General features: G+C 36.9%; 6 protein-coding genes, 2 long non-coding RNA genes and 1 other non-coding gene across 17 annotated transcripts; 4 read left to right on the forward strand and 5 right to left on the reverse strand.

Moving 5' to 3' along the window:
* The first annotated feature begins 2522 nt into the window (after positions 1-2522).
* Positions 2523-19334, forward strand: LOC100378458 (prolyl 4-hydroxylase subunit alpha-1). 2 transcript variants are annotated; one of them, XM_085498435.1, is made up of 13 exons: positions 2523-3008; positions 3907-4061; positions 4873-5210; positions 6642-6693; positions 8122-8294; positions 13344-13514; positions 14998-15080; positions 15425-15542; positions 16042-16095; positions 16672-16734; positions 17041-17109; positions 17318-17414; positions 18963-19334. In XM_085498435.1, exons 1-13 carry the CDS (start codon positions 2824-2826, stop codon positions 19028-19030), a joined length of 1626 nt encoding a protein of 541 aa, XP_085354561.1. In that variant the 5' UTR covers positions 2523-2823; the 3' UTR covers positions 19031-19334. The 2 variants fall into 2 exon arrangements, with proteins under 2 accessions (XP_085354561.1, XP_085354562.1); XM_085498436.1 differs by having other exon boundaries at positions 8122-8222.
* Positions 19335-37197: 17863 nt separating this feature from the next.
* On the reverse strand, positions 37198-39388 carry LOC100378305 (NADH dehydrogenase [ubiquinone] 1 alpha subcomplex subunit 2-like). The gene is made up of 3 exons (XM_002731989.4): positions 39088-39388; positions 38076-38182; positions 37198-37509 (listed from the first exon to the last, which is right to left on the reverse strand). Exons 1-3 carry the CDS (start codon positions 39177-39179, stop codon positions 37421-37423), a joined length of 288 nt encoding a protein of 95 aa, XP_002732035.1. The 5' UTR covers positions 39180-39388; the 3' UTR covers positions 37198-37420.
* LOC100369595 (serine/threonine-protein kinase Nek1-like) lies at positions 39366-141729 on the forward strand. 5 transcript variants are annotated; one of them, XM_085497614.1, is made up of 35 exons: positions 39366-39790; positions 40356-40391; positions 55740-55800; positions 55899-55940; positions 60008-60147; positions 67043-67110; positions 68483-68569; positions 73821-74000; positions 94074-94149; positions 94611-94686; positions 95119-95561; positions 95739-95929; positions 107435-107552; positions 108467-108565; positions 108940-109035; positions 109122-109187; positions 109528-109623; positions 110604-110686; positions 110802-110842; positions 115177-115238; positions 115428-115474; positions 116232-116283; positions 116656-116761; positions 124159-124344; positions 124436-124597; positions 124836-125042; positions 126184-126507; positions 126876-126945; positions 127081-127147; positions 129584-129798; positions 129884-129954; positions 130213-130494; positions 131222-131355; positions 132070-132202; positions 140166-141729. In XM_085497614.1, exons 1-35 carry the CDS (start codon positions 39674-39676, stop codon positions 140174-140176), a joined length of 4245 nt encoding a protein of 1414 aa, XP_085353740.1. In that variant the 5' UTR covers positions 39366-39673; the 3' UTR covers positions 140177-141729. The 5 variants fall into 5 exon arrangements, with proteins under 5 accessions (XP_085353740.1, XP_085353737.1, XP_085353738.1 ...); XM_085497611.1 differs by lacking the exon at positions 140166-141729 and adding an exon at positions 136528-137521; XM_085497612.1 differs by lacking the exon at positions 140166-141729 and adding an exon at positions 136528-137521 and having other exon boundaries at positions 126187-126507.
* A 49237-nt stretch (positions 141730-190966) lies between these two features.
* Positions 190967-192061, reverse strand: LOC102807419 (octopamine receptor beta-1R-like). The gene has a single exon (XM_006811924.1). It carries the CDS (start codon positions 192059-192061, stop codon positions 190967-190969), a length of 1095 nt encoding a protein of 364 aa, XP_006811987.1.
* Positions 192062-207367: 15306 nt separating this feature from the next.
* On the reverse strand, positions 207368-212533 carry LOC102800952 (adhesion G protein-coupled receptor D1-like). Its single transcript, XM_078006395.2, has 11 exons — positions 212449-212533; positions 212193-212343; positions 211817-211883; positions 211595-211658; positions 211236-211330; positions 210529-210655; positions 209251-209292; positions 208401-208604; positions 208109-208198; positions 207867-207910; positions 207368-207713 (listed from the first exon to the last, which is right to left on the reverse strand). Exons 1-11 carry the CDS (start codon positions 212497-212499, stop codon positions 207626-207628), a joined length of 1023 nt encoding a protein of 340 aa, XP_077862521.2. The 5' UTR covers positions 212500-212533; the 3' UTR covers positions 207368-207625.
* Positions 212534-216232: 3699 nt separating this feature from the next.
* Positions 216233-217510, reverse strand: LOC144344467 (uncharacterized). The gene is made up of 2 exons (XR_013419181.2): positions 217269-217510; positions 216233-216396 (listed from the first exon to the last, which is right to left on the reverse strand). It is a non-coding gene; the product is annotated as an uncharacterized LOC144344467 (long non-coding RNA).
* Positions 217511-222220: 4710 nt separating this feature from the next.
* Positions 222221-222303, forward strand: TRNAL-UAA (transfer RNA leucine (anticodon UAA)). Its single transcript has one exon. It is a non-coding gene; the product is annotated as a tRNA-Leu (tRNA).
* A 14768-nt stretch (positions 222304-237071) lies between these two features.
* LOC146746168 (uncharacterized) lies at positions 237072-237464 on the reverse strand. The gene is made up of 2 exons (XR_014929123.1): positions 237370-237464; positions 237072-237189 (listed from the first exon to the last, which is right to left on the reverse strand). It is a non-coding gene; the product is annotated as an uncharacterized LOC146746168 (long non-coding RNA).
* A 14459-nt stretch (positions 237465-251923) lies between these two features.
* LOC102800839 (sulfotransferase 1C2-like) lies at positions 251924-256212 on the forward strand. 4 transcript variants are annotated; one of them, XM_006825828.3, is made up of 8 exons: positions 251924-252074; positions 252622-252744; positions 252901-253066; positions 253559-253776; positions 253904-254030; positions 254752-254846; positions 255093-255273; positions 255877-256212. In XM_006825828.3, exons 3-8 carry the CDS (start codon positions 252913-252915, stop codon positions 255981-255983), a joined length of 882 nt encoding a protein of 293 aa, XP_006825891.1. In that variant the 5' UTR covers positions 251924-252074; positions 252622-252744; positions 252901-252912; the 3' UTR covers positions 255984-256212. The 4 variants fall into 4 exon arrangements, with proteins under 4 accessions (XP_006825891.1, XP_085354564.1, XP_085354566.1 ...); XM_085498438.1 differs by lacking the exon at positions 252622-252744; XM_085498440.1 differs by lacking the exons at positions 251924-252074; positions 252622-252744 and having other exon boundaries at positions 252926-253023.
* Positions 256213-264555: the final 8343 nt, after the last annotated feature.

Raw genomic sequence — 264555 nt, forward strand, 5'->3', positions numbered from 1 at the left:
AAAAATAATAACCCTGGAATGCACGCAACACACTGAATTTCGGAACAAATTTTGTATTATTTACAGCAGCAGAATACCACAGAAATATCAGACGAAACATGAAAACACTATATATTGTATTTCAGCCTGAACCCTCTATATTGCAATTCCAGGAATTAGCCCCATATATGCATCCATTTCCACCTTGGTATCACCCACCCCTGAAAACAAACTCTTAATACCACGCTGAAGCGTTTGGTAACAGGACTGATAAACGAGACATGTAGACTAAATGTGGGTATATGTTCATACAATGCTGCATGCGTGGCGCATATACCCCCCGTCATCTGATATGGCTCAACCCTTGATGCAAAAGTTCAGATTCAGACATTATTAATTGCCCTACGATAATTTACGTCTGATATTATTTATATTACTGAGATGGTTGTCTGAAAGAATTAATAAAATGGTTCACGTAAACAGTGAAGCAAGCTGTTGAATCAAACCCAGCTTCGAGAGTATTCTCGTGTAGTATATCTCTATAAAAAAAAAACAATTTAAGAGAACATAGCAAGTGAACAACGTACACAGTTTCTAGAAAATGAATGCTCATAAAGTATTATTGCTTTCTTTGGTTAAAAACTTAGTTTTATTGCGTGTGTTCTCTGAAGGGTCGGGACCAAAATTTGTGGCGACTTTAATGCCTTCAACTGAATAAGATGAATCTTATTGTTTGAACCCAAATTCCTAATAGGACCATTACTGTCTCATTCATGGCCATACAATGTCTCGGGGTTATTCTCACCGATACATGTCTTTAGGCAGGGGTTGATATGTGCTGCGGCAATATCATCAATATTCACAACTTTTAAAAGACACCCTGCGAATTCTATGTAACTTGACCAACTAACGAGTGAAACTGAATGTAAACAACACTAAATCTGCTATTATCTATTTGCTTCAGTGAACAGGCTAAGGTCATGGCTAGTCTGTGCCTGTGAATAAAATCAGACACCATTAAGCGACCGTTGTGTTATGATGCAGTTTCTATAGGTTGGATTATTATGCGCTGTGTTAGGACAAGGTTATATCCGTTATAACACTGCATCTATCAGTTTAGACGCCTCTGTCTCGATGTACTTTAGATAAATGTGTAACTTTGTGAGAGTTCGAGCATTTCAATCACTTTCTGGAATATTGATGGCATGGTCACTGTGATCAAGGGAGAGGTCAAAATGGGTTTACTCGGGGAGACACCGAGATATTTGGAATAACGTGTGGATTGACATTTACTGGATCCTGTTTATTGTAAACATTACCCGCACATTCGGCACACTTGACAAATGACATGGGTGGCGTGTGTTTATTATAACATTCTGTTGTAATAGTCGTTCATGACTCTTAATATAAACAGCGTCTGCTTTGATTTCTTTTTTATCCGACAATTTCTACTTTTGCTCGATCTATATAGCGTTTGTAGCACAAAGACTATCTATAATTACCAGTCGTATTTGACTTCACCGCGACTATCGAAGCATTCAGCAAAGGACGCCCATGTCGTACAAAGAGGGTATATTTATGGCAATCATTGACAGTTCCGCACTGATTCACTTTACATGTAAAGGGGTCACTAGCTTGGCGTGTGTTGCGTTCACATGCGAAACAAGTAAACTTCTGGAAGATTTTTGCGGGAAAGTCACAATCCTCGTAGAACATGATCGCCGTAAATATCCATCTGAACTACAATGTTTGTTAGCGAGGTCAAAGGTCATGGCGAGTAATTTGAAGAATGCTCAGGCGGTGTAATGGGAAAGTTTCTCGTCGCCAAAAAAAATCAGGACACACACGGTTACCTAAACAACGTCATTTGATCTCGGGATTGGGGTCAAACGGTCAAGTTGGAATGCGATGCAAACACTGTGGACGTATATTGAAACAGGGACGAATGTTGAGATCAAAAACGATCTATCTCTGTCAGCGCATTGTTTTTTTCTCTAGCAAGGCGACGATCATTGGTTTCAAAGCATAAGTAAAACTCATGAAGTTGTTTCAACTTTACAACACAATATGTGGAAAGTCCTAAACCAGTCTGTTAAACAAATACCCTGGTTTCAGAGTTCTTGAACTTGAACTTGCATTTCATGTAGCTTGATATACGATCGTGTCAATTTCACAGGTCCGAACGAGCGAATCGAGGGGAATGTACGCTTGTTATCAAAGCACGTGCAAGTTCATTGGTTGCTATTTATACCACGTATGAATTGTATGACGTCACGACGATATATGAACTTCCACGAGGTCGTGTATTACTTACAGGAGTTGTTGACAACTGACGGGAGATGACAAAAACATAAAATATGTTATACATGGTTCAATTTCACGCTTTATATTTTCAATATTTTAGCAATATCATATATTTGAAATTTGAAGAACTATGATCATGAAATAGGAACAAAACACATAGGTCGGATTGTAAACTGAATCCAACTGGATCAACCCCGGTTTGTTTCCGCATTGGGACGTCCCTAGATGTTTTACAGTGACAGGCTTAGCGGTGGTTATTATACATATAGAGCGTGTCAACGATTACTTGTTGGCGGAGTATCGTTGGTGTAGCAGTCGAGTGGGTATCCGGCCCCACTACTGAACGCTTTATGGTCTCATTTATAGCAGCTGGCCCATGGTTTGGTGTACACATCTGCCGCAAATAATGGGCGATAGTTATACCTGTTTACCACGTGATAAAATTCAGCACGTAGTCATTGTGTTTAAATTGAAGACCAAGTTAGTTAAGTACCTGCACAGCCAACCAGTGCAGTATTCTAGATAAATTGTACAGCCAATATGAACGCAATCGTCGACGCTATTGCTACAAGTCTCTTGGTTTTGTCATTGGTAAATACAGCGCAAACTGATGTATTTACGGCTATTAGCCATCTCGAGGACAGCGTGAGAGTGGAAGTGGAACTAGTTTCTGCTCTCAGAGATTACATTTCTGCTGAAGAGCGAAGATTGGATAAGCTAAGACGGTGAGTGAAACCCTGTTGAATACAGTATATATATTTGCAGTATCCGCCTATAGTTAATTTGAAAAACTCGAACTCACACAATATTATAAATTAAAGTTATGCCACACTGACATAAAGTCTATCAACGGTATTCCCTATGTAATGTATATGTAAGACCACACCATGTGTCAACTTTCAAATCATATGTTACATGCAAACTGGCATTCAGTTGTTAGGCAACGAGTGACATATACCTTGTTCAAATCGATCAACACTGATTCTAATTATTAACTAACATAAGTACACCCTTAAAACAACCGATTACGTGCTTGAATTACGCCTTTGTAAACTGCGTCAAATTCTGTTTTTAAAGTTCTGTAGTTACTGGGTGTTTGATAAAACTTGTTTCAAAATTGTGGACTAATAACACAGGACATCCTACTGTCGACGTTTTGTCGCGTATGAAACGAAGACAGCAGCTGTTTAGATTGAATATGTCGAAGGATGGTTTCCATATTGGTGATAGATAATCAGTGTACGTTCTCGCATCTTTATTTGATTTGCATGATTCCCAGCATATAGTGTATATGAGATAAATCATCAAGAATGCAAGAAACAGACCCCACAGCTCGTTAAATACGCCACTGTATACGATAAATTGTGTATAGTGTAGGTTGAACTTAGTCCGTGTACTCTAGCCTTGTCTTAGCTTTAACAGACAGTATGGAATGATGTATGGCCCAAACTGGGGTCTAATTATCAGTTCAGTCGCTAACCCAAATCACTGTTGTCTAGAAAGAGTGTTTTTACAACATACCTTCAATACATGAGCATTATTACGTATTGATAGCCTATAAATATGAACACAAGGATATGGATTTAAGGAGCCAGTGTATAATACATGTAAAACTATTCACAGGTTTGCCGATGAATCAGAGGAACTGACCAATAAAGCACTAGAAAACGTTGACGATTTCCTGGCCAACCCAGTCAATGCATTTATGCTGGTGAAACGATTATATATTGAATGGAACGAAGTAATAAACAGCACTAAATCACTGATTAATTACGGAGGTAGGTAGTACAATAAATAAGATGTCAGACACACTACGCTGAACATCAATGGCAACTTTGCATTCAGTTTATTTCAACAATTGCTTGCGTTTCTAATTACCCGTGGCTGTTGTATGTGTTTAATTTTTCACAATTGCACAATAGTCGGGTTTTTATTTATGGAATAATGTCACTCACAGCACGATTCAACTACATTTGTTCGCAGTACATTGCGCCTTCAATTGGCCACACTTGGCCACGGCCCATATAAAAGGCAGTATTGAACAATATATTGTTGAAGGCACTGTCCACCAGTAGCTGTAAACGTCACACTGGTAATGCTAAGAAATTAACGAGAATGCAAAGATACCGCAGTTAAAGGTTGGGTGATTATTTCAATTGCATAGTGCCAGAGGTCAAATTATATTGTTGTTTAACATTCATACAGTACTGATACACGGCGGAAGCGCTCAAGCGAGGAATGGAACCGAGGCTTGGTTCAATGCCGATTGCGTTCATTTTCAGCTTGGTGTTCAAGGTCTACAAGAACGTCGCGCTGACATTGCTCAATATTTCCGTTAACTAAAGTAATATTTAGAAACGTAGTTTCTTGCGAATTCTGAATTGTTTTCATCACAGTAACGACATTTGTTACAAAACATTGAATAATGTGGATCATATTTGATTGGCGGTGCACCGAGCTCAATAGAATACGATAGAAGTTCCCACATATAAGACTTTATTGAACTGATAAATAATAAATAAACACATTTGAAAAATAAACATCAGATACCAATGGACATAGTGATTTTGTTTTTATATGATTGTTTAGACTTGGCAATAAACGTATCGAAACATAGAGCGAACATTCCGACAGAATCCGATTTACAAGGGGCCGCTCAGGCTTTACTTCGATTGCAAGATGTCTACAAACTGCGCCCCAGTGATATAATTAGTGGGAACATACATGGATTCCAAACAAGGCCACTGACCTGGCAGGACTGTTTTGATCTTGGTAAAGCTGCGTACAGAAAGAGGGATCATTACCACGTAGATATTTGGATGAACGAAGCTCTCAAGAAGTGGAAAGTCAATGAGGAAAGAAGCGAACATCGAAGTGATTTAAGTATTGTACAAGTGTTGGATTATCTTGCGTTTTCACATTATCGGGTATGTCCTCGCCATATTGTGATATTGTTTATATACACCAGTATTTGTAATGCGCGTGTTTTACATGGGTTACATCATGTGTTACGTCATCATATCACTGACGCGTCACTCTATATACGCGTCATTCGATATAAAATTATATCCACATTCATCTGTCCATCAATTGAATGGTGGAGGTAAATGTTGATTTTTGTAGACATTATTGTATTTATAATCAGTATAGTACCAGAATAACTTCTTATTTTGATAATATAATAATGCATAAACAGAACAACGCCCGCGCCTCATTCTCGAAAAAATATGTCCCGCTTGAGAGCTGAATATATTACTAATTAGACCAGCTATCATTGGTTTTCTGTTTCACTGTTACAACTGAATTGTACAGAAACACAAAATTTCCAACATCATTTGCCGAAAAGTCAAACCATGTATTATAAGAGAGTTAATTCGATTCTTTAAGATAGCGGTGTTGTTTGATTGGTCTTCTATGAACACGTTGCAACTGAAATAACAGTTGAGCACTTAATCATCGAGATTCTAGCGCTCTTGAGATTACTGCTCATATGTCCACATTTTCTCTGTCTGTATACACGTCATGTGGTTTAATGCCGATATTATGTTATTTTTAACTCAATCCGACGATAATACACATGCTGCACCAGTTCAGATAAAATAAATGTGCCGATTATCTGAGTGTATTTCAACAACCTTATCGCGAACGTGTTTGGCGTGCGTTCGTTAAAGAATTATGGAGAGGGCAGATGGTCTACAAACAACATTTGTACGTGTTGCCTGTAAATAATATAAACTAGGAGATCCGATTTAGATAATTAGAATTAGTTCCGCTACTTGAATGTTCAAACGTTTTCTCTCATTTATAAACACCATAGGCGATCAGTTATAGTATTTTTAAAACAATGTACGTACTCTTAATTGAACTAGCGACAGGGAAAACAACTTGAAGAGTTGATGATCGGTTGTGATTCAGATATTCTCTAAAAGTTACTAAGCATGCTACTATAACAACCTATATATGCATTTGAAAGTTTAGATATAGTTGAATACCGTAGTGTATATGCGGTGCTAATGTGGGCGATGCCGTGGAGTATCTGCTGTTCAACTAATCCGACCGTGTTTAACACTATCGCTCACGCGATGGATCTGAGAATTGCACAAGACATTGGAAACGCTGTGGGCTGTGGCTGTTTTCGTTCTTAGCTACGGCCAAATAACTACAGACATACTATTGGTCGCGAAGACCTATGTTACATTAAATTTATATAAATTATAACCCACATTTATATATTAGATAGTAAAACCGAATACTGTATTTGAATACGACGGACAATATACACTCCTTAGTCTCATGGCCAATTATAACACAACACCGTATTGATCAATATAAAAACACAATCAACTCATATTTTGCAGGAAGGAAACGTCAAAAAAGCTTTAAATATATCAAGAGAGTTGTTGAAATACGGTGAGTGTCACTTTAATATGTATTTGATTTGAATACTAGTATTACAACAGTCAACCAAGAAAATTTGAATATAGAAGAAACGTTTATGTAACTATGGCAATATACTAGTATACGTTTTCTAAAAAAAGTGGTTATGGGGGATCACATATAGACTTTGTAAATAATTGATAAAAATACAGACACAAATAGAATTCACTGTTTGCTACGTCACTGACATGATGTGCACTCCTATATTAGGTCAATGATGTGTTCACAGCTGTTTCACCGGGTAACGGAGATGTGTCAAGCGTCGTTTTCTTTCACTGCTCCCGCTGTTTTCAAAACAAATGCAAACAATAATAATACCGGTACGCAATTCCTCACCTTACAGTCCAACTACGAATATTACAGCGCCCTGTGTGAACAAGCCGCGTTGAAGTACAAACAGTAAGACGTTTCACTGTGATCGTCGCGTAGCGTGTTCAATTTTCGCGTAAATAAGTAATATTAGGTTTCACGAATATACCGCAAAGTATACACTCACATACACAGGATCACATCGACCTCCGTTTCGTATCCGTCGATGTCTTTGTTCAGACTTTGTGATATTCTCTTTCCTGTCTGTAGTAATAATGTTATAGGCCGAAATGGCACCCAGAAACGTTTTGCGCTGTGCCGAACGCTCACATTCAGTCAAGTGCTCAAATGTGACGTCAGTAATGTTGTTTCCGGTGCTAAATGTCTCAATGAATTCTACCGCGCATTTGTAAACGTGGTACGGACACATCTAACGCGACGAATTTGCAGGAAATATCGAAGCTTTCAGGGAATATATAAGTACGTGTTTGGTGACAGACACTGGCTGATTTAATTAAAGACCAAATCATTGTGACGTTTTCCTCGGGTGCAATCATTTTTAATGTGTTTTACACTTGCAGCTAATTATTAATATATGTTGAGTATTCATGTGATAATATACATTGTCCTTTGTTCTACTACTTGATGTCGTCCTACCCGCGCTCTCGTAAATCTAATAGTAATTGATTAACTACACTATCAAATGTAACTACTGAGGAGTGTTTGGTATTTTACAACCTCATAAACTTCAGAACAATAATGCGCTAAAGATATTATACGGTTATAAAAATAAGCTGCGACCGAACGAGTCGTCTCGCCTTCAATTCATGGAGGATATTTATTTAGCGTGCGTTTACCGAGATCAACAGGCCATACCAGAGTATATACATTTGGTTTTAATAAGTGTTTAATAGAAAACTTGGGTGTCGGCTTTTTGTTTAAGAACCGCTGGATACTAACGAGCCCAAGATGAACGTTAATCAAAATATCAAGGACGTAGATTAGATTCACCACCTCAGACATTCTTGTAACGAATTACCCTTTAAATTATATATTCAGGCTAATTATACCTCATTGTTATCTGATTTCCAGAACCAGGACACGCAAGAATTACCCGCAATGTCAAAAACTTTCAAGAAGAAATCGAAGAAAAAGAAGAATCCAGTCGATTGATTTTGAAAGACAAACCTAGCGTGAGACCCAATTCTACTTATTTGGATGATAGGGATGCATATGAAGCACTGTGTAGAGGGGAGCGTAGAAAGGTGTGTGAAACAATAGCAATAAACTACTAGTTACTTTTACTACGTATTATAGCTAGGATACAATGTATAGTATTCAACATTGTAGTAGAGAATACTCAGGAATTATGTGGCGCATTAAATCTGGAACTATGTTTGGCGTATTTATAAAAACCTGTGACCCAATAACTTCCATTTACGCTTGTATCTGAAACCAAAACAATGCGCTTTCTGCTTCAGTTTTGAACAAGATCTTTTGTCTAAGCGTGATCCATGGTCAGTCAACCGACAAATTCGGCCGGATTTGTTAGCAGTTAACTTAATGTTGCTCAAACGGATCATCAATTTGGAATATCGTTCCTGATCAGTAGTAAAAAAACACTCTTTATTAAGTTTCAAACCGTATTCAAGATAGCTGTCCCATATACTGTAGTAAATATGGGTAAATCTGACGCAATTATTTTATTATCACGTGTATGTACGCTGACTGTGTTTAGAATATACGAAATGTAGACATGGTATACACATATCAGGTTTATTCAACGCGTGTAGTAACTTTTATTTGTTCCTCACCAAATCTGAAAATGAATGTAACTCGTGAGATATCCTCTATATCAAAGCAGTATGCCAATTCAAGCTTATGAATATACCTAGATTAATTTGAAACCAATATCAGACATTCGTCTACAATAATCAGGCTTCCGGAATTCATCATCAATTTTCTGTGTATTAAGTTTCAATTCCAATCAGTGTTTTTTTTCAGATATTAGTGAAACAAGATTTTATACACTTATACACACAGATTCATGAAACAAACATTCATATATCAGATACGGGAGTATTACCTCAAATGTGTTTAAGCGGAGGCAAAACAATAATAACTTATGAACACTGCCCTGGAATTAACAGAGTAAACTGTACACACAATGTGTGCTTTGCTGAAACTATGTTAATTGTATAGATAAGTGACCAGGTTAAGGGGCGGTGGTCGTCGCGCTGCGCATGTGCGACATTTGTGTTTATTCCTCAGCTCCTGAGAGCGAGGTTATTTGTAGTTATGTTGGCGATCGCCGCTGTGTCTGCGGAAATACTATGGGAGATTGCATGATGGGAGTGAAAAGTCTTTTGATCAATAAAATAATTTTAGAAAAGTGAAAACTAGAGTGACTGTGAAATAAAGGTTCACTTGGTTTTATATATTAAATGTCATGGAATCTGGATGAAATAATGAAAGGACATTGAACTGGTATGAAAGGAAGCAAACTGTAGCCAGAATGCAAGGTCAAATTCCGGGGGTCAAAATACGTCACAATGCATCCATCATTGCGGCTGCAAAGTGTCAACAACTATGGTAAAAGACTTGATTTGCTGTTTGCGTGATTGGCCGGGAAAAAAATCATGCAAATTCAGTGCTTCAGTAACAGTATTTGCTGATTTTTTGTGCAATGAAAATAAATACAAGAAATGCTGCCAAAAGACATTTCCTTCTAGTAACCTAAACAACCTTGGTACGTCTATCTTGAGAAATTGAGAAAACAGTCGTTCTTGTGAAGCAATGGACATACGTATCCAGGGTATCAAGGGTATTTTTGACTATTTAAAGTGGGAAACTGCTGCTTTATGAAAGTGCAGTGTTCAATGTCATTGGCCTTGGTAATGACCCCGCACATTAGTGATTGGCCTAGGTTAATTGAAGACGTTTTTAAAGGGGTGACTCACTAAAGTATTCACCGTGACTCCGGACTTTTCATTCGGGTTTAACACTTACATGTTACAGTTAGGAAGGTTTAATGTCTTGTTTGTATTTGCACAATGTGAAAGAGAAGTTTATTGTCAAAATATATACGGGTGCTTGTATACGTATTGAAACTATACAAAATTTGACCTATGCACAGCTGTTTCATGTGTTAAAAGAACATGTTAAATCTTGGTTTCATTCCCAACTGTCACCAAACTGTACGCTTTGACGACTCGTGTGCAATTTTAAGAGTAATACAGTGGCCCCTCGCTAAGTCGCGGGTGTTGGGATCCAAGCAAAAACCGCGACTTATCGAGGGCCGCGACTTACCGAGGGACGTCGTGAAAGAGGGAGGTCGTGCATTGAAAAACATATAAAAAGCACATATAAACCCTCGGTTTAGTTAATTGATGTATCATCACATGTGTCAGGCAGTATTCGAATAAAATCATGATTATGTTTGCTGTAAACATTGCGTTGATTATTTTGTTTGTGTCTGATATTATGTGGGCCGCTTGCTGTTGCTTGCGACTTCGACGGTAACAGCTTCCAACATAAACCAGTTTCATCGCAATTATAAACATGTTCGTCAAAATAACCACCTTCATAGATAATTTCTCTCAGTTTTTCGGGAAAAGTTCCGACAGCGTCAATGTTCCCAGATCGAGCTTCGCCTTGGATTGAGACTGCGTGTGTCGATAGCGTGTCTTCTTTGCCATCGCAAGAACCACCCTGAACTGGCCTCAAATTCAAAGTCGTCATATCTGAGTTGTATGCTTTGCATTGGGTGATGGGACCAGATAGTGGAGTTCCGGGAGACCGTTCTTAAAGAAACGTAAACAGCTTTATCGGTGTCATCATTGTCGGACACTTTCGCTTGTTTTTCTGTTCAGTCCCGCCTCTTGGTCAACTTTGAAAACAAATTTACTTTTCATTTTTTACCCACCCACGAATAGTGGGCTCAACCACGTGCAACCCTTAACTTGGTTTGACACGGTCGATCGCCGTGAGTTTATGGCGTACGAACAGGCTGTATAGCTTTCGCTTTGACATGCTGCTCAATTGAGAAATAGAGATCAGAATTCTATGAATTCAACTCATTGTAGCGAGTTTTTGTAGAGGTATACCAAAATGGGACCGGCCAAGAAGTACGTACGGTCACTACTCGACACCCCTGTTGACACCTTGAGTAAGGCCGCCGTCACCCATTGCATCTCAGCAATTGACGGACAGTGGGTGTTAAGTTGTCTCTTTAACGGTTAGTTAAAAACACTATGCCACGAAACATTAGTCTTTGTACTTCAAAATTGCTGTCAAAACACAATAGAAATTTTGGGAGCCATCCAAGTACCCGCGACTTAGCCGAATCGCGACTTACCGAGGCGCGACTTAGCGAGGGGCCACTGTATTTCACTTATACTCTAAGTGAATCTCAGCACTGTGCCTTTTATAAATGTTATTGGAATCTCGCTGGCGCTGTGGTCGCGTCTACTCTGGGCTAGTCTATATTGCTTTAGGTGATATAGAATGTTTTTTATGTGGCCTGGCACATATCTGGATTCCCTCGAATGATCCGAGGAGTGACAATGTAAAACTAGTACGAGTAATTTACAATTTATATGGGGTAGCCATCTTGAATACAGCTTGAAACTAAATAAAGAGACAAGTTGAGAAACAGTTTCCTACATATAAGGAGAAAATAAATGTTCATGCCACTAATAATACCGTTAATAATATTCGACCTCATTCGTCGTTTATGCGTGGACAATCCCTTGTATAAGAATACCTCATTACACGAAAAAATAGAACACTTTTCCTAGTATACATTGTATTTGAAAGCGAAATCCAACTGTAAGACCGTCGCTGATTAGCTCCTAAAGTACGACGACCGCCTTTACTGTTATATGAATATCCCAGACCCGGGGTCCGACTTGTCGAAGTACCTGGAACCCATGTCTGTGAAAGGGGTTTTCAAAATGACCCTAAACACATTTTAAAAGGTCAAAATTTCGTACCTTTTTCACTGTTAGAAAGCTAAAAGATCACGCACCTTGAACTCGCGCCTGATCTCGAGATATTTGAGCTTTCTAACCCTTCAGTGTAAACATGAAGGTAAAAATATTTTTACCTTCATGATGTAAGCAACGGGTTGGTCATATGCCGTGATTGCCCGTGGTCAAGGGTCGTTAACCAGGGGCCCGGACGTTTTCCTCGTTGTTGCGATCATTGAATTCCTTAAAGCAATGGAAAAAAAACGATAATCTCTTTTAAAAAATAACCACGTTGGCAGTACCGGAAAATACACCCTTTTTGTCTATTTTGACTGAAATGGTAACCCTAAACGCGTATCGCGCGTTAACGTGTTTTTCTTTGGAAAAAAAAACACCCTTTTAACGCGTTTTCTTTCACAGACATGCATTGCAAGCAGTTAGCCAATTCGCTTGCGAGTTCGCAAATTGGCTGTCCCAATATTTCTGAGACTTGTAATAATTTTCTAGAAACTGTACAGCAAATCACAGATTTTCATTATTTTTTGTTCATAGTTTTTTCAAAATTTCAGTTTGTATTGTTCATAATTATTTACAGTAATAAAACAGTAATAAAACCATTTCCAGTTATTATGATTGTGTACATGACAGCCTTCCCCCACCGTGACACACAATAAGGGTGATATGTACGGTTATGCGCGAGTATGTTTCATGGGTTAATAGGCCACTCATTTGCTTCAATTCCAACTACATCTCTGGAAATATCACTTGCTGTTTATCGTTCATATTTTGATATCCCACAATGTCTTGATTGCGTGTCTGGTAATTCAAACTAACTACTATTGCGCAAAATTTGCCCAACCTTGCTTCTACCAGTCATTTAACTCCACGTTGTCCTTAGCAGCCTGAGTGAAGGGTAATGCAGATACATTGTAAATTACACAGAGGTAACATTACAATACATTTCCCTGTACATTCCCTTGTATTACATAACAGTCTTTGTGCTGAGGCAGTTATGGTTCTACAACCATCACCAGTTCTCTTGTAAACATTGATTTCAATGAAAATCACAAGTATGATGTTTGACCTGAGCGCAACTTGCACTAATTACCGCCGGTGACTCCTTCGATATCTTCCAATCATCTAAAGCATACTTAATTTAAGCTTTCTAACGTCACAGTTTGTACTTGTTGATCTGCGCCATCATTGTTTATATCTCTCGCATGCGTGGCACGACGACTACCGGCCTTTAATTCCACTAGAAATATTTCTCATATCTTGACTACATAATATTCCCTAGACCGTTACTAATGAAGTAGAATCCTATACCATTTTTACTTTTCACAGCCTCTGGATTCTTCCAAAGTAAAATGCCAGTATGTCACCAATGGCAACTACAGACTCTTACTGCAACCAGCTAAGCAGGAAATTATGCACCATAACCCCAGAGTAGTGTTATATCATGACGTCATCAGCGATGAAGAAATAAATGAGGTTATCAAACTTGCAAAACCAAAGGTTGGTTCAGATATTACATGCGGCATGTTTCATGTTGAATTATAAAAGCCGTCCCAGTGCCGTATTCTATCCAGATCCCACGTGACAATTAACACTCAGCTGCCGTACAAGCGATAATGTTTACAAAATGCACCGATATCTACTATACGGACAGCCACAGTCAGCTGGCAAGATTGTGTGTACGTCTGAGCCACAGTCAGCTAGCTAGCGAGGCCGTATTTAATCAGCAAAAGATATGGATATAAAAATGCGTTTTAGCCGGTTCCCGTATTTCTAAAAACAAATAAAGACGAAACGGTGCATTGAGGGATTATCGGATTATTTTGAAGTATTACACGGTGAATATTTTTTTATGGCGCCGAGGATTCAAGATGGCTGCTGCTTCATGTGTTAGTATGAATCAGTAAATTGGTGACGTTTATTATCGCTTGTGTGGCAACTGACTATTCGTGCGACCACAATACTGCGCCGTGTTCCACATAAAGATGTGTCCATGCGACCACAGTCTCATAGGAGAGGTTGTAAAGCTGCATGAATATATTGAACCGTGATTTATGACTTGAAAACGATGCTGTACTGTAACATTCTCTAATGCGCATGTACGCTAATACATATGTTTTCATCCATATTGTATCTTTACATGTAAATCTTTCGATGTAATCACATATTTATAACAGTATTTTTGAACAGATTTCGGTATAGACGCTCACAAAATACATATCAGTTTGTATCGTACATGCCAACACTTGGAGGAGGTAGTTGGAAATATTGGAAGTATTTACATGAAATGTAATGTTAAAGGATTTTTGAGGTGACGGAACTCTATATGGTCTCGGTCGTAATGAGTCAAAGGCACGCAATTGTCTTAGTTCGGCTATTACATAAATATTGTTATCTAAATATTTACTTAATATATACTCGGCTGTATAACAAGCACTGCAGCATATAAAACGTATTCAAACAATGGGAAAAGAAAGTCATAAAGAATTATTATAGTGTTAATTTATGTTGAACCACTAGATCAAAATCATTCTATTTTTTAGTAGAGTAAGCCTATCCTGACGGACACGTAAAGTGCTACAGTCGTCGCATCGCATCCCGTTCGATATGGGACTCATAGCGACGTATACAACGCGTGTAAAATACATTGTTTGTTTACATGAAATTCGAACACGTGACGACTACCGTCCTTTAACGCTTATCATGTCAGTCCCAATACATTTATACCAGATTTTACCATATAAGGGTTAAAGTAGAATTACACAATGGATATTCGATTTTCATGAAAGGAAGATCAAGAAACAATAGACAACGAACACACAATGATTGAGCCTAACATGTAGGGGTGCGTGGCGCCCTCACTGGCGCAACTCACGCAACCCACGATTATGTTAATGACGATTGATCCAATCAGTGATTATTAGAGTTTTAATTCATATTCAATCAGTTTGTACTTCTAACTCAACCTTTGTTTAATATTTAGCTTCGCCGATCTCTTGTGGTAACTAAAGGGAGTTCACCGAGCGGCACTGGCTCATCTGATGCAGAGTACCGAGTTAGTAGTGGGTAGGTGACACTGTAATGGCACACGTATGTTTGTAATTTCATTCACCTTCTTTCAGTCATATACTTATAATTAAAAATTTACGTGTGTTCGGTAAATACTACATACACATCTTATTGACTAATTTTGTGATATATTTATGAGTTTTCTTGTCCAAATTAGTTGTTTCAGTTCCCACTCCCCAAATATACAAGAGATTTCACAATGTAGTAAACGAAAAGTCTTTATCGTTATGCTAAGGATATGTATTATAATAATTTATTATATATTGTGTCCTTTCGTAGTAGAGGCCATTTAAACCCGCCTCGTCTGTGACTGATAATTCTACTATATCATTACTATTCAGTGGATGGCTAGAAGATTGGGATGGCACAGTTATTGCTAAATTGACAAGACGAATATCCGATATATCGGGATTAAGTACACTAACTGCCCCTGAGTATAGGCATGCTGAGGCATTGCAGGTCAGTATCCAAATATTGAAGTGTTTTAACATTAAATAGCCCACACAGCGACAGTGTCACATTATACTTGCATGGGAGCGTGATTATTATTACTTAAATTAACGACATTTCACCAGACACGTCTATATAAGATCTATATTTTTACAAGGCTTGTGCATTGCCTATATACGGACTTTCTTTGCAACAGAAACATTGCCTTATAAAATCATTCTTAGCACCGGGTACATTGTTTATATAATGTATATCTTAATGTATATATTAATGTATAATGTATATCTTACTAAGAATGTTACACATCCCACAATGCATTTCGTGGTTACATTTATTAAAGTTACACGACACATTTGTCATATGTGAATAATCGCTATCAACTGTATTACCATGGTGAGATAGTGGAGGGAGAACGTTACACAGGGATTATATATACCAGTATATAACAGAATATAGATATTTTTCTTTGGGGTTAGACATATAAACCACTTATCGCGTTTTCTTACAGGTAGTGAACTACGGGTTAGGAGGGCATTACGAACCACATTTTGACCACGCAACGGTAAATATTATTGGATATTGGATACATATAATTAATAAATTACCGGCATAAATTTAACGGTCATTTGGTACCGAATTTACGCTCGTGTGCGGCACCTAATCGCCTTCACATTATATGGCACGTCGGCCGCCGGATACCCCCCTAAGAATATGCTTCATAACCGAGCTTTTTACGTGCAAAGAACGTGTGACAGTTTGTACATTTATATTGATAATTGCCTCGACCAGTTATACTAGTATATGTATGTTTGTTGACAACTGCTCAACTAACACTATGTGAACTGAGGGTTATCTAAATGAACGCTGTCAAATACAATAACTGCATTCATTGCTAATTTAAGCCAGTTGTGCCGTATCGTTATGCAACCTGCAATTAATCAGATTTAACGCGACATGGCGCCATTCAAAGAGATGCCAACGAGATCAGAGCAAGTCGACCACAAGTCGAGTTTTATAGAGAAAGCCACAGAACCGCTTTAGTAAGCTGGGGAATGTTTTACTGGGCACAAATAATGCATGTCTATGCGCAGCCCGCCGTTTAGACAGCTGTTCATGTCTATTTGTTATTTTTCCACAGATTGAAAACTCAGATGTCCACCTTCCTGGTTCTAGGAATCGCATAGCCACGTGGATGTTTTATGTTAGTGCACTTATTAATATGTATATCGAGTTCAAGAATGTATAAATTCGCTGTGATTGCTTTTGAATTAGAATAACATGTCTTTCAAATATGTGTGTCCTTGTAAATTAAATGGTATTTTATGTGTGCTATTTGAGTAACGTGTGAACTTGACTTGCAATTCTTGATCGAAAAGCCATCTGTATTTTGCAAAAACTAAGCCGAAAAACAGCTTTCTGATTTCTTCTTGTATTAATGTTCATATTGGACAGCGCCACCATCGTCGTTGATTACATTATTGTAACGCATACGTATTGTATGTTATAGATGAGTGAAGTCAAAGCTGGGGGATACACAGTGTTTCCCGAAGTAGATGCATTTGTGCCGCCAGTAAAGGTATGTATGACCAATCGCATACTAGTATATAGTTTTTAATAGAAGATTAACATATATTCGCACTGGCATACTTTTAAATCGGGCGTTTCATATAGGCAGTTTTTAATTGACGATTTCTTCACATATACATAGTTTTTTTGTTGATTACTTCACAGTATTGCATTTCTCGGTTTTAATATGACGATTAGATCTGTTCATTCGTGTTTAGAACGCTGCGGTGTTTTGGTATAATCTGAAGGCATCCGGCGAATCAGACGATCTAACGCGACATGCTGGATGTCCCGTACTTATAGGCAGTAAATGGGGTAAGACCGTCTGTAAATGTAATAAGACTAAGCGTTATTTCGAATGAAGTTATATATATACGCGATTTTTGACAACGACAATGATTTCATTTCCTTCTGTACCATATATATAATGCACTTTTATTACCTTGCCCGTACCATCAAAGATGGAAGGGAAAGGTATATTAAGGGAAAAATTTTGTCCTGTGTTGTCGTTGTTGTCGTCGTCGTCGTCGCGTCGTCGTCGTTAATAATTGTTATTGTGTGCATAATAACTTTACTAATTCTATTCCAAACTTTATCAAACTTGGTCACCTTATTCATCAGTATAAAGTCTTCCCTGAGTTTGAACAACAGATGTCCTGTATGAAAATATCATGCAAAAATTGAGAAAATCTGATAAAATATTTTGATTGTTTCTACTTGACTGATCACTGGTGATACACATCAAAGGATACTGATCTCAGTGGAAATATGCATTGTTGTATGTGTTCAATGAAGCAAATGATTTATCTTGTAATAATATCCTTGGTAATGTATCTCAGAATCCCATACTGGGTTTCAAAACCAACTCATGGAGAGATTGCACAGTCTGATACACATTTGCAAACTTACCAATGAAATCTTTACAGAAAACAAGATGTCAGAAAATCAATATAAGCACTCCTATGAACTGGGTGCCTAACTTTGATCAAGATCTGAAGCTAAAAGAAAATCTGTTTAGTTCAAAGTTATCAAATCAAAAACAATACATAAATAATACATTAAAAGCAAAACATTTCATCCACATTTTAAAAAGAAAATTATTCTAAAATATATGTATTCTGTATTTGACAAACAGTTCATTCGACAAATGAAAACTCACAGGAATATGTTTCAGCTATTAGAACAGAATGATAGAGTTTTTATAATACTAGTTTAAAAACGCACTTCAAAGATTGCAGTGTTTGAAGATGTAGAATCTCAGGAGGCAACAGTACTGTTGACTTCTCCCTCCACTGGACACCAACTATTTAAGTTGATTTGCATACAAAGCAGAGCTTGCAACATGATAGCTATTCATAAAGGGTGTTTTTTTTGTACTTTTCATATAATACAGTAGTCACACAATTTGTCATATTTGTCATATTTGTCATATTTGTCTCAGTGAATCATTAATTTTTGGCAGACACCTGTACAAAATACTTGGACTAAAGCCTGCTAAATGTTTCTGTTATCTTGCATGTTTTATGAATCTATTCACATCAAAATGCAGCACTTTTTTTTTTTGCAATGAGACATTTGTTTTTATTCTAAAATATCTGAATTACTTTGAATAAAGCTGGAAATTATGTTCCTTAAAATAATTAAACAAATAAGGCACCAATGTTTTTGTAAGATATTTACATCTTTTAAGGACATTCGGTAGACTGATTCCCCACTGTTGGTTCAACCCCAAAACTTGTTTGTATTCAAAATTAATTATGACAATGCATATTTATATTGAAACAAACTATGATAAAGGGAATTATATTAGATAACAAAGGGCAAGGTCACCAGAGTTCAACTATGTTTTTCTTTCTTTCACAGTTGCTAACAAATGGATTCATGAGAAAGGGAACGAGTTGCGGCGGCCGTGCGACCTGTATCCGGACTAACCGTGATCATACACATAGCATGTGTGCAATATATTTGTTATACCTCTGTTCTTGTCTTGTATCGTAAAATGCTGCTTGAAGAGTTACAATGTATTTCGCGATTTGACTCGCCGATGTTTCCTAAACTCAAAGAATTATCCTAAATATGCAGGTTGTGTTGGCAATGCTATCACAAAGAGAATCCTATGGTGACCTAAGGCCACCTTATCCACCCCAAAGAATGGCTGTTTAATTTATTATACGACATATCATTGTATGTAACTTATTTATATAAATTGTGCAATATATATGTGATTGAATTTAATTCTATTGTTGTTCTTTTTTATATACGGTTAAAGTACACGTCATCGCCCTTATCGATAACGTCAGAGATATTTTCTTTTTACAATATATTCCTACTAAATAATAGTACAGGTAATTAGTTGTTTAAATACCAACAGAAATAAGTGGCCATTATTTTATACAATTCTGTGCATCGTCGGATCAGCAACGGATGATTATAGTAGAGTAAAGAGAGTTGGTCAGGGGAAATTCGGCAAAGTATCGTTAGTGAACGTAGAAAGCACTGACAAGCAGGTCGCCATTAAAGAGATACAGAAGGTATGTCTCCTGTTGGTTATAGAGTAATAATTTATAACGCTATACTGTGCGTAAGGCGAGCAGCATGCAAGTCTGGTAAATGTATCGGTTTATTAGCTCCACTGTCGACTTTGTCGAGCGGAGCTTATCATATGAGTCACGTGATTGTCCGTCGTCGTCCGTCGTCCGTGTCAAAGTTTTACTTTTTCGACTTCTTCTTGAAAACTACAAGCCTGAATGCTTTGATATTACATGTATAGGTACTACATGTGGACCTCTCGCAGATTTGTTCATTTTGTAATGATATTATTAATTCTCTAATTTTGGTGAATATTTTTGTAATTTTTGGTAAAAGGGATATTTTCGACTTCTTGTTAAAAACCGCAAGTGCAATTGCTTTGATATTACATATATAGGTACTACATGTGGACCACTCTCAGATTTGTTCATTTTTTAATGATATCTTTAATTCTCTAATTTTGGTGAATATTTTTGTCATTTTTGGTAAAAAGTGATATTTTCGACTTCTTGTTAAAAACCGCAAGTCCAATTGCTTTGATATTACATATATATGTACTACATGTGGACCTTTCTCAGAATTGTTCATTTTTAATGATATCTTCAATTCTCTAATTTTGGTGAATATTTTTGTCATTTTTGGTAAAAAGTGATATTTACGACTTCTTGTTAAAAACTACAAGTCCAATTGCTTTGATATTACATATATAGGTACTGCATTTGGACCAATCCCAGATTTGTTCATTTCATGATGATATCTTCAATTCTCTAAATTTGATGAATATTTTTGTCATTTTTGGTAAAAAGTGATATTTTCGACTTCTTGTTAAAAACTACAAGTCCAATTGCTTTGATATTACATATATAGGTACTACATGTGGACCTCTTTCAGATTTGTTAATTTCGTGATGATATCTTCAATTATCTAATGTTGATGATAGTTTTTGTCATTTTTGGTGAAAAGTGATATTTTCGACTTCTTGTTAAAAACTACAAGTCCAATTGCTTTGATATTACATATATAGGTACTACATGTGGACCTCTTTCAGATTTGTTAATTTCGTGATGATATCTTTAATTCTCTAAATTTGATGAATATTTTTGTCATTTTTGGTAAAAAGTGATATTTTCGACTTCTTGTTAAAAACTACAAGTCCAATTGCTTTGATATTACATATATAGGTACTACATGTGGACCTCTCTCAGATTTGTTAATTTCGTGATGATATCTTCAATTCTCTAAATTTGATGAATATTTTTGTCATTTTTGGTAAAAAGTGATATTTTCGACTTCTTGTTAAAAACTACAAGTCCAATTGCTTTGATATTACATATATAGGTACTACATGTGGACATCTTTCAGATTTGTTAATTTCGTGATGATATCTTCAATTATCTAATGTTGATGATAGTTTTTGTCATTTTTGGTGAAAAGTGATATTTTTGAATTCTTGTTGAAAACAGCAAGTCCCATTGTTTTAATACTATACATATTGTTCATTTTCTAATGATATCTTCTGTTCTTTAATTGAAATGTGCATTGCTAACAGCGTTGCTATCTCAGCTGACTGGTTTTAATTAGCATATCGTTGTCCCGTCTTTATATATACTTTATGTATACTAGGCAGTGCTCGCCTTTAAACTAATACGATTTTGAAGCAATGTGCTCGTCACAATGAAATGACTTAATAATTTACCTCGTGTGGGATATCTTTGAAAATGTGATCTATTTATTAGATTGAATGACTACATGACATTTAGAACTTATTATTTAAATGGTTTGCAATCACTTCTATCATTTAGTGCCTAAGATTGAAATTTGCACATTTCTGCAACAGATGACGGAATTTGAAATCGAGACTAAACACACCCGTGAACGCCAGTATAACCGTTGAAAGCAGCAAAAATACACTATTTAAAAATATGTACCCCTTCTGTATAATCAATCTGATTAAAATGAGATCCTGGTATGCTTAATTTTGTTTATTATTTTTTTTAATATAATTTCTATAATATAATATAATATAATTTTAATTATTTTGTTGACGTTACAATTATTTTGCTGCAATAATTGTTTTGTTTGTGAAAGCCACCAGTGCAGCACATTTATTGTAAAAACAAATATTAAAATAAATAATTATAATTAAAATTAATAATGAAAATATATTATATTAAAATTAAATTAAACAATTAAGCCAAACAGGATCTTTTTTAATCAGATTGCGGTATAACGGACTGTTCTTTTTGTCAATGACCTTCGCCACCTATTTCCAACTTCAACAGAGTGTCGGGACCGAAACTCGGAACGTGCAGCGAATCAATTTGCTGCCTGAAGGTTTCATACTACTAATTAGAACTCCATAGACAACAATGTTAGCGTTTAGGTAAATTTCTCCACGAAAAAGTGTTACAAAGATAAAAAAAAAAATATTGTTTAATTTGTTGAAACCACATGTATGAAATATAATAATATTCCCATAAACGCAGTCAGCTTGGAAGTGTCTAATTGAGGGTTGCCCTGATCTACAGGTCACCAGTACTTGTCAATAAACAAGTAACCTGTAGAATACTGTGTGGGTAATTTTTTTTATATTGATTTTTGTTGAATTTGCAGCAAATAGTTACCAAACAATGAGAAATCTATAGGATTGAATATACCCCACAGCTGGCTTCACATGCATTGTTCATAGTTCATATGGTGCTTACACCAGGATTTAATTACAGCACCTAGGCGGTATGTGGTTACAGCTTAATGTTCCGAGTAATCGCAAGAAATTGACATGACAATAAAAATTCATTAAAGACTGGCACTCCCATGCAATTAACAGCGAGTGAAATTCCTGGGATTGAAACATATATTTTGAAGTCACTGATGTAGGCAACGAATAACTGCAAGTTGACATAAAGACGAGGTAGTTTATTTAATCAGTGGTCAACTAGAGGCTGAAATTATAATTAATTTGTTTATTTCAATTTCTCCTGACGTCAAATAGAATACACTGGTGAAACACGGTAGTAACTGTGGGTGAAAGGATGTTTTGGGGTGTAGTTTACATTGTATATGGAGTGGTAGGGTCGGGTGTAATGTGTTCATTCCCAACTATTATGAAGTCACGTAGAATTTCACTTAATTTATTTTTGCTGACATGTTTTCAAGCATTACATGTGAATCCAATTTTCACTGCGCTGTGTCTCAATAGAGTATGAGGGAAATGGCATGTTCACTGGAATTTATTTCAGGGGAAAAATGTTTTCAGTGATAATGAAGTATTATGACAGTAACCATCCCCGTGGCTTTTATTGCGTATGGAAGTTATTTTCACGAGTGATGCGGTGTATCCTGCTGCCGTACTTTCACGAGCGAAACCACGGGGAGGGTGTGGGGTTCTGTTATTATACATATGTCCCATATTTGATTATTTCATATTAAAAAAAGAACGTGCCACAGACCGGGATAGAAATTTAGATCGGGGAACCCAATTGCCCATTAATATGCTCCAAGACAGTGCTGCGACCTAGCAACGCTTGACAGTGTAGAACGCGAGTCGCTGTACGTGTGAAAATAAAATAATCAGACGTCTAATTTGAGTCATTGTCCGAATAAATAACTCGTGGATGTTTAAGCGCGGTGGTCGTAGCGCAGCGCGTGTTCGAATATCATGTAAATAAACAATGTATTTTACACGCGTTGTATGAGTCCCATATCGAACAGGTCGCGACACGACGGCTGTCGCCCTTTAGTTGGGACCACGACAGAACCAGAACTTAAACTTGGCGACTACGATACACGGTTGATGTTGAAGTTAAAAGTTCCTCCACAGATCTATGCATTGGCAAACATGCCGTGCAACTGCGGTACTCCACTGACGGAATGACTTTCGTTGAAATCGGTCGTCGCTGACTCGTGAGCTGCACACTACAACCTCGTTTGTGATGTTGCTTGCTGGTCGTGGATAGACTGAGTCTTGGTTACCGGTTAAATTTTGCTAATTTGGCGTTGGTAATCTTTATTTGGAACTGAGTAACGCCGCAACGTCGCCAGCAGAAACATCATGGTATATCGATGTTGATGGTTGCGGCTCCATATTAATCGGAGATTTTATTGCGGGTCCAGGCAGCGGGTGGATCTTCCGAGAGCCCTTCAAGATTTATAAAACTCAGTTTCCAGGTGGTCAACAAACATTAAGTTCTCCCAATCCTAATATTCTATGTGATGTACATCTAACATGCCAAAAATGCTGGTGAACGATTTGAACCTGACAAAAATACTTGAAATAGATACCAGGAAGGGGAGGGGGGTAAAAGAAAAGTTATATAACATTTTATTATTCAATAATTTATTAAAATACATAAGTTTGTCCAACTCCCTGTGATACAACACCTCAGACATAGCTCATTGTATTTGGCTTGAGTGTGGGCAAAAAGTTACTATTTGAATTTTTGATATCTTTTTTCATTAATGAGAAAGTTGACCCCGAAGTTAGAGTAACTGTTCAGCAGGAATGGCTTTTTAACTCTTCTGTGATTTTTTTTGGCTTGGCTGATTTTGTTCATACTTGACAGGCAGGTCGTACCATCACTCATTGGAAAAACAATCCTGACCCACCGCTACCATGGCAACAGCCAAAATCTGTTTTTTGAATACTTTCGCCAAATTTATTGCCTCCTACCAGTCTTGTAATAGCAGTGCCCAAATGATCATGCCTTTTATTTTGGCTACGTTGCGCACTGGTAAGAGATCACCGGCGCCGACATTGTTACCACTGTCAACGTAATCCCAACGCAGCTTTGAACTTTGAATAAAATGTAAATGCTGCCTCCAATCTAGAAAATACTATCGCAAAACGGTTGGAAATAATACATTTAACGGCTGAATACGTCCTAACAATAAAATAAAGTGACTTCTAATGACTGCCATGTTATTTTGCGAACCTCGTATAAAGTGCCCGGTTTTAGTTATAAACAGACGTTAGCTTCACGTTCATGTCCTTCCATGATAACAGCCGAAAACATATTGCTTGTTTTTTACCGGTTTTCATTGGCAACCGAAGTATTTTTATTTTGTAAACAAATTTTCGTCTGCTATTTTTATTCAGTTCAAATCGTTCAGCAACATTTTTAGCATATTAGGTGTACATCACATGGAATACTACGATTGAGAGGACTTGATGTATGTTGACTGATTTTTATCATAGTACGAAGTACCAGGAAGTTACTCAGTTCCAAATAAAGATTACCAACGTCAAATGAGCAACATTTGACTGGTAATCAAGATTCATGTAATCCATGGCTAACAAGCAACATCACAAGCGAAGTTGTAGCATGCAGTACTAGTAAGTCATCCCGTCAGTGGAGTACCGCAGTAACACGGCATGTTTGCCATCAGCATTGTATTCAAACGAATCACGTGGTGTGCCGTTCTCGTTCAAACCCGGGATTCGATCAGTAAAAAAAAACATTGCAAATCATGCAAGTTCAACATTTTCAAACCAATATACTAAAACACAAATGCTCAGAGATGCAAATGAAGGATAGATATTATTTTTCACTATACACATCTCTGTTGATACTATCCCTCACATATTCTACTCCCAATTACTCCTGCGTAAAATGGACTAGCCTCTTTTCATGTAGACATTCAGAGTAAAATCATGTGACAGGCTGTTAAAATTGGCTGTTGCATACTCTTTCGCCGGTCTGGAAAATGTGTTTAATTAGCTCACATTCAAGCAACAATGCAGATTTCCCAGTGGGAGTGAGACTATTCGACTCTGCCACTAAAAAATAGGGGTGTTTTCAGCAAAAAACGAATAACCCTGGAATACACACAATATACTGAATTTCGGAACAAATCGTGCATTACTTACAGCAGCAAAATACCACAGAAATATCAGACGAAACATGAAAACACTATATATTGTATTTCAGCCTGAACCCTCTATATTGCAATTCAAGGAATTAACCCCATATGTGCATCCATTTCCCACCTTGGTATCACCCACCCCTGAAAACAAACTCTTAATACCACGCTGAAACGTTTGGTAACAAAGCTACACACGTAAGTTCAAATAGATACAAGAGAACTGGTGGTGGTTGTAGAACCATAAGTGCCTCAGCTCAAAGATTGTTATGTAATACAAGGAATGTGTAGGGAAATGTATTGTAGTGTTACCTCTGTGTAATTTACAATATATCTGCATTAACCTTCACTGTGAAGGACAATATGGGAGTTGACTTAAATGACTGGTAAAAACAAGGCTAGTCAAATTCTGCGAAATAGTAGTTAGAATTTCCAGATACGCTATCGACACATTGTGAGATATCAAAATATGGATGATAAACAGCAAGTGATATTTCCAGAGATGTAGTTGGAATTGAAGCAAAGGAGTGACCTATTAATCCATGAAACATACTCACACATATGCGTACATATCATCCTGTCTTATTGTGTGTGGGCAAAGCTGTCATGCACACAATCGGAAAAATATGTTATTACTGTAAATAATTATGAACAATAAAAACTGAAAATAAAAACTATGAACAATTAATAAGGAAAATATGTGATTTGCTATGCAGTTTCCAGAAAATTATTACAAGTCCCAGAAGTGCATATGAGTCGTCAAAACGTAGTTTTGTGACAGAACCCAAATGAGAAGTCTGGAGTCACGGCGGATACTTCTAGAGAGTCACACCTCTAAAAACGTCATTACTGTGCCAATGCCATTGAACGTTGCTCTTCCATAAAGCACCAGTTTCCATCTTCAAATAATCAAAATAAACTTGATACCCTGGCGAAGCATGTCTATTGTTTCACAACGACTGTCCCAGGGGATTTTCGTCTTCTCAATTTCTCAAGATAAACATCCCAGGGTTGTTTTGTGTACTAGAAGGACATGTTTGTTGGCAGCATTTCTTGTATTAATTTCGATTGCACAAAAAAAGAAGCATACAAACCTAGTAGTTCCATGGTTGAAGTAAGTAGATATAGTGTCATTCATAGCACTATAATAATACAATAAGCAATGTTTACTTGTGCCAACATATTCAGTCGACTTGTGACAAGCATTTTTTAGTGAACTGATTTGGTCTATGCGGTAGCGAAGCAGTGAGGGTACAGTCCTGGCGTAATTGCCAATACATTTGTACCACATCTTGAAGATGTAGACCAATTCCAGATACTGTATACTGTTGTGTATTTTTATTTAAAGGATGAAAAATTTACCCAGACATCTAGGCGTGAGGTACGTAGTGATACAATTCTATAAATACAATAAAAATATTTAATACTGTTCAAGTTGCTAAAATGATAATATGCTGTAGTGTTATCTGCTGAAAAAAAAAACGATTTAAATTGTGGTTTATTGTGATTATTTGATTATGATACTCGTATATACCAAAGATGGGTAGTGTGGCAAACTTTTGTTGGTGGTACGTAGCAGTCAGAATTGATTTTTTGTTCAAGTTACAGGTGAAAATACTTTCTTCTATCGAGAGACATCCTAAAATAGTCACATATAGTGACAAAATAGAAGGTGTGTACCCATACTATTGCAATGTATTATATATAGTGTTATCATATACATAGACAAATTAGGCATCTAGTGTATGATATGATGCCGGACTACTTTCAGAGTTAGCAAGGTCACATTTAAAACCTTGTAAACAAGTTGGAAATGTTTTGAAAAATGCACCGAATGTGGAGTATACGACAAAAAAAGTTGTACATGTACAGGGTAAAACTATTGATATTTTTGATAAATAATAATAGATAGTTCATATGACGCCTGATATTCATTCATCAAATATGCTTACGTATTTATATTCCGGTCAGTTGGGCATCAACTGAGTCAAACTAATTAGCCACCGTGACTTCACAGAGAAGATACAATACCGATAGGTATATGGAGGAGCACGTGGGTAACAGTGAAAATCAGACCCATTCCAGGTTTCCACAAACTCTTGAGTAGAAAGAGGCAGTATGAGTAAAGTACAACACCATGGCATAGTCAGGACTCGAACTCACAACCATGTGATTGTGAGTCCAGAGTGATAAGCATTCAAATTGCGATTGAAAACAACTTAGTCAATATTAAACCTTAACAGATAAATACCCACCCGTATTCCGAATTCCATAACCTCTTTTTTGCAATTGACGCTAGCTCGTTTCTCAAAGCATAAATACGTTTCACAATTTAAAGTTATAAGCTAAACAATAATGTTTCGAATCACTGTAATTTCAAGCATTATAAACAAATATGAAGGATTCTATTCTATTCTATTTGTTGCATTCATGGTAATAACTGATCCAATGATTGATTGGGGCCCCGTAATCAAATGTTATCAAATGGTTTCTACAGCCAGCATCCACCTTGAAGCACAAGGAAACTTCGGGATACATGTTTTATAAATATTCATAAATGTCCATACAACTAACTTACTCTTTCGCGAAACGCAGTGTAAAAAGCTTACTTTGACCACTGGGACCAAAACGCAAAAAGTGAATTTTAAGTCCTTCACAAATTTATTTTCTTGGACCATAGGCTGCCGGAAGACGCATGTCCGAAGAGAGTAAACTTATGCCATTGCCCCAATATTAAAGTCAAACATTACGTGTTTTATAACACATCACATCCAGATTATGATATTCAACTTGAACCGTAATCTATATACTTTAGACACTTTATTAACAGTTCAATTCAATTCAATTCAATTCAATTCAATTCAATTCATAATAACAATAATATTAGTTGACCGTATTCCGCATTTCATCGTAGAAGCTGTGTAGAAACACATTTGGTTCGACTCACGCGTCCGACGTCTATGGTAGTGGCAACTTTTATTTAGTTAAAGCCAAGGATTTACACTACATTTGTTAGTTAATTTTTCTCGGATACAAAATCAGCCAATTTTCTGTCTGTTAAACAATGGGAACATGTATGATTCTCCTCCAATGTGCGTACAAAGGCCGCTATTTGTAAACAAAGACGTCAGCGCGACGAATAGTTTGTTGACTATTCCACGGTCACTAACCGTAACTATTCCAAAAGTGATTTTGGAAATACTAGTAGTTCACCGTTCGCAAATAATAGCGTTATAATATATAACCCCACGTGATCACGTTTTGGACAATCATGGCACAGAATCTTGATTCTTACAGAAGTGAATAGATTAATAATCACAGATAATAACGTACAAAACTGAAATGCCCGATATACTAGTATGTTATATATACGTGGTATGTATTGTGATTGGCCCGAGCTCGTCAAATGCGAGTCGTATCTCCATCAGACACTTCTGTCTACATCAAATGCATAGGGTTCGACCGATATAATGCATTATCCCACTTGTCAATCAATAACATAACACTTCTACCAATAACAGCGACATATGGTCCTTGGGATGTGTGTTGCACGCCGGGTTGCACGATATCTGCAGCTTAGACCTACCTAGTGCAAATGTATACCGGAAAATCGCAATTGATGATATTCCACCTTTAGGACCTATGTACTCTGATGACCTAAGGAATCTACACATTAAACTATTTGAACGTGAGCGAAGGTAAGTTTAAGATTTCAGTTTAAGATAATTGTGTTTTTTAGATGTTATTATTATGCCTTTTAGTTCAATTCCCAAAAACTGTACAATCAATGAGGACTAAAACTAGTGTTCAGGTAGCTAAAGCAAATCATTTTAATGACAAACGAAAAACGCACCCCTTCACATCTACAAACAACTGTTTGAACTCACACATCGCTCTCTATATTGTCCAATAGCACATAGATCAGAGAGTAATCACATATCCTTGCCCTAACATCTGTTATAATAATCTACAAATACCCTTTGTTAAAGCCATTGATCAAAACATATAAAAATAATTCTTCGTGTATATTACACTCGCAACATTTTTCCAAGTCAGTTAGGTGTTGTTTATTGGATTATAGAAGATAATGCTGCATCTGAAATACGACTAGTACTATTTTTATTTATTCAACAGAAAAAGACCAGATATTAATACAGTTTTGAGAGAGAAATGTTTGGCAATACGAGCGCAAGGTATTAGAGAACATAAGGTAACTTTTATCTTGGCAGATGTGATACCATTAATCGTATAACATTTATAGTTAAAGTTTCACCGGAGACATGTGATACACCTTGCTGATCAGTCACGCCCTCTAACAACGAAGCGCTTGTATGACGTAAATGGGTGACACAAGGCGGTTTAATACGTCTATATCGTTATGATGTGTAATCGTCCATCAGATCAGGTTTTTGGAAGCAACAGAACACATTTGTCGATTTAAACAATCATGTCTTCCATATACGTTCCGAGAGAGCGCGATTCATTGAAATGGCGTATTAAGTAATATGTGGTATAATTTGATTCAAAAACAAATAATGAAATATCATATCAAATGTCTTACAGATATATAAAAAACGAGTAAAATACTGACAACAGCTGCTGTGCTTGTGAATAAAAGACCAAAAGATGAAAGGTAGTATATACGTTTCAGTTGTATGGTTTTCATAAGGACCATCAAAGCTTTTGGGGAGCTGTGGTAAAACAAGTGCCATGATCGGGGTGGTAATCTTGTCATCGTTTGACATATATCATGTACTTATTGCTCCGCAGTGCAGCACGTCCAGTCTCACCACAAGTACAACTTGCACCAGGTCTGTCTGATAACTTAACTTACTTTGATATAGATATAAAGACTTCATGTCAATAAATGACTAATATATAATGACGCTAAACCTAATGATGAGAATGAGTCTTACTTTTGTATTGTACAAAGTATTGTTAAATAATTGTATTATTGCCTTGTATAATTATTTTATTAAATAATTACATCATTGTTAGAGAAAATCATTATTAGGTTGTATCACAGTATTTTAGACAAACGCATTATTAGGTCGAATAATTGTTATTAAGTTGTAATCGTATCCAAAACAGTTTATTTCGTCAATATATGTTTTTATATGCATATTAGTTAAAGATTTTAATTGTTGTACTAAAATATATATAATGAAGTAAAAATACAATATTGTTGAAACTTAACGAAAAAAATGCCGTACTGAAGCAAAATTCGTGAATTAAACTTGAATTTATTTTACATTAAGATCGAAAGCATGGGTATAAAAGAAGATATATGATGTGGTGAAGAAAGAGGTATAAACTCAATTATTTCTAATACTGTCATACTATGAGATACAGTATTAGAATCCAGTTTCAGTTTTTTACTTTGTGGACGCGAACAATAGCGATTTGATTCAATGTTTCATACTTTTTTCAATAACAAAATACAATATCATTCTGTTTTCTCAGGAAGATTCTGCAAATAGTGAGAACAACACTTCTTTATTTCTCTTCCTCCGGATGTGAAAATGGTAAAAGTAATGCCCACGTCGTGAACTCTATTCGAAATCAAGTAAAATCTCAAATCTAAACTCAAATAATTAATGTCACAATGCAAGGCAAGACAATAATTTGTACAGTGATTTTAATCGCAAAAAGCTGTTCACAGACTTACAACTTATATGTATTGTTGTTGTCAGATACAAATTTATTGTAATGAGTATTGTATTATACGGTTGACTCCCAAGATAGATCGTAGCTGATCGGCGACTTTACAGTCAGTAGTCAAATAGTAATGAATAGTTAATTAATCTGTTGCAATTACAGTAGCATTTTATAATGTAATTTTTTTTTAGGCGTCTGTTCTGATGATAGCCATGATGATGACAGTAATATGCCTCAAAAGGTGTAGAAGCAATCTGATTCCATCGTTAAGGAACTGGAAGAAAAAAACTGTATTAACAAAATGACGCAAATGGTATGGTAATACACACACTACGTGTTGGTAATATATTCATGTATCAATCAACTTAAATCACTGACTCCCCCTCATAGCAATATCGGTACTAGCACAACAAACAGTATTGATAACATATACTAAACGTCTTGCACAAATCTCTCCCGGGCAATCATTAACACTCATTCATTCTTAGTTATTGCACCAGAAATAGTTGATATTCAGATTGATGGAAACATTAATGATTGCAAAACATCTCAAAATGTGTGGAAGATGTCAAGTTCCATCAATGGGAATCTTGGAGTGTTACCTATAGAATCACAACAGACTTATGGTGGTGAGTGTAAATGTATATAGTTGACATCTGGCATTTGTGGGACATTTATTTACATGTATTTATAAGTCCGAAATATCAAATACATGTGTATATTCGTTATTGTATGAGAGTCGCAGATACTTATGATTAGGTATGGAAGAGGGACACCAGTGACATAGAGATATACTGTAATATACTGTAATTGGATATTCGAGTTGAGCATACACCCATCAAAACACGTTTACTATTTGATCGTTTACTAAACTGATCAATGGCGTTTCAGGTGCTGTATCACATGATATACAATTCAGTAAACACAAGATCTGCAATTGAAGTGGTATATGAACATGTGTTAAACCATTGGTAATTTCAAGAAGAGTAATTTTTCACTTCAAAAATGTTCAAGACTTTTTATTTTTAAGGGCGGTGGTCTTCGCGCCGCACAGATTACGTTCACAATTCAAACACGCGCTGCACGACGCTCGTTCAGCTTTACTGTGGGAAGATAATAGCCCCATTTTCGATGAGTTCATTGGCCATTTACCTAGATATGGACATCTAGGAAGCCTACTGATTATGCACTCCGAGTCATACTATCTATATAGAACGCATTCAATATAAAATACACAACCAGATGTAAATTAAACGTGTTGAAATAAGTTTATGGGAGGCATTATTTAATACTGTTATCTATATGAATTAATCTAACAATGATTGGTTTGATAAAACTGCATTAAGAATAATTTATTCACTATTTTACATTCATTACTCAAAGATAAAATGTCATTGCCCTGCAGAAATTGGTTAGATTAAATTACATTTGGTTTGTTTCTGTAAAGTGATATGAACATTTGAAAATGAAATAACTGACAAATGCGCGGCAAACTTTTTGTGCATGAATATATGTCTAAGATACAAGAATTTTTCAAAATCGCACTTGATTTGTCATATGACGTACATGTATTAACCTGTATATACTGTATACACATGTATTTGGCAATGCATGAATGACTAATCAAACATTGTTCTGCTCCAATATGTGTGTAAGTTTCATCTCACTTAGACTGTCATGTTAACAATTATGCAAATTAGCAAAGTGCCAGATATTATGTGTACCAAAATTTGTCTCCATTACAGTTCTTTATACAAGATATAGGAACAAACTCTTATTAACTAAGTTAGTGATTAGGATGTGCATCAAAACATTTTAGATCTTAAAAACACATTAATTTAAGCTAGCCGTTTTAAAAATCTCCTTTGTTGACTCACAGGAAAGAAACAAATAAAAAACTACTGTAAGTTTAACATGTCGTTTGGAGACAAGTTCAATGGGGGGACGAGGGGGATACCTAGTACAGGTTACAGAAAATATAAAAGGCATTTTACTATTTTTTACAGGAAATAAAATGAATTGATTACAGCTGACGAAAAGACCTCTTCAACGTGAAACTCAGAATGATAAAAACACTAATAGAAAACTTATGTGTATCTTTTTCTTATATGTGTTTCTTTTTCTAGACATAGTCAACTCTATACTTAGTCAGAAGTCAGTCATATAGTCAATGTCTTTTTCAACCAGTTTTGAATTTAGTAAATCGGTTGTTGTTAGAGGAACATAATAATAAAGTTCTTTATGTTCAAACAAGTAGCCTGTCGGCTGAGATAGCTCCGCTGTTAGCAATGCACATTTCAATTAAAGAACAGAAGATATCATTAGAAAATGAACAATATGAATAGTATCAAGCAATGGGACTTGCAGTTTTCAACAATAATCCAAAAATACCATTTTTTACCAAAAACTAGAAAAATATTCACCAAAATTAGAGAATTAAAGATATCATTACAAAATGAACAAATCTGAGAGAGGTCCACATGTAGTACCTATATATGTAATATCAAAGCAATTGCACTTGCGGTTTTCAACAAGAGGTTGAAAATATCACTTTTTACCAAAAATTTCAAGAATATTCACCAAAATTAGAGAATTGAAGATATCAATACAAAATGAACAAATCTGAGAGAGGTCCACATGTAGTACCTATATATGTAATATCAAAGCAATTGGACTTGCGGTTTTTAACAAGAAGTTGAAAATATTACTTTTTACCAAAAATGACAAAAATATTCACCAAAATTAGAGAATTCAAGATATCATCATGAAATGAACAAACCTGAGAGAGGTCTACCCAAGGTACATATACACCAAGTATCAAAGCATTCAGGCTTGTAGTTTTCAAGAAGAAGTCGAACAAGAAGCCTCTCGGCTGAGATAGCAACGCTGTTAGCAAGGCACATTTCAATTAAAGAACTGATATATCATTATAAAATGAACAATATGTATAAGTATGTATAGCAATCGGACTTGCTGTTTTCAACAAGAATTCAAAAATATCACTTTTTACCAAAAATATTCACCAAAATTAGGGAATTTAAGATATCATCACAAAATGAACAAATCTCAGAAAGGTCCGCATCTAGCATCAATATATGTAATATCAAAGCAATTGCACTTGCAGTTTTTAACAAGAAGTTGAAAATATCACTTTTTACCAAAAATGACAAAAATATTCACCAAAATTAGAGAATTGAAGATATCATCATGAAATGAACAAATCTGAGAGAGGTCTACCCAAGGTACATATACAACAAGTATCAAAGCATTTAGGCTTGTAGTTTTCAAGAAGAAGTCGAAAAAGTAAAACATTGACACGGACGACGGACAATCACTCATATGATAGATAAGCTCCGCTCGACAAAGTCGACAGCGGAGCTAAAAAATAAAACATTGACACGGACGCCGGACAATCACTCATATGATAAGCTCCGCTCGACAAACACGACAGCGGAGCTAATTAATGCATTATATTTTAATAATATTAGGGTTGAGTCCAGGGAACTTGTCATGGCATCGTATGGAGGAAGAAACAGACAATTAATCATGTTTAGTCGAAAACTTGAAAAATGCAGTAATGCTATACAATTAATTTCCATGAAAATTTACAGTAAAAGTTATAAAAAGCTGTGTCAATGGACTTTTTGAGCCAATTTGTCAAGAAAAAGAAAACAGGCATTGCAGAAAAGAATTTATGTTGAAGGCAAATGAGAAGAACAAAGATAATTGAGACAGCTGCAACTTCAAAGAAGAATTTCAAAAAATTCTTTACCACATTGACATAATTTTCTAATCGCTACAAATCAAAATTTGAAACAATCACATGGGTGTTTTTTTGTGACAGGTTTGTTTGCATGTTTTCAAGCTAGGGAATAGGGTCCAAAAATGAAAGTTTTAAGTCTTACATGATTATTGACACCAGTCAACAACTTATGAAATTATTTACAGAATAAATGTACATTGTTGTATGAAATATTTAAATGAGAATGAGAAAAATTATCTGAAAACTGCAATAATTGACATTTTTGGAACAATATCCAAAGGAATCAATGTTAGAATTATTTCACAAACAAACAAGTCATGCATGGCACAGTCCCTGTTAGTTATCAAATTTAAGATGTATAGTTTTGTTTATAGTAATATGGCTGGAATATAAACTGGAATACATGTCAGGAATATGATTATGATGATTATTTAACATTTAAATGATTGACATTTGTATATGATCGTTAAACGAGTATTGAGAGATATTGCTCTTGAACAGCATTAATTAAAACAAAATCAGCATTTTGAATACATGTATAAGGCCACACTGATTTTAATTTTATGAACTAATGCGAGAGGGCGAAAAAAAAATTTCTGCCAAAAAAAAAAAAAATCCTGCTAAAACCACAGGACTACAGAGCTGGTATTACGAATTGAACCACAGAACAGAGTGTATCAAAAAAACAACAAGAAGTCTATTTGTAGGAGGCACATGTTGATGTACACATCTCGTACTGTATTACTGTCACAGGTATAACCATTTCAGACAAGCTCTAGTGCATGTAGTCATGATGAAGAACCTTCAGTCAGAAACACTGCATTCAAGGTACAGCATGAACACCATATTCAGTACAAGTCAAGGCGGAATGTACATATCACTACTTTATGACAATAATTAACAAAACATTGCACTGTGCAAGCAAATTATCCGAATCAGAAAATGAAAAAAAAAATGAGAAAATTTTCTTCACCTCGAACGCGAACTTTGGTGGAGGAGCTTCCTCTGCTTTCATTGCAGTTTTGTCGACTTCAATGCGAACAAAGCAACCAAACTGACTTGTTGCCTGACCAACTTTTAGGCCACCATACACCTCCACTCCTCTCCTCTCCTATTTCTCTCATTGTTGCAGAAAAAACGCGCGACAGCCACTCTGGACAATATGTCCTTAAAGTTGTCTGGGCGAAATTCGCTTGCCGCTACCAACCCCTTGTATAGCTGTGTAAACGTCACATCTTCCTGGCCAACGTCAATTGCGTACCAGTCTACAACAGTCCCTCCGTTTTTCCTCTGAACTTTTATGCTCACGTATTTTTGTGGCATGGTCGCCATGTTGGAATCATTTACGACAAAATTGGACTGTTTTGAGGTAGTCCAAAACGAGTTTTACGACAAGCCGGCGCTTTGTGACAATATGAGTCAGCATATTCCGGACAGAAAACCAATCTGCGGAGACTCATCATCGGAGATTTTTTTTTTTTTTTCAGAACAGGCGAAAACTAATGCACGTGCGGATGTCATCCATAAAATTAAGTCAGTGTTGCCTAATGAATATATAAAATTTGAACATAGTCAGTCATAGCATGTCAGAAATATGGCTCTAGAAGCCCATTCATTAAAACAAAATGGCCACTAGTCAGCCATTCTGAAACCGTTATAAAAAATGAAATAACGCACATCAGGAACCCGTAATGTCTAATGTATGTACCAAGTTTGAACATAATCCATCTATAAATGCCAGAAATGCTTGATATTTGATGATTTTTTAGAACAAAAATGGCCACCATTCGGTCATTTTTAATAGGATTGTCAAACCAATATATCTGTATAATGAATATTTAAAATTTGAACATAATCAGTCACAGCAAGTCAGAGATATGGCACTAGAACCACATTCATTAAAACAAAATTGACGCCAGTCGGCCATTTTGAATTTTATTTGAAAAACAAAACGATGTGCATCAAGGTCCTATAATGTCCAACGTATATACCAAGTTTGAACAAAATCCATCTGTAAACAGCTGAGAAATGCTTGATTTTGATGATTTGTGCATATGTATAATGTATGTGTGAAGTTTGATTGTGATTGGTCCAGGCATTTCTAAGATACAAGAATTTGTGACAACTGTAAGAACCTATGTTATTGTATTCACCAAGGTTAATCTTAGCAGACCTGACTGATTACTTGTGTTATAACCTTGATTTTAATTTTAGCAAATTTTGCCTTTATCAGTGCAACATATTGTATTTACAATTCACAAAAATAAAATAATCTGAAGAGAGCACAAGTTGTTAACAACAAGTAGTTTTATTACTGCAACTGCATATCTATCTTTTCAACACACAAAGTTTCAAATTAATTTTTCTAGAAAATATGAGTAGCTTCAAGCCCAAGGAAATAATTACAATGCCATACCAGGAATGTCAACCCATGCACTAAATATAAAAACCCTTTATAGGATTTCAAATGAAAGCATTTCAGTGTTCAAACCAGTGGAATTAAATGCATCTTCTACGCATTCGTCAGAAGTGACTCCATTGCCTTGCCTACTTCATCACTACTCATATTGGCCAGTGAAACCTGCTTTTCTCTACCAAAATCTGCAAAAGCAAACAAATAATAGGCATTAGTAACAGTGCGCCCTCTATGGCAAAGATGAAAGCTATGGCTTGCGGGTCAAACTGAGGTCACCTATACAAGTTCTGTTTTTCGCATTGAAATCATCTCTGTAAAACCCTGTCTTAGCTGCTCCCCTTGGCGCTCACCACTACTAGTTTGCAAAAGAACCAATCAGAATGTCTCCAGCCCATAACCGAAAACCAATCAATCTACTCATATAAACTGACATTCTGTGCTCTTGTTTTGAAAACAGACACTGATTGGTTATTTACTTTCATGACATTTACTGATGAAAGTTTAAATTACACTTTCGAAATAAAGGCTTTGTTGATGTAATTTGTATGAGGGTGTTTAGAATGTAGTCAAAAAAATACTACTGCAAATTAATTTATTTTCACTAAGAATTTATTTTTACCAAAAAAGAAATGAATCAGTGAAAATAAAGCAGCCAAAATTCCAGATAAAATAAAATAAAATCAACTGTCATTTTCACCACCAGTCTTTGTCAGTGTAAACGTATATACACATTTGTTTATACATAACTTACCATATCTAGCAAACATTTTTGGTTGGACTCCACTACATTCTCTGATCATTACAGGAAATTTAGGGTTCTGTTTTTTTATAGAGACATAATTCTTTTCTATAAAATCTCTGCAAAAAAATGGGGAAATTTGATGATCAGTGTATATAGAACCCAACGATTTTTAGTTGGGATATGTAGTTATAAAGTTGATTAGATGATATGAAAATTTATTCCAATATTCAACAATGTGCAATTCAGTGTTGAGTGTAGAGTATATGTAGTGTGTTCAATATATCCGTACTTAACCACAATAATTCACATTTTAACATTGTTAAAGAACCAGTCATGCAGTACATGTTTGAATTTCATGTGAACAAACAATGTTTTGTACATGTGTTGTACAGTATAAGTTGCATGGGACACAACAAGTTATTTCATATTAATAGAATTTTTCCAAACTTCAAAGAATATGGTAACAACTGTAGCTTTATTGGAAGCTAATCTTGCATGTAAAACCAAAAAAATACATTTATGTTTACTGTGATTATACACACTAAAATTAATACAGCATAACTAATGGCAAGCCCTTTACTTACAATGGTTTTTAAATAGTTTTTAATTTCGCTAATCGAATTTAACAGAAAGTGTGATTGTTGTCACTTTAGTTAAATTATAATTCTGTTAATTCATGCACTGAGTCAAATTTGCTAAAATTGCACGTAGTTATGTGCCCTAAATAGTTAATGAACCCTATGACCTCGGTTTGAGACATTTTTGACTTCACTTCTGTTGATGCATCACCCCAATCAGATTTATTTTTGGCATTATTTTCTTGAATGGATTAATAACGATTCTATCGCCTCGTCCTCTAGTTATGTAACTAACGGTTGTTTACCTTTATAATACAAGTTATGATGCCGTATCATGTACGCCCGCCGCGGTGCGTACGTAATACGCGACAGAGCTGCTGCATTGTGCAAATAGTATTGAAAAAAATATTATAAAAACATTATGGAGAAGGAAAATAACCCACCTGGTACCTTGGCTCGATGGTGAACGTTGACACAGTGTTATTCTGACCTCTTTCACAAATGCAGGGAAGATTCTTCTTGCAGAAGCAGCCATTTTTAATCCGAACGTTACCGAAGGGGAAAATATCGAGATCGTGAATATTCGTGCCAATTTAGCCCGTTAAGTAAAACAGAACAAATATCTTCTCAATATTTTGCAAATAGTTTTATTTTTTTTAAATAGAGTTATACTAGAAGGCCATACTAGAATCAATTGCTTAATTATTTTCTGGCTTGTCTAATAATCATGTCCGGTATCTCCCATAATTCAAAGCGAGAGCGGCAGTATTCAAGATGGCGGCCTTCGAATGAATTTTTTCTTCGAAGTCTGTTTACATGTTGTTAACTACTAAAACGACTATATTTTCGTGCGCGTTGTATTAGTTTCGTTGATTTATTGTGTTAACTCGATCTATACTAAAATTAACGACGTGTATGTCCGTCAAATTATTCTCGCGTTGTCCAGAAACAAGACGACCAGGAAGTTTGACGCAGACAATAGACCGGCGGTACATCAAGGTTGTATGCAATACCAAGTGTATTTAAATCATGGACCAGTTCGAAAAAATAAAGAAGATCGGCGAGGGATCTTTTGGGAAGGCACTATTGGTGAAATCGAAAGCAACGGGAGAGTACAGAGTTGTGAAGGAAATCGGCATTTCAAAGGTGAAATTGAGTGGTTTATTTTGATCTTGTCCGATCGACTTTCATTTTTGAAGTTTGACTTGTTTTTGCTGTTCGATGCCAAATGTATGTCGATCAACCGTTTTATTATATTGCGTTGTTGATGAAGTGATAAATGTATATTCCTCGTACGAGAATGCGTTTATAACAACACGTTTATAGCACAATTACAAACAATCGTATATCAAAGTTCGTTGTTATGGTAATATTATGTCGGCATTTGTGTTTGTTCATTATTATTAATTAAAATAGTGTATGCAATTTTCTTTTCTCATCAAACGAGTGACTGATACATTTTAATTGTTACAACAATAATGCTGTTAACGCCCACATTGTTTATTAAATTAATTCAGAGGTTAACAATTAGAAGAAGATTAGTAAACAAAAGACAAATAAGTACTAGGCTTGATTAGTCTGCTAGTCTGTGAGCAATTTTCATTGGTTCTTTGAAGATTCAGATACAGATTGTTTTTCTACTTTTGTAGATCTCAGCTGATTTTATAATAATTTTATAATAAACATGTGCATTCTTTTATTTGTATTTTAGATGAACAGAAAAGAACGTGAGGAATCCAAAAAAGAGGTAATAAACACAATTATAGATGACAATAAGCTGAGTGTATTCTAATTAAGGAGGGTGAGAATTTTCTGCGGATTTCTAAGCCCCAGAGATCTATTTTTTTGAAATGTCTAAATCTAAAAAATTAGGGGGGGCGGGTAAGAATACAAATCTTGTTTATTCACCGGAAGTAAACACGCTGTCGGATCATTGTTGACGGTTGCAAGAGGCCTGTATCAGTGTATGGTCGAAGGGAGGCAACTCACAGCGTCTCCAATGCGTAATGTTCGCGACTCCTTTCATCAGTGCAATCGTAAAATCCGAAGTGGTTTTGAAGTGTTCGAAGTAATATGTAACCATTACCGTAATCCTTTGATCAATTCGACCATGAAAAAATTATTATTTTTGGGAGTGGCCGATTTATAAGAACAAAAACAGAAATTATTTTTTTGAGTGGTCGAATTATCAGAAGTATATATTTTGAATTGTCGAATTATAGGGGTATAAATTCTAGTACCGGTAACTGAACTGCAGCATTGAGAACGAAAAACAAACTACCACTTCAAGAACAGAACGCAACAGACACAGGGGCAGCGTTACATGTACCACCCACAGAGCTTGTCAAGTTTTGTAAACAATGTATTAGTTCGATCATGCCAGTTGTACGTAATTTGCAATAACAATAATAACACATACACTCACTCAATCTTTTTCTAGTACTATTTTTGTGGTACTGCTTAGCATATTTTGGAAGAGTGGGGATGGCCCTGAAAATGTTTTACTAACTTCAATTTATATAAAACGTCATGTCTAATCACTGCTGTAACTAGATAAACGGCAAGCAGTCAAAAAACATGGCAAGACATTGACGGACATTGGTGAATACTTCATAGTAATATTGGCTTGTAATACAAAAAGGAAAATCTCAATGCTAGCTAAATAATTGATTACATGATGTTTTAAGCCATCACAGGTCAATGTTGATCCAATGTTTCCTTGCAGACAACACAAGTTTGACTTTCTAAGACGCACTGTCTCAGTTCAAACGTGTCTACACTTTGTCTCCTCATTAGCATGTTTAAAATAAACGCGTCTCCACTTATATCCTCATTAGCATATTGGCAGTAAACAATAAATGCCTTTAGACAGACAAGCTGAATGATTGATTACGTTAGACCCCGTTCGGACCCAGTCCGAAAACGAGGACTTATGTTTTGACTCTCATGCGTCTGTGTTTCCCTCCGTGCATCCGTGTGTGCGTCCGGACCTGTATCTTAGAAATGCCTGGACGAATCATAATCAAACTTCACACATACATCATACATGATATTATACATATGCACATCAATTTGTTTCATGATCTGATTCAAGATGGCCGAATTGCGTCCATTTTTGTGCTAAAAAATCATCAAAATCAAGTATTTCTCGGCTGTTTACAAATAGATTTTGTTCAAACTTAGTATATACATTAGACATTATGTGACCTTGATTGCAAACTACTGTAGAATACTTTATTTTCGCTTAGAATTTATTTTCGCTATTTTCACTGAAGGGATGATTCCGTGAAAATAAAATCCAGCGAATATACTTTTTTCCCTATATTTCACATTAAACTCATGAAAAATCAGTGAAAATAAATTCCAAGCAAAACGCCCAAAAAGCCTTTTCAGCGAAAATTAATTCTAGCGAAAATAAAGTATTCCACAGTATTTTATTTTTCAGATAAGATTCAAAATGGCTGACTGGTGGCCATTTTGTTTTAATGAATGGGCTTCTAGACCCATATCTCTGACTTGATTTGACTGATTATGTTTAAATTTTTAATATTCATTATACATTATGTCATAGATATACAGATACATTGGTTTGACGATCCTATTCAAAATGGCCGAATAGTGGCCATTTTTGTGCTAAAAAATCATCAAATATCAAGCATTTCTGGCATTTATGGATGGTTTTCGTTCAAACTTAGTACATACATTAGACATTACGGGTTCCTGATGCACATCATGTTATTTTTCAGATAAGATTCAAAATGGCTGACTGGCGCCATTTTGTTTTAATGATTGGGCTTCTAGAGCCATATCTTTGACATGCTTTGACTGATTATGTTCAAATTGTATTCGTTATACATCATTTTATAGATATATATATATACATGTATTCTAAATGGCTGATTTTGTTTCAATTAATGATGTTCCAGAGCAATATCTCCCAATATAGACAAGTACTTGTTTGATGATCAGATACAAATGTCAATCATTTTAATGAACAATCATCATAATCATATTCCTGACATAGTTATATTCCAGCTATATTACTATAAACAAAACTTTATGTCTTAAATTTGATAACTAACAGGGACTGTGCCATGCATGGCTTGTTTTACAAGATGTTAGTGTGCAGCTATCAAACTACTACAGGCCCAGTGGTAGGAAAATTGTGGTTACTAGTTCATTTACATTAATTTTGTTTTTGTCAAAATTACCGGCAATCATAAATCACGCTGCATGCAACAGTGAAAGTGATTAGCATATGACACAAGTTTGACCCCACAAAGACGCACTTGGGTTTATCAAAGCTCACACAGTCAACGCCATTTCTGGAAGATTTAATTGTTTCTTTGTATGTAAAAGAGGGTGAAGTGACAGAATAATGCACAGAAAGGCAAACATAGTAAACTTGTTTTATTGTTATTTATTGCGAGAAACATTTGCTGGGATGATAGCAATTTGAATGCCCCATTTCCTGTGAGTGGCAGGACTAAAAGAGGAAAAACAAAAAAATATTTTTGCAGACAAAATTAGGTGGTCAAATTATAAGAGGGGTTGATTTGATAGAAGGATTACGGTAACATGATTGGCTGGGTTTGCTCTGATGGGCCAATCAGTAAAGAGCTTTGATTTTCTTTTCACCAACGGCACCATTTTATTGTTTCAATTGTTAGCTGCGTTAGATCATTGTTTACAAGTTTGATGCAGCGATAATGGTGAAATTGGTTACAAAAGACAATGAGTCAGCTGTGCGAGAGATCAATAAAGACATTAGGAACAAATTTTGTTGGGCATGGCTTGACAAAGAAGTGACTTTGAACGTGCGAATCAGGAAGAAAGATGAAGTGGTAACTGAAAAATTGAGTGACTTCACCGGCAAGTGCAAGGTCCCAGGAAAGGCGCAGTGTCTGTATTGTAACGATTTGATCAACTACGGTTCTCTGACCTTGGCTACTTTACTTTCAGATGAAAATTAAAACTCTCATTCTTATCCCTGAATAATAACAAGATATATGTAAAAATATTGTACAAAAAAATGTAACTGGTATTTAAATGTTGAATAAATCTTTTTGTTTTGTAAATATAATTGGCAAGTTCTATAATTATGCCAGGATCTTTGCTTGAGAGTATATATGTGAACTGTATATTTTTATTGTTGGATGAAAGTAGTGTCATAACTTTTTGGATGAAGTTTTCCCTGTGTGTGTTGTCCTTCGGGCAATTCAATAAAAAATGTTCTTCATCTTCAATTGAATTTGTGTCACAGTTATTGCATATTCTTTTGTTCATAGGTTTCCTAGGAAATGAATATCTGCCTTCCTCTATCGCCAAGTTATGGTTTCTAATTCTAAATTTTGTCAATATTTCCCTCTTATGAGTGTCAAGTTCATTCAAATATGGCTCAAAGATGTATTCTGTTTTAAATTTAGCATGTGTTCTCAGTTTGCATATGTTCTTTGGAAATCATTTCTTTCCAGGAACTGGTATATTTATTTTAAAGAGAACTTTTTAAAATTTGATTTTTTTGTTTGATAGTGAGTGTTTTTCTTTTATGAAGTTTAGTGAATTGTCTTTCAATAGTTGCGTTCATGCACAGCTCCTTAGCACGGGCTAAGAGGTCAAATTCCTTAGAACATGCGTGAACGCTTAGCACAGGCCAAGGAATGCTAAGTACGGGTTAAATCTGATATGAATTTAAGACGTGGCCTGGACCCATAGCACGGGCTAACGAAGTGTGCGCGAACGCTTAGCCCAGGACTAAGCACTCTCTCTGCATTGTCCCATGTTCGTAAAACGACTGTTCCACCAGTCTTTACTCTGCACTCGCTTCCACACTGATCGGGTTGCTGTAGTAGAGCGTACAGCAGCTCCAATCGTAGACAAAATAAATTTGGTTTGCTGTCTACGACATGCATTAATGAATAATTAATAATATTCTGTTACGCCGTTGTATACTGTTTCTGTGCATCCAAATAAGTTGGGTCCGTCTTCTCTCGCGTTCCTGTGCACGTCGCTTCAAAATTAGAACGAAACATGTCAGCAGATTCCATATATGTAAAGAAAACGAACTTTGAAAGGTTCGAATGCGTGATTTCATGCCACAGTCCTGGCGCGTTTCAACCCTTGGGATATTTTACTATATTAGGGTGTGTCTAAATCGTGCTTTAAAATTTGCATACAACATTAGCGCGTAACAAAGCTGTGATAAAAGGAAAGAGTGGTATAAATGTAGCCTGGACTCACCCGGCCGAGTCCACACACAAAATAAATACAGTTTCCGAACTAGTTGACCACACAATTTCCACTGGACTCGAGGAATTCGTAGTTGGTATACCTACGCAGTACAAGTAATAGTCTTAGGGGAGAACAACAAACACACTGACACAGGTATCTGTTTAAAGACAACATGAACTTCTATTCAATACTCAATAAATGTTACAATCCTCTCATTAAGTGTCATAACTTGATATATTCAAAAGATTAAACTCCCTAACTAATGCACGTGCACGAATAAATCAGTAATTCAACAGTAAAAGTTAACAATTATGTAGTTCATTACAATGTGTAACAATCTCTGATTAACAAAGTTCTAACAATAATGTACTAACAGTAATGCAATAATTATCATGCACAGTAATCCAGTAGTGTAACGATAATACATCAGAAATGCTAACAATAATATTTAACAGTAGTGTAACGATAATACATCATAAATGCTAACAATAATATTTAACAGTAGTGTGACAATACACCGTAACTGCTAACAATAATATTCGACAGTAGTGTGACAATACACCGTAACTGGTAACAGTAATATTTAACAGTAGTGTGACAATACACCGTAACTGGTAACAGTAATATTTAACAATAGTGTGACAATACACCGTAACTGGTAACTGTAATATTTAACAGTAGTGTGACAATACACCGTAACTGGTAACAGTAATATTTAACAGTAGTGTGACAATACACCGTAACTGGTAACAGTAATATTTAACAGTAGTGTGACAATACAACGTAACTGGTAACAGTTTTATTTAACAGTAGTGTGATAAATATACCGTAACTGGTAACAGTAATATTTAACAGTAGTGTGACAATACAACGTAACTGGTAACAGTAATATTTAACAGTAGTGTGACAATACACCGTAACTGGTAACAGTAATATTTATCAGTAGTGTGATAAATACACTGTAACTGGTAACAGTAATATTTAACAGTAGTGTGTCAATAATACTCTTACATCATTCACACTAAGCTCTACTCATAAGTCAACAATGCAGTGACAATAATACGCCCACAGTATTGCTCAGCAATAATCTTTAACGGTAGTCAGCGTGATAATAAGGTCACAGATGTATATCAAGCTTCTCCTTGTAAGTTGTAATATATAGTTCTACATCACTGCCGATGAGCATAATAGATGATGTGGGTTTCACAGAATCAACGAATAGTCACTACCCAAAGTTAAATCAGTACGTGAATAAAATTGATATGGGCGTTATCATACTGCCACTATCAATGGATGCAATGTCCGATGCACTTCAATGTTACTTCATAGAACAGAAGTTTTATTGATACATACGATTGACCACCGCTGCTGCTGGCTCCCTATTTGCCGCCGAGTTGTCAGTCCTTGGATAATTACATCACTGGTGTGTTGCCATCTTGGAATTTTTCGACGCGGCAACCCGCTAACTTCAGAGTCGGCGAATGTTTGTTCTGCTGAGGGTTGCTTTCCCCAGACAGGAACCAAATCTTTCACTAAGTGTTCATCTGAAACAATTCAGTTGTCTTGAACCACCACAGGCACTTTTTATATAGACATTTCAAATATAGTACAGGTAGACATCAGATTTTTCACTTCGAACGCATCTCAGTTTTCCATGAGAAACTTGTATACTGATCAAGGCGTAACAGTAAGTTGGCACAAATAGTTCACCCATGAATTGTACACATTAAATCAAAGCAAGCACTAAAACGTCTTTCTACAGCTAAACCAGATATTAGAGTTTAATTTTAAATAAACAATATCAAGGTACCAATTAACTTATAGTTAAATGATACAAAATCCTTTGGCGGATGCATACAACAGTGATCCACTTTCACCGGAAATGGCAGTTAATGAAAAGTACGCCACTAACGACTGATATTGGGCACCATTTGTTTTCATAGCGCTTCTGTAACTATTCAAATGCATCGAATACAATACACAAAAATAACACTACTTTTTATAGTCTACATAAACAGGGGGGTAAAAGACCAGGAGGGGGGTAAAAGAAAAGGTATATAACATTTTATTATTTAATAATTTATTTAAATACACAAGTTTCTCCAACTCCCTGTTGTTTGACGAAGATGGCAATGAACGTACAAATAAAGATCTGAGAAGTTCTTTCAAACAGCTATGAATTTTTTTAGCTCCGCTGTCGACTTTGTCGAGCGGAGCTTATCATATGAGTGATTGTCCGTCGTCGTCGTCGTCGTCCGTGTCAATGTTTTACTTTTTCGACTTCTTCTTGAAAACTACAAGCCTGAATGCTTTGATACTTGGTGTATATGTACCTTGGGTAGACCTCTCTTAGGTTTGTTCATTTCATGTTGATATCTTCAATTCTCTAATGTTGGTGAATATTTTTGTCATTTTTGGTAAAAAGTGATATTTTCGACTTCTTGTTAAAAACCGCAAGTGCAAATGCTTTGATATTACATATATAGGTACTACATGTGGACCTCTCTCAGATTTGTTCATTTTGTAATGATATCTTTAATTCTCTAATTTTGGTGAATATTTTTGTCATTTTTGGTAAAAAGTGATATTTTCGACTTCTTGTTAAAAACCGCATGTCCAATTGCTTTGATACTACATATATAGGTACTACATGTGGACCCCTCTCAGATTTGTTCATTTCGTGATGATATCTTCAATTCTCTATTTTTGGTGAATATTTTTGTCATTTTTGGTAAAAAGTGATATTTTCGACTTCTTGTTAAAAACCGCAAGTCCGATTGCTTTGATATTACATATATAGGTACTACATGTGGACCTCTCTCAGATTTGTTCATTTTGTGATGATATCTTCAATTCTCTAATTTTGGTGAATATTTTTGTCATTTTTGGTAAAAAGTGATATTTTCGACTTCTTGTTAAAAACCGCATGTCCAATTGCTTTGATACTACATATATAGGTACTACATGTGGACCTCTCTCAGATTTGTTCATTTCGTGATGATATCTTCAATTCTCTATTTTTGGTGAATATTTTTGTCATTTTTGGTAAAAAGTGATATTTTCGACTTCTTGTTAAAAACCGCAAGTCCGATTGCTTTGATATTACATATATAGGTACTACATGTGGACCTCTCTCAGATTTGTTCATTTTGTGATGATATCTTCAATTCTCTAATTTTGGTGAATATTTTTGTCATTTTTGGTAAAAAGTGATATTTTCGACTTCTTGTTAAAAACCGCAAGTCCGATTGCTTTGATATTACATATATAGGTACTACATGTGGACCTCTCTCAGATTTGTTCATTTTGTAATGAGATCTTCAATTATCTAATTTTGATGATTATTTTTGTCATTTTTGGTGAAAAGTAATATTTTCGAATTCTTGTTAAAAACCAATAGATCAATTGCTTTGATATTACATATATAGATACTACATGTAGACCTTTCGCAGATTTGTTCATTTTGTGATGATATCTTCAGTTCTCTAATTTTGGTGAATATTTTTGTCATTTTTGGTAAAAAGTGATATTTTCGACTTCTTGTTAAAAACTGTAAGTCCGATTGCTTTGATACTATTCATATTGTTCATTTTCTAATGATGTCTTCAGTTCTTTAATTGAAATGTGCATTGCTAACAGCGGAGCTATCTCAGCCGATAGGCTGCTTGTTAATTTTTACTATGTAAATTTGTAAATTATTATTGATCTTGTATGACGGTTGATTCATAATTTGTCGAGACTGGAAATCATTTTACGCAGTTCAACCCCCTGACATTTTAATTTATTTTGAGTTCACGCGTATTGGGCGTGTTTGTCGGCGGGAAAATTCTAATTCAAATGATTCCGGACTGTCGATTTTCAGTATTTCTGGTTTATTTGTCACATTATAAGCAATACATTATTTTTAGTCCCCGTTCGGACGCAGTCCGAAAACGGGGACTTATGTTTTGCCCTGTGTGCGTCCGTCCGTCCGTTCGTGCGTTCGTGCGTCCGTGATCACCTGTATCTCGAACATGCATGGACCGATTAAGTTCAAACTTCACTCATACATCACACATTATATGGGACATATGCACATGCATTTTTTTCATGATCCGATTAACGATAGCCGAATAGCGGCCATTTTAAGGCCGAAAATGCATCAAAATCGCACATTTTCACCATTCCGGACCCGGATCTCAGTTATGCATGGACGGATTTTGTTCAAATTTGGTACATACATTAAACATAATAGGACCTTGATGCACGTCATTTTTTTTTTGGATCGGGTTCGAAATGGCCGACTGGCGGCCATTTTGTTTTAAAGAATTCAGTTCTGGATCCGTATCCGTATCTGAGACATGCTTGGATTGATCGAGTTCAAACTTCACACACACAAGGTATATCATGTCACAAATATGTATGTGCATTTGTTTCATGATCTCATTAACGATAGCCAAATGGCGGCCGCTTTAAGGCCGAAAATGCATTGAAATCGCACATTTTCACCATTCCGGACCCGGATCTCAGTTATGCATGGACGGATTTCATTCAAATTTGGTACATACATTAAACATAATAGGACCTTGATGCACGTCATTTTTTTTTTCGGATCAAGTTCGAAATAGCCGACTGGCGGCCATTTTGTTTTAAAGAATTCAGTTCTGGATCCGTATCCGAGACATGTCTGGATTGATCAAGTTCAAACTTCACTCACACAAGGTACATCATGTCACAAATATGTATGTGCATTTGTTTTATGATCTCATTAACGATAGCCAAATGGGGGCCGGGCCGCTTTAAGGCCGAAAATGCATTGAAATCGCACATTTTCACCATTCCGGACCCGGATCTCAGTTATGCATGGACGGATTTCATTCAAATTTGGTACATACATTAAACATAATAGGACCTTGATGCACGTCTTTTTTTTTTTCGGATCAAGATCGAAATGGCCGACTGGCGGCCATTTTGTTAAAGAATTCAGTTCTGGATCCGTATCCAAGACATGTCTGGATTGATCAAGTTCAAACTTCACACACACATGGTACATCATGTCACAAATAGATATGTGCATTTGTTTCATGATCTGCTTAACAATAGCGGAATGATGGCCATTTTAAGGCCGAAAATGCATCAAAATCACGTATTTTCACAATTCCAGAACCGGATCTCAATCATGCATGGATGGATTTTGTTCAGATTTAGCACAATGTGTTGTACATATGCAGGTGCATTTCGGTCATGATCTGCTTTGAATGTATATGTCACTCAAATATGAACGGAACGGGGACGTGTCATTGACAATGACTTGTTGTTTTACTTCTAGTGTTGGATATTGTTCATTTATTTCCGTTACATGTTTTCATTTGCCGTTCTATTCCCTGCCGCAGTTCGATCTGCGTGTTGTCAATTTTCGCGAATTTTCTCTTTTTTTTGCCGGGGATCTCCTGGCAAACGCCCACCCCTTCTTTTTGGCAATTTTCCCATGTTCAGGACCCTGGGCATATACCCGGATAAATACTGTATATCTCAATCAACGTGCAATGGTGGTGAGCGTCGTCTGAAAAACTGTTTTGTTGCCAATGTTCCACTAAATTCGTTTATTCATTGTTCAATTATTTTTTTTACCGAAAATGGCTTTCTGTGTTTACACAGAGATCACGTGACTATACACGTCCATACACACATTATCTTGTCGATTTCATATCCAGTGTGAAATAGGCTTTCCATCAATATATAGCTTTGTGTGGTTCAGTAAATATTTTATATGAAAATATCAGTTTAGAAAATCAATACCAAAAACATATACAGCATCCTTAAAGGGGAACTAAATAGAACCTAATTTGGTGTTTGTATTTATTAAGTTATGTATATTGATTATAAGTTTTAAAAAAAAAAAAAAATGATTATCTTCAGAGTTATGATGATTTAAATATGAGAAACCATAAAACTGAGAAGGACTTCCGTTTGCGCCATCTTGCCATAAAAAAAACAAACACCCGCAACAGGAAAGGCAACAAAGCACAATGACGAAACAGTATCTGATTACCGGGTATACATGTATATAAACAACTTAGGGAGCCATAGTTGGCTGGATTGATGAATTGACTCGGGAGTTTCGACTTTTACGTTAATGTTATTTACAAGCGTATCAACAGGCAAATATTATGAATGTGCGAATGATTGAGACAGGCATTTTATTTTATTTTTTGTCTAACTGTCTAATTAATGCTATTTCCAGTACTGCTCTATGCATGCAAATTATTTCCAACTCTGGATGCTAGAGTTTGCAATCTTGAGTTTGTAGGGTGGTGGTGGAAAACTTACAGACTTCAGCGTAATTTGAGATAAAAGTATCATCCGAAGAAGGGGCATAGTCGACGTCTTATTGACTTTAATCACTCACACTGGACTGATCTGAATCTTCACAGTCTACCGTACTTTCCTGATCATAAGCCCGGAGGAATGAACACATAAGGGAAAAGTAAGGGATGGGCTTATACTCGCGGACCACCTCAGAAAAGATGATTTTGTTTTTGGGTTAAACTCTTTAACCATTCTGCCAACAACGAAAAATTATCGAAAAAACAAAATATTCATTCACTTGGGCTGGCTCAGGAAAAAAATACTTCTTTTTGAAAAAAATTCTTCATTGATTTCCATGACACTTTTACAATGAAGAATCAAACATGTTCATAAAAAACACACACATTTTATTAAAATTTGATTTACATATATACATCTGAATTTGCGGTGTAATAATTGGTAGGGTCAGTGGGAAAACAGTTGGAGGCATTTATCATAATCTTCGTCTTGGTATGTTATTGATCGAAGGCAAACTTTCGACGTAAAGCAATTTTCACCATGGAGTTTTTCAGCACTATTTGACTTGAAACACTTCTTTTGACCTATCAGGCTAAGTCTTTCATTAACCAATCAAAATAATGTGTCATAATGACAAAATTTTCTGATTATTGACGATGATTTTTTTAACGCAATGCGGATGTGAATTACCACGATGTTAAACTTCAATCGGTAGCACTGATTGCGACGAAAAAAACAGCGATTTTTTCCCTAAAAACTGTTGATTCGCAGTTTCTGAAAGGAAACTACGATTAACAGTAACCGTGGGTAAACTGAGTGTGGAGGAAGTATTTAAACACCTTTCATGGTCGCCTGACAGGTCACATCGTTCACACCCCTTTCATGATAGCCTCAAAGTAAACCATGCCCAATAACCAGGTACATGACTTAACGATCACATTTTTGGCTTTTCGAAAGCTACTACTCAAATATATATGGATTACTTCAGTATTGTAACATCGGTGTTCATCCTGAGTAAATGACAGAATAGAAAGGATGCGAACCACGTTGTGTACATTCGCCATGCACTCATGAGTTTTCTCATAAAATCACGAACCAAACTACCATACCAATCACGATTATTATGAAATGAAACACAATTTTTACAGGCATGTTTTAAAGAATATCGTCGATGCCCAGTTAAAAACACTCATATATTCATGAATGCCCTCAACTCGATAAATGCCTAAAATTAGATGGATGGGCTTCATACTTGGGAGGGGCTTACGATCGTACGGTACTTTAACGCAATTGGGCTCCCACTGTCAGTATACTGTGGTTCAAACGCATAATGTTCTAACCCAAGTTCTAAAAAGCACATTGTGCATATAAAAGTTGAGTTTATACTTTGAAAAGTACCCGGATGTTAAATATGCTTGTTTGTTATTTATTCCCCTACATGAATGGCCTCCATGGTGTTTAATTTTAAGTACTTCAAATGCCTATCCAAGCTACAGTAATAATTAAAACAAAATTAAACCACTGCAATATTATTTCAATATTATTTAGAATATACACAACTATAAATTAAGGCCGCTTTGAGGTTTGCTTCAAACAATTTTGTAAGTGAATTTATTAGATAGTTTGAGCTGTATTTTAATAGTTCTAAACAGAAACCATTTAAGCCTAGTGCTTTTTTGGATTTTAACATTTTCAGTGCTCAACTAACTTCTTTTTACACTAATAACCTTATCTAAGTGATCATTTACTATCATTTTCTCTTCATGTTTGGATAATTCTTTTATTACATTTTCTTGGAAACTATTATCATCTTTTTCATTGTTTAGTGTTGCATAATATTCCATCCATTTAGTTGCTGAAATTGGATTATCACTATTTTGATCTGTATTTTTCATATGGTTAATAATTTTCCAAAATTCTTTTGAATTTCCTTGTTGAAGAGTTCTGAGTTTATTAAGATAATTTTCTTGGATTTGGTTTTTCTTTTGTTTTATAAGTTTCTTAAATCTTTCCTTTTTAGAATAAAAAGTTTGTCATAGTTGCATATCAAATGGAAATTTATTGATCAACTTTCCACAAGCCATTAGTGGTGTTCTCACTAGGCAAATAACGCCTTTTATTTGAGAATGTTGTTAAAATGTGCGTATGAACAGAATAGGGGTGGACCAGATCCTAAACGCCGTTGTCACACCGGCTCTTGCACAATGGAATGTGTCGTGTGAACACAATATGATGGCCAAACACCCTCTATCCTGACTTATTTTGACATTACTTGCTTGACATTACACAAGATGGCATCAGAGGTCACAAGTCGAATGTCGAACTGGTCAGACGAAAAAACTAGATTACTGATATCTGTTTGGAGAGACAATTCAGCAGATTAGCTAATATTTGCATAACAAAAAACAGTGTCAACACCGGCGTTTTTTAGATGTGTGAGATCGTAGCTATTAGATCATGTTTACTCTGGTTGCATTGTTTATCAAACCATTGGGGATTTCTTTTTTGGTTTGAATATTTTTATTGGATTGATTTTATTAAAAATAACTGTTCAGCTGAATTTTCTAGTAGCTGATTACATTTCTGGGATGCTATATTTGCATTATTATGACTTAAAATTGTGTTATTAAACTCTTCAATTTTATTAGTCCCCGATCAGACGATAGTCTCTGTCCGTCTGTGCGTCAGTCTGTCCAGGGTTATATTTCAGAATCCCTTGGTCTTATCCCGTTTATTCTTTGCATGTGCCTAGTAATTTATGTGGGACATATGCACATGCAGTGGTTCAGCGATTTGATTCAAAATGGCCGACTGGCAGCCATCTTGTTTTTTGAAAATGTCGCATTTTGGACATGATTTGTCAGTTTTTATTCAAATTTAGTACATAGATCATACATGTTAGGATACATGTCCCCGACCATCCGTGAGTTCCTGAGTCTGTCTGTCCGTGTGTCCGTCCGTTCATTCTTTGCATGTGCCTAGTACCTTATGTGGGACATATGCACATGCAGTGGTTTAGCGATTCAATTCAAAATGGCCGACTGGCAGCCATCTTGTTTTTTGAAAATGTTGTATTTTGGACATGCTTTGTCAGTTGTCATTCAAACTTGGTACATAGATTATACATGTTAGGATACATGTCCATGACGAATTATTTTGCAATTGGATCAAAGATGGTCAACTGGCAGGCATCTTGTTTTTTTTATGCGGTATCTTCGATGTGCTCTGTCAGTTTTCATTCAAATTTGGCACATACATGTACTTTATACATGTTAGGATGCATGTCCATGACAATTTGTTTCAAAATCTGGTCAAGGATGGCCGATTGACAGCCATCTGATTTTTTGGCCTTCTACTATATTTCCACAATTTATGTACCATTTTCATTCGTATTTGGCACATACCCGGTACATCATACATATCAGTGTGTTTCATAATCAGATCAAAGATGGCCGAATAACGGCTGTTTTTATTTTTGGCCATATTACTATTACATGGAACACGTGTTTTGATGTAAATAAATAATCTGTTGTATATGCCACTTGGAACTCAAGTTTCAATGACACACTCACAACAACCCCTCCTCTTTAATATGACGAGCACAAAGAGAACTTTGAAAAATTTAACGGGGACTGTGTCATTTTGAATGACTTGTTCTGTATATCTTTTGATGCTAATCTACCATGGTCTATCTATCCTGGGATAATTTATCCCATTTCCACTTCCTACACATTGGCTGCCGCTCTAATTTAGTGTGTTCATGTTTATGTTGTGTAGTGTGCACATTAAGTAATGTTGAAATTTTGCAATGATCTGAATAACTGTGGACTTTGAAATATTCAAATTTGTTGGAAGATTAATTGTTGCTAAGCCATAGTCTACCACACTGTTACCATTCCAGTGATAACATGTGTAGTTTCCACAAATATCACCTGCTATGCAACTATTTAGAATTTTCAAGTTACAATATTTACAAAGATCACATAATAGTTTACCATAGTTGTTTTTGTTTTTATCCATGTTACAGCGGTTCAAATTAGTATCTATCATATAATTTTGAGGTGGTGGTACATGGCTTGAACTGTCACTTTGGATTAAATCATGGAGTAAACCAGTTCTTGCATTTATATCTCCCATTATAAAATACTAGTAGAACCATTTGAATCCATCTCACTAATTATTTTTTCTAACCGTTCAAAAAATGTGTCTGAGTTGGTGTTGGAATTTGCTGGTAGATTGTAAACGAAACATATGTATATATCTGTGGGCGTATTGAAAAAAAGTTTTTGTAATTTACACCAAATTATATCTTCATGCTCAGTATCAATTATTTGTATACCACTCCTTATTGAATTACGAATTAGAATTGTCAGCCCGCCATGCAGTACGAATACAGTATCAGAAATCTCACCATTTTTATCCCTATTTATAATTATATCCTTGCGTGGTTTCCCAGGCAAATGTCTACTATCAAATAATATGTAGTAAATCACTACTATTCCTGATTGTTCACTTAACTTCTAAATGTATTTTGATCTATATTGTGTGTTTGTTACAGGTGAAAGTGCTTGCAAGAATGAGACATCCTAATATAGTATCATATCTGGAGTCATTTGAAGGTATCTGTCTTGGTTTACTATGATTTAAAGTAAATACTGTGTAATAATACTCAGCCATTTTCCTCTTTCTTTAATGCTATATTTAAATGTTTTTACAGATCATGGAAATCTCTATATTGTCATGGAATTTTGTGATGGAGGTAAGCAGAAATGTAAAGTACTTTATTTTTTTCACTTGTAATTTATTTTCACTGAAGGAATGAATCAGTTAAAATAGAATGCAGTGAAATACTGTTTGTACATTCAACTTATCAACCAGCATGTGCTTAAAAACAGAAATGCTATGCACTGGTTTGCAATTTACTGTGACAACCCTGCTCATATGTACATTTTACTAGTCTGGACTTTTGTATGTATATTAAAGTACATCAGAAGGACCAGTCCTGCCAAGCAGATAATGCAAGTGCATATTCTTTTAGAATCACATCACATCCAACCTCCAAGGGAGTGAGGAAATTTTTTTTTAAATATTTTGCTTTAGTTACCGTAAAAACTCCAAAATTTAGACCGGTTTTAAATAATTAACGTTGGAAATGTGACGTGTTTGTAGAGTCAAAATTAAGGTGCATTTCCGGACGGTCGAATTTTTCAGAATAGAAATCAGCAAATGAAAAAAAATGGGATGATAGACAGTGTGCTTCGTTAGTTTTTAAAAAAATGCAATGTCCGTCAATTGACGTAAACTTCCCCATGTTTCACGGTAAAAGCAAAGGTCGTGGCCTAGTTGTAGGCTAAACAACTCAAAATCAAAACAATGTCATCAATCAGTGAATATTATGACAAGGAAAACAAAACATCAAGGCGGAGAAAAGGTCAGCACAAAACTAATAGGTCAAAAGACAAAGCTGTCTCGCACTACCTAGGAAAACTTGCAAATGTTCGAAGTACAGGTACCCATTGGACAAAAGATACATGGAAGTTTAGCAAACTATCTCCCCGACCCAGTGCAATGTATCCAGTTAGAATCAAAGCTCACGTATCCCTTATTTGAGGGACCAGAATCTGCCGTAAATTCGCCCTTGGATTAAAAAATAAAATAGGATTTAAGAAAATAAAATGGGACTTTTAAGGTGTATTTTGGCGTCATTTTTCGGACATTTCAATCATTCCTGACGGCTAAAATAGAGTAAGTTTTACCGTAGTCATTGACGTCTATTCAAGAGTATGATTTTTATCGTGACTAGCGTGAACGGGTAAGCTTCGTTTCGACAATGAGCTGTTATCACTGTAAACCATGTTAAATTATTCGTCAAATGCCCAGTTTATTTTTTAAAAACAACTAATTTTTTAAATTAAAAAAAAATCATGTCGTTTTCGCATCAAAATCCAAGCCAAAAGATCGTACTACAACATCAATCTCTTCCACATTGTGTTCAATAACATTAACATATTTAAATAAGCTATGGTAATTTGAACACGTTGACATCATCCAGCTTTTTGATTGGTTAATTAACGATTTGACCTATTTGACCTAAGAGAACATGGCGGATATCCTACAGCATCAAACGTTTATATAAGACCGGAATCATTCGCTTACGATGAAACTAAGTTGACTTTTATTTGTATTTCATAATAATTCAACGAATTTATTTTGTGTACATTATTATAATCACTACTGAGTAATAATCAACAATTCAGAAATGCAGCATGACCGGATTTTGCAACCATGATCATTTGCTTCTATGTAGAAGATGTGTGTTGTGTTCGTTTTTATTTGAAAATTCGTTTAGAATATACTTTCGTTACCAATAAAATAAAAATCTCTCAGTCAATCAGAAACCCAGATTCATGCATTCGGGGAAAGTCCGGTTTGAACGCTCACATCGTGTTTTTTTTCGTTTGGTGGAAAACCCAAACTGGTCGAAATTTTTGAATAAGAATGAGTCAGCAATTTTCAGTGAAGTCGAAATTTTGGAGGAAAATTAAACACCGAAACCTGACAAATAACTAGGCGTTCGAATTTTTAGAGGGGTCGAAATTTTGGAGTTTTTACGGTACACACAATTGTACAAATAGTTTGTGGGCACATATGGGACTTAGAGTAGGAAACCCAACATCATTGCCAAGCTGACTTAATAACTGTGTGTCTTAGAATGTATTTTATGGCTGCATATACGGGTATGTAAATTAAATCAAAATCAAGATAAAAAGTTACTATTCTCAGAAGCAGACATCCAGGCCTGGCCTTTTCATTGCCTGGCTACTATCACAGTGAAAACAAAGGCTGATTACTTCATAGTTGAGTTTGCGCTGTTTCCTCGACTTTAGCTGTTTTCACCAGTGCTTCACCCTGCGTTTTAAGACATAGCTCCGTCCCCTCAAATTAGAAGAATGTTTTGAGAGTAACCCATTAGATGTTATCCGGTATCACTTGATCATGAATAACAATAGTTTCTGCAGTACCTTCAACATCATTTTCAGATGTGTAGTTGTCATATTGAAATATAAACTCCTCTTGAAACACAACTAACAATTATTAACTCCCGTGTGCGAAGCACAAAAGGGAGTCTTTGCAGTTACCCTGTCTGTATGTATGTATGTATGTATGTATGTATGTCACTTTTTTTGTTCCACCGTTATCTCAAGAACCACTAATAAAATTTTGGTGAAACTTGGTACATAGATGCTCTGGGATAATGCGCAGAGTTGATTAGGTTTTGGTAAAAATCTATGAATATTAATTACCTAATTTGCATGATAATTAGCTGATTTTTAGCTGTTCCAAGACTGTTCCACTGATATCTAAAGAACCACTCATTGGATTTTGATGAAATTTGGCACATGGATGCTCTGAACTAGTGCGCAGATTTGATTAGTTTTGGGTAAAAATCTATGAATATTAATTACCTAATTTGCATGATAATTAACTGATTTTAAGCTGTTCTATGACTGTTCTCCTGATTTTTGAAGAACCACTCATTGGATTTCAATGAAACTTGGCACATGGATGCTCTGAACTAATGCGTAGATTTGATTAGTTTTGGGTAAAAATCTGTTAATATTATTAATTACTTAATTTACATAATGATTAATCAATTTTCGGCTTTTCCACTGATATCTCAAGTACTAATCATAACATTTCAATAAAACTTGTGACACTGCACATACCTGATAGTTTTTAGGGTAATATCAGTACATATTAATTACCTAATTTGCATAATTAATTAATTTTCAGCTTTTGATATTTCGAGTAGTAATGATCACGTTTTAATGAAACTTGGTACATAGTTACTTGAGGACTGTGCAGAGACCTAATTAGTTTTTGGGTAAATATTTGTGCATATTAATCACCTTATTAGCATAATTAGTTAATTTTCAGCTTTTCACCTGATATCTCAAGTACTAATCATCACATTTCAATGAGACTTGCGACATAGATATTCTAGGACTATGCAGAGACCTGATTAATTTTGGGATAAATAATTGTGCCTATTAATTACCTAATTTGCATAACTAGTTAATTTTTTGCTGTTCTATGATGTCTAAAAACCACTCATTGGATTTCAATGAAACTTTTAAAGAGTACCCATCACATTTCAATGAACCTAAGACTATGCACCATATTAGTTTTTGGTAAATATTTATGCTTCTTAATCACCTAATTAACATAATTATTTAATACTGATATCTCAAGTATTGATCATCACATTTGAATAAAACTTGGTACATAAATTCTCTAGGACAATAGACAGTCTGATTAATTTTGGGTTAAAATCTGTTCATATTAATTCTCTAATTAGTATAATAATTAATATTTTTTTCTAATCACATTTCAATGAAACTTGGTACATTGTGCAGACCTTATTAGTTTTACACTTAAATCTGTTCATATTAGTTACCTTATTTGCATAATTAGTTTTCAGCTATTCCATCAATATCTCAAGTATAAGTAATTTTGAATTAATTTGTAATGTGTCTCCAAAACTCTCAGCACACGGGAGTTCTTTCTAAGCTTTCTTTGATTAGTAATAAACTTGCTACCAATATTTTATCATATCAAAATTGTAGTTGTGCAATGTAATGCAGTCCAAAGGTATCACTTGTAGAACAAATTGCTGCTACTAATAAAATTCAAACTTCAAAATGTGGAATTTGCTACTATATGTACCAATATTTCATATTTAATAAGGTCAGTTACCGTATTTACTAAGCATGTTTTGTCTCATTTAACCTAACCCTTGTGTGCATTGTCTTTTTTTTATTTTAGGTGATTTGTATAAGGTTATAAATAAACAACGTGGTGTTCTTTTTGATGAAGACAAAGTGTTAGATTGGTTAGTGCAGCTCTGTTTAGCACTGAAACATGTACATGATAGAAAAATTTTACATAGAGATATCAAATCGCAGGTACGTATATTGTTTTCATGATATTCACAAAAGAAATCACTGCCATAAACAGTCAAATTCAAATATTGCACTATTGTCAATGTTGTTACTGTATATAAATAAAATATTCTCACACTGGAACTCCTGTCCGTCCATTCGTTCGTCCGCCTGTTTGTGACTTCTTCTCAAAAAACGCCGAACCGTTTGACTTTATTTTTGGTGTGTAGATGCCGTGATGAGTGTAGATGGTAATTTGTTCATGAGAAGTCGATCTGCCAAAAATTATGCAAATGAGCCCCCCAAAACTCTACTGCAGCGGCCTATAGTGAGAGCGCCATCTATGGTATGGTGTTTGAATAACTTTGTTTATGAATAAGTCTGTGCGTCCTTGTGTCAGTTTCCGTCTGTGTGGGCAGGTCGATTCTCCTGTTAAATCGACTGAATTCCTTTCAAGACTGAACTAAAGTGGTTATGGATATTGTGGAACTCTTGGGACAGACAAAATCGTGTTTGCATGGAATTTACATTTACTTTTCCGAAAGTTGTGGTCGTGTGGATCGATTGCAGAGGTTGCAGTCTGCTGTTGCCATTGTGTTGAACAAAACCGTGCTTGAACCAAGTATCCAGGTTCCTGTGAGTACAATCGTTGACATTTTGAGTTCTGTATGCCAGTATTAACTGTTTCCAGTAGATCGACTCGACCAATTATGTTGTCCCGTCAAGATTTCAACTAAAGTAAAGACTGTTCTTTGGTGTGGAAAAGTCCCGCCATTCGTATCACGTGACTTTCTGTTGTCGACATCCAGACTTGTTTACCGTCTCAGACATCTACCAAACTTTGATTCGTGTGACATTCAGCATCAAGTAGAAAGTGCATAAATTGACTGTGACATTTTACTGTTGTGCATTTCCCGGATCTACGTTGTGATCAAACTTATTATTTTCTATAACGTTAGTCTGCATTTAGTGTAATTTGCCTGCACTGGCATTGCGTAACCTTATCAAGCCAGTGTATAGTTTTCATTTTGCATGATACTAGTATTTCCTTACCGGTAATTATTTTGTGTCGTATTTATTTATTTAGTACTTTACCTGGATTGTGTATTTTACTGTACATACATACATATTGTGACTACCATTCTGGTGAGTGATATTACTGAATACTTACCTTAAATTGTGTCATTTTGGTATTCACTTAAACCAAACTATTTCTGAGGTATCCTATTGTTATAGTTGATACTTGTAGTGTTACATGCATAATTTGGAACTTCAGCCTGCTTTGCATGTTTAAAACATTTTGTATTTTGGATGTCTTCAGTATTCAGTAGTTGAACTCAAGCGTTATATTATTATTGAATACTTAACTATTTTCTGTTGATATAAACCTGTGAATATACTATTTCAGTAATCATGTAGGAATTATTTGTACTTCCCTACTGTTACGGCATTGTAGATTACTGCATTGGTTGTGTATTATTTGAGCACAAAAGTTGCATTACGATAGTCTTAGTATTTTACAGTTAAGCTAATGTATACTGTTGTATTTAGTACGTCTTTGTTACCGTAAGACTAGATAAGTAATCTTTTCAATTATAGTAACTTTAAAGTATTTTCCTTTTTACCAAGTACCTGTATTTAATATCCAAGTGCTAATCTCTGTTGTTACTAGCATATACTTCTATGTATCTAGTGAATACTCATTGCATTCACAGCCTTAGCATATACTTCTATGTATCTAGTGAATACTCATTGCATTCACAGCCTTAGCATATACTTCTATGTATCTAGTGAATACTCAGGCATTCGCAGCCTTAGCATATACTTCTATGTATCTAGTGAATACTCATTGCATTCACAGCCTTAGCATATACTTCTATGTACCTAGTGAATACTCAGGCATTCACAGCCTTAGCATATACTTCTATGTATCTAGTGAATACTCAGGCATTCGCAGCCTTAGCATATACTTCTATGTATCTAGTGAATACTCAGGCATTCACAGCCTTAGCATATACTTCTATGTACCTAGTGAATACTCAGGCATTCACAGCCTTAGCATATACTTCTATGTATCTAGTGAATACTCATTGCATTCACAGCCTTAGCATATACTTCTATGTATCTAGTGAATACTCAGGCATTCACAGCCTTAGCATATACTTCTATGTATCTAGTGAATACTCAGGCATTCACAGCCTTAGCATATACTTCTATGTACCTAGTGAATACTCAGGCATTCACAGCCTTAGCATATACTTCTATGTATCTAGTGAATACTCATTGCATTCACAGCCTTAGCATATACTTCTATGTATCTAGTGAATACTCAGGCATTCACAGCCTTAGCATATACTTCTATGTATCTAGTGAATACTCAGGCATTCACAGCCTTAGCATATACTTCTATGTATCTAGTGAATACTCAGGCATTCACAGCCTTAGCATATACTTCTATGTATCTAGTGAATACTCAGGCATTCACAGCCTTAGCATATACTTCTATGTATCTAGTGAATACTCAGGCATTCACAGCCTTAGCATATACTTCTATGTACCTAGTGAATACTCAGGCATTCACAGCCTTAGCATATACTTCTATGTATCTAGTGAATACTCAGGCATTCACAGCCTTAGCATATACTTCTATGTATCTAGTGAATACTCAGGCATTCGCAGCCTTAGTACCTATTACGTGGTATCTATCAGCACTTAGTGTTTCTAGTTAGTAAATACTGTATTGTGTATGTGGTAGCCATTTGTATTGAGTAAGTTAGGATTACTGCATATGCCATACATTCTCTTCAGTACTCTGTACTGATGTGTTGGCCTATATGGTTGTAGCAGTTAGTGGCACTATACATTACTGTGCATAGATATTCCTGTTAGTCATTATAGTAACCACGTAATGAGTAGTATCTAGTAATACATTTTGATAGCACATTACAGAACTTGTAATTGTATTTTCTACTTTGTATTGATACTTTTTTTGAGAAATAACTGCGTTATGTGACACATTACTGTGTATTACTGTATCCACGTAGCGTTCATTACGATTGTGTTTCTGTTTATGTGTTAATACAACATTCTAACTTTACATGCAACACTGAGCTGGGTATTTTGTTATTGAACCTGAGTCCCCACGACCGCATTTAGCCCACTGCCCCGATATATTACTTGTATCCTACCGTTACTGTGTGTGTAGCTTACACTACTATGACACTAAGTGGTCTACAGTGCTGATATTGATAGTGCATGTGCCTTGGGTTGTCCTCTATCAGTTTTGTTAATTCAGTAGGGAAATTTTCAATTTCCTAATTTTGGCGAATATTTTAAAATGGTCATTTTTGGTCAAAAATTCTATTTTCGACTTCTTCTTCAAAACCGGTAGCCTGAATGCTTTGATGCTTGATGTGTATGTACCTTGTGTTGACATCTACTAGATTTGTTCATCCCATGGCCATATCTTTAATTCTCTAATTTTGGCAAATATTTTTGTCATTTTTTGGTTAAAAATGAAATTTCAACTATCTACTATCAGTGTTGTTCCGAGGCCGCGCCCTTGTGTCATTCCCGCCAAAAAATAACAAAGGACGCAACTTTATTTGGCTGGAAGGGCCTTTGGACACACTCATTTTGCCAGTACAAATCTGTAATGAATAATAACTTTCAAAGAAATCACGGCAATTTGACGACTCATTTTTTTTAATGACGAGTAAAAAAAAAGAAAAATCAGCTCAAAAGAAAAGCAAATCGAATGACGAGATTGGGTTAGATGAGTCAGAAAAATCCACTCCTGTGGAAGATATGTCTTTATCTCCACCGGAAACATCACAGTCTTTGAAAACTACGGTACATGATTCTACTAGTACATCGCAAGAGCGTGAAGATGACATCAGGGGTGAACCGTCTTTCCCGGGAATGCAAACTTTAAGGTATGTCCGACATTTTCAAGATAAGTGGCTACGAGATTTTAAATGGCTACAATATGTGAAGCTTCCAAGAATGTAATGACCTGTAAAGTGTGTATGAAGCATAATAAACAGAACACTATGACCAAAGCACACTTACTCGCCATGCAGAATGTAACGATCACAAAGCAGCAATGATGTCAGATTCAATGATTTCCGACTTTCAGAAGGCGGTAAAAAATGTTCACACTGAAAATGAAAATAGCCTGTTGGTTGCTATACGTGTAGTGTTTTTTCTAGCAAAAGAGCACATTGCAATTAACAAATATGATAGCCTACTTAACTTGCTTGAGCAACTTGAATGTCCACATGTGACAGGACTCGGAACAGGAAAAAATGTTACTTACGCTTCCAACAAAGCAGCATGTGAAATGCTAGAGTCTCCTGCCTCTGTTATCCGAAGAGGACTTGATAATAGACTGCTAAAGTCGCCCTTTGTCAGTGTTCTGTGTGATGAGACCACAGATATTGGTATTAAAAAAAAACTGGTTGTCTATAGTCAAATTTTAAACCCGGACTCCTTCAAACCATCAACACATTTTCTATGCAATTTGGAAGTAACAAGTGGAACAGGCAAAGCCATTCATGAAGAATTGTCTGGTATTATAAAAGAAAAACAGCTTCCACCAACCAAGATAATGGGCCTTGGTACAGACAGGGCCACCGTGATGACAGGGAAAGGATAGGGTGTTACTGACTACATGTTAAGAGAAACCCAATGATGTTAAATTACCACTGTATTGCACATCGTTTAGCATTGGTAACATCTCAGGCAGCTGATGAGGTTTCCTACTTGGTTGAATACCAGCGAATAATGACTGGGATTTTCTACTTTTTAAAAGCATCATCAAATCGTACAACAAGATTAACAGATATTCAAAATTTGCTTGAAGAACCCAATTTAAAAATTAAAGAGGTTCATGAAGTGAGATCATTGTCTGTCTATCTGGCTGTAAAAACTGTGTATAGGTGTTTAGACTCACTCATTACATTTTTTTACCACTGACAAAGATGCTAAATCTAAAGGTTGTGGCAGTAAGATGTCCAAGTACGATTTTTTAGCTACCACTTACCTGCTCATGGACATATTACCAATAGTCTCAGAATTGTGCCCTGTTTTCCAAAAATCTGACCTTGATGTTAGCTTAGTGCAAGTGTCAGTAGATCACTGCAAAACGGCTCTAAATAGGTTGGAATCTTCTGAAGTAGAACATGACACTTACCTTATCAGCTACAGAGTGAGTATCTGAAGTCTGAAAAGGGGAGACTTACCTTCAAAGGTAACCATATCATACAGGGTAAACAGAACATTGATTCAATCAGGGAAAAATTTAGGGACGACGTCAAAAGATCGATGTCGGATAAATTCCTTTATTTTTTTTTCCAAACCCCCCCTACCCCCCACTGAAACTTAATTGATGAATATTGGTCATGACGTCAGACTGCATTCACCATTAAATACAAATTGATAATCGGACAGTAGTATTGCATAGCAGTTGGTTGTCGGGTGGGTGTAAACAGATTTTACCAATGCACCTCATTTGACGCACAGATTTACACTCTAACCAAACCATTTTTCTGTTTTTTTCCTTTTTCAGTCATTTCTGTCCATGATTGGATAGAAAAAAAACGAACTACAAATACACCAAGATTTTTTTGACTTCATTAAAAAATAAAATCGTTTTTGTAGGATGGAAACTTTTTGAGGTCAAAATCCCCCACCCCAAACTAAAGGAAATAAGTTTTTTATCCGACATCGATCTTTTGACGTCGTCTCTTCTTAATGCAATCATAGAAAAAATTGACCAGAGATTTCCAAATAATGATAGTAATATCGTTTATGTTTTTGGTGTGCTTGGAATGAAGCCAATATCATTCTGTTCTCAAAAAGACCTTGAAACATGGGGTAATGAACATTTAGAAACACTTGTCTGCCAGTATGGAATGCCTAAGGTGTCCACACCTCTTAACAACCAGACTCCTGTGACAGTTGAACCAATAATTGATGCAGAAACTACAAGAAAAGAGTGGTCTCTTGTGAAGCCATTGGTAGTCAAAGCTGGTTATCAAAGAGACAAAATGGCTGATTTGTGGGGAATGATTAACAAGTATCATAAAGATGATTTTCCAAATTTGTTAACTCTGGCCTCATTGGCCTTAACTGCCCCAATCCATACTGCTGATTGTGAAAGGGGTTTCAGTGCCCAGAACCAGATTAAAACAGCTGCTAAAAATAGGCTGTCCTCTGCAAGAGTTGATGACTTGCTAATAGTCAAACTTGAAGGTGACCCAATTGAAACATTTGACTTCAATGCAGAATTACAACATTGGAGAAAATCTATATTAAATCTAGATCTTAAGTTGAATTAATGTTTTTATTTCACATGAACATCTTTGAACATTTTATTACTAAGTAGCAAACATTAACAACCATTACTGTACAGTTGTAACCTCTTTAACCATCTTCTTTTAATTTGCCAGTTAACTGTAATGTTGTTATTGTAACACAAAACTGGAAATAAAACTACATGTTATAATGTAATATAATCAGTTCTATGTTTGACTTGTGTTGACCCAAGTTTTGGCAAAATGGTCCCATTTTTGGGGGGTCATGGGGCCATTGGACCCCACTTTTTTCAAACCTTGGCACAACCCTGCACTATTTCCAATGCTTTGGTGTTAGGCCAACCATTGACAACTTTGTGTGGTTGTTTGGCGATATTTCATTTAGAAGTACAAATTTAAACGAAAAGTTGTGGCATATACAACAGCACTAATCTTTTGTACAATAGCCGTTGAGCAACAGGCCATTGGCCTATTTTTTTAATGACGTTTGGGTTAACACTGTGTTAACAATGTATTAGTATTATATAACATCATATAGTTCAGTAGATCCTCACAATAAATGTTTTTTGTTTAAAATTTCTTGATGTTTTGTTTAATTTCAGAATATATTTCTCACAAGACGTGGCATAGTCAAACTAGGAGATTTTGGTATAGCTAAAGTTTTAAACAGGTGAGTGATCAACTGAATATCAACTATATAGAATAGTTGCATGTACTACCACACATTGGTAGTGAACAATAAATGTGACAACACATACCTAATGTATGGTTTAATATTCCGTCCAATTTGACTCCAATGACCACTTTCCAGGCTTACAGCATTCATATTTGGAAGAATGACATGCTTTCTGAGGGGAAGTAAAGTTGTTAGCCTATGTACTGTTCCTGTCTTTGGTCACGTCTTTTTAGTCCCCGTTCGTCTGTCCGTATGCAACTATATCTCGGACACCATTGACGGATTTTATGACAAACTTTACATGAAGACAATACATAATGTCTTACATATGCGCGTCAAGTTACTTTATGATCAGAGAAAAAATGGCTGACTGGCGGCCATTTTGGATGTAAAATTTGCTATTTCTGATACCTAAACGTGTCTGCAGCAGTTTCTTGGAGATGACTGGGCCGATTTGGATCAAAGTTGGTATGATGATCATACATATTGGGTTTGTAGGTGCACGTCATTTTTTTTTTCGTGATTCGAACAAATATGGCCGACTGGCAGCCATCTGGTTTTTCATGGTACCCATGCTACTTTATCTAGAATGCCATGAACATATCTGTTCAAATTTTGTACAAAGATAGTATACCAAGAGATACATCTGCACTAACAAGATTTTTGTGATTCGATTCAATATGGCTGGCCGATCCCAAATTTCCTGTAAAAGCATTAAATCGTAATTTTTTACTTGTCCGAGGCTGTTTAGATCAAAGTTGATATGTTGATCATACATATTGGGTTATAGGTGCACGTCATATTTTTTTCGTGATTCAAACAAATTTGGCTGACTGGTGGCCATTTTGTTTTTTCATGATACCCGTGCCCACTTTCCCATGAATGCAATGAACATTTCTGTTTAAATTTTATACAAAGACAGTATACCAATAGATACATCAACATGAACATTATTTTTGTAATTTGATTCAATATGACTGCCCAATGTCCAATTCTCGTGTAAAAGCACTGAATCATATTTTTTTACAAATCCATCTCCTATTAGTGGTTTCAATCTAATCTCAATGACTTCATCAGCATCAAATTAATATGTCAGATCACAAAATTTTGGACGGGGACTGTGTCATTAACAATGACTTGTTTTCCCTAAAGATTGGCAGTTGCATGAAAACTGACATATTTCACTCAATGTTTGTTTGAGTTGTGTTGTGTTGTTCTCATTTCTGAGTCTGTAAATGGGCCCTGAGCTCATCGCCAGAAGTGATAGTATGAGTTGGTAATATTCATTAATCTTATAAACACTGGCTAAAATAATAAGTGGTTGTGTCTGTTTATATTATCCAAACATTTGTTGTTTGTTTTCCAGTACTGTAGAACTTGCCAGGACATGTATAGGTACACCATACTACTTATCACCAGAAATATGTGAAAATAGACCTTACAATAACAAGAGGTAAGTCATCATAAAATCTATCTATAATCTTTTAACAAGTGCTACATATGGTTGACCAATTAATTACTTTTTTAATACTTTATTACCGGATTCTGCCATAAATTCGCCCATCCGAAAAATCGCCCTGGGCGGTTTCACGGCTAGTGGGCCCTTATTTGGAGTTCAAAATTTCAAAAAATGATCATCAAATAGTGGTAAAGGCTTATATTTTCATTGAAAAATCCACCAACACCGATTTCCAACGCCGGCAGTTGGACCACCCAAAACGAAAGAAACTAATTTAAAATTTTATACAATTTTTTTCTTGCTGGATCACATTAACCAACCTTGTGCGCCAAATACAATTATTTTGTTTCATTTTATTAGTAACGAAAGTATATTCTAAAAGAAGTTTCAAATAAAAACAAACCCAACTGCATTTTCAGTAGCAAATGGTCGTGGTAGCGCAATTCGGTCATGCTGCGTTTCACAATTGTTGATTATTACCTATTAATGTTTCTAATAACGTGCTAAAAATGAATTCGTTGAATTGTTATAAAATGCAAATAAATTTCAACTTATTTCATCGTAAACAAATGATTCCAATCTCATTTTCAATGCTCGATGCTGTAGAAATGAACATCCGCCTTGTTTTGACCTGACCTGACAGGTCAAATCAATAATTAACCAATGAAAACGATGGATGATGCCAACGTGTTCAAATTACCATAACACATTTAAATATGTTACCGTATTTATCCGGGTATAAGCCCAGGGTCCTGAACATGGAAAATTGCCAAAAAGAAGGGGTGGGCGTTTGCCAGGAGATCCCCGGCAAAAATTAAACGAAAATTCGCGAAAATTGACAACACGCAGATCGAACTGCGGCAGGGAATAGAACGGCAAATGAAAACATGCAACGGAAATAAATGAACAATATGCAACACTAGAAGTAAAACAAAAATAATGTATTGCTTATAATGTGACAAATAAACCAGAAATAATAAAAATCGACAGTGTGGAATCATTTGAATTAGGATTTTCCCGCCGACAAACACGCCCAATACGCGTGAACTCAAAATGAATTAAAATGTCAGGGGTTAAACTGCGTAAAATGATTTCCGGTCTCGACAAATTACGAATCAACCGTCATACAAGATCAATAATAATTTACAAATTTACACAGTAAAAATTCATAGCTGTTTGAAAAAAACTTCTCAGATCTTTATTTGTACGTTCATTGCCATCTTCGTCAAACTCAAAACCCTCAAATGTCCAAGTCGGCGTCACTGTAGCCGTCGAACAAAATCCCTACAACTTATTCTTGAAGTTCGTCGATATCGTCCCACACAATTTGGACTTAGCACTTTTAATCCACGGATTTCGCAGTCTGTCAGCTTGGCACTTTTCATTCATGTCTAATCATAATAAAGAGACAAGAAAAATGGGGTCGCTCTGCTGCGATGCCACACGATGCTTTTGTTTACAGTCTAGCAATCATCTTTGACCTTTATGCATCTGCTTGGCTAAGAATGACATCTGCTTATCTGATTGGCTAAGAATGACATCACTACTAGTATTTCATCATAAAGGTCAAATCGTGACATTGCTTTCTTATCAGACTCGACGCTTATTAATCACGGTTAAAGTTATCATTCAGCAATTTCCGGCCGTTGGAATGTCTCACTATATGGATATCGCGGTGGACTTGAAATAGAAAGTTGTTTTTTTATCCAACGACAGAAAAATAGTTTTCATGACAGAAATGCAATAGCGGTGATAAAAGATGGTAAAAAAGTTGGCAGTCTTCGGCGTGACATTGCAAAATTGCTGTCCCCGGTTATGCATTCGCAAGCTGCAACAAAATATTTATAAAGCCATTCTCCCAGGTACGGGTTGCTACAATATTGCAATATTGTTTTCATTGTCGACGACGCTAAAGCTAAACGAGTGCGACACTTTCTTAGCAGTTCTCCTTATACAATTTGCTTGAATCGTTTCTAAGGAAGCACAAACCAAACGGTCGTCCCTTTTTTAGGGCCACGACACATTTTAAAAAGAGAACTACCGTTTCTGCTTTAATATTTTTTATAGACTTGCTGACTGTTATGATTCTGAAAAAAATCAGTGGTGAACGAGCTGCCCTGATGGCAGAAAGCTGTCACAGCTATTTTGCGTTCACCCCTTGTTTTACGCAATTAAGTATCACGACAGACTTCAAGAAAGTCAACTGTTAATACAACCACAGTCAACGAATAGAAAATAGTTTTTACCTTGCCCGTACCATCAAAGATGGAAGGGAAAGGTATATTAAGGGAAAAATTTTGTCCGGCGTTGTCGTCGTCGTCGTTGTCGTTGTTGTTGTCGTCGTCGTTAATAATTGTTATTGTGTGCATAATAACTTTACTAATTCTATTCCAAACTTTATCAAACTTGGTCACCTTATTCATCAGTATAAAGTCTTCCCTGAGTTTGAACAACAGATGTCCTGTATGAAAATTTCATGCAAAAATTGAGAAAATCTGATAAAATATTTTGACTGTTTCTACTTGACTGATCACTGGTGATACACATCAAAGGTCACTGATCTCAGTGGAAATATGCATTGTTGTATGTGTTCAATGAAGCAAATGATTTATCTTGTAATAATATCCTTGGTAATGTATCTCAGAATCCCATACTGGGTTTCAAAACCAACTCATGGAGAGATTGCACAGTCTGATACACATTTGCAAACCTACCAATAAAATCTTTACAGAAAACAAGATGTCAGAAAATCAATATAAGCACTCCTATGAACTAGGTGCCTAACAAGATCTGAAGCTAATAGAAAATCTGTTTAGTTCAAAGTTATCAAATCAAAAACAATACATAAAAAATACATTAAAAGCAAAACATTTCATCCACATTTTAAAAAGACAATTATTCTAAAATATAATGTATTCTGTATTTGACAAACGGTTCATTCGACAAATGAAAACTCACAGGAATATGTTTCAGCTATTAGAACAGAATGATAGAGTTTTATAATACTAGTTTAAAAACGCACTTCAAAGATTGCAGTGTTTGAAGATGTAGATTCTCAGGAGGCAACAGTACTGTTGACTTCTCCCTCCACTGGACACCAACTAACTATTTAAGTTGATTTGCATACAAAGCAGAGCTTGCAACATGATAGCTATTCATAAAGGGTGTTTTTTTTTTTACTTTTCATATAATACAGTAGTCACACAATGAGGCAGTTCATATTTGTCTCAGTGAATCATTAATTTTTGACAGACACCTGTACAAAATACTTGGACTAAAGCCAGCTAAAATTTTCTGTTATCTTGCATATTTTATGAATCTATTCACATCTAAATGCAGCACTTTTTTTTGCAATGAGACATTTGTTTTTGTACTTAAATATCTGAATTACTTTGAAGAAAGCTGGAAATTATGTCCCTTAAAATAATTAAACAAATAAGGCACCAATGTTTTTGTAAGATATTTACATCTTTTAAGGACATTCGGTAGACTGATTCCCCACTGTTGGTTCAACCCCAAAACTTGTTTGTATTCAAAATTAATTATGACAATGCATATTTATATTGAAACAAACTATGATAAAGGGAATTATATTATATAACAAAGGGCAAGGTCACCAGAGTTCAACCATGTTTTGTTTTGTGTAGAAAAAGACCCCCTGGGCGCGTGCCCGGATATGCCCTCAACTTCTTTATTGTGTCAAAAGTGGGGGGTGGGCGTTTGTCCAGGCATGGGCTCTTACCCGGATAAGTACGGTAATATTAATGAACCCAGCATGGAAGAAATTTGCCGATGTTGTTGTACGATCTTTTGGCTTGGCTTTTGATGGGAAAGCGGCATGATTTGTTTTCAAATAAAAAAAATAGTTGTTTTCAAAAGATGAACTGAGCATTTGAAGAATAATTTAACATTATTTACAGCGATAACAACTCATTGTCGAAACGACCCATTGACGCTAGTCGGAATACACATCAATACTCTTGATGTGACTACGGCGAAACTTTTAGGCATCAGAAAAGATTAAAATAGCACCTTAAGAAACTGCAGAAAAATCGCCCTGGGCGGGTTCTTGGTCCCAATTTATTTTTTTTTAAACCCGAACTGTCGTTTAACGGCCCTGGGCGAATTTACGGCAGAATCCGGTACATATATAGGTACTACATGTAGACCACTCTCAAATTTGTTCATTTCACGATGATATCTTCAATTCTCTAATTTTTATGAATATTTTTGTCATTTTTGGTAAAAAGTGATATTTTCTTCTTGTTAAAAACCACAATCATTTATGGTGAAAAATAATATTTTTGAATTCTTGTTCAAAACAGCAAGTCCCATTGCATTGATACTATGCATATTGTTCATTTTCTAATGATATCTTCTGTTCTTTAATTGAAATGTGCATTGCTAACAGCGGAGCTATCTCAGCCGAGAGGCTGCTTGTTACTTTTTCAATTTCTTTTTGAAAACAGGAAGTCTGATTATTTTGATATTACACATTTATGTACCTTAGGTGGACCTTACTCAGATTTGTTCATTTCATAATATCTTTAATTCTCTAATTTTGATGAATATTTTTGTCATTTTTGGTAAAAACTGATATTTTTTACTTGTTAAAAAACGCAAGTCCGATTGCTTTAATATTCAACATACCGAGGGTATAGGTACTGCAGGTGAACCTCTCCCAGATTTGTTTATTTTGTAATGATATCTTCAATTTTTGTGCATTGCTAACAGCAGAGCTATCTCAGCCGAGGGGCTGCTTGATGGCATATTTGAAGAAAAAAAGCAAAAGAAAACTTTAAATGAAAAAAAATGAAGAAAGACGTTACTTGGTGGCACACAACTCTATCACACATGCCCAGATCATGTATAAATTATTCTTTGTGCAGGTTTGCAATTGAAACGCTAAAATATTTGCAAAATATACACTGTTCAAAAATTATTGAGCCATTTGGCATGGTTGATGTATTGCCCACTTCATTGTTGTTCTGTGAGTAACAAAAAATGGAACACTGCATCATTTTTTAAAAAACTTGGGATTGAAACAATATATTAAATTACATTGTAATTCAGAGAGTGTCAAATAGGTAGAGCCACCAACGTTACCATTTTGAAGTAGATTTGATTGATTCAGATAATGGATACAGTACATGTACCGGGGTACATTGTCTTAGTTGATTTATAGGTACACATATGTACATGTACACATTAATAAAAGCATTCTAACTGTTGTTTTCTCTCACAGTGATATCTGGGCCTTAGGCTGTGTACTGTATGAGTTATGTACACTAAAACATGCCTTTGAAGCTGGCAATATGAAGAATTTAGTATTAAAGATTATTCGAGGTTCCTTTCCACCAGTTTCACCTAAATATAGTTATGAACTTAGAAACTTGCAAGCACAGTTGTTTAAAAGAAACCCAAGGTAAGTATTTTCAGCATACAGTATTTGCACTTATTTGTTGCTCTTCTGTCATCTTTTGTTGCTTTCCATCATCATTTGTTGCTTTCCATGTCATCATTTGTTGCTGTCCATGTCATCATTTATTGCCTACCATGTGATCATTTGTTGCTCTCCATGTCATCATTTATTGCCTGCCATGTCATTTGTTACTCTCCATGTCATCTTTTGTTGCTCTCCATATTATCATTTGTTGCTCTCCATGTCATCATTTGTTGCTATCCATGTCATCATTTGTTGCTTTTCATGTCATCATTTATTGCCTGCCATGTCATTTGTTACTCTCCATGTCATCATTTGTTTCTCTCCATGTCATCATTTGTTGCTCTCCATGTCATCATTTGCTGCTTTCTATGTCATCATTTGTTGCTTTCCATGTCATCATTTGTTGCTTTCCATGTCATCATTTGTTTCTTTCCATGTAATTTGTTTCTCTCCATGTCATCATTTGTTGCTCTCCATGTCATCATTTGTTGCTTTCCATGTCATCATTTGTTGCTTTCCATGTCGTTTGTTTTTCTCCATGTCATCATTTGTTGCTCTCCATGTCATCATTTGTTTCTCTCCATGTCATCCTTTGTTGCTCTCCATGTCATCTTTTGTTGCTCTCCATATCATCATTTGTTGCTCTCCATGTCAGTGTTCTCCGCGTGTTGAAAATTTAGCCTGGCGGGCAAAGCCGCGAAGGCGCGTAGTCCTGAGGGAGGGTCCGAGGGGGCCTCCCCCGGAAAAAGTTTTGAAATTTGGATGCCTCAAGCAACCTCAAGGCAATTTTTTTTATCTTATTTGACTTACATTAACGCCATGTTAAGATTGCGTTAGGATCCCGACCGTGCCAACGCAAAGCTAACCTGCGTTAACGCAAGCAGCTCATTAACTTCGATAGCTTTGTTTGCATGCAAATGAGAGAACAATAGTGTTTTGTTTTACATGATTGTGTGTGCAACAAAGCTGGTCGAAAAGACCAGTATTTGAATTTGGGCGAATGTTTTACATTTTTACTAAAAAATAAAACTACATATTTTTTTATGTCCAATGTCATTTCCATTATATAAAACATATATAATTATATGAAAAATTATAGTAGTCACGTTGCAACATAGTTATTAGCCCCCGCCGGATCTGTGATACGGGTGGGGGTATTAATTTTGGTTGTGTCTGTGCATCCGTGTGTGCACATTTTCACAATACCAGCTTTTTCTCACACATGTGTGATCCAATTAAGTTCAGAGTTGATACAGAGACAGGAATTGGTGGTGTTATTAGGCACATCAAGTTATTTTGTCTATTTTTCAAAGTTTCACTGTGTTTTTCTTCGATTTTTAAAATTTTTCCTTCAAAATTGCTGGAAAATCCGACTTTTCTCAAAATTATCCAAGTTTTGATGACGCATACGCAGTTCTCGTCTCGGTGGAAATCGCAGTCATTTTTGTGTGAGGATATTGTATCCCGGAATTGTATCTTTATTTGCGCTTATATGGACAAAATTGTGTCTCGTCAATTTCAAAGGTAAGAAACTGTGCTTATTATGGTATTTATACACTTTGTATTATCGTTTGTGTCTCGGGTTTGGTGCTCGCGGGAAACTCTTGCTAACCTGGCGAGAGCTTCACCAGAAAAACTGCTTTTCTATTATTGTTGTAGGAACTGTGATTATGTATTGTGTAAATTGAAAGTTTACTTCGTGATTTGAGAGGTTTGCAGTGCTCTCTCCGGGATTCAAACGTCGTGGTGGTGTCGGTGCAATCACAGTCCCTCTATGACTGTGGCGCAATGCTGCTCTGAGACGCTTGCCAGACTCTGCCTCGTTCAAAATCATTATCGCCATGCTTGATTTCCGCAACATTTACATTTGTTTACGATTTCCACAGCTATTGTTCTATGAGATGCGTCCTCGCTGTTCAGAAACAGCTATAAAAAATGTATTTGGGTCGGCATGTACTCATTGAAAGTGTTGGTTTATTTACGTAATCCACTGATCACGCTATAGCCGAAATTAGAAATATGTCGCTACTCGGAGAGCTTGCCCACAACAATACTCTCATGTCCCAAATAAACGTACCGGTACGTTTATTTTTTTCCCCGAACATTTCCACCCGGTACATTCTCATCCCATGAAAAACGAAGCCAAAAAAATCGCACTAAAACATCGGTAAATCCCTTCTGTGTTATTTCACCATGAGGTCGCTGAACTGTCATTAACATATTTAAATTATTTATGGTAATTTGAGCACATGGGGCACCATCAAGCATTTTGATTGGCTGATTAGTGACTTGACCTATCTGGTCAATAAACACGCATCGTGTGCATGGATAACATGGCAGATAACATATCGCATCGAGCGTTTACATGTAACCGAAATCATTCGCTTACGATGAAACTAAGTTGAATTTTACTTGCATTTCATAACAATTCAACAAATTTATTTTTTGTACGTTAATATAATCACTACTGAGTACTAATCAACAATTGCAACATTTCGAAAACAAGTATTAAAGCTATCGTACCGTGATCATTTGCTACTAAGCAATGATTTGTTTTTATTTTAAACTTATACTTTTCATTACCAACAAAATTAAAAAAATAATGCATATTAAATATAGTGAGTATTTTTTGTTGTCATGTGAACAGTTTTTTGATTGACTGTAATTTTGCAACATTTCATTACGCCCATTGTAGAACCAAATTAAGGCCTTTCACTCCTCCTTAACGGCTATGTAAAAGATTATACGGCATCTTGCTTTTCGCCAGCCACAAAGGTCACACTAGACGAACTTGATCGATACTGCCGACCATTCTGTGCATTTTTTATCGACGCACGACGGCAAGCAAATCGAGAAAAGTAATGTCCTTGCAACAATTTTGTGCAATACGTCCCCATTGTACAGTGACTGATTTTAATAATAATAATATTTATTCAACATTAAAACAAACTACAGTGAGTTGTTCTATGGTCGTATAAAAATAAAATAAACTACATTAAGATACAGTACAGTTAACCAACTAAACAGAAGGCTAAATAAATCTAAATAATATTACAAACACATATAGAATCACAATAAACTTGTACGATACAGTACAATACAATACTCTAACTACTATTGCTAAGGAGTGGAAAATCACATTCACATTAGAGTCATAACTATGGAAAGAATAATTTTAAATGTGATGGAGCTGCTCATATATCATTTGCATACATGTTTGTATTTATTGTGCAGTTTCCCAGCCAGTCTGACTCGAGTAGTGATTGGTTGCTATTTCATTACATCTTGCAGCCTTTCAAACAGTATATTGCTAGACATGCATCCATTGTTGTCCATTTTATTCCTAATTGCACAGTGTAAATTGCAATATCTTTCTGGCTGGTTTAAATATATTAAGTAATATGTTTTTGTACTGAAAAAGGCTGTACACAAATATCTTTTTTAATTACATTTAACAGCTAATGGGAGCACATATGCTACAATCTCTGCTTACTTTTGTTACTTTTGACTAAATGTTTTTTTTGTTTTTATTCCAGGTGCAGAGCCAGAATTTTTTTTCTCAGAAAGCAAAGCCACTGGAATTGCATATATTACAAAAGCATACTATTAGCTGCATGTCTGACAATTGTATAAAGTTTCGCAGGTCCTCTTTTTTTTTTCTTTGAGAAGTGCTGTCAACCAAAGCATAAATATGTGTGTCTCTGTACATAAAAGTTCAATTTCACACGATTTGTTAATATTAATGTATGATAATAAAAACTTGATAATATTTTTCTGGATTCTTGCACTTTATTTGTATCATTGTCATATGAGAAGTACTCTTGTCCTTATTTAGAGATATTGAAACTAATCCAGGGCCACAAACTACATGTAGATCTGTACATGAAGTACATGGGAAGTAAAGTTGTTGACACAGGTAATGTACACCAAGGATTATTGCAGTTTCTCAGTTCCTCATCTGGTGCTAGTACTTGTATGACAAACAGTATCATTGCCCTGTTATTGTCTAAAATATCAGAAGTTTTCCACTGGAACAGTTCTGTGATTGTCAGTGTCCTTGTATTAGGAATACAGTTGTACAAGGAAGTTTATCAAGACACAACACTGACTCTTCAACATATTTGCAGATTTGATTTGCATACTTGCATGTCATTTTACCTGTTGTACTTGTTTGTTGCTTTCTAGTGTTCTTGCTGAGACAAGGATGGAAAGTGCTAAAAACTTGAAAATGCCATAGAAATCATGTTTGCCAATTTATGTCTGCTAAAAACTGAACAAATTATATGTTGCAACTTTTAAATGACAACAAGTGAAGGCAGTGTCATTCATGACTTGTTCAATTGAATACATTTTTACGGCTTAGAGGCCATTTTTAGCTCCGCTGTCGACTTTGTCGAGCGGAGCTTATCATATGAGTGATTGTCTGTTGTCGTCCGGCGTCCGTGTCAATGTTTTACTTTTTGACTCCCATGTGCGAAGCACAAAATGGGAGTCTTTGCAGTTAGTGTGTCTGTATGTGTGTATGTGTGTATGTGTGTGTGTATGTGTGTCCGACTGTTCCACTGCTATCTCAAGAACCATACATCGGTTTTTGATGAAACTTGGTGCATAGATGCTCTGGGCCAATGCGCAGATTTGATTAGGTTTTGGTAAAAATCCATGCTCGTTAATTACCTAATTTGCATGATAATTAGCTAATTTTTAGCTGTTCTATGACTGTTCCACTGATATCTAAAGAACCACTCATTGGATTTTGATGAAACTTGGTACATAGATGCTCTGAACATATGCGCAGATTTGATTAATTTTTGGTAAAAATCCGTGCATATTAATTACCTAATTTGCATGATAATTAGCTATTTTTTAGTGGTTCCATGACTGTTCCACTGATATCTAAACAACCACTCATTGGATTTTGATGAAACTTGGTACATAGATGCTCTGAACTAATGCTAGGTTTTGATTAGTTTTTGGTAATAATCCGTGGATACTAATTACCTAATTTGCATAATGATTAGTCAATTTTCGGTTTTTCCACTGATATCTCAAGTACTAATCATCACATTTCAATGAAACTTGGTACATAGATGTCATACGACACTGCACAGACCTGATAGTTTTTATGGTAATATCAGTACATATTAATTACCTAATTTGCATAATTAATTAATTTTCAGCATTTGATATAAGTAGTTAGCATTACATTTCAATGAAACTTGGTACTTACATACTCAAGGACTATGCAGAGATTGATTGTTTTCGATAAATATTTGTGCATATTAATCACCTAATTTGCATAATTAGTTAATTTTCAGCTTTTCCACGGGTATCTCAAGTACTAATCATCGCATTTCAATGAAACTTGGTTACATAGATCCTTTAGGACTATGCAGAGACCTGATTAGTTTTAGGGTAAATAATTGTGCATATTAATTACCTAATTTGCATAATTAATTTTCAGCTTTTCTACTGATATCTAAAGTACTAATCATCACATTTCAATGAATCTAGAATTATGCAGACCCAATTAGTTTCCGGTAAATATTTGTGCATATTAATCACCTAATTTGCATAATTAACCAACTTTCACACTGATATCTCAGGTACTATACATCACATATCAATGAATGTACATGGATGCTGTAGGACAATAGACATACCTGAATAATTGTGGGTTAAAATCTGTACATATTAATTACCTAATTTGCATAATTAACCAATTTTAAGCTTTCACACTGATATCTAAAGTACCGAAAAAACTCCAAAATTTCGACCGGTTTTAAATAATTGGTGTTAGAAATGTGACGTGTTTTTAGAGTCAAAATTAAGGTGCATTTTCGGAAGGTCGAATTTTTCAGAATAGAAATCAGCAAATGAAAAAATGGGGATGATAGACAGTGTGCTTCATTAGTTTTTAAAAAATGCAATGTCCGTCAATTGACGTAAACTTCCTCATGTTTCACGGTAAAAGCAAAGGTCGTGGCCGAGTTGAAACTCAAAATCTAAACAAAGTCATCAATCAGTGAGTATTATGACAAGCAAAACAAAACATCAAGACGCGGAGAAGAGGTCAGCACAAAACTAATAGGTCAAAAGACAAAGCTGTCTCGCACTACCTAGGAAAACTTGCGAATGTTCGAAGTACAGGTACCCATTGGACAAAAGATACATGGAAGTTTAGCAAACTATCTCCCCGACCCAGTGCAATGTATCCGGTTAGAATCAAAGCTCACGTGTCCCTTATTTGAGGGACCAAATTCTGACGTAAATTCGCCCTTGGATTAAAAAATAAAATGGGATTTAAGAAAATAAAATGGGACTTTTAAGGTGTATTTTGGCGTCATTTTTCGGACATTTCAATCAATCCTGCCGGCTAAAATAGAGTAAGTTTTACCGTAGTCATTGACGTCTGTCTATTCAAGAGTACACGTGTATGATTTTTATCGTGACTAGCGTGAGCGGGTAAGCTTCCTTTCGAGAATGAGCTGTTATCACTGTGAACAATGTTAAATTATTCTTCAGATGACCAGTTTATTTTTTAAAAACAACTAATTTTTTTATTTAAAAAAAATCATGCCGTTTGCGCATCAAAATCCAAGCCAAAATATCGTACTACAACATCAATCTCTTCCGCATTGCGTTCAATAACATTAACATATTTAAATAAGCTATGGTAATTTGAACACGTTGGCATCATCCAGCTTTTTGATTGGTTAATTAGCGATTTGACCTAAGAGAACATGGCGGATATCCTACAGCATCAAACGTTTATACGAGACCGGAATCATTCGCTTACGATGAAACTAAGTTGACTTTTATTTGTATTTCATAACCATTCAACAAATTTATTTTGTGTACATTATTATAATCACTACTGAGTACAGTAATAATCAACAATTCAGAAACGCAGCATGCCGAGATTTTTGTGTTCGTTTTTATTTGAAACTTCGTTTATTTAGAATATATTTTCGTTACCAATAAAATAAAAATCTCTCAGTCAATCAGAAACCCGGATTCATGCCTTCGAGGAAGGTCCCGTTTGAACGCTCACACCGGTTTTTTTTTCGTTTTGGGGAAAACTAAAACTGGTCGCAATTTTCGAATAAGAATGAGTCGGCAATTTTTAGTGGAGTCGAAAATTTGGAGGTAATTAAAACACCGAAACCCGGCAAATAAACAGGCGGTCGAATTTTTAGAGGGGTCGAAGTTTTGGAGTTTTCACGGTACTAATTATTCCATTTCAATGAAACTTAGTACAAAGATGCTCTAGGACAATGTACAAACCTAATTAGTTTGGGGTAAAAATCTGTTCATATTAATTCCCTAATAAGCATAATAATTCATAATTTTTTGGTTCTAATCACATTTCAATTAAACTTGGAGACATAGATTTTCTGTTACATTGCGCAGACCTCATTAGTTTTACACTCAAATCTGGTCATATTAATTTTCTGATTTGCATAATTAGTTTTCAGCTAAGTAATTTCGAATTATATTTAATGTGTTTCCAATACTCTCAGCACATGGGAGTTCTTTCTAAGCTTTCTTTGATTCGACTTCTTCTTGAAAATGAAAACTACAAGCCTGAATGCTTTGATACTTGGTGTATATGTACCTTGGGTAGACCTCTCTCAGATTTGTTCATTTCATGATCATATTTTCAATTCTCTAATTTTGGTGAATATTTTTGTCATTTTTGGTAAAAAGTGATATTTTCGACTTCTTGTTAAAAACCGCAAGTCCAATTGCTTTGATATTACATATATAGGTACTACATGTGGATCTCTCTCAGATTTGTTCATTTTGTAATGATATCTTTAGTTCTCTAATTTTAATGAATATTTTTGTCATTTTTAGTAAAAAGTGATATTTTCAACTTCTTGTTAAAAACTGCAAGTCCAATTGCTTTGATATTACATATATAGGTACTACATGTGTATCTCTCTCAGATTTATTCATTTTGTAATGATATCTTTAGTTCTCTAATTTTAATGAATATTTTTGTCATTTTTAGTAAAAAGTGATATTTTCAACTTCTTGTTAAAAACCGCAAGTCCAATTGCTTTGATATTACATATATAGGTACTACATGTGGACCTCTCTCAGATTTGTTCATTTTGTAATGATATCTTTAATTCTCTAATTTTGGTGAATATTTTTGTCATTTTTGGTAAAAAGTGATATTTTCGACTTCTTGTTAAAAACTGCAAGTCCAATTGCTTTGATACTACATATATAGGTACTACATGTGGACCTCTCTCAGATTTGTTCATTTTGTAATGATATCTTTAATTCTCTAATTTTGGTGAATATTTTTGTCATTTTTGGTAAAAAGTGATATTTTTGAATTCTTGTTGAAAACAGCAAGTCCCATTGCTTGATACTATTCATATTGTTCATTTTCTAATGATATCTTCTTTTCTTTAATTGAAATGTGCATTGCTAACAGCGGAGCTATCTCAGCCAAGAGGCTGCTTGTTTACTTCAAAAATCTTTAAAAAAATAAACGAGCTTTTTCTAGCTGTTACCAGCTTTTTCTCAGATATGTGTCATCCAGTTTTGTTCAAAGTTGGTACAGGGACAGGTAATAATTGTTTCAAGTACACATCGCATTATATGTTTAACAAGTTGTAGATTATCTCAGAAAAGCCAAATGAATATTTTTTTACCCCACCCCTGCTAAAATTGTAACACATCAATTCTGAACAATTAATAATGGAATTTTAGTACAGCTCACAATGAATTAATTCACTCTGACACAAACCCAGTTCGATACAAGTTTTTAAAACTTTTTTTTTTGCGGGGGCTATGACAAGACATGTCATGTCTTGATTAAAATGATACAGTACGACATACAAAGTATTATTTTTTGCTTACGTCGTTGGCAAAAATGTGTGCATTTAGTTCACATGCGATTCAGTAAAATACTGACTAATGTACAAAGTCGTACAAATTGTACTTCGATTTTTGTGCAAATTCGGTAATCATTTGTTTCTTAGATATACCAATTCAGTTTGACAATAACACCTTTGATTTGTGTTAAGTAAAAGAAGCCTTTGCAAAACAAACAGACGTGCTGTGCCATGTCAGACGAGAAGTGATGCTGAAATGTCTTATTCTGTCATTTTATGCATGTATTTATCACCAATTCCAAGAGTAAATGTCGTAACTTTTGAAGTATTATGAGTATTATGACTCGTCCATACATTTCACTTAATATGTTTATTACACTTAAATAAAGTTCAAAATAGCCTAGTCTTCCTGATTCAAGTCTCTTGTTGATTTGACGACGGTAGGTATCATTAAATGTTTATTCTTTGTCTGTATTGCATTCCAGACAAAATGTTCAAGATCGGTAAACAAGAAATGAACAAACTAAAATGTCTTGTGTGTTTTACGTGCGACATGATTATTAAAAAACGTTAAGCGATTATGTACATTCTATAAATCTAACCTTGCACACATAATCTTGCATTGACGTTGCCTTTCAGTTAACTCTTCGCGTTCATGGTATTTGTGAGTTAAAACATATTTGCGTTATTAGAAAAGCAGCACACTAAGTAAATGATGTTGAAATATTCAAAGCCAAAACAGAGTTGCATACAAGTTGTGTTATTACAGTACCACCGGATATACCTCTGGTAATAAACATTTTACTAGATGGACGCGTGAAAGTTCAGTGCGTGACTTGGGGTCAAACTTCGGTCAACACACACTTGATGTCATCATCACCGCATAGCAAGTTTCGCAAAGTACTTGAAGTCAATTGCGCCCCAAAATGATGTCGACGATTACTCAATTGTCGCACACCCCGTTTCATCATTTGTTACTCTCCATGTCATCATTTGTTTCTCTCCATGTCATCATTTGTTACTCTCAATGTCATCATTTGTTGCTCTCTATGTCATCATTTGTTGCTCTACATGTCATCATTTGTTGCTCTACATGTCATCATTTGTTACTCTCAATGTCATCATTTGTTACTCTCAATGTCATCATTTGTTGCTCTCTATGTCATCATTTGTTGCTCTACATGTCATCATTTGTTTCTCTCCATGTCATCATTTGTTGCTCTCTATGTCATCATTTGTTGCTCTACATGTCATCATTTGTTACTCTCCATGTCATCATTTGTTACTCTCTATGTCATCATTTGTTACTCTCAATGTCATCAGTTGTTGATCTCCATGTCATCATTTGTTGATCTCCATGTCATCATTTGTTACTCTCCATGTCATCATTTGTTACTCTCCATGTCATCATTTGTTACTCTCCATGTCATCATTTGTTGATCTCCATGTCATCAGTTGTTGATCTCCATGTCATCAGTTGTTGATCTCCATGTCATCAGTTGTTGATCTCCATGTCATCAGTTGTTGATCTCCATGTCATCAGTTGTTGATCTCCATGTCATCAGTTGTTGATCTCCATGTCATCATTTGTTGATCTCCATGTCATCATTTGTTGATCTCCATGTCATCATTTGTTGCTCTCTATGTCATCAGTTGTTGATCTCCATGTCATCAGTTGTTACTCTCAATGTCATCATTTGTTTCTCTCCATGTCATCATTTGTTACTCTCAATGTCATCATTTGTTTCTCTCCATGTCATCATTTGTTGATCTCCATGTCATCATTTGTTACTCTCCATGTCATCATTTGTTACTCTCAATGTCATCATTTGTTACTCTCTATGTCATCATTTGTTTCTCTCCATGTCATCATTTGTTACTCTCTATGTCATCATTTGTTTCTCTCCATGTCATCATTTGTTACTCTCAATGTCATCATTTGTTTCTCTCCATGTCATCATTTGTTTCTCTCCATGTCATCAGTTGTTGATCTCCATGTCATCATTTGTTTCTCTCCATGTCATCAGTTGTTTCTCTCAATGTCATCATTTGTTTCTCTCCATGTCATCGGTTGTTGATCTCTATGTCATCAGTTGTTGATCTCCATGTCATCATTTGTTGATCTCCATGTCATCAGTTGTTTCTCTCCATGTCATCATTTGTTGCTCTCTATGTCATCAGTTGTTGATCTCCATGTCATCAGTTGTTGATCTCCATGTCATCATTTGTTGCTCTCCATGTCATATTTTGTTGCTCTCCATGTCATCATTTGTTGCTTTCCATGTCATTTGTTGCTCGTCATGTAAAAGCATGGCGAATTGTGCCATCCATTATTACTAAGGATGGTTCTCTAGAATTTTATTTTCATAAATTCATTCTTTCAGTGAAAATAGCAAAAATAAACTCCAATTGAAAATGAAGCACTATATATTGTATCTGTATAAAATAAAGAGTCAAATCAGTAACCAATTCTTTGGCAATCAAAATTCTCAATTTTAGTTATTCCATCAAAAAAATCAACCTGGGCGTTTTCACGGCTGGTGGGCTTCAAATTTAAAAAAATTTTGGGGTTAAAATTTTTTTGGAACTTCTATTTTCATTGAAAAATCCACCTACACCAACTTTCAGTGCCGGCAGTTAGACCACCCAAGACGAAAGACACTATTGCAGGAGCTAATCTAAAATTTTATACATTTTTCTTGCTGAATTAAAAACCGCCTAAAATTTCATTACAATGTCACCCAGTGTCATCTTTCTCCAAAAAAATCACATTAACAAACCTGGTACACCAAATACAATTTTTTATTTTTTATTTTATTAGTAATGTAAGTAAATTCTAAAAGAAGTTTCAAATAAAAATGAACACAACTGCATCGCTTACGACCACTGAGTGACAGTGAATGCTTGGGCACAAGATGTTCTAAAACAGATAAGAGTTTGAGATTCCTTGTATGGAATGTGAACGGTTTATTGGGAAAAATAGAAAATGTAGGTTTTTGTGATTACTTGAAATCTTTTGATTTTGCCTGTCTCACTGAAACATGGCTTTATAAGCCTTTTGATATGCATTTTGAGGGATTTAAAAGTTTTCATATGCTTGGTAGGATGGAATGGAATTATGGTAGAGCATCAGGTGGGATTTCAATTTTATTTCGAGAAAATAATGAAGATAATTTTGATATACAGTTTATTTCTAGTAACTCACAAAATATAAATTGGGCTTTGATAACACAGAGAAACCACCCGATTTTGTTACTTGGTAATGTATATAGAGCACCAGAAAGCTCACAATTTGCTGACAAAGATTTTTTTGATACTTTAGAATCTGAAATGTTAATTTATACCAGTAAATATGAGTGCAATGTTATAATTGCAGGAGATTTTAATGGTAGAACAGATTGCAAATCTAATGGTATTGATCTGGATTGCACATATTTGCCTTTGGAGGGTTTTGAAAATATGGGTCAGGGGGCTGATAAACGAATTGGAATGCTGTGCTGCTGGAGCGTTGTTTACAGGCGCCGGCACACACACTCAAGACAAAACAAACGTCAGAGTTGCATCTTTATTACTATTAAATATAATTGTGGCTGATCCCGGCAATTATCTTGCGTAAATCAAAATAGTACTCTCAAAAACTTCATGTATACACTGGCGACTTATGAAATCAGACACGCGCACTTCTCGTTCCATTGTAGGTCCCATGCCTATTATTACACTAAAAGTGAGCCTAGTCCCTCATTACCAGACGCGTCCATCTTACAAGGTCATAGGGTTCAATATTTAATTAAATATGGTTGCGTCAGTTTTAACAAACGTCCTGCTCATGTGAATCCAGATTGGATTCTTTAACTCAAGTTAGACCTCTAAAACGAACTTGTATCAACTTCATGTTAAACAGAGCGTAGCTTTCATTACATCACCAGCATTCCATGGTTTGTCTCCACGCTTACTTTTAAAAGTGAGCGCACTCAAGCATTCCATGTTTGTCTCCACGCTTACTTTTAAAAGTGAGCGCACTCAAGCATTCCATGGTTTGTCTCCACGCTTACTTTTAAAAGTGAGCGCACTCAAGCATTCTATGGTTTGTCTCCACGCTTACTTTTAAAAGTGAGCGCACTCAAGCATTCCATGGTTTGTCTCCACGCTTACTTTTGAAAATGAGCGCACTCAAGCATTCCATTGTTTGGCTCCACGCTTAATTTTAAAAGTGAGCGCACTCAAGCATTCCATGGTTTGTCTCCACGCTTACTTTTAAAAGTGAGCGCACTCAAGCATTCCATGGTTTGTCTCCACGCTTACTTTTGAAAATGAGCGCACTCAAGCATTCCATGGTTTGTCTCCACGCTTACTTTTGAAAATGAGCGCACTCAAGCATTCCATTGTTTGGCTCCACGCTTACTTTTAAAAGTGAGCGCACTCAAGCATTCCATGGTTTGTCTCCACGCTTACTTTTAAAAGTGAGCGCACTCAAGCATTCCATGGTTTGTCTCCACGCTTACTTTTGAAAATGAGCGCACTCAAGCTTTCCATTGTTTAGCTCCACGCTTACTTTTGAAAGTGAGCGTACGCTCAACTCGTATCTTCACGAAAACTGAGACCGCGCTCAACTACCACATAGAGACTCATTTACATACCTCAGGAAAGAGGGAGTGACAATTTCACTTTTATATCAGAACTTGGTACGAGTGTAATTGACAATGTGTTGACAACAGAGGAGGTTCTAGTTAAATTTATTGATTTTACAATGGGCAGTAGAGTTGAATCTGACCACATGCCTTTAGAATTTGTTTTAACTTACCAAAATGAGGTGGGGGTAAATCCATCTAGGGATAGTTTGGATAATTGTATTGTTAACAAGAATGACACATTTAGGTTAAGGTGGGAGCATCAGAAAAAACAGCAGTATCTTGATATTTCAAACTGAACCAAATGAGCAATTAACTCATACTTTTAACGACAGTATTATTATGGGAAACCTTGGAAAGCAGCAGCGGGTTTGGTGAACATTGTCTCTTTGTGTCCACTGACATGAAAACTGAGACCAAAAATAATATTAAAAAGAGAAAGAAAATTTATGGTTCGATAAAGAGTGTTTGGCAACTATAAAAGAAGTATTACATGCACTAAATCAGTTTAGAAATTCTCAAAATGGGAAAAGTTTGGAATAATATTTAAAATTAAAAAAGAAATATAGAAAATTGATTAAAGAAAAACTTAAATTATTTGAAAATGAGACAAAATGAACTTGTAAACTTAGCTGCTAGTTCAAACTCACGCCAATTTTGACAGAAATTTCGGCAACAAAACGAAAATTATTACCCAGAAAGAGTGGCATGATTATTTTAAATATCTGTTTAATAACAATTTTATAGGGGATGAGGATATGGCGGATTTTTTTGATTTGAGTAAATGATTATGTAACAAGGTTAAATTTTGATGACATTGAACACAGAGGTTGACAATACTGACCTTGACTGCCCTACCACACAGGATGAAATTAAAAAGAGCATAAAGAAACTAAACAATAATAAAGCCCCTGGGCAAGAAGGAATTTTGGAAATATGCACCACAGAAAATTTTAAATGTTATTTATTTTATTTAATGTACTAGTAGCTTCGCGGTGAATGGCTTTCATAGTTATTGAGTTTCGTATCTGTAGGGTTTCACGGGGAGTAACTGGTCCTTTCATCCTTGTTGAGAATTAAAGTTTTATGTTTCTTTAACAACTGGTGCTATTCTGGGAATTCCATCCTAGCATGAGTTCCAAAATAAGACCCATGCTCTGATAATGCCTCTAGTTTCAAAGAGCAATAAACATTACCATTATGATCTTATTGGTGTTGCAAAGGATAGTTGAATATTGTATATTGAAATTAATAATTCCCATAACCGTTTTCCAGGAATGTATATATTTACATTATTTATATTTATTTATTATACTTTTATTGCTACTGTACTGATAGAAATACTGTATTTCTAAAGATGCAGTAAATATTATTATTATTATTACTAATGCATTGCAATACAACTAATTCAAATTGAAAGAAATTGCAATATGTAGTATTCATCAGTAATACTTCTCAAAGGCGTATTTCGCGGGAAAATATTTGCTTGGCAATACCCAGCCCAATTAGATATAATGTGTACATATTTTAATGAATAAAGATATACTAACAAAAATTAAATATTGATTATTTCATATTTTATTATATAACCTGCACAACAACGAACCTGAAACAAAAGTAATCGTATGATCTAAATGACCTGCGTCTATGAAAATCGAGTCTTATCTCCCTTGCATTTCCGTTTGACAGAAAGTCGGGGCCAATCTACCATGATTGTTTGCTTATCATCAATTCACAAAGGTCAAAAACGTTTTCAAACGTGAATTTAACGACGAATGTTTTTGAAATGAATCAATGTTCTGGTTATCTCTGGTGCGACTGCAGTCTTTGGAACAAACTTGAGGGATTGTAAAACGCAATTTATGTTACGAGACTTAAAAACGCAATTTACATGTGAATTTCCCAATGTTTAAATGTTTTAGTTGTATGTGGTGTGGCACTAGTGTGGAAAGCTGTCGAATAATATGGTAACAACCTTCAAACACATTGTTATGCTAATTTGATTTCTGGCATGTTAGTTGACAAAGAATGAAAGATTTCTTGGATTTTCGGCGCTAGCTACGTGGATTTCCACCAAAATGTTATCGGCAAGACTCAAAATGCGACAGTGACAGCCACTGAAACGTAATTGAAGGCAAATGAACACGTCAAGCAAAAAAGACTTTTTCAAGTCGTAGTGTAAAATGGAGGCACATACCATTTTGACTCTTGAGGAGAATGGAAATCAGTTGATTTGAGGGTGTCACAATAAGCGAGGGAGTAAATCGTTTTTATGCTACAAAAAAAATGAAGACCTTGAACGTATTTTTTGGACTTTAGTACGTCATTTTTGTTTGATTACCTAACGGCTTGAGGTTTATGTGCTGTAAGTTACAGAGCACATACCTAAGCGGCTGTCCCTCAGCAAATAATGAAGCAAAGGCATTATCGATGTCAAAATCGCAAAACTCTCCTGTTTTACGCAAACTGGGAAGTTCGATTACTAAACGAAGTACAGGACGACGTGGCTTAGATACCGGTATCCAAGAACCAACACATACCAAAAATTATATCTCAAAAGTGAATATTTTAAGTCTAACCGGACCATAAGTTGGAATTTGTTAGTACTCTAAATATGCAAAATATATTTTAGTATAAGGTAGTAATTACTTAAACAAGGTTATTTTCCTGAAAAGTGGGAAATTGAATTAATAAGAAAAGTGTATAAAAAAGGGTATAGGGATAACCCTGAATTATTGATAAATATGTATTTCATCTCAATAGTCGATTATATTGTGCTTTTATAGATTATGAAAAAGCATTCGATAGTGTCCACCATATTTCACTATTTTTACCTTGCCTGTACCATCAAAGATGGAAGGGAAAGGTATATTAAGGGAAAAATTTTGTCCGGCGTTGTCGTTGTTGTTGTTGTCGTCGTCGTCGTTAATAATTGTTATTGTGTGCATAATAACTTTACTAATTCTATTCCAAACTTTATCAAACTTGGTCACCTTATTCATCAGTATAAAGTCTTCCCTGAGTTTGAACAACAGATGTCCTGTATGAAAATATCATGCAAAAATTGAGAAAATCTGATAAAATATTTTGACTGTATACACATCAAAGGTCACTGATCTCAGTGGAAATATGCATTGTTGTATGTGTTCAATGAAGCAAATGATTTATCTTGTAATAATATCCTTGGTAATGTATCTCAGAATCCCATACTGGGTTTCAAAACCAACTCATGGAGAGATTGCACAGTCTGATACACATTTGCAAACCTACCAATAAAATCTTTACAGAAAACAAGATGTCAGAAAATCAATATAAGCACTGCTATGAACTGGGTGCCTAACTTTGATCAAGATCTGAAGCTAATAGAAAATCTGTTTAGTCAAAAGTTATCAAATCAAAAACAATACATAAAAAATACATTAAAAGCAAAACATTTCATCCACATTTTAAAAAGAAAATTATTCTAAAATATATGTATTCTGTATTTGACAAACAGTTCATTCGACAAATGAAAACTCACAGGAATATGTTTCAGCTATTAGAACAGAATGATAGAGTTTTTATAATACTAGTTTAAAAACGCACTTCAGAGATTGCAGTGTTTGAAGATGTAGTTTCTCAGGAGGCAACAGTACTGTTGACTTCTCCCTCCACTGGACACCAACTATTTAAGTTGATTTGCATACAAAGCAGAGCTTGCAACATGATAGCTATTCATAAAGGGTGTTTTTTTTACTTTTCATATAATACAGTAGTCACACAATGAGGCAGTTCATATTTGTCTCAGTGAATCATTCATTTTTGACAGACACCTGTACAAAATACTTGGACTAAAGCCAGCTAAAATTTTCTGTTATCTTGCATGTTTTATGAATCTATTCACATCTAAATGCAGCACTTTTTTTTTGCAATGAGACATTTGTTTTTATTCTAAAATATCTCAATTACTTTCAATAAAGCTGGAAATTATGTTCCTTAAAATAATTAAACAAATAAGGCACCAATGTTTTTGTAAGATATTTACATCTTTTAAGGACATTCGGTAGACTGATTCCCCACTGTTGGTTCAACCCCAAAACTTGTTTGTATTCAAAATTAATTATGACAATGCATATTTATATTGAAACAAACTATGATAAAGGGAATTATATTATATAACAAAGGGCAAGGTCACCAGAGTTCAACTATGTTATAAATTAACAAAGGCAGGAATGAGAGGCAGACTATAAACAATTTTGTTCTCAATGTATACACATGTTAAGGCAGTAGTTAAAACCCCACATGGTGTGACTGATCTGTTTAAAATTGGAACAGGCCTGCAACAAGGCTCAGTTATTTCCCCATTACTTTTTTGTTTTTATATAAATGATATAGAAGAAGCTCTTACACAAGGTGTTGAAACTGTAATCTATGTAAACACTTTAAAATTAATGTATTTATTATATGCTGATGACCTCACATTATTTAGTAAATCTCCCATTGGTCTACAGCGTCTTCTAAATAGATTAGCAAATTACTGTAAAAGATGGAGGTTAACAGTAAATTTGAATAAATCAAAAATTGTTGTTTTTCGCAAATCGGGTAGACTAAAGAAATCTAAAAAGTGGTTTTGGAATGGGAATGAAATTGAAATAGTCTCAAAATATAACTATTTAGGGGTTCTTTTTTCTAGTTCAGGTATCTGGTATCAGGCCCAAAAACACATTGCTGAACAAGCAACGAAAGCCATGCACAGTATTAAAAGTATTCTTTACAAATATGATGGGTTCAAACCAGCTATTGCGTTTCGTGTTTTTGACTGCAAAATTCTCCCAATTCTGCTTTATGGCAGTGCAATATAAATCTTACTATATAGAAACAGTTCATCATAAATTTTGCAAATTTGTTTTAGGGGTACACCCAAAGGCCACAAACTCTGCTGTGAGTTGGGGGGATTAGAACACATGTGAACAAAGAAATAATTTGGTATTGGTTAAAATGTATAGGTGGTGATTCCTCTGTTTTAGTAAAAGAATGTTATGGCTGTCAATATGACAGGGTAGAAAGGGGATTTAATTGTTTGGCAACATATGTTAAGGATATGTTGTGTAATTTTGGTTTTGCACACGTATGGGAAAGCCAGTATGTGAATACCGGTAACCCAAATTGTTTTCTGCTACAGTTTAAGCAACGGTGTCTAGATATTTCCCAGCAACAGTGGCATGATCAGATTGGTAATAGTTCAAAATTATGCACTTATTCTAAATTTTAAAAATTATTAGCCGGGGAAAAATATCTGGATTCTATCATCATAAGTGTTTTTAGAAAATCTCTCACTTGTTTTAGGATATCTGCTCATGATCTCATGATTGAAAAGGGTAGGGCATTAGGAATACCACTTGACCAAAGATTGTGTCCTCTTGATTGTAATGACATTGAAAACAAGTTCCACTTTCTATTACAATGTCCCAAATTTGAGGAAATTAGAACTTGTTTTATACACACGTTTTACTATTGCCCATCGCTTGAATGGAAATTTATTTTGCTACTGCAATCTGAAAATACACATACAATACAAAATCTTGCAAAATACATATTTTTATTCTTTACAAAAACTTCATAGTTTGTTGGAAGGAAATTTAACTGAAATATAAATATAATTTAGTATTCATAGGTGAAGTATGAGTTTGTAATATTCAGACAAGTAGTAGCAGTGGTTATCCTTGTTAAACGATTTATTTATTTATTTGTGTTACATTTAAGTGTGTATATTATGGCCTATGGCCAATGGTACTGAATAAATATATTATATATATATTATTGCTTAGTAGCAAATGATCACGGTAGTGCAATTCGGTCATGTTGTGTTTCACAATTGTTAATTATTACTTAGTAGTGATTATAATATCGTACAAAAAATAAATTGCTAAGAAATGCAAATAAATTTCATCGTGAGCGAATGATTCTGGTCGCATATCAAACGCTCCTTGCTGGAGAATATCCCTCTTGTTTTGACCTGGGACGATCAAATCACTAATTAACCAATCAAAATGATGGATGACTTGTTCAAATTACCATAGCTCATTCAAATATGTGAATGTTATTGAATGCAACACAGAAGAGATTTGCTGATGTTGTAGTACGATCTTTTGGCTTGGATTTTGATGGGAATATATAACATTGTTCACAGTGATAACAGCTCATTGTTGAAACAAAGCTTACCCATTCACGCTAATCACAATAAATGTTATACTCTTGAATAGACATTAATAACTACGGTAAAACTTGAATTAGACTCTATTTTTATATTTTTATGATTGAAATGTCTGAAAAATGACGCCAAAATATTAGAAAAAAAACACATTACAAAATGGGATTTCTTGCTCCCATTTATACTGCTATAAGTAACAAGGTGGATTGCTTCCTGCAAAACATAAGTCCCAAATTCAATTGTGTATTTCCTATACTCATTACTGCCTTGCTTTATTTGTAGTACAAATACATGTATGTGTGGTAAGACAAATTATTAGCCATAAATAACTAAGAATGTTTGTCTGTATAACTCCTCTGAATTTATATTACATTTTTTACAGAGACCGTCCATCAATTACTACAATTTTAAAGAAACCTTTCTTACAGAAGAGAATAGAACAATTTCTATCGGATGCAGTAAGCGCTCTACTACTTTTATCATATGTACTAAATAATATGCATATCAAAAATCCATATCACTACAGTGTGATATAACGCAGTTCAGTCTCTCAACTGACTGATCACTCAGCAATATACATTCTGAGTAAATTCTGCCCAAACTTTTGAATGTATTGTATACATCTAGGTCCTTCTGAAATCATGTCTCATCAAATGAGGGAAAAGGTATATGTACAAATTTGGCTCTGTGTAATGTTTCTGTTTTCTGTGTTAATTGATGACTTCATGCTGCCTCATCAGAAAAAGTAACAGATTTCCATTGGATGATTGACAACTTTGTCTCGTGTCAGTTTTCATAAGAGCTGGGGATTCAATATTTGTAATTGGACTCTTTGCTATTTCTATCTGAGTAATGTATAAACACAAAAAACAGAAATCATGGTTTTGACGTGCACAATTTTTTATTTATTTCTTTTCAGCAAATCTCTGATGAATTCAGTCACACAGTTTTACATCGAAATCGTCCTGCCTTAGCTGCTAGACCACCAGTACAAGGTATGAAAAAAACTGAAAAAATATTTACATTTATTTTACTAGTTCAAGTTTTTGAATTTAACATCCTTGGCCTTTCAACATGACAGTTACATGTAGCTAACCCAGAGAAAACATTTGTAATGTTGTATACTTGTTAGATGATGAGATAACTGCAAATGTACATACAATCCATTTTGAATGCCTTGCTACATCTAATATGGTTGTTATTTTCAGTGCCAAAATCAAATTTCATCACCATCCACAAAATAAAATATGTACCATTTTCATAGATTTGTTTTCCAATTTTTTTAAAAAAGTCATGTATCCAATAGGAAATTATGTCTATTTGGTCAAAAATGATAAAAACAAATATTTAAAATAGGCAGAATGACAAAAATTTGACGGGAAAAATTATGACACTAATTAATTGTATACATCATTTCAATTGAATAGCAGTTGCCAGGAAACCACCATCCAATCAACTTCGCATCAGTGACCCAGCTGCCAAATATGGAGTTCCTCTTGCTAGAAGACCAGTACCTGCTGCTGCCAAAAGACAACCAATCAGACGCTCGGGTGATAATAGACCTAAGAAACCACCCTCTGTACCAAATGACAGCAAAGAGCTGGAACGAAAGAAAAAAGAACTAATCGAAAAGGAAAATGCAAGACAAGAAAAAGACAGACAAATAAGACAGCATCATATTCAATTATTAGAAAAACAAAGAAAAGCACGGATAGACAAAGCTAAAGAAGAAGGAGGTTGGCGCAATCTGTTGGATTCTGGAAGTTCAGGAGGATCTGGTGGTGGTGGTGGTGGTGGTGGGTCTGGATCATCAGCTGGCAATAATAACAGGAATGGAGCAGCTCCAAGACTAGATGCAAGACCAGATCAGGTAAGTTATTGTTTGGAACAGGTGTATTATGCACTGTACTTTAAAGTATCGCTAATATCGTATTTGCCGATACATCACCCATCATAAAATCTTGTGGCTACAAAAATGTATTTACAAGAATGCATTATTGATTTGTTTGTTTTAAAAATAGATCAAAATATTTTAATCTTGTTGCAGGTTCCGCCAAAAGAGCGAGGCAATTATGATCACTATCATCAGTTCTTGGATGACTTACGGAAAGGAAAACATCCTCAACAAGCTATTGGCAGGGAAGGATGGCCTGATAAAAATGCTGTACAGAAAGAAATTCAAAGAAGGCCAGTATCTGCTAGTGGTGCCAATGCTGCCAAAAGAGGTGAAGCTGATAGGTAAAGTATCATATAAACTTGACACATACCCAGTTTCAATTCAATTGATGACCTGCTTTTGATGCAAAACCAAGCATTGTAATTACGTTCCTACATTTGAGTCACATTTAAAGTGTTCAACATTGTCTTGCCATGAACACTTTCTCCACTGATCATATTGTCTTGCCATGAACATTTTCTCTACTGATCATATTGTCCTGCCATGAACACTTTCTCCACTGATCATATTGTCTTGCCATGAACACTTTCTCCACTGATCACATTGTATTGCCATGAACATTTTCTCTACTGATCATATTGTCCTGCCATGAACACTATCTCCACTGATCACATTGTATTGCCATGAACATTTTCTCTACTGATCATATTGTCCTGCCATGAACACTTTCTCCACTGATCACATTGTCTTGCCATGAACACTTTCTCCACTAATCACATTGTCTTGCCATGAACACTTTGTCCACTGATCACATTGTCTTGCCATGAACACTTTCTCTATTGATCATATTGTCTTGCCATGAACACTTTCTCCACTGATCACATTGTCTTGCCATGAACATTTTCTCTACTGATAATATTGTCCTGCCATGAACACTTTCTCCACTGATCACATTGTCTTGCCATGAACACTTTCTCCACTGATCACATTGTCTTGCCATGAACATTTTCTCTACTGATCATATTGTCCTGCCATGAACACTTTCTCCACTGATCACATTGTCTTGCCATGAACACTTTCTACACTGATCACATTGTCTTGCCATGAACACTTTGTCCACTGATCATATTGTCTTGCCATGAACACTTTGTCCACTGATCACATTGTCTTGCCACGAACACTTTCTCTATTGATCATATTGTCTTGCCATGAACACTTTCTCCACTGATCACATTGTCTTGCCATGAACACTTTCTCCACTGATCACATTGTCTTGCCATGAACACTTTCTCCACTGATCACATTGTCTTGCCATGAACACTTTCTCTACTGATCACATTGTCTTGTCATGAACACTTTCTCCACTGATCATATTGTCTTGCCATGAACACTTTCTCCACTGATCACATTGTCTTGCCATGAACACTATCTCCACTGATCACATTGTCTTGCCATGAACACTTTCTCTACTGATTATATTGTCTTGCCATGAACACTTTCTCCACTGATCACATTGTCTTGCCATGAACACTTTCTCCACTGATCACATTGTCTTGCCATGAACACTTTCTCCACTGATCACATTGTCTTGCCATGAACACTTTCTCCACTGATCACATTGTCTTGCCATGAACACTTTCTCTACTGATCACATTGTCTTGTCATGAACACTTTGTCCACTGATCATATTGTCTTGCCATGAACACTTTGTCCACTGATCACATTGTCTTGCCACGAACACTTTCTCTATTGATCATATTGTCTTGCCATGAACACTTTCTCCACTGATCACATTGTCTTGCCATGAACACTTTCTCCACTGATCACATTGTCTTGCCATGGACACTTTCTCCACTGATCACATTGTCTTGCCATGAACACTTTCTCTACTGATCACATTGTCTTGCCATGAACACTTTCTCCACTGATCACATTGTCTTGCCATGAACACTTTCTCCACTGATCACATTGTCTTGCCATGAACACTTTCTCTACTGATCACATTGTCTTGTCATGAACACTTTCTCCACTGATCATATTGTCTTGCCATGAACACTTTCTCCACTGATCACATTGTCTTGCCATGAACACTATCTCCACTGATCACATTGTCTTGCCATGAACACTTTCTCCACTGATCATATTGTCTTGCCATGAACACTTTCTCCACTGATCACATTGTCTTGCCATGAACACTATCTCCACTGATCACATTGTCTTGCCATGAACACTTTCTCTACTGATTATATTGTCTTGCCATGAACACTTTCTCCACTGATTACATTGTCTTGCCATAAACACTTTCTCCACTGATCACATTGTCTTGCCATGAACACTTTCTCCACTGATCACATTGTCTTGCCATGAACACTTTCTCCACTGATCATATTGTCTTGCCATGAACACTTTCTCCACTGATCACATTGTCTTGCCATGAACACTTTCTCTACTGATCACATTGTCTTGCCATGAACACTTTCTCCACTGATCATATTGTCTTGCCATGAACACTTTCTCCACTGATCACATTGTCTTGCCATGAACACTATCTCCACTGATCACATTGTCTTGCCATGAACACTTTCTCTACTGATTATATTGTCTTGCCATGAACACTTTCTCCACTGATCACATTGTCTTGCCATAAACACTTTCTCCACTGACCACATTGTCTTGCCATGAACACTTTCTCCACTGATCACATTGTCTTGCCATGAACACTTTCTCCACTGATCATATTGTCTTGCCATGAACACTTTCTCCACTGATCACATTGTCTTGCCATGAACACTATCTCCACTGATCACATTGTCTTGCCATGAACACTTTCTCTACTGATTATATTGTCTTGCCATGAACACTTTCTCCACTGATCACATTGTCTTGCCATGAACACTTTCTCCACTGATCACATTGTCTTGCCATGAACACTTTCTCTATTGATCACATTGTCTTGCCATGAACACTTTCTCCACTGATCACATTGTCTTGCCATGAACACTTTCTCCACTGATCACATTGTCTTGCCATGAACACTTTCTCCACTGATCACATTGTCTTGCCATGAACACTTTCTCCACTGATCACATTGTCTTGCCATGAACACTTTCTCCACTGATCACATTGTCTTGCCATGAACACTTTCTCCACTGATCACATTGTATTGCCATGAACATTTTCTCTACTGATCATATTGTCCTGCCATGAACACTTTCTCCACTGATCACATTGTCTTGCCATGAACACTTTCTCCACTAATCACATTGTCTTGCCATGAACACTTTGTCCACTGATCACATTGTCTTGCCATGAACACTTTCTCTATTGATCATATTGTCTTGCCATGAACACTTTCTCCACTGATCACATTGTCTTGCCATGAACATTTTCTCTACTGATAATATTGTCCTGCCATGAACACTTTCTCCACTGATCACATTGTCTTGCCATGAACACTTTCTCCACTGATCACATTGTCTTGCCATGAACATTTTCTCTACTGATCATATTGTCCTGCCATGAACACTTTCTCCACTGATCACATTGTCTTGCCATGAACACTTTCTACACTGATCACATTGTCTTGCCATGAACACTTTGTCCACTGATCATATTGTCTTGCCATGAACACTTTGTCCACTGATCACATTGTCTTGCCACGAACACTTTCTCCACTGATCACATTGTCTTGCCATGAACACTTTCTCCACTGATCACATTGTCTTGCCATGAACACTTTCTCCACTGATCACATTGTCTTGCCATGAACACTTTCTCTACTGATCACATTGTCTTGTCATGAACACTTTCTCTACTGATCATATTGTCTTGCCATGAACACTTTCTCCACTGATCACATTGTCTTGCCATGAACACTATCTCCACTGATCACATTGTCTTGCCATGAACACTTTCTCTACTGATTATATTGTCTTGCCATGAACACTTTCTCCACTGATCACATTGTCTTGCCATGAACACTTTCTCCACTGATCACATTGTCTTGCCATGAACACTTTCTCCACTGATCACATTGTCTTGCCATGAACACTTTCTCCACTGATCACATTGTCTTGCCATGAACACTTTCTCTACTGATCACATTGTCTTGTCATGAACACTTTGTCCACTGATCATATTGTCTTGCCATGAACACTTTGTCCACTGATCACATTGTCTTGCCACGAACACTTTCTCTATTGATCATATTGTCTTGCCATGAACACTTTCTCCACTGATCACATTGTCTTGCCATGAACACTTTCTCCACTGATCACATTGTCTTGCCATGAACACTTTCTCCACTGATCACATTGTCTTGCCATGAACACTTTCTCTACTGATCACATTGTCTTGCCATGAACACTTTCTCCACTGATCACATTGTCTTGCCATGAACACTTTCTCTACTGATAATATTGTCTTGCCATGAACACTTTGTCCACTGATCACATTGTCTTGCCACGAACACTTTCTCTATTGATCACATTGTCTTGCCATGAACACTTTCTCCACTGATCACATTGTCTTGCCATGAACACTTTCTCCACTGATCACATTGTCTTGCCATGAACACTTTCTCCACTGATCACATTGTCTTGCCATGAACACTTTCTCTACTGATCACATTGTCTTGTCATGAACACTTTCTCCACTGATCATATTGTCTTGCCATGAACACTTTCTCCACTGATCACATTGTCTTGCCATGAACACTATCTCCAATGATCACATTGTCTTGCCATGAACACTTTCTTCACTGATCATATTGTCTTGCCATGAACACTTTCTCCACTGATCACATTGTCTTGCCATGAACACTTTCTCTACTGATTATATTGTCTTGCCATGAACACTTTCTCCACTGATTACATTGTCTTGCCATAAACACTTTCTCCACTGATCACATTGTCTTGCCATGAACACTTTCTCCACTGATCACATTGTCTTGCCATGAACACTTTCTCCACTGATCATATTGTCTTGCCATGAACACTTTCTCCACTGATCACATTGTCTTGCCATGAACACTATCTCCACTGATCACATTGTCTTGCCATGAACACTTTCTCTACTGATTATATTGTCTTGCCATGAACACTTTCTCCACTGATCACATTGTCTTGCCATAAACACTTTCTCCACTGATCACATTGTCTTGCCATGAACACTTTCTCCACTGATCACATTGTCTTGCCATGAACACTTTCTCCACTGATCATATTGTCTTGCCATGAACACTTTCTCCACTGATCACATTGTCTTGTCATGAACACTTTCTCCACTGATCATATTGTCTTGCCATGAACACTTTCTCCACTGATCACATTGTCTTGCCATGAACACTTTCTCCACTGATCACATTGTCTTGCCATGAACACTTTCTCCACTGATCACATTGTCTTGCCATGAACACTTTCTCCACTGATCACATTGTCTTGCCATGAACACTTTCTCCACTGATTATATTGTCTTGCCATGAACACTTTCTCCACTGATCACATTGTCTTGCCATAAACACTTTCTCCACTGATCACATTGTCTTGCCATGAACACTTTCTCTACTGATCACATTGTCTTGCCATGAACACTTTCTCCACTGATCACATTGTCTTGCCATGAACACTTTCTCCACTGATCACATTGTCTTGCCATGAACACTTTCTCTACTGATCACATTGTCTTGTCATGAACACTTTCTCCACTGATCATATTGTCTTGCCATGAACACTTTCTCCACTGATCACATTGTCTTGCCATGAACACTATCTCCACTGATCACATTGTCTTGCCATGAACACTTTCTCCACTGATCATATTGTCTTGCCATGAACACTTTCTCCACTGATCACATTGTCTTGCCATGAACACTATCTCCACTGATCACATTGTCTTGCCATGAACACTTTCTCTACTGATTATATTGTCTTGCCATGAACACTTTCTCCACTGATTACATTGTCTTGCCATAAACACTTTCTCCACTGATCACATTGTCTTGCCATGAACACTTTCTCCACTGATCACATTGTCTTGCCATGAACACTTTCTCCACTGATCATATTGTCTTGCCATGAACACTTTCTCCACTGATCACATTGTCTTGCCATGAACACTTTCTCTACTGATCACATTGTCTTGCCATGAACACTTTCTCCACTGATCATATTGTCTTGCCATGAACACTTTCTCCACTGATCACATTGTCTTGCCATGAACACTATCTCCACTGATCACATTGTCTTGCCATGAACACTTTCTCTACTGATTATATTGTCTTGCCATGAACACTTTCTCCACTGATCACATTGTCTTGCCATAAACACTTTCTCCACTGACCACATTGTCTTGCCATGAACACTTTCTCCACTGATCACATTGTCTTGCCATGAACACTTTCTCCACTGATCATATTGTCTTGCCATGAACACTTTCTCCACTGATCACATTGTCTTGCCATGAACACTATCTCCACTGATCACATTGTCTTGCCATGAACACTTTCTCTACTGATTATATTGTCTTGCCATGAACACTTTCTCCACTGATCACATTGTCTTGCCATGAACACTTTCTCCACTGATCACATTGTCTTGCCATGAACACTTTCTCTATTGATCACATTGTCTTGCCATGAACACTTTCTCCACTGATCACATTGTCTTGCCATGAACACTTTCTCCACTGATCACATTGTCTTGCCATGAACACTTTCTCCACTGATCACATTGTCTTGCCATGAACACTTTCTCCACTGATCACATTGTCTTGCCATGAACACTTTCTCCACTGATCACATTGTCTTGCCATGAACACTTTCTCCACTGATCACATTGTATTGCCATGAACATTTTCTCTACTGATCATATTGTCCTGCCATGAACACTTTCTCCACTGATCACATTGTCTTGCCATGAACACTTTCTCCACTAATCACATTGTCTTGCCATGAACACTTTGTCCACTGATCACATTGTCTTGCCATGAACACTTTCTCTATTGATCATATTGTCTTGCCATGAACACTTTCTCCACTGATCACATTGTCTTGCCATGAACGTTTTCTCTACTGATAATATTGTCCTGCCATGAACACTTTCTCCACTGATCACATTGTCTTGCCATGAACACTTTCTCCACTGATCACATTGTCTTGCCATGAACATTTTCTCTACTGATCATATTGTCCTGCCATGAACACTTTCTCCACTGATCACATTGTCTTGCCATGAACACTTTCTACACTGATCACATTGTCTTGCCATGAACACTTTGTCCACTGATCATATTGTCTTGCCATGAACACTTTGTCCACTGATCACATTGTCTTGCCACGAACACTTTCTCCACTGATCACATTGTCTTGCCATGAACACTTTCTCCACTGATCACATTGTCTTGCCATGAACACTTTCTCCACTGATCACATTGTCTTGCCATGAACACTTTCTCTACTGATCACATTGTCTTGTCATGAACACTTTCTCTACTGATCATATTGTCTTGCCATGAACACTTTCTCCACTGATCACATTGTCTTGCCATGAACACTATCTCCACTGATCACATTGTCTTGCCATGAACACTTTCTCTACTGATTATATTGTCTTGCCATGAACACTTTCTCCACTGATCACATTGTCTTGCCATGAACACTTTCTCCACTGATCACATTGTCTTGCCATGAACACTTTCTCCACTGATCACATTGTCTTGCCATGAACACTTTCTCCACTGATCACATTGTCTTGCCATGAACACTTTCTCTACTGATCACATTGTCTTGTCATGAACACTTTGTCCACTGATCATATTGTCTTGCCATGAACACTTTGTCCACTGATCACATTGTCTTGCCACGAACACTTTCTCTATTGATCATATTGTCTTGCCATGAACACTTTCTCCACTGATCACATTGTCTTGCCATGAACACTTTCTCCACTGATCACATTGTCTTGCCATGAACACTTTCTCCACTGATCACATTGTCTTGCCATGAACACTTTCTCTACTGATCACATTGTCTTGCCATGAACACTTTCTCCACTGATCACATTGTCTTGCCATGAACACTTTCTCTACTGATAATATTGTCTTGCCATGAACACTTTGTCCACTGATCACATTGTCTTGCCACGAACACTTTCTCTATTGATCACATTGTCTTGCCATGAACACTTTCTCCACTGATCACATTGTCTTGCCATGAACACTTTCTCCACTGATCACATTGTCTTGCCATGAACACTTTCTCCACTGATCACATTGTCTTGCCATGAACACTTTCTCTACTGATCACATTGTCTTGTCATGAACACTTTCTCCACTGATCATATTGTCTTGCCATGAACACTTTCTCCACTGATCACATTGTCTTGCCATGAACACTATCTCCAATGATCACATTGTCTTGCCATGAACACTTTCTTCACTGATCATATTGTCTTGCCATGAACAATTTCTCCACTGATCACATTGTCTTGCCATGAACACTTTCTCTACTGATTATATTGTCTTGCCATGAACACTTTCTCCACTGATTACATTGTCTTGCCATAAACACTTTCTCCACTGATCACATTGTCTTGCCATGAACACTTTCTCCACTGATCACATTGTCTTGCCATGAACACTTTCTCCACTGATCATATTGTCTTGCCATGAACACTTTCTCCACTGATCACATTGTCTTGCCATGAACACTATCTCCACTGATCACATTGTCTTGCCATGAACACTTTCTCTACTGATTATATTGTCTTGCCATGAACACTTTCTCCACTGATCACATTGTCTTGCCATAAACACTTTCTCCACTGATCACATTGTCTTGCCATGAACACTTTCTCCACTGATCACATTGTCTTGCCATGAACACTTTCTCCACTGATCATATTGTCTTGCCATGAACACTTTCTCCACTGATCACATTGTCTTGTCATGAACACTTTCTCCACTGATCATATTGTCTTGCCATGAACACTTTCTCCACTGATCACATTGTCTTGCCATGAACACTTTCTCCACTGATCACATTGTCTTGCCATGAACACTTTCTCCACTGATCACATTGTCTTGCCATGAACACTTTCTCCACTGATCACATTGTCTTGCCATGAACACTTTCTCCACTGATTATATTGTCTTGCCATGAACACTTTCTCCACTGATCACATTGTCTTGCCATAAACACTTTCTCCACTGATCACATTGTCTTGCCATGAACACTTTCTCCACTGATCACATTGTCTTGCCATGAACACTTTCTCCACTGATCATGTTGTCTTGCCATGAACACTTTCTCCACTGATCACATTGTCTTGCCATGAACACTATACTATCTCCACTGATCACATTGTCTTGCCATGAACACTTTCTCTACTGATTATATTGTCTTGCCATGAACACTTTCTCCACTGATCACATTGTCTTGCCATGAACACTTTCTCCACTGATCACATTGTCTTGCCATGATCACTTTCTCCACTGATCACATTGTCTTGCCATGAACACTTTCTCCACTGATCACATTGTCTTGCCATGAACACTTTCTCTACTGATCACATTGTCTTGTCATGAACACTTTCTCCACTGATCATATTGTCTTGCCATGAACACTTTCTCCACTGATCACATTGTCTTGCCATGAACACTTTCTCCACTGATCACATTGTCTTGCCATGAACACTTTGTCCACTGATCATATTGTCTTGCCATGAACACTTTGTCCACTGATCATATTGTCTTGCCATGAACACTTTGTCCACTGATCACATTGTCTTGCCACGAACACTTTCTCTACTGTTTATATTGTCTTGCCATGAACACTTTCTCCACTGATCACATTGTCTTGCCATGAACACTTTCTCCACTGATCACATTGTCTTGCCATGAACACTTTCTCCACTGATCACATTGTCTTGCCATGAACACTTTCTCCACTGATCACATTGTCTTGCCATGAACACTTTCTCCACTGATCATATTGTCTTGCCATGAACACTTTCTCCACTGATCACATTGTCTTGCCATGAACACTTTCTCCACTGATCACATTGTCTTGCCATGAACACTTTCTCCACTGATCACATTGTCTTGCCATGAACACTTTCTCCACTGATCACATTGTATTGCCATGAACACTTTCTCCACTGAACACATTGTCTTGCCATGAACACTTTCTCTACTGATTATATTGTCTTGCCATGAACACTTTCTCCACTGATCACATTGTCTTGCCATGAACACTTTCTCCACTGATCACATTGTATTGCCATGAACACTTTCTCCACTGAACACATTGTATTGCCATGAACACTTTCTCTACTGATTATATTGTCTTGCCATGAACACTTTCTCCACTGATCACATTGTCTTGCCATGAACACTTTCTCTACTGAACACATTGTTTTGCCATGAACACTTTCTCCACTGATCACATTGTATTGCCATGAACACTTTCTCCACTGAACACATTGTATTACCATGGACACTTTCTCCACTGATCACATTGTATTGCCATGAACACTTTCTCCACTGAACACATTGTATTACCATGAACACTTTCTCCACTGATCACATTGTATTGCCATGAACACTTTCTCCACTGAACACATTGTATTACCATGAACACTTTCTCCACTGATCACATTGTATTGCCATGAACACTTTCTCCACTGAACACATTGTCTTGCCATGAACACTTTCTCCACTGATCACATTGTATTGCCATGAACACTTTCTCCACTGAACACATTGTATTACCATGAACACTTTCTCCACTGATCACATTGTATTGCCATGAACACTTTCTCCACTGATCACATTGTATTGCCATGAACACTTTCTCCACTGAACACATTGTCTTGCCATGAACACTTTCTCTACTGATCACATTGTATTGCCATGAACACTTTCTCCACTGATCACATTGTATTGCCATGAACACTTTCTCCACTGAACACATTGTATTGCCATGAACACTTTCTCCACTGATCATATTGTATTACCATGAACACTTTCTCTACTGATCACATTGTCTTGCCATGAACACTTTCTCCACTGATCACATTGTATTGCTATGAACACTTTCTCCACTGATCACATTGTATTACCATGAACACTTTCTCCACTGAACACATTGTATTGCCATGAACACTTTCTCTACTGATCACATTGTATTGCCATGAACACTTTCTCTACTGATCACATTGTATTGCCATGAACACTTTCTCCACTGATCACATTGTATTACCATGAACACTTTCTCCACTGAACACATTGTATTGCCATGAACACTTTCTCTACTGATCACATTGTATTGCCATGAACACTTTCTCCACTGAACACATTGTATTGCCATGAACACTTTCTCCACTGAACACATTGTATTACCATGAACACTTTCTCCACTGAACACATTGTATTGCCATGAACACTTTCTCCACTGATCACCATGAATCATCTTGAATCCATGAATGTGCCATTGATCATATATATCATTTCCTTCTGGGGAGTCCTATCTAAATATTTTATATCCATATCTTCAGAGACTGGGTACTATTATTCCATTTTAGTCAACACCTTGGGGGAAATACTGTCTACTAATATTATGCAGATGCATTTTGTATTAAAATCCTGGTCAGCTCCACACATTTGTAGAGTTAATTCTGGTATAACCCTTTGAGCATCAAAATAAACTTTTGTCATCTTTTCAAATTAAACCCGCATATTTTTTTCATTTTTTTTCAAAAATGGGGACCAAAAAATAAGTAAAATGTTGTACCAACACTCTAATAGAGCTGTGTGCACATGACATGTAATATGAATACTTTTTATTGCAGTGTGGTCGGTGCACAGGCTGCAGAAAGGGGAAGAGTTATTGAAGAATATTTAATGAGAAAAAGGCAAGCAGCTGTTAATAAAGCTAGGGGTGATGCACAGATGGGATGGATATCACCAGTAAGTACAAGTTTTTGATACGGCGTGTTTTGTCATACAATAGAAAAAAACAACTAAAACCAGTAAGTCCTTTTAAATCAGAACTTGATCTATAACTTGTGTGTAAAAGTGGATTTGATCCTAACTTGGAATGACAGAATGGTTTATTTTTAATCTGATCTAAAAACAAAACAAAATGAGTTGCATCAAATTATGTTCAATGCATGCACCAATTTACTTTGTATCTATACAAGACCAAGATCCAGTTCAGGAATGGCAAAACTACTTTGGTGTTTTAGCTGTCTTGAATCAGGTTGTGTTTCGTATGCTTTTTGTTTAACATGATGTATGAAGCGTGTGTGAAGTTTGAACATGATCTGTTGAGGCATACATAGACAGTATTAAAAGGCATTCATTAAAACAAAATTTTACCCAGTCTGCAAAGCAAAATGCTTGCATCAAGGTAATATAATGTTGAATGTACATGTATGTACCAAATTTGAAGAAAATTCTCCTGTAGTTAACCAAGATCTGGTTTTATAATGACAGAAATGATGTTGATGAATTTTTAGCACTAAAATGGCTGCCATTTGACCATTTTAAATTAAACAAAAACACAAAACCAATGTATGCGCACATGTGTATCTTAAAATGAAACATGTGTGTAAGAGGTATGAACAAGATTGTTTCAGGCATGTCTGAGAAACAACGCAAAGATGCACAAGAGTTAAATTATCAGCTATCGTTTTTGGACTTCAAACTAAGACTAAACATGTTGCATGAAAAAGGAAATGTTGATTTAGTTGTATATACCAGTAAGATGGGTTTCTTCTTGGAGTGTTATCAAATACTTGTTGTAGTCTGTATGAAGTGTATAGTCTGAAAACACTCTCCTGCTCTGAAGCATAGGTACTCATAATACTTTCTACTTTTAGGCTCCAGTAGCGTCCCCATCTGGTCAACCACCAATGAAAAGGGAAAATCTTGGTGGAGACTGCCCAGCTGCATTAGGTGGCAGAGACGTTGCAGAACGTGTAAGTAAATTCATATGATGTGGAAATTCTAGGCGGTTAAATTTTTAAATTGAAATACACTTCCAGAACTACCTTTGGTTTTCACATGCAAACAGTTGTTCATCCGCTTGTCATCTGAATTGCTTGAAGTTTTTTTTAAATATTTGTGTTTTGGATGTACTCTTGAGGTGGTTGTTTATTTGTTTTAATAGCTCTGAAATACCGTATGATATGTATATTTTGCTGTTCATTGTTCAAAGAGTATGTGAAAATCAATATATTGTACCAAATACAGCTTGGCAAAAAGTTTCCTGATATTAGAAAACTAACATGCAACCATTACAGACATGACAACACACACCTGGTTTGCTAACTAAACCATTCTCTCTTCACAGGAGTACCTGTCCAGACTAAGAGCTATTAGATTGAATAATTTCAATGAGAGGCGACAAATTGAGGAAAGGAAAGCCAGACAGGGTGTGAATGTTAGGGTGAGTATAAATCCTACTGTACTTATCTGCTAACTTTAACAAATCATTCAAACATTGTTCATATTCTTTTTATGTTTCATTATTAGAGAAGTATAGAAGGTGCACCTCAAGACAATGCTGATGTAAGAAAGAAGAAGATAGAAGCACTACGGGTTAGTTACAATAGTGAAACTATATGAATGCTAAACTAAATCCAAAATCCAGACATCCTCATCTTATCCCTGTTGTCACACAATAATTGTAAAGTTCTTTGTTTTAATTATAATGCCCCGAAATTGTACATGTACATGCAGTGGTAGCTGGAGGACTTTATTTTAGTTATGAATAGAATGTTGACAATGACAGAGAAAATGATGTTTTAATAGTGGGCAGTGCACAGTGCTATAATAGAATTTTATTTCACTTTATAGTTTCACTGAGAAACTTGCCAATTAAGTAAAATGAAACATTTAAAGGATTCAATTTTACAATAACATAGTTTAATACTTGTAGGCGCAGGCAGATGACAGGGCTGCGAGACTGAAAGAAGATTTGGAGCGACAAAGAAGGGAAGCCTACGAAAAAGAGAAGAAATCATGGGAGGATCATGTGAGTGTTATGATTAATAAGTACAGTTATTCCTGTGGTTTGATTCATGGCTGTTTCTGTGGTTTGATTCATGGCCATTCCTGTGGTTTGATTCATGGCTGTTTCTGTGGTTTGATTCATGGCCATTCCTGTGGTTTGATTCATGGCTGTTTCTGTGGTTTGATTCATGGCCATTCCTGTGGTTTGATTCATGGCTGTTTCTGTGGTTTGATTCATGGCCATTCCTGTGATTTGATTTATGGCTATTCCTGTGATTTGATTCATTGCCATTGTTGAGGTTTGAATTATGGCCATTCCTGTGGTTTGATTCATGGCCATTCCTGTGGTTTGATTCATGGCCATTCCTGTGGTTTGATTTATGGCCGTTCCTGTGATTTGATTCATTGCCATTCCTGTGATTTGATTCATTGCCATTCGTGTGGTTTGATTTATGGCCATTCCTGTCGTTTGATTTATGGCCATTCCTGTGGTTTGATTCATGGCCATTCCTGTGATTTGATTCATGGCCATTCCTGTGGTTTGATTTATGGCCGTTCTTGTGATTTGATTCATTGCCATTTGTGTGATTTGATTTATGGCCATTCCAGTGGTTTGATTCATTGCCATTCCTGTGGTTTACACCATTCGCTTGGTTCTTATCTGTTCATTCCCCTTTCTATAAACTTGTGTGGTAAGTCTATTCCTATGCTATTTATAGATATGTTTGTTGGAAGTCATGATTGGGCATGATAGCAAGTATCAAATTTATCTGAAAGATCAGCCTTGATGATATTTTGAAAAATTGGTCATATTTAATAAAAATATTATTAAATGTTTTCTACTAATTTGCAGTGTTCAAAAAAGATTGTTTAATTTCTTTTAATTCATGCTCTAATCTTTTATGCAAAACTTAGCTCGAAAATCATTATTGTCAAGCTAATTAAAAAAAAATAAAAAACCTATGACATGACATGCTTTGATGTATATATTTTTTATTTTAGCTGGCTAAGAAAGGCTTCAAGCAACATGGTCCTAAGGTTGAAAAACCAAAAGTCTTTGAGAAACCACAGGCAGCTGAAAGAAGGTATTAAAATCATAATCATAACATGATTGTCTTAAACATTGTTTTATGTAGTCATATAATATCACTTTGCATTTACCAGCATTGCAATCATTGTTATTTCTGTTATAATTTTCAGACCTGTTCCCAGAGCACCAATTCGGACACCAGCTGTACCAGGTGAGATGTTATTCAACAAAATCACTTCAGTAGCTTGATGCATTGTTTTATATTGATGCTGATGTTCAAAGTAAAGTATGGTTTATAAAAAAAAAAAAATCAACTATGCATTAATAAGAAACAACTGAAGCTCATAATGTATGTGCTGTTTTCTTTATTTTTGACTTGCACAATCAGAATAGGATGCAAACACGAATTATTTTCTTCTTGTGTGTGAATTATTAGAATAATTTTGTTTGATTCAACAGTGATACATTTTTTTGAATGAAAATAGACATGGACATAATATTTGCAGTCAGATTTAGCGAGAATTACACACACATAATGACAGTGTCATTCCAAAATCTAATGATGTGACATCCAAGTTACACCCACAATGGTCAAATTTAAACCAAATTTAATAATTAGCTGGTTTTTTTTAAATAAACTGGGTTTGCAAATCAAAAGATAACACAAATTATGTATGTGTGTTTGTATGTATGTTTCACTGATATATCTCATGAACCACTTATCAGATTTCAGATCAGATTACTCTTGGACAATTTACAAAACAAATTAGATTTTGGTTGTAATCTGTTCTTGTTAATTACCTAATTTGCCAATAATTAGCCAATTTTCAGCTTTTCCATCGATATCTCAATAACAACCCAACAGATTTCAATAAAACAACAACCCAACAGATTTCGATAAAACAACAACCCAACAGATTTCGATAAAAGAACAACCCAACAGATTTCAATAAAACAACAACCCAACAGATTTCGATAAAAGAACAACCCAACAGATTTCAATAAAACAACAACCCAACAGATTTCAATAAAACAACAACCCAACAGATTTCGATAAAAGAACAACCCAACAGATTTCAATAAAACAACAACCCAACAGATTTCGATAAAAGAACAACCCAACAGATTTCAATAAACCAACAACCCAACAGATTTCAATAAAACAACAACCCAACAGATTTCGATAAAACAACAACCCAACAGATTTCGATAAAACAACAACCCAACAGATTTCAATAAAACAACAACCCAACTGATTTCAATAAAACAACAACCCAACTGATTTCAATAAAACAACAACCCAACAGATTTCGATAAAACAACAACCCAACAGATTTCGATAAAACAACAACCCAACAGATTTCAATAAAACAACAACCCAACAGATTTCGATAAAACAACAACCTAACAGATATCAATAAAACAACAACCCAACAGATTTCAATAAAACAACAACCCAACAGATTTCAATAAATTTCAATAAAACAACAACCCAACAGATTTCAATAAAACAACAACCCAACAGATTTCGATAAAACAACAACCCAACAGATTTCGATAAAACAACAACCCAACAGATTTCAATAAAACAACAACCCAACTGATTTCAATAAAACAACAACCCAACAGATTTCAATAAAACAACAACCCAACAGATTTCAATAAAACAACAACCCAACAGATTTCGATAAAAGAACAACCCAACAGATTTCAATAAAACAACAACCCAACAGATTTCGATAAAAGAACAACCCAACAGATTTCAATAAAACAACAACCCAACAGATTTCAATAAAACAACAACCCAACAGATTTCAATAAACCAACAACCCAACAGATTTCAATAAAACAACAACCCAACAGATTTCGATAAAACAACAACCCAACAGATTTCGATAAAACAACAACCCAACAGATTTCAATAAAACAACAACCCAACTGATTTCAATAAAACAACAACCCAACTGATTTCAATAAAACAACAACCCAACAGATTTCGATAAAACAACAACCCAACAGATTTCGATAAAACAACAACCCAACAGATTTCAATAAAACAACAACCCAACAGATTTCGATAAAACAACAACCTAACAGATATCAATAAAACAACAACCCAACAGATTTCAATAAAACAACAACCCAACAGATTTCAATAAATTTCAATAAAACAACAACCCAACAGATTTCAATAAAACAACAACCCAACAGATTTCGATAAAACAACAACCCAACAGATTTCGATAAAACAACAACCCAACAGATTTCAATAAAACAACAACCCAACTGATTTCAATAAAACAACAACCCAACAGATTTTGATAAAACAACAACCCAACAGATTTCAATAAAACAACAACCCAACAGATTTCAATAAAACAACAACCCAACAGATTTCAATAAAACAACAACCTAACAGATATCAATAAAACAACAACCCAACAGATTTCAATAAAACAACAACCCAACAGATTTCAATAAATTTCAATAAAACAACAACCCAACAGATTTCGATAAAAGAACAACCCAACTGATTTCAATAAAACAACAACCCAACAGATTTCGATAAAACAACAACCCAACAGATTTCGATAAAACAACAACCAAACAGATTTCAATAAAACAACAACCCAACAGATTTCAATAAAACAACAACCCAACAGATTTCAATAAAACAACAACCCAACAGATTTCAATAAAACAACAACCCAACAGATTTCCATAAAACAACAACCCAACAGATTTCAATAAAACAACAACCCAACAGATTCCCATAAAACAACAACCCAACAGATTTCAATAAAACAACAACCCAACAGATTTCAATAAAACAACAACCCAACAGATTTCAATAAAACAACAACCCAACAGATTTCAATAAAACAACAACCCAACAGATTTCAATAAAACAACAACCCAACAGATTTCCATAAAACAACAGCCCAACAGATTTCAATAAAACAACAACCCAACAGATTTCAATAAAACAACCCAACAGATTTCAATAAAACAACAACCTAACAGATTCCCATAAAACAGCCCAACAGATTTCAATAAAACAACAACCCAACAGATTTCAATAAAACAACAACCCAACAGATTTCAATAAAACAACAACCCAACAGATTCCCATAAAACAGCCCAACAGATTTCAATAAATCATCAACCCAACAGATTTCAATAAAACAACAACCCAACAGATTTCAATAAAACAACAATCCAACAGATTTCAATAAAACAACAACCCAACAGATTTCAATAAAACAACAACCCAACAGATTTCAATAAAACAACAACCCAACAGATTCCCATAAAACAGCCCAACAGATTTCAATAAATCATCAACCCAACAGATTTCAATAAAACAACAACTCAACAGATTCCCATAAAACAGCCCAACAGATTTCAATAAATCATCAACCCAACAGATTTCAAGAAAACTTCATACATACATGTATGTGCTCCTGAAGAATCCACATAACTCAACTAGGTACATATGTGCCCCAGGATGTAGGCAGTGTTTAAGATTAAGTAGACCCCTCAAGTCCCTTGGCCTAGAACATGACTGTAGAGCTGACTAGTTTCAAAACATGACAGCCTGACGTACAGGTCATTTTCAGTTAAAATATAAATTCTATTCAGGATGATGTTAAACATTGCATATAAGTGTTCAGCTTAGGGCTACTTAATTGCATAAATTAACCAATTGAATGTAGCTGTTTCACAGATATCTCCAGTACCACTCAAATTTAAATGAAACTTGGTACACAGGTGATTTTGGATTATTCACAGACCAGCTTACTCTAAGTTGAAATTCATGTGTATTAAATATTTTCTGATATCTAATTTACCACTTAGGTTTAAATTAAATTCGATTGGTACATAGGTGCACTAGAATAAATTACAGAATCCTAAATCTGTAATAGAAGTTATTCTCAAGTAGCCGCAGAAATCTTGTTGAAAGTGAGAGAGTCACCAACTTGTTTTGCCGCCCAAATAGTGTTCCATTTTCTGTGGCCAGTGTTCCAATTCCCATGGTTACTAACAGTCAGCTTAACAGTGGAAGCAAAAACGTTTGAGAATGGAACACTATTTTGGGCAAAAACAAATCGGTGACCTTCTCACTCTCAACAAGATTTTGGCGACTATTTGACAATGAGGTCTATTAATTTCAAATAATTCTTAATTGTACTTCATGCCTCCAATGCCCTTAGCACACAAGAGGTCTTTCTTTCTTTCTTTTTATCAAGCAATAATATGAATTAACACCTGCATAATATACAGTCCAATAACTACAGATTTTAGTAGTTTGGCAAGCTGGTACATATTTTGTGTTATAGCAGCGATGGTACCACTTTTTTGGACTGTGAAATTGTGCATAAATACTAATCCCATAATATAATCTCATTCTGATTACGACCCCCCCCCCCAGTGTTTTGTAATAATATCTGCCATGCCTGCTGACGTCAATAAAGGAGGAAATATGGTGGGATTCTATATAAACATATGACATATATAGCTTGGTATGATTGTTTTATCTTTCAGTTGTGCCAATGACTGCAGCATTCAAAGAAGCTGGAATTCAACTACCAGGGGTTGCTGATGAGGTAAGATCTATACACTTACTGTTTTAGCCCTTAATAACAGTGCATCTGCTTACATAAATCACAGCAGTGTGTCCATAGTCAAATAAGTCATATTTATTGATCCAGAATTGAATTTCTATTTTTAATTTATGTATGATTTTATTGGAAATGCACTTAAATAAATATAGATTCTTATTTATTTATTTACAGAAACCAGCACAGCCAAGTGAAGTACCGCAACGAGGCAATGAAACAAAGTGAGTCAATTTAACATCTATATTTAGCTCTGTTCAATCATATTTAATAACAGTTGGTGTGAACCGAAGAAAGGCATTCAAATACAACAAATAATATATGAAATGCATAGCTCAAATGTATAAGAATCTGCAAACAGTGATTTAGAATATTGGTAGGTTTTCTTGTCAGTTATTTATCATAGATCTTATTGAATCAGTATGTCTTGGCATGATACCATGAAAAAAAAAAACAGTTTCATTGAATGTCACATGACTTCATTGTACTGTAAAGGGGGTAATTATTCACTGGGTTTTAATTTAGCTTATTTCGCTGACTGGAAAAATGCGCTAAATTAAAACACAGTGAATATGTAAAATTTAGCATAGAACACATTATCTAAATGACGAAACCGTGAATTTAAAACCCACTGAATATGCCTGAAAAGGTAAATCAGTGAAATTTAAACCCAGTGAAAATTAGTCATTTTACAGTAACTCATCACCTTGACTACAGGGTTCTCTATACTCCTACTGTTTACTTTCATATTTGGCTTTCATGGTGTTATAGCTTAAACTGCAGAGATATATTTTTCTTCATGTAGATGAATAAAAATGGTCTTGAACTAAAAAATAACTTTGTTGATTTTTGGATGAGTTTATGTGCATATAGCAGTAGTACCCCGCGTACATACATTTATACTATATTGAGATGATGTCACTTTGTAAGTATAAACGTACATTGTAAATGCATTGCAACATTTCTTGTGTTTTATTTCAGATCTCCAGTGCAACAACGAAAAGATGAAATTCTTAAGAAATTGAATGAGAAGGTACTACCATATTTGCTCTATTAAAAGCTCATCTCAAATAAAAGCACATTCATCATTGCAGCACAGCAACATCTATAAAGTATCTATAATTGTACTTGCATACTGTGTACAAGACAATTGAGGACTACCCCACTTGTACCAAATTTATATTATACAAAGTGTTGCTACTTAGTCCTGTTTATAATTCATATATCTGTCCATCAATTGTCTTAATACATGCAACTGTCTTATGGTTCACATTGTCAGATTTCAGATCAGATTACTCTTGGACAATTTACAAAACAAATTAGATTTTGGTTGTAATCTGTTCTTGTTAATTACCTAATTTGCCAATATTAATTGCCAATAATTTACACACTATGTCATTTCTAGATACCACCAGATCGTAAGAAATGGAGTCAAAGTGATGAGCCAGCTGCTGTTGGACCTGCACCTTTTGCTAATATGACGTTAGAGCAGACTGCATCAGTTATGGAAGGTATGTAAATATCAGTGATACTGGATTGTCTAGTGTTGATGGAGTGGCTGGGCAATTGTCCCCCGGACAAACACCCCCGTAGGACAAATGCCTCCCACACAATTATTATTTGTTATTTCTTGCAGTGATTTTGACTATTACGGTACCGGCCGTCGGCAAACACATGTTTACGTGAATTTATAATATGTTGATGAACTAATAAGTTGATAATGAGGTGTCGTCGGCAAACACTTATTTACGTGAATTTATAATAAGTTGATGAATTAATAAGTTGATAATGAGGTGTCGTCGGCAAACACTTATTTATGTGAATTTTTATAATAAGTTGATAATGAGGTGTCGTTGGCAAACACTTATTTACGTGAATTTATATTAAGTTGATGAATTAATAAGTTGATAATGAGGTGTCGTCGGCAAACAGTTGTTTACGTGAGTTCATAATAAGTTGATGAATTAATAAGCTGATAACGAGGTGTCGTCGTCAAACACTTGTTCACGGGAATTTACAACAAGTTGACAAACAGATGAATTATTAAGTTGACAACTAGGTGTCGTCAACAAACACTTGTTTGCGTGAATTTATGATAAGTTGACAACGAGATCACGGTGTTATATGATCCCATTGTTACAGTAATTATAGCTGTGAATATTTGTAGAACCCAGGCTTAATGATATTTCTTAACTTTGGAAACTGCGTACCGTCGATCCAGCATTTTATCAAAGTTGTGTGATTAAGATGTCATGAATAGTGAAGACTGTTAATCTACATTTTTTTTTATTCCGGTTAATGTTTGATAGTGTGCATGTGAAAAGTGAGTTTAATATGATCAAAATACGCTTATTAATTTCTATGGAAATTCTATGTCAAGTCATGTCAACCCTTTTTTTAAAAGCATGAATTAAAAAAATAAAATAATTAAGTTCTCAGTGACAGCCCACGTGATATCATTAATAGGCACCTTTCCAAGATTCTGATTGGACTAAAGGTGTGAAGTGTAAAATAGTAAAATATCAATTTTCTCGATTTTTTTTCTGCGTTTTAATTCATCAAAAGGTGTGAAGACAGTGATATCAAAGAAAAATGTTCATGAAAAGGCAGTGAAAGATACATTTTGATCAGTCTGAGTTCAGTGCTTCAACTGCTCAAGCTATTCTTACGAACATCATTGTCCTTTATCCTTGTATTATTATTATTATTATTATTATTATGGAGTATGTGCAAAGCAACCATGGTAGAAGAAAGCTAGTTTATGAAGGTTATATATTTGTGAAGCAGAAAGATCTAGCGAATGGTGTAGTATCCTATGAGTGCGAGAAACGCAGACACAGCAACTGTAAAGCTAAGGTAAAACTTCGCGGTGATGCCATTGTTAGTCAAATAAATGAGCACACCCATGCAGCTGATGTACGGTGTCAAGAAATACTGGAGATACGACAGGATCTCAAGCAAAGAGCTATACACAACAAATCATCTCTCAAGCAGTTCAAAATATCTCTGAGAGTGCATCAACGCAACTACCGGCTATAAGACACAGACGTGGTATAAGACGCTACAACCAGGTTACTGGTGCCCCTTATCCCATCCCACATAATCTCGCTGACATGCAGATTCCAGATGAGTATAAGGTATGTACTATGATAATCACACAAATGTATTAAAAACATATTTTTGTATGCTCAGGATATTAATATTTTGTCATACAAATCGTTTAAAACACGCATTCTTTATCGTACACAAGTCATTCATTCAAACTCGACTTTTAAAGCTTTTTGACTCCCATGTGCGAAGCACAAAATGGGAGTCTTTGCAGTTAGTGTGTCTGTATGTCTGTATGTGTGTATGTGTGTATGTGTGTATGTGTGTCCGACTGTTCCACTGCTATCTCAAGAACCATACATCGGTTTTTGATGAAACTTGGTGCATAGATGCTCTGGGCCAATGCGCAGATTTGATTAGGTTTTGGTAAAAATCCATGCTCGTTAATTACCTAATTTGCATGATAATTAGCTAATTTTTAGCTGTTCTATGACTGTTCCACTCATATCTAAAGAACCACTCATTGGATTTTGATGAAACTTGGTACATAGATGCTCTGAACATATGCGCAGATTTGATTAGTTTTTGGTAATAATCCGTGGTTACTAATTACCTAATTTGCATAATGATTAGTCAATTTTCGGTTTTTCCACTGATATCTCAAGTACTAATCATCACATTTCAATGAAACTTGGTACATAGATGTCATACGACACTGCACAAACCTGATAGTTTTTATGGTAATATCAGTACATATTAATTACCTAATTTGCATAATTAATTAATTTTCAGCATTTGATATAAGTAGTTAGCATTACATTTCAATGAAACTTGGTACTTACATACTCAAGGACTATACAGAGATTGATTGTTTTCGATAAATATTTATGCATATTAATCACCTAATTAACTAATTTGCATAATTAGTTAATTTTCAGCTTTTCCATGGGTATCTCAAGTACTAATCATCGCATTTCAATGAAACTTGGTACATAGATCCTTTAGGACTATGCAGAGACCTGATTAGTTTTCGGGTAAATAATTGTGCATATTAATTACCTAATTTGCATAATTAATTTTCAGCTTTTCTACTGATATCTAAAGTACTAATCATCACATTTCAATGAATCTAGAATTATGCAGACCCAATTAGTTTCCGGTAAATATTTGTGCATATTAATCATCTAATTTGCATAATTAACCAACTTTCACAGTGACACTGATATCTCAGGTACTATACATCACATATCAATGAATGTACATGGATGCTGTAGGACAATAGACACACCTGAATAATTGTGGGTTACAATCTGTACATATTAATTACCTAATTTGCATAATTAACCAATTTTAAGCTTTCACACTGATATCTAAAGTACCGTAAAAACTCACTTGACGTAAACTTCCTCATGTTTCACGGTAAAAGCAAAGGTCGTGGCCGAGTTGTAACTCAAAATCTAAACAAAGTCATCAATCAGTGAGTATTATGACAAGCAAAACAAAACATCAAGACGCGGAGAAGAGGTCAGCACAAAACTAATAGGTCAAAAGACAAAGCTGTCTCGCACTACCTAGGAAAACTTGCGAATGTTCGAAGTACAGGTACCCATTGGACAAAAGATACATGGAAGTTTAGCAAACTATCTCCCCGACCCAGTGCAATGTATCCGGTTAGAATCAAATTCTGCCGTAAATTCGCCCTTGGATTAAAAAATAAAATGGGATTTAAGAAAATAAAATGGGACTTTTAAGGTGTATTTTGGCGTCATTTTTCGGACATTTCAATCAATCCTGCCGGCTAAAATATAAAATAGAGTAAGTTTTACCGTAGTCATTGACGTCTGTCTATTCAAGAGTACACGTGTATGATTTTTATCGTGACTAGCGTGAGCGAGTAAGCTTCCTTTCGAGAATGAGCTGTTATCACTGTAAACAATGTTAAATTATTCTTCAGATGACCAGTTTATTTTTTAAAAACAACTAATTTTTTTATTTAAAAAAAATCATGCCGTTTTCGCATCAAAATCCAAGCCAAAATATCGTACTACAACATCAATCTCTTCCGCATTGCGCTCAATAACATTAACATATTTAAATAAGCTATGGTAATTTGAACACGTTGGCATCATCCAGCTTTTTGATTGGTTAATTAGCGATTTGACCTATTTGACCTAAGAGAACATGGCGGATATCCTACAGCATCAAACGTTTATACGAGACCGGAATCATTCGCTTACGATGAAACTAAGTTGACTTTTATTTGTATTTCATAACCATTCAACAAATTTATTTTGTGTACATTATTATAATCACTACTGAGTACAGTAATAATCAACAATTCAGAAACGCAGCATGCCGAGATTTTTGTGTTCGTTTTTATTTGAAACTTCGTTTATTTAGAATATATTTTCGTTACCAATAAAATAAAAATCTCTCAGTCAATCAGAAACCCGGATTCATGCCTTCGAGGAAGGTCCCGTTTGAACGCTCACATCGGGTTTTTTTTCGTTTGGGGGAAAACTAAAACTGGTCGCAATTTTCGAATAAGAATGAGTCGGCAATTTTTAGTGGAGTCGAAAATTTGGAGGTAAATAAAACACCGAAAACCGGCAAATAAATAGGCGACCGAATTTTTAGAGGGGTCGAAATTTTGGAGTTTTCACGGTACTAATTATTCCATTTCAATGAAACTTAGTACAAAGATGCTCTAGGACAATGTACAAACCTAATTAGTTTGGGGTAAAAATCTGTTCATATTAATTCCCTAATAAGCATAATAATTCATAATTTTTTGGTTCTAATCACATTTCAATTAAACTTGGAGACATAGATTTTCTGTTACATTGCGCAGACCTCATTAGTTTTACACTCAAATCTGGTCATATTAATTTTCTGATTTGCATAATTAGTTTTCAGCTAAGTAATTTCGAATTATATTTAATGTGTCTCCAATACTCTCAGCACATGGGAGTTCTTTCTAAGCTTTCTTTGATTTTATTTAACATTCATTTTACACCTATTTTTTGTTGCAGAAAACATCAAATGGAGAGGATTTTCTGCTATACGACAGTGCAGACAGTGATCGACGCATGCTCCTGTATTCAACTGCTAAGAACATGAGGTTGTTGGAGAGTTCAAGTGACTGGTTTGCTGATGGGACCTTTAAAGTCGTGCCTGAGTTATTTTATCAACTGTACACTGTACATTCTTTAGTTGCAAACAGGGTAATTCTGTGTGTTTACGCACTACTACCAAATAAACAACAAGCGACATACAGAGATCTTTTTCACCAGCTTGTTAACCTCCGGCCAAACTTGAACTCGCAAAGTGTCCTTATAGACTATGAAATAGCTGCTAAAAGTACAATAGAAGATGTATTCCCAAACACAACGATAAAAGTATGCTTTTACTACTACTATCACAAAACATTTACCGTAAAGTGCAAAGTAAAGGCCTACAGGAGAGATATCAGATGGATGCTGACTTCACAGTAGATACCAGGATGCTACGAGCTCTTGCATTTGTCCCCGAAGATGAAATTATTGACGCTTTTGAAACATTGCAACAAGAACTGCGAGATGAACTTGAGTCCATCGTAGATTATTTTGAAGACACCTATATTGGAAGATTGCGACGACGTGCCAGAAGATCACCTCGATTCCCATTCAGTATGTGGAATAAGCACGTCCGAGTTATTGACTACCTTCCACGCACAAATAATGCTGTAAAGGGGTGGCATAACCATAATATCTGGCGATTTCTGGATGTATTAAAGCGCGAGCAAGCAATGAATGACGTGACAACACGTGAGTCACCACCAGAATCAGAGATATTGTGAATGATTTTGAGAATCGTCATGTGTTGGAATTTTTGAGAGAAATATCCCATAATCTCCAGTTTTAATACTAAAAACTACCAGTAGTGTGTATAAATATCATTATTTTTAATTTTGTGTACGAACTAACTAACACTTATTTTATTACTTTTTTTTGTGTAGAATAGAAATTGTACATTTCGTTGTTATTAGTATTATTTCTAATAAAGCAGACAATACCTAGTTGTCAACTTATTAATTCATCTCTTTGTCAACTTATTATAAATTCATGTAAATAAGTGTTTGCCGACGACACCTCGTTATCAACATATTAGTTCATCAACTTATTATAAATTCACGTAAACAAGTGTTTGTCCTATGGGGGCGTTTGTCCGGGGGGCATTTGTCCAGGATCCAGAGTGGCTTTATGCATGTATTCATATGAGTAACATGCATTGCCCACTGTGAGCAATATGTTATGAGTTTACATTTCCTGGCAATAGATAACGGCAATACTTGTCAAAAACAGAATTGCTTTATATGGAATTATTTTGTGATTGTGTAAGTGAAATAGCCCACATGGAAATATACAAGTCATGTATATGAATATGGCAAATTATGGTCATAACAAATATTAACCAACAGTGTTAAATTATAGGCATATATTTAGTCACCGTTCGTACGCAGTCTGAAAACGGGGACTTACAATGTATGTTTTGACCTCTGTGTGTGCGTCCAGACCTGTATCTTAGAAATGACTGGACCAATCACAATCAAACTTCACACATACATCATACATGATATTATACTTATGCACATGGTGAATAGCAGCCATTTTTGTTCTAAAAATCAACAAAACTAAGCATTCTTGACTGTTTAGAGATGGATTTTGTTCAAACTTGGTATATAGGTTGGACATTATAGGACCTTGATGAACATCATTTTGTTTTCAGATAAGATTCAAAATGGTCGACTGGTGGCCATTTTGTTTTAATGAATGTGGTTCAAGTGCCATATCTCTGACTTGCTGTGACTGATTATGTTAAAATTTTGAATATTCATTATACATCATGTCATAGATATACAGATATACTAGTTTGACGATCCTATTAAAAATGACCGAATGGTGGCCATTTTGGGGTTAAAAAATCATCCAATATCAAGCATTTATGGATGGATTTTGTTCAAACTTGGTATATACATTAGGGACGACGTCAAAAGATTGATGTCGGATAAAAAACTTAATTCCTTTAGTTTTTTTCCAAACCCCCCTACCCCCCACTGAAACTTAATTGATAAATATTGGTCATGGCGTCAGACTACCTTCACCATTAAATACAAATTGATAATTGGACAGTAGTATAGCATAGCAGTTGGTTGTCGGGTGGGTGTAAAAAGATTTTACAAATGCACCTCATTTGACGCAGATTTACACTCTGTTTTTTCCCTTTTCGGTTATTTCTGTCCATGATTGGATAGAAAAACAAACAAACTACAAATACTTCAAGATTTTTTTGACTTCATTAAAAAATAAAATCGTTTTTGTAGGATGGAAACTTTTTGAGGTCAAAACCCCCCACCCCCAAACTAAAGGAAATAAGTTGTTTATCCGACATCGATCTTTTGATGTCGTCCCTTAGACATTACAGGTTCCTAATGCACGTTATTTTATTTTTTAGATCAGATTCAGAATGGCTGTCTAGTGGCCATTTTGTTTTAATGAATGGACTTCTAGAGCCATTTCTCTGACATGCTTTGACTGAATATGTTCAAACTGACTATGTTCAAATTTTATTTAATTTTTATATGGCTGATTTTGTTTTAATTAATGCTGTTTTAATTAATACTCGTTTAACGATCATAGACAAATGTTAATCATTTAAATGTTGAACAATCATCATAATCATATTCCTGACATGTTTATATTCCAGCTATACAAAACTATATATCTTAAATTCGATAACTAACAGGGACTGTGGCATACATGCCTTGTCAATGAAAAATGTGGAGATTATTAATTAAATTATTATATTTTATATTTGACAGCTACTGGTGCTGGTGACGTTGTTGTAAAGAATCCTGATATGGGAGCTGTACTGGGAGGTGTAGAGGCTGCCGCTGCTCCTATACCCGGACCTAGAAAGAAGTGGACAACACCGGGATCTACAGTTGTTAATGTTTTACAAAAAGCAGCTATTTCGGAAACAATTACAATAGGGAAACAAGAAATTGGTAAGAACTATGGCTTTGTGTAGTGAATGAGATGATTTTGAATAGTCAATATCAGTATTCATGTATTTTTTCCCCATTTTTTTTTACACAGATGCTGCCACGAAACCTGAAGATAGGGCTCTGGGCGTGACAGTAGTGAAAGATAAACCTGTCATAGCCAGCAAACCCATCAATAAGGGTACTATAGTCATAGAGAAATCACCATCACCTGCCAAGGGACAAACCATTGTAGTGAAATCAACCATTGTTGAAGGTATGATTCCAAAGTATTGTTTTCATTCAATACCACTGTTTACCTCAAAACATTTGTTAGAGTATAGTTATAGCATGTTATTTATACCAAATGATTTAATACTGTTACATATTTCAACTTCTGACTTTCTAAATCTAGTTGTATAGAACTTGGTGAAACCCCTTCAGACATATGTAAACATGCACAATTTAAGATGTCACTGTTTTTAATGATTCTTGTTATCTGAATCTTGCTACAGATGAAGCTGGTGAAGTTGAAGAGACGCTTGAAGTGCCGAATGACAAGAAAATGGACACAGAAGATGTTCCTGCAACGAAAGACGCATGGAGTAAAACAACTGATAAGAAAGATGAGGCAAAGACAGAAAAGGATCAAAAGAAACTAGATGATAAACAGGGCGAGGACAAAGATAAAAAAGATGATAAGGAAGAGATGAGCAGTTCTCGTAAGTTTAAAACTTATTGGGAACATGGTCAGTTGTGCTTTGTCTATTGAGATGGTTCTCTTTTTCCAATGCTGTGTATCACAACAAACTCGTACATGTACCTTGCTTGCATTTGATTGTCTGCTTGTATTTGCATGCTGCTGTTTTCTTAGAAGATACATAGCTTTTTCTTATGCTTTCAAAAATAGGTGTTGAAGTGATAAATGCAGATATAGACCTAGATTCCACTCCACTTTGGAGCTCAGTTGAAGAACCCCTTAGCTTGCTCAATGAAGATACATCAGGGAATCCAGAGATAGGGCACCCTAAGACACCAAATAATACACCTACCCAAGGAGAGCTGTCTATGTCAGACAGCATTTCTCCCATAGAGTTAGCTTGTATAAGTATTCAAGTTGCAGCAGAGATTGAGAATTCAGGAGACACAACTAAAGAATGTAAAGATTATGAGAGTGGTGTAGACAGGGAAGTAAACAAAGTCTTAAACTCTGAAGGCAGGTTATAATTTGTGTTTTGCAGTATTTATACTGAAATATTCGTGTAGTGTGTCATTTTCTAAATAATTATATTCTCATAAGTAATTATTTAATAATATTATAAAATTATTTAAATTTAGCCTCACTAGTTATGAATTACCAATAATATTGGTTTTACAGATACAATGTTGAACAATGAATTCCAACCGATACAGGGCTCAACACTTCTTAGCATCCCATCTGAGACACTTTCTAGCAGTCAGGAAATAAGCACCCCTAGGACACCAAATAATACTCCCAATCTTGAAGAACCACTTAAGTTAGAGAGTATTTACTTATTTGAAGTAACAAGTTCCAGTTACCAAATGTCAACTATACAGACAGAAGATAAGTCAGATAGTGAGTTAATTCTAGGTAGTGAGAATAGTAAACAATCCCTATTTCCATATTTTCTGTTATACAGCTATAATACTCGGTATGTTCTCTATAATGTTATAGTTTCTCTAGTAGTATTATATTTAGTTATTCTAAGTTTGCATTTTCCTAGTAAATCTTTCATTTGCTTGTTTTTTTGTTTTTTTTTATATCTTTAATATAATTTTGCTGCATTTTGATTTTTTGCCGTAATGCTGGATCCATTCTGCTTTCTTGTCATTTTGCTTTAGTAGGTGCTGCGGTGAGAACAGACTCGACTGATAGTAATAACAAATCTAATTCACGAAGGGGTCTCACCTCACCTGATGGTGATGCTTCAAACAACATTGATATAAGCATCCCTAAGACACCAACAAATAGTCCTGCTGAAGGAGGATCCCTTAAGTCATTGAGTATTAGCCCTATGATGAGTCCAAGGAGCCCAGTAAAAGCTGAAAATGTCTTGGTTGATGGTGGCAGCTCTGATAATGATTCAGTGGAATATGTATTAGCTAGAGAGAGTAGTATAGATATAGAAAGGGAAAAACAAGCACTAGAAGAGGAATTAGAAAAAGGCATGTTGTTGTACTTATTTTATTTGTATTGATGATTGCACCTATTTAAGAAAACCTGAAATATACTATAAACAAAAATCAAATATCCTGACTGGAAATATCATGGAATTTTCACTGGGGTTATCTTGAATTTCATCATATTACAAAGATTTCTCTAGCTTGTAATGTTGATTATTTCATGTCTATTATGTGTTATTCATTAATGCATGTCTCATTGCCAGCTGCACTCTATTTTGTAACAATGTTTATCTTTACTGCTTTAGTATCTCACTCATAAATGGAAGAGACTTGTATTTCCATTAGTGTTGGTTATAATTAATTAGTCCTTTTTATTTGTATCTAATTATGTATGTGTTTTATTTAATTAGCCCTGATGGACCAGGTGGAATTGGATGATGTTGATGAAGATGAGGAGGTTAATGATGACAATAATCAACTGTAAGTGATATACATGTAGCTGTCCATGTACATGATGATTGTGTCTGAAAGTGTTGAATCAAGTACGTTGTATGTGTAAAACTCATCAAATGTGCTATTCAATTCTAATACTTTTGTATGTATCTATTTGTACAGTTATCAAACAGCAAGTGCTGGTGTTGTACTAGGACTACAAACTGGATTCTTTGATGCTGATGTCAAGGTCAGTTCACAAGCATGTATGCTGGATATATAGTAGATAATATTTGGTAATCGTAGTCCTAAGTAACTATTAAAAATAGCTAGACGTTTCGAGCAATGGCTCTTTATCGATAGCATAGAAGAAAATGTATGTATGCTACATCTTAGGGTAGCATTTCCTATAGAAAAAAAAACCTCTCCTAAGGGGCCACCCCGCGCACGCATACGAGGTGTGATCTGATATTCCCACAAACGTTTCCACTGCCACAATGGGCCGCCGGAAGCTTGTGGAGAGGTGGGCGGGTTCCACAGCCTTTCTGGTAGGTATGATTAGGTAAACAAAGTGGTTTGTACAACCCTAATAGTTTACTACATCACCTACCAGAAAGTCCGTGGAAATAATGAATTCCATTTATTGCTCGTAGGCAGAGTAGCACGCTCACCGAAGGTGGGGAAGCTCCGGCGGCTGAAATGTATTTTTTTCGACCCCAAAAAGGAAGGTCCAAAAACAAAACTGAGAAATCTAAAGTTACTCACCGACAAGGAGTCTAGTCCCAGGATAAAACAATTAGGTGACTCTTCAGGGACCGGGTGCCCGAGGGTAGATTCCCCCCAATTTAGGGAGGCTACTAAAGTCGGTTCACTGAACAATAAATAGGGCCCCCAACAATTTTAATGCATTGAAACAGTATATTTCTAGGGTTCAATAGCGGTGAACGAAAACCGGTAGCGTCAGGCAAAGGAGGCTGGTTTCGACTGAAGGCACTATCGCGCTAACGCTTTCGTGCATAAGGCCCCTTGGTGGTGCGGGCTGGGTCAGCGAACACAGTCTGACTCGTCGCCACTGGAACCAACCTGTAGAGGCCCTCCTGCAGTGCTTGGAGGTCTTTCAGGTAATAGTTAATGAAGACATTCTGAGATCTCCAGAACCCTGCTCGAGCGAGGCCCACGCACCTCGTGTGCCTTCACCTGGTGGTGTTCTAAACGGGCCGATAAAGAAGCAGTTAACCTATACGCTTCCATGACCGTATCAACAAGCAGGGTGGCTCTGTTTGCCCCGCCCATAACAGACAGATGGAGACCGTACATTGATTTGTGTGACGGAAGGGAGATTGATCATCTCAGTCCCTCTATTAGCAAGGTAGCCGATTGTTTCCTATATCTTTGATCAAGCAAAACATACATTTTCTGTATGCTGCATTTGCCATATTGGCAATCTGCTCCGCTAGGATTACCCTTATAATCACTTTTGTAGGTTTTGTGTGTGTGTGTTCTAGTGTTTTCACGTAATATTTTTTCTGTGATTTTTTTTTTTGCTTGGCCGATTTCGCTTACACTTGGCAGGCAGGCCCACCGTTGCCATAGCAATAGCCAAAAAACTGTTTTTTGGATAGCTTCGCGCCAAATGTATCTCCTCCTACAAATTTGCGATAAAACACCTTCTCATTCTACTCAGCTTGAGTGTGGGCGCAAAGTTACTATTTGATTTTTTAGTCCCTGTTCGGACGAAGTCCGAAAACGGGAACTTATGTTTTGACGTCCGTGCGTCCGTCTGTGCGTGCGTCTGGACCTGTATCTTAGAAATGCCTGGACCAATCACAATCAAACTTCACATATACATCATTCATGATATCATACATATGCACGTCAATTTGTTCCACGATCTGATTCAAGATGGACGAATGGCGGCCATTTTTGTGCTAAAAATCATCAAAACCAAGCATTTCGTGGCTGTTTACAGATGGATTTTGTTCAAACCTTGTATATACGTTGGACATTATAGGACCTTGATGAACATCATTTTGTTTTACGATCTGATTCAAGATGGCCGAATGGCGGCCATATTTGTGCTAAAAAATCATAAAAATCAAGCATTTCTCGGCTGTTTACAGATGGATTTTGTTCAAACTTGATATATACATTAGACATTATAGGACCTTGATGCAAATAATTTTGTTTTTCAGATAACATTCAATATGGTCGACTGGTGGCCATTTTGTTTTAATGAATGGGCTTCTAGACCCATATTTCCAACTTGTATGCATGGCTTGTTTATATCTTTTTTCATTACCTAGAAACCTAGGATCACCAACCAGCCTACAGTCTTGTTACTTTTATGTCTACTTCATTGATGACAGAATAGTTTTACCACTTCTGAGTCTGGGTGTTATTTGTACTAATTAGAATTGATTCACATTATATTATTTGTGCATTGGCTTGTGGCCTGATTCATTTTACAGGTCTGTATGTCTCACTATGCACATGTACATGTTTTCATTTGTGGATTGTATGCATAGACTGGAACCCAAGATTTCATACAACAAACATGTGTTTTATCTAATATATATTTGCTGACTTAATCTCAGAAATGTTTTCTATGGCTCACACTTTGAAGCCAGTATGTACATTAGTAACACAATTTTCAATAATTCTCCTTTCATTACTCTCACTTTTATAGCTACTGAGGACCTGTTCAGAACCAGATCTTTGTAAATTATTCCGTACCAACATCGCTCTAAATCCATTCTTTGAAGCTGAAAAACAAAAAAATGACTTGGATTTGGAAGATATTGAAGATGAAGATGATGAGGATGAGGATGATGCGGTTGAAGAGTCTGAAAATGATATGAAGGAAGGAAAAAGCGCTGACGTTGATGAAGACAAAGAAGATGGGTAAGACTGCATATTTGTCACCTTCCAAGTTCATGTTTTGACCAGTCACTAAGTTCTTCATTAAGTCTAAACTTCTTGTTTCCAGTGGCGAGGATGAAGATGACATGGAAAGTATCAGAAAGTCATATCAGCATCTATTGGAAGAAGGAGATGACGGTGAGTAAGATCTAAGTGTCTCACACAATCCACTCCGGTATCTATTTCATATATGCATTCATATATTGCACAATATTCTTCTCACTGCAGGCTAGCGTGCTTGCCTCCCACCCCAAGCAGAATTGCTTAAATCATTGATGTAAATATAATAAATGTCTACTGCGTGTGTGACTCTAAAATGTTGCACACATACAACACCAAACATCCATCAAAAGGATGCCTAATAATGTGTATGTGATTCTATTTTGCTTATAACAGATGATGAAGATGGTGTTGTCACTGATAATGGTACAGAGGAATTAGATTCTACAGAAGAGCTACAAACATTTATTAGGAAATCTACAAATAAATCTATGGAAGGTAGTGATACACTGACTGCCAATGGTAAAGACAATGAGGCTCGAAAAGACAATGAAGATAGAAAAACTAGTGGTATTGGGGATAGCATAGAAGATGATGATGATGTTGATGATGATGATGATTTGGAAGGTGCTATTGGTGGAGATCCAGAAGTTGTGGCTAACTGGGATTCAGGATCAGGTGAGCTGCTGTAAACAGTAACTAGTAACTGTTTTCTGTATAAAACACGTCTACATGCAGTTTACCTCCTACTAAGTTATTGTACCCAGAATCAGTTAAATGTACATGTTACAGGAAGTAAATAATGTTACATTATAAATTATTATAAGACAGTGCACTGCCCATTATTCTCATTGGTGATCTGTACCACATGCAGTCCTGTTATCAGCCGAAAATTGTATAGTGTTTGAGGTCAAAATGGTGTTTTCAATAGTCGAAATAGTCAAAAGGACACAATAGTGAAATTGGCCATCAGTTAATCCCTCAAACAAACATCGGTACAGCATATGCACTGCTGTATTTTCCTATACCTAAGTCTTCAGATGATGTATTGGTTGTATAGTCATTTTTAGAGAATGTCTGAATCACAGAACAATTCTTAACACATTTTACCTCTGTAATATTTTATCAGGTTACGTATTCCTGGTCATTTTCATCTGCACCATTCATTATTCTCTCAACCTTGATATAAATTTATCAACTCTAGTCAAGTATTATTTGCTGAACAGTTGATATAGAGTTGTGATATCATTTTCAGCTGTATAATCTTGCAAGTTTTGTATTTGTATAGTTGTATTTTAAATCTAGTAGACTGTATTTGTACTTCATAAGTAAATCCAAAATTTTTACTGACAATAACAATGTCTTTTATTTGTTGTAATAATATTCCTATCATTGTACCATTCAGGTGAAAGCGATGATGAAGAAATGCATTCAGATGATGATAATGAGAGTGTATTCAGCATGTTAGAAGAATCTAGAGCTAGGTTGGAAACCGAATTAGGGTGTGATCAGTTCATGAAGGCATATAAATCAATAGCGGTAAGTCAGCTACATTGAAAATAAATTTTGATACTACCATAATATTAGCAACAAGAAATCCTAATTCCCTCAAAAAATAATCAAAGTGCCAAGTTACAAGGCATATTAACCCGGTCATTTGTCATTTTTTGAAACGAGTTACATCGTGACTGATTTCAACTATACACTACTACTTTTTACAATCAACAGCAAACACAAATTTGATAATAATATTATTCATATACCATCAGAATAATTGATAGGTCAAGTCTATTATTACCCAATCAGAATATTGTGTGATAGTAACATACCGGTAATTCAAATTCTATCTATGCATATTACTGACAATAAAATCACAGTCAGCTGGTGCACACGTGATAATAAAATAAATACGATTTTGGCATTCCAGCTCAGCAGCCAATCAGCAACGGCCTATCGCTTAGATGACAATTTCGGTTTCAAATACCCCGGCTTAGTGTTCTAGGTTCTTCGCGTAATTAGGTATGCAAGGGATTTTCCCACACAAAAACGACGAATTCGGCCGAATTTTGTTATCAGTTGGCTTAATATAACTCAACTCTTGATTTGTAGGAATCTGAAAAAACGCGTTTCACAACTTGTCTCTTATTTAGTTTTATGCGTCATTCAAGATGGCAACCCATATAGTAAATATCATATTTATTTTATTATCACGTGTGCGCCAGCTGACTGTGAATAATATGGTTTGTTGTCTAGGCAATACATGAAGATGAAGATGAGAATATAGAGGATGGATTCAAAATAGTTAGTGGTATACTAGGAAGAGAAAAAGAATATTTATATCCTAAAATATTACAGTTGGTCATGGCAGATGGAGCTTTTATTGAAGGTAACGAGTTAGTATGCTATGTTGATGTTTATAAGTAAATATGTTTATTCTCTGAATGTATTTTAATATATATATTATGTGGTTATTACGAAGATACCTCAAATTATGCACGAAGACAGTACAGCGGGAGTATTGACTGACGTGCAGCTGAGGTCGATGTGCAGCGTACTGTCTGAGTGCATACCCTGAGGTATTCTCGTAATATATACATCTATTATTTCCAAGCATACATCATGGGAATGCATACATCATGGAAATCCAAAAAGTTTAGAACAGAATCAGCGAACTTATTTGTGTGGAGTGCGGTCAAACCCTGATGGCAGTCATGTTTGTTTCTTATTATTAGAGGACACTTAGGCGTGTAATCTTCCCATATTTAGAATTTGCATTTCTTTATATAGTAGGATGAAAATACCCCGTAAAATACCGCGAAATTCTGGCACGCTGTAACTTACGTGGTTACGGTGACAGATGTATAATGATATGTATTATATATTATAAAATATAATGCTTCACTCCCATGTGCAAAGCCTACAGTACCCCCGGTAGTGATCATTCATATCAAGTGTTATCCCCAAAAGTGTTAATGGGTAGCAGTGTTATTCTGTGATTTACTCAGCGACTCTGTCAGCTTATTTGCAAGAATGACAAGTGGAAAACAACTCAGAGACAAAACCTTGACTGATTTTTGGCTCAACGGACAGGGGGTAAAAAACAGCTGTTACGACCCTACCTGATTTCAGTTCGGTAAAATAGGGTAACTCACAAAAGATGGAACTGTAGCTCCATGGTTTCGCGTTAACACCACAACGAACGAAATAATTTTGGTTGTGTCTGTGCATCCGTGTGTACACATTTTCACGTTACCAGCTTTTTCTCACACATGTGTGATTCAATTCAGTTCAGAGTTGGTACAGAGACAGGAATTGATGGTGCTATGATGCACATCAAGTTATTTTTTTGATTCTTCAAAGTTTCACTGTGTTTTTCTTTGATTTTTAACATTTTTCCTTCAAAACTGTTGGGAAATCCGACTTTTCCCAAAATTACCCGAGTTTAATCCGAGTTTTGATGACGCATACGCAGTTCTCGTCTCGGTGGAAATCACAGTCATTTTTGTGTGAGGATATTGTATTTTTATTTGCGCAACGTTTATATGGACAAAATTGTGTCTCATCAATTTCAAGGTAAGGAACTGTGCTGGTTATGGTATTTATAAACTTTGTATTATCGTTTGTGTTTCGGGTTTGGTGATTGTGAAAAACTCTTGCTAACCTGGCGAGAGCTTCGCCAGAAAAACTGCCTTTCTATTATTGTTGTAGGAACTGATTATGTATTGTGTAAATTGAAAGTTTACCTCGTGATTTAAGAGGTTTGCAGTGCTCTCACCGGGATTCAAACGTCGTGGTGGTGTCGGCGCAATGCTGCTTAGAGACACTTGCCAGACTTTCCCTCGCTCAAAATCATTATCGCCATGCTTGATTTCCGCAACATTTACATTTGTTTATGATTTCTGCAACATTTACATTTGTTTATGATTTCCACTGCTATTGTTTTATGAGATGCATCCTCGCTGTTCATAAACAGCCATAAACAAGTTTAGTTGGGTCGGCATGTACTCACTGATCACGCAATAGGCGAAGTTAAAAATATGTCGCTGCTCAGGAGAGCTTGCCCACAACGCTAAATGTCCCAAATATAAACGTACCGGTACGTTTATTTTTTCCTCAGAAAAATTCCACCCGGTACATTCTTATTTGGAACGGTACGTTTATTTATTTTTCTAAATCGGGCCGATTTTAAAAAAAATCATGCCTTTTTCCCCCATGAGAAACGAAGCCAAATGATCGCACTAAAACATCGGTAAATCTGGTCTTCCATGTTGCTTTCACCATGAGGTCGCTGAACTGTCATATTTAAATGCTTTATGGTAATTTGAGCACATGGGCACCATCCAGCATTTTGATTGGTTGATTAGCGACTTTACCTATCTGGTCAATAAACACGCCTCGTACGCATGAATAACATGGCGGATATCCATAGCATCGAGCATTAACATGTAACCGAAAACATTTGCTTACGATAAAACTAAGTTGAACTTTACTTGCATTTCATAACAATTCAACGAATTTATTTTTTGTACGTTAATATAATCACTACTGAGTACTAATCAACAATTACAACACTTCGAAAACAAGTAAGCTACCGTACCGTGATGATTTGCTACCAACAAAAAAATAATGCATAATAAATATTTTTTGTTGTCATGTGAACAGTTTTTTTGATTGACTTTAATTTTCCAATATTTCATGACGCTTATTGTAGAACCAAATTTAGGCCTTACACTCCTCCTTGACGCCTATTTAAACGATTATATGGCATCTTGTCGCCAGCCACGAATGTCACACTTGACAAACTTGATCGATACTGCCGACCATTCCATGCATTTTTTTATCGACGCACGACGGTACGCAAATCAAGAAAAGTATTGTCCTTGCAACAATTTCGTGCAATACTTCACCACTATACAGTGACTGATTTTAATTTTTATTCAACATTAAAACAAACTACCGGTACAGTGAGTTGTTCTATGGTCGTATAAAAATAAAATAAACTACATTAAGATACAGTAAAGTTAACCAACTAAACAGAATGCTAAATAAATATTAAATAATATTACAAACACATATAGAATCACAATAAACTTGTACGATACAGTACAATACAATACTCTAACTACTATTGCTAAGGAGTGGAAAATTACATTCACATTAGCGTCATAACTATGGAAAGAATATTTTTATATTTGGTGGAGCTGCTCATATATCATTTGCATACATTTTTGTATGTATTGTGCAGTTTCCCAGCCAGTCCGACTCGAGTAGTGATTGGTTTGCTATTCATTACATCTTGCAGCCTTTCAAACAGTATATTGCTAAACATGCATCAATTGATGTCCATGTATATTCCTAATTGCTCAGTGTAAACTGCAATTTCTTTCTGGCTGGTATAAATATATTAAGTAATATGTTTTCGTACTGAAAAGACGGTACACAAATATCTTTTTTAGCTCCGCTGTCGACTTTGTCGAGCGGAGCTTATCATATGAGTGATTGTCCGTCGTCGTCGTCGTCCGTCGTCATCCGTGTCAATGTTTTACTTTTTCGACTTCTTCTTGAAAACTACAAGCCTGAATGCTTTGATACTTGGTGTATATGTACCTTGGGTAGACCTCTCTGAGGTTTGTTCATTTCATCTTGATATCTTCAATTCTCTAATTTTGGTGAATATTCTTGAAATTTTTGGTAAAAAGTGATATTTTCAACCTCTTGTTGAAAACCGCAAGTGCAATTGCTTTGATATTACATATATAGGTACTACATGTGGACCTCTCTCAGATTTGTTCATTTTGTAATGATATCTTCAATTCTCTAATTTTGGTGAATATTTTTGTCATTTTTGGTAAAAAGTGATATTTTCGACTTCTTGTTAAAAACCGCAAGTCCTATTGCTTTGATATTACATATATAGGTACTACATGTGGACCTCTCTCAGATTTGTTCATTTTGTGATGATATCTTCAATTCTCTAATTTTGGTGAATATTTTTGTCATTTTTGGTAAAAAGTGATATTTTCGACTTCTTGTTAAAAACCGCAAGTCCGATTGCTTTGATACTATATATATAGGTACTACATGTGGACCTCTCTCAGATTTGTTCATTTTGTGATGATATCTTCAATTCTCTAATTTTGGTGAATATTTTTGTCATTTTTGGTAAAAAGTGATATTTTCGACTTCTTGTTGAAAACTGCAAGTCCAATTGCTTTGATACTACATATATAGGTACTACATGTGGATCTCTCTCAGATTTGTTCATTTCGTGATGATATCTTCAATTCTCTAATTTTGGTGAATATTTTTGTCATTTTTGGTAAAAAGTGATATTTTCGACTTATTGTTAAAAACCAAAAGTTCAATTGCTTTGATATTACATATATAGGTACTACATGTCGACCTTTCTCACATTTTTTCATTTCGTGATGATATCTTCAATTCTCTAATTTTGGTGAATATTTTTGTCATTTTTGGTAGAAAGTGATATTTTTGACTTCTTGTTGAAAACTGTAAGTCCCATTGCATTGATACTATGCATATTGTTCATTTTCGAATGATGTCTTCAGTTCTTTAATTGAAATGTGCATTGCTAACAGGGGAGCTATCTCAGCCGATAGGCTGCTTGTTAATTAAATTTAACAGCTAATGGGAGCACATATGCTACAACCTCTGCTTACTTTTGACTAAATGTGTTTTTGTTTTTTTCAGGTGCAGAGCCAGAATTTTTTTCTCGGAAAGCAAAGTCACTGAAACTGCATATATTACAAAAGCATACTATTCGCTATATTGTATAAAGTTTCGCAAGTTGTCTTTTTTTTTTTCTTTGAGAAGTGCTGTCAACCAAAGCATAAAAGTTCAATTTCACACGATTTGTTAATAAAAACTTGATAATATTTTTCTGGATTCTTGCACTTTATTTGTATCATTGTCATATGAGAAGTACTCTTGTCCTTATTTAGAGATATTGAAACTAATTCAGGGCCACAAACTACATGTAGATCTGTACATGAAGTACATGGGAAGTAAAGTTGTTGACACAGGTAATGTACACCAAGGATCATTGCAGTTTCTCAGTTCCTCATCTGGTGCTAGTACTTGTATGACAAACGGTATCTTTGCCCTGTTACTGTTTAAAATATCAGAAGTTTTTGGCTGGAACAGTTCTGTGATTGACAGTGTTCTTGTATTAGGAATACAGTTGTACAAGGAAGTTTATCCAAACAGACACAACACTGACTCTTCAACATATTTGCAGATTTGATTTGCATACTTGCATGTCATTTTACCTGTTGTACTTGTTTGTTGCTCTCTGGTGTTCTTTCTGAGACCAGGATGGAGAGTGCTAAAAACTTGAAAATGCCATAGAAATCATGTTTGCCAATTTATGTCTGCTAAAAACTGAACAAATTATATGTTGCAACTTTTAAATGACAACAAGTGAAGGCAGTGTCATTCATGACTTGTTCAATTGAATACATTTTTAAAACTTGGAGGCCATTTTTTTCCTCAAAAATCTAAAAAAAAACAAGCTTTTTCTAGCTGTTACCAGCTTTTTCTCAGATATGTGTCATCCAGTTTTGTTCAAAGTTGGTACAGGGACAGGTAATAATTGTTTACAAGTGCACATCGCATTATATGTTTAACAAGTTATAAATTGTCTCAGAAAAGCCAAATGAATAAATTTTTACCCCACCCCCTAAAATTGTAACACATCAATTCTGAACAATTAATAATGGAATTTTAATACAGCTCATAATGAATTAATTCACTCTGACACAAACCCAGTTCAATATAAGTTTTTAAATTTTTTTCTGAGCCGGAGCTATGACATGTCATGTCTTGTTTTTAGCTCCGCTGTCGACTTTGTCGAGCGGAGCTTATCATATGAGTGATTGTCCGTCTCCGTCGTCCGTGTCAATGTTTTACTTTTTCGACTTCTTCTTGAAAACTACAAGCCTAAATGCTTTGATACTTGGTGTATATGTACCTTGGGTAGACCTCTCTTAGGTTTGTTCATTTCATGTTGATATTTTTAATTCTCTAATTTTGGTGAATATTTTTGACATTTTTGGTAAAAACTGATATTTTCGACTTCTTGTTAAAAACCGCAAGTCCAATTGCTTTGATACTACATATATAGGTACTACATGTGGACCTCTCTCAGATTTGTTCATTTTGTAATGATATCTTTAATTCTCTAATTTTGGTGAATATTTTTGTCATTTTTGGTAAAAACTGATATTTTCGACTTCTTGTTAAAAACCGCAAGTCCAATTGCTTTGATACTACATATATAGGTACTACATGTGGACCTCTCTCAGATTTGTTCATTTTGTAATGATATCTTTAATTCTCTAATTTTGGTGAATATTTTTGTCATTTTTGGTAAAAACTGATATTTTCGACTTCTTGTTAAAAACCGCAAGTGCAATTGCTTTGATATTACATATATAGGTACTACATGTGGACCTCTCTCAGATTTGTTCATTTTGTAATGATATCTTTAATTCTCTAATTTTGGTGAATATTTTTGTCATTTTTGGTAAAAACTGATATTTTCGACTTCTTGTTAAAAACCGCAAGTGCAAATGCTTTGATATTACATATATAGGTACTACATGTGGACCTCTCTCAGATTTGTTCATTTTGTAATGATATCTTTAATTCTCTAATTTTGGTGAATATTTTTGTCATTTTTGGTAAAAACTGATATTTTCGACTTCTTGTTAAAAACCGCAAGTGCAAATGCTTTGATATTACATATATAGGTACTACATGTGGACCTCTCTCAGATTTGTTCATTTTGTAATGATATCTTTAATTCTCTAATTTTGGTGAATATTTTTGTCATTTTTTGGTGAAAAGTGATAATTTCGACTTCTTGTTAAAAACCGCAAGTCCAATTGCTTTGATACTACATATATAGGTACTACATGTGGACCTCTCTCAGATTTGTTTATTTCGTGATGATATCTTCAATTCTCTAATTAATTTATTTTGGTGAATATTTTTGTAATTTTTGGTAAAAAGTGATATTTTCGACTTCTTGTTAAAAACTGTAAGTCCGATTGCTTTGATACTATTCATATTGTTCATTTTCTAATGATGTCTTCAGTTCTTTAATTGAAATGTGCATTGCTAACAGCGGAGCTATCTCAGCCGACAGGCTGCTTGTTCATTATTGATTTCAAGACGAAAACCGCAAAAAACTACAGCGAAATCCCTGTGTTTGCCGCCATCTTGAATATTAAAGTTATCGTGATGCCACGAAGCGTCATAGTTTTCCCATTTCACGCAGTTTTCCTCATGAAATCGACCAAAATAATTGATGAAATAGTTTTGGGACCCACCGACAGTAGAAAGGTAGAAACTTAAGGCGAAAATAATGAAAAAAAAAACAGCTGTTACGACCCGACCTGATTTCAGTTCAGACTATATTCAAATGGTTATTTTTGGTCAAAAATTCTATTTTTGACTTCTTCTTCAAAGCCGGTAGCCTGAATGCTTTCATACTTGGTGTGTATGTACCGTGTGTTGAAATCTACTAGATTTGTTCATCCCATGGCCATATCTTTAATTCTCTAATTTTGCCAAATATTTTTATCATATTCGGTTAAAAATGGAATTTCAACTAACCACTATTTCCAATGCTTTGGTGTTTGTCATACATGTGTTTATTATTCCATTGACAACTTTGTGTGGTTGTTTGGCGATATTTCATTTAAAAGTACAAATTTAAACCAAAAGTTGTGGCATATACAGCACTAATCTTTTTACAATAGCCGTTGAGCAGCAACAGGCCATTGGCCTATTTTACCAGTATCTATTATTGTCAACATGATTTACACACATTAAACAAAAAAGTTGTACTGACACTTACAGTGACTGTAAAGAAGCATAATTTGGGTTGTGTTCAAAACTTGCATTCAGGCAAAGCAAATAAACTTATCAGGAAAACGACTCTCCCTATTTTTCTTCTTCGAAACATACCGGTACCAATATTGCATGAGAGATTAATAGGGAGGTAGTGTATTTTTTATGATCAGATTATTTAGGAACCCCAGAAGTTCAAAAACCCTTACATTACAAAAGTGTCAAACTTCTTGTTTAATAGGAAAGTTTTAGAGTCATTGCAAAGCCAAGATTGGCTACCCACACCCAACACTCAACATTTTGACCAATCAAAGAGCAGCTTGTTTGTTTACATGTTTTTTTGAGTTATCAAATTCTGCTCTGTATATATGCTTCAACTCAACTGTAATTTTAAATATTTCATGTCCAATACCCACGTGAGTTCCTTCTAATTTTTCTAACATTAATAAAATTCTTTATGTTGGCTTTTTCAGATAATGACTAATGATCTCCAAGTTCTGCTTTGCTGTGTTTATTTTGTTGACACATTGAACTTCCTGTATTGACCTGCTGTATATGTATTTACCGTCATATTCATTGAAAGCTTTAATTTCTAGTGTGAAATCTTAAAACCACTTGTGTCTATTGTTTATATATTGATTTCAAAAGATTGTTTTATTGTAAATCTTACATCTTCATGTCTACTGTCTACCATTCCTATATCTTGTACATTCTCACTCAATTTCCAGAAATTATCTGTATGATAAAATTAAAAATATGCAATTAGAAGACTTTGTAATTAATGAAAAAAAGTGTATATTAAATAATATAATCTCAGGCTAGTGTGGATACTCTAAGCTATGTAAATTCTAATTTTAAGTGTCTTTCATTGTTATACAGCTGTTATTAGCTGATACATGTGCTCATAATGACTTTGTCTATATTTCTACATGCAGAAATAATCTATTGTGCCTAGTGATAGTTTGTTTTGTACAAATACTGGGGTGAGAGTTTAGTATATGTACTAATATGCTGTACATGTAAACTTGGTATTGGTCCTGCATTGCTAGATGAATGCTATGCAATCACAATTACCTGCTAGGATATTCTGTATCATCAACATAGTGGCAGTGGGGGACTAATTTTAAAAACTACAATTTTGTATTACTCCATTCTGATAATAAGCATCACATGTTGACTTATTGGGTAATTAAAATAAAGATACATTTATTAACAAATAGTTAGCATAATTTCATGATGGGAATTTTTTTTTAGTCAGTCATGGTGTTTAGGAACTATTTCCTGTTTTATCAACGGTCTGAACATATCTAGTGAATTCATATTTGTTCATCCAGAGAATCGTAGACAGGTCATATTGTCAATATCAGACCATGGAGGTATAAAGCTCCATGATCAGACACAGTAATTTAATTGTCTCAGTCATCACACATTATTGGTTGACAATGCATGTACCATTATACACCAAAACTGAAAACAGTTAAGCTAATTTTTGTATTTGTTTGTATATTTACAATTTTTGTTTTTTATTTACATGGTTTGTATTTACTCTGTTGACAGGAATGTACAACAATAAGGTTCATCTTCACACTTGGTTCATTTATCCTTATACTGTAAAATCATTTATTTTCACTGGCATTTAATTTCAATATTTTGAGCATATTCACTGGATTTTACGTTAACAAATTTGCCAGTGAAGTAACGATTTCTATTGTTATTTTATACTTGCTTGTATATTTAATTCAGAAGATTTTAACGAAAATAGAGCAATTAAAACCTTTCTCTTATTTCTCTCAATGATGTAACACATTGAAAACTGAAATCAAAAAAAAAATATTACTTATCACACAATTTAGAAACTGTAATCTTGTTGTCACCTGCCGTGATTAGGTATTATATGCCCAGGTGGGATTGATAATGGATCTTATACAATGACTGTTTCATTCAGAGCCAGCTCTAGTCTCATCCCAGTTCTCTTTTTTTTTCAAATCATTTTTCAATGGCTTAAAGGTGGCTACATGAACACGTATTGGAAATATATGACTGAGTTATAACAGTAGTGATTTTATGCCACAACTTAATAAAAAGTTGTGTTGAGATGTCATCTACGAATATCACACTACAAAAGGTAAACTACACAAACCAGCAGAGGAATCATAAACAGCTGAGGGATCATTTTTGGCAGGGTCACATGAGAAAAACCTTTAAGAAGGTCAAATGAACCTGATCTCTGCATGTTATCATGAATCGAGTATGTTACAGGGTAGCTGATTGGTTCAAATACTATACAATGTATATATATATATATATATATATATATATATATATATATATATATATATATATATATAAAACTATTCCATTTGTTGTTCCAATCACAAACTTGATCACAAGTACACTGATTATTGTGTAAGCATAGCTTGTTAATTTGAGTGTTGTGTTGGCTTTTATTGCTTGACCCTGTAATCAAAATGTACTTAAGACTTCACAAAAATTAGAAATAAAAATGTATCTTCATTGTTTTAATATATAATGCTTATTTACGTGTATGTTACAAGATGGCTATACTACTAATGTAAGCTGTTGAAAATAAAAACTGCGAAGTTAACAGTTTTCATTCCACTGTGAAAAAAGGGAAGCAGGGAAACTAAAAGAGTAAATTTTCTCTACAAGGAAACAAAACTGCCTAAAAATAAACAATTACCTGTCAAAATTTGTGTCATAACAAATAGATTTTTCATCACATTTATAACCGATATAGCATACACTGACAAATGTGAATATTGGCACAGCATAACTTATCAAACATATAAAAAGCGTAAAAAGGTAACAGCTAAAACTGTTTTAGATGTATAAACCTACTAGGTATATGCATTAATGGGATTATCTATACAGAAGAATATAACCCATGTTGGACACAGGAAGTTGGATTTATTTTGTCTCCGACAGAAGTTGCATGTTATATGGCGTGTATGTAAGGGTGCCTCTAGAGGGTAGTTGCGCGTGCAAAAGGTGAGGCGCATTTTTGTCTATATGACAGTTACGTGTTCGCGCAAATCAGACTTACGCGTGGTATTTAAATTTGAAAACAAATGGATTGTACGCGTAAATCAGACGTACGCGTAAATCAGACTTACGCGTGGCATTTAAATTTGATAACAAATGGATTGTACGCGAAAATCAGACTTACGCTGACATTTAAATATAGTTCAGATCAACTGAAATGTACTATTAGCACTGTACTGTGGAGAGATGAGTTCTATGTGTTTTTAAAAGGCAAAAACATGTATTTAAAAACAAATCAACATCAGACTTTCGCTTAGGATTGTAATCACAGTCCATTGGTTTCCATTCACAAGCCGAAACACAACTATATACTCCTCAACTATAGGTGCGAAAGAACGGCGTCTTCAGAAAAAACTAGGGCGACTCCCGAGAAACAAAGCGAAGCAACGCAGATTGGGTGGTCGATAGTCAGAAAAAAAAAGTATTCCAGTTTGTGGTCGGAATGAAACAAACATATGGTAATAATCATGGGATGTAGAAGGGGAGACGAATCGAAAAAAAATAGCTTTCCCCATAGGAAAATATAAATCTCTTAAAGCCAAAAGCATCATAGGATGAGATGTTCGAGTACTGGCTGAGCGCCACGTTCCGTTTTTTTCGGCCCACACTAAATCCGTTCAAGACTCGAACGATATGTTTCGTCATTTTTTGAGCTTGAAACTGAATAAAACATGTTGTTTCCTGGAGTATTTGAAAATACTAGTGGACCGATAAGTTACAATAAAGATGTATGTTTACGCAATAGTAATGCCATTACGGTGTGTGTGAAATATGCTAGAACCCTGTTGGGTTATTAAAACTTAACTGGGATATAATAAATTTTACAAGGTTCTGTGACTTGGTCGTGTTGTGTGATTTAGAAGTAAATTCTTCTCCGTAAAGATTCTAAATGCTTCGCTTTGTTTCTCACCTTTCAAATTGTCTAAAAGTCCCCCCCCCCTCCGCCTGGCCATTTAATTGCAACCCCACACTATTGAGCATTCCACGTTCGATCTCAAATAGTGCCGCCCAGAACCCACATCGCATACAAAATAGAAAACTTATCACGGCGTTTTCCCCTAACCTCGGTTAGTTGTTTTTGCCGTGACCAAAATAAAAATTATATTTTCTGTGTTCTAATAAAGAGAATATAAATAACACACACTCCAAATAACGTTCTATTTCTATGCCCCGCCCATGTCACTGTTTCTCTCCAGTTCACTTGCGTTACCAACCCACAGTACAAACCTCTCACAGCCGCCGTGACAATTTTTTTATTTTTCAATTTCAATTTCAATACTCAGACACATGTAACAAACTCTCCAACCCACTTGCGTTATCAACCTTCAAATTAATCGCTCATACCCTCCTCGCTGCGGCGCTCAATCCTTCATCCTGGGTTCGGTACCAACCCCACCCAACTTTCAAAAACCAAACATTGATTAGATTTTGACTTCAATTTATTTTTTCCCTTTACCCTCCCTCTGTACAATGTTTTTTCTATAGAGAAAAAACACCATTCATTTTAAACTACTTTGAACTACCATATACCCGTCATCTACATCACAAAAACATTCCCTGTTAGCCATTCACTTTGTTGCGTCACATTTCAATAACACCTCCTGTCCACCGTTTATCACTTCTCCCTATATACTTTACCGCCATAACATACAATGGCCATATTTTAATAAACAATCTCCCCAAGCCGTCAATGTAAATACCAACACCAGGCAGCTGTTGCAAGTCACGTATTCATTCTAAAGTGACATGCAGTGTTTAATAAATATATTAGTTGTGTTCACGTTACACGAAGTACGGGCTAAGATTTAAGCTGATTTAGGCTTATCTAGCATATTTGCATTTCGGCTAGACCCAATTGCGTCCACGCACAGGGAACGCCAGTCGTTAGCACGGGCTAAGGGGTGCCATTAGTCGGAGGAAGGCGCGACATTGCACTTTTTAACGTTATCCGATATTATCGTCTAAAAATGTTAAGTTAGACAGGTCTGTCTGAGCAACTATTGGGACAGTTCGTTTTTCTCCGATATTATCGATAATATCGTCTAACAATGTCTAAAAAAGTCTAAAAATGTCTAAGTAATACAGGTCTGTCTTGGCAACAAATGTGACAGTTCGTTTTTCTCCGATATTATCGATAATATCGTCTAACAATGTCTAAAAATGTCTAAGTTAGACAGGTCTGTCTGGGCAACTATTGCGACAGTTCGTTTTTCTCCGATATTATCGATAATATCGTCTAACAATGTCTAAAAAAGTCTAAAAATGTCTAAGTAAGATAAGTCTGTCTTGGCAACAAATGCGACAGTTCGTTTTTCTCCGATATTATCGATAATATCGTCTAACAATGACTAAAAATGTCTAAGTTAGACAGGTTTGTCTGAGCAACTATTGCGACAGTTCGTTTTTCTCCGATATTATCGATAATATCGTCTAACAATGTCTAAAAAAAAGTCTAAAAATGTCTAAGTTAGACAGGTCTGTCTGGGCAACTATTGGGACAGTTCGTTTTTCTCCGATATTATCGATAATATCGTCTAACAATGTCTAAAAATGTCTAAGTTAGACAGGTCTGTCTGAGCAACTATTGCGACAGTTCGTTTTTCTCCGATATTATCGATAATATCGTCTAACAATGTCTAAAAAAGTCTAAAAATGTCTAAGTAATACAGGTCTGTCTTGGCAACAAATGTGACAGTTCGTTTTTCTCCGATATTATCGATAATATCGTCTAACAATGTCTAAAAATGTCTAAGTTAGACAGGTCTGTCTGGGCAACTATTGCGACAGTTCGTTTTTCTCCGATATTATCGATAATATCGTCTAACAATGTCTAAAAATGTCTAAGTAAGATAAGTCTGTCTTGGCAACAAATGCGACAGTTCGTTTTTCTCCGATATTATCGATAATATCGTCTAACAATGTCTAAAAAAAGTCTAAAAATGTCTAAATTAGACAGGTCTGTCTGGGCAACTATTGGGACTGTTCGTTTTTCTCCGATATTATCGATAATATCGTCTAACAATGTCTAAAAACGTCTAAAAATGTCTAAGTTAGACAGGTCTGTCTGGGCAACTATTGGGACAGTTCGTTTTTCTCCGATATTATCGATAATATCGTCTAACAATGTCTAAAAAAGTCTAAAAATGTCTAAGTTAGACAGGTCTGTCTGAGAACTATTGGGACAGTTCGTTTTTCTCCGATATTATCGATAATATCGTCTAACAATGTCTAAAAATGTCTAAGTTAGACAGGTCTGTCTGAGCAACTATTGCGACAGTTCGTTTTTCTCCGATATTATTGATAATATCGTCTAACAATGTCTAAAAAAGTCTAAAAATGTCTAAGTAATACAGGTCTGTCTTGGCAACAAATGTGACAGTTCGTTTTTCTCCGATATTATCGATAATATCGTCTAACAATGTCTAAAAATGTCTAAGTTAGACAGGTCTGTCTGGGCAACTATTGCGACAGTTCGTTTTTCTCCGATATTATCGATAATATCGTCTAACAATGTCTAAAAAAGTCTAAAAATGTCTAAGTAAGATAAGTCTGTCTTGGCAACAAATGCGACAGTTCGTTTTTCTCCGATATTATCGATAATATCGTCTAACAATGTCTAAAAATGTCTAAGTTAGACAGGTTTGTCTGAGCAACTATTGCGACAGTTCGTTTTTCTCCGATATTATCGATAATATCGTCTAACAATGTCTAAAAAAAGTCTAAAAATGTCTAAGTTAGACAGGTCTGTCTGGGCAACTATTGGGACAGTTCGTTTTTCTCCGATATTATCGATAATATCGTCTAACAATGTCTAAAAATGTCTAAGTTAGACAGGTCTGTCTGAGCAACTATTGCGACAGTTCGTTTTTCTCCGATATTATCGATAATATCGTCTAACAATGTCTAAAAAAGTCTAAAAATGTCTAAATTAGACAGGTCTGTCTGCGCAACTATTGGGACAGTTCGTTTTTCTCCGATATTATCGATAATATCGTCTAACAATGTCTAAAAACGTCTAAAAATGTCTAAGTTAGACAGGTCTGTCTGGGCAACTATTGGGACAGTTCGTTTTTCTCCGATATTATCGATAATATCGTCTAACAATGTCTAAAAACGTCTAAAAATGTCTAAGTTAGACAGGTCTGTCTGCGCAACTATTGCGACAGTTCGTTTTTCTCCGATATTATCGATAATATCGTCTAAAAATGTCTAAGTTAGACAGGTCTGTCTGAGAACTATTGGAACAGTTCGTTTTTCTCCGATATTATCGATAATATCGTCTAACAATGTCTAAAAATGTCTAAGTTAGACAGGTCTGTCTGGGCAACTATTGCGACAGTTCGTTTTTCTCCGATATTATCGATAATATCGTCTAACAATGTCTAAAAATGTCTAAGTTAGAAAGGTTTGTCTGGGCAACTATTGGGACAGTTCGTTTTTCTCCGATATTATTGATAATATCGTCTAACAATGTCTAAAAATGTCTAAAAATGTGTAAGTTAGACAGGTCTGTCTTTGCAACTATTGGGACAGTTCGTTTTTCTCCGATATTATCGATAATATCGTCTAACAATGTCTAAAAAAAGTCTAAAAATGTCTAAGTAATACAGGTCTGTCTTGGCAACAAATGTGACAGTTCGTTTTTCTCCGATATTATCGATAATATCGTCTAACAATGTCTAAAAATGTCTAAGTTAGACAGGTCTGTCTGGGCAACTATTGCGACAGTTCGTTTTTCTCCGATATTATCGATAATATCGTCTAACAATGTCTAAAAAAGTCTAAAAATGTCTAAGTAAGATAAGTCTGTCTTGGCAACAAATGCGACAGTTCGTTTTTCTCCGAAATTATCGATAATATCGTCTAACAATGTCTAAAAATGTCTAAGTTAGACAGGTTTGTCTGAGCAACTATTGCGACAGTTCGTTTTTCTCCGATATTATCGATAATATCGTCTAACAATGTCTAAAAAAAGTCTAAAAATGTCTAAGTTAGACAGGTCTGTCTGGGCAACTATTGGGACAGTTCGTTTTTCTCCGATATTATCGATAATATCGTCTAAAAAAGTCTAAAAATGTCTAAGTTAGACAGGTCTGTCTGGGCAACTATTGGGACAGTTCGTTTTTCTCCGATATTATCGATAATATCGTCTAACAATGTCTAAAAACGTCTAAAAATGTCTAAGTTAGACAGGTCTGTCTGGGCAACTATTGGGACAGTTCGTTTTTCTCCGATATTATCGATAATATCGTCTAACAATGTCTAAAAATGTCTAAGTTAGACAGGTCTGTCTGAGCAACTATTGCGACAGTTCGTTTTTCTCCGATATTATCGATAATATCGTCTAACAATGTCTAAAAAAGTCTAAAAATGTCTAAATTAGACAGGTCTGTCTGGGCAACTATTGGGACAGTTCGTTTTTCTCCGATATTATCGATAATATCGTCTAACAATGTCTAAAAACGTCTAAAAATGTCTAAGTTAGACAGGTCTGTCTGGGCAACTATTGGGACAGTTCGTTTTTCTCCGATATTATCGATAATATCGTCTAACAATGTCTAAAAACGTCTAAAAATGTCTAAGTTAGACAGGTCTGTCTGCGCAACTATTGCGACAGTTCGTTTTTCTCCGATATTATCGATAATATCGTCTAAAAATGTCTAAGTTAGACAGGTCTGTCTGAGAACTATTGGAACAGTTCGTTTTTCTCCGATATTATCGATAATATCGTCTAACAATGTCTAAAAATGTCTAAGTTAGACAGGTCTGTCTGGGCAACTATTGCGACAGTTCGTTTTTCTCCGATATTATCGATAATATCGTCTAACAATGTCTAAAAATGTCTAAGTTAGAAAGGTTTGTCTGGGCAACTATTGGGACAGTTCGTTTTTCTCCGATATTATTGATAATATCGTCTAACAATGTCTAAAAATGTCTAAAAATGTGTAAGTTAGACAGGTCTGTCTTTGCAACTATTGGGACAGTTCGTTTTTCTCCGATATTATCGATAATATCGTCTAACAATGTCTAAAAAAAGTCTAAAAATGTCTAAGTAATACAGGTCTGTCTTGGCAACAAATGTGACAGTTCGTTTTTCTCCGATATTATCGATAATATCGTCTAACAATGTCTAAAAATGTCTAAGTTAGACAGGTCTGTCTGGGCAACTATTGCGACAGTTCGTTTTTCTCCGATATTATCGATAATATCGTCTAACAATGTCTAAAAAAGTCTAAAAATGTCTAAGTAAGATAAGTCTGTCTTGGCAACAAATGCGACAGTTCGTTTTTCTCCGATATTATCGATAATATCGTCTAACAATGTCTAAAAATGTCTAAGTTAGACAGGTTTGTCTGAGCAACTATTGCGACAGTTCGTTTTTCTCCGATATTATCGATAATATCGTCTAACAATGTCTAAAAAAAGTCTAAAAATGTCTAAGTTAGACAGGTCTGTCTGGGCAACTATTGGGACAGTTCGTTTTTCTCCGATATTATCGATAATATCGTCTAAAAAAGTCTAAAAATGTCTAAGTTAGACAGGTCTGTCTGGGCAACTATTGGGACAGTTCGTTTTTCTCCGATATTATCGATAATATCGTCTAACAATGTCTAAAAACGTCTAAAAATGTCTAAGTTAGACAGGTCTGTCTGGGCAACTATTGGGACAGTTCGTTTTTCTCCGATATTATCGATAATATCGTCTAACAATGTCTAGAAACGTCTAAAAATGTCTAAGTTAGACAGGTCTGTCTGGGCAACTATTGCGACAGTTCGTTTTTCTCCAATATTATCGATAATATCGTCTAACAATGTCTAAAAAAGTCTAAAAATGTCTAAGTTAGACAGGTCTGTCTGGGCAACTATTGCGACTACAGTTCGTTTTTCTCCGATATTATCGATAATATCGTCTAACAATGTCTAAAAATGTCTAAGTTAGAAAGGTTTGTCTGGGCAACTATTGGGACAGTTCGTTTTTCTCCGATATTATTGATAATATCGTCTAACAATGTCTAAAAATGTCTAAAAATGTGTAAGTTAGACAGGTCTGTCTTTGCAACTATTGGGACAGTTCGTTTTTCTCCGATATTATCGATAATATCGTCTAACAATGTATAAAAATGTATAAAAATGTGTTTATAGTGGCATAAACTACTAAAAAAAGGTAATTTACTCGGACAGCGATTTGTCGAGAAATAAATGTTTTATTATAATCATCCAGGATTTTTTTTAGTCTGAAAATTATATTCCCCGTATTAGTATTGCCGAAACGTTCGTCCACTGATTATAATTAAAAAAAAAATGCGTCCAAGCATTACGTTGAACGTTGAAAACATTCGAAGGGAATGACTTAATTTTACCTTTCCCACGTTCAGTTAATTTGAATATAAATTACAGAATTAATTAATTATAAACCTCAACAAATACTTTATCTTTCTAAGTATAAACAAATAATAGATAGATAAAATGTAAAACTACTATTGTCTCCATGAACATAGGAAAATATTTCCATGGCTATTTATTCGTAATGCGGAATGAAGTATAGTTAATTCTTACACGAGTATGTTGGGTTTTTACGTAACGGCCGTAGAGTTGTCTTCCTCCCTTTCGGCTTTAAAGCATTTCCCACCAAAAACACCGAAACGCTGGAAACGAGTTAGCAAATACCTCTCGCAGGTCACATTACCGATAAAATGTAATATGACAAGGTTCCCGGTGGGTATGGGTGTCTAACTTAGACATTCTTAGAAGATAATTTCGATATTATCGATAATATCGGATAAAAACGATCTTCCCCAATAGTTGCCCACACATGGTTGTCTAACTTAGACTTTATTAGACGATAATATCGGAGAAAAAGTTAGACAGGTCTGTCTGGGCAACAATAACAATGTCTAAAAATGTTTAAGATAGACAGGTCTGTCTGGGCAACTCTTGGGAGAGTTCGCTTTTCTCCGATATTATCGATAATATCGTCTAACAATATCTAAAAATGTCTAAGTTAGACAGGTCTGTCTGGGCAACTCTCGGGAGAGTTCGTTTTTCTCCGATATTATCGATAATATCGTCTAACAATGTCTAAAAATGTCTAAGTTAGACTGGTCTGCCTGGGCAACTATTGGGACAGCTCGTTTTTCTCCGATATTATCGATAATATCGTCTAACAATGTCTAAAAATGTCTAAGTTAGACAGGTCTGTCTAGGCAACTCTTGGGAGAGTTCGTTTTTCTCCGATATTATCGATAATATCGTCTAACAATATCTAAAAATGTCTAAGTTAGACAGGTCTGTCTGGGCAACTCTCGGGGGAGTTCGTTTTTCTCCGATATTATCGATAATATCGTCTAACAATGTCTAAAAATGTCTAAGTTAGACTGTTCTGCCTGGGCAACTATTGGGACAGCTCGTTTTTCTCCGATATTATCGATAATATCGTCTAACAATGTCTAATAATGTCTAAGTTAGACAGGTCTGTCTGGGCAACTATTGGGACAGTTCGTTTTCTCCGATATTATCGATAATATCGTCTAACAATGTCTAAAAAAGTCTAAAAATGTCTAAGTAAGATAAGTCTGTCTTGGCAACAAATGCGACAGTTCGTTTTTCTCCGATATTATCGATAATATCGTCTAACAATGTCTAAAAATGTCTAAGTTAGACAGGTTTGTCTGAGCAACTATTGCGACAGTTCGTTTTTCTCCGATATTATCGATAATATCGTCTAACAATGTCTAAAAAAAAGTCTAAAAATGTCTAAGTTAGACAGGTCTGTCTGGGCAACTATTGGGACAGTTCGTTTTTCTCCGATATTATCGATAATATCGTCTAACAATGTCTAAAAATGTCTAAGTTAGACAGGTCTGTCTGAGCAACTATTGCGACAGTTCGTTTTTCTCCGATATTATCGATAATATCGTCTAACAATGTCTAAAAAAGTCTAAAAATGTCTAAGTAATACAGGTCTGTCTTGGCAACAAATGTGACAGTTCGTTTTTCTCCGATATTATCGATAATATCGTCTAACAATGTCTAAAAATGTCTAAGTTAGACAGGTCTGTCTGGGCAACTATTGCGACAGTTCGTTTTTCTCCGATATTATCGATAATATCGTCTAACAATGTCTAAAAAAGTCTAAAAATGTCTAAGTAAGATAAGTCTGTCTTGGCAACAAATGCGACAGTTCGTTTTTCTCCGATATTATCGATAATATCGTCTAACAATGTCTAAAAATGTCTAAGTTAGACAGGTTTGTCTGAGCAACTATTGCGACAGTTCGTTTTTCTCCGATATTATCGATAATATCGTCTAACAATGTCTAAAAAAAAAGTCTAAAAATGTCTAAGTTAGACAGGTCTGTCTCGGCAACTATTGGGACAGTTCGTTTTTCTCCGATATTATTGATAATATCGTCTAACAATGTCTAAAAATGTCTAAGTTAGACAGGTCTGTCTGAGCAACTATTGCGACAGTTCGTTTTTCTCCGATATTATCGATAATATCGTCTAACAATGTCTAAAAAAAGTCTAAAAATGTCTAAATTAGACAGGTCTGTCTGGGCAACTATTGGGACAGTTCGTTTTTCTCCGATATTATCGATAATATCGTCTAACAATGTCTAAAAACGTCTAAAAATGTCTAAGTTAGACAGGTCTGTCTGGGCAACTATTGGGACAGTTCGTTTTTCTCCGATATTATCGATAATATCGTCTAACAATGTCTAAAAAAGTCTAAAAATGTCTAAGTTAGACAGGTCTGTCTGAGAACTATTGGGACAGTTCGTTTTTCTCCGATATTATCGATAATATCGTCTAACAATGTCTAAAAATGTCTAAGTTAGACAGGTCTGTCTGAGCAACTATTGCGACAGTTCGTTTTTCTCCGATATTATTGATAATATCGTCTAACAATGTCTAAAAAAGTCTAAAAATGTCTAAGTAATACAGGTCTGTCTTGGCAACAAATGTGACAGTTCGTTTTTCTCCGATATTATCGATAATATCGTCTAACAATGTCTAAAAATGTCTAAGTTAGACAGGTCTGTCTGGGCAACTATTGCGACAGTTCGTTTTTCTCCGATATTATCGATAATATCGTCTAACAATGTCTAAAAAAGTCTAAAAATGTCTAAGTAAGATAAGTCTGTCTTGGCAACAAATGCGACAGTTCGTTTTTCTCCGATATTATCGATAATATCGTCTAACAATGTCTAAAAATGTCTAAGTTAGACAGGTTTGTCTGAGCAACTATTGCGACAGTTCGTTTTTCTCCGATATTATCGATAATATCGTCTAACAATGTCTAAAAAAAGTCTAAAAATGTCTAAGTTAGACAGGTCTGTCTGGGCAACTATTGGGACAGTTCGTTTTTCTCCGATATTATCGATAATATCGTCTAACAATGTCTAAAAATGTCTAAGTTAGACAGGTCTGTCTGAGCAACTATTGCGACAGTTCGTTTTTCTCCGATATTATCGATAATATCGTCTAACAATGTCTAAAAAAGTCTAAAAATGTCTAAATTAGACAGGTCTGTCTGGGCAACTATTGGGACAGTTCGTTTTTCTCCGATATTATCGATAATATCGTCTAACAATGTCTAAAAACGTCTAAAAATGTCTAAGTTAGACAGGTCTGTCTGAGAACTATTGGAACAGTTCGTTTTTCTCCGATATTATCGATAATATCGTCTAACAATGTCTAAAAATGTCTAAGTTAGACAGGTCTGTCTGGGCAACTATTGCGACAGTTCGTTTTTCTCCGATATTATCGATAATATCGTCTAACAATGTCTAAAAATGTCTAAGTTAGAAAGGTTTGTCTGGGCAACTATTGGGACAGTTCGTTTTTCTCCGATATTATTGATAATATCGTCTAACAATGTCTAAAAATGTCTAAAAATGTGTAAGTTAGACAGGTCTGTCTTTGCAACTATTGGGACAGTTCGTTTTTCTCCGATATTATCGATAATATCGTCTAACAATGTCTAAAAAAAGTCTAAAAATGTCTAAGTAATACAGGTCTGTCTTGGCAACAAATGTGACAGTTCGTTTTTCTCCGATATTATCGATAATATCGTCTAACAATGTCTAAAAATGTCTAAGTTAGACAGGTCTGTCTGGGCAACTATTGCGACAGTTCGTTTTTCTCCGATATTATCGATAATATCGTCTAACAATGTCTAAAAAAGTCTAAAAATGTCTAAGTAAGATAAGTCTGTCTTGGCAACAAATGCGACAGTTCGTTTTTCTCCGATATTATCGATAATATCGTCTAACAATGTCTAAAAATGTCTAAGTTAGACAGGTTTGTCTGAGCAACTATTGCGACAGTTCGTTTTTCTCCGATATTATCGATAATATCGTCTAACAATGTCTAAAAAAAGTCTAAAAATGTCTAAGTTAGACAGGTCTGTCTGGGCAACTATTGGGACAGTTCGTTTTTCTCCGATATTATCGATAATATCGTCTAACAATGTCTAAAAATGTCTAAGTTAGACAGGTCTGTCTGAGCAACTATTGCGACAGTTCGTTTTTCTCCGATATTATCGATAATATCGTCTAACAATGTCTAAAAAAGTCTAAAAATGTCTAAATTAGACAGGTCTGTCTGGGCAACTATTGGGACAGTTCGTTTTTCTCCGATATTATCGATAATATCGTCTAACAATGTCTAAAAACGTCTAAAAATGTCTAAGTTAGACAGGTCTGTCTGGGCAACTATTGGGACAGTTCGTTTTTCTCCGATATTATCGATAATATCGTCTAACAATGTCTAGAAACGTCTAAAAATGTCTAAGTTAGACAGGTCTGTCTGGGCAACTATTGCGACAGTTCGTTTTTCTCCAATATTATCGATAATATCGTCTAACAATGTCTAAAAAAGTCTAAAAATGTCTAAGTTAGACAGGTCTGTCTGGGCAACTATTGCGACAGTTCGTTTTTCTCCGATATTATCGATAATATCGTCTAAAAATGTCCAAGTTAGACAGGTCTGTCTGAGAACTATTGGAACAGTTCGTTTTTCTCCGATATTATCGATAATATCGTCTAACAATGTCTAAAAATGTCTAAGTTAGACAGGTCTGTCTGGGCAACTATTGCGACAGTTCGTTTTTCTCCGATATTATCGATAATATCGTCTAACAATGTCTAAAAATGTCTAAGTTAGAAAGGTTTGTCTGGGCAACTATTGGGACAGTTCGTTTTTCTCCGATATTATTGATAATATCGTCTAACAATGTCTAAAAATGTCTAAAAATGTGTAAGTTAGACAGGTCTGTCTTTGCAACTATTGGGACAGTTCGTTTTTCTCCGATATTATCGATAATATCGTCTAACAATGTCTAAAAAAAGTCTAAAAATGTCTAAGTAATACAGGTCTGTCTTGGCAACAAATGTGACAGTTCGTTTTTCTCCGATATTATCGATAATATCGTCTAACAATGTCTAAAAATGTCTAAGTTAGACAGGTCTGTCTGGGCAACTATTGCGACAGTTCGTTTTTCTCCGATATTATCGATAATATCGTCTAACAATGTCTAAAAAAGTCTAAAAATGTCTAAGTAAGATAAGTCTGTCTTGGCAACAAATGCGACAGTTCGTTTTTCTCCGATATTATCGATAATATCGTCTAACAATGTCTAAAAATGTCTAAGTTAGACAGGTTTGTCTGAGCAACTATTGCGACAGTTCGTTTTTCTCCGATATTATCGATAATATCGTCTAACAATGTCTAAAAAAAGTCTAAAAATGTCTAAGTTAGACAGGTCTGTCTGGGCAACTATTGGGACAGTTCGTTTTTCTCCGATATTATCGATAATATCGTCTAACAATGTCTAAAAATGTCTAAGTTAGACAGGTCTGTCTGAGCAACTATTGCGACAGTTCGTTTTTCTCCGATATTATCGATAATATCGTCTAACAATGTCTAAAAAAGTCTAAAAATGTCTAAATTAGACAGGTCTGTCTGGGCAACTATTGGGACAGTTCGTTTTTCTCCGATATTATCGATAATATCGTCTAACAATGTCTAAAAACGTCTAAAAATGTCTAAGTTAGACAGGTCTGTCTGGGCAACTATTGGGACAGTTCGTTTTTCTCCGATATTATCGATAATATCGTCTAACAATGTCTAGAAACGTCTAAAAATGTCTAAGTTAGACAGGTCTGTCTGGGCAACTATTGCGACAGTTCGTTTTTCTCCAATATTATCGATAATATCGTCTAACAATGTCTAAAAAAGTCTAAAAATGTCTAAGTTAGACAGGTCTGTCTGGGCAACTATTGCGACAGTTCGTTTTTCTCCGATATTATCGATAATATCGTCTAAAAATGTCCAAGTTAGACAGGTCTGTCTGAGAACTATTGGAACAGTTCGTTTTTCTCCGATATTATCGATAATATCGTCTAACAATGTCTAAAAATGTCTAAGTTAGAAAGGTTTGTCTGGGCAACTATTGGGACAGTTCGTTTTTCTCCGATATTATTGATAATATCGTCTAACAATGTCTAAAAATGTCTAAAAATGTGTAAGTTAGACAGGTCTGTCTTTGCAACTATTGGGACAGTTCGTTTTTCTCCGATATTATCGATAATATCGTCTAACAATGTATAAAAATGTATAAAAATGTGTTTATAGTGGCATAAACTACTAAAAAAAGGTAATTTACTCGGACAGCGATTTGTCGAGAAATAAATGTTTTATTATAATCATCCAGGATTTTTTTTAGTCTGAAAATTATATTCCCCGTATTAGTATTGCCGAAACGTTCGTCCACTGATTATAATTAAAAAAAAAATGCGTCCAAGCATTACGTTGAACGTTGAAAACATTCGAAGGGAATGACTTAATTTTACCTTTCCCACGTTCAGTTAATTTGAATATAAATTACAGAATTAATTAATTATAAACCTCAACAAATACTTTATCTTTCTAAGTATAAACAAATAATAGATAGATAAAATGTAAAACTACTATTGTCTCCATGAACATAGGAAAATATTTCCATGGCTATTTATTCGTAATGCGGAATGAAGTATAGTTAATTCTTACACGAGTATGTTGGGTTTTTACGTAACGGCCGTAGAGTTGTCTTCCTTCCTTTCGGCTTTAAAGCATTTCCCACCAAAAACACCGAAACGCTGGAAACGAGTTAGCAAATACCTCTCGCAGGTCACATTACCGATAAAATGTAATATGACAAGGTTCCCGGTGGGTATGGGTGTCTAACTTAGACATTCTTAGAAGATAATTTCGATATTATCGATAATATCGGATAAAAACGATCTTCCCCAATAGTTGCCCACACATGGTTGTCTAACTTAGACTTTATTAGACGATAATATCGGAGAAAAAGTTAGACAGGTCTGTCTGGGCAACAATAACAATGTCTAAAAATGTTTAAGATAGACAGGTCTGTCTGGGCAACTCTTGGGAGAGTTCGCTTTTCTCCGATATTATCGATAATATCGTCTAACAATATCTAAAAATGTCTAAGTTAGACAGGTCTGTCTGGGCAACTCTCGGGAGAGTTCGTTTTTCTCCGATATTATCGATAATATCGTCTAACAATGTCTAAAAATGTCTAAGTTAGACTGGTCTGCCTGGGCAACTATTGGGACAGCTCGTTTTTCTCCGATATTATCGATAATATCGTCTAACAATGTCTAAAAATGTCTAAGTTAGACAGGTCTGTCTAGGCAACTCTTGGGAGAGTTCGTTTTTCTCCGATATTATCGATAATATCGTCTAACAATATCTAAAAATGTCTAAGTTAGACAGGTCTGTCTGGGCAACTCTCGGGGGAGTTCGTTTTTCTCCGATATTATCGATAATATCGTCTAACAATGTCTAAAAATGTCTAAGTTAGACTGTTCTGCCTGGGCAACTATTGGGACAGCTCGTTTTTCTCCGATATTATCGATAATATCGTCTAACAATGTCTAATAATGTCTAAGTTAGACAGGTCTGTCTGGGCAACTATTGGGACAGTTCGTTTTCTCCGATATTATCGATAATATCGTCTAAAAATGTCTAAGTTAGACATCTCTGCCAGAATTTCATTAGATTTTATTAGACGATAATTATCCGATAATGATTTATATGACATTGTCGCGCCTTCATGATTAGTCGGTGACCTTTGGTAAGCCGCTATTTACGAACGAAAAATGGATGACACGCGCGAAGTTCTATTTCTTCTGCTGGCATGTTTCGTTATAATTTTGAAGCGACGTGCACAGGAACGCGAGAGAAGACGGACCACTTATTTGGATGCACATAAACCGTATACAACGGGCGTAACAGAATACAGCGTTTTATTAATGCATGTCGTAGACAGCGAACCAAATTTATTTTGTCTACGATTGGAGCTGTTGTACGCTCTACTACAGTGACCCGATTAGTGTGGAAGTGAGCGCGGAGTAATGACTGGTGGAATAGTGTCGTTATACGAACATGGGACAATTCACAGACATAAATTACGTTGCGTAGAGTAGAGTAAATCTCCGGTCTCTGAACGATCACCTTTACCTCAGACAACTGTAATAATTGTCTGATTACATGTATTTTCAAATAATATTTATGTTGATTGTCCTTGCATCATCTCAGACCCAGGTGAAACGAGACACATTCGTTCACGTATTTTCTTTCATGACTTGACACCGGGTCGTAATATTTTTTTTATCATACGGGAGATATAGTTAGTTTCGCGTCGCATATTCACGCGTTCGTGCCATTGCCATTGATCATGGTTTATGTTTGTTTTTTGCTTCTTACATGTATTTTTGCTCGGCTGCGCAACGTTGAAAGAACATCAGCGGCGACATTGTTTACATTTATAGTGGAACTTGCTACAAACACGGTTAGTAACCGTGCTACAAAGTATCAACCAAGTTCCCACGCTATTTTGAATTTAGATTGAAAAAATAAGAATTGTTAAACTGCTCAAGATTTCATTCGCAGCCACAGGTTATCGAAATGAATTTCAAACTATGCCACTCTAGTCATTCTAGCTCCATGCTCTAGCCAAACACAAGAATGCGTAAATGTGTATTTTTACCGGATATATATCAATTTGGCTCGAAAAGCATTCACGGCAAAACTAGGCCGAGCAATTTCACAACAGAATGTACGCTGTCCGTACTCATTTCGTATACGAAATTGTATGTGAACGTCATGTTGTGGTTCTTCGTGCCAAATTAGATCACAATAAAAATAATCGCCCTCGCTATGGGCCGAAAATAAAGCATAAACCAACCAGCACAGTGAATCCTTTTTGCTCATTTTGTTAATGTGGGTGGAACTTACAGTGCCGGCAAATTCGAAACTCGACGCTTGAAGTCTAGCTGTCAAATTTACTACTATTTTTATTTATCACTCACGTTTGAAAAATAGAAAATATAATGCAATGAATCACTGTTTGTGTTTTTGTGGAGCTTAAAAATCCAGTCTCAAAATAAAACAATGCTGGGTCACACTCGACAGTCTCTCGGATTTCCTCTCAATTTATTTTGTTCACACCTTCTCCAGTCCAATCTCCACAACCTTTGTTTTTCCTGGCCAACATGTCTAGTGTTAATAGAACATTTGTCTCTGAGAGATTTATATTCTCCTATGGGGGAAGCTATTTTTTTCGATTCGTCTCCCCTTCTACATCCCATGATTATTACCATATGTTTGTTTCATTCCGAAACCAAACTGGAATACTTTTTTTCTGACAATACTATCGACCACCCAATCTGCGTTGCTTCGCTTTGTTTCTCGGGAGTCGCCCTGGTTATTTTCTGAAGACGCCGTTCTTTCACACCTATAGTTGAGGAGTATAGTTGTGATTCGGCTTGTGAATGGAAACCAATGGATTGTGATTACAATCCTAAGCGAAAGTCTGATGTTGATTTGTTTTTAAATACATGTTTTTGCCTTTTAAAAACACATAGAACTCATCTCTCCACAGTACAGTGCTAGTAGTAGATTTCAGTTGATCTGAACTGTATTTAAATGTCACGCGTAAGTCTGATTTTCGCGTACATTTCATTTGTTATAAAATTTAAATGCCACGCGTAAGTCCGCTTTACGCGTACGCGTAAGTCTGATTTACGCGTACAATCCATTTGTTTTCAAATTTAAATACCACGCGTAAGTCTGATTTGCGCGAACACGTAACTGTCATATAGACAAAAATGCGCCTCACCTTTTGCACGCGCAACTACCCTCTAGAGGCACCCTTACATACCTCGCCCGGGATGTCACTTTCCGAGACGGGAATGCCCTTCGTTTAACTTCTACAAAATATCTACTTACAATGGAATTCTATTCAACAAATTCCACCCTAGTTTCAATCGTAGGATACTGACTCCCTAACTCGTCATAACGTTAACCAATCACAACATATGGTCACGGCTAACATCGACTTTTGGGACAGGAATTGCTTGAAACTTTGCTAAATTATTTGTTGTCGTTGGCTATTTTACACGAGAGAACTGTCTCTGACAAAGAACATTCAAACAAACACGCACATAATCTCAGTACCAACATATTTTAGTTCTTAATTTTTTCAGCACGGTTACTTTTTTAGTAACCGTGATTTCAGTTATTGCTTGTTGTAAAAATGTGTGTGTGTGCTGTGCTCCATGCGGTTTTCTACCGAGAAGTCGAGTATTTCACCAGTAAAGTCAGTAAAACGCATAGATCTGATTGGCCCAGTACTGACTATCTCTAATATTGCCAGAGAGGGCAAGTTGGCATCTGCCAAAGTGCAGAGGCGAGGCCGAATAAACTAACCTTTGGCTGGTGAAGGTGACGATCATGGTACTTAATTACAAAGAAAGATCGTTCTTCTAATATGATCTTTTTCTCATTTTGTTTGCCGTCCATGAAATCCCGAAGAATGCCATGCATCACCCAAATGACAAAACTAGTTTTGAATTATGAACTTAATTGTGTTCATTTCACCATGTTCAATTCGAAATGACACTCAAAGTAGTGCTTAGCGCTTCAGACAAATCGAAAAAAGTCATTGTTTCCATGGTAACAAGTCAGAGTACTCCAATTTGTATTTCCTGATAGTAGTTTAGTTGACAGACCTTTAACCAAATATTGTTGAACTAATAACATTTCGAAAATTGCTTCTTACTTGCAGCCTTACAATGAATCGTCGTGTTGCATCGCCAGGAGACCGCTCTCGTCATCAGTTAATATTACATGTAGACGGTTGCACGTGTTGCTTACGTCATTGTCATCATACATTTAGCATTTCAAAACCATTAATTGGTGTTCATCTCATCGTAGTGACGTCACTAATTGCATTGTCGAGTTATACGTGTTGGTTTGAATAAACCCAAAGCATAATTGTTCGATGGTCAGATGAATTCAGTCATTATTAACAACCAACTTTACTCGTCATTCTCAAGGGTCAATACATCAACTGCGATATCACAAATTGAAGAACGCCTACACGACATTAATAAGCTGCAACTTCAATGATTAAAAAAACGAAAATTTTAATACGTTTTAATATCATAGTTACAGCTACTCACAACCTTAGAATTATATCCGAGAATCCAATTCACTTCCGTATGATATATGAGTAGCACCTAATGTGAACATTTTCCAATTCATATTCAACACATATAGCATCACTTGATATATATCAGGATCTGTATTATTATTAGTAGTTGTGAATCACCTACTTATAAGTTGCGTTCACGGCACAGCTCCTTAGCACGGGCTAAGAGGTCAAATTCCTTAGCCTGTGCTAAGAAAACGTGCGTGAACGCTTAGCACGGGCTAAGGAATGCTAAGTACGGGTTAAATCTGATCCGAATTTAAGACGCGGTCTAGACCTTAGCACGGGCTAACGAAGTATGAGCCCTCTGCGGCGACCTTTGGGTGTGAAAATTGTCCCATGTTCGTATCCTCGGGGCGGACATCCGGGCATTTTCACCGCGGTGGTGAAAACAAAGGCCCAAAACTCGCAGAAAACGGTACTTTGGGGGTGATTGTTGAGACTCCTCTGAACAGTGCAACAAGATTAGCCCTACGTGTGTAACATATATAAATTTGATTGTTCGGGATTACTTCAAAGTTGAGTTTGTATTGTTTTCTCGAATTTTCACCGGCTCGACCGGCGTTCCACAGCAGCGCGCACAGAGCCCATAGAAATGCATGGTACAGTGGTGCGCGTCTTAGCAACGTGGAACGTCTGTGACGTAGCTCCGCCCCCGAGGATATAAACGACACTATTCCACCAGTCATTACTCCGCGCTCACTTCCACACTAATCGGGTCACTGTAGTAGAGCGTACAGCAGCTCCAATCGTAGACAAAATAAATTTGGTTCGCTGTCTACGACATGCATTAATAAAACGCTGTATTCTGTTACGCCCGTTGTATACTGTTTATGTGCATCCAAATAAGTGGTCCGTCTTCTCTCGCGTTCCTGTGCACGTCACTTCAAAATTAGAACGAAACATGCCAGCAGCAGAAATAGAACCTCGCGCGTGTCATCCATTTTTCGTTCGTAAATAGCGGCTTACCAAAGGTCACCAACTAATGGCAGCCCTTAGCCCGTGCTAACGACTGGCCCTTCCTGTGCGTGGACGCAATTGGGTCTAGCCGAAATGCAAATATGCTAGATAAGCCTAACGACGGCCATTGGTTGTTTAGCCGGAAGTAGTATCATTTCAGTCGCGAAATTCAAACTGTAAACATTGCGAGACAGGTTACGGTTTCCACTTTTAACTCGACTGTGCCTCTATTTCTCCGTTCAAACGATTTTCTATCTTGAGCGGTATGATGTATAGTTCTCATGAATTTCTTAACAATAATATAACTGCAATACAGACACATGTAAATTGTATTTTAGCTCCATGCCTACAACACTGCAAATAACTTTTGATTTGAATCGGAGTCAATTTTACCTGCTACTATAAACATAAATTGACCAGGTCAAATTTAATTTACATTTTTTGTTAGTTCTGCTCAACTTTAAACATTTACTTGAATTGGGATATATTTAAAATAATCACGTAAATCTGTTTTCCATTCCAGTATATCATGCAGAATGAGACAAAAAAGGTGGCGAATTGATTTACAGCAGGAAGAGACCTTTATATTATGGAAAGATGTGAAAAAGAAGGGAAATTTTAGGACTGATCACGATCTGGCATGTCATTTGTTGGAATTAGCTTTGCTAGTTCAAACACTGGACTGTGCTACAACTATTTATTTCCGGATTGAGATAAGATGTCAAATAAGTCTGCTGCAAATCTATGAAATTTTTGCCATGGCTGTACTTGAAAACTCATACCGCAGGATTTTTTTTGACTGCCACAGTTCATAAGGACCTTAATAGTTACACCAAACTCAGCTTATGGCCCTTTAAGATGTATGTGTATGTCCTGTGAAAATCTTGGACTGAATTTTGGTACACATTAGCCACCGTCTATTATTGATATCAACTTTGCATCTGCTTGTCGTACACATTCTTGTTAATTCTTATATTAAAAAATCTGCTTCCAGACACATATGTTCCAGTTGAATTAAATTTATTTAAATGCAGTTACAACAATTGTGTAAATGAAGTTCATACAAAGGTTGTGACAAAAGGTGTGCACATGTCAAGATTGTTGAAGAGTGGCTAAACTGTTGACATGCCCTCAAGTAACCTAGAGAAATGTATTGTAAATGGATACTGTAAATAAAAACAAATCACCAATGTGTAATTTTCTGTAGAGATTTTTGTAATTGTGTTCTGACATCTCTCTCCCTGGCAACCTCCTGGACTCGCATACAGTCTGTTGTTTCCCTGCTTGTTATATTTTCATAATAAATATAATTGTTGAAAAAAAAAATTATATTTTTACTTTTTTAGCAAATTATTGAAAAACAGGAAAACTTGAATTGAGGACAACCATCTTTTCTTACCAGTTTCTAGAAACAGAATGAACGATTCATTTAAAAATAAGGATGAACTTCACCACATCCCCACTGTATGCAGTTACCTGCAGTGTCTGTCGCTCAGTTTAGACATGCATTGAAAGTTGCCAATAACATGTAAATAATTTTACTTGAAAGGCTAAATTTAAACAAACCTGGCCACTTTTGACTGGAATTTTTCTCCAATTTACAAAATAACAATTTAAATGAGGAACAAAAACAGACAGCTGAATATTCATTTCAGTATTGTTTTCTACTGTTCATTTTCTGGCTGTAAGCATGATGAACTGTAACTAAAGCCTAATTATGTGGATCTGTATTCAGTAACGGGTAGATTGTCTTTTTTAATAGAAACTTTTATGAAGTTAAATATTCTATTTATCATTAGAAAGTCTGGGAGAGATGGTGAAATGCAGACAAAAAATTATTAAATTTTGAAAAACAATCTACATGCAACCTTACAGAAAAATAATTGAAAACATACTTGAAAGAGAAAATCAAAAAAAAAATTCACAGCAACACTGTCATGAAAAAAAAATGTAGCTCATAACCAGGTGACGGAATAAAATAATTTTTACACAAGTTCAACCCCCCAAATTTCTTTTTTCCAATGGTCAACCCTATTACCAAATATAAATGTAATCACAGAAGTATTCGCATCACAAATCAAAAATGGGTTGCTAACTGGGATTGATGAAGGGTTTATCACATGCACCAAATATATACTAGTAATATACCAGTTATATGTGCTACACTTGAAATCTCCAATTAGAAATAGAATACTGGTTTCAGATTTATATGTATTGTAATTGTGTGTAAATGCCACATTTGCTATGAAAATTAATTAAAGTAAAAAAATGTCAAACGACTCCATTTATATGCTCAAGAATATGGCACATGTAAAGTGAAATTAAAAGTGGTCCAAAAATAAAAACATCGAAGACAATCGTACCTCCACGTGTATAATCATCACCCAACAACAACAATTGACAGCGTGACCTCAGACAACGGCGGCCATCTTGAGTGTTTGTTTACATTTTCGATTCACAACTTTCTAGCAAAATTAGCACACATATTTATCCACGGCAATGTTCAAATTCATTCGATCTGCCATAATAGTACAGTGTCGCTGGGTAAACTTTTCGAGAACTACGATCAAAATTATCAATTTTGTTGTGCACAGCGAGAGCCGCCGCCACGAGTCGAGGTACTGTTTTGTTGACATTCGTCGGACAATGCTCAGCCACAATCAAACACGGCGAACAACTAATACGAAAAACCCATGGAGTGTCTGTAAATGGTGTTGCTATGTTGAATATACTATTATTCCTGTTGTAAATGCGATGAAATAGCCGTGAATAGCACGGTTCGATCCTCAAATAAAAACACATAAGCAGTAGTATAGTATAGTATAGTATATTTTATTTGACACTAAATAATATATTGTGTAACATTATCTGTGGTCAAAAGACATTAAATATAATAAAACACAAGTACACACACGAGACAAAAGAAAATACATAAATAACTAAAGTCTAAGTAAAATTACTTATAGTAAAATAGTATGCTGTCAATAAATTTGCTAGCACTATTGGCAATGAACCCATCTCTCGAACTTAAAATTTCTGTAAACATTTGTTGTTTTGATAGTTTAAGGATACTTTCATTATAAATGCTAACTACATTCAGAAATTCAGTACGAGCATTTGTTATTCCAGTATGGTTACAGTCTAAAAGTGCATGGATTTCATTGCCAATAGCCCCATACAGTGCGCACTAAAGGCCGGAAGTTAACAGTCCGAAGTCTGAAGTCAATGTGGCGCAACGTCCGGTTTAAACAACCAATGACCGTCGTCCAATGCCTTAGCCCGTACTTCGTGTAACGTGAACACAACTAATGTGACGTGCTCTGAGTGTCTGAAAAAATAATGATCGATGTATAAACATCGGCTCAACCTTACTGAGTTCTCAATTCGACAGTTATTTTGAAAGTAGAATCAACCAACAGAGTTTAGAATTAGGGTATATAGTATATTCACAGATTTCAAGCAGTGAATCATGTCCGAAGTTTAATTGTGACGGCCCTGGCCAGTAATCACACATTTTTAAGATTTGGTTTAACATCGTCTATAGGGGGTGATTGAGATAAAAAATGAAATGGATAGATCCACATCGAGTACATCGCCATTGCTTTCTATGTCCTATATAAAATAGATGTAAAATAATATGTCTCACATGATTCGGAAAAGATCATCTCCAACACATCATATACCAATGTGTAGTGGCGATTTTTTACGAATTGTGATATTGATTACAAAATTAATTATTATTTTATTAATTTATCTCGAAAACCGTATATTAAATCAGCGTGCATGAAAAGGTATGTAATGGCAATCTTGGGCGTCAACCTGAGCGCCACCATGAGCTTCAACTTGAGCTTGGATTACTGTTTACAGCAGAAGCTCAAAACGAAGTTGAAGCACTGACTCTGGGCTCCAGCCTGAGCGTCTGAGATCAAATCAGTTGTGTTGAAGTCACCCGTAAAGCAAGCAAAAGAAAGATGTTGCCAACGACATCACGCGCAACTATCTTATAAAAACACATTTTAAACTTGCCAGCGAAATGATTGCGCCGGCGGTGCGTAAATTGAAGTCTCCCATTGGGTGGCAGAATTGATTGATGTCAGTGAAAACAAAACTGTGAGCGTCCCGTCGTGGTGTCCATTACGACATGGTCGTAGAAGGCAAAATGGGAAACATACCAGCGTGGGAGATTGTTAAAATAACCATGAAAATACCCTACTACCTTCCGTGAAATAACTGTCGCAGGCAAGGAATAAACAGTGAACTTGTAAGGGGCATATTTTGCACAGCAGACGTTTAAAATAAAGTTGAGCGCCGAAACTGAGCATTTGATCTTAGACGCTCTGGTCAGAACTCAAAATTCGGCGTTTCAATTTCGTTTTAAAGCTCATGGTGGTGCTCAGGTTTATTCTGGCCAAGCTAAGGGTGACGCTCAAAATTGCCAGTACATACCAATCATTGACGCCAACATTAGTTTTTCGAGTTTAGAAGCTGCGGAGTATTTTATAGGAGAAATAAGATGTCAATTGTGACCCTCCAATAAGATTTAATGAAATAATTTCATTTGTTTTGAACCGTTACTACAAACGTTTAATAAATTAGATATGGTAGGCTCAGTCATGGGATACCATCTATATATCAAACAGTAGTCGATCACTCATTACTTCATCTATGTATTCTCAAATATATATATTTTGTTTGTAATCTACGCATTTGTCTACATCAATAAAAGTAATATGTCCTTTATTGTGGCCCCCTAACTGTAACTTATCACAAGAATAATGATGATTCTTTGCCTTTGCGTTTTAATGACAAAACATTCTCATCGTTAACTGTAACAGGCTGGTACAAATGCCCTCAAGTTACTTAAAATGACAATTCACTGGATAATTAGTGGATATAAATGCACCTCATATCACACGTCCGTCAGACACAGAATTATCTGATGTGGACAATAATCCTGAAAAAATTAAGTGCACCGTTTGTTTTAGTATTTTTCACTGAAAAGTATCAAGATAAATTACACATATAATAGATACAATCTCGATTTACATGAGCATACAATCTTCAAAAAATAACGAAAATAGAATTGTTTAGTCAATTTTAGACGTGTTCTCCTCACTCTGGTAATTTTAGTATGTTTTAAATTCTAAAAGATGCACGATTTGTATTACTATTGTATTGTATTGTGGCTATACAGTCTGTGCTGACTGGACAGTGAGTTGGCACGTTCTATAATCTACACGTCTGTGCTGACTGGACAGTGAGTTGGCACGTTCTATAATCTACACGTCTGTGCTGACTGGACAGTGAGTTGGCACGTTCTATAATCTACACGTCTGTGCTGACTGGACAGTGAGTTGGCACGTTCTATAATCTACACGTCTGTGCTGACTGGACAGTGAGTTGGCACGTTCTATAATCTACACGTCTGTGCTGACTGGACAGTGAGTTGGCACGTTCTATAATCTACACGTCTGTGCTGACTGGACAGTGAGTTGGCACGTTCTATAATCTACACGTCTGTGCTGACTGGACAGTGAGTTGGCACGCTCTATAATCTACACGTCTGTGCTGACTGGACAGTGAGTTGGCACGTTCTATAATCTACACGTCTGTGCTGACTGGACAGTGAGTTGGCACGTTCTATAATCTACACGTCTGTGCTGACTGGACAGTGAGTTGGCACGTTCTATAATCTACACGTCTGTGCTGACTGGACAGTGAGTTGGCACGTTCTATAATCTACACGTCTGCTAATAATTTGATTTGGGTAATAATGGAAAAGAGATAATATGGACAAGGAAAATTTATATTAATTTGGGTAATCATCGATAGCAGTAACAATGCGAGAGTTTTATCTTTTCCGTTCATTATACTAATTATCACCATATGAACACGTTAATCCCAAGTACAACAAACATCTATAAACTCAAAACTCAGCGTATAAATGTATAAACTAAATATCCATCAGAGGCGGCGGCACGAAATTTGGCATGGGAGGTGGGGGGGGGGGGGGGGGTCAGCTCACCAACCTCGCGTTCAAGGCGCGACCTACTACATGCCCCGTAAAAAAATTTAAATCAAGACCTTCTAAAACGCTGTTTCCTCAGTTTTGAGGGGGAAATTTTGCTGACGCAAAGTGTTTCAGCTTGATTTTGGAGGGGCGACGCCCCCTCAATTTTTTTCGAGGGGACGACTGCCCTCAAAAACTGATTGATCCTGGCTGTGACCGACCGAATCCACAGCTAGATAAAATGCAAGAATATATCGTTTTTCTGAAGTTTGAGGGATTTAAAATTTACAGTGATTTGGAAAATTGATGTTGTTGTTATTGTCGAGAATCGGTAAAAAGCAACAGCGTACTTCATTGACGCCCGGCTGGTGGCGACGGTGTTGTTATGGCAACATTGAGTGTTTCATAAATGGCGAATGCCGTCAATGACAGATTGGTGTTAACGGTATATTTCATGTTGTTCAGCCTGTTTTGATGGAGGTTTCTAGCTGTTTGATCGTATATTACTAAGTTTTGCATTTTGTGATGTGGAATAAAACAATCACAAGCCGTATTGTATCTATTATATTTTTCAAACAAATTTCCCCTGTTTAATATTCATTTTGTGAAAAATACGAAAATACCGCACATCCAAGATGTCGGACTTGCGTCGGGTTCGGCTTTCTCCACACGTCTTACGAACGAGGCGCCATATATACTTTATACGATTTATTCGTTTAAAAAACCTTCTTATTATATTCTTTCTGTGTCCTGTATCTCCACTGGACATTGATTTATATGAAGAGTCTCCGGTTTGCTAAGGAAGTAATTGAGAGGGAATTAGAAGAGCACATAGATTAGGATTTGACACACTATCTCGCTTACTTCACACATAGATTAGGATTTGACACACTATCTCGCTTACTTCACACATAGATTAGGATTTGACACACTATCTCGCTTACTTCACACATAGATTAGGATTTGACACACTATCTCGCTTACTTCACACATAGATTAGGATTTGACACACTATCTCGCTTACTTCACACATAGAATAGGATTTGACACACTATCTTGCTTACCTCACACATAGATTAGGATTTGACACACTATCTCGCTTACTTCACACATAGATTAGGATTTGACACACTATCTCGCTTACTTCACACATAGAATAGGATTTGACACACTATCTTGCTTACCTCACACATAGATTAGGATTTGACACACTATCTCGCTTACTTCACACATAGATTAGGATTTGACACACTATCTCGCTTACTTCACACATAGATTAGGATTTGACACACTATCTCGCTTACTTCACACATAGATTAGGATTTGACACACTATCTCGCTTACCTCACACATAGATTAGGATTTGACACACTATCTCGCTTACTTCACACATAGATTAGGATTTGACACACTATCTCGCTTACCTCACACATAGATTAGGATTTGACACACTATCTCGCTTACTTCACACATAGATTAGGATTTGACACACTATCTCGCTTACTTCACACATAGATTAGGATTTGACACACTATCTCGCTTACTTCACACACAGAACACCATATATTAATGCCATGTAATGTTGTAATAATCAACGCACAACAGAACATTTCCTTTAAATCTCTGAATTTGGGGGGGGGGGGGTGAACTGAACAATGATAAAACTGACTAATTGCTAATTGTAAAACACGTTCGACGATTAACTACGTTTCCGGCATCGGTTTTGGGGTTTATGCTGTGAAACAGACGTACGCGATAAACATGGTATGAAATACGCGTGACCAATATCCGAGCGAGAAGGGTTTGGTGACGTTTTTGATTAAAGCATTCTCAGTCTATTGTCTCATTCAGAACCGAAATTTAGCGTATATATTTCAAAAGTCAATGTTTACGTAATTACCACGTGACCACAAAAATGACAAACCTTGTACAAATGACTAAGTCCCCGATTGCGAGTGCACAATGCGGAATTTCCGGGTGAAATTTGCACAAGGCATTGTCTGTAATCAAGTCCATTGAAATGCGTCTCCGATAATCAAAAGATCTATTCTTCCGATTTCTACGCAGACTATTATTTTGTGACAAAGCATTTTCTTAAAACAACCAGACACATTTCGCACCATCATTATCTTTTGAACGATAACTGCGAGTTTGATGTCCTAGTCCGAACGCACTTGATTTGGCGGCGGTCCCAATGAGTCGTACTCAATCAAAACTTCAACTCGAGAAAAACGCAAAAAGCAGTTTTGGATAACGAGATATCTAATGACAACAATATGTTAGAGCAAGTGGGTAGTCAGTTTTACCGCTTTATACTTGGTGACACCAACTATTGGTGTAAGAGCAGAGTTAGGAAGATTAGAATAAAAATAACTCTAGCAAAAATGATTAAATATTGGTATAGACTTAGCATGTTTGCTGACAATAATATTCTGAAATGTGCATTAAATGAAAACAAAGCAATTAAATCAAAATGGATAAAACATATTGAAAATATTATTGGTCACGAGGAACTGGAGGAAGCAAAAGAACAGCACAATGTAGATAATATTTGCCAGTTATCAAACATCATGAAAGTGAAATTAAGAGACCAATACAAACAGTCTTGGAAGGAGCAGCTAAACTCGTCCACTAGTAGTAAAGAAAAAAAATGAAGGCAATAAACTTAGGACATATAAACAATTTAAAATCAAATGTGAACTTGAAAATTATCTAAATGAAACACATAACTTTAGCTGACGTAGAATGTTATCAAAATTCAGGCTTAGTGAACACATTTTGGAAATTGAACTGGGGAGAAGGAGAAAACCAAAACTACCAGCAGCAGAAAGAGTCTGTAGAAAATGTGATCAAGGCGATATTGAAGATGAAAAACATTTTCTTTTGAGCTGCTTACATTTTGAAAATGACAGAAAAATCCTCCTGAAAAACTGCGAAATTCCCTCAAGTGAAAAGAACAAAGACATAATATTCTTAAAAATTATGGAAAATAACATTGCTCTGTCTCTATATTTTAAAAATACCATATACAAAGCACCGCCTGTGTAAACCCCTGGGTAGGGAGAACCTTTACCTTTACTTTATTTACTGTATTTTTAATACTTTCTGATTTTTTGTAGTTATTAGAACTTTTAAATTTGTAGTTATTTTTAGTTGCTTTATTTTACACTATTTTTTACTATTTTTGTAGTTATTTTTACTTTACACTATTTTACCTTACTGTATCCACGGCAGAGTACAGTTGCGTAATAAACTATTATTATTATTATTATTATTATTATTATTATTATTATTATTATTATTATTATTATTATTATTATTATTATTATTATTATTATTATTATTATTATTATTATTATTTCAGACAGAGTCCATATAAAGTAAATTACAGAACAAAAAGAGAAAATGAAATAGAGTTACTGTTTATAATAAAAAACAGACAATAGATTTTTGCTACAAAATCAAAAAATCAAATTATTCCAGTACCACACCAACTGTGAGTTCTAACGTATGTCACTACTATATATTACAGAGACAATGCCATTTGTAGATGTATAAACGCGTTCAGTAAAAAAAGATACTAGCTTTCTATTAAGACAAGGGAATGTTTGTACTCTATTAACAGCACACATTGTACTGACACTACAATCATGTGGATATCTAAAAAATTTCCTGAAAGCATTGTTATAGGAAACCCTCATGGCATTAAGCGTAGACTTTCGAAAACAACACCATAATTGACAGCAATAAAAACTAGAACATAAGTTTTGAAAAGCAATTGCTTAACCTCAGTGCTACAGTTCACAAATTTTCGCAACAAGAGATTAGCACGAACACAAAACAAACGTCTCTGGTGATCAATGTCAATATTGTCTTTAAGATCGTAAGTAATTTTGTGACCGAGGTAGTTAAACAATTCAACAAATTCTAATTTATGACTACATAGATAAACCGGTGGTATATTACTCAGATTATGACGACTTGGAAAATACATACGCTTTGTTTTCTTAGTGTTATAAATAATATCATGATCGTTAGCATATAGCTCACATGTATGCATAAGTTTGCGCAAACCTTTGATAGAGGGCGCATTATATATTATTATATATTATTATTATATTATTATAATAAAACACTGTAGATTTGCTGCATTATTATAAATATACACTAAAAATGGCCAAACATATTAACCACTGATATCATAGAACCCATAAAGAGTGTCAGATAATGAATAATTTCAAGCTCGAGCATGAAAAATGCAGAAAACTGCTGGCATTTGAGTCCCTACTCCAGGAACGTTCGGGTTTCCATTGTTATGCAAACGAACAGCGAGGGATAATCATCTGACAAACATTACTGTCCCACTGTACACTGTTTCCAATCACCTTTTTCTCTCGCTTTTGCGATCGCTTGTTGAATTCGACCGGGCAATTTCCACTTTGTTTTCGACCGCGCAAACCCCGAAATATCACCGCCCGCTCGCTTGCATTTAAAATTCGGACTAACAGAAACAAATCCAAGGTTCACATTGTCTTATAATTATCTTTCTGGTTTTTATAGATGTTGAACAGCTGACAAAAGATCAAATACTTTTTGTTTTAACTATCTATAATTATATGCACACAATCTGACCCTTTGACCTCGATTTTGCTTCGATGGAATATTTTATTTTAAACATTATTCTGACGTAAAGTACGACATGGTTGTCTGGAGTTTCTTTCCTGATTGTTGAGTCTTCGCAATGTGTTTTGTATAATTATTGTTGTGTTTCCCCCGATTCATGTAATTCATGAGGATCATGTCCCGTAATTTGTGGGCTGAAACCCCAAATAATTAAACAAGTATTATTATTACCAAACGCTTTAGCGTGGTATTATAAGTTTGTTTTCAGGGGTGGGTGATACCAAGGTGGAAAATGGATGCACATATGGGTGTAATTCCTGGAATTGCAATAGAGAGGGTTCAGGCCGAAATACAATATATAGTGTTTTCATGTTTCGTCTGATATTTCTGTGGTATTCTGCTGCTGTAAATAATGCAAAATTTGTTCCGAAATTCAGTGTGTTGTGTACACTCCAGAGTTATTCGTTTTTTGCTCAAAACACCCCTATTTTTTAATGGCAGAGTCGAATAGTTTCACTCCCACTGGGAAATCTGCATTGTTGCTTGAATGAGAGCTAATTAAACACATTTTCCAGACCGGCGAAAGTGTATGCAACAGCCAATTTTAATAGCCTGCCCCTTAATTTTCTCTGAATGTCAACATGAAAAGAGACTAGTCCATTTTACGCAGGAATAATTGGGAGTAGAATATGTGAGGGATAGAGATGTGTATACTGAAAAGTAAAATCTATCCTTCTTTTCCATCGCTGAACATTTCTGTTTTAGTATACTGGTTTGAAAATGTTGAATTTGCATGATTTGCATGATGTTTTTTTTTTAACTGAAACTCCCCTATTGATTGAATGCTGGGTTTGAAGAAGAACGGCACACCACGTGATTCGTTTGAATACAATGGTTGACACAAATTTCTGTTGAAGTTAAAAGTTCCTCCACAGAATTTTGCATTGGCAAACATGCCATGCTACTGCGGTACTCTACTGGCGGGATGACTTTCGTCGCTGAGCTGCACGCTACAACTTCGCTTATGATGTAACTTGTTAGCCGTGGATTGAATGAATCTTGATTACCGGTTAAAATGTTGCTCATTTGGCGTTGGTAATCTTTATTTGGAATAGGGTAACGTCGCAACGTCGCCAGCAGAAACCTCCTGGTACTTTGATCTTGATGGTTGCGCCTCCATGGCAATCGCTAATTTTACTGCGGGGCGGGGGGGGGGGTCTTCCGAGAGCCCTTCAGGGTTTATAAAACTCAACATACACCAAGTTCTCTCAATTGTAGTATTCCATGTGATGTACACTTAATATGCCAAAAATGTTGCTGAGCGATTTGAACTGAATAAAAATAGCAGACGAAAATTTGTATACAAAATAAAAGTAGTCCGGTTGCCAATGAAAACAAGCCGATAGGCTGGTTGGCGATGCTAGGACATGAACGTGAAGCTAACGTCGGTTTATAACTAAAACCGGGCACCGTATACGAAGTTCGCAAAAAACATTCAGTCTTTAGAAGTCACTTAATTTTATTGCTAGAACGTATTCTGCCGTTAAATGTATTATTTCCAACCGTTTTGCGATAGTATTTTCTAGATTGGAGGCAGCATTTACATTTCATTCAAAGTTCAATGTTGCGTTGAGATTACGTTGACTGTAACAATGTCGGCACCGGTGTGCAACGTAGCCAAAATAAAAGGCATAATCATTTAAACACTGCTATTACAAGACTGGTATTACTGCTCAAATTGACTAAGTGTTCAAAACGTCATAAAAAAAGACGCCGCCGACGGTGCGCGTCGCACAATCTTTTTGCTAGCTGTCAAACAATTGCGAATTTCAAGATCCTAAAGACCCAAAGAGTGGTGTGTTCCAGTTCTGGTCCTAATTGCATCCATCAAGTCTGGTGCAGCCTGCTAGCAAAACATCTACGCGCCAAAGTGAAAAGGTTGACGCACGAAAAATAAAAGTCAACCCGCCAACCGTCTCCACTCTAAACCACGCCCACAGAATAAATAAGTTTATCTGCGTTGCTTCTCACGACATCCGACCAGAAATATGGCTGATACCGTTACTGCCACCGGTAAAATATTGAAGAGACGGTCAAAAACATCAGAGGTTGAAAATATGATTGTTAACGAAATTATATTGTGTGGCGGTAATCCGATCACTGGTCATTTTTCTTCTTTTCGTGAAATATTAGAAAAGTTTCGTTTCACCGACAAGGAGATCCGCAAAATATGGCGAAGTGTATTATTATGCAGAGCAAGCAAAGGCAACAGACGATATTACTATAACAATTTGAGCAGTAAAGTTGGCGCGAAAGTATTCAAAAAAACAGTTTCTGGCTGTTGCCATGGTAGCTGTGGGCCAGGATTAGTGACGGTACGACCTGCCTGTCATGTATGAACAAAATTAGCCAAGAGAGGAGTTAAAAGCTGTTGCTGGTGAAAAGTTACCTCAACGTTGGGGTCCATTTTCTCGGTAATGAAAATAGACATACAAAAACAGTAAATTGTTGCCCACATTCAAGCTGAGTGGAATGAGCTACGTCCGTGCTTTTCAATCATGGAAATGTAGGGTGTGATACATTTGGCGTGAAGGTATTAAAAGAATCAGTTTTTGGCTGTTGCCATGGAAACGGTGGTCAGAATTTGTTTTAGGATTTTACAAAAAGTAACTTTGTGCCTACACTCAAGCCAAGTAAAATGAGCTATGTCTGAGACGTTGTATCCTAAATTTGTTGGAGAAGATACATTTAGCGCGAAGCTATCAAAAAACCAGTTTTTTGGCTGTTGCCATGGCAACGGTGGGTAATTTTTTTCTACAGATTTTTTTCTGATGAAGGTGTGACCTACCAACTAAGTTTGAGCGAAATCGGCCAAGCCAAGACACCCAAAAGTGATTGCTAGAGCAATCCCAGTGGAGCGGAACGCCAATACCATGTTCATTTGCATATTGACCGTGAAAATACCAAAAACCTTATTGCATGGGTGATATGCAAATTAGTTTTAGTCAAAATAAGTGACTGCCTAGAAGTACCATTACTTTTGTTCAAAATTTATTTTAGTCGGCAAGTATATTCATGTACCCAATAGTAAAATATCGTACTTCTAAATATAGTTTATTTTTGCTGTTTCGAAAAACGCTACTTTTGAAAGGACTAATTTGTTTGCTCTCAGACTTCATTTGCATATGTGGTGTGGAAATACCGATTTTGATTTCAGGTACGAATCAAAATAAACTGCAGTACATATGTAATAATGTGAAATACTTCATTTTCACTGTAAACATTTTTCCATAAAATAAATTCCAGTGAAAATGCCATTTCTCCCATACTCTATTGAGACTTGGATTCATATGTAATGCTTGAAAACGAAAATAAATTAAGTGAAATTCTATGTGACTTCACTAGAGTTGGAAATGAACAAATTATATGAAATCCAACCCTACCACTCCATACACAATGTAAACTGCACCCCCAAAACATCCTTTCACCAGTGTATTCTATTTGACTTCTGATCAGGAGAAATTGAAATAAACAAATTATATGACAACGAACATAATTATATTTTCAGCTTCTAGTTCAGCACTGGTTTAATAAACTACCTCGTCTTTATGCCAACTTGAAGTTATTCATTGCCTACATCAGTGACTTCAAAGTCTATTTTTCAATCCGAGGAATTTCACTTGCTATTAATTGCATTGGAGTGCCAGTCTTTTAATTTTTATTGTAATGTCAATTTCTTGCGATTACTCGGAACATGCAACTGTAACCACAGACCGTCTAGGTGCTGTAATTAAATCCTAGTATAAGCACCGGTTAGGCAGTCTTGAACTATGCATGTGAAGCCAGTTAAGAGGTAAATCAAATCCAATAGATTTCTCATTGTTTGGTAACTATTTGCTGCAAATGCAACAAAAATCAATATAAAAATATTACCCACACAGCATTCTACAGGTTACTTGTTATAATATATATTTTATTTTACATGATCGCAAAACTACAACTGGGCTAGAGTTGTTCGCGGTGAAACAGCCGCCTTGAAGTCGATGCAACTTCAACCTTGAAATAAAAAAAAAATAAATAAAAATTCGAAGAGCATCGGGGAAATTATCAATAGCCATTCTTAGTAATCGCTAGCTTTAGTTTATTCGAATCCATGAAACTCACGAGTTTTTCGACATTTGTTGGCAACTTCCGCGCTGGAAAAGATTGAAAATGTGGGTGTGGTTCTTTTGCAAAGTCCTGTTGATAATACGAACAAATATGGTTCTGTGACCCAGGTCGTGCTCCGATCATGTGACTTTCAGCAAATGATGTTGTAACAAAGCATATTTGACGCTAATTGAAGAGTCGTTGTACCATCATATCTCTGGCGTCGATTCACATAGTTTTTTGTGCTGTGACAGGCTTCAAAATTATTCGCTGAAAAACATCGGTATATTTTGACAAACGGATAGGATTTGACCTCAGTTCAAAAAGAACATACTAGGCTGATATACATTAGAGTCCACGGCGAATCAGTTTTCTTTGCAAGTTGTGACATAAAGAAAACCAGAGTAGGGTCGATGATTTTCAGCCCCGAAGGACTTCCGTGTGAATCCTGAGTTTCGAAATTGTTCATCGACTGGCCACCAAATAACTATAGCTAACTAAATTTGACACGTTTTTTGAAGTCCGACAAATTATTCATACACGTCAAGCTCTTAGCCGTGGAATCGCGGCGTTTTGAGTCCGGGAAGATGTTTTGCTTCTTCTACCGACGATGTGTATATAATTGACAGATGAAGTAAAATACGACCTCGGACCCAAAACGCCACGAAACCACGGCTAGTCAAGCTCTGTACACTTTTTTTCAGGGCATGTGGCCGTTTTTATTCGAAAATATTTTTTGTGGAAAGACTTTTACGGTATAGACCGAAGTCATTCACTGATCGTGACTTAATTTTGAAAATTGAATGTCAAATTTTACCAGACAGACCGCCTGTTGACCGACGTGGAACTGGTATCGTTATTTTTGGAATTAATCATTAACATTTCCTCGTTTCTCTGCTCTGTTACCAATGCTTTTTCATGTAACTGTCTCATTAAAATAAAATAAAATATTACATCTAGAACAAGCACCCAAACACGTAACAAGAGGTCCCAGTTCAGTTGCTTTCGCGATACAAGTGTGTTTACAACTACTAGCTTTGAAGCACAGTCACTTGGGGGCTGAAAATTAATTAAATACTAAACAAAAAAATCTTCCGCTATACGTATATAAATACACAAGTTATGAAACATGGATCCTCGTAAATCGACACCTTGTCGGTTTCAAATTTCGATGATATCCGACGATTTCATGAACGAAAATGGCCAGCAGCCAGAATCAAGGGGGATTCGCGCAGAGTTCTGGGTAAATCAAGGAAATACTCGCTGTTACGGCACGCCTGATTGGCTGAAAATGAGTATGCGCACTTGATTTACCCAGAACTCTGCGCAAATCCCCCTTGATTCTGGCTGCTGGCCATTTTCGTTCATTAATATCATCAGAAAACGCGGGATTTGTGCAGTTTTGAATAAAACCAAGTTGGCGATTATGAACAATGGTTATTAACGTAACACCTGATCCCCTCTAAACTTTTTGTTTCGCAAATTTGAAACCGACAAGGTGTCGATTTACGAGGATCCATGTTTCATAACTTGTGTATTTATATACGTATAGCGGAAGATTTTTTTTTTAAATTAATATTTAATTAATTTTCAGCCCCAAATGACTGTGCTTTGAAGTGTCGTTCAGAATTTAATAATAGTTAATACTAGTTGTATGTTCACACTTTACTATCAAAACCACCATTTCGACCACTCATGTGCCAGTGATCAGTGTTTGGGCGAGCGGTTGGTGTTTTCAATGAGCGAGCGAGCGAAAAAAACGCGATTCAAATGCGGTCGGTTTCCGGTCTGACAAGACCGCGCGGTCGGAAATTAAGTGATAAGCGGTCGATGTAAAAGCGGAAGGTTGGGCGAAATGAGTACTGTAGACCATGTTTCTCCGACCATGGAGCTAGAAAGGGAGCTCCATGCTCCGACGAAGTCTCGGCTGACAATGGACGTTGGATCATTTAAAAACCTGGGATGATGTATCAAGGCCTAAAGTAACCGTTTTATCAATTTTTGAAAAATCAAGAAAATAGTGAAAATTTCCCTTATCGCTGCCTTAATAAATGATTAATTGTAGTACAAATGTATTTTTTATGTATTTTGACCGTGACGAGTGTTTCACGTGATATTTTATATTGTATACTCCTGCACCAATCAAAATAAAGGCGATTTCAGACGTGCTTGTTTGACAATCGCCGAGGCGTCGTTAAGAACAAAAAACGTCAGACGTCATAGTCTGCCGCATAGAAATGTTTACTATCGCGTTAATATACTCTGCTTTGATTCCCATATTGTGTACACACGTATTCAGAGTATCGCGTGTCTCGTGTCTTGTACACAACATACAATACGGTGCCTACGGTGCCCAATACTTACCAAACCACACTCTTTGTGTTGTCATAGCGCCATAATTAACGCTATTGAACTCACGTAATATCGCGAAAAGTCTGTAAATGTCTTGGTGTGTCCTATGGCGGATCAGTGAATACCGAAATCCAATTAAATTAAAATCATGCAACATGCTGAACATTCGGCTGTTGTAAACGCATAGTCGTCATGGTAACACTTATTTTGGTGAAATATTCCTCAAAAAAGGCTATGCGAGTTACATTTCAATGATCGACTCACTCAAGTCAGAGTGAGCTTAACATATTAATATAAACAATATTAGTTTGGTCTGGCATTTTTTAAAATTGCAATAACATTTCTCACTTTCCACCTACGGCTACATGCACTGTATGTGTCAGCTTTTTGTTACTTATTCTATATACATTGTACCATAGACTCTGCAATAGTTATGACATTGTAGCCTGTCATTCACGCTATATATTGTAACCATATAATACCATTTGACTATCCACATTTTGGAATATGAGAAATGTCGTCACCATGAGAATCGACTTTAGATTAATGAAAACGTTTAAGAGCTTTCTCTTTTTCCGCGCCGGACTTAAGGACCTAGCTTCCATTTCCGCCTGGGCACCCCCAAATTGACCAGAAAAGGTTTGTCTGGCAAATTCCCCCCACATTATTCATCAGATGTAATAAAATCAGAAGCTGTAGAACATGTATTGTAATAACCGGATCTATCTTTAAATCGAACAGAACACGGAAATGACCTGGAAATGAATGTGTTTAAATTATGTAAAACATTATAAATAGAAGTTTCTTTGCCTGCTTCGGTGGTTATGAATATAGATTTGAACAGCGGGCACATTGCACATTTCTTTATAAAATACTCCATTATTGTAAATTCGTTTTGCAGATTTTGCTTGAGGTTCCCTATGAATAACACGCGAAAGGTTCTAATAGTTTATCGTGTACTGTAACGCCCACGATTGGGCTTTTATTTTAATCTGAAAATTACAACTTTATTTGCTACATATTTAACACGAGTAATGTCATTGACCTTACACATATTGTGTGCGATAATAATAACATTTCGGAAATTGAATGAAAATTTATCAAATCTGGTGTGCAACTCGTTGAAAACACAGTGTTGACAGCTTATAGAGGTATTACATAATTTTACTTAGTATTACAGAATGAATTATAATCATGCCTTATGTAAATTAAATATTTCATCTCGGTATTTATTAACAAAAAATAGTATGTGTTAATAAAGTTACATTGTACAATCGTGTATGGGAGAGGTTTTTGCACCATAACAGTTTTCAATGCGAAAAATGCGAAATTTACGTCTTGGGGTGTGGTCGTTGTCTTGTGCAGTTGGCACGAAATATGTTTAATTGGGTGTTATTAATTGGGTGCTCATTCATTCAAATAACTACAAACAGCGCGATGAGTGCTCGTCTACACGAAGAGCTTACAGCCACCCGATTAACACTATTTATTCAACTACGAAACAAAAGCATACGTAATTGATACATTTGACGGTTTCTGACATAAATCCAGTGGCTATTAACAACAACGATTAGTGTAATTTGGCTGTTTATACTAAATTCGTTCTTTCAGGAGTAAAACCACTTGATACCCACGTTTACACTGACATTGAAATAGTGGAAACTTAAACGGCTGTGCGAGTAACCTAAGGGGTCTGCAATTTATGTTTCAGAATGGACAACGGTCCTTTTTTGACATTTTCAATGTTAGGGGGTTCCTTTTTTCACATTTTCAGGAATGAAACTGTCGTATTTTTGCAATATTATTATAATGTGGCAATGATAGGTCTATTTTACCATAATTTTGAACTAGTGTGTGTGTGTGTCTTTGTTATGTTCAGTTGACCATAATTTATGTATTCATTACGTGATTTCATGTCAAATAAAATATACTATACTTGGTAACAAAGAGTATTCTTGCAAATTTTTTTGTTGACATTATTGCTGAAATCCGGGATCTCAAAAAAGACATGAGGCAGTAGATTAAAGTGGTAGATGATGGAATACAGCAGTTATCTAGTGAAGTTCGGGAGTTGAAATCCGGTGTGAAAGTTAATTGTGAAAGATACAGCTTTTGACCGATGAAGTTAAGTATTTGCGTGATAAACTTTACACAGTTGAATTCGAAAATGATAAAACGAAAGCACAGTTGTTACGGAACAATCTCATATTTCATGGGCTCCCTCAAAGTGGGTTTGAAAATTGGCAGGAGACAGAAGATGCTCTTCGGAGTTTTATTTCGGAAAAATTGGATATGCATGCAGAAGAGATGGAATTTGAGCGAGTTCATCGCATTACTCATGTACGTAGTCGTCCACAACCTGTAGTTGCAAGATTTCTTCGATATAAGCAACGAGAAAAAGTCCTTCGAGTATCGAGTGTGTTAAAGGGTACGAAATATTGGATACGCGAGGATTATACCCCCAGAATAAGGAACCTGCGTGGGAAACTTGGAAAATATGTTATGGAGGCCAGGGAAGAAGGCAAATCAGCAAAACTACTTTATGACAAAATTAAAATTGACAATACTGTGTACAAGTATGATGAAGAAACAGAAACTATCAAGCCGTTGGAAACCAGTGACTCACTACGAAAGCAGCAAGGGACACACAATATAGTATCTGTAGTGGCCATGCCAACTCCTACTGCTTCCAATAATTCAAGTACTGTTAATGACTAGGAATTTGGCCATGGCCTTAATAGCATGAGGAATGACGCTGAACTAAAGTTTTTAGTATGGAATGTAAATGGCTTAATAGGAAAGTTGGCTGATCATGATTTTGTAGATTATTTAAAATCATTTGACTGTGTTTGTTTGTTTGGTAGAAACTTGGGTGAGTACCATATTTGATTTTAAGATTGAAGGGTATGAGGAACTACATGTTAGTGGTCTAAAAAAGAAAAAATATGGAAGAGCCTCTGGTGGAATTTCTGTGTTTTTTCGTAAAAAGAACACAGGTCAATTTAAAATTAAGCATATTTCTAAAGATCCATACTGTGTTTGGTTTAGGATTATAAGCAATGATCAAACAATACTTGTATTTGCAACAGTGTACAGACCTCCCGAGGGTTCAATATTTGCACATGAAAAATACTTTGATCAATTAGAAAAAGATCTGATTGTATATTCTGCAAAATTTGGTTGTAATGTCATAATTGTAGGCGACTTAAATAGTAGAACTGGTAACTATGGTGATAGTGTTGATCTAAATACAATGTATTTGCCAATAGATGATTTAGAGCAAAGTAATGATATACCTTTAAGGGAGTCGATGAGATCAATAAATATGGTAGTGAACTTCTGGATTTTTGCATTAGCACTGGCCTCAGAATTGTGAATGGTAGGGTTTATAAAAACACTGGTAGTGGAAATTTTACTTTTATTTCAGAGGTTGGGACAAGTGTTGTTGACTATGTTTTGTCATTTCCAAATGCGTTTCCATTGTTCAATGCATTTACAGTTGGAGCTCGGGTTGATTCTGATCATATGCCACTTGAATTTGCTATATCACTTGCTTATGTTTCCAATTCTGCGAATGTCAATGACTTCCAACATATTCTACTCCTAAACTAAGGTGGGACACCAAGGGAAAACCAAAGTATTATAATAATATTAATTTACAACACGTTGAGGGGATGCGCCATGATTTTCATGATAATATTAGGCAGGGAAATGTAAGTAAAGATGCAAATAATTTAGTTGATATTATATATGCTTGTAACACACATATGATGCACAAACCTAATTATGTTGGCAAGTCATATTTTAACTCCTGGTTTGACAAGGAGTGTTGTACTACTAAAAGAGAAGTAAATCAAGCATTGAATCGTTTCAGAAATTGTAGAAGTCAGGCTACCTTAGACTATTATTTGCAGTCTAAATACTCATACAGGCAACTAGTTCGTGATAAGAAAAATAATTATCAAAGAAAAAAACGTGATGAATTTTTAAAAATGGCGATACAACCTAATTCAAAACAATTTTGGAAGAGTTTGAAATCTAATAGGCCCAATGTGCCAGACAGTATATCAGAGGTTGAATGGTTTAACTATTTTAATGATTTATTTAACCCTCTAACCTTGATGGAGGACGAAAATCAAAAAGAGTTTTTCGCATCAATCAAAAACTACATGGATGATTTAGAAGATAATGCGGTGTTAAATAACGAATTAAATGTTTCTGAATTTGATAGGCCTATTTCTTTGGATGAAATTAGGGAAAATTTAAGTAAATTAAAGACAAATAAAGCTCCAAGACCAGATGGCATACCCACAGAATTTTGGAAAAATGCCCCCATAGAAATCCATGAAATGTTATTTGTTTTATACAACAAGGTATTTGACCAGGGAATCTTTCCTGATGAATGGGGTAGGGGATTAATATCGCCTGTATACAAGAAGGGAAATAAGGATGACCCCGGTAATTATAGGAGTATTATGTTATTAAACGTCATAAGTAAAATTTATACAAGTATATTAAGTAATAGGTTAAATACCTGGTTAAAACATTATAATGAAATTGTAGAAGAACAAAGTGGTTTCCAGAAACATAGAAGCACATTAGATAATGTTTTCATTTTACGTACTCTTGTGGAAAAATATGTCTTTCAGTTAAAAGGTCGTTTCTATTGTGCATTTGTAGACTATGAGAAGGCCTTCGATAGGGTACATCATTGCTCATTGTTTTACAAATTATCGAAGACCGGTCTCAAAGGCAAATTATTTAATTCCTTATATTCAATGTAAAGGCAGCAGTGAAAACTCCCTGGGGGCAACTAACTACTTTAATATTAGTATGGGTTTGCAACAGGGCTCTGTGATTTCACCTCTTTTATTTTGTTTCTACATTAATGATCTTCTTAATGATCTTTTCAACGAGGTCATGAAACTGTAGTTTACCTGTGTGCTTTGAAATTGTGTTACCTATTGTATGCAGATGACCTGGCTCTGTTTAGTAGTACACATATTCGTTTACAACGATTATTGAATAATTTGGAAGACTATTGTTCAAAGGGGGTCGTTTAAAAAACAGTGAAAAATGGTTTTGGAAGGGTAAAAGCATTGAAACTGTTTCAAAATATAATTATTTGGGGGTTATACTTTCCAGTTCTGGAAAGTGGTACCAGGCACAAACATATGTTTCTCAACAGGCTAGTAAAGCACTTTTTTGTTTGGAAAAAAAGTTACAGAATCTGGGTGGTGTGCCGCCTGATGTTGCTTTTCGTATATTTGATTGTAAAATCCTCCCAATTCTCCTCTACGGTAGTGCTATTTGGGGCACACATTCTGATATTAATGATGTGGAGAGAGTACACAATAAATTTTGCAAATTTTTACTAAGTGTTAGTTTTGTTGCCACTAATTCCGCTGTTAGGGGAGAATTGGGTCGGCATTATCTTAGAGTGTATGTAAATGTTGAAATTATTCGTTTTTGGTTAAAACTAATACGTGATCTTTCTCCACATATTTTAAAAGAATCGTATAAATTTCAACTTAATATGGCAGGAGCAGGTATTATCTGCTGGGCTTTGACAGTTAAAAATCTTCTCTATAAATATGGTTTTGGACATATTTTGATTGACCAATATGTAAGTAATTCTATTGCATTCCTGGAACTATTTAAACAGAGGTGCTTTGATATTTCCAGACAAGATTGGAGCTCTGAAATTAATAGAAGTCTCAAACTAGCAACTTGTTGTAAGGTGAAACATGAATTAACATGTGAGAAATATCTTACAAATATTGGTCAGTCTTATGCAATATACAGAAATGCTTTATGTAGATTAAGGATCTCGTCCCATGTACTACAAATTGAAAAGGGTAGGGCCAGTGGTACTCCACGTAACCAGAGGTGTCCTTTTGGCTGTAATGTAATTGAGGACGAATACCACTTTACATTAGTTTGTCCCAAATATAACTCCCTAAGGTTGAAGTTTATTGCACGGTATTACTACTCCCCACCTACAGAGATAAAGTTTATTTCATTATTTCAGAATCAAACCCCATATATACAATTAAACCTTGGTAAATTTATATTTTATAGTTTTCAAGTACGACAACTTATGCTTGGAGAGAACACTTAGTTATGTAAATGTTATGTATTATGATTTTATATTTGTTTTTCTTTACTTGTTTCTACGACCATTCCAATCTAATTTATTATGTATTTATTTGTATCTGTACATAAGGCCAATGGCCACAGTACGAAATATATATATATGTAAAACAAAAAAACAAAAAAGAGTATTCTTGCAAATTTTTTTCATGGGTCAATTCTTTCCAATCAGATTCACTTGCATTTCTACTATTTGGTTTTGGTTTGCACTGATTCTGCATGAACTACCAGTACTATGCTACTTGCAGTTAATGTGGGCGCCAATAACCGTTGAATTCGAACGCTAGTTTTTATATAAAAGTAAATAGGGTGTCAAATCAGTGGCAAAATATTTTTATTTGAGTGTTGTTTTCTATATATCACCATTAAGTTGACATTATTATATTGTCTTTGCGTTAGGTTGGCATTGTCTTAACATTTTCATATTGTCTTTGTATTAGTTTGGCATTGTCTTGACATTTTCATATTGGGTTGCGTATTTATAATATATATATATATTAGGTTGCCTACTGCCTGCCTAAAGTGGAAACAATCATAATATTATTACTTTACATTCACTCTGTAAAGTAAAAAGTAGTTAGGACTACGTCAAGTACTCGTTTCTCCCCGATCACGTCACCGGTAGTACTTAGATGAGTTCGCGCGGGGTTTATTTATTTGCTCAATCTACTGTTTAGATACGTTCTGTAGGCGGCATGTGACAAACGATTCCACCACACACGCGTCAATGTCATTGTCCACTGCCCACCATCGTATATGTAATGCTCATAATTGAATCAAATATATAACTTCTGTTTTGTTTCCTACTTTACTTACACGTGTGCATATATAATCTAGATGCGCAATGTATATGGCATACATAGAGACTGGCTTACAGTCACACTCCCTATCATGTATAAGAAATAGAAAATAGGAATTATAATGCATTGTCTATTAAATGCAAACAAAATCTTCCACAATCGTGATATCCGCAATAGCACGGACATTGCTCATTAACATAAAGTATTATAATTCAAATTGATCCTTTTGAATAGAACACCACTTAATACTTTCATTACTCATTTTTTTGTATCTTTAACTGTCATCATTCAATGATGTACAACTTTTGAATAGGCTAAGTTCTCCTCATCACAAAAACAGGTAAATTGAAAAACAAGGACAAGATATGAGGATTATTTCTTACTCGAAGACACGTGATACTGATAAATGTAGATGATACAACTGTGATGAAATGCCTGAATTCAGTTACGCTTGAATTAATACCAAACACGAATGGCTTTTGTAGCAAATTTATATACAGTGCGATGGAATTAATGAAAAAATGGATTTGCCTAGACTGATGAATTGAATTTGTGTGGATTTGTAATACTTATCCAATGCTTTGAAAATGTAATAAAGGTGCATGGAAGTAATATACAGTATTGTAACAAATGAGGTTGTTTTTCCTAATTACCCAGGGAAATCAGACATGGGCAAGGCAACACTGTCTTTACTTTACTTTTTCAGAAAGGAATGAAGATATAAAGTCATTCGTCTGTGGTTAATCTCGAGTGTTTCTGAGGTGGTAAGTAGGTAAAACAAAATGGTTTGATATATTAGAATTAGTGTAGAATCTCAAGAGTTCAGATAATATTTAAAAGGTCTGTATTACAGTGTTCAACATTAACCCAATGTATAATGAATTATCGTATTATTTGGATTCAAGGATGAGAATCAACCCCGTATCCTTGAAAGGTTGTTGTTGGAATTATAATACTTTTGTCAAAATGTAAGTTTAGTACTATAAAATTACTAGCTAGCTACAGCTACAGAGGTCAATAATACCTGTTAATGGTAAAACTGGTTCATATTGGGAAGCACTTGTATTTATTCTAATTATTATTATTCAGTAGCCCCTAAAATAAGTTGAAATTTAGGAAAATTGCAGCAAATATTACGAATGAACAAAATCCCAATACAGAATACGCGATGCGTTCGTGAGAAATAAAAGCAATTATAACTACACAACTGTGTCGGTAATCCCTCGTGTCTTAACATGAAATATACTTCTGTGGGGGCAAATCAATGTATTTTTAAGGATTTGTTATTATATGATAAACAACATTTTAAGAACGTTGGTTATGTGAAGCAATGGAACGAGGTGGACATTCATTAAAATACTTTGGAGATTGAGATTTGTAGTCCTACAGATCTTGAAGTAGTATCAACTCAATCACAAAATCATTAAATACAAAACAAGATATGCACGTTTTATCTTGTTATGGTTCATATGTTATATTACACTATTTGGGGTATATAAATTCACAATTTCAACTGAAACTTGTGAATGTAAAAAACAAAAATGTATATAACTTGTTATCGTCCCGTTGTCTTCTATTTGCATTTGCAACTTGACTCCTTGCAGTATCCGTAAATTGAATACCGGGACATTGTACCGCTAAGATGGCCCGCTTTACAAAATAGACTTTCATTTAATAGTGCATTGTAATACTGTGATTAAAAGGCATGTTCATTCGTGTTAGTGTGTTGTGTTATGCTTCTCTACAATTTAAGTCCCCCTATCTTAAAGATTATATCCTGCTTCGTATTACGAATACAAAGATATTATGTGTTTGTGACATTTAAAAGAATGAAATCGAACCTTGGCTTATTTCTTCCTGTTAAACGGGTATTATTGTATATAATGATTATCTTTTGACGTGAATGTATCAGATTTATCCGCGAAGTGTTTCATATTTTATTGCAGATATCTAGTTCATGAATTATTGGGTAATTATAATATCATACCATATGTTTGTGACATACGTCAAAAGTACATTGAATCTGGCGTGGTAAATTGATTCGAGGCTGGCTGTTCTTCTGCACCGACCATGTTACGGTACACATATTCAATGTATTATAATAAATTCCCATCTTTTTTTTTCATTTTCTGTAACCTAATAGTACGACTCAATGATAATGAAAACATAGAAAAGGTTACAAATTCAATTCACTCCTAACATACTTAATATCTGGTCAAACAATTAAACGTGCCTGGGAAAATTAATTGCACGCTGATTTAATCGGAACATAGGAACACATTATGGTATAAGATGCAATTCAGTTCCTGCTTGACTTGATCTTTTGTTATCGAGTACTCTTATAGATCCACGTATACTGCATTGAATATGCATTGCACATATCTCGGACCACATTCTCTTTCAGAATGCATGAATATATATTTTATGAATTATTCATTATTTTAATAAGATAAGATATTAAACCATTTCGTCATTGCTTTTCATTTGATGTTTAATACTATTGAAAATGAATCAAACATATTTTTAAATTACGTCGGGGATAGCAATAACCTAATTGTCACAAAATAGTTGAATCATAGTAACATATTATTGAACTGATTATAATTGCACTAAATTGAACAAAAGCGTTGTCACGGGTTGTAGATTATTGAAATAAAATGCTAAATCCGTATACATAAATCATCTACATCTTCGAGGTGTGTTAACTTATAGGGATAAAGTACCTAGATCAAACGCAAAGCCACTACGACATCAATAGCTCATTGCATTTAATAATTTCATTCTGACAATGCAAAATATCACATGTACCTGTCTTCTTTTGTGCGACTAAAATGACATAGCTATAGCCTAAGATTGAAAGGTTGTGTACAGATTGCAAAACTCACGTATTGAGTGATAAACTGAAACTGATTAGATGTAACCATAGAAATTAAATAATGCATATTCCAAATAATTTACTCTATACAGTTGCTGAGATATCAAGTATTCTCCGACGGAAAAAGCAACGTGATTTTGAGGCATTAAGAAGATGCGACTTGCGTGACATCCGAAAAAGATCCAAATATGCAATGTCACGCAAAATTGCAAAACAAACACACGTTTCTAGTGAAAAAACACGAATGCAAATGATTGTTTGTAAAACCTGGCTTATGTTCATCACGGATTGTTTTGATAGCGTCCCTGCTTAATCACAAATCATGTATAGTATGTGCGTTTTTCCTTGCGTTTTTTTAATACAGCGATAATGTCGCTCATTCCTGTGAAAGCAACTGAACATATCAAAACGTCTGCTGCTTTGGTTACCCTCATCATCGAAATCCGTCTGATTATTAATCTGACAGTGTGGTGTCTGGATGGTGTTGTATACAAAAAGTCAAGTGACTGATTATTTCCCTGACAATGTAGCGTATGAATGGAGGTAGGTGCAGGTGTAGTCAAAACGCACGCCATAAAGAGATAGTCGTACAATTAACAAGTCACACAAATTATAATTTCTATTATCAAATCATATTTTACTTTCATGGTTTGTGCGATTACCTTGTTAATAACACAATAAAACAAACAGATTGAATGACAACACGTATACAGTATATATTTGAGAAAGTAGCAATTCACTATATATATATCATTGTGAGCTATATTCATGGACCGGCAATGCAACAACGTGTATGCATCAAAATAACATTAAAACCTGCCCAATAATGATTCAATAAAAAACGATTAAATTTATTTATATGTAAAACTTTAAAATTGGTTGACGAGTATGTACGAAAGCATGGAAAGTGCGTTTGGATTCCAGTCTCCAACAGTCATATCAGTACGCTACGGGTTTATAATAATATCTTTATTGCCCCCTTGTAAATAAATCTTACATTTGATTAATAACAAAGGCGTTAAATGTCACGTAGATCAAATAGTCACTGGGTCAGATAGAAATGCATTGGCAGAAACCGTGAAATCACAAATCAAACAATTATAATTGCTAGAACTATTGACTCAAATCCCAAACCCATCTCAGAATAATAATAACTGAATATTATTAACACGTTCTTCATAATAACTGACGGCGAATCTGTACAAGATGAACAATAACATTCGTGAAATCTAGTTTTTTGTATAAATAATGATTACATAACTGTATGGTAACTGTGCTACGACGTGTTTTTAGCGCAATTACCACGTAATTCCTCATCGATATTACCCTTACACATTTGCATCGATTCTCAACTTATGTGATGTCTTATATACCTGTCTGGTAGTTAAATATAATATGGTATGTATATATGTATTTAACGTAAGATTTATATTTAAAAACATATACATAAATAATGTTCAGTTATACATATTTGAGACTTGTAGAATGGTATGTAAATATAAACCAACAATTTCTTCATATTGACGACTAATTAGTGATGAGATCAAAAGGAAGCGAGTTCACTTTCGAAGGAGATGTGTTCTGTAATGTTGACGTTAGAGTAGCCTGTGTTATGCCATACAATTGTGTAAGATAATTACTGACTGATGGGTGTGCCTCTTCGACTGCTTATGTCAGAAGGATAATCTGCCACTGAGTTAACCATCTCTACTTTCACTACTCGGTGATTTCAACACTTCGACAGCATGCAAGCGTTGCCGCTTTGGGGCGCTTCGTCTAAATAAAACACATCCAGGTCGAGGTCATTCTCCACTTCCATATCTTCTTCTATAAATGTTTGTTGTTTAAGGTTCGGGTCGTGTTGAATGTCTGATATGTTTTTAGCTGTCTGTTGACGACCTGTCAAAGAAAACACCGTTGTTACCCCGCTTCCCGGCTCCACTTTAGCAAAACGTTTGAAACATAACATTCTTTTGAACACGAGTCGAAGATCGCGACGGAAAAACGCGTAAATGATTGGGTTAACTGCACTCGCCGAAAACTGCATGAAGGTGGCGAGTGTGTTCACTGCGTGTGGTATGGAGTATTTACTAAAACATATCTTGATGAGTTTAGTAACACAGAACGGCGACATACAGACTAGAAAAAGTGTAACTATGACTACCAATGATTGCATTATTCTTTTTTCAGATGGATTTATGCTACATGTATTTGATACTGCTCGATAGAGTCTTATATACGCCACAGACATGATTACCGATGGCAACAAGAAACACAGTATAAACGCCGTGATAACGTAAACCAACGGCCGCAGCCCACCATGATTCCAATCAATGGCGCAGACACTTTCCCAGTAGTCATACGTTACCCAAGACGAAGCAACAGGTATGATGGCAAAAACAAATGCCTGAACCCATGAAAATGTTATTATTACAAGGATCGTCTTTTTAGTTACGCTTCTTCGGTGCATACTTGTATCCACTGCGGCAATGTAGCGTTCCACAGCGATAAAACATAACGTCAACATTGACGTTATAATGCACATGTAATTCAATGCACAGTTCATCTCACAGATTAATGGTCCAAAACTCCAAGAATCATTCATAAAAGACGCCGTTGCGAAGGGCATTACAAACGTAGCATTGGTCAAATCTGTCAAACTTAAATTTACAATGAAATAAATAGAAAACTGCTCACGTAGTTTTGCTGAATACATGACGGCGGCGATTACTAGCATGTTTCCCGTAATCGACAACGTTATAATAACGATGAGAAAAATTGAACCAATGTGTTTGCTGATTTCATCTCTTGAATCCGCTGACATATTTCGTAGATTTCCCGTTTCTAATGTCGTTAGATTAATTCTGTGAAACATACCACGCTTTGCTTTTTCTGTTTTGACGAGATGCACGGAGCGTTTGATGAAACCGACTCAATCTGTCACCTGCAACATATACAATAAATTGTAGTGAATACAGTCCATTGGGGAAAGATTAAATATCAGGCGCGAAGGAATGAGTTAACACCAAGGTTGAAAGTTATTGTCACAGTAATATAGACATCATTAGTTTGCATTCATTATCAATACTCACTTATATCACCTGTAATAATCTCAAATATAATATAGGCTAAATGCTGTACATATATGGATTATTCTGTGATCTCCGAGATACGTGTACTACTAAGCCCGAAGACTAGAACACTGACGATTACGTGCACAACGTTGGCGTAGCACGATGTCTACTGTTTGGCAACGAGCAGTTGACTGCCACACATGTGAAGGTTCATTGTATATAGGTCACTACGCGTGCGTTGTATTGTATTCTGGCGAATAATCAACACATATAATAACGATACTGATAATAATATGAAAACAGTTATCTATATGGATGTTCATCGCTGTACAATACATGAATAAAAAGAAATTTAAATGGTTAAACATTCTCTAGAACAACCCGTTTTCAACTACTTTTTACAATATCTATACTGTCAACAATTTAAATGACGATCTGTTTTCTAAAAATACGAGTTTTTAAACTACTGAATTTGTATATTCAATACAAAATAAATCAGTTATATATATGACCTCGGTCAAATAAGTCACATGAACAAGTTGGAGAAAAATTATTTAAAATTTGATACATAATCAACAGTACTTAATTAAATATCGAGTATTTCACAAATGCATTTAAATGCAAATCATGAAGTGCAGATGTAATATGGTCTATAAGTCTGACTACAGCATTTTGAATCGGCTAGAGTGTGTCTAAATGAAATTGTGAGCATCCATAGAGTATAGTGAGGCCAACCTTGACGTCACAAATGCATAGACTTACTTCATCGTAGCTGGTTTGTCCAACAAAGCCGGAACTTTACCAATGCGGTGAAGCGCATAGTAAGCTGAATTACATTTCTAATTGGCATTAGTTTCGAGGTGAACTCACGATGTCTGTAGATATTCTTGTATTTGGATGTGTTCTATAGCTGTGTTCATGTAATTTATAAAGGACAATCTTTCAAACGAATCTACAACCATTTTGAAAATTGAAGGTGTGGTCGGTACGTTGACAATATAATCTCACAACCACAACCACCACCTAGTTATGGCAATCCTCACCAAGGTCTTAACTAATAAGCAATAATTTTAATGATCTTGCACAGAAAACTTTATTTTACAGGAGATCTGGGCCAAATGTTCATATTGAATATTCTCGGCGCAATAAAGGCATTTCTTCATCTATATAAATATTTATAAATGTTAATGGAAACCAGCCAATCAAAGAGCAGAGTGCGCAACGCCGTCATTTGAAAATGTTCTGATGTAATAAAAAACCTCTCGTTTCAGATTAAATTGTGATTTAGAAGACTATGTATACTGCTGCATGCACTGACGGCATCTTTGGTGGATATAGCAAACATTTACGAAATTTGAATTAGACATTTTCAGTATCCGCTGTTCATATCGATGTGACCCCCTAATAATGCTTTTATATTGCAATAATATATTGTGCTTGTATCGAATCAGATATAATTTATTACTGGTCCTATTAATGACATATTAACCAGAAGTGATTGCAACGCTTTAGTAGCTTGTCCTGATATTGTTGTATTGCTATCATGTGATCACGGTACCACATAGTGATAATTTTATGCTTTTATAAACATAATAGGGACTTCCTTTGACTCTGTTCTCGCCTTAATACCACTCACGTGATTGTATTTTTATAGCTTTCATAAGTGAATGTATCAGTTAGGTGACTGAAGTGACTTATAGGTCTATTGAGCTTGGCAGCTTTTGGACATGTGAGTCACTGTATTAAATAGATTACTACTAATACTGCTCGTAATTTTCAAGCTTTACCATTCGCCGCCACAGTCAGTAAAACATGTTTATATAAATGAATATATCTATTTTTATGGTTCTTATCTTGTCACAATGGGGTTTCAACTCAAATAATTTATGCAATGCATGTACGACATTAAATCTATGCCAAAGGAATAGCAAAGATTAAATAGACCTACATTATCCCATGAAAGCGCAACAGACTGTAGATTATGACAGAGCACATTAATAAATAATGACAAAATGATTTGACTTTGCGGCAAAAATGAAAAATGTGAAGCGTATGTTTGCTTGTAAATCATACCATGAAAATGACATTTATTTGAATTTCTTATTATTAACTTTTTTGTCGAATTTGGGGAATATATTTTCTAACTGATTATTGGCATTCCCATGGAACAAATTGTGCTCCCCTGTCAGCTTATTTATTTCGTTGCTTGTATAAAGATGAATTTCTAGGTAGACAAATCATTCAATTTCACATTTTGGAATAACGACGTTGTACTTTCCATCAAGAATCCTAAAATTAGTGATTATATCCCATTAATAAACCCCACTAATATATCTGCATTGCTCACACTACCCATCTCACGCACACCACCAGTAACATTGCTCACACTACACCTCTCACTCACACCACCAGTAACATTGCTCACACTACACCTCTCACGCACACCACCAGTAACATTGCTCACACAACACCTCTCACGCACACCACCAGTAAAATTGCTCACACTACATCTCTCACGCACACCACCAGTAACATTGCTCACACAACACCTCTCACGCACACCACCAGTAACATTGCTCACACTACCTCTCACGCACACCACCAGTAACATTGCTCACACTACCTCTCTCACGCACACCACCAGTAACATTGCTCACACTACATCTCTCACGCACACCACCAGTAACATTGCTCACACAACACCTCTCACGCACACCACCAGTAACATTGCTCACACGACCCCTCTCACTCACACCACCAGTAACATTGCTCACACTACCCCTCTCACGTACACCACCAGTAACATTGCTCACACAACACCTCTCACGCACACCACCAGTAACATTGCTCACACTACCTCTCTCACGCACACCACCAGTAACATTGCTCACACTACATCTCTCACGCACACCAGCAGTAACATTGCTCACACAACACCTCTCACGCACACCACCAGTAACATTGCTCACACGACCCCTCTCACTCACACCACCAGTAACATTGCTCACACTACCCCTCTCACGTACACCACCAGTAACATTGCTCACACTACCCCTCTCGTGCACACCACCAGTAACATTGCTCACACTACCCCTCTCACTCACACCACCAGCAACATTGCTCACTCTACCTCTCTCATGCACACCACCAATAATATTGCTCACTCTACCTCTCTCACGCACACCACCAGTAATATTGTTCACACTACACGTCTCACACACCACCAGTAACATTGATCACTCTACCCCTCTCACGCACACCACCAGTAACATGGCTCACACTACCCCTCTCATGCACACCACCAGTAACATTGCTCACTCTACCTCTCTCATGCACACTACCAGTAATATTGCTCACACTACACCTCTCATGCACACCACCAGTAACATTGATCACTCTACCCCTCTCATGCACACCACCAGTAACAATGCTCACACTGCACCTCTCACGCATACCACCAGTAACATTGCTCACACTACCCCTCTCACGCACACCACCAGTAACATTTGTCACTCTACACCGCTCACACACACCATCAGTAACATTGCTCACACTGACGATCTCACGCACACCACCAGTAACATTGCTCAGTCTACCCCTCACGCACACAACCAGTAACATTGCCCACTCTACCCCTCTCACGCACACCAAAAGTAACATTGCTCACTCTACCCCTCTCACGCACACCACCAGTAACATTGCTCACACTACCTCTCTCACGCACACCACCAGTAACATTGCTCACTCTACCCCTTACAGGCACACCACCAGTAACATTGCTCACATTACCCCTCTCACGCACACCACCAGTAACATTGCTCACACTACCTCTCTCACGCACACCACCAGTAACATTGCTCACACTACCCCTCTCACACACACCACCAGTAACATTGCTCACACAACACCTCTCACGCACACCACCAGTAACATTGCTCACACGACCCCTCTCACTCACACCACCAGTAACATTGCTCACACTACCCCTCTCACGTACACGACCAGTAACATTGCTCACTCTAGCCCTTACAGGTACACCACCAGTAACATTGCTTACACTACCCCTCTCACGCACACCACCAGTAACATTGCTCACACTACATCTCTCACGCACACCACCAGTAACATTGCTCACACAACACCTCTCACGCACACCACCAGTAACATTGCTCACACGACCCCTCTCACTCACACCACCAGTAACATTGCTCACACTACCCCTCTCACGTACACCACCAGTAACATTGCTCACACTACCCCTCTCGTGCACACCACCAGTAACATTGCTCACACTACCCCTCTCACTCACACCACCAGCAACATTGCTCACTCTACCTCTCTCATGCACACCACCAATAATATTGCTCACTCTACCTCTCTCACGCACACCACCAGTAATATTGTTCACACTACACGTCTCACACACCACCAGTAACATTGATCACTCTACCCCTCTCACGCACACCACCAGTAACATGGCTCACACTACCCCTCTCATGCACACCACCAGTAACATTGCTCACTCTACCTCTCTCATGCACACCACCAGTAATATTGCTCACACTACACCTCTCATGCACACCACCAGTAACATTGATCACTCTACCCCTCTCATGCACACCACCAGTAACAATGCTCACACTGCACCTCTCACGCACACCACCAGTAACATTGCTCACACTACCCCTCTCACGCACACCACCAGTAACATTTGTCACTCTACACCGCTCACACACACCATCAGTAACATTGCTCACACTGACGATCTCACACACACCACCAGTAACATTGCTCACTCTACCCCTCACGCACACAACCAGTAACATTGCCCACTCTACCCCTCTCACGCACACCAAAAGTAACATTGCTCACTCTACCCCTCTCACGCACACCACCAGTAACATTGCTCACACTACCTCTCTCACGCACACCACCAGTAACATTGCTCACTCTACCCCTTACAGGCACACCACCAGTAACATTGCTCACACTACCCCTCTCACACACACTACCAGTAACATTGCTCACTCTACCTCTCTCACGCACACCACCAGTAACATTGCTCACACTACCCCTCTCACACACACCACCAGTAACATTGCTCACTCTATCTCTCTCACGCTCACCACCAGTAACATTGCTCACACTACACCTCTCATGCACACCACCAGTAACCTTGCTCACTCTAGCCGTCTCACGCACACCACCAGTAACAATGATCACTCTACCCCTCTCACGCACTCCACCTGTAACATTGCTTACACTACCCCTCTCACTCACACCACCAGTAACATTGCTCACTCTACCCCACTCATGCGCACCACCAGTAACATGGCTCACACAACCACTCTTCGGCACACCACCAGTAACATTGCTCACACTATCCCTCTCACGCACACCACCAGTAACATTGCTCACTCTACCCCTCTCACGCACACCACCAGTAACATGGCTCACACTACCTCTCTCACGCACACCACCAGTAATATTGCTCACTCTACCCCACTCATGCACACCACCAGTAACATTGCTCACACTACCCCTCTCACACACCACCAGTAACATTGCTCACTCTACCTCTCTCACGCACACCACCAGTAACATTGCTCACACTACCCCTCTCACACACACCACCAGTAACATTGCTCGCTCTACCTCTCTCACGCTCACCACCAGTAACATTGCTCACACTACCCCTCTCACGCACACCAGCAGTAACATTGCTCACTCTACCCCTCTCACACACACGAACAGTAACATTGCTCACTCTACCCCTCTCACGCACAGCACCAGTAACATTGCTCACTCTACCCCTCTCACACGCACCACCAGTAACACTGCTCAAACTACTCCTATCATGCACACGAGCAGTAATATTGCACACACTATACCTATCGGGCAAACCACCAGTATCATAGGTCACTCTACACCTCTCATGCACACCACCAGTAACATTGCTCAAACTACCCCTCTCACGCACACCACCAGTAACATTGCTCATTCTACCCCTCTCATGCACACCACCAGTAACAATGCTCACACTACACCTCTCAGGCACACCACCAGTAACATTACTCACACTACCCCTCTCACGCACACCACCAGTAACATTTGTCACTCTACGCCGCTCACGCACACCACCAGTAACATTGCTCACACTACCCCTCTCACGCACACCACCAGTAACATTGCTCACTCTACCCCTCACGCACACCACCCGTAATATTGCCCACTCTACCCCTCTCACGCACACCAAAAGTAGCATTGCTCACTCTACCCCTCTCACACACACCAACAGTAACATGGCTGCCACTACCCCTCTCACGCACACCACCAGTAACATTGCTCACTCTACCCCTCTCACGCACATCACCAGTACCATTGCTCACTCTACCCCTCTCACGCACACCACCAGTAACATTGTTCTCACTGCCCCTCTCACGCACACCACAAGTAACCTTGCTCACTCTACCCCTCTCACGCCACCACCAGTAACACTGCTCACTCTACCCTTCTTACGCACTCCACCAGTAACATTGCTTACGCTACCCCACTCACGCACACCACCAGTAACAATGATCACTCTACCCCTCTCACGCACTCCACCAGTAACATGGCTCACACTACCCCTCTCACGCACACCACCAGTAACAATGATCACTCTACTCCTCTCACGCACACCACCAGTAACATTGCTCACACTAAACCTCTCATGGACACCACCAGTAACATTGCTCACACTACCCCTCTCACTCACACCACCAGTAACATTGCTCACTCTACCTCTCTATTGCACACCACCAGTAATATTGCTCACACTACACGTCTCACACACACCACCAGTATCATTGCTCACTCTACCCCTCTCACACGCACGACCAGTAACATTGCTCACTCTACCCCTCTCATGCACACCACCAGTAACATTGCTCAAACTACTCCTCTCACACACACCAGCAGTAACATTGCTCACACTACACCTCTCAGGCACACCACCAGTAACATTGCTCACACTACCCCTCTCATGCACACCACCAGTAACATTTGTCACTCTACCCCTCTCACGCACACCACTGGTAACATTGCTCACACTACACCTCTCAGGCACACCACCAGTAACATTGCTCACACTACCCCTCTCACGCACACCACCAGTAACATTTGTCACTCTACGCCGCTCACGCACACCACCAGTAACATTGCTCACACTACCCCTCTCACGCACACCAACAGTAACATTGCTCACTCTACCCCTCACGCACACCACCGGTAACGTTGCCCACTCTACCCCTCTCACGCACACCAAAAGTAACATTGCTCAAACTACTTTTCTCACGCACACCAGCAGTAATATTGCACACACTATACCTATCAGGCACACCACCAGTATCATAGGTCACTCTACCCCTCTCACGCACACCACCAGAAACATTGCTCAAACTACCCCTCTCATGCACACCACCAGTAACATTGCTCATTCTACCCCTCTCATGCACACCACCAGTAACAATGCTCACACTACACCTCTCAGGCACACCACCAGTAACATTGCTCACACTACCCCTCTCATGCACACCACCAGTAACATTTGTCACTCTATGCCGCTTACGCACACCACCAGTAACATTGCTCACACTACCCCTCTCACGCACACCACCCGTAACATTGCCCACTCTACCCCTCTCACGAACACCAAAAGTAACATTGCTCACTCTACCCCTCTCAAGCACACCAACAATAACATGGCTGCCAATACCCCTCTCACGCACGCCACCAGTAACATTGCTCACTCTACCCCTCTCACGCACATCACCAGTACCATTGCTCACTCTACCCCTCTCACGCACACCACCAGTAACATTATTCTCACTGCCCCTCTCACGCACACCACAAGTAACCTTGCTCACTCTACCCCTCTCACGCCACCACCAGTAATATTGCTCACTCTATCTCTCTCACACACATCACCAGTACCATTGCTCACTCTACCCCTCTCACACACACCACCAGTAACATTGTTCTCACTGCCCCTCTCACGCACACCAAAAGTAACATTGCTCACTCTACCGCTCTCACGCCACCACCAGTAACACTGCTCACTCTACCCTTCTTACGCACTCCACCAGTAACATTGCTTACACTACCCCTCTCACGCACACCACCAGTAACAATGATCACTCTACCCCTCTCATGCACACCACCAGTAACATTGCTCACACTACCACTCTCCCGCACACCACCAGTAACATTGCTCACACTATCCCTCTCAAGCACACCACCAGTAACGTGGCTCACACTACCCCTCTCATGCACACCACCAGTAACATTGCTCACATTACCACTCTCCCGCACACCACCAGTAACATTGCTCACACTATCCCTCTCAAGCACACCACCAGTAACGTGGCTCACTCTACCCCTCTCACGCCACCACCAGTAACACTGCTCACTCTACCCTTCTTACGCACTCCACCAGTAACATTGCTTACGCTACCCCACTCACGCACACCACCAGTAACAATGATCACTCTACCCCTCTCACGCACTCCACCAGTAACATGGCTCACACTACCCCTCTCACGCACACCACCAGTAACAATGATCACTCTACTCCTCTCACGCACACCACCAGTAACATTGCTCACACTAAACCTCTCATGGACACCACCAGTAACATTGCTCACACTACCCCTCTCACTCACACCACCAGTAACATTGCTCACTCTACCTCTCTATTGCACACCACCAGTAATATTGCTCACACTACACGTCTCACACACACCACCAGTATCATTGCTCACTCTACCCCTCTCACACGCACGACCAGTAACATTGCTCACTCTACCCCTCTCATGCACACCACCAGTAACATTGCTCAAACTACTCCTCTCACACACACCAGCAGTAACATTGCTCACACTACACCTCTCAGGCACACCACCAGTAACATTGCTCACACTACCCCTCTCATGCACACCACCAGTAACATTTGTCACTCTACCCCTCTCACGCACACCACTGGTAACATTGCTCACACTACACCTCTCAGGCACACCACCAGTAACATTGCTCACACTACCCCTCTCACGCACACCACCAGTAACATTTGTCACTCTACGCCGCTCACGCACACCACCAGTAACATTGCTCACACTACCCCTCTCACGCACACCAACAGTAACATTGCTCACTCTACCCCTCACGCACACCACCGGTAACGTTGCCCACTCTACCCCTCTCACGCACACCAAAAGTAACATTGCTCAAACTACTTTTCTCACGCACACCAGCAGTAATATTGCACACACTATACCTATCAGGCACACCACCAGTATCATAGGTCACTCTACCCCTCTCACGCACACCACCAGAAACATTGCTCAAACTACCCCTCTCATGCACACCACCAGTAACATTGCTCATTCTACCCCTCTCATGCACACCACCAGTAACAATGCTCACACTACACCTCTCAGGCACACCACCAGTAACATTGCTCACACTACCCCTCTCATGCACACCACCAGTAACATTTGTCACTCTATGCCGCTTACGCACACCACCAGTAACATTGCTCACACTACCCCTCTCACGCACACCACCCGTAACATTGCCCACTCTACCCCTCTCACGAACACCAAAAGTAACATTGCTCACTCTACCCCTCTCAAGCACACCAACAATAACATGGCTGCCAATACCCCTCTCACGCACGCCACCAGTAACATTGCTCACTCTACCCCTCTCACGCACATCACCAGTACCATTGCTCACTCTACCCCTCTCACGCACACCACCAGTAACATTATTCTCACTGCCCCTCTCACGCACACCACAAGTAACCTTGCTCACTCTACCCCTCTCACGCCACCACCAGTAATATTGCTCACTCTATCTCTCTCACACACATCACCAGTACCATTGCTCACTCTACCCCTCTCACACACACCACCAGTAACATTGTTCTCACTGCCCCTCTCACGCACACCAAAAGTAACATTGCTCACTCTACCGCTCTCACGCCACCACCAGTAACACTGCTCACTCTACCCTTCTTACGCACTCCACCAGTAACATTGCTTACACTACCCCTCTCACGCACACCACCAGTAACAATGATCACTCTACCCCTCTCATGCACACCACCAGTAACATTGCTCACACTACCACTCTCCCGCACACCACCAGTAACATTGCTCACACTATCCCTCTCAAGCACACCACCAGTAACGTGGCTCACACTACCCCTCTCATGCACACCACCAGTAACATTGCTCACATTACCACTCTCCCGCACACCACCAGTAACATTGCTCACACTATCCCTCTCAAGCACACCACCAGTAACGTGGCTCACACTACCCCTCTCATGCACACCACCAGTAACATTGCTCACACTACCACTCTCCCGCACACCACCAGTAACATTGCTCACACTATCCCTCTCAAGCACACCACCATTAACGTGGCTCACACTACCCCTCTCATGCACACCACCAGTAACATTGCTCACACTACCACTCTCCCGCACACCACCAGTAACATTGCTCACACTATCCCTCTCAAGCACACCACCAGTAACGTGGCTCACACTACCCCTCTCATGCACACCACCTGTAACATTGCTCACTCTACCCTTCTTACGCACACCACCTGTAACATGGCTCTCACTACCCCTCTCACGCACACCACCAGTAACAATGATCACTCTACCCCTCTCACGCACTCCACCTGTAACATTGCTTACACTACCCCTTTCACGCACACCACCAATAACATGGCTCACACTACCACTCTCATGTGCACCACCAGTAACATGGCTCACACTACCACTCTTCCGCACACCACCAGTAACATTGCTCAAACTATCCCTCTCACGCACACCACCAGTAACATTGCCCACTCTACCCCTCTCACGCACACCTAAAGTAACATTGCTCACTCTACCCCTCTCACGCACACCACCAGTAACATGGCTCACACTACCTCTCTCACGCACACCACCAGTAACATTGCTCACACTACCACTCTCATGCGCACCACCAGTAACATGGCTCACACAACCACTCTCACGCACACCACCAGTAACATTGCTCATTCTACCCCTCTCATGCACACCACCAGTAACATTGCTCACTCTACCCCTCTCACTCACACCACCAGTAACATGGCTCACACTACCTCTCTCACGCACACCACCAGTAACATTGCTCACACTACCCCTCTCATGCACACCACCTGTAACATTGCTCACTCTACCCTTCTTACGCACACCACCTGTAACATGGCTCTCACTACCCCTCTCACGCACACCACCAGTAACAATGATCACTCTACCCCTCTCACACACTCCACCTGTAACATTGCTTACACTACCCCTTTCACGCACACCACCAATAACATGGCTCACACTACCACTCTCATGCGCACCACCAGTAACATGGCTCACACTACCACTCTTCCGCACACCACCAGTAACATTGCTCAAACTATCCCTCTCACGCACACCACCAGTAACATTGCCCACTCTACCCCTCTCACGCACACCTAAAGTAACATTGCTCACTCTACCCCTCTCACGCACACCACCAGTAACATGGCTCACACTACCTCTCTCACGCACACCACCAGTAACATTGCTCACACTACCACTCTCATGCGCACCACCAGTAACATGGCTCACACAACCACTCTCACGCACACCACCAGTAACATTGCTCATTCTACCCCTCTCATGCACACCACCAGTAACATTGCTCACTCTACCCCTCTCACTCACACCACCAGTAACATGGCTCACACTACCTCTCTCACGCACACCACCAGTAACATTGCTCACTCTACCCCACTCATGCACACCACCAGTAACATTGCTCACTCTACCCCTCTCACGCACACCACCAGTAACATGGCTCACACTACCTCTCTCACGCACACCACCAGTAACATTGCTCACACTACCACTCTCATGCGCACCACCAGTAACATGGCTCACACAACCACTCTCACGCACACCACCAGTAACATTGCCCACTCTACCCCTCTCACGCACACCACCAGTAACATTGCTCATTCTACCCCTCTCATGCACACCACCAGTAACATTGCTCACTCTACCCCTCTCACGCACACCACCAGTAACATGGCTCACACTACCTCTCTCACACACACCACCAGTAACATTGCTCACTCTACCCCACTCATGCACACCACCAGTAACATTGCTCACACTACCCCTCTCACACACACCACCAGTAACATTGCTCACTCTACCTCTCTCACGCACACCACCAGTAACATTGCTCACACTACCCCTCTCACTCACACCACCAGTAACATTGCTCGCTCTACCTCTCTCACGCTCACCACCAGTAACATTGCTCACACTACACCTCTCATGCACACCACCAGTGACCTTGCTCACTCTACCCCACTCACGCACACTAACAGTAACATGGCTCACACTACCCCTCTCACGCACACCACCAGTAACATTGCTCACTCTACCCCTCTCACACGCACGAACAGTAACATTGCTCACTCTACCCCTCTCACGCACACCACCAGTAACATTGCTCACTCTACCCCTCCCACACGCACCACCAGTAACACTGCTCAAACTACTCCTCTCACGCACACCAGCAGTAATATTGCACACACTATACCTATCGGGCACACCACCAGTATCATAGGTCACTCTACCCCTCTCACGCACACCACCAGTAACATTGCTCAAACTACCCCTGTCACGCACACCACCAGTAACATTGCTCATTCTACCCCTCTCATGCACACCACCAGTAACAATGCTCACACTACACCTCTCAGACACACCACCAGTAACATTACTCACACTACCTCTCTCACGCACACCACCAGTAACATTTGTCACTCTACGCCGCTCACGCACACCACCAGTAACATTGCTCACACTACCCCTCTCACGCACACCACCAGTAACATTGCTCACTCTACCCATCACGCACACCACCAGTAACGTTGCCCACTCTACCCCTCTCACGCACACCAAAAGTAACATTGCTCACTCTACCTTCTCACGCACACCACCAGTAACATTGCTCACACTACCTCTGTCACTCACACCACCAGTAACATTGCTTACTCTACCCCTCTCACGCACACCACCAGTAACATTGCTTACTCTACCCCTCTCACGCACACCACCAGTAACTTTGCTCACTCTACCCCTCTCACGCACATCACCAGTACCATTGCTCACTCTACCCCTCTCACACACACCACCAGTGACATTGTTCTCACTGCCCCTCTCACGCACACCACAAGTAACATTGCTCACTCTACCCTTCTCACGCCACCACCAGTAACATTGCTCACACTACACCTCTCATGTACTCCACCAGTGACCTTGCTCACTCTACCCCACTCATGCACACCACCAGTAACCTTGCTCACTCTACCCCTCTCACGCACACAAACAGTAACATGGCTCACACTACCCCTCTCACACACATCACCAGTACCATTGCTCACTCTACCTCTCTCACGCACACCACCAGTAACATTGTTCTTACTGCCCCTCTCACGCACACCACAAGTAACATTGCTCACTCTACCCTTCTTACACACACCACCAGTTACATTGTTCACTTTACCCCTTTCACGCACACCACCAGTAACATTGCTCACTCTACCCCTCTCACGCACACCACCAGTAACATTGCTCACACTACCCTTCTCACGCACACCACCAGTAACATTGCTCACACTACCCTTCTCACGCACACCGCCAGTAACATTGCTCACTCTACCCCTTTCACGCACACCACCATTAACATTGCTCACTCTACCCCTCTACCCCTCTCACGCACACCACCAGTAACATTGCTCACACTACCCTTCTCACGCACACCACCAGTAACATTGCTTACACTACCCCCTCTCAGGCACACCACCAGTAAGGATGCTCACTCTACCCTTCTCACGCACACCACCAGTAACATTTCTCACACTACCTCTCTCACGCACAACGCCAGTAACATTGCTCACTCTACCCCGTTCACGCACACCACCATTAACATTGCTCACTCTACCCCTCTCACGCACACCACCAGTAACATTGCTCACACTACCCTTCTCACGCACACCACCAGTAACATTGCTTACACTACCCCTCTCAGGCACACCACCAGTAAGGATGCTCACTCTACCCCTCTCACGCACGCCACCAGTAACATTGCTCACACTACCCCTCTCACGCACACCCCCCCTTTACAAATTCCATCAGTGAAATTGAGTAAATATCATATCACATTTGCATACACGTCATTACTTATTTAAGTGCACCACATTAAAAAAGACTCTATTAGTATCGTCGTAATAATTTAATAACATGTCAATAAATACCACGATAATCATACATAAGACAAAACAGATGAAAATGTTCAATATATTGTAACACGTGCTTAACATTGAGGAAAAATTGTTGACTTTGGTTGTGTCACGTGATTAAATATTGATACGATATTGACATATGGTTTTGAGAAAAACATCCCAAACAAGATTAATAGAAAGGAAATTTGCTAAATGCATTTCCGTTTTTTGATACAAATATAGTTAGATAATAAACGACGACGACAAAATACACTGATGTAATATATGACTAAACTGCCGTGAATACTAATGAATCAATGTCTGTGCATGTGTCTCAACACAGTGTTTGCACATAGTGAAATGTAGTGTAGTGTTCCTAGACATTCGAACGCCGAAGGCGTTTGGTGGGAAATGCGAACCATTTCACACGAGGGACTTTAGTCCCGAAAGTCGGTCGTGCCTAACGGTACGGCATGATACTTCATGTCTCGGCGTTAGCAATTTATACACGCCTATTACGTTTATAAACAATATTTATTGATATTAGGTACGACAGTCTAAGTCTAATGGTAATCGTGCAGATACGGTCATGATATGAGTCACATACGCACATATTTGCACGTGTAGATTGTGATTGAGTTATGCTAAAAATCGCACTCCTATTTTAGTTGTCACGTTGAGATCACATCAAATCTATACTAGTATTTAGTGACGGTAATATGAATTGTTTATTACAGGTGCGTTACAAGTGTAGAGTAAATTCACATTGAAGTTGAAGATAATGATACTTAAGAAATAACAGAACTTTATATCCAATAGTGTCTAAAATAATATTACACTAGCATTTCTCATTACGCAATTTTGAATATGGTCTAAAGGTGGTGTGTATAAGAAAATGTTGACAAGCGTGTTTTTTTTTTTTTAATTACAACTGCCTTCAGTGGATGAGTACTGTGTGCCTCCTATCTCTTGTCTCTGAGTAGAACTGTCTGTGATAGATGATACTCATTCCTGGTTGTCTTATTACTCACTTCCACGTGTGGGTACTTACTGAAAACAAAAACAAAACACAAACTAAACCATGGCAGATTGTACGCATGTCTTATGTGAACATCCATCGTATGTCATGTAGAGCGATTCCTGTTAACAGTCGTTACCATGGTCATGGTTGATGGTCGTGGCTACATTTGTGGGAATAAGTACCTGTTGCCGAATGTGATGCCGTTGCCGCTCACTCCTTGTATCTTCTGCAATTAAATAATAAAATATTACTTCAACACGGAATTAGTGATAATAACATGAACATCAGTTACGTCACATTGTTTATTACGTGTTTCAATATTCATAAATCCTTTACAACATTAGAAGAGGCGTTGGTATGATTCTTATGCATCGTTACATGTCGATATGTTCTCGCAGTGAAAAATTAGCTTGGATATACTTACCGCAAGTTTCTTGTTTTCGATGGATGTAGCATTTATATCTTCATGGTCTATCCTTACATCACGTAAACTTACGGGGTTGTCGAAGCCATCCTGTCAGTGAGAGATGTGGAATTATTAAACCAATATTGTTAATTTAGAAAGACAAATAAAATAAGGTTTGTCATTATAATACATAGTGCGTGTTCGAATTTCATGTAAATAAACAATGTATTTTACACGCGTTGTATACGTCGCTATGAGTCCCATATCAAACAGAAAGCGGCACGACGACCACCGCTCTTTAAGTACATACCTTCAAATTAGAAAAGGTATGTGCATTGATTTTAGTTAGTTTTACACTCCATCTGTTGTTAGTTTTATTTTTAGCAGCAGCAGTTCTATTTAGATTGCTAGATATGGTGTGAAGTCCATTAGAAGAACAAGACTGATTTTGCTGTTGTCCAGAACTAGATGGGATATTCCTTCTGCCATAGCGCCGTTCAAACGCCTTCTTTACCTATAATCAAGCATACCAAGATATGACGATAAAAGACGAACAAACAAACATGGAGATGCAACATTCAAACATGCATGTGGATTCCTAAAAATCATTGTAATCGTCTAACGTCATCTAACACCTGGTGACTGACCAATGGCTACCAATCACTATAACATGACTGACCAATCACGGTGACGGTAACATGACTGACCATGTTACCTCATTGGTCAGTCATGTTACCTCATTGGTCTCTCATGTTACCTCATTGGTCAGAAATGTTACCTCATTGGTCAGGCAAGTTACCTCATTGGTCAGTCATGTTACCGTGATTGGTCAGTCATGTCCATGGCAGTGCATAGGGAAGACCCTACATATTTTGGTCGTAGCTCTACAGGCCGTTGCACTGTGACGACATTTGTTTACATTTAAGCCAACATGCGAATGTCTGCTAAGAAGTGTCACTCACTGACCAGCACTAGCTTATTATCTGCTGTGACAATGTTGCCCATAAGTTATTTTTATTAAGAGAGACACATATATGATATATGACATATGTGATATCAACAGCAGCGAAGAAAACTTTTGGTTTATTTTCGGGCGCACGACCGTATCTAGCTAATCAGTCATTATGCACGAGCAAAACGTTAACAAGCGTTATACTTACATCCGGGTTACGAAGGCAGTGTCCAACGAAGAAAAATATGCCCTGTAACGTAAATAATGTTCCTGTTAGTTTCATCGGAAATTACTTTTATGTATGTGACGTCAGGAGGATGTGTAGCAATACTTCTCTCAATATTCTATGTCATGATAATATTATCACAAATGTGAGCATAATAAGGAAATAGATATCACCTTATAAATTGCATTGTTTATGTACATTTTGGATCAATATGTATTATTATCTGTAGTAGTAGTAGTAGTATTAGTAGTAGTATATTATTTAGAGAGCATGACAATTTGCGTACAGTATTTTTTTTCCATAAAATAAATCATATTTGCATGCTGTAATTAAACATGTTCAATGTACGGTAAATGTCAATCTGATTACAATTTGATGTAGATAAAGGCCTCGAGCATCGCGTTTGATCAATTAACTTGACCGACTTCAGGTTTCAGCATCCAATCAAATCCCCTGTTAAAGATCACTATATAGAAGTGCATGGCTGCTCTAATTGAACGGATGTAGTTTTTGGGCACAGTGATGGTCATATTTCTTTTCATAAATTGTTTTGTGATCCACCGCCGGTTATGTATGTATGTATGTATGTATGTCGTGACTTAACGATAACGAGTGTTATATTATATTATATTATATTATGCCAACTATATTTAAAAGGTAATTCAAAGAATGGAAATAGCTTTAAAGCACCAAACAAATATGTCGAAATATGACTCAGCATTTGAAACGTTCTACTCACAGTAGAATAAAATTGGGCTTTGGAACTAGCATACAGCGATTAAAGATATGCGCCACTGCAGATGAGAGTCATTAAGATATATTTTGGAATTGTTTGCATAATTATGAAAAATTAATATCCTGATATCAACTGAAATCGGTAAAAATCGTTGAAACCTTCGGGTGTTTTGGTTACAAAAGACATCAGAGCATTAATTTTTCGGAGTTGTGCGAACGACGACAAAAATGATTGCCGTCTATAGTGGTTCCGGCGTTTGTTTGTTTCCCCTTATACACAGTAATATTGGTCAATACTGGAGGTTATAAATTTGAGCAGCTGTTTTGCATAAACGCATATATTCGCGATATCCACACAACTGTATACTTAGTATTGATAACTTGACAGCGTCGCGTAATTTGCGCCGTCGCTAATTAGGTGTTGAGAATCATGAAAATTTGTTTTACAAATAACTGGTCTGGCGTAGGATAATACTTGAATAATATAATAATTCTATATTGACAATAAACTAATGTAATACTGACCTGTAATGAATTGAATGCAACAAACATGTACGTGAATACCAGGGTGTGCGTATTGATTGACAAAAACCCAAACGACCATGTCAAACCAAGCAGCGGAAATAATATAACTGTAGCCTTCAAGCCGGATCTGTAATAACATAATGTGTTTAGGGGAAATGACAAATGTTACAAAACATGGAGAAACATAATTCAGTTCATCATGGCTGGATAGACAGTGACATGCTATACGACGTCAGCATACTGGCAGCTAAAACACATATAATAGACAGAAATATCAAAAACACGCCAGCAGAATTTATCAGTGAAATATTTCCACCATATTTAAAGTACTACGAGCACAACGGTAAATTATAACTAGACAATAATGGAATCGGTGATGGACACGATAACTGCACTAACATGCGCCATTTAAAATGAGCAGAATGGAAATAAAATCCGATTAATTTATCCAATAATCGGCAACATAACACGCAGCACAACTCACCACATTGATTCAACGTGTCCAACTTTAAAGGTGGAATTTAACTTACTTAGTTACTTATCGTTTCTTATCAATAGAAGAAAGGTTCCTTACGATTTGCATGACTGTATAATACCATTAATGTGCACTATATTACAATATTAAAAAGTGGGCTACTCATCATCTACCCGCTAAAATGTACATCTTATCCTTTTCTATAACTTTCATTATAGGGGAGTTCACTTACTTGATAGGGGCAAGTTCATCCTGTTGTCGCTTTTCTTTGGCAGTTACTGTGTTCAGCATTACTCGAATAACAACAACCAAAATAAAAAAATTAAACTGAGAAAAAAAATACAGAAACAAATAAAATAGTTACACATTGGAGATATAGCCCTTAGTTTCACTTTCAATTAATCGGTGCCCCAGTGAGAAAAAGTTAGACGTGAGATTTAAACACAGTTAATTTTAATCTTCAACTGAAGATTATATTTAGACTTGCTTATCGTCGTACAGCCTCGTTTCAATTCCGTGTATTTTATACGTGTTATACACGTCGTATGGGACCCACATCAAACTTGACCCATAAGAGTAATTCTAACTTACGAATATGACAAGCGCCACTGTCGGTGCGAAAGCGATAAGAACAATTTCTGTTGGCAACCAACACCTGTGGACAAAACAATTAGTGCGTATCGTTAACATGTATATATTACATGCACACCACACTGTTGTAGTTGTATATTTCAAGCTATTGAAGTTGCAATTATAACATATAACGACACAAGTTAGTGTATCTCATTAGTGTTAAAATAGAGAGGAACTTACGTATCACCAAACCCATAGTCGCGATAAAAAATACCAAAGGATACACCGACCACAATCAACGGGGACCCTAGATTGGTCATAACAAAAGAGCATTAGTTGAACCTGCACTTTAAAAATATGTGTAATATCACTTTAAAAAGTAAAAACACAAAATGTGTTCAAATGATGCCGTTTTAGATAAAGAAGTGTAATATTGATTACAAATTAAACTTGATTTAAAAGACCCACTTAAATATAAATTCTGTAGTCATTCAAACATTTGGTTGCGTGCATATTGGGCAAGGTATGGCACCTCACTAATTTGCAAAATAGGAATGCATCTTTAAGATTATGTACGTCAACAAAAAGCTACTTCATCCTATTCAAAAATACCTACCCCATCCTAGAGCTAAATACTTCTTAATATTACTCCCTCGACCGAAAACTTTGACTAATGCCACATACAGATTAATGCCTTCTATCAACATCCACATGAACAGCGCCGTCAGGAAGTAGTGGAGCAAAGCGGCAACGGTCTTACACACATACTAAAAATGAAAAACGATGATATTTCGTGACATCATTGCAGGTAATCTAAAACAACGAATTAAATTGCAATAATGGCGTCACGAGCTGACAAAAGAGATACTTACAAAATGTTCAGTACGATCTATTCCAACTAAAAATATAAGTTGGGTTGTCATAATTGCAATTGCCAGGTTTTCGTGAACTCTTATTCTGTCATTCCATATTCTGGAAATAATGACATTTAATTTTGGCAAATGTTTTTGGTGGAACATACAACAACGTCGATATTTAACTGCAACACCCGTCAGTACATATTACAAATATAACTCCGACCCATAAAGACCCATATCACGTGATGTGTAATAATATGAATATAGTATTACAATATTAGGATTGGCGAAGTGACACAAACGTTCTCTGAAACAATTGAAGCCAACAATTAAATAGCGCTATTGTTGTATTGTATTGTATGCGACTTTATCGGAATCCGCATGCGCAGATAAGTTTTAGAAGTATGTGAAAATGGCTGTACCTGAAATATTCGTATATGCATACAGAGAAAACACAGCCAAGTACAGACAATGTGCCACCAATGTAAGAGATTATTGACAGTATATCATCGTGTACAGGTGGTATAGCTTCCTGTGTGGATGAAAGCAAACTCATTGATAACATGTAAGTTGTGCATAACAATTAGACTGGCACAGTCGGGCGATTCATTTGTTTTTGTAGTTTAAATAAAATAAAAATAAATCGCGAAATCACCCGACTGATTTATTCTGCAAGAAATTCATTGCTATTAAATATTCATGATGCGCATATTATAATGAGGTGGGCGCGGAAATATGTGCATAATGAGGTCAACATGGTAAAAGTCACACTGCAGACCCAACATGGCGGCACGTAGAAATTTGAGTTTGTCGTAGTCGTCGTTTCTAATTCATAAAAAGTAACTCTTACTAGTCGAACTTGAAGAATTAAAAAAAAAATCGGCTGCTACAATCAGCCGATGTCTTCTCGGTCAGAGGTCAGTTGGAGAGACGTTGTGATTGGCTTAGATGATTGCAATTAGAACACTCATTAACATAATTACCCGTTGAAAAATCGACGGGTTTCTGCAGTGTTCATAGAGGGCCATGCAGAATAAACCAGTCGTGGTGATTTCGCAGTTACAGGGGACTTCGCGCTAACACCTTCATTTCGCGATTTTTTTTATTTTCTTTAAACTACAAAAACAAATTAATCGCCCCGACTGCGCCAGTCTACATAACAATAACTGATTGAGACTAAGTATTGACAGCTGATGTCAGGAAATATTGAAATATACGCTGCTGTAATAAACATCGAAATAAGATGTGTTTTTCTAATATTGTTTGAGAATTGTTCTGTTGTATATTTCATAGTTGTGTACCAACACGTAGCAGTAAACAGAACGACATTTTGTGCGACAATAATTAAGATTATTGTATGACTAGTTCAAATTGTCAAGGATCGTATAATGTATATAACGTAAGAAATTAAATATATTAATTACATTGACCATAGGAACATTTCCACATTAACATACTGTAAAATGACTAATTTTCACTGGGTTTAAATTTCACTGATTTACCATTTCAGGCATATTCAGTGGGTTTTAAATTCACGGTTTCGTCATTTAGATAATGTGTTCTATGCTAAATTTTACATATTCACTGGGTTTTAATTTAGCGCATTTTCCAGTCAGCGAAATAAGCTAAATTAAAACCCAGTGAATAATTACCCCCTTTAGTACTTGATGCACTCGAGCATACATCATCGATTATAGTGCACATAACCTCAGACAACGAATACTGTATCAGGCGTCTGAGACATAACGCACATCATCATTGATGTATAAAGCTTAATGCCCCGTAGTTATTCCGCATAGACACAGGAGTATATGTCGTCTTGCACGGTACGAGGTTTTACGCAGAATTCAACACGTTCTGTACCAACGCATATTGTTATGCGCAGAACTGAAAATTCTGGCATCGTTCTGCGCAAAAACAGTTTTTAACTCGTGAGTTGTTTCCGGGTTCGCCTTCCATTAGCCCTGAGTACAGTCCTGTAGGTTGGCCTCCTTCCGTTGATCATTCGGCCGAATGATCAACGGAAGGAGGCCAACCTACAGGACTGTACTCAGGGCTAGCCTTCCATGTGCTTATCGTGCGATTTATTGTACCAATATCATATTTTCTGGACGTATTCCTACATAATCATGCCAAGAGCATCCAAAAGAGTCAAGCAGGCAAGTTTAGCCGCAAAATCACGTGGGAAATCAGCTGCTCATTCGATTGCCGATGTTGTCGGCACACAAGGTCGTTCGCTTTCTGATATTTCTTCCGAGATTTTGACTCGAATATTCGGGTTTTGTTGCTTTTTTAATGACAGTGATGACGATAGTTCACAGTTTGAGAAAGTTAAAACGATGTGCTCAATTCGAATGGTTTGTAGGCGATTTTATGCTATGGCGTCGAATGATTTGTTCGTTATGGGAATGACGACAAGCTCTACTGCCAGCCGTGCTTTTCACAGATTTAAGCTGATGAAGGCCAGATCGCTCGTTGCTAATAAAATAGGACAACTTTCCGATTTGATCATTCAAAAAGGGCTCAAGTAAGACAAGTGGTGAGAAATTTGCTGGAAAATTTAAAGGGTCACGAATGGGATGATTCAAAGAAATATTTGGTAGTCTCTCTTGCAGTTCTATTTAGCATGAAAAGATCAGCAATTTCTAAGAAAGCCACTGGGAGTCGAGCCTACATCAGTAAAATCTTAAATCAGCACCAGGCAGTAGGTGAAAAGTTGTCTGGATTTGATGAGAGTGCCCTTTGTCAATTACGATTAAATAAAGATAAAGCATTTGCCAAATCAGTATTATCTGTATCATTTTTCAAGGAAGCCATTACATCAGATATTCTGCCTCCTTCTGTTAAATTGGCTTTATTAGCAGCACCATCTTCCCAGAAATTAGATCAGACTACAGATGACACTAAATTATGGAATGATTCTGAAGCAGAACACATATTTATCCATCTAGGGGGCGGTCTATCTGAAGCTGACTATGATGGTTTAGAGAAATCTCTGAGAACACAAGGAAATGTTTCCAAGACACTTTCCAAGATTTCAAGGGAGTGTCCCAAAATTTCAATGTATTTGCCATCAGTGGTGCTATACGTCTGATAAAATATAATGGTAATGAAGTATGGGGAGATCCAAATCCAGTCTGATGCAAGCCGCATTCCATTTGCCATTATAAATGCCCCAGAGAGAGATGCACTGATAGAAGTTGATATTCTTCCTGTTCTGGCATGCACTGAAAAATGTGCCCAACATGGTATAAAGGGGGTGAAATACTGTAGAAAACTGGAAGGAGATGAAAAGTATAAAAGTTTGGTCTTGCAGAGAAAGAGTACCAGTTTTTTCTGCAATTTATGTTTGGCTACAGTTCATAAATGTCACAATCCAAATCATGAATGGGATATGTCTATCACTCTTGCGGATATGAATTCATGGGCAGAAGAAAAAAGTAATGGTCAGAGTAATCATCCTCTTATAAAGTATGACCCCATAAATGAATACACTATGGATCACCTTCATGCTAAATTGAGAAACGTGGGTAAACTAATTGACGAGCTCTTCAACGAGGTTCAAGAGATCGACCAACAACTGGAATTTATACAAAAGTTTGCAAAGTTATCTGAAGATGAAAACATGATGTGAAGCAATATGAATCAAAACTGGTCGACCAATTTGATACCAAGGTTGAAATTAATGAAGCAAATCAATCAGCAAAGTTACTTCAAGTTACTAAAAAGGATGATCTTAATAAACTTGATAAGAAACTTGAAGCAGCTTCACTAGCATTTGAAATTAAATACACTGAAGTGAATTTGTTGGATTCTGCTGAATCATATTTTGAAATTTTATTTGGCACATACAAGGAATACAAATGCACACTATGTGCATCACATCTCCATGTTGTATATAAAATCAAGCCAGGTATCACTTGTCACATGCAAACTGTCCATGGTAAGTTCAGCACAAAAGATCTGAAACAAAACACAAGATGCATTACTAATCTCAATATTTAATATCAAAAATCTGTCATAATAATAAATTATTATTTACACTTGGTAAAACTATTCCAGAGTCAGCCTAAATTGTCAAATTTGTAATGACACTATTTTCTATGAAGTCTTTGACTGTAAAGAATGGGGCATGTGGAGGGGGCCTGGCACATTTTCTTTGAAAATCATTTGTTATTAAACTAATCTCAATATTTAATATAAAAAATCTTTCATAATAATAAATTATTATTATTTACACTTGGTAAAACTATTCTAAAGTCAGCCTAAATTGTCAAATTTGTAATGACACTATTTTCTAGATATTAATTCCTCAACTTCAAACACATCAATGTGTGTCACGATTACTGGAGAAATGGGGCAAGTGGAGGGGGCGTGGCACATTTTTTTTGAAAATCATTTGTTATTAACTATATTTAGTATATTCTCACTTTAATATTACATAATTTATTATGAATAATATGTCAGAAAATAATATTGAGAGAAACGAATGAAATGCATTGGTATCAAACACAGATACATGGATAATGTTCATTTTATCCCTATACCCATAGTATTTCAATAGTGTATATATTATCTCAATAGTGTATATATGGTATGCAAATTAATGACAAAATACATTATGACACTTTATTCACTACTCCTATGAGGGACATAACGTGTATATGGTCGATCTACATATCGTTGTAAAGCTCTCGAAATCCACAACAAAATTACGTTTTGCATATTCACGACCAGCATTTTTGCAACAAAAAAGGCGCCAACAATTGAAGAAATCGAACGTTATTTTCTAAAAATTGCTTTTTTTCGTGTAAAACGTATAAAAAAGGACTTACCGAACGTAACATTGTGAGCCGCCATGTTGAAAATCCATAGGAGGCACTCTCGCGGTAATTTTAACATAACAGTGAGAGGAGTAGGCCAAAAACCACCAAAAATGCAGTAATTTCACATAATCAATTATAGTCTATAACTATTTATTGAAATGGTTAAAACGATCCGGGTAAACAACTTCAAATACATAAAAAAAATGAGAATTCCAGTATCAAGTTGGGAATGAGGCTGGTGGGTCAATTGAGGTCATAGAATGCTGATAGCGTGTATGCTAGTTTTTCTTTCAATTTGAAATTGCGCCCTCATGCGGAGATAAAGTGTATATTGGATGGTACAAAACGCATTGAACTCTGGGATATCACATTTACTGCGTCTTGCAACAAATAAATAGATAAACAATATTCATCATGATATTATCAAAACTCAGACTGAGTCGCGGAAATTATACTGCAGTGACCTCACAGTGAAATTGGCGGCATTAATTGATCTCGTTTGCAGAGAGAAACTAACTGTAAATAAACTACAAATATACAGAAACATGTCATCTACTGACCTTGAGATTATGAATGTCCATTATAAGAGCAAAGTTCGTTAAATGGTAACAGTTACAGACTGTGTGAGTGAGATTAGTACTTTGAATTACGCAACCCTCACTACTCCATTGCTCGGACAGCGTGCTATCAAAATATAATATTAATTATATCAATTTATAAAACAAAACACGAATTGTATTATTTAATTTCGGCTCACCCTATTTAACTATCAATGACGTATTATTTAACATGAATACTCCATTATCGACAAACGATTCCGAATATATCTTGTTCTGTTACTGACGACATACTCCATCATAAAATTAAAAAAAAAAATCAAGCTCATGAAAAATATTGGTGATGTTAAAATGAATAAAAAAAATAAAGTTAAATTTGAACAAAACAAAAAATATCTCAAATGATTTATCATATACAGTGTGCAAAGTAAATATCGTTACATGCAAGATCATGAAAATCAAAACCAGTTCAGCGTCTATGGCTGTTATTACACGGCGGAGACATAAACTCCTCTCCGCAATTGTTTCTCAAATACGTGATTGTGTTTCCATAGACCCTAGAATATCTCACTAACAAACCTAAGATAATAGAAAACAATGTGAGTGAAGTTAGATGCGTGTGCTAACTTTCCCTCTTTGGCCAGGGGCGTCGATCCATTCTGAAAAGTGAGGGGGACACTTTTGTGTCCGTGTAAACGGCCAATGTCCGCGCTTGCGCGAACAGGGGGGGGGGGTGTCTGAGAAGGGGGACCGCCCTATGCTCCGACATCTCTATGTTCCGACACCACTATGTTCCGACACACAGTATACTTTGGTCAAACTTAATCTGACTAGCCGTGCGTGACCTTTTACTACCTTGATATAATCAGGATGTCCTGTGGGTTAATACTGGAAACCCAACTGTAGTGTAGTCCGGCCATGATGCTCGAAAGTCCGTGAAGGCGGGATCTTGCATAATGTTATCGGATAATTATCAGAGAATTATCAAACAATGTTGCACATTGTATCATTCTAATACTTCGACAATTATTTGACAATATCCGTGTCTGTTGGATGTGGCTCCAGCCTTAAATCCTCCGATTGCCTAACTATCGAAGTTTTAGATCGATAATTATCGGAGAATTATTTTACCTTTTTTATGAAAGTTGTACTTCGATATTCATCAGTCGCGGAATTGCAAGGTTGCCGTTTACATCCGGTAGCACCTTTCCAAGTTTATCTACATATTAATTAAAATCATTTATTTATTTATTATGCGAGAGATGAATAGGCACTGCATTTAGCATTCCGTAGTGTTTGCATAAGTTTTTGAGATTGCCAAAAAATACAAAGGTTTCACACTATCTCTTTCCATTTCTGTATTGTGTGTTTTCAGCTAAAATTCCTTGTTTACCTCCACACGTTATACGTTTTCCTATCAATCTAAGACATTGATAGGTCTCAGAGAATTAAACCACCACCCAGCTGTAGACCCTGTCTAATATCAATCTAAAACATCGAGAATTATCAGATATTTATCCGATAATTTAAATGTACAATAGGCCGGCTTCCTCTAATGCGAGGATATTGCACAAGTTTATACTACCTGCACATTTGATGCATAATTCATCGTTCAAGATTAAGGTCCATATTAGACAGATTTCCTTAAGGAATTCAGAAACCCTATTCTATTCTATTCTTCGTTGTTCCATTGCATTGTTCTGATATTCCTCTTTATTCTGAAAATATTCCCATATGTTACACTCATAAATTACAGTTGGTATAATAAACAATTTAAATACTTATCCTTATATCTGCCAAAACATGTATATCCCGTATTTATACTTTACATTATTTCTTTGTCAATATCCTTTGTGTTCTGTAGATGTATTTGAAACTGCCTATTCGCTACATTGTGCAGTCGTCGATTTTGTATTTTACGTTTGTGTAAATTACCCAAACTTCTTTGCTACATATGTTACTTATGTAAATCTTAGGCCAGGCAACGTCTCGCCATCTATTTGAATTCAATTTTTATCTATATGTAATTTCTTGGCAGTGAATAGCGTTCTCTTAAATAAATAAATAAATAAATAAATAAATAAATAAATAAATAAATAAATAAATAAATAAACAAACAAACAAACAAACAAACAAACAAACAAACAAATAAATAAATAAATAAATAAATAAATAAATAAATAAATAAATAAATAAATATTTAAATAAATAAAATATTGAGAAAGAATAAAAAGACTTATTTTCAAATAAATGAATATGTCATGACTAATTCATTTTATCATAGACAGGATTTGCCCAGAAAATGTCATTTGGTGATTTTGAATAACGTATATTAAAGTTAATGAATTCATAATGTCAATAAGTAATGGATTATACGATGTAATATCCAACGTAATACTTGTACGCTACACCAATATAGCTTTAATTTGATATATAACATGATGGTGTCTGTCTGAGGTATTCCTATTTAATATGTGACAGGCTATTGCGTAATTATATCTTTGTATAAGGTTGATCCCATAAAATTCCCGTTTATTTGACGCCGTGTGTAAAAACTTTTAAAGCTAACATATTTACCCTGATTTTCGGGGGTAAAACGGCTCAGATTCTACAGCAAAAAATGACCAAATTAATTCCCATGTTTCTGTCTATTTTATGGCATGTAAATTTGACAGCCTTTTTTAATTTTAATTGTACAGTCAATATTCTGTAACTAGACTGATCGCCCTGAACAGAGAAAAAACATGTTGCTTTGTTCTACCATGGGGAGGGGTATTTATTCAATTTTGGCATCCGACCACTAGCGTACATATTTCCATTGAAAATATGGCACATTCTAGCCGGCTCAGAATTTATTGGATGATTGTCGAACATAAAAGTACTAAACAATGTAATTTAGGTCTCCCCGAGTACAAGTTGTAAGGGGCCCACATGAAGACTGTCATGTACATAGTTTATTGTTGATCTGAACGTTTAACAATAATTAAAAAAAAAAATATTTTGCGTCTGAAGCTTGATGGGATACATCGCGTCTGAGAATATTGCCGACGATGATCACAAAAACACCTCCATGAAAGCCTATGGTCAGAAGAGTGGCAAGTATTATAATCCGGCATAGTTATGTTTTAATGTAAAGAAATGTAACATTGTGTTACAAAAGGTGAGCGTAGAATAATATTTGAAGAAGAATAATGATATTTTTTCTTATAGTAAAGAGATAAAAACGCAGTGAAATGTCAAAAACGATTCTAAAATTTCGTAGGTGTCAGAACTTATTAGCATCTCAACATAGGGTTGTCGGAATATAGTAATGTCGGAACATAGGGGTGTCGGAATATAGGAATGTCGGACTATAGATGTGTAACCCCGAGGAGGGATGTGCCCCCCTCAGAAGGTAGACATTTTTGAAAAATGCAACTGACCAAAATGAAGTCATTTGGTGCATACTTAGGGATCCTCATTCTTGATCATTAAGAATACAGTACATGTACACAGAACCAAATGCCTTACACAAACACAGGCTTTGATATAAGCCTATTATTGATATTTGGGTAAGTCTGAAAAGTGGAGGGGACAGTTGATATTGTGTCCCCCACCATTCAGAAAGTGGGGGGGGGGCGTGTCCCCCTTGTCCCCCCATGATCGACGCCCCTGTCTTTAGCTGAGATTCATTACGCCTCTAAACAAAACAAAACAAACGTAGGGAGAAGAGGCAGTGTCTTGAATGTCTGGAAATGTCGCCTGGCACAACAAATATTCAGAAAAAATTACAGCGAATGTCACGGTGATTTGAGATGTTTAGTTTGACGTCGCAATTTATTGATATAAACCGGGGAAACACATTGGTTATACAAATGGTACTTAAACATGAGTATGTATTTCGTAGCTGCCGAGATATAAATATGGTCACGCTTTCGAGTGTACGATGTCCCCTCCCATTTAGAACAGGAGGTATTTGCGTCGTTACAAAGTACACTGAACTAAATAAATTGCAGATCTTGATAATCGACGATAGAGGGCGCTATACACACACCCGTGTCGTTCATGTGGCGTAATTCGTGTCGGGCATATGGCTGTCAGAATCACATCCCCGGGAAATGTTGTGCAGTTACTGCATATCGAGCCTCTCACCATGCGACTCGTTTCGTGATTACCCCTTATTTATGATCAGTATCACCCGCAGAACTTGGTATATTCACCGTGGTTGCGAGTAACACAGGGTGACCTTGTACTGACACACCTACCTTGCATTCATATTCATGAACACACATCGTGGATTTTTTGTCCCGGTAACCTATAAGTGTAAAATAAAATAAAAAAATAATCAAGTATGAAAACGTAATTAAAGATAATTGTTGTCCCACGGATAAATAAATACTATTAATGCAAGATCTTTTGTGCACCAGTGCGGTGGCCGAGCGGTTAAGGCGTTGGACTTAAGTTCCAATGGACACTAGTCCTCGTGGGTTCGAATCCCACCCGCACTAGTAAATTTTTTCTTCCACAAGTTGAAACAGTTAATGATTTGGTACATTAGTTCACGGGTTAGTTTGTAGATGTTTCATGCTATTTATTTTGTTGCATGCTTTTTTGTTGACGGGGCAAACGCACCTGTGCCGCGCGTGCGCAACACGTTATAGCTAGAGGGCGTCCTAAATTTTGCGAAGTTAGCCACCCCAAAATACCAAATGTAGAGGGGAGGCAAGGGGGGGGGGTAGCTGGTACGGTTTTACGGGAAATAAAAAGGGCTTTTCACAATTTACGAAGAAAAAAAAGGCGTTTTTACAGTTTACAGTGTTAACAAATGGAACATTGAATAGTCCGAAGAGCTCTCCGACTCAAATTTTCCACCATTGCTGCGCCGTGTGAAGAGACGCATGCGCATATTACCCTCGTAATGCTCTTCATTCGGTTAGAGGGCCTTTTACGTCGTGACATTCAATTTTGTAGTGAATTGTGTCATCTAGTCGTTTTACAGTTTCTAAAATGTAATTTCCCTGGATTATTCTTTACGATTTTTTTTATTTGGATGTGAATTTTGTACGTACGAGAAAAATGACACATTTTTACAGTATACGAAAAAAATATTTGATTGATTACGTTGTACGTCTAGCCTGTGATTACAGAATTACGGAATTTATTTTTTCTATTTACGTTGTACGAACAAAAAAATATTGCAATTACGTTGAACGAAAATAACCCTTGCCCCCCCCCCCTCAAATGTAATGTGTGGCTAGGAAGATTTATGTGGTCGCATTCTCAACAAACAATGAAATGTTTATGTTTTTGACTGACGCTTTGTGAATAATCCTACAATTTGATCAAGCAAAGAAAATCTTGTGATTGTGTTTAGATCTTATCAACTTGTTGTCATTGAATATAAAGCACCTATTCTACAATATGAGTCAAGACTATTCCAAGTCTACCTACTTTTATGTAAGGGATATTTGGATCTACATGTAATTCCTTTATTTTATATGGAAGGGCGAACATTCAAAACTTCCTTTTCTAAAGAACTTGAGCGCTCAACTGGAAAAAGCTCAGTAAGGTGTGCGAATTTTTAGCTCGATTTAAATCCTAGTATCATGACATATGTTTTTAAAGTGCTTTTTGTTTTGTTTCATAGCCGGTATGATAACCAACAAGCGTTCGAATTGTTGACGTCATCATACGGTGTAAAACCTCCCGAACACGTTTTGCTAGCTCGATGCAGATAACTCCCTACTCAATGTAAACATACTCCCAACGAACGTGAGGCGATAGCCGAATAAACGAACCTTGGCTAGTGAAAATAGAGTACTCCTTGCTACATATTTAAAAAAACAACAACACATTATCCACCCGGGTGCTTATAGTACCAATTCTATATTCTTATTATGCGTTAATATTACCTCTTTGTGTTCAAATATAATGATGACTGGGTCAACCAAGCTCGTACTACCAGAGTCTTCTCCGAGAACAGCACCAGAAACAACGTCAGAATTAACGTAATTAAGTTTTTGAATCCTTAAAAATGAATAAAACAAAACGCATATGTTATAACGTAGTGACCCGTGGAAGACATTACATGCAAACACATAATACTATTACAAATGACCACTCACATTCATTACATGTAAGATACATCATGAATAATGCATTTATCATATTGTCAAAATACAAGATAGAATACATACCCTCGACTATCAACTGGCAGGTCTTCTGTGTCGTTCATGGTGTCGTTATAGAGAGAATATAGTTCACCGATAGTTGCAAATTTGGCAGCAAATATACTAACAAAACCATCTGATAAGAAAATAACCGATTAAGTATCTAAATGAGCTCGACACATCATTATAAAGTAGCCAGGTTTCCATGGTCTCTACGATCTACGTAGTTAACAATTTTAGTGGACTTTCTCAATTTTAATTGAGGCACTATAATATCGACTATTTCTGAATCATGTTATAGCGTACATTGGTCACACATTGAATAGTTGTCGTTTGATAAAAAATACGCAAATGCGCATGTGTTTTAAATTCCTAGTACGAACCAATATATGCTGTGTGTGTATGTTAGAAATGTTATTACATACCCCTTTTCATTATAAGTTGAAGACTGGATGCTGGTAAAGGAATAATAATTTCACTGCTGTCATTCAAGCTACCACGACTTACAATTTCATTCGAAGGATCCCACTTTTCTAGGGAACCCGGCGTTTCCATGACAACAACCACGAACACTGAAATTGTATACCATATAAGAAAGGCAGGGTATTCTTGCTATGCATGGTAATGTTTGAGACTACATTGATTCTATCAGTGTAGCTGATATAGCATATATTCTTGCTCGACAGGGGAAAATTTAGGTTGGATGTAGCTCACCTAAGTTTGATGACGTAATTTCAATTTTTTCTTGAATTGTTTCTTCTGTATTTCGTCGTCTTCGTCGTTTCATTAGCTGTGTTTGATTCTGTGCTATACCACGTGCTAAAAGCTCCGTACTAGCCACCATGGAAGTAGCACCAGATGCTACGATGTCCTGCAACAAATGGGAAATGAATTCATGAAAAAAAAAAGAGCATCATACGTATTTTTAGTAATAATAGTCAATATTTTAATTTTTATTTTTTCCAAATAAAACTTGCATACAGTATTTTGTTTATTTGTTGGTGTGTTTTTTTCAATACAAAAGTATAGCTGTGTATTAGTAATACTTTCACCATTTACACCATGATATTTGATTTTAATGAAAAATACACCAAAAAGTAAATAAGAGACTGTATGCAATTCTAAGATCAAATTGTTAAACGCGAGTAATCACCAATATACAATTAGTGTGGCAACAGGCAGAAGCGAATCAGTGGGGACAAGAATAGGAATGTGTATAAAAGTTGGTAGAAGGGTAGCAATAGGTAAAAGTGCAACACTGGGTAGAAGGGTAGCAATAGATAAAAGTGCAACACTGGGTAGAAGGGTAGCAATAGATAAAAGTGCAACACTGGGTAGAAGGGTAGCAATAGGTAAAAGTGCAACACTGGGTAGAAGGGTAGCAATAGATAAAAGTGCAACACTGGGTAGAAGGGTAGCAATAGATAACAGTGCAACACTGGGTAGAAGGGTAGCAATTGGTAAAAGTACAACACTGGGTAGAAGGGTAGCAATAGGGAAAAGTGCAACACTGGGTAGAAGGGTAGCAATAGGTAAAAGTGCAACACTGGGTAGAAGGGTAGCAATAGGTAAAAGTGCAACACTGGGTAGAAGGGTAGCAATAGGTAAAAGTGCAACACTGGGTAGAAGGGTAGCAATAGGTAAAAGTGAAACACTGGGTAGAAGGGTAGCAATAGGTAAAAGTGCAACACTGGGTAGAAGGGTAGCAATAGATAAAAGTGCAACACTGGGTAGAAGGGTAGCAATAGATAAAAGTGCAACACTGGGTAGAAGGGTAGCAATAGATAAAAGTGCAACACTGGGTAGAAGGGTAGCAATAGATAAAAGTGCAACACTGGGTAGAAAGGTAGCAATAGATACAAGTGCAACACTGGGTAGAAGGGTAGCAATTGGTAAAAGTGCAACACTGGGTAGAAGGGTAGCAATAGGTAAAAGTGAAACACTGGGTAGAAGGGTAGCAATAAATAAAAGTGCAACAGTGGGTAGAAGGGTAGCAATAGGTAAAAGTGAAACACTGGGTAGAAGGGTAGCAATAGGTAAAAGTGCAACACTGGGTAGAAGGGTAGAAATAGGTAAAAGTGAAACACTGGGTAGAAGGGTAGCAATAGGTAAAAGTGCAACACTGGGTAGAAGGGTAGCAATAGGTAAGAGTGCAACACTGGGTAGAAGGGTAGCAATTGGTAAAAGTACAACACTGGGTAGAAGGGTAGCAATAGGTAAAAGTGCAACACTGGGTAGAAGGGTAGCAATTGGTAAAAGTACAACACTGGGTAGAAGGGTAGCAATAGGTAAAAGTGCAACACCGGGCAGAAGGGTAGCAATAGATAAAAGTGCAACACTGGGTAGAAGGGTAGCAATAGGTAAAAGTGCAACACTGGGTAGAAGGGTAGCGATAGGTAAAAGTGCAACACTGGGTAGAAGGGTAGCAATAGATAAAAGTGCAACACTGGGTAGAAGGGTAGAAATAGGTAAAAGTGCAACACTGGGTAGAAGGGTAGCAATAGGTAAAAGTGCAACACTGGGTAGAAGGGTAGCAATAGATAAAAGTGCAACACTGGGTAGAAGGGTAGCAATAGATAAAAGTGCAACACTGGGTAGAAGGGTAGCAATAGATAAAAGTGCAACACTGGGTAGAAGGGTAGCAATAGGTAAAAGTGCAACACTGGGTAGAAGGGTAGCAATAGATAAAAGTGAAACACTGGGTAGAAGGGTAGCAATTGGTAAAAGTGCAACACTGGGTAGAAGGGTAGCAATTGGTAAAAGTACAACAATGGGTAGAAGGGTAGCAATAGGTAAAAGTGCAACACTGGGTAGAAGGGTAGCAATAGGTAAAAGTGCACCACTGGGTAGAAGGGTAGCAATAGGGAAAAGTGCAACACTGGGTAGAAGGGTAGCAATAGGGAAAAGTGCAACACTGGGTAGAAGGGTAGCAATTGGTAAAAGTACAACAATGGGTAGAAGGGTAGCAATAGGTAAAAGTGCAACACTGGGTAGAAGGGCAGCAATAGATAAAAGTGCAACACTGGGTAGAAGGGTAGCAATAGATAAAAGTGCAACACTGGGTAGAAGGGTAGCAATAGATAAAAGTGAAACACTGGGTAGAAGGGTAGCAATTGGTAAAAGTGCAACACTGGGTAGAAGGGTAGCAATTGGTAAAAGTACAACAATGGGTAGAAGGGTAGCAATAGGTAAAAGTGCAACACTGGGTAGAAGGGTAGCAATAGGTAAAAGTGCAACACTGGGTAGAAGGGTAGCAATAGGGAAAAGTGCAACACTGGGTAGAAGGGTAGCAATAGGGAAAAGTGCAACACTGGGTAGAAGGGTAGCAATTGGTAAAAGTACAACAATGGGTAGAAGGGTAGCAATAGGTAAAAGTGCAACACTGGGTAGAAGGGTAGCAATAGATGAAAGTGCAACACTGGGTAGAAGGGTAGCAATAGATAAAAGTGCAACACTGGGTAGAAGGGTAGCAATAGATAAAAGTGCAACACTGGGTAGAAGGGTAGCAATAGATAAAAGTGCAACACTGGATAGAAGGGTAGCAATTGGTAAAAGTACAACAATGGGTAGAAGGGTAGCAATAGGTAAAAGTGCAACACTGGGTAGAAGGGTAGCAATAGATAAAAGTGCAACACTGGGTAGAAGGGTAGAAATAGGTAAAAGTGCAACACTGGGTAGAAGGGTAGCAATAGATAACAGTGCAACACTGGGTAGAAGGGTAGCAATTGGTAAAAGTACAACAATGGGTAGAAGGGTAGCAATAGGTAAAAGTGCAACACTGGGTAGAAGGGTAGCAATAGATAAAAGTGCAACACTGTGTAGAAGGGTAGCAATAGGTAAAAGTGCAACACTGGGTAGAAGGGTAGCAATAGATAAAAGTGCAACACTGGGTAGAAGGGTAGCAATAGGGAAAAGTGCAACACTGGGTAGAAGGGTAGCAATAGGGAAAAGTGCAACACTGGGTAGAAGGGTAGCAATAGGTAAAAGTGCAACACTGGGTAGAAGGGTAGCAATAGATAAAAGTGCAACACTGGGTAGAAGGGTAGCAATAGATAAAAGTGCAACACTGGGTAGAAGGGTAGCAATTGGTAAAAGTACAACAATGGGTAGAAGGGTAGCAATAGGTAAAAGTGCAACACTGGGTAGAAGGGTAGCAATAGGTAAAAGTGCAACACTGGGTAGAAGGGTAGCAATAGGTAAAAGTGCAACACTGGGTAGAAGGGTAGCAATAGGGGAAAGTGCAACACTGGGTAGAAGGGTAGCAATTGGTAAAAGTACAACACTGGGTAGAAGGGTAGCAATAGGGAAAAGTGCAACACTGGGTAGAAGGGTAGCAATAGGTAAAAGTGCAACACTGGGTAGAAGGGTAGCAATAGGGAAAAGTGCAACACTGGGTAGAAGGGTAGCAATAGATAAAAGTGCAACACTGGGTAGAAGGGTAGCAATAGATAAAAGTGCAACACTGGGTAGAAAGGTAGGAATAGATAAAAGTGCAACACTGGGTAGAAAGGTAGCAATAGGTAAAAGTGCAAAACTGGGTAGAAGGGTAGCAATAGATAAAAGTGCAACACTGGGTAGAAGGGTAGCAATAGATAAAAGTGCAACACTGGGTAGAAGGATAGCAATTGGTAAAAGTACAACAATGGGTAGAAGGGTAGCAATAGGTAAAAGTGCAACACTGGGTAGAAGGGTAGCAATAGATAAAAGTGCAACACTGGGTAGAAGGGTAGCAATAGGGAAAAGTGCAACACTGGGTAGAAGGGTAGCAATAGGGAAAAGAGCAACACTGGGTAGAAGGGTAGCAATAGGTAAAAGTGCAACACTGGGTAGAAGGGTAGCAATAGATAAAAGTGCAACACTGGGTAGAAGGGTAGCAATTGGTAAAAGTACAACAATGGGTAGAAGGGTAGCAATAGGTAAAAGTGCAACACTGGGTAGAAGGGTAGCAATAGGTAAAAGTGCAACACTGGGTAGAAGGGTAGCAATAGGTAAAAGTGCAACACTGGGTAGAAGGGTAGCAATAGGGGAAAGTGCAACACTGGGTAGAAGGGTAGCAATTGGTAAAAGTACAACACTGGGTAGAAGGGTAGCAATAGGGAAAAGTGCAACACTGGGTAGAAGGGTAGCAATAGGTAAAAGTGCAACACTGGGTAGAAGGGTAGCAATAGGGAAAAGTGCAACCCTGGGTAGAAGGGTAGCAATAGATAAAAGTGCAACACTGGGTAGAAGGGTAGCAATAGATAAAAGTGCAACACTGGGTAGAAAGGTAGCAATAGGTAAAAGTGAAACACTGGGTAGAAGGGTAGCAATAGGGTAAAGTGCAACACTGGGTAGAAGGGTAGCAATAGGTAAAAGTGCAACACTGGGTAGAAGGGTAGCAATAGGTAAAAGTGCAACACTGGGTGGAAGGGTAGCAATAGATAAAAGTGCAACACTTGGTAGAAGGGTAGCAATAGGTAAGAGTGCAACACTGGGTAGAAGGGTAGCAATAGGTAAAAGTGCAACACTGGGTAGAAGGGTAGCAATAAGGAAAAGTGCAACACTGGGTAGAAGGGTAGCAATAGGGAAAAGTGCAACACTGGGTAGAAGGGTAGCAATAGATAAAAGTGCAACACTGGGTAGAAGGGTAGCAATTGGTAAAAGTACAACAATGGGTAGAAGGGTAGCAATAGGTAAAAGTGCAACACTGGGTAGAAGGGTAGCAATAGGTAAAAGTGCAACACTGGGTAGAAGGGTAGCAATAGGTAAAAGTGCAACACTGGGTAGAAGGGTAGCAATAGGGGAAAGTGCAACACTGGGTAGAAGGGTAGCAATTGGTAAAAGTACAACACTGGGTAGAAGGGTAGCAATAGGGAAAAGTGCAACACTGGGTAGAAGGGTAGCAATAGGTAAAAGTGCAACACTGGGTAGAAGGGTAGCAATAGGGAAAAGTGCAACACTGGGTAGAAGGGTAGCAATAGATAAAAGTGCAACACTGGGTAGAAGGGTAGCAATAGATAAAAGTGCAACACTGGGTAGAAAGGTAGCAATAGGTAAAAGTGCAACACTGGGTAGAAGGGTAGCAATAGGGTAAAGTGCAACACTGGGTAGAAGGGTAGCAATAGGTAAAAGTGCAACACTGGGTAGAAGGGTAGCAATAGGTAAAAGTGCAACACTGGGTGGAAGGGTAGCAATAGATAAAAGTGCAACACTGGGTAGAAGGGTAGCAATAGGTAAGAGTGCAACACTGGGTAGAAGGGTAGCAATAGGTAAAAGTGCAACACTGGGTAGAAGGGTAGCAATAGGGAAAAGTGCAACACTGGGTAGAAGGGTAGCAATAGGGAAAAGTGCAACACTGGGTAGAAGGGTAGCAATAGATAAAAGTGCAACACTGGGTAGAAGGGTAGCAATAGATAAAAGTGCAACACTGGGTAGAAGGGTAGCAATAGATAAAAGTGCAACACTGGGTAGAAAGGTAGCAATAGGTAAAAGTGCAACACTGGGTAGAAGGGTAGCAATAGGGTAAAGTGCAACACTGGGTAGAAGGGTAGCAATGGATAAAAGTGCAACACTGGGTAGAAGGGTAGCAATAGGTAAAAGTGCAACACTGGGTAGAAGGGTAGCAATAGGTAAAAGTGAAACACTGGGTAGAAGGGTAGCAATAGGTAAAAGTGTAACACTGGGTAGAAGGGTAGCAATAGGTAAGAGTGCAACACTGGGTAGAAGGGTAGCAATAGGTAAAAGTGCAACACTGGGTAGAAGGGTAGCAATAGGTAAAAGTGAAACACTGGGTAGAAGGGTAGCAATAGGTAAAAGTGCAACACTGGGTAGAAGGGTAGCAATAGATAAAAGTGCAACACTGGGTAGAAGGGTAGCAATAGATAAAAGTGCAACACTGGGTAGAAGGGTAGCAATAGGTAAAAGTGCAACACTGGGTGGAAGGGTAGCAATAGGTAAAAGTGAAACACTGGGTAGAAGGGTAGCAATAGGTAAAAGTGCAACACTGGGTAGAAGGGTAGCAATAGGTAAGAGTTCAACACTGGGTAGAAGGGTAGCAATTGGTAAAAGTACAACAATGGGTAGAAGGGTAGCAATAGATAACAGTGCAACACTGGGTAGAAGGGTAGCAATAGGGGAAAGTGCAACACTGGGTAGAAGGGTAGCAATTGGTAAAAGTACAACACTGGGTAGAAGGGTAGCAATAGGGAAAAGTGCAACACTGGGTAGACGGGTAGCAATAGGTAAAAGTGCAACACTGGGTAGAAGGGTAGCAATAGGGAAAAGTGCAACCCTGGGTAGAAGGGTAGCAATAGATAAAAGTGCAACACTGGGTAGAAGGGTAGCAATAGATAAAAGTGCAACACTGGGTAGAAAGGTAGCAATAGGTAAAAGTGAAACACTGGGTAGAAGGGTAGCAATAGGGTAAAGTGCAACACTGGGTAGAAGGGTAGCAATAGGTAAAAGTGCAACACTGGGTAGAAGGGTAGCAATAGGTAAAAGTGCAACACTGGGTGGAAGGGTAGCAATAGATAAAAGTGCAACACTGGGTAGAAGGGTAGCAATAGGTAAGAGTGCAACACTGGGTAGAAGGGTAGCAATAGGTAAAAGTGCAACACTGGGTAGAAGGGTAGCAATAGGGAAAAGTGCAACACTGGGTAGAAGGGTAGCAATAGGGAAAAGTGCAACACTGGGTAGAAGGGTAGCAATAGATAAAAGTGCAACACTGGGTAGAAGGGTAGCAATTGGTAAAAGTGCAACACTGGGTAGAAGGGTAGCAATAGGTAAAAGTGCAACACTGGGTAGAAGGGTTGCAATGTATATAATGTATATAATGGTATCAATGGGTAGAAGTGACAAGGTCGATAGAAGTGGGTAGAAGGAAATCGGTGGGTAGAAGTTCAATAGGTTGGGTAACAATAGGTTGAATGGTAGAAGAGGATATAGGGTACCAAAGGGTAAACGTTGGCAGTGGGTAACAATGCAAAGATTGGTAGAAGTGGATATAGGGTAACAAAGGGTAAAAGTGCGTCGTGGGTAACAATAGGTTGAATGATAGCAATGGGGAGGTAATTCCAATGAATTCACTGTATACTCACCTCGTCGTTTGCATTCTTCCACACGCTGTACACACTTGGGTCAATACAGTTACTAACACTGTCACCAAACGCCTGCAAATAAATAAACAACAAATAATCACATCGTCATGGACTCCATGGCATACACATAGTATAGTAAGAGTGTTGATACATGTATGGTTCTAAGTAATATTGTATATTGAGATCTGATAACCTTTACTCAAGTTTCTACTCTCATCTTCTGAAAAGAACTTGCCTCGGAAACCGAAATTGTATCAATGTTTTCCGTGTCCATGGCAACGTAAGCAATTACATCCAAGGTGTTGACAGATATGAGAAGATCTCCAGGATATAGCTGTTTCTTGTGTCCATCATCTACGTCCACAAACGTTATATTACGAAGTGTTTCAGTGACATCAAGTACATCGGCAGCTGTTGCATTGGACTCTATCAGATTATTTACCTGTAAGAGATTAACTGTACAGGTGAATATTGAACCATTCATGTCAATATAGACAAATATGCAGTAGCTCAATATTGAATAACGTCAGATGAACCATGCAGGTCAACCGATCAATATCAAATAACGTTGGATGAACCATGCAGGACAACAAGTCAATATTGAATAACGTCAGATGAACCATGCAGGTCAACCGGTCAATATCAAATAATGTCGGATGAACCGTGCAGGTCAACAAGTCAATATTGAATAACGTCAGATGAACCACGCAGGTCAACCGGTCAATATCGAATAACGTCAGATGAACCATGCAGGTCAACAGGTCAATATTGATTAACGTCAGATGAACCATGTAGGCCAACAGGTCAATATTGAATAACGTCAGATGAACCATGTAGGCCAACAGGTCAATAATGACTAATGTCAGATGAACCATGTAGGCCAACAGGCTATTATTGAATAACGTCAGATGAACTGTGTAGGCCAACAGGTCATTACTGAATAACGTCAGATGAACCATTCAGACCAACAGGTCATTATTGAATAACGTCAGATGAACCATTCAGGTCAACCGGTCAGTATTGAATAACGTCTGATTAACCGTGCAAGTCAACAAGTCAATATTGAATAACGTCAGATGAACCACGCAGGTCAACCAGTCAATATCAAATAACGTCAGATGAACCATGTAGGCCAACAGGTCAATATTGAATAATGGCAGATGAACCATGTAGGTCAACAGGCCAATATTGAATAACATCAGATGAACCATGTAGGCCAACAGGTCAATATTGAATAACGTCAGATGAACCATGTAGGCCAACAGGTCATTATTGAATAACGTTAGATGAACCATTCAGGTCAACCAGTCAATATCGAATAAAGTCAGATGAAACATGCAGGTCAACATATCATTATTGAATGACGACAGATAAACCATGCAAGTCAACCAGTCAATATCGAATAACGTCAGATGAACCATGTAGGCCAACACGTCAATATTGAATAACGTCAGATGAACCATGTAGGCCAACACGTCAATATTGAATAACGTCAGATGAACCATGTAGGCCAACAGGTCAATATTGAATGACGTCAGATGAACCATGTAGGCCAAAAGGTCATTATTGAATAACGACAGATAAACCATGCAGGTCAACAGGTCATTATTGAATAACGTCAGATGAACCATGAAGATCAACCAGTCAATATTGAATTAAGTCAGATGAACCATGTAGGCCAACACGTCAATATTGAATAAAGTCGGATGAACCATGTAGGCCAACAGGCCAATATTGAATAACGTCAGATGAACCATGTAGGCCAACAGGTCAATATTGAATAACGTCAGATGAACCATGCAGATCAACCGGTCAATATTGAATAACGTCAGATGAACCATGTAGGCCAACACGTCAATATTGAATAACGTCAGATGAACCATGTAGGCCAACAGGTCAATATTGAATAACGTCAGATGAACCATGTAGGCCAACAAGTCATTATTGATTAAAGTCAGATGAACCATCCAGGTAAACCAGTCAATATTGAATAACGTCAGGTGAACCATGCAGCTCAACCAGTCGATATTGAATAACGTCAGATGAACTATGCATGTCAACCAGTCAATATTGAATAACCTCAGATGAACCATGCAGGTCAACCGGCCAATATTGAATAATGTCAGATGAACCATGCAGGTCAACCAGTCAATATCGAATAACGTCAGATGAACCATGCAAGTCAACTGGTCAATATTGAATAACGTCAAATTAACCATGCAGGTCAACAGGTCATTATTGAATAGCGTCAGATGAACCATGCAGATCAACAGGTCATTATTGAATAACGTCAGATGAACCATGCAAATCAACCGGTCATTATTGAATAACGTCAGACGAACCATGCAGATCAACTGGTCAATATTGAATAACGTCAAATTAACCATGCAGGTCAACAGGTCATTATTGAATAACGTCAGATGAACCATGCAAGTCAACTGGTCAATATCGAATAACGTCAGATGAACCATGCAAGTCAACTGGTCAATATTGAATAACGTCAAATTAACCATGCAGGTCAACAGGTCATTATTGAATAACATCAGATGAACCATGCAGGTCAACAGGTCATTATTGAATAACGTCAGATGAACCATGCAGATCAACCGGTCATTATTGAATAACGTCAGATGAACCATGCAGATCAACTGGTCAATATTGAATAACGTCAGATGAACCATGTAGGCCACCAGGTCAATATTGAATAACGTCAGATGAACCATGCAGATCAACTGGTCAATATTGAATAACGTCAGATGAACCATGTAGGCCAACAGGTCAATATTGAATGACGTCAGATGAACCATGTAGGCCAAAAGGTCATTATTGAATAACGTCAGATGAACCATGAAGATCAACCAGTCAATATTGAATTAAGTCAGATGAACCATGTAGGCCAACACGTCAATATTGAATAAAGTCGGATGAACCATGTAGGCCACCAGGTCAATATTGAATAACGTCAGATGAACCATTCAGGTCAACAGGTCAATATTGAATGACGTCAAATGAACCATGTAGGCCAACAGGTCAATATTGAATAACGTCAGATGAAACATGCAGGTCAACCGGTCAATAATGAATAACGTCAGATGAATCATGCAGGTCAACTGGTCAATATTGAATAACGTCAGGTGAACCATTCATATCAACTGGTCAATATTGAATAACGTGAGATGAACCATGCAGGTCAACTGGTCAATATTGAATAACGTGAGATGAAGCATGCAGGTCAACCGGTCAGTATCGAATAACATCAGATGAACCATGCAGGTCAACAGGTTAATATTGAATAACGTCAGATGAACCATGCAGGTCAACTGGTCAATATTGAATAACGTGAGATGAACCATGCAGGTCAACCAGTCAGTATCGAATAACATCAGATGAACCATGCAGGTCAACAGATTAATATTTAATAACGTCAGATGAACCATGCAGGTCAACAGGTCATTATTGAATAACGTCAGATGAACCATGCAGATCAACTGGTCAATATTGAATAACGTCAGATGAACCATGTAGGCCACCAGGTCAATATTGAATAACGTCAGATGAACCATGCAGATCAACTGGTCAATATTGAATAACGTCAGATGAACCATGTAGGCCACCAGGTCAATATTGAATAACGTCAGATGAACCATTCAGGTCAACAGGTCAATATTGAATGACGTCAGATGAACCATGTAGGCCAACAGGTCAATATTGAATAACGTCAGATGAACCATGCATGTCAACCGGTTAATATTGAATAACGTCAGATGAAACATGCAGGTCAACCGGTCAATAATGAATAACGTCAGATGAATCATGCAGGTCAACTGGTCAATATTGAATAACGTCAGGTGAACCATTCATATCAACTGGTCAATATTGAATAACGTGAGATGAACCATGCAGGTCAACTGGTCAATATTGAATAACGTGAGATGAAGCATGCAGGTCAACCGGTCAGTATCGAATAACATCAGATGAACCATGCAGGTCAACAGGTTAATATTGAATAACGTCAGATGAACCATGCAGGTCAACTGGTCAATATTGAATAACGTGAGATGAAGCATGCAGGTCAACCGGTCAGTATCGAATAACATCAGATGAACCATGCAGGTCAACAGATTAATATTTAATAACGTCAGATGAACCATGCAGGTCAACCGGTCAATATCGAATAACGTCAGATGAACCATGCAGGTCAACCGGTCAATATTGAATAACGTCAAATGAACCATTCAGGTCAACCGGTGAATATCGAATAACGTCAGATAAACAATGAAAGTCAATATCGAATAACGTCAGATGAACCATAAATGTCAATCGGTCAATATTGAATAACGTCAAATGAACCATGCAGGCCAACATTTATTATTGAATAACGTTAAATGAATCACGAAGGTCAACATTGAAAAATATTTTTGTCTCCTGTTCAGGCAGGCTAAAAGTAATTGAAAAACTATACCTTTTCTTTAAGCATGCCGAATTCAGGACTCACGCAATATGTTAATTGTGGGTTATCCCATTCTGCAACAGGGGGCTCCCAATTAACGAGGACACATAACCTGGTAGCACGGCCTATGAGCGGAAAATGTGAAGTAATGTTAATATTATTAACGTACATTGGGTCTGATAATTAATTAATAAGAGCTGATATGAATTTTATAAAACTGAAATGTGAATCACTCGATTTGCTTTCATTATAAAAATTATCTAAATTAATCATTTGATCTGTTCAAAAACATGGCACAATACTCAACTATAGAATGGTTAGAGTACCCCAAGACATATATCACAATGTAGCCCCGATTTTTAAATAGTTTTCTTGGAAGAGGGTTTGTGAATTTTTCCAAAATACCTCAACTGAAGAGCAAAACTGGTACGCGTTGGAAATCTTTAGGATAATGATTTCCAGTTTCGTTTTTGTCATATGTATTCGGTACATTCGGCAAATTGTTCTTATTATCATGTCTATCGCAAGAATGTTAAAGTAGGTGACACATTTATTTCTCCTGAATTTTCATGAATGACTTACCTAATATTCCTGGCGGGCATGGCTGTTCGTCTATCGTATCTCCATCTGTACGATTCCAAAAAATCCCACTTCCTTCGATGATGTCATATCCGGCCTCACACATCGGTATATTGGCGGCTAAGTAATATTATAAGACAATGTGATATTGAAGTCACATGACCCGTGTGTTTCAACAAAAAATATTATGAAATGTTTCTGATATCGCAATTTACACTGGTTTAACCGCATGTTGGTTTTGTGTATAAGAACGGCGCTGACCCATGAACCACGATAAGTTGTTTTTAATTAAATACTCACGTGTTTTACATCGTGGTCCTTTGAATTCTTCTGTGCAAATACAAGAATATTTATTGATTTCATCGAGACATGTGCCTCCATTATGGCAAGGTGGTTGGTCCGGTTCTAGCAAGCATTCTGGGATATCTGCGAATGATAAAATAACGCTCTGATCCTGAGGCTATTACAGCTCAGTAAACTGCGCAAATATATTCTGGCATTGTTTACCGGCCTATATGTACAAACACGGTGGTAATCACACAAATACATGCATGCAATGGACCTACCTGTGCACTGTCTCGTTGTTTTACATCGTATTATATCAATCGACGATCACGGCATTCTGACTCAAAAAAAATTCATTCAATATTTGCGAAAGTTTGAACATCAAGCAATAAGTACGTGTCATAAATAATCCTTCGTTTATTATAATTATACCCTGGTATGAATTATCCCGGCTTTGTTTGCTCTTTCATGATTGGAGCGTTAAAAATACACTTAAATATCAAATAAGTAAAACAGATGATTAAAAGTTAAATCGTGTTAATTTCATTTTAAACAGACAATATTCTTAAAACGATAATTTTAGAATGTTTATATGAAACTTCAGCAGTAGGTATTACATTCACAATATTGAATTTGGAACCCATAAATTATCAAGGTATATATTTAACTCGATTTATTTATTTTGAATAAAGGATATACTAATTGCTCCACGGGTACACTAAATGCTCTAAACATAGTCGCCAATGCTAATTATACACTTACATTTTTTTACGCAAGATAATATCATCCTTAATTATTACTATACCTGTAAAGATCCTGTCCGGTGCCGAAAACAACGACATCAATAACAGCGACGACGATGACGACGATTATAACAACACAAAAACCAGGTAGACATATACATGTATATGTACTAACTTTATCTCTTCGTGTTAAGATGATAAGTATATATGTAAAAACTAATTAAACAGTTTGCATATATACTTGCCACATAGTAGACATATACATATATACATACCTATTTCACAGTTAATGCCCTCAAATCCAGATGGACACAGACACGTATACATATTAACGCCATCAACACACGTGACATTGTTATAGCATGGCAACGGATCACACTCATCAATATTGCTTTCACATTGTCTTCCAGTAAATCCCGGTCGACATGTACATATATAGTCCATGAATAAGTTAGTACATGTGGCATTATTCTCACACGGTTCGTACTCACAGGGTGTTATTTCTAAGAATAAAAAATTATCACATTATTTATTTATTTATTTATTTATTTAATTAATTATTTATTTGTTTGTTTGTTTATTAATTCTACAACAAACATTTATCTAAGCCAAGTTGTTCCCATTTACATAAGCGCATGTGCCAAATTATCGCTAATGTACGCAATTAGTTTTCAGATATAAGAAAGCTCTGAGATAAGTTCTGAGGACCAATGAAAAACTATTTAGTTAGTTCGGTAAAATCCCACATACAGTATACCTGTCGTTAAAATCCCATATGCCTTTGCGCTTCACGCAAAAGTACCTTTGCCACAGGTACCCCTTAATTGTGTGGTCAATCGCCAATCTCCGACGCAGTTTAATTTCGATGAATATATCTCTGGCACCATGAGATCTTAAGCTTGCCGTTGATTGAGACAGAAATAGTATTGAAATATTCACCAGAATACAAGATAAACGGAAATGTTAGGAAACCCCTTTCAGTGAAATTAGTCTTTAATGTTTCTTTATCAACTAAATTCGATAACAGGACGTTTTTCTTCCAAGATTTAGTGTATCACGTGCGCCATTCCACTACAATAACATTACCTTGCAAAACATAGTTCGCGATGAAATGGTTCGTATTTACGTTTTTACTGAAGTCTGACATTAATAAATAGTTCGGATGACACACACGTTTTTTTCAACTTTTTGTAGTTCGGTTTCATATGGAAAAAAAACGAGAGGAAAATGGCCGTGCCTGTGGCAGAGGTACTATTGCGTAAAGCGCAAAGACTTATGGGAAAGAGATTGAAGTAGCGTGTATCAAACTGTTCGGAGTTCGGTATCGCCGTTGTTAAAAATTTTGCAACTGTGCACAAGACTAAGCAACATTGCGACGGTATGCCAACCAACAACCGCAAGTATATAGTAAAATAAGTAACGAACAAACACATGACAACAAATGCATGGTTCTCTATATTCTATAAATAAATAAATGTATATTTATTTATATTATGATTTACCTGAATTTGAATATTCCAAAAGAAATCCGGTATAGTTCTTGTTGTCGATGACGTCGTCGGAATTGAATCCTAGTCGCATCCACTTATCAGTGGAACTGAATGAATCTGATTGATTGCCACACAACTGGGCTATGACGTCACTGGTACCACTATAACCATCTTTGGCCTGTGTATGCATCACATTTTTTGAAATATTATTAACCAATACACTCGGTGCAACAAAAGCATTCCATCCATTTAAAAAAATATATAAATTTCACAGTTCAAACTGAAACAAGAGGTTTCTGTTGGCCGATTGAATAACATTAGAACGTTTTTAAATGACGACGTTGAGCATTGAATTGAATTGCATTTTTATTTCACCACACACAAACGATTACAAAGTCAATATTACATGACTACGTTACTAATAAAACGAAGAAATTTGTGGTGGGGGTCACTGAAATAGTTCTACTGAACTAGTCGGGTCAGTGACCCATTTTAAAGTAAACACACTGGCAAGTGAAAAATATAAATCATTAAATAAATAATATGTAAATGCTTTCAAAACAGTAACTGCAAGAGGAAAATGAAAAAAGCGTCTGCCCAACAAGTGGCAGAATTATTTGTCAATATTACAGAATTTTTAAAAAAAAATTACAGATAATAATACATTTAATAATAAAATAATATCACAAGTATGAATATAATGCCGATGAAAGAGAGATGACATGGAAGGTAAGCAATAAGTTGACTGAATTTAAGTTTTTGAAATAGGGGAGCAGTATGGGGTACGAAAAAAAAAAGTAATTAAACGAACAACTATTTATTGGAGATGATGAGCTGGTTTAAGTAATGATGGATATGTGTTACCCCATATCTCGAGACAATAAGTAATTTGCGGTAAAATTAATGATTTGTAAAAAAGGAGAAGTATTTTATGCTCGTTGTATTTACCCAGTTGGTGGTCAGGGCTACACCAGCCGATAATATAGCAGATTTGTAACATAACCGATCACTTGTCAGTCAATATTATTGGGGGTGGCGTGTTTAAGAGGCTAAATTAAGACAATATTCGACATTATTATAAATCAAAGTTTCATTGGAATTGATTTATTCTAATGTTAATCATAGCTGCGCCATATTGTACTTTACTGCTCTGTACTGAAATGATCAGACTTCCCGAACTACTATAAACTACCACTAACTACTACTAACTGTCACTAACTCGCTACACTGGATTTTACTGAAATTATCTGAATTCCCCAAATACTGTAAACTATCACTAACTGTCACTGATTACTACTGACCCCCACTAAATACTACTACTAACTACCGCTAACAACTGCAACCAAACCAACGATTACAGTTGAGGGTATGATGCCACTGACACGTTTTTGACATGTGCAAATATTTGTTTGCATATATCAGTGGTAATTGTTCATGTCAAAGTTTTCCTGACAGATTAAGTTCACTGTCATTTTGTTTGACACTTCAGCAGCCCATTCCATAAGTTACAATAAAACATATTCAGTCATTGTTTAATGTTTCTAGATTCCAACAAGTACTTTTTAAGACACTGTATTTCTTTATTTTCACATTGTCTCTAACATTTCGAGATATTGAGATATACATCAGACAAAACTTGCAATGTTCATTGCATTTTGTACATCATTTGTTTCCAATCTAAGCGTATATTTTAGTTTATTTCATTTTCTACATCCTTCCACGTCATGATGTCACACGCAACGTAATATTATCGTAATTGGTATAGTACAGGTGTGATGGTTCAAATACCAAAATGGCAACAGTAACAGAAAGACTTCCCTGGCGGCGGTGATGAAATACGAACATGGAGCCAACAGATGAGGTTTCAACTGGTACTGGTATTATTATACTCTGCAAACATCAAGTACAATAACGCGGTAAAACTCCACTACTCCAATAACTAGATACTTAAACTCCAATACAATTCAACGAGATCTCCGATCTGAACTCAGTGCTGAACAACTCCCCTATATATACCCACACTGTCTATAAATAGACCATTACATCAGCATACATAATGAGTCTGGAACTTACTACCAATTTCTAGAATGTTCCATTACCTTCCATTGCCTCCTACAGTGTTCTATTACCTACTCAACCAGTTTCTAAACAAAATCTAGAATATTCCACCCAGACACAGTACGGTTCTAGAACATTCTCAGTGACACGGAAGCGGTAAATAAGTCGTATGCGACACATGAAAATTACATTAGTTTTTCCTTTGAGTACAAAGCGTTCTACCTGTAATATATGTTCTGAATAAATCAAAGAAGACTGGCTATCTGAAATTGTTGAGTTATGATATTATTAAGCTCAAGAATGATAGAATACATACCACCTTCGTAGTACATAGGGATTGAAGTCAATTTAAACCTGACAGACGTACTAATGCAATATATTAATGAGAACTCATATTTGGACCGGAAGCTAGATGGCAATGCATTCAAATAAAGAAAACACGTATTGTATGTGCGATTATTTACATACCGACAGGAAATCCGTTTGACAGTTGGGGGATATTGGAAAATCGAGCCAGAGTACGCGGATGTCGATCTTGTTTCCGTACGTTGTTTCGAGTAGCCAATCACAAGACACGTTGAGAGGATACGGATTTGGATAATTAGGACTTTCAATTATTCCGCTGGTATTGGCTGATATATTCATCCCGCTACAAACACCTGTCAGTAAGAAAATACGCATTCATATAAACTCGTGGTATTAGAACGCCTTCCAAATAAAATACAATTTAAACAACGCTTATAAACAACACGTATTTACCTGTGTAGTCTATGTAGAATCCACGAAATCCCATGGAGTTGTCTGATTGGAAGACGACGGTGATAGAGTTCGAAGATGATACGATGTCTATGTCCTCATAGTCGTAACAATATTGTAATATTAACGGAGATGTCACATCAGGACCATCGAAAATCTGAATATACAAAACATAATATAATAGTTACGAGTGATATTTTATCTTTCATTTTACTGATATTCTTTCGTTTTGTTATGCTTGGTTTTCGGTTAAAATATAGTATCTATAGTACATGTACATGTATTAAAGGGCTGTAGTTGTGGCCCCACGCATGCGTGAGATATATGGGTCTCATATAAACAACAAAGATGACGACTGTTGCGCAGTTCAACGAGTACAAACTGAGACGTTACCAAGCTTTAATTAGGTATTTTCAAATGATTGGAAGGTATCGAAGGAGTCACCGGCGATAATTAACGGAAGTCGCGCCCAGGTCAATTAGAAGAGCGCATTGGATTGTGGGGAAATCAACACAAATGTCCCACATGCGCAGCGCGACGTCTACCGCCCTTTAAACGTATGTGTAAAAGAATAGGTGATGTTTTCATGAATGAGTGTAATGTTTGATTTCGTAACATTCACTGATTGGTAAAAAGTATTGACAAACTCACCTGCACAAAATCAAAACATTCGGAATTGCTCTCAAGTTCAAAATCAATGAAATGCAGTTTGACTTGGTTACCACGCGATACTGTTATTGTCCATTGACAGTTCTGGTTGTTTGGATAGGCAGCTCCATAGTTTGGCGTGTTAATCGCACCGCTCCACGACGTTGTGATGTTCCCATCGGCGGTAAGACACTCAGCGTCTAGACATTAATAAATGTTACGGTGGATGACATATGTGATTGCGTAATGTGACTATGTGCCTGATGTCAAAGGGTGGTGGTCGCCGCGCAGCGCGTGTTCGAATTTCATGTAAAAAAACAATGTATTTTACACGCGTTATACACGTCGCTATAGGTCCAATATCGAACACGACGCGGCGCGACGACCACCGCCCTTTAACGACTTGTTAACATAATGTTGGCTATTTTTCGGCCTTCGCCGTATTGTATTGTATTGTGAAATGCGTCATATTCCCATCTTCAGTCTTTGTTTTTCATTAAAATTCTTAACAATGATACTACATATACATCATGCATACAACAGAATTGGTACCAAGTTCCAGGATCGCAATTTAAACGTGAATCGGAATTCCGAGTACCAAGTAAGAGCGGGTTCTTTTAAATGAGCACACATTAACAACACTTGACAACTTAAAATTTGATACAAGTTGACTTACCTGATAATTGAATTGATGAAATTAAATACGATAAACATAATAATACCAATTTTAACTTCATGGTAAATCCAGTGGTACAATGTGTCAACCCGTGAGTCTAGGTACAGTATGTAGTAGGACTGTTGGATAATCTAAATCTATTAGTCACTGTGTGCGAGAGGTATCGTGCAATATTGATGAGTTAAGTAATTCAGCTACTTTGTTGCCGGAAGAGGCACTGTCTGGGAGATGTGAGGGGAATTAAACTGAAAACGCACATAATTAGTTGGTACAATTGCTAAGGATGGCAAAATGTAGCTCGTTATAGCTTTCGGATTTGGCTGAATATTGTCATTGCGCGTAATCGTTTGATAAATTGACTATTTAAACTTTATTTCTAATGCGTTGAGTTAGTAGTGATTGAAAATTTGTACTGGAGAAGAATTCAAGTTCGTGAAATTTTTCGGCCAACCAAATAATGAATATAAAATGCAATTATATACATATACAATTTATATGAAAAAAATTCTCTAATTCGTATTTTTTTTCATATTACTTGTTTATTGTTATATTTGCATAGTCTTTTTGTTAAAAACGAGAACTTGCTAAAGGAGTTTTCTCCTCCATGACGACATATCCCTTCCATCCGAACATATGATATGCCGCCGTCTCCAAATTAAACGTAGCCTAGTCGAAAAACATTTTTTTAAGTCTTCACCTGTGAAAAAGAAGAGTGTAAATAGAGATGGGATACAAGGATGAAGGGTGTAAATTTGAAAATCAAGACTGGAGCAATATTGTATTTAATCATAATCTATATATTTTTCGCTGGCCGAACAAAGCATCGGATCGTTTGAGGAGGCACCATATATCGTTACGGTCGTCAAGGCAACATAGTGTTTGTAATTGTATGTCACTGAACGACTGGTACATGACTGTGAATTTATGACATAATTACTAACTTGTAACCACATCATAGCGTAATTGTTACAATAACAATATTTATTTCGTATGAAACATTTCTGAATGCGTGTTTACAGCACCCTTGGCGTAATCGCGATTATGTGTCACTCACCTATATTGCAGAACGCATTCATAACTTCAATGTATTATAATGTTGAACCAGCTCGCGGTGATGTTAGACGACGTATCGGGCTTCGTCACGTATCCAAGGAAATCACATGATAACAATAAAAGAACCGAAAACAAATTAAGGAAGTACGCGATGGCAGTTTTGTTCAGTTGCACCTGTTTCAGACCTGAATACGTAATAACTTCTGACCACGCTCAACGATGACTTAGATCGTAGCATTTACTTGCTAATTGAAAATATACCATAAAAAGCCGGTTCGCAAGGACAAAGTGACTATGAATTTTGGTTAGTCGGCCAGCCGGTCGGCAAGAGTCCTCTGGTTTCGTGGTTGCCAAGAAGCGATGTTCCCAGGCAAAGTTAAAGTGATGGAGTTGAGGCAAAGACGAACACATTATTTTGACTAGACCCATCTCGGAATCCAACATGACCCAGGATTATATGAGCACGGACCCCGGGCACGGACCCCGGGCACGGACCAGAGACTGCAAATGGAGTTTAGCGCTGACCCTGTACAGGCGCGGTTTGGTAATAACTTAGGCGTTTTGTAACAAGCCATAGCACATTTTGTAATAAAATTGTCTACTCGTTTTGCAATAAAACACATCACTGACAGAAAAATGTAATAGAGGGCAGAAGGAGGTAAGCCTCGGCTTATTTTCGGAGGTTTATTTTCGCCCTGAAGGACCATGGAAGATACCTACGGACCTTCCATGGAAGAACTTGCATCATGTAATAACCCCAGATGCATATTTCACCTAATTCACTTAAAAAAATACTTTGTCTGTTTCTAATCTGTCCCAGATTGTTTGAAAATATGGTCGAGACGTATTTTCTGGAAACAGCAAAATTGTCACAAAATTTAACTCATCAACATCGATGTCTGACCCTATTACGTAACTACTGTGCAATCATACTGTCTATGATGGTGCAACCGACTCTTATCTAGTATGAACACAAATTGAACTCATTTGTAGCATTCACGCACTGTTCATTAGCGCGGGCTAAGAGGTCAAATACTTTAGCCCGTGCTATGAAAACGTGTGTGAAGGCTTAGCACGACTAAGAAATGTTAAGTACAGATTAAGTCTGGACGATGTTTAAAACCCGGTCCAGATCCTTAGCATGGGGTGAGAAGTGTGCGTGAATGCTTATCTCGGGCTATAATAATCCCAGGACAGGAAAAGTCTGATAAAGCTTGCAATTTGTGGTTTATTTGAACCCTTAACACGAGACAAACGTGTCAGCCTGTTAGCATATTCAGCCTGTTAGCATATTCAGCGTTATAAAGTCTGATTACATTATTTTTTATACATGTATTCTTAAATAGTGTTTGAATCAAACACAGTTGAAAGGGTGAAAACAAGTAAAACAACTGCAACAATATTCTTTGTATAAAAAGAATATGTACGACTTGCGTGCGCTTGCGTGTACACTATTCAAATTTCCATCCACATGCCCGGCTCACAAGTCGTATTGAAGGATCCTAGTGACCCGAGATAGTTCCGCGCGTCCAGCAATGGTGTGATATGCCAGTTTACTGATTGACCGGGATAGCCAATTAAAGTTGAACTTGGTCATATATTCATTTGCCATATATACAACGCCAGCAAATAATACGTATCCAACAATCCAGCATGATAATGAGAGGATTACTTAAAAATAATGCGAGTACCCCAACCGGGGGGTGGGGGTCGGCAGTTGTACATAGCTGGGTAGGGAGGTGCCCCTGAGTGCTCAAAAGTGTGACCATTTTTATACCTGGATAGTGGCAAAATCTATACCCACTGGCACATTTATAGCAAAGTGCCATTTCTGTCATGACTGTTTATTCAAAATAAAACAATTACCGTATTTGCTCTATTAGACAGGTTTCACCGAGGAATGCTCGTCCTTTTCTATTTCGTGTTAAATCTCCGTTTAAATATTGACTGCCTTATTTAATTTCCGGGTTGATGTAATAATAATAATAATAATAATAATAATAATAATAATAATAATAATAATAATAATAATAATCTTTATTGAAACCGTATCCCGGAGTGGGATCTTAGTTGAAAATACAATAAAGTAATACAAAAAGATAGCAAAAAAACCAAGACATTCACAGTTCACAGACATGTATATATGGATCTGAGATAGAGATATTCGCTCATATACGGACACACAAGTATACCAAATCGGAAAAATATTACCGATATTTATACCTATCTTGACCAGAAATACGTATACCTCCCCCCCCCCAAAAAAAAACGAGACCCATTTCAGGGCACGTCCCCATTAGGCAAGTTCCATGTAACCCCCCCCCCCCACACACACACACAACCACGCCACCCCACCCCCACCACCCGGTGCCCCACAGGCAAAGCAACGGTCTGTCTAACAATGAGACGAGCTAAAGTTCAGGAGGTTATTAAATTAAGTTCACCCGGGCATAATTTTATGCCAAATTTAATCTTCTAAAATACCAATACACGGCAGATAATCTCATTCAAATTATTTGCAAATGCTACATTTAGCAGTTATAATGCAAGGTGTCAATAATTATTTGCAAAATCAATATGCACTCCAAAGAGTTGAATTGTGTTTTTGCGGACAAACTCGAAAGAGATTCCATTGCACAGTACTTTTATTACAGCTCTACGATGTATGTATATAGTAGCTTCCCTAATACTTTCCACTAAGTATATGGCACAATATTTTTGTGGAACTTTTCAACCGGAAAACCAATCCGTGGCTGATATTCAGAGTGTTAGATTGGAAAACTAGCTTAGAAAACCGCGCACAGTTCAGTGCCGCCACTATCAGAGTGAATACTCATCGAAGCTCATGGAATAATGTGTGGATTATGCAAGATTGCGTGTTATGGTACGAGAGCACCCATGACCCGCAATTGGTACGTTTACACGACAGCTAGCATTCTATCGGAGCCGAGCTACTGCTCCTCCCCCTCCAATGCGTTTCCAATTGTTGTTGTTTCTTTACATGGCACGATGCATGACAGAGTAGTATCCTGATATCAGTCCTGAATCTGAGACAATGCACTGGTGTTAGGAGTTAGTTATCTCCAATAAACAGGATACGCTAAATATAGTATAGTCTATTCGCTTAAGTTACTGTCATGCAAATTCACCATCATTTAATTGTTCATCTGTTGTATATGTGTATCGATTGTCTAAACCACAGTCCCTCTATCACGTGTTAGAGGACCTGTATCTAAACCTAGTAGGAACACGTCGCCGTACGTGACCTACGATTTGTTTTATCTTCGGTGTCTTTAAAAAGTTTCTTCAGTTTCTATTGGATTCGTCTGTTTAGCCGTCCTTTCAAGTTTTTAGTAGCATAATTTTGTACACCATTTTTCTGTTCCCCGTTAAGCTATCAATATATAGCAGTATTTATTTACTCAGGCGATGATATACATGTATAAGGGCGCGTACCTCTTTTTCAAGGCAGAAATTACGCGAAATTACAAACGATGTTGTCCCCGCCATGACATTTTGGACGGGGGCTGTGTCATTAACAATGACTTGTTTTTTATATTTTGTGCATAATGTATTAAGTGCAGATGGATACAAGGAAATAAAATTATTGTCATTGTCACACAATGACGTCGCAATAATCGTAGTTGGTCATAGTTTTAGCCGTATTTTATCATTTTTAGGCCAAATTTTGACAATAAAGTAGCTTTCTGCATCTCAACAGACATTGTTTTATTTTTCCATGTGGATCTCAGCAGTCATATAGGTCGTCATGCCCCTTTGGTTAATGCTGAGTCACCACTGGGTCGATGACTGAAGAATACACTAATTTCAGCTGGATCGATAATCAGCACAGGTTGCCTACACATTCCTGTATACATATAAGTAAGTTTGTTATCAACTTTGTCATGTTTACTGTGTAAGTTAAAACATATTTCAACGATCAAACTGTTTCTTGAAATTGTTTACTACTGGCACTATTTATATATCAATGCTCGATTACACGACTCTTCATACTTTTGCCCGAAACAGTTGGGAAAATCTTTTAGGTGTTTTAATTGACATTTTCAATTGAAAAATGATCTGACCTGCACTCGGTAGTAGGTCGAGCTAACAAAATATTTTTTGTAGAAGTTGTGTAGAAAACGTACTCGATATTTGAGGTTTTGAAGAAAAAATCATTAATTTATAATCAAACAAGATGGTCAAATTTCTAGAGAAAAAAATAGTATTTTCTGCAGCAGCTGGTTTATACATTTCACTTTTAAATCAATGTTTACCACACATGTAACAATAGTTGGTACATGGGTTTTCTAGATGATCTGACCCTAGTTGCTTGCGGCCCTGGTGCAAAAAAAAGAGGATCCGACCCTAAAGCAGGCAGGTCGATTCGGCCCGGGTATAAATTATATTCAATATGTGTTCATATCTAATGTTAATATATTAAATGCGCAACGAATGTATGACTATCTAACAACTTTTTCTTCTTTTGCAGGGCATTTGACACGATTTAACACCACATTTTACACAATGCAACATATGTTTGTTCATTTACTCGCTGCCGCCTGTGCACGTGAACCTGTGCAGGCCACAGATATAGAATATAATCTGTCTTAGTCAGGGTTTGAATGCACATTTGTGGTTTGCAACATAATGAACGTTGGTATATTAAATGCACAAAATATATATTAAATTCATAAACTGCTACATTCTTTCCCTCTGTTGATTAACCCTCTCCCTACCGACGCCATAAAATACCATGTGAAAAATGGGCACCTATTCTCCCAGCATACTTTTCACAATAACTAGCCAAGACTTGTGTTATTTCAACCAAATTCAATTGTCAATTACTGCATTTTAAGTAATCCAATTGACACTAAACGTGGTTTTCCATTTAGAATAGATCATTGTCTTCTCATTCCATGAAATTCAGACACATAAATTGAATTGTACAATTAGTGCAGGGTTACAAAAATATGCTAATTAAAATAAACATGACAGCTGTGAATTTTGTTAATAAATCATGAAACCAGAAATAAAAGTGAACTTGCTTAAAAGAGTAAGTCATGGTTTATCAACTAACTATGCTACTGGAGAATTTGAATTTTGGAGAAAAAATATTACCCCCAAAAATATGGTTTTGTATGGCTTGGGATGTTTCCAGTCTAAAATCAATTATATGGTATTTTATGCATTCAGATTGTGCAGAACTTAGGGCATTTATCTTATGGCATTATATGGCTACAGTAATAATTACAGATATGGTACTTTATGGTTTCAGAAGGAATAAGTATTCAGCCAGACAATATGGGTTTTTATGGCTTGGGAAAGGAAATCGTTGGTCCATAAAATACCATGTTATGGTAGAATGTGGCTTCTGGTTTTCTGGACATTTGGGAGAATATAATTACCTAAATGAGAAATTCTGTTAAACTCTGAATTTATTTTGAAACTAAAAGTGCTGTCAACAGATTTGGCATTTACATGCACTGCCTGTGTAGTAACCTTTTTATGGGCTAAAACAGCTGTCATTTTAAAATGTTAATGATCTTCATTTGTTTATAGACTAGCGGCACTAGAAGAATTTGTTTTTCAAAAGAAATGAACATTTCTACAGTTTGACAACTGATTTTATTTGGCTAAAGAAAAACTAAGTATGAATATGATAAACAAAAAGTATCATATAAAATGCCATAAATTACCATATTCAATCTAAGTGTAACTCATTTTATCATACAAAACCATAATGTCCAGAATACCTCTGATACCATAATAAACCATAAATCCATACCAACAGCAATATAGCCCAACACATAAAAAGCCATGTGTGATTTTTTAGTGATGACTAGAAAAATACCTTTCGTTTATTTCATAAAAGTAGTATAATACATAAAGGACATCATAATTGATGTTATGCATACACGAAGTTGTAAGAATATTTCATAATCTAATGCTCAGGAGATGTAAAACCACAAGGGATAATGTGCAAAAATGGCTATGGTATTTGAAGGTATCAGACAAAAATGCCCTCTATTTTCACATGGTTTTTTATGGTGTCGGTAGGATAACACAAACATATATATTAGCTAAAAGAGGGTTAATTCATTACGCGACAAACCACAAACCACAAATGTGCATTTTAATCTGACTGAAACAGATTGTACTAGATGTGTATTCTGTGTCTGCCGGCCGCACAGGACCATGTGCACAGTGTCAATCACTCGGGCCATACGGTGTTTAGATTTGAAAATTCATCCGGGGACCATGCCCCCCCCCCAGTAAGGTCACGCTTCTAGCATGAGGGATGGTAGGCAGATCTAGCCTCCTCCCGCCATGCAAAATTTGGTGTCGCCGCCTATGATTTTAGCTTTATTATTCTACTATTCAGGCGTTTTCCTGGTTGCATTTTGTATATATCGGTCAGACACTGAAAAGTAAGTAAATAAACAGTCTGGGGCATAGTCAACATGGGATTCAGAATCACAGGTAGGCCCTGGAGGTAGCGTCATTATACAGCATTGATGAACAAAATTCACACTACAATCTTATGCTTACACACAGAACTCCTGGATATGATACTACAAAGTAGAAATAATATACCTATTTAACCATTTAAATAGGTATTTAACATTTGAAAATAAATGTCAGTTAATACAATTCACAGGTCACAGTTGTAAACTTTAAATCTCATTTATTATAATTACCGCATGTTACACTGATGGATGAAATGCTTCATGGCATGGAAAAATAATTCTGTCTTTTGTCCAGGTTATACGATAAATCTTTTGAGTGTGTATGTATTAAAATATGCAATCACAGTACACATGCAAAGTTGTGACGCATTTTGTGTAATTTGTAATTTATAGACGTGTGTATTTTTTTGTATGCCAATAGACGCCCACAAGAGGGCGTTAATTGAAGATCCATTTCCTTTCTTTGCTGCCAGAGTTTGAAATTCTCAACTATGCACAATCATTTATATACACAATTCTATATTGTCTTACCTGATTTTCTCAATTTAGTTGAAATATCAAACAGGATGCTTCAGATTTATCTCGAATGATTATGAATAGTTGAGAACTCTGACTAAAAAAAAAAAGGAAATGCAGTCCTGGCGTTTGAGGGCGTGCACGCATGCGCAGATTGACACAACCTGAAGGCTGGTATCACAGAGAATAGAAATTGTCAAATTTCGTCATAAATGCTTATAATCTGGAAAAATATATGATTTATATGTAATCGGACAACATTTTGCGATAGTTCAGTGTCTTGTAAGCACTCGTAACTGGTTTGGACAAGGTATTTTGTATTTTGAGGTGTAATTTTCGGCAGCTAGAAAAATGTGTGCACATTTTGTTTCCTCCCTTGTCTTATATATAGTGCAAGTAGCTGCGGATCCGTAGCTCTATCTTGCGACTGACAACTGTTTTACCTTTTTCTTTATTACTTGGACGTCTTCTTTTCAAATTTTGTATTGTAAGTCGGGCCAGCCAGATACCGACGACCAAAAACGGCCCTCAGGGGGCTATGATTCCACAGCTAATAATTACATATCTTGTATACTTTGTATAATGCATGTTAATGTATTAATATTTAAATGCTGATCATTCCATAAGTAATAAACAATAATAATATAGTTGTTAATTACACATACAAAATTAAATTCTCAACTCTGATGAAAAAACAAGTTTCTGCCACTCACCATGAAAGCCAATCATCGTGAAGCTACTAGTATTATTATTACAATTCTTATATTACAATAAGATAGAGGCAACTGTGTCATTTGGCGAGCACTATGTATGGGTTATTTGATTTTATTAGGAAATTTCATTTCATTCCAATACAGTACCACATACAAGGCTGTACATATGACGTCACAGAAGAATCGGCCAAGTCATCATAATATGCTGTACTAGGCAACACATGCGTGATGATAGAACATAATTACTGACACTAGTTCTTCAAATCTGTGAGTGGTGTGTCGCTTTATGTGTGTAATGTTCATGAACCATTATGTACCAACAATCCCATATCTAGCAGTAGTTGAGGTAGGGAAAAAAAAACATGCAATTTCGATACATACTCGACCATAACCATGAAAATCTGAATCTGTTTGAATTTGCAGTCCAAAACAAGAATGGATGAACACACTAAATTTGTCAAAGCTGAAGATTGCAACTATTATGGAGGACGTCGATATCCCAAATTAGTTACCGAGGCTGTATTCGATGCCATGAAGACATTTGAAGTAAGGGATGATGATATATGGTTGCTGACCTACCCTAAGGCAGGTATTGATGGAGATGAAAAACATTTCCTGTTATATAGAACAAAGAAAAAAACTGAGTGTGCAATGAATATGTACACAATGGATGTGAAATCCATATTTCAAAGGATTATAGAGAATAACATAGCCTTAGCAAAATATTTTATCTTTTTTATTTAACTGACATTCATTTTTTTATCTCTTTTCAATTGTTTGTATTTGTAATATAATATAACATGAATTGCATGAAAATCTTTTGCAAATAATAGTTCAGCAACATGAATAAGCAGAATTTGGCAAAAAAAGATACAGGCCAAAATTACTACTTTATTAATCTCAATTTCTCTTACAGAATAATGTAACAATAATTCTATATCAATTCCAATAGTATTTTGTTCTTGATTTAATATATTTTTTTTCAATTTTAAAGAATTACGGAATTGTTTGTGCAAGTTGATCATGCTTTGTTTGAGTTTCTGAAATCTGGGTCAATACTATTTTCATTATAATCCCACAGGTACAACATGGATGATGGAAATTATCCACCACATCCTCGATCACGGTATCGAAGGTTATAAAATAAGTACCACAGACCGTGCCTTGTATCCAGAATATGTTAAGCCGAGAGGTCCATCGAATTACGAACTTCTGAAGGAAGCACCTTCTCCCAGATTCATAGCTAGTCATTTACCAGGCCACTTATTACCTCCGCAAATACACGAACACAGAGCAAAGGTATAACATATTAGACACTTGAAACTAAAATTAAATTTGTTTACAACTTAGCTAGTTTTGTTGTCAACCTATACCTATTTTAATTAATTATTCATTTCATTTCATTTACATTATTTATTTGTTTTAGATTATCTACGTAGCCAGGAACGCTAAAGATGTAGCTGTGTCTATGTACTACCACCACAAAGTAGACCCTATGATACCCAAATACCAATCCTGGGAAGAGTTTTACGATGCGTTCATCAACAATGATGGTAAATACTGGTTATATAAGCAATGTGACATGATGTTGTGATCTAGTACCGTAATTCTATTACTATTATGGCTTGTCGTCACGTGAACAAATGTCCCGTTACAAGAGTCTTGATGACCTTCTGTTTATGACATTGTGAATTTTTTTTTCGTTTTTATGGAGAAGAATGTGGCGTTTTATCCAAATTATATTCATTAAAGTTATAATTCATACACAAGTTTTTTCAGCTTCATTCAGTCACTCATAATTCAAGACAAATGAAATGAAAAATTAGAGAATATAGCAAATTGTTTGTTTTTTCCATATTCACATGTGACCGGTAAATATCATTGGTGTGCATGTGCAATATATTTCATTTTGAACAGACTTCTTAATTTTCTTGCCAGGATCAGTTGTTTTCGCCTCTCCAAAAAACGAAAGAATTTCACAATGTCATAAACAGAGTCTTTATCGTTATGTTCATTCTAGGGTCAATCATAAATCTGTTGAAATGCCATTCACGTGGGCCAACCTTCCCAATGTTTAAATATCAGAGTGATTGATTCATCTATGAACTCAGTATTTGATTTTAAAAACTATTATAGGAGTCACTTGCGTTGCGTGGCGCGACTTTGTACTTTCATATAAAGTATCACAAGTACTAGTATGTTTCATATGAAAGTCTGAAGCCTGTTATACTAGAAGTTGTACAGAGATTCACTTCAAGTTTACTCTTCATGTAGTTATTTTTGGCAGTTGGGCAGATCATACTCTATACTGGTGGAATAGGCGCTTTGAAGACAATGTCATGTTCGTTACGTACAAGCAAATGAAAAAGGTAAAATTAACAATTTTAAATAGAACAACATCATCAAAGTGATGGGTTTTGTGGGAATTGAGATTATATGTGAGCAGTTAACCTTTTGTAGAAAGTTATCGACCTTGATGACTTGAGCAAATGCCTGAACTGGACAAATATTGTTTTTTGGGAAGCGATTCATTGTACAGCATTGCAACAGTGGGGTTGAAACACGGTTGAGAAAACTAGTGACATTCCCCATTGTATTTGTTATTCTTTTGTTAGGATCTCGCGGGAATGGTGAGCCAGGTAGCGAGATTCCTGGACATAAGTCTAGAGAACCAAATTAAAGGAATTGCTGACAAGTGTACATTTCAAAATATGAAAAAAAATGCTCCAAGGCAACATCCCAATATCCTGGGAGCATTCAAAGTGGACCAATCACAGTCGCCGTTTGTAAGAAAAGGTAACTGCATATAACTTCGGAATTGTGATTATTAGTGTAATTGTTCTGACAATCTCTAAAAATTGAACAAAAAATTGTTATCATTCACGATTCTCTTGTTCTATATAGACTATGACCAGTCACAATTTGGAGCTTATGAGTGTGGTAACTGTCTTTTTTAAACTCTTCTTCCCCGAAAAACTGTGTCACGTGTCTCTTATAAGAGTTTAAGGAGATGATACGAATTTGATCACAATTAAGGTTTTAATTAATTAGGTGAAGAGTATGTGACTGGTATTCTGGCAGTGCCTTCTGGTGATGAGTGTTTATATTTTACAATGCAAATTAGAAATAAACGGGTACAATGTGCCGAGTTCATTAGTTTATGACTTAATTAAATTACATGTTAAATAATTGTTGAAGTACTTCTACTAGGTCGTTTTCTTTAATTAACGGACAGCTTTGGGAGTTGAGGTCAAGTAAGATTTGTTTGGTCAAGGCACAGATACAGGGTGCTAGTGCTCCACACATACGTATGCTGGGCACACTTAGGAATGTCAAACTTGGTGATAGAGCTTGGCATTTGACTCCAATTACACGCAATTCTATGTGATTTTATTACAGGTAAAGTCGGTTCATGGAAGAGTCAGTTCACCGTAGCGCAGAATGATTTATTTGATGAAAGATATAAGGAATGGATTGGTGACAGCGGTTTGACGTTTACAGCTTAATCTAAGTCTATATACAAGGCGGAAAACACTGTCAACAAACTATCTTCATTGAGAGTAGCTAATCAGCACGAGACAAGTTTACAGAGTGGCCGAATTTATTACTCGTTGAAGTCGACAAAATTATACTGAACTAAATTTTGGTGGCAATCTGTGAACAGTTTTAATACAACTACAATATTTTTTTTTGAACAGAGCTGAAATAAATTTGATTTGTACATTTATTTTATAATGTGCTTTTCATTTATGTAACATCGCCTCTCTTTAGTGTGATACCAATTGGATCATGTTGGAAGGAACTGCATACACGGACATGTTACAATTGGTGTTTGTGGAAGATAATGGCTACATTTGTCTTATTGTGTACACGTATTTTACCGCAGAAATCATACAATATTTGTCCAATTTTTGGAATCATTACACTCATTCCAGGTGATGTGCCACATCAGAATTTATATTTAACAGAAGTTGAGTAACATCAGCCATATCACCCAGTGTGCTGCCCTCTAACAACAGCCATATCACCCAGTGTGCTGCCAGCTAATATCACCCAGTGTGCTGCCCTCTAACATCAGCCATATGGCCCTGTGTGCTGCCCTCTATCATTAGCCATAACACCCAGTATCCTCGGGGGCGGAGCTACGTCACAGACGTTCCACGTTGCTAAGACGCGCACCACTGTGCCATGCATTTCTATGGGCTCTGTGCGCGCTGCTGTGGAACGCCAGTCGAGCCGGTGAAAATTCGAGAAAACAACACAAACTCAACTTTGAAGTAATCCTGAACAACCAAATTTATATATGTTACACATGTAGGGCTAATCTTGTTGCACTGTTCAGAGGAGTCTCAACAATCACCCCAAAGTACCGTTTTCTGCGAGTTTTGGGCCTTTGTTTTCACTGCCATGGGTTGCCAGGCGGTGAAAATGCCCGGATGTCCGCCCCCGAGGATACTGCCATATAACATCAGCCATAGAAATCAGTGTGCTGCCCTCTAACAACATCCATATCACTCAGTGTGCTGCCAACTAACCTTTACCATATCACCCAGTGTGCTGCCCTCTAACATCAGCCATATCACCCAGTGTGCTGCCAGCTAAGATCACCCAGTGTGCTGCCCTCTAACATCTGCCATATCACCCAGTGTGCTTCCCCCTAACATCAGCCATACACCCAGTGTACTGCCCTCTATCATTAGCCATAACACCCAGTATACTGCCATATAACATCTGCCATATCACCCAGTGTGCTGCCCTCTAACATCATTCATACCACCCAGTGTGCTGCCCTCTAACAACAGCCATATCACCCAGTGTGCTTCCCCCTAACATCAGCCATAACACCGAGTATACTGCCCTCTAACATCAGCCATATCATGCAGTGTGATGCCCTCTAACATCAGCCATATCACCCAGTGTGCTGCCATCTATCACCAACCATATCACTCGGTGTATTGTCATATAATTTTAGCCATATCACCGAGTGTGCTGTCCTCTAACATCAGTAATACCACCAAATATGCTGCCATCTAACATCAGTCATACCACCCACTGTGCTACCCTCTAACATGAGCCATATCACCCAGTGTGCTGTCATCTAAGATCAGTCATATCACCCGCATACTGCCCTCTGACATCAACAATATTACCCAGAAAGCTGCCATCTAACATCAGTCATATCGCCAACCATATGCTGCCCTCTATCATCAGCAATAACACCAAGTATACTGCCATTTAACATCAGCCATATAACCCAGTGTGCTGCCATTAATCACCAGCCATAACATCCAGTATACTGCCATACAACATCAGCCATATCACCCAGTGTGCTGCCAGCTAAGATCAGTCATATCATCCGCAGGCTGCCCTCTAATATCAACAATATCACCCATTGTGCTGTCATCTAAGATCAGTCATATCACCCGCGTGCTGCCCTCTAACATCAACAATATCACCCAGAAAGCTGCCATCTAACATCAGCCATATCACCCATTGTGCTGTCATCTAAGATCAGCCATATCACCCATTGTGCTGCCCTCTAACATTAGCCATACCACCCAATGTGCTGCCATCTAACATCAGTCATATCACCCATTGTGCTACCCTCTAACATCAGCCATACCACCCAGTATCATGCCCTCTAAGACCAGCCATATCACCCAGTGTGCTACCCTCTAACATCAGCCATATCACCCAGTGTGCTGCCCTCTAACATCAGCCATATCATCCAGTGTGTTGCCATCTAACATCAGTCATATCACCGAGTGTGCTGTCCTCTAACATCAGCCATATCACCCATTGTGCTATCATCTAAGATCAGTCATATCACCTGCGTGCTGCCCTCTAACATCAACAATATCACCCAGAAAGCTGCCATCTAACTTCAGTCATATCACCCAGTGTGCTACCCTCTAACATCAGCCATATCACCCATTGTGCTGTCATCTAAGATCAGTCATATCACCCGCGTGCTGCCCTCTAACATCAACAATATCACCCAGAAAGCTGCCATCTAACATCAGCCATATCACCCATTGTGCTGTCATCTAAGATCAGTCATATCACCCGCGTGCTGCCCTCTAACATCAACCATATCACCCAGTGTGCTATCCTCTAACATCAGCCATATCACCCAGTGTGCTGCCATCTAACATCAGCCATATCACCCAGTGTGCTATCCTCTAACATCAGCCATATCACCCAGTGTGCTGCCATCTAACATCAGCCATATCACCCAGTGTGCTGCCCTCTAAAATCAACAATATCACCCAGAAAGCTGCCATCTAACATCAGTCATATCACCCATTGTGCTATCCTCTAACATCATTCATATCACCCGTGTGCTACCCTCTAACATCAGCCATATCACCCAGTGTGCTGCCCTCTAACATAAGCCATACCACCCAATGTGCTGCCATCTAACATCAGTCATATCACCCATTGTGCTACCCTCTAACATCAGCCATACCACCCAGTATCATGCCCTCTAACATCAGCCATATCACCCGTGTGCTGCCCTCTAAGACCAGCCATATCACCCAGTGTGCTGCCATCTAACATCAGTCATATCACCCATTGTGCTACCCTCTAACATCAGCCATATCATCCAGTATCATGCCCTCTAACACCAGCCATATCACCCAGTGTGTTGCCATCTAACATCAGTCATATCACCGAGTGTGCTGTCCTCTAACATCAGTAATGCCACCAAATGTGCTGCCATCTATCACCAGCCATATCACCCAGTGTGTTGTCATATAATTTCAGCCATATCGCCCAGTTTGCTGCCATCTAACATCAGCCATATTATCTAATGTGCTGCTCTCTAACACCGGCAATATACCCAGTGTGCTGCCATCTATCATCAGCCATATCACCCAATGTGCTACCCTCTAACATCAACCATATCACCCAATGTGCTACCCTCTAACATCAGCCATATCACCCAATGTGCTGCCCTCTAACATCAGCCATAGATATCAGTGTGCTACCCTCTAACATCAGCCATATCACCCAGTGTGCTGCCCTCTAACATCAGCCATATCACCCAGTGTGCTGCCCTCTAACATCAGCCATATCACCCAGTGTGCTGCCCTCTAACATCAGCCATATCACCCAATGTGCTACCCTCTAACATCAACCATATCACCCAATGTGCTACCCTCTAACATCAGCCATATCACCCAATGTGCTGCCCTCTAACATCAGCCATAGAAATCAGTGTGCTACCCTCTAACATCAGCCATATCACCCAGTGTGCTGCCCTCTAACATCAGCCATATCACCCAGTGTGCTGCCCTCTAACATCAGCCATATCACCCAGTGTGCTGCCCTCTAACATCAGCCATATCACCCAATGTGCTACCCTCTAACATCAGCCATATCACCCAATGTGCTACCCTCTAACATCAGCCATATCACCCAGTGTGCTGCCCTCTAACATCAGCCATATCATCCAGTATCATGCCCTCTAACATCAGTCATATCACCCAATGTGCTACCCTCTAACATCAGCCATATCGTCCAATATCATGCCCTCTAACACCAGCCATATCACCCAGTGTGTTGCCATCTAACATCAGCTGTATCTCCCAGTGTGTTGCCATCTAACATCAGTCATATCACCGAGTGTGCTGTCCTCTAACATCAGTAATGCCACCAAATGTGCTGCCATCTACATCAATCATATCACCCACTGTGCTACCCTCTAACATCAGCCATATCACCCATTGTGCTATCATCTAAGATCAGTCATATCACCTGGGTGCTGCCCTCTAACATCAACAATATCACCCAGAAAGCTGCCATCTAACTTCAGTCATATCACCCAGTGTGCTACCCTCTAACATCAGTCATATCACCCATTGTGCTGTCATCTAAGATCAGTCATATCACCCGCGTGCTGCCCTCTAACATCAACAATATCACCCAGAAAGCTGCCATCTAACATCAGTCATATCACCCATTGTGCTATCCTCTAACATCAGCCATATCACCCATTGTGCTACCCTCTAACATCAGCCATATCACCATTGTGCTGCCCTCTAACATCAGTCATATCACCCATTGTGCTATCCTCTAACATCAGCCATATCACCCACTGTGCTACCCTCTAACATCAGCCATATCACCCATTGTGCTGCCCTCTAACATCAGTCATATCACCCACTGTGCTACCCTCTAACATCAACCATATCACCCATTGTGCTGCCCTCTAACATCAGCCATATCACCATTGTGCTGCCCTCTAACATCAGTCATATCACCCATTGTGCTATCTTCTAACATCAGCCATATCACCCACTGTGCGACCCTCTAACATCAGTCATATCACCCAGTGTGCTGTCATCTAACATCAGCCATAACACCCAGTGTGATGCCCTCTAACACCAGCCATATCAGCCAGTGTGCTGCCCTCTAACATCAGCCATATCACCCAATGTGCTGCCCTCTAACATCAGCCATAACACCCAGTGTGATGCCATCTAACATCAGCCATATCACCCAGTGTGCTGCCCTCTAACATCAGCCATATCGCCCATTGTGCTACCCTCTAATATCAGCCATATCACCCAGTGTGCTGCCCTCTAACATCAGTCATATCACCCAGTGTGCTGCCCTCTAACATCAGCCATATCAGCCAGTGTGCTGCCCTCTATCATCAGCAATAACACCAAGTATACTGCCATATAACATCAGCCATATCACCCAGCGTGATGCAATTTAATATAAGACCTTTCACCCAGTGTACTGCTATCTATCATCAGCCATCACACCCAGTATACTGTTATCTATCATCATCCATATCATCCAGTGTGATGCCCTCTATCATCAGCCATATCACCCATTGTGCTACCCTCTAACATCAGCCATAACACCCAGTGTGATGCCATCTAACATCAGCCATATCATCCAGTGTGTTGCCATATAATTTCAGCCATATGACCCAGTTTGCTGCCCTCTAACATCAGCCATATTACCTATTGTGCTGCCATCTAACATCAGCCATATCATCCACTGTGCTGTCATCTAACATCAGCCATATCACCCAGTGTGCTGTCATCTAACATCAGCCATATCATCCACTGTGCTGTCATCTAACATCAGCCATATCACCCATTGTGCTGCCCTCTAACATCAACCATATCACCCGCCTGCTGCCCTCTACTATCAACAATATCACCCATTGTGCTGTCATCTAAGATCAGTCATATCACCCGTGTGCTGCCCTCTAACATCAACCATATCACCCATTGTGCTGCCATCTAACATCAGTCATATCACCCATGTGCTACCCTCTAACATCAGTCATATCACCCAGTGTGCTGCCTTCTAACATCAGCCATATCGTCCAATATCATGCTCTCTAACATCAGCCATAACACCCAGTGTACTCATGCCTGGTGATGTGCCTCTTCAGAACTGCCATTCGACAGAAGTTGAGTAACATTAGCCTTATAACCCAGGGTGCTGCCATATAACATCAGCCATATCCCCCAGTGTGCTACCAACTATCATCAGCCATAGAACACAGCGTGACGCCATTCAATATCAGCCCTATCACCCAGTGTGCTGTCATCTGTCATCAGCCATATCACCCTTTGCGATGCCATCTATCATCAGCCATATCATGCAGTGTGGTGCCCTCTAACATCAGCCATATTACCAAATGTGCTGCTCTCTAACATCAGCAACATCACCCATTGTGCAACCAACTAACATCAGTCATATCACCCAGCGTGATGCCATTTAATATCAGCCATAACACCCAGTATACTGCCATCTATCATCAGTCATAACACCCAGTATACTGCCATCTATCACGAGCCATATCATCCAATATCCTACCAACTAACATCAGTCATATCACCCAGTATACATGTTGTTAACCATGTTTCGCAGTATAGCGGTTAACTATTGTCTGATGGAAATAGACGAGTATGGTATATGGGATCATGTGACAAGGGGTATTTAAGTGTAGGACAGAAGGTTATATGTCAGTCTAGGCCATTCTCGCTGCAGTGCAGTTTTCTGCGGTTTCCTTTTTTAGTCACACTTTGTTCATTCCTGTGCTTCTCGTGTGAATCATCATAAATCAGACAGTGCGGCACTATCAACCCAGTAGTAAACCTTTAACATCACGACTATGTTTTTTCAAGTGCAAATAGAAAAGACGGTTGATGGTTCTAGGAGATCCCGTAGTGTCGGGAATGCACAACAACGTTCACTTCGGTTAGACCTTAGACGAGATGTCAAAACATACAAGACATACATTTCGACCTATGTTTTGGACGGCAAAAAAGCCGAGAAGAAACAGAGGCCAATATTAATTTTATTCACTGTGCAGCCTCGTTGGCACCATATCCGGCACCACAGCAAGATTGCCGACAGATCGCATTGAGTACTGTTTCGAAGGCGGAGAATTCAAAGAAACCATGAGCATCTTTCACGTGCCGTATTCGGCCATAGGCGTTACGTGTCCTCCAACAAAGATGTCGAACATTAAGTTAAGTAACTCTTTATGTAACTCTTTTAACACTTATGCTGATCTTGATTGTTCGTTTATTGAGAGGTAGCATCCCTAATTTATGGGGTGTTAATTGTCGCGGCAAAAAAAAAATCAATCCTGTTTGCACTGAGTTGTACGATGTGAGTGGTGTTACAGTCACTCCACTATTTGACTGACTTACTATTTTAAGATTTGAGTCCCTTTGCCAGTGACTCTTTTGAGCAGATTTAGAGTTGCGGTAATTTGTTTGTGAAGTGACAACCACTTGGTCTAAAGTGTTGGATGTGTATGCCGTTTATGGCTACTTCTTCTTGGAGGGGAATACTGAAGAGATATGTATTCCCCCACGTTATTAGTCCATTGATGGTGGATATAATAAGGCAGGTAAGCGTCGACTGGTGTTAGATTGTAGGAAAGTTATTTTTGTCCTTGTTCAAATTCAACGTTCGTTGAGACGTGTCTCTCGCTTGACAATTATTCGTTCGTTCAGATCATTTAATTACTTAAGTCCACATACATAAACATCAAGGCCATTTTAGATTCTCCCAAGATTCTAGTTACGGTCGTAAGTATTGTGTATCCAAGGCCTTTAATTTTGGAATTAGTTTATTAACAAAAATATCAAAGCGAAGGCAAGTTTTTGGTCAGTTGCATGTGTGTGACTAGGTTATTGGTGAGCTTGCATCAACCTATCGGTGAAATCAAAGCTGGTCTATTTAAATCTAGGGCTCTTTCATACCGTGCATTTTTGAAGGAATCAGTAAAACACTGCAATTCCACAATAGGTATATTTGTGCTGGTTTTCATCATGTTAGATAAGCGAGGAATTCAATGCGCATGAATAAGACTACGCCATGCCTCAGTACATGACGGCTATGGTGGTTTATAATGTTAAACAAGAAGGTAAAGGTGTGTGTGGTAAGAGTTCTGTATTGCATTGTTGAAAGTTCAACCTGGCGAGTACTCGTTGAAACTCACTGTATGTTATTATGAAAGATTTGAGCGGATAACCAGAAAGTGGTGAGGATTGTATGTAACAGTAAATACTTTAAAGGTGTTTTTTCATACACCGTGTGTGTTTTTATACTGACACGACCTCAATTGGTTATGGCAGGTGTTATTGACCAAGAAGATAAGGAGGCGAGTGTAAGTGGTATCTATAACAAGTTGAAAGTTCAACTTGGAAGGAACTCGTTGCAGTTCACTGTACGTTATTATGAAACAGTAACCGTTTTGAAGGCTTAAACGTGCAATTGTGCACAAATAACTAGAACTTGGTGAAGATTGCGAGAGTCGATTGCGAGTACCCGAGTTACAGGATATAGTGTTATGCAATTTGATTTATGCGTTAGCATATACGCTGGTATATGTTCTAGCCGATGGGCTTAGTAAACATGTTGTTTACAACGATTGGAGTTTTCAGTTTTGATGCCTTCCAGGAGCTTGATGCCCTGTATGATCCATATTTCAGTGGATATGTTTGCTTTTGACAGCAACAGTAAATTACGGAAGGAGTATCAGTAATGATGCTTTGCTTTGATGCCCTGTGGGATCCACATTTTAGTGGA

The sequence above is a fragment of the Saccoglossus kowalevskii genome, chromosome 4 (assembly GCF_978046115.1).
Source record: "Saccoglossus kowalevskii chromosome 4, keSacKowa6.1, whole genome shotgun sequence".
In the NCBI taxonomy this organism is placed as follows: domain Eukaryota; kingdom Metazoa; phylum Hemichordata; class Enteropneusta; family Harrimaniidae; genus Saccoglossus; species Saccoglossus kowalevskii.

Bases quoted from the DNA above. Each gene is read 5' to 3' on its own strand.
- LOC100378458 (XM_085498435.1), top strand. From the start codon at position 2,824: ATGAACGCAATCGTCGACGCTATTGCTACAAGTCTCTTGGTTTTGTCA. The intron at 13,515-14,997 runs GTTGGTTCAGAT...TTTAATATTTAG, and splicing joins TCAAACTTGCAAAACCAAAG to CTTCGCCGATCTCTTGTGGT. The intron at 15,081-15,424 runs GTAGGTGACACT...ATTACTATTCAG, and splicing joins GAGTACCGAGTTAGTAGTGG to TGGATGGCTAGAAGATTGGG.
- LOC100378305 (XM_002731989.4), bottom strand. From the start codon at position 39,179: ATGGCTGCTTCTGCAAGAAGAATCTTCCCTGCATTTGTGAAAGAGGTC. The intron at 38,183-39,087 runs GTGGGTTATTTT...ATTTTTTTGCAG, and splicing joins CCATCGAGCCAAGGTACCAG to AGATTTTATAGAAAAGAATT. The intron at 37,510-38,075 runs GTAAGTTATGTA...TTGCTTTTGCAG, and splicing joins AAAAATGTTTGCTAGATATG to ATTTTGGTAGAGAAAAGCAG.
- LOC100369595 (XM_085497611.1), top strand. From the start codon at position 39,674: ATGGACCAGTTCGAAAAAATAAAGAAGATCGGCGAGGGATCTTTTGGG. The intron at 95,562-95,738 runs GTAAGTTATTGT...ATCTTGTTGCAG, and splicing joins TAGATGCAAGACCAGATCAG to GTTCCGCCAAAAGAGCGAGG. The intron at 109,036-109,121 runs GTGAGTATAAAT...TTTCATTATTAG, and splicing joins GACAGGGTGTGAATGTTAGG to AGAAGTATAGAAGGTGCACC.
- LOC102807419 (XM_006811924.1), bottom strand. From the start codon at position 192,061: ATGTCAGCGGATTCAAGAGATGAAATCAGCAAACACATTGGTTCAATT.
- LOC102800952 (XM_078006395.2), bottom strand. From the start codon at position 212,499: ATGACAACCCAACTTATATTTTTAGTTGGAATAGATCGTACTGAACAT. The intron at 209,293-210,528 runs GTCAGTATTACA...TTTACGTTACAG, and splicing joins TTGCATTCAATTCATTACAG to GGCATATTTTTCTTCGTTGG. The intron at 207,911-208,108 runs GTAAGTATATCC...ATTTAATTGCAG, and splicing joins TCGAAAACAAGAAACTTGCG to AAGATACAAGGAGTGAGCGG.
- LOC102800839 (XM_006825828.3), top strand. From the start codon at position 252,913: ATGGATGAACACACTAAATTTGTCAAAGCTGAAGATTGCAACTATTAT. The intron at 253,067-253,558 runs GTATTGATGGAG...ATAATCCCACAG, and splicing joins GCTGACCTACCCTAAGGCAG to GTACAACATGGATGATGGAA. The intron at 253,777-253,903 runs GTATAACATATT...TATTTGTTTTAG, and splicing joins TACACGAACACAGAGCAAAG to ATTATCTACGTAGCCAGGAA.